This window comes from Sminthopsis crassicaudata, chromosome 2 (assembly GCF_048593235.1).
Source record: "Sminthopsis crassicaudata isolate SCR6 chromosome 2, ASM4859323v1, whole genome shotgun sequence".
NCBI lineage: Eukaryota > Metazoa > Chordata > Mammalia > Dasyuromorphia > Dasyuridae > Sminthopsis > Sminthopsis crassicaudata.
Window position 1 is genome coordinate 609,112,727 of NC_133618.1, and position 288,358 is coordinate 609,401,084.

Here is a 288,358-nt window from a genome sequence, read left to right on the forward strand (position 1 = left end):
TGATACAAAAGCAGGTTTTCCGTACACTTCAAAGGAAAATAATGCATTTTCTGTCTCTGAACTAGTGACCTTAACGTGATTCTTCCCGGTAGTAAATCTAGCAGAATGCCTGGAGCCATAGATCAGCAAGTTTGTCTGCTTTCATATTCAAGAATCCCATCATCAGTGGGAAGAAGGTGACAATGTAGCTTATTTTAATATAGATCATTATATGCTAATATTCAGTAGTGCATGTTTGAGCACAAATTCTTCGTGTATGTTCAATCTCTTGCATTCATTTTGATGTGGACCATTTAAATATAAAAATTACACTTTTGAAGATTAGTAGTCAAGATTCTTAATTGTTTTTTCGGAGAAGAGTAGGATTCTTCTCTCCCTCCTCTCTTTTGGGGTCTGTATATTTGAAATGAAGATAAAAGTAATTAGACAACGAGGCTGTTGGATATATTTTTGGGGGGAGGTTGGTAATATTTCTAATGGGTAAAATGAGGTCAATGAGTACAGCTGTTTTTCACATCTGAAATTATGTGGGAGAAATAATTTATTATTCCTAAATTATAATTTGTATGTAGTTCTATAATACTATATTGAAATCTACACTGAAAACTATCGTTATCTCGATATTTCCCATATACAGATATAGATAGGTATCCACATATAGTAGATATATTGCAGACAAGACCCCTCTCTATGCGGATCTTTTTATAGAGAGAGAACATGACTTTATGCGTATAGATACATTGCAGACGAGGTGTGGCTAGGTCTTATCTTTTCCATGCAACGCCAGACACATATCTCACTATGAGGATAAAGTGCAGACCTTCATACATAGGCATGCCCCTATAGGGATACATTGCCTAGTCACTCCACACACACACATCTGTCTTATCCGCTATGGGGACAGAGATACTGCCTAACTATTGCACATGCCCATGCACACACATAGCTCTCCCCGGACAGGCTACAGACCGATGTAATAGACCTAGGTCACTGTATGTGTCATCTCTGTGGTTAAAGGGAGGGCACCAGCATCACGGCACCGGGAAGGCTTCCGCAGCAGCTTTGGGCTGGGGTCTCATTCGGCCAGTTCCGGGGGCCAAGTGCCTGATGAGGACAAGGGCTGTGGCTTCTTTGCTTTGAGAAGCATCGAGAGGCCCCGGAGCTGTCTAGAATGGAGGCCCGGGGGTGGGCGTGGGTGCTCCCTTGGAGACCACTCGCCCCCGGGCTGTGCACACCTGAGCTGTCAGGTTCACCCCGGCACCTAGGTGCGAGCGTGGACAGCCATTTCCTTCTTCCCAGTTTTCTAGTAGGACACAAAGGGAAGGGCAATGGCTGCGGCGCTGGGCCCGGCCCGCTCCCGGCTGCGCGAGGCCCCAGGGCACAGTCCGGCCCAGCCTAGCCCAGCCCAGCCCAGCCCTAGTGCCCAGCCCAATCCCCGGCGAAGAGGGCTCGCTCCGCGGCGGGGGAGGGGGGGCCCGACTCGGCGACCGCGGGCCCCAGGCTGAGTCCAGGGGCCTCTTCGGCCTCCGTCCCCCTCCGCCTCTCTCCACCCCCCCCTCAGGTGCAGCGCGTATCCCTCCGCCGCGGCGAGCCTTCCCTGTATGTAGCCCTACGATCGGGCTTGTCGGCAATACCCGGATGGAAGGGTTATGGCCGCCATCGGGGACTCGCCCGCCATGGAGCTCACGCCAGGTATTTTCCCCAAGCCGAGGCACTAGGGTCGCCTCGAGACGCGGGGGCTTTTGAGGGGGGGGATTCCCGGGGGTCTTGAGGAAGAGTCGGTGGGGCCGAGCGGCCCCTCGAACCGGCCTGGCGGCTGCTCAAGAGCAAGAGTCCATCAAATAGTTCCCCCTTCCGTGTAACTCGCCGCAAACTTAAATTTTTTATTAAATTTTTTTTTTTTTTTTTTTGGAAATTAAATCTCCCGTAGAGTTTGGAAGCCTCGGCAAAGCCGCCCGCGGGGCCTCGGGGCTTTTCTCAACCCATACTGGTTACACGGCCCCTCGGGAGCGAGGGCGGACTGGGCGCGGCGGCCTGAGCACCGTGTGCCTCCGCGGGGACGAGCCCTAAGGGTCCGGGGGCTACTCCCCCCGAGATCCCCCTGGACTGCTGGTGCCGGAGCTCGAGAGAGAGCTTGCGCCGCCGCCCCGCGGGCGCCCTCCACTGGGCCGGGGGCTTCGGGAAGCCCCGGTATCGCTGCCTCCTTGAACTTGGGCGCGCTCCTCCTTTTACCCGAAGCCCCTGACGATGTGCCTGCCGCCCCCTCCCTCTTCTCGGGTGTGTCCGCTCTCCCTGGCCGGGCTGTCAGGTGCAGCGCAGGGAGACTTCTCACATTCGGGGTCTATTGCACCAGGTGTGGGCTTACTGTGAATCCCTCTGCCTATCTACCGGCAAACCCAAAGGGAGGTTGTGGCTGCGGCTAGTGGCCGAAAAGCAGCCTCTGGGGGGGGCTTCCCCAAAGCATCTTGGGAAGGCTAGCGGGGGGGGGGGTCCCTGAAGCGTGTTTGTTTAGGAGGACGCTCTGAATGGAAGCGTCCTGAGGGTAGGTGCCCTTGGTCTTTGCAGCCCTGAAGGGTAGCCGGCGTCGAATGCCTGCGAGGTGCCGGGCTCTGGGTAATTAAATGGTGTCTGCATTCTAACTCGCTTAGACCAAACGGGAGGAGAGTAGCTGCTTGTTGGCTACCTTCCCACGAATACGAAGGCTCCGGAGTGGTAGGGGGGAAGTGGGTCACTGAGATTTTTCCTGCCTGGCGCTGGGAACACAAAGACCCGGAACGGGTAGTCCTGCCCTCAGGGAGTTTGGATTCTGTTTGAGCTCGGACTCCCTTAGGAAATAGGGAGAGAGAGGGGGCGAGGAGGAGAGAAACGGAAGGGATTGTGGGAAGCTTCGGAGGAGATTGAGGACTTTAAGGGGAGAAGGGCAGTATGTGTCCGAGGACGGGGACTTTGCAAAGCCCTATGTGAGAACAGCCGAAAGGCCAGCCTGACCGAACTGTGAAGTTCTGTGTGGGGAAGTACTGTAACTAGGCCTGCAAATCCAGTCAGCTGCAAGCCCCTCGCAGGAGTCATGGAGGCCGGGCTTATTAAGCCGCTTTTAGCCGTCCTTGATGGCTCCCAAGCAAACTTTTGGCCGAATTTTAATATTTTTGTCATATTTCAGTGCCTTATTAGGCATTAGGTTAAGTGGATTCAAAGCCTTTCGGTTGAATTTTGGTCCATTGGGAAGTACCGGATCTGGAATCAGAGGAACTAGATTGGAATCAGTTTCTGCCACACCTTTTGATGGCCGCTTTTATTTTCAGTGTCTCATGTATGAAGTAAAGGATTAGACTAAATGATATAAGGGTCTAATTAGTTTTAAGTAAATTTTCTTAGATTTTTATTAAAATTGTAATTTGTTAAAATGTGTAAAACTTGTTTATATTAATAGCAATACAAAATAAACCTGAAGTTTGTACAGTACATGTGTGTTAATGTGTGCATATAAAAAGAGGTTGAGTCTTGAAGAATAAATTGATATACACACACACTATATTTTTTGTGGCTATGTATTTTTTTTTTTTTTGAGGCTGGGGTTAAGTGACTTGCCCAGGGTCACACAGCTAGGAAATGTCAAGTATCTGAGACCAGATCCCAACTCAGGTCCTCCTGAATTCAGGGCTGGTGCTCTATCCACTGCCCCACCTAGCTGCCTCCATCACACTGTATGTTTTTTTAAATTCTATTTTCAAATTCTTTACCCCCTTTCCCCCAGACAAGGCAAGCCATTTAATATGGATTATACATGTGCAGTCATGCATATCCATATTAGCCATGCTGTGGGGGAAAAACAGATAAACCACGAAAAATAAAGTTTAAAAATATTTCCTAATCATTTTTCATCATATAAATCCTTCTAAATTGTCTTAGGTCATTATATTGCCAAGAAAAGCTAAGTCATTCACATCTGATCATCATAGTTCTGTTACTGTGTACAGTGTCTTCCTGGTTCTGCTTACTTCACTTTGGCATCTGTTCATATGTCTTTCTAGATTTTTCCATTAGTTGGTTTTGACTTTACTAAACGTAAGAAAACTATAAAAGTAAATTCTTAGCTTCAGCGGTCTGAGGGCACAGACTTAGAGCTGCAGCAGAACTGAGTCATTTAGTTCAGTGTCTTCACTTGTTTTTTATACAGATGAGTTCCAGAGAAGGGAAGTGATTTGTCTAACACCTTACAGGTACTTTAGTAAGTGGTATAATGAAAATTGACTTCAGTTCCCCAGACTGCAGATCCAGACTCTCTCCATTATACTCTTATAAAATAATACAGCCTCATCATCTAGGACAAAATTATTTTTTAAAAATAAGAAATATTTGAATACCTACTATTTTTAAAGTGCAATAAAAATGAATTTGAAAGTGCTTTGAAAAGGACGATCTCATGAAATGTAGAGTATTCTTACAGCCATGCTCTAGGTCAGATCACATACCTCATCTCAAATAGCACATTTGTTAGTATAACACATGAAGTTTAGGATAAAATTTTTTCCTTGTATCTTAGAGATGTTATGCATGTTTTTCTAATTTCTTCTAAAACCTAAAAATACAAATTTTTTCGTATGTGCTCAATGCTTTTTTGCTCATTTGGAAATTTTTTTATTATCCCTAGTTTCCATTGGAATACTTAATCGATATTAATTGGTTATGATTCTGTCTTGATACATCAATCTCCAATAAATATTACCAGAGTCCACTGGACAAAATGTTGAGATTCAGGTGTAAACTTAGTTTACTTTAGTTAGTCAGCAAAACTAATGAGTTATTAAATTAAAATATGAACAGCTTATTCTCAAAATTGTCCTCTGTACTGAGTAGTGGGAGACACTTGATAATCAGTGAAAAATTAAGGTATATATAAGCTGGGTAAGAAGTGATTCATGTTTTCCAGATAAAATATCTTAATTTTATATTTATGCATATAAATATTTCTTAATTGGTTTCTTGAATCCTTATATTATGTATTATTTTTAATAATGTCAACAGTGTAAAAACATTTTGTTACCTTTTGGGATTCATTTTAAAACTCTGTTTTTCATTTCCAGATATCATCTCTTCTTTTGATCAGTGTTCCTGATTGTGGCTCTTTTTACAAGCATTGTGTTGTGTGCCTTTTGTTCCTTGAAGAAGAGGGGTGCTAAAGATTGAAGTACTGGAGTTTAGTCTTTCTTTAAATAGTAAGTTAATAGTTTTATTATTGATCTAAGTAAACTAAACAAGTTGTTTAACCTAAAATGAAAGCATGGAGAATCAGAAAATAATGCCTATTTCTAAATGTTTAAGCAAAACTGTCATATGGAAGAGAACTTGCACCATGCTCGAGATTAATAGATGATAGTAAGACTTATGATTGATGAAATTTTAAGAGAGCAAGAGCAGGAGACTATATTGTAATGAGGATGTCTTCCCAGATTATATTATGAATAGAAAAATGGTGATGAATTTTATTTTAAGTTAATAATTATTGTGAACTTTTTTCTGGGGGTAAGGCCTTGGAGATGGGATGGGGAGGAATGCCATACTTCAAGTGTTTGGGCTTTGAGTTACTAGTTACAAAGAGGCAAAAGAACTTAAAAGGTATTATAGGATTGTAAATTGTATTGTATTGTAGAATTGGTGTCAAACTCAGTGGAAGAAATTTCCTGTGGGCCAGGACTTAGAAAAACTCAATTTTATGTTATTTGCATATATTTTATTTGTTAAACATTTCCTGATTGCCTTTTAATCTACTCTGGGCATTTTCAAGATTGTAGCTACAAATTGACACCTCTGGGATAGAACATTCCAGAAACGGTATATCTTATAATAAACTGCTGTGGCCAACAAAGTGTGGGATATTAAAAACAAAATGTAAGCCATCCTTCCCAAACAAAGTCATGGTCCATCCACATCAAAAATATTATGTTTGATTCTTGTCAGTGTAATTCAAGAAGGAATTAATAGAACTGGAAAAGGTCTAAAGAAGGATAACTAAAATGACTCAGAAGATGGAACCATTTACTATGTGAAGAAAGATTGAAAAGTTTATGGTTCTTTCAGTTAACAAGAGAAAATAGAATTGAAGTCTGTAAAATCATGAATGGTCCAGGTAAGGTGAATACTCAGATTTGGAGTGAAAGGGATTCCTTAAAATTTGGAACAAGATAATTTTAAGACAAAAAAAGGAATTATTTGTTCCCATGTAAACTTTATAAAACTCATTACTTCCAAGGAGTGATACAGGCTGAAAACAAATTTTAAAATATTTACATAAATCAAAGGGTGGCAGATCTATAGTAGTTTAGTAAGTAAAGCTAACCTATTTTGGAATATGTCCCTAGCTTTTGAAGTTGATTAGAAAATAGCATAACATATATATTTTAAATATATGAAATACATATATGTACATCTCTCTCTCTTGAGAGATGTATCATATACTTATATGTGAGATTTATTCAATATATACATGTATGCATATGTAAGGATGTGTGCATATATTTGTGCAGTCATGTATGTATATACTACAAGCAATCCAGAAGATACTTGTATCCAGATGCATACATATCATTCACTTATTTATTAGGTGGTTACTCTGTCAAGATGCTAAGGACTAGGTATACCAAAAGATAATCCTAGTTCTCAAAGTGTTCATAATCCAACAGAAGGGAGACTACAAATATATACAGGTAATACATAGGATAAGTAGGAGATAAATAGCAGAGGGAAAATATTAGAATTAAGAGGAGTGGGAAAGGATTTTATAAAATTTGGATGGGATTTTAGTTGGAATTTAAAGGAACCCAGGAAAGCCAAGATATGTATATATGTGTGTGTGTGTGTGTGTGTGTGTGTGTGTGTGTGTGTTTATCTCCTAGACTATCGCTTCCTGTCATTTTTTACCTGTATAACTTCAGTCATTCTTTCCCCTTCTCCCTTCTTCAATTCCTTATCTATATCCACCTTCCTTGTTGCCTTCAAGCATGACTTAAGTCCCATCCTTAAAATCTCATCCTTTTGTTACACTGTCCTATACATCTTCTCCCTTTCTCAGTCATTGCCCTAGAAAAAGTTGTCTATGCTGCTGTATCTATTCCTCTTCTATCCTTATACACCTTGATTTTTTTATTCTGAAAAAATGGAGATACTTATGAAACCATGAAGCTCTGTTTCATTATGTTTAATTTTATAAAAATTATATTAAAAAGTTCTCCCATTACTTTCCTGGTTGGTTGTGGTTCCTTTTGAATTTTTCTCTTCTTATTGGGAAGTTTGGATGAGGTCATCACTTCCTTCCAAAAAAATGGTAAGTTCCACTCCTTCCTTTCTGTTATAATTTATTCTTTTTATCCTCCTTTTTTCCCCATCTCGAAACTTTGAGAATAGAACCAATCCACCATTGGGTCTAATGTTTCTCTTATTAAACTTATGTTCTTTTAAAAAATCTTTTGGGTTTTTTTTATTTTATTTTTTATTATTTATTTTATTTTATTTTAATTTTTACAAAAATTTTATGCATAGGTAATTTTCCAGCATTGACAATTGCAAAACCTTTTGTTTCACTTTTTCCCCTCCTTCCCCCCACCCCTTCCCCTGATGGCAGGTTGACCAATATATGTTAAATATGTTAAAATATAAGTTAAATACAATGTATGTATACATGCCCAAACAGTTATTTTGCTGTACGAAAAGAATTGGACTTTGAAACAGTGTACAATTAGCCTGTGAAGGAAATCAAAAATGCAGGTAGACAAAAATACAGGGATTGAGAATTCTATGTAGTGGTTCCTAGTCATCTCCCAGAGTTCTTTCACTGGGTGTAGCTGGTTCAGTTCATTACTGCTCTATTGGAACTGATTTGGTTCATTTCATTGTTGGAGATGGCCACGTCCATCAGAATTGATCATCATACAGTATTGTTGTTGAATTTTATAATGATCTCCTGGTCCTGCTCATTTCACTCAGCATCAGTTGATGTAAGTCTCTCCAGGCCTTTCTGAAATCATCCTTCTGGTCATTTCTTACAGAACAATAATATTCCATAACATTCATATACCACCATTTATTCAGCCATTCTCCAATTGATGGGCATCCACTCAGTTTCCAGTTTCTGGCCACCACAAAGAGGGCTGCCACAAACATTCTTGCACATACAGATTCCTTTCCCTTCTTTAACATCTCTTTGGGATACAAGCCCAGTAGTAACACTGCTGGGTTAAAGGGTAAGCACAGTTTGATAACTTTTTGGGCATAGTTCCAAATTGCTCTCCAGAATGGCTGGATATATTCACAATGCCACCAACGATGCATCAGTGTCCCAGTTTTCCCACAGCCCCTCCAACATTCATCATTATTTTTTCCTGTCATCTTAGCCAATCTGACAGGTGTGTAGTGGTATCTCAGAGTTGTCTTAATTTGCATTTCTCTGATTAATAATGACTTGGAGCATCTTTTCATTTGGCTAGAAATAGTTTCAATTTCTTCATCTGAGAATTGTCTGTTCATATCCTTTGACCATTTATCAATTGGAGAATGGCTTGATTTCTTATAAATTAGAGTCAATTCTGTATACATTTTGAAAATGAGTCCTTTATCAGAACCTTTGACTATAAAAATGTTTTCCCAGTTTATTACTTCCCTTCTAATCTTGTCTGCATTAGTTTTTAAACTTATGTTCTAAAGGGATACTTGTTTCTTCTGCTTCATCAGAGGATTTAATTAGCACTACATTACTATACAATTCTAGTTCTTAAACAAATTTACCATATTAGGTTTTTTTGGACTCTGGTGTTTCTATTATAAAGTTCCTTTTTGAATCTGATCTTTTTATCATAAATATTTGAAAGTCCTGTATTCCATTAAATGTCTCTTTTCCTCCAGTAGGCTCATACTGAGGTTTGAAGTTATTTTTTATAGTGTAATCTTATCATTTTTTGACTTTTGGAATATTGCATTCCAAGACCTCTTGTGTAGAATAGAAGCTATGAGGTCTTATGTGATTGTCCCTGTGGTTCTTTGATACTTGAACTCTTATCCTTTTAGAGTATTTTTGCCTTGATGTGGTAGTGCTGATTTTGGTATCATTCCTTGTACTTTTCCATTGGGGGTTTCTTTCAGGAAGTGATTCTCTCTTTACTTTTTCTTGTGTTTTTAAAATTTTTTGATTTTTTTTTTTTTGAATATGATATGCAGAATTTGGAGCTTTAAATGTTTATTTTTTCTTTGTTTTTTATCCTTCAATAAAATAGATAAATTAGCTACCTCGATTTACAAAAAAAGAATAAAACCAAATTGTCAATGTAAAAAATGAAACAAAGAAGAAGAGAAAGAAACAGAAGTGATTATTAATAACTGTTCTACCCAATTAAGTCCAAAATGCTGACATTAATATTTCCTCCCCCCAACTCCCCCCTCCCCCCCAAAAAAATGAACAAGCCATAAATGAGGTCCCAAGGAAAATCCCTGGGATATTGCAGATTTACAAGTGAAATCTACCAAACATTTATTTTTTATTTAAAAAATTTTTTTTAAAATTAATTTTATAATTATAACATTTTTTGACAGTACATATGCATAGGTAATTTTTTACAACATTATCCCTTGTACTCCCTTCTGTTCTGAATTTTCCCCTCCTTCCCTCTACTCCCTCCCCTAGATGGCAAGCATTCCCATACATATTAAGTATGTTATAGTATATCCTAGATACAATATATATGTGCAGAACTGAATTTTGTTGTTGTTGCAAAGGAAGAATTGGATTCAGAAGGTAAAAATAATCTGGGAAGAAAAACAAAAAATGCAAACAGTTTACACTCATTTCCCAGTGTTCCTTCTCTGGGTGTAGCTGATTCTGTCCATCATTGATCAATTGGAACTGGATTAGATCTTCTCTATGTTGAAGATATCCACTTCCATCAGAATACATCCTCATACAGTATTGTTGTTGAGGTGTACTATGATCTCCTGGTTCTGCTCATTTCACTCAGCATCAGTTCATGTAAGTCTCTCCAAGCCTCTCTGTATTCATCCTGCTTCTACCAAACATTTAAAAAATGATTCTAATACTATACAAATTGGAGAAAAAAATAGGTAAAAAATGGATCCTACAAAATTCCTTCTGTGATTCAAATATTATCTTGAAATCTAAATCAGGGAGAGTCAAGATGGAGAAAAAATTTTTAGAAGACTATTCCTAATGAATATTCATGTAAAATTCAGTGTAAAACACTAAAAGTTATAGGAATGGAGCTTTCTTTAAAAGCAAGAGTAAGCATTATCTATAATAAGGATGAGAGACATTTCCAATAAGATCAGGAGTAAAGATGTCCATTACTACCATTACTATTTAGTATTGTACTCAAAAATGCTTTGTGCTAGAGTAATGAGATGAAAAAGAGAAACTGAAGAAATAAGCAAAGAAGCAGCAAATTTTTCACTGATGATATGATTGTTTACTTAAGAACCTTGAAAAGTCAACTAAAAAACTAAATGAAATAATTTTAAACCTCAGCAAAGTTTCAGGATATAAAATAAACTCACACAAATTATATTTCTTTATCTTACTAACGAAGTCCAGCAAAAGCTATAGAAGAGAAATTCTAATAACTGTAGAATCCAGAGAGAACACAATGGAGACTAAATATAGATCAAAGCATTTTTCACCAGTTTTTTGTTTGTTTTCTTTATCATGGTTTTTTCCCTTTTGGTTTGATTTTTCTTAATGTGACAAATAGGGACATTATGTTTAAAAAACTTATACTTGTTTAATCTGTATTGGATTGCTTGCTATGTTGGGGAGGCAGAAGGTAAGGAATAAAGGAAGAAAATTTTGGAACACAAAATTTTACAATAATGAATGTTGGAAACTTTTTGTGTATTTGGAGAAATAAAGTAACTGCAGACACATCATAAGAAATACTTGAGTGTTTACCTGTCAGGACACACACAAGAACTGTATGAACATAATTACAAATCACTTTACACAAATAAAATACATCTAATTGCTCATAAGAAGGCTGAGACAATATAATAAAGATGAAAATAACATCTGATTAATTGAGTTACTTACTAATCAAGCCACTACAGAATTGTGTTGTAGAGCTAGAAAAAATTATTGCCAGATTCATTTGGAGAAACAAAAGTCAAGAATGTCAAGGGAATCAATGCAAAAAAAAAAAAAAAAAAAGGAAAAAGGGAGGACTAGAAATAATAGATCTTAAACGCTTCTACATAATCACAATCTCAACATTTTGGTTCTGGTTAAGAAATAGATTGCCGGGGCAGCTAAGTGGCGCATTGGATAGAGCACCAGCCTTGAATTCAGGAGGACCTGAGTTTAAATCTGGTCTCAGACACTTAACACTTCCTAGCTGTGTGACCCTGGGCAAGTCACTTAACCCCAGCCTCAAAAAAAAAAAAAAAAAAAAAGATTGTCTAGTGGTACAGATTAGGCACACAACATACAGAAGCCTAGTGTTTGCCAGAACATTGGGATAAGAACTCACTATTTGACAAAAACTGTTGGGGGGAAAAAAAGAAACCAATCTGATGAAAACTAGGTAGAGATCAATATTTCACACAATATGTAGGAAGAAAAGCTCAAAATGAGTACCTGACTTAGAAGTAAATAGTGCCATCATATATTAGAGGAACATGGAGAAATTAGCTGTCAAATCTATAACTAGGTTAAGAGTTTGTGATTTAGGTTTACAGTAAGTAAACTGGACAATTTTGATGACATAAAATTAAAAAAATTTTGTACAAATAAAACCAATGCAGCTAGAAGGAGAAGCAAGGAAATTGGGGGAAATCTTTGCAGCAAGTTTCTCTGATAAGTTTCTGAGATGAAGCCTCAGAATATTTTTCATTTACATTTCCCTAATCATCAGTGATTTAGAACATTTTTTCATGACTTTCATAGCCTGGATTTCTTCCAAAGGAGAATCTCCTTTGACCATTTATCCACTGAGGAATAGACATTTGACACAAATTCCTTAAACGTTTTAAAAAATTAGACTTTTAGCTTGCTGCACAGGGTTTTTTCCCTTCTAGCTATATGCTTTTATTTTTAATTTTAATTGCATTGGTATTAGTTCAAAAACTTGTATTTTATATATTTAAAATTACTCATTTTACTTTCTGTGAAACTGTTGGACTCTTTTCTCTAAATATGATAGATAATTTCTTCCATGTTCCTCCAAATTACTTACGTTATAATCCTTAATGTCAAAATCATGTATTCATTTTGGACTTATCTTGGTTTATAATGTGATGGTGATGGTTTAAATGTAGTTCTTGCTCAAACTAAATTTTTTTTTTCTTGGATGATTATGACTTTGTAGTAGTGTTTGAGATATCTGATGCTGCTAATTGGCTTTCCCATTTTTTTTCATTGCCTTGGTTTTTTTTTCTTTTTTTTTTTCTTTTATATGAATTTTAGTTTTGTAAAATGATTCTTTGGTAAGTTGATTAGCATATAATTGAATAAGTTATTTTAGATAGAATTTTCATTTTTATTGTGTTACCCATTTGGGGTTTTCTTGGCAAAGATACCAAAGTGATTTGCTATTTCCTTTTCCAGCTCATTTTACAGATAAGGAAAACTGAGGCAGATGGGTACATGGCTTGCCTATGATCACACAGCTAGAAAGTGTCTTGAGATTGTAATTGACCTTACATCTTCCTGATTTCAGATCTGGGTCTGTCCACTGTGCCACTTGCTGCCTCGGTCTCCATTTACTCATGAGCAAATTATTTCTCCAGTTATTGAGAGCTGTCTTAATTTGAGTGATAAGCATTTTGTAATAGGTTTAGTTCCTTGTGTGTGTTTTGGTAGGTAGACTGCCAAATTTTTCATACAGTCTGTAGTTAGAGTGTAAATTAAATTTCTCTTTCTATTTCTTACTGTTGAGTTTTGTTGATTACATACTGAAATACTGGTGATTTGTGTAGGTTTATTTTATTATCTTGCAGCTTTACCAAAGTTATTAGTTGTTTAGATTGGGTTTTTAGTTGACTCTGAGGTTCTTTTAAGTAAATCATCACATCACATCTGTTGCTTCTAGAATCAGGTTGGTAGGTCAACAGTCAATAAGCATTTTAAAATTCTTTACTATGTGCTAGGCCTGGTACTAAGTGCTGGGGATATAAAGAAATGCAGAAGGCCCATCATTACCTTAAACCAGCTCATCTTTTCAGCCATATCATCCAGTCCTCTTCCTCCTTCACTCTGTGATATAACCCAACTGGCTCATACATGATTTTCTATCTCCTTTCTTTCTGCCTTTGTACCGGCTATCTCTTGGATCTGGATTGGGCTCTCTTCTTAACCTCTCTTAATTATTAGGAGACCCTCTTCCTTTTTAGATGCAGTTCAAGTACTACTTTCTACACATAGTCTTCTCTGATTCTCTTACTATCTACTAGTATCACCCTTCTTACACTACTATAACTGTGTAATTACAAATTAAATTCTTAATTGCTTGCATTTATTTATAGGTACATATTCTTGTTGCCTGTCATAATAGAAAGTAAGTGACTCACATTTAGAAATTCTTTTGTTTATTGCATTTATTTCCCTGACACCTGGCCCATGATGGATGCACAGTGCTATGTCATCTGTTAAGAGGAGCATTTGGGGAATATCACTATGAGTAGGTTTAAATGATTCAGACTGTAAGTACTTCTAGAAGCTAGAGAAGGGAGAGATTACAGAAGATTGGAATAACTATGGAGAGACATAGAATTTATGGATAGTCTTGAAGGATAGTAGAATTTGTACAGAAAAAGGAAAAAAAAATCAGTGAAGACATTGGAATCTGGTGTGATCATAATTTGCATTGATAAGTAGGAGACCACTTGATTCAAGGAGATGATAGATGTTGGGCAGAAATGAGAAATAAAGTAAAATAGTTAAGGGCTAGCTAGGTTTTGTAATGCCTTGAAAGATATTTGGAGGTTTGTTTTTTTTTTTTATATACGTACACATATGTAAAATTTTTTTAAAAATAAGATGTTAAGTTTTACTTGTATGGAAAATAAATTGTTTCATGTGATACTGTGTTACTAAAAGTTAATGGTTTAAAGTAGATGGGATTAATGGAATTAATTAGACTAAATACCTTAATAGAACAGTAATATCATCTTATATTTATAAAATGCTTAACAATTTATATGATGCTATGTATGAAGCTATGCTGTTAAAAGAATGCTTTCACATTATGTTTTCATGGTGCATTTACTAGGAACTGCACAGTTATTTTGACAGATTCATTTTTTACTAGTTTGAGAAGTAGGATATTTTGAAAATAATTTGAAAAAGGCATTACTGGGGTATAAAAATTTGTATTTACCACATACACATATCGGGTTCTCTCACACCTTTCTGTCTTCTCTTGGAATGCTTCAATCTAAATAGCATAGCCTTACAGAGATTAATAATCATTTAAAATAAAATGACAAAGTCAAAAACAATGTTCCAGTATAAGACAAAATTTGTAATCTAGGATATTCATTTCTCGACTATTCCTTTTTTACTCTGCAGGATAAATACTTTGTCTTACACATAATGAAGACTGCAGTTCCCCAGGACTTCTCTCTCCACAGTGTGAGATAATTGGCTAATCTTTTCTATCATAGATACATTGGAGTCACCAAAGTATTCCCAGGACCTTAGGAGAGAATTCTTGGAGAGAGAGGTCAAGGAACTCTGATTCAATGTTACATAATTGAATACTCAGCAAGAACATATATCTTTTGGGATTATGGGATGTTAGGATGTTAAGAGGCAGTAAAAAGTATTACTCCTACAAATATGAAATATAAAATATAGGGTGGTACCTAGCTATCCTTGAATTGTGAATTGTTTCCTTATCTGTTCCAAACTTGTCATAGTACTTAATATCTTATTAGGTCATTGAGGAAATTGTTGAATAGTATGGGGTCAAAGACAACTTAGAGGTATTCCACTAAGGTTTGTCTATTGACAATGACCCATTAATGATTATGCTTCCCTTATGATAATTCGTTGAATTCTGAATCTTCTTATTTTGTAACTTTGCCTGCATTTTTCTCCCTTTCCTCAAAGATAACACAACAGACTTTGTTAAATGCTTTGCTGAAATCTAGTTACATTGTTTTTACATATTTCCTTTCTAATTACTCTTTTTTTGCCCTTAATTACCTTTTCAAAAAAGTTTGGTTTGGTTTGGTATAACTTCTTGAAGTAAGCTGTACCAAACTTTATCATTGCTAAAATCGAAGTCACCTTTTACTATCTTAAGTTTTGATACTCTCTCTCTCCTGTTTGATACACACCTTTTCAGTTCTTAGTGTTTTAAAGACCACTGACAGTAATGGAGGAATGACATCTGCCAATACTTTTAATAGCCAGGATATAGTTTGTTTAGGTCTGGAAATTTTCTTCCCATCTCCTCATTTACCTTGAATTTAGTGAATATTCTATTCTTTGTAGTTTAAACATTATTTTCATTGGAAGAACACAAAAGAAATAGAATACAAGTTGTCATTCAGCTTTCTTAATTTAATTCACTGTAACCATTCCATTCTTTCTAGACAGTATGGTCATAATTCTCTTTTGATTCTCCTCTTGTCCCCAAATATTTGGTGGGAAACTGTCCTTTTTTGTTGTCCTTAGCATTCTTTACCAGTCTTGACATCAACACTTTGGGTTTAGTTTCCTGACATAATTTTTACAGAACTAGGCCATTGTTTTGTATTTATCCTGAATTGCCTGTTGTTTTTCCCATCATCTAGACATGTCTTAAAAATCTGAATTAATTTCTAATATCTTCTTTTTTTCTACTTTGAAAAGATTTATATTTTAGTATTTAGATGAGAGGGAACCAAGGTGATGATGTCATCAAATAGCATTTATAGATTAGTTTTCCTATGTGCTTCCAACATCCCAGTTGTTTTCATAAGTAGTAAAGTTCTAAAGTAACCATTTTCTTATTGTGAGAGCTTTTTCAGTATAACTTTTGTGTGAAGTTGTAAGTAACCAAAAAACTCACCTGTCTGGTATTTACCTCTCCAAACTTAATCGTTTTGGGTCTTGGAAAATAACTATTTAGTTCATCAGTGGGTTAATGTTCTTCTTTGAAGTCTATCCCAACTTATAGGATTGGCTATACCTTGAACTATGCTGAAATACTATTCAAGAACCCATGGACACCTTCATGCCATAGTGAAGCATCAAAATAGGACTTTAATGGGGGTACTGTATGGTTCAGATAACACATTTCTGGATAAAATCTACATTACTTCCTAAGGAACCCATCACAATAAAAAAATTAAAGGTACCTATGAATAGAAACAGGGAATGAGGGAGAAGATCTGTGTGCATGTATATAATTTTCTTATGCTAGTGAATTCAAAACATTTGGTTTAACTTTCTCTGGGTAGAGTATCAATTTTATCTCCAAATTTTGTAAATTAATAACTTCTTTTTAACAGTTCTTATACGATAATTTTTTTTATGAAATTTATTATAGAAGGATTTTAATCTGTAGTTTCATACTGTCTAGATATTTGAACAAAAATAGAATTGGTTATTCCTAAATATTTGAGCATTGGTGCTCAAACAAATTTTTAAGAGCCAAATAGAAAGTTGAAAAAAAGTAGTTTAGATGACTTTTGAAGTGATGTTTCAAAAAAATTTTCTTATGGCATGTTTTCTTCACATGAAATTAGGGGAGAGTGTGTGTTTGTGACTTGGTCCATGATGATATATGAAATAAAATTATAAGAATTATTTAAAATTGTTAACTTAAGAAAAGCTGATCTTCCCTGTAATTACGAATAGGATAAAGAAAAAGGACTGATGTAGCTTATTTCTTAACTGAAGTTAGCTCTGATTTTAAAAAACATAAAGACAATTTTTAAGATTTTTAATCATATTTTTAATGAACCTGAGCGTTTAATTGTTTCATAGAGTCATCTACTATTATATTGAGGAAGTCTCACAAGCTATGGTCTTTCTCAGAACCAAAATATTATAAATAGTATTTGTATCTTTATGATTATTATAGATTTCATTTGTTAATGATTTTTATAGAATTTGTTTAATTTGTTTGATCTAGGTAATTTTCAGGTAAGAAAACCCCTTTTACCTTTATATACATTTAGGAAATTGAGGTTTTTTTACTATTGAGAAAAATAAATTACTATTGAGAATTATTAAATATTTCATTTACTATTGAAAAAGTTTTCTCTCATTCGTTAAATAATATTCAGTGGAGGTTCTAGCAAATTAATTTAAAAGATTACTGTTTTATTAATGAGAAAGAAAATATTGAGATAGACCTTGGGCTCTTTCTGGAAGTCAGGAGGGTAAAATTGAGGAAGGAGTCGTCGAGGCAAGTTGAGGAGTGACTTGTGTGTCTCGGATTCTCATAAAACCTTGCTACCCATGAAAGACAATCTTCATGTACTTTTCCAAACAAGTTAGAAGATATTTTTGTACTCTGAAAGCTTACGTAAAGTTGGAATGACCAAAAATAATGTACACATATAATAAAAACTCCTGTAATCAAATGGCACAATCTAGTAAGTTTTTTTTATCAACTTTTCTGTTTGGTTGAACCTTACATTTTCTGTTGGGCATCTCCCTTCTGTTTGGCTATGTTCTGTCCTGCTTTTCTAATAGTGACTTGGGGACAGAAAAGGAATGAGGGAGGAAAAGCTTGCAGACTTTATCTAGTTTAGCCCTAAACCAAATATACATATTACACACATAATAAGGTACTTTAATTTTTTAATGATCATAATTGAGAGTGAGTTGAACATTTAGTGGATCACAGACTACTGAAGTTGCAAAAGCACCAAGAGACCATCTAGCCTAATGTGGATCTGAATAAGAATTCCTTATTGCACCATCCCTCTTAAATGTTTGAAGTCTTCCAGTAGGATGAATCCCTTTCCTCTGATCTCCTTTTATGTAATTCTCATCATAAGTATGTTTTTCTTTATATCAAACCTAAGTTGGTCTCATTGCATCTTCTACTTGTTCCATTAGAAACAAGCAGGAAAAAATCTAATCCCTTCTTCATGTGGCAACCTTCAAATACTTGAATGCATCTGTTGTATTTTAGATTTTAACTTTTTCCAGGGTAAACATCCCTAGTTCAATCACTTGGTCAAGATGCATTAAACTAATCCTTTTGTTGCATGAAAATGAGTGAATGGTGAAGCATCTCATCTGAAAGCTCTTCTGCTTATCAATTTCCTCTCTCAAAATTTATCCCAGAATTCAGTGCAGTGTTCCAGGTGTAGTCTGATCCAGGAAGAAAAGAGGGAGACTGTTTTCTCTCTAGTCCTATATCTTTTTCAATGTACCTGAGATAATGTTAGCTTTTTTGGTTGCCATATCCTACTCGTATTGAATATATTAAATAAAACCTCCAAAACTTTTCTGATCAGCAGTAATAACAGCAACAGCAGGGAGACTAGCTAGTAATTATATAATGCTTCCGGGTTTGTAAACTTTTGCAGATATTTCTTTTAACTTCACAACAACCCTGGAAGGCAGGTACAATTATTATTCCCATTTTGCAGATAAATAAATGACAGGATTAAATGACTTGCCCAGGACAGAATTAGTGTCCAAGTCTGAGTTTGAATTCATGCTTTCCTCATTTCAGGTCTAACTCTATCTATCTATCCACTGTGCTTCCTTAGCTGCTGTCAAGTCATCTACTTGAAAAGTTGAATTTTGGAAACCAAATGTAAGACTTCAGATTTATTCCTATTAATATTTGGAGGATAAGAGTTCATCTCAATGATCTAGCCAATGAAGATATATTTGAATTCTGACTCCATCATTGAGTATGAGAGCTTTGTCTCTCAGCTTTTGTCTTCCACAGTTTTAATGAGGATGCCAAATGAAAGGAGCATAAATCTCTTTTTTATTCTACCATTGATTTTAAAGGATTGAAAAATGACCCCAAACGTTGAGGTTTTAATTTTTTTTTTTAAATAAGCTCCTTTATCTACCCCAGAACTACTTAAAAAGATACCAGAAAGTATGGAAACTGGAAAAGGAGTTTTGCCAAAGAAGCTGGCAGAATAATTGGGGAAACTCCAGGAATAGGGGAGAGAGTATTAGTCCATGACAGTGCGTTGACTGGGGACAGCTAATCTCAAAGTGGTGGTGATACAACTGGAATTTTCTAGGATTCTGAGTGTTGAGTACAGACACTCAAAGCCTGGAAGTCAGTGGTAGTTACCAGTGAAAGTTAGGTCAAGATCAAATAGGGCCTAACCAACTCATTCAAAATATCATTACAAGACAGTGGCTGAGGCTGGAACTGACATAAATCTCTAAATCAAGCATGAGACTAAAAATAGGTGAAAATAGAAGACACTGAGGAAAAATGAGTATGAGTTACCCAAGAGGAAAACTTCAAAGAAGAATGACTTCAAAGACTATGGGCAAAAACTTTAGGGGGAAAAAAAGGCATTTACCACAAGAAATAACAAGAATCCTTGGAAAACATGAAACATTATTTTTAAAAATGAAGTAAAAACTATAAAGGAAAAATTGGAACTTGATTCATTAATTTCAAATGGAAAGTGAAAATACCTAAGTAATGGACTCCCTAAAAATTGAAATAAACAAAATACAAAAAACTGTGAGATGTTATTTTTTAAAAATTATTTTTAAAAATCTCCATGAAAATATAAAGTATGTACCTTCAAAAACAACTTGATCTGGAAAATAAATCAAGGCTTGACAATTTCAGAATCATAATACTTCCTGAAAACAATGACTAGAATAAAAGTGTGGACACAGTATTTTGAGAAATCTCAAAAGAAAACTTCCTTGATTTATTAAAACCAGGGGGCAAAATGAAAATGGAAAAAAATAAAATCTTAAAATAAAAATTTGTAGGAATATGATTGCCAAAATATGTAGCTTCAAAGTCAAATAAAAGATTCTGTAAATTCTCAAAAAGACAGTACCAAGGTAACACAATCAAGGTCATGTAAGAGCTGACATTGCTATTTATTACAAAGGAGAGAAAATATTGGAGGAATACAGTATTCCAGAAAGCAAAAGAAAAAACTTCCCCTGGGGGGGGGGAAAGGATCTTTAACAGAATTAGAAACTTTAATGCATTCCCTATGAAAAGGCCTAAGCTAATTAAAATTTTTTAATTCAGTCATTAAACATTTAAGTACTTAATATGTTTCCAGAACTTTACACTAAGAGCTAGGAATACATAGAAAGACAGAAGATTGTTCCTGACTTGAAAGATCTCAGTCTATAGGAGAAATAACATTAAAACCACCATGTGCAAACAAGTTTTATACAGGATAAATTGGAAAGAATCAGCAGAAGAAAAGCCTGGATGGAGTGAAGCTTCCTGTAGACTTCATGCAACATATTTTGTGCAGTTGTAAGGGTATGCTTTTTGTTAATGTCTGAAGGATATACTGAACAAAGTGGTCTTTGTTATTATCTCTCTCTTTTTTTTTCTTTTTCCCTGAGGCTGGGGTTAAGTGACTTGCTCAGGGTCACACAGCTAGGAAGTGTTGTGTATCTTGAGACCAGATTTGAACTCGGGTCCTCCTGAATTCAGGGCTGATGCTCCTATCCACTGTGCCACCTAGCTGCCCCCTGTTATTACCTCTCATGATCATTTATATGAGTTTAATATACATGAGACATCTTGGATTAAGTGCAAAATCAAGATGTTGGGGGAAGGGGAATAATAGCAATGGAAACCAATATATTCCTTTTTTTGATCAAATACGATTTTGAAGATATAGTAAAAAATTTCATGGGAAAAAAAAACCTATTTCTTTGACATCAAGGATCTTAATGTATGCATAAATTTTTCTCCTAAAAATTTTGAGAAATATAAACGTTCTATATTGGTTAGTAGTTACCTGAAGTCTAGATTTTTGATAATAGTATTGCCTCTGGTATTTTTCATAAGTTTGAAATCTTTCTTTGAGATACCTTGAAAAGCATTCTTTGAATACCTTTAAAAGTCTGTACTGATTTCAGCATGGATTTTTTTTTTTTGTATGTACATTTAATGAGGTCTAGGTTGGTCTATGTTTACTTACCAACTTCCTCCTCTCCTTTTTTCTTTTTTTCTTTTTCTTTTTTTTTTTTTTTGATAATAGCTTTTTATTTTAAAAATGCAAAGGTAGTTTTCATTGCTCACCCTTGCAAAACCTTGTTCTAAATTTCTCTCCCTTCTTTCCCTCCTTCCCTATTTAGCAAGTAATCCAATGTCTGTTAAACATGTACAATGCTTCAATAGGTATTTCCACACTTATCATGCTGCACAAGAAAAATCAGAACAAAAAGAGGAAAAAATGAGAAAAAAAGCAAGTAACAACAAAAAAGAGGTAAATACTATGTTGTGATCCACATTCAGTCCCCTTAATCCTCTTCCTGAGTGCAGATGGCTCTTTCCATAACATCTATTGGAATTGACCTGAATCATCTCATTGTTGGAAAGAGCCATGTGCATCAGAGTTGATCATCACATAATCTTGTTGCTGTGTATAATGTTCTCTTGGTTCTACTCACTTCATTTGGGATCAGTTCATGTAAGTCTCTCCAGGCGTTTCTGAAAACATCCTGCTCATCATTTCTTGTAGAACAATAACATTTATATACCATAACTTATTTAGCCATTCTCCAACTGATGGACATCCATTCAGTTTCTAATTCCTTGCCATTACAAAAAGGGCTGCTACAAACACTTTTGCACTTGTGGGTTTTCCCTTTTTAATGATCTCTTTGGGATGCATATCCACCAACTTGATCTTCTTCAGTGCTATTCCTGATTCCTGATCATATTATTAGTAACTGAGGTGGTAGAGTACAAATAATGAGTCTAGCTTGTTATAGAAATATTAACATTTATTTAATTTTGTATCTATTATTCTTTTTTATTTTGTTCCTTTTTAAAATTCAACTTTGTTTTATTTTCAATTCCAAATTCTGGCCTTTTCTCTTTTTATCTCCCCATCCATTGAGAAGACAAGAAAAGTAAAGCTCATTGCACATGTATATTCATGTAAATGAATTCCTGTATTAGGAAAAAAAAAAAAAACTTAGTTCGTTCTGTTCTCTGACTTCATTAGTCTCTGTCTGGAGATAGATAACATAAACGTTTCATCATGAATCCTTTGGAATTGTGGCTAGTCATTGCATTAATCAAAGTTCTTAAGTCTTTCAAAGAGGTTGGTCTTTACAATATTGCTGTTATTGTTCTCCTGCTCATTTCACTTTGCATTAGTTCATACAAGTCTTCCCAGGTTTTTCTATAACATCTTCCTCGTTATTTCTTGTAGCACAAGAATATTCCATCATAATCTTGTAACTCAACCATTCTCCAATTGGTAGACATCCCTTTAGTTTCCAGTTCTTTATGGCAACGTAAAGGACTTTTGTATATATGTTTATTTGCATTTTTGTGTATATTTTGCTCTTTATTTGATTTTTTTGGAGCATAGATTCAGTAGATGAGTTGGGGGGTCCAAGGGTATATGTAGTTAATAACTTTTTGGGTATAGGTTCAAATTACTTTCCAGAATGGTTCTGCATGTAGTATATTAGTATGCATGTACAGCCCATTCAGGATCTGTTTTTTTTTTAAATTTTTAAATTTTTATTTTTTTAGCAAATATAATTGTATGAGATGGTACCTCAGAATTGTTTTAATTTGTATTTTTCTAGTTATTTGTGAATTAGAGAATGTTTAATATAACTATTGCCAGCTTGGATTTCTTCCTTTGAAAACTGTGCGTGTTCATATCCTTTGACCACTTATCAACTGAGGAATAACTCATAAATTTGACTTAATTCCCTATATATTTAAAAAAGAGAGACCTTTATCAGAGAAACTTGCTGCAAAGATTATTTTCCAGTTTCCTGCTTTTCTTTAATTTTAGTAGCATTGATTTTGTTAGTGCAAAAACTTAAATATTATGTAATCAAAATTACTCATTTTACCTTTGGTAAACCTCATTTGATTATGAACTTTCCCTTGTCCATGGATCTGATATGTATCTTCTTTGTTCCACTAATTTGTTTATGTTGTCACTATCTGTTTAAATAATTTACCCATTTTGAGCTTATCTTGGTACGAGGTGTAAGCTGTTGTTTTATACTTCAGTTTTAGAGTCATATGCTCATTTCCTTCTATATAGTATATACCTAATTTATTCTACTGTTCAGCCTCTATTTCCTACCCAGTCCTAAATTGTTTTGATGATTATGCTTTTATAGTAAAATTTGAAATCTTCCTTATCTTTTTTCATTGATTTTCTTGCTATTTAGATGAATTTTGTTATTCTAATTCCACAAAGTAATTTTTTGGTCATTTGATTTGGCACTAAATAATTGCGTTGAATGAATTTAGGTAGTATTATCATTTTTATTTTATTAGCTTTACCTATCCATGAGCAATTAATACTTTAGATTTAGCTTTATGTGAAGAATGTTATGTAATTGTGTTCATATAGTTCTTTTGTCTAATTAGCAGATAGATTCCCAAGTATTTTATACATTCTGTAGTTATTTCCAGTGGACTTTTTTACTATTACTTCCTGTTGGAATTCTGTTCATAATGTGTAGAAACATCAATGGTTTGTATCAGTACATTTTATATCCTGCAACTTTATTGAAGTTACTGTTTTGATTAGCTTTTTAGATGACTCTAAGGTTGTCCAAGTAAACTGTGGTATTATTTATTTGCAAAAAGTGGTAATTTTGTTTCCTCTTTGCCTATGCTTATTCCTTCAATTTCTTATTGCTATAGCTAGCATTTTTAGTTATGATATTGAATAGGAGTGGTGATAATGGACATTCTTGCTTTACCCGTGATCTTTTTGGAGAAGTTTTTAGCTTATAAATTTTTATTTTTTTTCTAAGAGTTACTTCTCTAATTTCTGTTCTGCTAATTTGGGCATTTTATGTTTTTCTAAATATTTCATTTAGATTTTTAGCATATTTTATTGGCATATAGTTGGGTAAAATCATTTCTAACAATTGCTTTTCTATTTCCATTTGTTGTAAATTCACCTTTGTCATTTTCATTGGTTTTTCCTTTTTAAAAACAATTAAATTCAATGCACATACACAAAAGCAAATGACTTTTCTATTGTGTTACTCCCCTCCCAAAAAAATGTCCTGAGCATCTGGTTTTATTTATTAATTTAGTTTTTCATTTTTGTTAATCTTCCTTTGATATTCAGAATTTCTCTTTTCATGTTTAATTAAGGTTTTTTCTTATTGGTTTTTGAGTTCTTTAATTGAAAGCCCAACTTATTAATTGGCTCTCTTTTTAATTGATGAAAGAGTTTAGAGATATAAAATTTTCCCTAAATACAACTGTAGCTGCATCCTGTGTTTTGTTTTGTTTTGTTTTGTTTTGTTTTTTAAATGAAATGATTCATTATTTCTTTGATTTTGTTTTTGGCCCACTTACTTTTTAACATTAAAGTTAATTACTTTCCATTTAATTTTAAAATTAATCTATGTTTTAAAGACCCAAGAAGTAGTATTGCTGGGTCAAAGGGGATGTAGTTCAAGATTTTCTTCCAGAATGGTTATACAGATAATTTCTATAGTCCTTTGAGCAGTCATCATTTCCTTCTTTGTTAGCTTTGTTAATCTTATGGATATTAAGTGGAACTTTGAAGTTGCTTTAATTTCTATTTCTCTATTAGTCATTTGGAGCAATTTTTTTTTCTTATGACTATAGATAGCTTGCATTTCTTCCTTTGACAAATGATCATTCATATCCTTATGGCAAGTAGTTGGAATAATTTTTATTCTTATTTCAATAAGTTCTTTATGTCTCTTAGAAATGAGACCTTTATCAGATAAATTTACTGCAGAGATTTTTTTTCCATCTCTTTTTTTCTAAGTTTTATGCCATCTTATAGCTGGTTAATACTAAGAAAATATAGTTGTCTTTATGAATCTTTAAAAATCTTATCTGAAACATGTATTGTCTTTCCTGCATTTGGATTTTTACTTTGTATTTTCTTTATCTCTAAGTTAAACTGTTCTGTTGTCTTTCCCCCCTTCCATTTAATAATTTAAAACTAAATACAAAATAAGAAAAAAAAATAGGAAAAGGAAAAAGGCAGAAAGGGGAAAGATAAAACAAAACATCGATATTTGCCCCGCAAAACATTCAAGGAAGATTAAAGATACACAACAATAGATTTACATTGAAAGAAAGCATATATAATAGTAGAAGACATTCATATTCATGATTGTCTGTCTTTTCTTTGCTTTCTTTTAGATTACTCTTTTGTTCTCCGCTGTCACTTTGTACTTTATTATTTTTTCCCCCTTTCATCTCCATCATCTATCCCAAGCAGGGAGCAGTTAAGCACAGATATATTTATGTATGAATCTATATCTACACCTACATACACACCCACACATATACATCTATATACCCACAAACATACCAACATACACATATATTTACACACACTTCAGTCATTATTAGCCCTACTTTTTTTCCTCTAATGCTACTTTTAATCCTAGTTACTACTTTTGTTCTATTTCCTAACTTGCCTTACTATTACATAACCTTTCCCCACCCATGGATACCTCCTTTATCTTCTTTTCTTATCTTTTCCTTTTTTCTTTATCTCATTCCCATTCATCTATGTACCTTAATCTAAACATGTACCTTTTCCCCCTTATTTCTTTATAGATTTTGGAGAGTGCTATAGTCTTTGTGGTATATATTTGTGTTGTTCCCTATTTAATTCATTCCTGATATAAAATAGGTTTTCAGAACTGCCAGCCCTCTTGCCTTTAATGCCTCTATCAGTTCTTCCTCTGCATCTCATTCACATTGCACAATTATGATTTTTTACCTTTTTCTGTCTTTATTCTTACTAGTTTGTTTCTATTTGATTTTTTTCTTCATCAGTTTTATCTTTATGCATCACAAGGGAAAAATATTTTTATACAAAAAGGTTAGGAAATTTTTCAATTTAATTATTGAAAAATTCTGACAATTTGTTAATAATTTGATAATTCTTGAGATTTCATTTTTTAAAATTGAAGTTTTTTGGAAACAGGTTTAGCTTGTATTTTATATCATAAATTATATTGAAATATAACATTATAGGACTTTTAATTTAAAGTTTGTTTAGCTTTCAATTACATTCTCTTCTCATTAAAATATATCAAATAGAGTGTTTGATAAACCCAAAGACTCCAGCTTCTGGGTAAGAACACAGCATTTGATAAAAATTGCTAGGAAAATTGGAAAATAGTATGGCAGAAACTCAACACCTAACACCCTATATCAAGATAAAATTGAAATGGATTCATTTAGACATAAAGGATGATGATGCTATAAGCAAATTAGAAGAATAAGGGATAGTCTACTTCAGATCTGTGGAGAAGAAAGGAATTTGTAATCAAAGAAGAACTAGAGAACATTACAAAATATAAAATGGATAATTTTGATTATGTTAAATTAAAAAATTTTTTTGTATAAACAAAACCAATGTAGACAAGATTAGAAGGGAAGCAGAAAACTGGAGAAAAAATTTTTACATCCAAGGGTTCTGATAAAAGCTTCATTTCTATGGAATTTATATGGAAACAAACTATTCTCTAATTGATAAATGGTCAAAGAATATGAATAATTTTCAGATAAAGTCACATGTAAAAGTGCTCTAAATCACTATTAGAGCAATACAAATTAAGACAACCACTTTACATTTCTTAGATTGGCTAATATGAAAGGAAAAGATAATGACAAATGTTGGAGGGCATGTGGAAAAAATGGGATACTAATGCATTGTTGGTGGAATTGTGAACTGATCTAACCATTCTGGTGAGCAGTGTGGAACTAATTATACATACTTTTTGATTCAGCAGTATTTCTATTGGGCCTGTATCCCAAAGAGATCCTAAAAAAGGGAAAAGGACTCACATGTGCAAAAAATATTTGTGGAAGCCCTTTTTGTAATGATAAGAAACTGGAAACTGAGTGGATGCCCACCAATTGAAGAATAGCCGAATAAGTTGTGGTATATGAATGTTATAGAATATTATTGTTCTGTAAGAAATGACCAACAGGATGATTTCAGAAAGGTCTGGAGAGACTTACATGAACTGATGTTGAGTGAAATGAGTAGAACCAGGAGATCATTATACATAGCAACAACAAGATTATATGATTATCAGAATTGATGGACATGATTCTCTTCAACAATGAGATGATTGAGGCCAGTTCCAATGATCCTGTGATGAAGAGAGCCATCTACAACCAGAGAAAGAGCTGTGGGAATTGAGTATAGATCACAGTATAGTATTTTCTTTCTTTTTTTATTATTTACTTGCTTTCTTTTTCTTTTTAATTTCTTTTTCCCCTTTTTTGATCTGATTTTTCTTGTGCAATGTGATAAATGTTTAAAAGAATTATGCATGTTTAACCTATATTGGATTCCATGCTGTCTAGGATTTAGGGGAACTTATGTTTCATTCACATTACTTTCTAGTCTTCTTACTATTCTTATTGAAAAGAAAGTCCTTTTGACAGTAGTTCTTAAATTTTTGGAAAATGGAATTACTGTGTTTGCTTATGAGTCTTGCATATCTAACCTAATTGCACCTTATTTCCCCTCTCTTTTTTTTTTTAATAATAATTTATTTTCAACATAACCTGCATTCCAAACTTTTCTCTCCACCTTCTCCCCAGATAGAAAGCAGTCCCATATGTAGGCAATTGCTCTATACATATTTCCACCTTTGTCATGCTGTACAAGAAAAATCAGATCAAAAAGGAAAAAAAAATCTTTCTCTTTTTCAAAGGATCCTCTTGTTGGGACCCAAACTTCAATATTAATGAAGGGGAGATGCTGGGATGTTGTGGGGGGAGCCATTATCTAGCATGAATGGGTCCAATCCTATTTGCCTTGCTCCTTCCCCCACCTTTATCTCTAGAAGTCAGATAATCCTGCCTTCATTTTTTATTGATTGGTTTTCTGGAGGTTTTTAAAATTGGGGGGATTGAAAAATTTATTAGAAAACTTTCTTCTTTTTGAAGGTTTTCAGCTCATTGTCTTTGACTCTGAATTACTTATTCAGCTTCTGGACTTCTTTTGTAGATTGTTGATTGATTTGCTGAGCCAATTGGGGTTAAGTGACTTGCTTAGGGTCACACAGCTAGGAAGTGTTAAGTGTCTTAGGCCAGATTTGAACTCAGGTCCTCCTGACTTCAGGGCTGGTGCTTTATCCACTGCACCACCTAGCTGCCCCAGTTGATTCAGTTTTCATGAACCTCTTTTGATTCAGCTATTTCCCATACAGTTGGATGAATCTTAAAAAGTAAGATTCCTATTTAGAAAAAGATTTTCTCCAAGTGTCTCTAGTTCTTTATTAGGGAAGTCATTGCAGTATTCCTAATTGTTACCTCCATCCCTTCTTCCCTACCTCCATCCCTTCTTCCCTCCCTCCCTCCCAAGAATATGCGTTGGTGCCCGAGAATATGCTTCCTCCATAGAAGGATCTTACTCTAGTTCCCCCTTTTTAACTGGGATCTTACTTCCCCCTATTCTTTGAACTACTCAGTAATCTTCAGTGGTTCTCTATTACATTTAATATCTCATTTGTATTATAATTATGATAAAATTGCAATAACCCTCATATTTCTGAACTTCTCCCTCTTCTGTAATCTTCCATTTTTCTTCTTTCATGACTTCTGGAATTTGTGAAGTTCATAGACTTCTAGTCACTAAGGAATGTGTGTGTGTGTGTGTGTGTGTGTATAGTCCACGGTCCATTAAGAACACAATTAGTAGGGATTGATATCTCAGGGTACAGGGCAGCACAGCCAGAGTGTTTTTGAAAGGGAAATGTTGTTGGTGTTTAAGTGTTGTTTATTCCCTATAAATTATTGAATTACTTTGTGGCAATTTGTTTTTCTTCCTTTTACTCTAGCTGTTTTTTATTATATCATTTCATGCCATTCTTGTTTAGAGGAAGTGAAGAAGAAACACTAGGGTCATTCCACCATTTTTTTCTTTTCTTTCAAATTCATTAATAAAGGTCATGTGAGTCAGCATTCTGTTTCAACTTCCCTCAAAAAGTCCTATCTTTCTCAGTGAATAGTTCTACTTTACTGTGCTAAAATAAGTTTTTATTTTTTATTGTTATTAAAGATTATTCATAGAAAAATATTATTCATAGTAGTAGTACATAGTTTACCAAATATTAAGTTAAGATTTTTTTAGTGTTGCCTAGTATTTTTCAGGTAAGCTAAATTCAGAAAAATAGTTTGGTTTTTTTTTTCCTGCTCATGTACATTTGTGTTCTGTTTAATTATTTCAATGGACCCAAGATTTCAGTGGTGTTAATTCACAACCGTATTCTTCTCATCATGTGTGACATTGTGTTCTTCTGTAGGTCATCTGCAGGAATTTTTCACACAATACTAGCCATTTTCTACATATTATAACCTTATGTCAAGGCAAATGAAGTCAAGAAGCATTTATTAAACGTCTTACTCCATGTCAGCATTGTGCTAAGAGATGGAGATCCAAAAAACAAAACTGTTTTGCTCTCAAGGAGCTTACAGTCTTTAATAGGGGAGATAACATGTAAACATTAGGTACAAACAGGATACAGATAGAATGATCAAGAGTTTTCCTAAATAGAAGGTTGTAGAATTAAAGGGAGATTGAGAATGACACTTTGCAAAAGGTGGGATTTTTTTATTGTGACCTGAAGGAGGCCAGCAAGTCAGGAGACAGACCCTGGGACAGAGGGAATTTTAGCCTGAGGAGGACTGTCCGTGGAAGTTACAAGTCAGAAATGGGGCATCATGTGGGAAGAAGAGCGCCCGGGTATGGAGATCATTAATAGAGAAAGGGGTCATGTTACAAGAGGGTTGATTCTGGATGAAATAGGAGACTCTGGAGCTTACTGAATTGGGGGGAGAGGGAGATTGGTTAGATTTATGCTTTAGGAAGATTACTTTGAGATGAATGGAAAGTGCATTGGAATGGAGGGAACAAGAGAGACCAAGGAGCAGAATATTGTAGTGGTCTGGGCACCATGTTCATGGCAGAGTCAGATGAGAGAAGAGGCAAATACTAGAAATCAGCAGGACTTGACAACTGATTGGATATGGGGCAGAGGGACAGGGAGAGTAAGGAGTTGATGATAGTGCCTGGAAGAATGGTAGGACTCTCAATAGTAACAGAAAGTTAGAAAGAAGAGAAGACTTTGGTGGGGGAGGGAGGAAATAATGTTAAGTTTAAGATTTTTGTAAGACATACAGTGAGAGATATCCGATAGATATTTGGAGTGGGGATACTGGAGAATGGGAAAAAAGTTAGGATTGGATTAATAGACCTGAGACATAAATAGATAATGAATACATGGGAATCTATTAAATCACCAAGCAAATTAATATTGAGGGAGAAGGGGACTCAGGACAGATCCTTGTGGGACCTCCCTTCCCTCCCCCCCCCCCCCCGTTAGCAGGTGCTGCCTGGATGAAGAACCAGCAAAAGGACTGCCAGGCTAAGCAAAAAGAAACTTAGAAAAAGACAGTACAATTTAGATAATATTAAGTTATAATACCCTAGAACAGTACACAGCTGCAAGGATCTATTTTTATTTAAGTTTGATTCTACTGATCTACAGGATAGGATAGGAAACTTAGGATAGGATAAAGTTGGGGAATTTTGGTAATGAAGAAGTTGAATGGATAACCCACATTTCCATGATCAAGACTTAACCTTGTTGCTATGGATATTTTGCTGGATTTTAAAAAGTTTCATTAAAAATTTTTAAAGTAACAATTTAACAGATCATAAGATCTTTAGAATATAAAGTAATCTTAGAGGTCAGAGTAATTAATGGCAGATTAATGAGAATTAGAAACTTATTTATTTAGCCATAGTTTCTTTAGTTTTAAAATGAAGTTGAACCCAATAATTTCTAAGATTTTGTTAAAATGTGTCTACTTTGTAATGTTTGAAAATACAAAGTTCACATATGTTTAGTGATGAGATTTTCAATTCTTTCTTTAATTTTAGGTCAGCTAAAGTGAGGAAAATTCTGGAATCTTGAAGATGCCTTGCCACAATATTCTAGTTTTCTGTGTAAATTATAAATAACTTCAAGAATTGACTGAAGAGAGAATACAAGGATCAGTTTTTCAAATCATGCCATTTGAACAGAAGCATTTTTTTTGTGATGGAAAACCAACTACTTTAGAAAAGGATTATGATGTAGAAGATATAATAGTTATTGATTCTGTAGAGTCAGAAGAACCAAGAATTTTAGAAGATAATTTTGAACTGAAAAATGTGAAAGTTGATTTGCCCAAGATAAGTGTTCCAAATGAAGCCCTGTTGACACATGAGGTTGACATATATAGACAATTATTTGAGAATAAGCCACAAACTGCCAGAAAATCTGTGAGCAACGAGAAAGTAGATGAAAGTCCTTTAAATGATTTAGAGGAGTGTAATTTGTGGCATAGACCCATTGTAGGATATGAAGAAGGAATGAAAATGTCTGCAAAAATACTTAATTTCAGCTGTACAAAATGTAGAGACAATATTCGCTATAGCCCGAATGATTTGCAGAAACATTTTCAACTTTTGCACTGTGGAGAGTTACCTTTATATCCTTGTGAGATGTGCAGTTTTTCTGCAAATGACTTTCAGTCATTTAAACAACACAGACTTATCCACCGAAGCACTTTAGTAAAATGTGACATTTGTAATGATGAGAATGTGTATACTTTATTAGATTTAACAAAACATTATACAGTTCACCATTGTGTTAATGGTAATTTTCAATGTGAAAAATGCAAGTTCTCTACCAAGGACGTTGGCACATTTGTTCAGCATATTCATAGACATAATGATATTCGCTATAAATGTAGTAAATGTCATCATATCAGTTTCACCAAAGGAGAATTTCAGCAGCATCTCTTTGTTCATTCCACTACTTTTCCCTTCAGTTGTCAATATTGTAAGTATAGTGCTGCCGGGAAGGACCAACTTCTAAAACACGTGTTAGATTTGCACAAAGATCAATTATATGCAAAAGATAAACTGGAAAAGGAAAAATGTGAAAAAAGAATAGTGAAGACTACATCTGGACTTAAGCTAATATTAAGACGATACAAAATAGGAACATCAAACAAGACGCTTTGGAGACAGAAGAAGGAGAACAATGGAAATGACAGCTATGTAGAAAAAAACACACAGGTGCTTAAAAATGATAATAAAATTCAGATTAAATCTGAAGAACAGAGTAATGTATGGGAGCATGTGAATGAAGAAAAGGATGAAACCATGTGTATTGAAAAGCGGAATCAGAAGCAAGATGCACCAGAATCAGAAACAAGAAATCTCTTACCTAACAGTCAGTGTAGTAAACCTGAAGAAGGATCAAGTTCTGGTTTTGGATTTTTGAAGAATGTTATACATGGACCCACGGTGCTGATGATGAAAAATAATAAAATATCAGTTCCTGCCAACTATAGTGCTAAATTTATGGGGTTCAAAATGGTAGATGGAAAACAACATATAGTCATAAAAATATTGCCTACCAATAAATCGAGTTCATGTTCTCCAGGTCTTCAGCCTGAAATTACAAGGGACAACACTACTGATTTGCAGCATCATACAGCTAAAACCACTGGATTATCTACAGGTGCTACACTGCATCCATCTGATTTAAATAACGCAATTTGCACTAGTACATCTAATCCATTATCATTTTCTACTTCTCCGTTTTCACGGAATACAACACCGGAAAAAGAAAAGGCTGTCATGGCTCAAACTAGGAGTAAATCTCAGATAGGAGGTGCTGAGAAAAGTACACCTCACTTGTCAACAAATTCAGAACTGACTGCAGCTCCTTTGAATTTGACCACTAAACTTAGAATAAGTAATAATGTTGGAGCATGGGGAAGTTGTGTTACTCAAAATCATCCTAAGGTATTGTGTGCCACAGGTAAGAACCCAGTTAACTTGGAATCTATTGAAATAAAATCTGTTGAACCAAAAGCACAACATAGTAGGATGTTGAATAACTCCAGTATTAATGATCTCAACTATATGCCATCCTCTAATCAAGGATCATTACCTTTTCACAATTACTCAAAAATGGACATTTTGGATAACTCATGCAGTATTTCAATGACAGCACATGAAAACTCTGAAGAATCTTCAAGTAAAACAGCTATACACCAGTATAATGCAAGAAGTGAATCAGTCTCATCATCATTGGGAAGGAATACAAATCCAGACCTCCATCAACCATTTCCATCAAAGATTTGTCAAACTTATTGCCCTTCAAACACTAAAGACATTTTTGAACCTTTAAAAAGCCACTGTGAACTTGATGCAGAAATTTTAGAAACAGTACAAAATATTAACATACAGAATCTTGATGCTAATACAAATCAAAATTTAGGAAATGTACCTGAAAAATCAGATTGGAAGGATGACACTTCTGCTGATTCATTCACAATGCCTAAAATCACATCTGTTTTCTCACTACAAAGTAAGCAGGCATCTAATATTTTGTCACCTGAAGAAAACCAGTTGTTACAAGATGTATTGAAGGAAAACTCAAATGTGGGAAAAGACTCTAATACAAAACCAAATAAAGTAATACAACTTTATGATGAGCCACTTTTGAAAAATGAGGGAAAAACAAATATAACTGAATATTTTAAAGACTCAGAAACCCCATGCACTTTACCCATTTCTTCAAGTAATATAGGTACTGGTGTACATACAAAATATCTCAGTGCCAACAACTGTACAACAAATACAGAAATAGGTGGGGGGAAAGAAAAACAAGAACTATCAATACCAAATGATTTGGGAAATTTTGAGAAAATACCCAGAACTGCTGGTTTTAGCACATTAATTAAAACACATTCTGATACAGTAATAACTCAGCAGCTTGTAAAAAGCAAAGTACAAGCTACTCCAGAAAATTCTAATGGCCTGGGTTCTTTTCATGTTCTGAGCCCACCAATAAATTCTGAACCCCCCAAAACAATTTTAGTTCAGTCATCTCCTAAAGGATTTATTTTACCTTTGCATCTTGCTAGCAAATCTGGATTACAGCTTGTTTCAGGAAGAAGTCATTCATCAACTAATCCACCGGGTATTTATATGGCTCAAGGTGTACCATCATCTCTCCTTTTAAACAAGAAACCTGGAGTGGTCCTAAGGTTAAGTAATGGAGTGCTTAGAAGTGTAGCCAACATCACAAGTGAGAGTTCTCAAGTTTTTGGTGGAGCTGCAGCTAAGGAGCAAGACAAAATACCTTCTGTAAGGGCAGAATTGAAAAATGATAGTCCAGCAAATATAATTCACCCCTCTACATTTGATAGTAGACCTGATATGACTGTCAATTCAGAAAATAGCACGTCATTTAAAGCATCATATCTTATTAGAAACTCAGCAGAATCTTCAGGGAATAGAATTTCTTCTCAAAATACACTGTCTGGATGTCAAGGTACTAAGTCACATTCTATGGATTCAGTGAAACAGCAGAGTGAAGTTCAGCAGAAACAATCTTTTTATGCACTGTTGCCTGATGGCCAACAGGCAGTTCTCCTAAGATGTATTACTCCCAATAACTCGCAAATAGGGCCAGCTGATTTATTACAGAATAGCACTTATGAGCATCAAAATCATCAACCAAAGAAAACTGGAGCAACACAGCAAAAAATACTACTGAAAATAATTAAGAACCCTGCTTTTGATAACAGTTTGCCAGGAAAGAGTCCTAAGTCTTCATTACAGTTAGATATCATTCGATCTCATCAAACTTCCACAGCAAAGGAGAAACAACCCACTTCTTCCAGTGATGCCTTACTCTTAAAAGATAGATTGATGCCAGCAAACACGACTATCGCAACCTCTACAGCAATATGCCCCATACCTCCTCAAGGAACAGTGGGTAACACCAGCCTCCCAGAGACAGAGCTGTTGAAGTGTCAGACCGAGGGTTCATTTGGGAGTGGCTTCAGTAATAGAAAGTCTACCAGGAGAAAAATTTCAAAAACAAAAACTAATGTAAGACATAAATCTTCTGAACCTATGATCACATATAAAAACAGGAACTTTGGACCAAAGTGGAGAGGAAATTTCCAGGAATGGCCTAGAAAAAAAGCAGTGTTGCATAGGAAGAGTAAAAGAAAAACTAAACCTGAAGATTTTCATGATGTGTTAGACCTTTACAGACCAAGGTTTCCTAAGGACACAGTTAGGACTTTGCGACTTTTTCCTTTCAGTTCTACACAACTGGTAAAATGCCCTAGAAGAAATCAGCCGGTTGTGGTTTTAAACCATCCTGATGTAGATGCTCCAGAAGTGGTAAACGTAATGAAGAGTATTGCTAAGTTTAAAGGACACGTACTCAAAGTTTCATTGTCAAAAAGAACAATTCAGGCACTTTTGGAACCAGCATGTTGTAACATTTCTAAAGCAATTAGTGATGATTTTCTTGCCAAGAGGCATAAAGTGCTTAATCCTGTGAAAGAAAGATTTGTGTTAAAATTAACGCTTAAAAAAACAAGCAAAAATAATTATCAGATTGTGAAAACTACCTCTGATAATACTTTGAAGACAAAATTTAACTGCTGGTATTGTGGTAGAGTATTTGACGATCAGGATGCTTGGGTGGGACATGGACAGCGACATTTAATGGAAGCTACTCGGGATTGGCATATGTTAGAATAATTTACCTTGATTATTTAAAAAAATTACTTTAAAAGAATCAATTATGATTTGCAGATGTTTTCTATTTCAGCATAATACCAGAAGTTAAGCTTTTAAATATTAATTGTTTTTGGAGCTGGTTATATTTTAATGGGAAAGCAGAGTTGCAGCATTTTGAAAAAGCAAACAATATGCATGCATTTTGAATTTATAGCACAGATGTACTTTTTTGTTTTTTGGGGTTTTGTTTTTTTTTTTTTTTTTTTCTTTTGCAAGAATGTGTTCAAGAAGTTAGGTTAAAAGGAAAAATTTTGAAAAGTAAATCTTTTTTTCCCCATTAAGTTATATTAAATTTATTTGGGAATGTATATTACAGTGGGGGTTGGCTCAACACTGCTTTAGCTGTTATCAGTCCTGTAAAACCTGGTAAGTATTTCCTCTGTGGCACTAGCCTCCCATCCAGAAGCTAACATTTTTTGTCTTGGTTTCCTTTCCAGGCTTCTATTCTCAGTCTAGATTACTCAGAGACTTCTAGCACAGAGAGGAGTATAATCTTTTAGGCAGTGTATTCCAGTGGAAAGAGTGCTGGATTTGGAGCCAGAGATCCTCTTCACAATTAGCTCTGCTGCATTTAATGTTTGTGTGACTTTAGGCAAGTCATTCTGCTCTTCTGTATGAGGAGGGTAGAACTGATTGTGACCTTGAGGTTCTTTTCAGCTCTAATCTATGATTCTCTCTGAAGGAAATAGATTGAGTGTATAGTATATTTGACTTATAGTTAATTCATCATAACTAGGATATCAGTGGGTACCTCATTTTTGTATAAGAGTTGTCTCCGAATAGATAGGTAAAGCAAATCAGTAAATACTTTGCCTGTTAAGATTTACTTTTCCAAAATAATATCCTGTGATGAATAAAGGTTGACACTTTAGAGGGGCTATCCAGAGATGATTTAAAGGCTGATATTGGGCTGCATAATAACAAGGAAATGTCTTTTTCAGTTCAAAATTAAAGAACCTTGTTGAAGAGATGGTGGCAGATTTCTTTAGATAATTGAATTTTCTAGGGAACTTCTTGTTCTTAGTGGATTCTAGCTGTTTTTCTTCTGGATGTAAAATCTACAAGTAGGCACTTCTCAGGGAAAAAAAAATGTTTTTCTAGATTTTTTTTTAAATTTATACAACAGCAATCTGGTAATCTCAGAGCTCTGGAAGAAAAAAAAAACCCAGTCCCATTTCCATGACTAATAAAACATCATTCCCATATCTTTCACACATGCCTCCAGTAAAGTGGCTTTATTAATATTTAGAGGACTGGAAATCCAAAGCAAAACAGCCAATTGGTATCAGAGAAATAAAGGGAGATAACAGTAGTATACAGTGGCAAAACTCAGGGCCACTTTCTAGTGGATGCCTGGATAAGAACATACTTAAAATGAAGTTGCTGCACCGAAGAATTAAAGATATAAATTTTTTGCTTTTGAAATGTGATTTGACTTTTATTAGGTCTTTGTATAACAAAACTCATCTGTATTGTAAAATTACATGATCTAAAAGATTTTTTTGTTACATGGTTACTGTAAGTGTTATATATTTTTATTATTGATTGGAATAAATCTTCAGGGCTTTTCTTCTGTACATAACTAAGATTTTAGATGTGTACATATTTTTGTATATGGCTTATTTGCTATAAATCCTGCACAGACATTTTTTGGCCTAAAAAGTTTGTTTTATTTTAGTTCTGGGCATGCACTAATAAAACTGGTTGGAAACTTTAAAAAATTATATACAGAGCTTTTACCAGCATTATTTTCTTGGTTTTAATTTTAGTTTTATTAAATTTTTTTTGTAAATTTGTTTTTCAGGGATATGAACACTATTGTTAGTAAGTGCCTAAAAGATGTGAAACAGTTTACATATATCAACTGTAACAAAAGGTCCAAAATGGGCCATTTCCCCAAGAGGTTTATTTTAAAAAAGCCATATGTAGATGCTTTAAGCTATCTTGCTATGCACATGACACTTGTACTATTTCTGTGCAGTTTGTCTACTTTCTTAGTGAAGTATTTTTCATATAAATAAAACCTGTTACAATTGTGTTTATTAAATTGAGCCTAAGAATGGAATCAATTGGAAATATACAGTATATATTCATAATGCATAATGGTGTTAATTCAAGAATGGTAAGCATTGCTAATTTCTGTAATGACTTTCTCTTTAATATTAAATTTATCTTAAATTGTGTTTACACAACAATTTTAGTCTACTGTATTAATATCTAATGACAACTTAATGTTGTGCATTTTAAAAGACTTAGTTTTTTTTTTCAATCTTTAATGCCAGTACCCTATAAATAATAAAGTATGATTTTATTCTAAAGATTAGAAATTTATTTCAGAGTGGTATGTGACTTTAACTTCCCCTTCCCTCCCTCAACCCCCCCCCCCCCCCCCCCGCCCCCATTTGCTAGGATTATTTTGCTAGGACAAACTTGGTAAAAGCTCCTCATTTCTTAATAGGCCAGTCAACGTGCTTACCATTCCAATAACGGCCACCGAAGTGATCATCAAGTCTTAGGGTTATTCTAGTGATAGATAATTGAGAGGTAAAAGAGACCAGTCTAGTTGATATTCCTTTTCTTCAGTGGGTTACTGTTAAAATAACAGTATAAATTTCTTGAATTAAGATAGTGCTAATAAATACAAAAAGTTGAGATCTAAGAAATCTGTCACTTTGGTGCTCTTCTGACCTGTTTGTTGTCTTCCCTGACCTCAGTTGGAAGCTACTGTGATTCCCTCCAATGTCAGAAACCTCTTTGTTCAGGCAAGTGTAGGTTTTTGGGCTACAGAATAGCTGTTTTGGGAAGATTATCCTTCAGGTAGAAAACGTCTTTAACCCAATTGGGCCAATTGTGGTTAGGCGCTCAACTACTTCTGTGTCCTAACTATTCCTCTCACTAGCAAATCTTGTGGTAAAAGCAGAAATATCCCTTTTGTCTTTTCTGTTATATCCTTTCCTTATGGCTTAAACTGAAGCAAGTACAATCAAATATTTCCAGGACAATCTTCCAATTAAGAATTTCTATTTTTGCCCATACATACTTAGGTATTAAGTTCTTTTTTACATAACTGTTGATGTTCCAGTAGACTGGGTCTCAGCTTTTTGGCTTTCTACCCCCAATTTTTTTTTTTTTTTTTAAAGAACTTTCTCTTTTTTTGTAATAATTTGAACATAAAACAATTAAAAAAAAACCCCCAAAACTTGATATTTTTGCCATAACAGCCATAATGTGTTTTATTGATTCTCAAACTACCAAAACATTTTTAGGCCCCAAATTGTGTGTACTAAGATTGCAAAGTAAAACTGATATGTATCAACAGGTACAAAATATATAGAGAGAAGAAAATAAGTGAATGGGGAATTTTTCCATTTGGAGTACAATTAGACTAAACTGAGTATTAGGATCAGCAGTTGTAGAATATTGTCACAACTGCCACTAGCTGTGTGACATTGTTCATTGTTTCTAGGTTTCAGTTTTATGTAAAAGGAAGAGGTTGAAGTTAATTGTCTTTAAATACCTTCTGACTTAAAAATTATATAATTTTCCAATGAATGTGTCTTTGTTTTCCGTTCCACTAAAATGTAGTTGAGGGAAGAGAATAGGATCGGAAGAGATGGAGATTGACTGGAATTTGCAGGCTATGTTAGGATAGAACTAGGGGAAATAAGAAACTATAATTTGACAAGACTTCTTAAGTGAGCTGGGATTCTTAGGGATTTTGAAATGAAAAGGAAAAAGTTGAAATAAAGGAGGAGATTAACTTTTCCAGGTACAAATAGAACTATTTGTAAATTCTGCAAAACACCTTTTTTGCATGTAGATTATTTTAATTGAGAACTCACTTGCAAGAAATCTTCTGTTTTAGACTTAATTTACCTCATTGGAATAATGATCCTCTTCACTGTACTCCTAAGGAATTTGCTCCTCTTTAACAAAAGCCCTTGGCATCCATTTGGGCGTATGGTGCTTTAGACATACCTGCATTAGAACCTCTTCTCAATTAGGTAGGTGATGCAAGTTCTGGAAGATACCGAAATGGTCTTACTCCAATTCAACAAATATGTGCTCATTATGTCAAGGTACTAAACACTGGAGATATGAAAATGAAATAGTTCTTGTCCCAAAAGAGCTTATATTCTATTTGTTTCTTCACAGTGGAGAACAGAACTATGGGCCCAAGGCAGCTAAGTAGATTGCTTTTGTTTTTAAATTATTGATGTCAATGTTTTCTTGCACTAGGATTGGTATTTAAGAACTGATGAATCACTCCAGTAAAACTGTTGGTGAAATGGATTTTTCTTATCTGTCTATTTATTAAATAACCTGAATTTCAGAACATACTATTTTCTCCCAAAATAAATAAATAAATAAAAGAATTGTTTTGCAATTTTGTTTAAGTCATGTTTTTTAATTAAGAAATTGGGAAGTATGATTGATTTTCCTGTAACACCTATACTCCCTCTTTTAATTTTAAAGTTGAAAGTTATGCAAATGTACCAGCATCATATAAAAATAGGTAATTTTATTCTAGGTTATCAAAGAAAGCTTGCTTGCATACTCTTAGTGAATTAAAATAGCATTCTACAAATATATTGGTGGGGATTGTCGAGGAAAATACCCTTTAAAAATAATCCATTTTATTTCTAAAATGTTTACCTCAAGAATTTGGTCACAAACTTTTATAAATTTATTGAGTTTTTAATTTTATGAAACTCCTGAAAGCCTGAGAGTCTTTAAATAATAGTAATCTGTATTGACTGAAGCAAACATCCTTAGAAATATAGAATAGCCATAGTTTTGGAAGTAACTAAAGTTACAGTTTTGAAAAGGGAAAAGAGTAAGATAAGGAAAAAAAGTGAAGAGCAGAAACAGGGCTGGGGCATTAAATGAGATCATTTGACCTATAATAAATTTATCAAACACCTCTTGTGTACATTGAATGCACTTTTATCCTGAGGAAACAACACTGAGAGTTTTTGCCTTATAACTTTTATTTTTCCTCTTATTCCAGATCATGATATGTGTCAGATACTTTGAAAGTATCAGTTGTATACATTTACAATTGAAAGACATGATTTTCAATTAAATGACTGTGAAAATAAAGATGTTTCCTTTTCCCAATCAGATTCATGGTTCTTGGAGGATCCCCAGACTAAAGTGAATCTTTATGAAGATTAGAACCTTTATTAAGCACCTTTAATTAGTGTAGGGAATTCCTTATGTGGATATGCCATTTATTGATGCAAATCAGCAGTGTCTTCAATGTGGAGTCTCAGACTTGTGGGACTCTGAGGGATGACGCTGAGAGTAAACCATAGTTGCACAACTAGCACGGTTCAGATGGAATGTGAATCTTTTATCTACTACACTAATAGAACCAGACTCAAAGATAGAAACAGATCCCTGTGGCTGCATAGTGACTTGGAAAAACTACTAATTAACATGGTGTATTTGTGTACAACTTGTCCCAGTTACATTGTAAACTGGTTTGGGCAGTGTTTGAAACTTGCATTGCTTGATGCTGCTTCACAGTAATGACAGGAATAAGACAAGTAATTATAAAGTAAATTTGAATATTGTAGATGTAAGTAAAGCATAACGTGCAGTTAACATAAATACATGCACAAGTATTTCTGGCTGGAGGGTGGAAATCAAGGGAAATCATGGAGCAACAGATATTTGAATTAGACCTCAAAAGGTAGCATTTCAACAGATGCAGAGATATACATATATTGTGAAAATCATGAGTTTATTTCCCCTTTCATTGCCTCTTTTGTGTTCCCCAAGAAACAGTGCCATTTTGTTATTGTAGATACAGTTAGGAAGTGTCTTAGTGCACTGCCATAGCACAACAGAAGCCAAGATGATGCCAGGGAACCACGTCCTCTATATTACATTTACCATATTATGCAGTCAGTGTCACTGCAGGTAAAGGCAACAAAGAAAAGGCAATATTATTTGGCTTTGCTCAGATCTTTCCTGAGATGTCCGAGTATCTGAGAGAGTTTGCTAAGGAGAGATTAATAGCAGAATTCAAATGTTGAGAAATTAAAGAAAAAATGACAAGTTCTTACAGAAAAAATTTATTAGGAAAAGTGCATACTAAACAATTGTTCAACACTACAGCAAAATACGTGGGAAAATTTGTTTTTCTGTAATGTTTAAAAAGAGGAGATATAATTTCTCTAGCAAGTGTTGGAGTAATTTTCCTAATTGGCTTCATGAGACCCTTGATGAGATCCTCTCTTCATCCCTCCACACCCAACATTAACCCCTTGCTTCTGGGCCCTATCCCCTCTCAGACTACTACAGTAGCCTCCTAATTGGTCTCATGTCTTCCCTTTCCAATTGTTCCATACTGCTGCCAAGGATTTTTCTGAAGAGGAGTTCTAATTTGACACTCTACCCAAAGTCATATGCAGTCCTTTCTATTTGTCATTTTCAGCTCTTTACAACCTGGCTCCAGCTTACCTTTCCAGGTGCATTTATACCTTTTTCATTTATTCTAAAACTTAAACTGGCCTTAGTCTTCCTGCAATCTTCAAGCCTGGAATATAATCCTCCCTCTTCCCTTCCAGAGTCTCCCGCCCTACAAGTGACTATACATATATACATAGGACCATAGGATACGATTTACTGTGGGAAGGGGCCTCAGAGGCTACCTACCCCATCTAATCAAACCCTTTCATTTTACAGATAAGGAAACCAAAACCAAATAGACTAGTGATTATCCAAGGCCAGATAATTACTTGGGTGGGATTTGCACCCTGATTCTCTGACTTCAGGGCCAGTTACACCAAAACTTCTTCCACTTTGTCCATCTAGCTTCTAAGGTGAGGGCAATGGCAATTTTTTTTAATCATTTAAAATTTGTTTGATGCCTCTGTTGAAAACAGAAGTAACATTCCAGAGGAATTCAATTTCTTTATTTCACACTACAAATTCATTTAATTCTTTCCCCTCCCCACTCCAACATACTGCTTTCCATTGGAACATCTATACATGCAAACCATAGATAACAATTTTTTTTTTTTTTTTTTTAAGGTAACCTCTTGCTTTCGTGTAGTGTAAGGAAATCTTCAAACTTAAGTAAATCTCAGAAACCTTTACTATCAGGTTCTCCCTCTGCTACCCCCCTCCCCAACTTCTAAAGTTAGAAACAAAGTATTTTGCAACTAATTGAAGTTAAAACTAAATGTCTTTGCCTTTTGCCTGAGATGTCATGCAGTACTTAAAAGCAGAAAAACAGGAATGAGAAATAGAGATCTGTGCCTCTAGTCTTCTCATCTGTTGTTGAAACCAGTTTGACTCATGTTTCCCTGCCCGTCTGAGCAGCCCAGCAAGAGCCCAAACCCCAATTTGCACAATTGTGTGTGACACGGGAAGACTGGAACTTCTCAGGCTCCCACCTGCTTCTCTTGTGGGGCCTATACTCCAGGATAGAAGTGTCAAACATGAGAGCCTATGAATGACTCAGAAACAGATTAAAATATAATTGGGAAATATTTAACTAAGCAAAACTATGATACAACAAATATTACATTAAAAAGTTATGTCAATATGCAGTCCATAGGGATCCTTATGTACAAATTGCCAACCCGTTTCTACTTGAGTTTGACACCCCCACCCTAAGAAGTCTGATATATATAGAGGGAGGGGAAAGGGGGTTCTTTCAAATGAGAAGAAATGTTTTTAATCTCTGGAGAACCAAATTTTTCAGTAGGTCGAAGGTTCATGTCCTAGGAGTTAGTTAAAGGGACCTTAAAAGTCATCAAATCCAAGCTTACTTTACAGATGAGGAAAATGAAGTCCAAGGAGGTTGTGTAGTTTGCCTAGAGTCATATAGTTAATGATTAAGGCAGAATTTGTATTTCGGTCTTTGACTCCAAGTCTAGCAGTTAGAAATCAATGGCCAATCAATTTTTCTGCCATTGTTAATCTTTATTAGACTTCAGTGTTCCAGAGCAGGCTCTCACAGATTTGGAATTAATGAGTTTACTGTATAGGAGCAACAGTATTTAGAAAACTGAAATGATTTAAAAGGCTGATTGAGATGGAGAGGGTTCATGATCCACATTAGAAAGGGATTTTTCTTTAAAAGCTTTAAGCCAAGAATTTCTTTACATGGGCAGCTTCTCTGCTGTATTACAATAAGGATGCTCAGAAATTCAGAAATGTGTCAATAATATTCAGAGCAAGGTCAACTGACAATGTATAAATATTCAACATCTTATTAAAAGATACAGTTCTCTTTAGTAGTGAGTTGTCAGCTTTGAAGCAATCACATTTCTTTCCAGTTTTGACTGATAAGCCTTCCTTGTCCCCCTTTTTGGGAATTAATCACATCTCTGGGAAGAGGTTTGCTGTGAATTCAGTGTTTTGTTCTTCTTACTTCTGAGTCAACCAATAAACACACGCATGAAGAAGAATGACCATCTCTGTGAAGAGCAGAACAACCCAAACCAATCCTGAAGTAAACAATAATTTCTAGAAAGCTGTCCTCATGATTCAGGGTACTGCCATACTATGTTGCTTAGTAATAAATGCCTCATAACATTTTTTTTTTACATTAAATATTTAGCCAAGAAGTGCTTATCAGGGTTTAAGAAAAGATACCAGGACATCTCAGCTATATGCATTTAGTGCTCTTTTTTTGTAGCCTCCATTTCTTAACAACCTTGTTTGCTAGCTGGCTGTTATCTTCTGCTGAAAATTGAACAATAGAAGAGAATTTCTAATTGAATGATTGAAAATTCTCATTCTCTTAACTGCTTCTTGCAGTCCAGTTTGGAGTCTATTATAGCAAGTGATTAATATTGCAAACTCGTTGTGCACTAACAGCATAATCTTTAGAAATAATAGACAAATCTTCTCCAAGATCTTCTCCTGAAGGAATGGTGTCCTCTGTGCCAGTTGCCTCAGTCCATGATGCATGAGCCACAATGGTTCTGATGTCACTAAAAAGTGGGAAATTGAGGACATCAGAGGCAACTATGCTAATCTTGTTTCTCTTCTTGCTTCCTATGAAACTTTAACAGCATATTTCAGTCTAGTGGAATCTTTGGTGTTGTTCTGACTGTCGATGAGAACCAGAGGTGTATGTTGGTGATTCTTTATTATATCAGCCACGCTGTTAAAGTGCTGGATGAAAAAAACAGACATATTAAAGTTGACTCTAGACTTTAATTCCTTTTAATAACCCAGTCCAAGCTCTTTCCCTTCTCCAGCAACTTCTACAAACAAATGAACTTTTGTTTCAACACAAGTACCATCTTTATGAATTTCTTCTAAAAATATTACTTGCCCAGGATCTGGGAGATTTGGATTTTAATCTCAACTCTTTCACTGTCTTATTGTATGACTTTTGAGAATTCACTCTACCTCTTTAGATCTTGGCTTCCTCACCTGTGAGATGAGGTGGTTGGACTGGGGACTATTAAGGTCTTTCCCATAGTTTTAATTTTCTTTGCTTCTATTCTCAATATTTCATTGAATTAGATCACAATTGTCTGAGTCTCATGACTGCTCTTCAAAGTCAAACTGGAGGGAGATGTCTCCCAGAAATGTTTAAAGCTGACTGAGGTACATAGCCTTCAGTTAGTTAGCTTGAAATTAGTTAAAAGGAAAGCAGTAAGCCAATTTAACCCTTTGATATTTACTTATTCAATTTGGAGCTGAAACTATCAATAGAAGCTCCTGTCTTCTCAAAAAAGATAGCCAATGCTTATAGCTAGTATGAAAAAAAATCAGTAAGAAGCAACTTCTACACACACACACACAGAAACACACAAAGAGACAGATGGGCAGACACAAACAGATGAGAGAAAGACGAGAGAGACGAGACAGATATGAGAGAGAGAGAGAGAGAGTAAGAGAGAGTGAGAGAGACAGTGAGAGAGAGAGAGAGAGAGAGAGAGTGAGAGAGAGAGAGTGAGAGAGAGAGAGAGAGAGAGAGAGAGAGAGAGAGAGAGAGAGAGAGAGAGAGAGAGAGAGAATGAGCAAGCATCCTGTCTAGAGCAAAGCTGGGAGGAACAGATACACAAAAGAACATGATATACATGGATCCTCTTAAAGCTGAGACATTCAGAAACTGAGTGTGATACTCCTGGAGATCATGGTTTTAAGATTTTTTAAAACCTTGCTTTGATTTGTTATGTTATAAAAGTATTTCCTTCCCAGGGGTTATGAAGTTGATTGATTTACTAGAAATATTTGTTTGTTTGTTTGTTTTTTCCTGAGTTTTATTATAGATCTATCAAGAACTGCAAAAGTTTCAAGATGCTTTTTGTTTAGAATGCTATTAGATTAAATAAATGAGGGCCTGAAGAATGAGTCAGATCTAGCGGTCTGAGAACTCAAAACTTTTAAGATCATGGACAATTGAATGTGGATATTTAGATTGGAGAAGGAAAGACTGAGGGGAAACCCAGCAGTCAAGTTGCTTTCACGTCTGTCATGTGGAAAAGATACTAGACTTAATTCTGCTGATATCCAGATGACAGAACTAGGAATAAGGGGCAGAATTGGAACCAATGGACTGCCCTTCAGGAGGAGGTTGGATGACCATTTGTTGGGGATATTGTAGAAGGGCTTTTGTTCTGTCATGGGATTGGCTAAATGGCCTCTCAGGACCATGTCCACTCTGAGATTCTGTGATTCATTTCCTTCTGCCTCTTTTAAATGAAGTGGACAATGTAGAATAGTCAATGCTCAGTGAGCTCTTTCTAGGGCACTTGTGCCACCTAGTGATCAAGCTAAGTAATTGCTCTCGAAGTAGGGATGAGCTCAGCAGGCCATCTCATGGCCAAACTAGAAATGCCCTAGAATGAACTGAGAAAATCATCCTCTAGGTAATAGTCTTATGAACTGCAAAATTACTTCTATAATTTTGAAGTCATTAATTACAATTTATCACAGGGAGACATACTAGCTGCCTTCATTTGTTGAAGGGTGGCCCCATGGAGGTGAAGGCATGGTTATTGGGAGTGTTGCTCCAGAAGGAAAAACTGAAAATCAGTAGATAGAAGTTATTTGATGGAAGCTATTTGATGAAAGCTTTCAGCTTAATCTGAGGAAAAACATTCTGTTACTTAGAGCTGCCTAATAAGAAATGGGCTGCTTTGAAAAGTAGTGAACCCGTGGTGTCTCAGCAGGGAGAACAAATGATCACAACTTTATTCCACCCTTCAGATCAAGTTCTGGCTCCTTCATGAGCTTTTTTCTTGCTGTTTCAATGTAGTAGTCACCTTTTAGTGAGAGCTGAACAAGTAGGAATGAAGCTTTCACACCTGCCCAGACTGAGAAGAAGTTAAGACAGGTTTGACCCTGTGTTTACTGCTCTCAGTTGTTCCTTACATTTCCAATCCTAAATCCAGCCTGATAAACTGACCTTTCTGCATGGGCTCTGAAAGCCTGTCTGGATAATCCAGTCTCTAATCTTGCTTTGCTAACAATTTTTGGAATGTGGATCTTGAATCCTATGTTTCTGATCCAGGATTTTAATACTGACTCGGATGAACTCTATCATTGTTCTTGTCCTGACCCTGGCTTTTATGTCTCATTCTTGCCTGCCCATAGAATCCATAGCACAAGAATATCATCCTGTATATTCTGCAATTACATTGTACGTAAGCTGTCTCCAGACCAAGACTATAAAACTCCTGAGGTCTGGACAAGACTGAGCCATGCTCGTGCTTGATACTTCTTTTATATACCCAAGGGCACCTTACACAGGGACTAAAACTCTGGAGCCCAGTTGAGTTGAACTGATGGAATTACTCACCTCTTCACCATTTTTCTTACTGCCCAACGCATATTGTTTTGTGGATTCAATATATCGCACAGGGATGTTATAAACTCTTCTGTTATAGAATACAACTAATGTAAATGGCTGCTTGGAGTTGTGACCAGAGCTTTTCCTTATAAGAAATGATCCATCCTAATTGTAGAAGAAAATTAAAAAACAACAAAAATATTAGGGTTAGTATTTCTATAATTTGCCACAAATAGAAAAACACTTTTAAAGATAACTAAAGAAAAGTTTTCATGGTTTTTGAATAACTTTTCATTGGAAAAGGCACTGGACTTTTCAGAAAACCTGGTTTTCAAAATTGGCTTTTTCACTTGGGATCACAAATTTTGGAGCTGAAAGGGACTTTTGAATTTTAGTCTGACCTCTTCAATTTACAAATAAAGGGAGTGAATTTTCCAAGGATATTCAGGTAATAAAGTTTTGGAGATGGGTTTACTCTAGAACTTGTGATTCCAACTTTAATTTCATTTCTGTTGTACCATGTTGTTATAAAAGGATGGAAGTAAATAGGACAATTTTATTACAGGAAGGTCTCTAGACCTTCCTAAAAAAATTAAAAAATCCTAATTTCCATTTTCTGTATTAAGTCAATATAATTAATTTTTTAAAATAACATTTTATAAAAGCCAGCCAGGTATTATATTACCTCAGAATAATATACAGAGTGAAAACTTGAAACCTGGGTGGGTAGGTAGTCCAGAAGGATATCTGTTTTGTCCCCATTTCTCATTCTTGTTTCTATTTCTTCTGGGAATCCTCATTACCAGGAATGGGAAGAAGATCTATCAGAAGCCAGCTGGATTTTGGAGAAACTACTACTATCTGCTTCTGGTCTACAGAAGTCCTATTTTCCCTCCTTTTCCTTTCTCAGAATATAGAAATGGTGACCAGAGGATAAAGCATTCTTGTTAATAAGTAAAGCTTGAAGAAACTTCCGAGTGCACAATATTACTTAAATGGTTTGCACTAAAATATGAAGCAACAGAATATTAGGGGGAATTTGAGATCCAGAGAAAGCAATTGCTACTTGGTATCATCATCCATCAATGGGAGAGGGATTTATATAAGAGGATACAAGAAGACAGCCTAGAGGAATTAAATAGAATAGAGGTATTGAGTACCAGGGTCAACCAGGATCTTATACCAATTTCTTTGTCTCATGTGCATCATATACATTCCATCCTGGTCTCCTGCCTTAAATCTACACTTTCTTGCCAGAGAAATCAGAAAACACAACTCTGATTATCTCACTCCCTTAATCACAAACTTTATATGGCTTCAAATGCTATATTGAATACAATCCAAACTCCTTCACTTGGCATTAACTTCCCTCCAATGTGCTCCTCTCCAGTTCTTCTCTATATCTTATTTGTACGTAGCTGTTTCCACATGGATTGTGACCTTCTTGACAGAAGATTTTTTTTTTTTTAGCTTGTCTTTGTCACTAGCACCCAGCACATTGACAGGAACATGTTGTTATTATTGTTCAGTCATGTCCAATTCTTCTTGACCCCATTTGGAGTTTTTTTTTGTTAAAAACATTGAAGTGGCTAGCCATTTCCTTCTCCAGTCCATTTTATGAATAAGAAAACTGAGGCAAACAGGATTAAGTGACTTGCCTAGGGTAATATAACTTATAAATGTCTGAGGCTAGATTCCAACCCAGAGAGATGAGTCTTCCTGATCTGCCACCATGCATTATGGTACTTCCTAACTACCCCAATAGTTAGTGATTAATAAATGCTTGTTGATTCCAAATAATCTATATTCTGGGCAAATCAAACTATTTGCTGTTTTTCCAAATGTTCTACATTTTCCCACCTCTATGGCTTTGTTCATGCTATCCCTTTTGACTTGAAAATACTTTTTGCTTCCAGCTACTGAAATCTATCTTCTCATTCTTAAGGACCCAGTCCAAACGATGACTCTTCCTTGAACATTTCCTATGTCTAAGTCTTGCTCCTCTGACCTCCCAGGGTACTTAGTACCTCTCATGTCATTTACCTCATCTTGTCTGATGTAACTATGCCCATGGATAAGCACAGAGACATGGGGAGAAGGTGAAAGACACTTGGAAGAAGAGCAAGCTGATGGAGGGACAAAGGAACTGAGAGATATGGGTAAAGAATGGAGAATAGAACAGAGAGAACAGCCCCATGTCAAATGTGTAATTACTCTTGGAATTTACCCTGCTGGTAAAAGTTATTCTTCTGAGGGGAGAAGAGAAAAGAAATGTCATTCTCATAACTCAGAAGCAGATAAAATGTTTATATAAAAAAAAAGGAGTGAAAGTCCAAGGTCTAAGTCTATGCAACTGATAAGTCGAACAGTCCTGCCATGAGCAGAAATAAAAGAGAACATAGAGAGCAGCAAGTTTTGGGAGAAGATGCTCCTTTTGTTTGAAAATGTGGATCTTGGGATAACAGTGCTCCACCTAAGTGGGGCCAAATGGGACTTGCCAATGTCCAGTCCAACACTCTCCCTCTTATATCCTGCTGCCTTTCTCTAGAGGCCTGAAATTGTTTCAGTTAGCATCTCTTGACGCGACATGTGGGAGAAAGAGTAATGGCCATGGAGTTAGTGGCTCCCACCTCTCTCCATGGTCCACTGTGGTCTTGAATAAGCCATGTAAAGCAACTAAGCCAAAGTCTCCCCACAAGAAGAAGCTTATATTGAGCTCTTGCTCTGTGCCAGGCCCTGGACTAAGTGCTGGGGATACAAAGAAAGGGAAAAACAGCTCCTACCCTAAAGGAAGTCCCTGTCCAATGTGGGAGATGGTGTGCAAATAGCTACTCACATATATCTGTGGCTATACACAGATATGGATAAAACACATTATATAGACATAACATATATCTATATACACATATACGTAGGGCTGACCACTAAACGTACACTTGCCAAATATTCTATTTCCTGGAGAACTCACAGGACAAACGCTCACAAGGTGGTCAGAAAAAGCGATACAAGAACACTCTCAAGATCCCTCTTAAGAACTTTAGAATTGATTGTATGACATGGTAGATAGGGCCACCCACCATGGCGTGCCCTCATCAGAGAAGGGGCTGGGCTCCGTGATCAGAGTAGCATTGAATTGGATCAGAAGAAACACAAAGATGTGCTAAGTTAGAGAGTCCGCCCCAAATGTTCATAGGGTCTATTTGTGTCTGACTTGCAGCAGAGCATTCTGAGCTTGGGCTGCTTTGATCAGCCACAGTTGGACACACTAATTTGGCTCTAACATAGTGAGGTCACTTTGGTCTTCTTCAAGAACCAAGGACTGCCATAACTAACTATATTTACATGCACATATGTGTAATACATAGTTTTATGTATATATGTGTGTGTGTACACATATATAAATATTTATATGTAAAATTTGGAGGCAATCTTAGAGGGAAAACATTAACATTAAGGAGCAGAAAAAACAACAATAACCAACCATATCTACATACACATGTGTAGTTCATAGTTTTATATATGTGTATAACACATATGTGCACACACATATATATATACACACATATGTACATGCATATAAGTATTTATGGATAAAATTTAGAGGGAAAACACTGACATTAAAGAGCAGAGGTAAAAGTGATATTTTAGCTGGGACTTGAGGGAAACATGAAGATGGAGAGCATGTTGAAGATGGCGCACTGTCAGGAGAAATCAGAAGATTCATAAGAGTATCTTGTGCAAGGAACAGGAAGGAGGCCAGTCATACTCAATTGCAGTTTGTGAAAGGAAGTATACAAAGACTAGAAACTGGAAGGAGGTGTGATATAAAGAGCTTTAAAAACCAATCAAAGGGGAGCCACTGGAATTTGTGAATGAGGCTTGCACTTCAGGAAAACCACTTTGATGGCTGACTGGAGGGTAGACTGGGGGGGAAGAGACTTATTGAGGCAGGGAGACTAGCTAGAAGGCTTCTGTAACAGTCTAAATGTGAGGTGATGTGGATCTGGACAAATCTAGCGACAGCTACAGTGTTAGAGCAGAGAAGGGCTGTGTACAAGAGGATGTGAAGGGTCTGTGGACAGGTTGGCAACAGTTGAGTGTGGGTAACAGGCAAGTGAGAGAGAACGAGCAGTCAAAGGTGAAACCTGGGTTGTGACACTGGGTAACTGAGAGGATGGTCATACCCTTGACAGCAAGGGGGGATTTAGGAAAAGGGCAAGATTTGGGGGGGAAGGGGAAATAATGAATTTAGTTTGGATGTATCAAAGATAGATTTCACCTCTTCAGAGCGTCATGAAGCCCAAATGAAAAAAAATGGATGCAAAAAAAAGTATTATAAAATATAAAGTGTTACATAAAAGAAATATACACATTTTGGAAAACACACCTTATTGGATTTGTATAAGGCAGCCTCTGCTGATTTTCGATCACAGGACCCAGCGTACCATGGTCTGCAGTGAACTTCAGCTTCCTGCAGAATCAAGAGCACTGTAAAAATGCTAAAGCATAGGAGAGACTGGAATGAACTCTGTCTTTTAGATACATGAAAATAATCCATGGAAAGAGTGCAGGATTGGTACATTCCTCAGTTCATATCCCCATATTCATATGGGAACCTGATGCAGTCATCATCTTATCCATAAAACTGAGTTCATGAAGCTTGCATTGCCTACCTAATGGAGTCATTGTAGGGTTTGTTGTTTTGTTTTGTTTTGTTTTTTAATTGTTAGAAATCATTATTGGTAACAATCCATAAAAGAATATACTTTGATCACATCATTTCTTGATCCAAAACCAAACATTGCTTTGAATAAAATATAACCTCAGATCACTTTATTGCTGTACAGTTATTCAACTGTGTCCAACCACAGCATCTAATGCTATCTTTGGGTTTGGGGGCAAATATTTTGGAGTGGTCTGCCATTCCCATACCCAGTAGATAAAGGCAAATAAAAGTTGAGTGACTTGGCCAATGTGACATAGCTAATAAATGTCTGAAGCTGGATGGGAACTCTGGTCTTTCTGATTCCAGCCTGCATATCCATAGCTAAACTCTATGTCTCCCCTTATCCTGCCTTCATCCTGCTTCCTCGGCTCTCAGTGCCTTTGCTTCTGCTGGGGCAAGCCTTAGTATCGCTTCCTATTAAAGTTTTGCCTTCAAAGTCTCAGTTGTTACCTCTTCTATGAAGCCTTCTCTGACCTTCCAACTTAGAGTCATCCCAGATTTTGATCAAAACTTTAGATCTTTTCTTTGCACTTATCTCACTCTATCAGCTGCCAAGTTTTATGTGTGTGTGTACACATGTGCACACGTGCATTCACTCACAGGTGTGCATACCCATAATGCATATGTGCATATATATATATAGGGCACATAGGTATATTGTATTGTGTATTTATATGTGTGCAATTCACATATTTATGTGCTTATATTTACATGTGTTCATAACATACATACATATATTCATATGTATTGCATTGCATGTACACATACACACATATATATGTAAGATTCTTAAGGGCAGGAATTGTTTCTTTTGTATATTTATATAACCTGGTGCCTAGTATATAGTAGGTACTCGATTAATGCTTTCCAACTATTTTATTCCTATGTCATAGTTACTTTGTGTACATATCTGTCCTCATTATATTATAAGCTATATCTCACCTATCTTCATATCCCTAGTGACTTGCATCTATCAGGTGCTTGGTAAAGGTTTGTTAAATTAAATTAAATGAAAGTTTATAAAATGCCCTATATATAACTCCATTCAAGTTCTATCTAAAAATGCCCTCTTGTGTGTTGTTGCACTCCTTTACCAGATGAAGAATTGATACATATAAGAATAATTTCATACCTGATCTGACAAACAGGAATTGGCTTGTGGAACATCCATACTGGGGCTCAACACCTCCGGAGGCTCTAAAAAAGGATTTGAGATTGGTCAAAAAGAGAAATATAAGACTTTGTCCCTGCTCTTAAGGAGCTTACAGTCTGGTTGGGACATCAGGCAGAAATATGACAAACAATTACACAACTACATAACACATTATATAAAGGAAGGTATACATGTGAAAAATGCAAGAAGTGTTCAAAGGAAGCAGAAACCAATTGGGTCAGAAAGGACTCCTAGAGTAGGTGAGATTTGTAGGACTGGAGATAAATGGGATGGATTGACATTCTAGCCTGGGAGAGAAGCACAAGCAAAGAGAGGCAAGGATTAGCCTGATGTGTCACAATACTGTCACCTAATGAAGTTTGAGCAGATATTTGTAGAAAATGGGGAAAAGAAAGTGGTTGGTTCTAAAATATTTGATTTGCATTTATTGACACTTATAGTAGCAGACAAATGAATTGAATGGATGAGTCCTGTCTTAAAAAAAAAAAAAGAAAAGAAAAAAAAGAGAAAAAAAATTTAAATCCCTAAAACAGTGTCCTCCCCCAGCCTCAACTGGGATTTGAATAGACTTCAAAATATAATAAAATTTAGGTCTATCCATCCTAATATGCACTGGGACCCTCATGATTTCTCTCCATCTAAACCTGAAGAGAGGTGTCCTCAAGGACAAAGCCTGGGAGACCAATGAACAAAACCGGTGTTCCAATTTTGGGAAGACCTCAAAGCGCAAATGGTGGTCCAGGACATGCGAGTGATATTAGGGTTGGGCTCTCTGGATGGCCACCTATATATTTGAGTCTTAGAGAATCTCAGAGTTGAGGGTGGCCTCAAACATCTCGTCTAAAATCATGCCTAAAAAATAATTTTTGTTATTAAATAACATTTGCTTTAAGATGTCCAAAGAAGGCTTCTATTAGACTTGAGGCCTTTTTTTTTCCCCTGAGGCAATTGGGGGTTAAGTGACTTCCTCAGGGTCACACAGCCAGGAAATGTTAAGTGTTTGAGGTCACATTTGAACTCAGGTCCTCCTGATTTCAGGACTGATGCTCTATGCACTGCACCACCTAGCTGCTCCTTTGACGCTCAGGAAGGTTTTCCATAAATACACACACACATAAACAACACAAGCCTAGATTTGCCTCTTGATCACTTTTACCTAATGATTGTGGTTCTTTCCTCCGGAAAGAATGAACCAATTTATTTCTCTGGACTCCTAACTTACTGAATATGAAATAGAATATATTAAAAAGTTAGAATTAAGTGATTACTGAATTTGACTTAAAGGTCTTCAAAGTGTTTCAATAAAAGTTGTAGAAAATTTGGAATGGCTTCAAATCCTTCCTTGCCTCTATTTTTTTAAATAAGTGAAATATAGATTTAACTATCTTTCACAAATTCAATAATGACCAAAATTTTTTTATTTACAATTTCATTAAAAAACCCTCAAGGATTTAGTGAAAATTGCATTTGGCTAACATGATTCCCAAACCCATTAAAATCACCCTATCCCTAATGTAAGTATAAATGTCAGAGATGACTTGTGAGATATATTACAAATTATTTTTGGTGTAATAGCAAGAGAGTCATATTCAGAGTGAGGAGTTCTGGATTCTAGTCTTGCTATGTCACTGACCCAATCTGTGACTCTTCTCCCTTCCTCCTCACTTTCCTCATTTCTAAAATTCAAGGAGTAAGAGAATGCTGGAGTAAACAATTTTGGAGGTGTCATATCTCCAACTGCCTGTTTTGGGAATTTCAGTGCTCATATAACATTTACCAGTTCTACCTTCAATACTGTTTGGTTACTTGGTTGCTTATATTTATTGAATTAACCAAAAGATGAATGGCCAAATCTCTTAATTCCATACTATCTTATTGTAAATAAAACCACCTTTAATTATATTATCAATAACTTATTGCACTCACTTGGTGGAGGTACAGGTTTCTGTTGGGTTGGTCTGAAATAAAAGAGAAATAGAGCATGAATTGATTTAACTCTAAAGAGTATAAATGAAGACAGATAGTTATCAATCGGCATGTCTGTAGTACTAATTGTGTGGTCTTGGAAAAATTATTTAAATGTTCTGAGTCTCAGTTTCTTTATCCATAAAACAAGAGGGTTGGGCTAAATGATCTTTTTTCTGTGTTCTGATTAAACTATTCTGTGCTTCTCTGAGGCTTGGACCTCTTGTACCACAGGAGACTCAAGGAGAACTTCTCCAAAGACTCCATAAAATGGTTATCTAACACCTAAGGACCCATTTAAGTGTAGGCACCATTGGGCCTGCTTTAATAAATCAAATGAGTCATGTCTAAATAGCAACGTAAATTAGCAAATAATTACCATGCTAGATTCCCCCCCCAAAAAATTTTATTAAATGATTGTAGATTTGTACAACCTGGGTGCAATTCTAACTCTACTTCTTACTTATCCCAGGCAAGTCTTTTTAACATCTCTAAAATTCTTCCCCCTCCCCCCATATATTATCATCCCAAGTAAATAAACAAAGGAGATACAGCAAAGTGTTTGGTAAACATAAAATACTATGTAAATAAAAGTGATCTTCATTACTATTATTTTTTAATGCTGCAGTTGTTTGCAGAATTTATTTGTTATGGGGCAGCGAGGTGGCGCAGTGGATAGAGCACCAGCCCTGAATTCAGGAGGAGCCGAGTTCAAATCTGATCTCAGACACTTAACACTTCCTAGCTGTGTGACCCTGGGCAAGTCACTTAACCCCAGCCTCAGGAAAAAAAAAAAAAAAAAAAAAAGAATTTATTTGTTATGTAAACCTTTTCTTCATAGAAAATTTAAAGATAAGTTTTCATTTAGCCCAAGTCATATCATTATAAATTCCCTTGTAGATTTCATGGAGCTCTTTTCAAGATGGAAGCATCTTGAATAGGGAAACAAGCACAAGTTCTGGAATGAGAGAGGATCTGGGTCCAAATTCTGCCTCTGATGCTTTCGACCTGGGTTACCTTGGAAACATCACTTAACTCCCCTAGGATTCAGTTTACTCATCTCTCAAATGAGGAGATTGGACTAGATAGCCTCTAGAATCTCCTTCAGCTCTACAGCTGTGATCTTATTCTGCAGTATTGTGAATTATTGATGTACATTTCTCTTAGTCATCTATTAGACTCTAAATGATAGACATGACTGTCTATGAGAAGAGGTGCTCTATGTCTTCTCTCAATTTTGTATCAGCTTTCCCAGGACCTGGCACAATCCTCTCTGTGTGTGTGCTACATGCTAAATAAATATTTGCTAAATGAATGAAATCCACAAAAATATCTATCACCTTCTCCTGTCCCAGCTTGTTGCCTCCAATGCCCATCCCTTCCTGATCCATTATTGGAGCTGTGTAGAATCTTTCTCCTCATTCCTCTAACACCAAGGATTTATGTTGTCTCCTTCTCATCCAAGGCATTGCTGCTAAGACTTCCACGTGGGAATCAGGAGACACTTGTCTCTATCTTGGCTCTGTGGCTTGGGAGTTGTCAAGACCAGTTCTGCAGTAATCCTAATGTGAGGTGACAAAGGCATAGCCTAGGCTGGTGCCCATGGGAATGGAAAGGGGAATCAGATGTGGAAGGTAGTTTGAAGAAAGAATCAACTCGGAGAGGAGAAGGCAGGTTTATAGTCTGTCTTTGAAGGGGATTTCATGAGTCAAAGAAGGTAAACCTTGGCCATGAGACCCCAGAATTTGGGAGAATGTTTCTACTGCTATTGTCAGAAATATGAATTTCAGGAAAGAGAGCCTATCTGGAGGAAGAAATGAGTTTGGTGTCAATGGCTTTTTGGAGGTTAATTGATCCAAATTCTCTTTCTACCATTTATTTTGGCTTTATAGAAAGAATGCCATAAAAATGATAGCACCTTAGGCTTAGAGTTGGAACCTAAGAAGCCATCTAATCCAGACCATCTTTTATAGATGAGGAAACTGAAGGGAAAGTGACTGACCTTATGTCACATGGGTAAGAAGAATAGCTGGGATTTGAACCTGGCTCTTTGACTCTAAAACAACATACTTCACTGAAACAAACATTTGTGCCTTTTTCATTGGTTGTGACAACTGGAGCAGTTACCTCAGTAATTCGAGAAACAAAATAACAAATCCATTTTCTGTTACCTGGATAAAAAGTTCACAATCTTGATGTAATGGATAAATATTGAAATTATATTGGAATTTTATTCTATTTGAATCCAACACATTCTCTAGATGATCACATACCTTCTTATTTATTGAAAAGTACTCATTATTAGCTCAAAGTCAGTCCTAGCTCATGACAAGGGAGCTACCCTGAGCCTTTCAGCTTTCCTGCAATTACCATTTAGTGAAAATGATAAGAAAGAACACAAGGAACAAAACAATTCTTACTTGTTGGCTGTGGGAAATGCTGATGCGTGTGGAAGTTCCAGCCGCAGGCCCAGTGCTCGGGGGCCTCGGTGACGTTCAGCAGGTATAGGTTTTTCTACATGGTGAAAGTTAGAAGTTCAGGTTATGAGGAAATGAAGTTTTCTCTGTGAAACAACAAAGCTGAGTGGGAAGAACTAATCTGCAACTTGCTTTGCTTGTTCTTAGTTTGACTTTATTGTGCATTTCCTATCAGAGCTCTCTAACTCCATGAAGACTTAGAGAATAATGCCTCCTGCCATGGTCTCAGGCTCCCTGTCAGCTCCTTGCATGGACTATGCTCAGACTCCTTTGTAAATAGAAATTTGGGGTCCCTAACTGCACCAATGTGAGAAAGGGGACCTTCTTGATAGGAAGTCTGTCCTACATCATGGATCCTCCTTGGTTTTCCCTTAGCATGAGACCTTAAAATCCTAGAATCAGGGGAGCACTTTATTTCACATGAAAGAGTGGGGGGGAAATTCCAAGGAGGGTGATTTCAGTTCAGTATAAGAAAGAATTTTGTAATAATGAGAACTGTCCAAAAGTGGCCCAAGTGGAGCCTGGACTCAAATATCAGCTCAGCTACTTGTTTGGACAAATCCTTTAACTTCTCCAGTTTCCAGTGGACCATCAATAAAGAGGGGAGAGAAGAGGAAGGCCATATTGGACTAGATGGTCTCCGAGGTCCCTTTTCATTTTGGCTTCTGGAGGTATTTAAGCAGAAGCTGGGAATATCAGAGAAGAGCTTCCCATTTCACAGATCCTAGATTTGGAGCTGAAAGGGACCTTCAAGACCAATTAGCCCAACCCTCATCTTCAATTTAACAAATGAAGAAACAGAGTCAGAGATCCCCCCCCTCCCATGATCCCTTGATAGAGCTACAGCACGAATTTAGACCCTCTGACTATAAAGTCAGTGCCCTTTCTACTGTGCCACTGGGCCCTCAGATAGAGACTGAACTAGACAACCATCTAAGATCCCTTCAGATTCCGAGACTCAGTGAGTTCCTGTCTTGGTGTTGTATCCCTCTTGGTATTTTAAAGATGTTCATGAGTGAGTTCCAGAAGAAAGATAGTTGCTAAGCCTGCTCCCATATTTTTTGTTTAGTGAAATGTAAACGAAATAAGTGAAGAACCAAAAGTTATAACCAGTGAGAGACACACAGAGAAATAGAGAGCCATAGAGATTGAGACATAGAAGTAGGGTGATAAAAAAAACTGATAAGAAAAAAAAAGGAGGAAATCAAGAGATAGCCTGTGGGAAACATGCACAGAGACAGGGAGGGAAAAAAAGGTTAATTTATACATGAGTGGTGGCCTAGTGTTGGAAGTGCCCATTTGCTAATAGTTCTGATTAAATCCAGAAAACCATTTTGGGGTCAGTTGGAAAGATGGATCATCTTAGTGAGGGAAGTATAAAGTTAGCTGTGAGTTGTGGCACACACAATAAAATAGTGGAAGTGAGGATAGAAATCAAGGCAGGGATTCTGATTCTTTATATCATGGACCTCTTTGGTAGTCTGATAAAGTCTAGAGATCCCTTCTTAGATTTAGGTTTTTAAGTAATTGAAGGAAATGCAAAATTTCAGTTAGAGGTTAGTGAAAATAAAGATGTGATTTTTTTTTCCATCATAGTTCAGGAACTCCCAGAAATCTATGCAGGAACTCATAAACCCTTATCGAAATTCTTAGAAAGGCAAAAGAAGTCAGATTTGTATATTAATCTTATTTCAAATCCTGGTTTGGAATACACAATTCTTCCTGCTGGAATAGGCCTTATCTGATTATTTCAGCTCCCCTGAGCTCTGATTCCCTATCTGTAAAATGCAGGATTTATACCTGAGGACCCCTGAATCCCCCTCCTGTTCTATCTTCATTTGGAAATATGTGTGGCTCCCTGCAAGTGGGCAGACTGTGCTATGAGGGGTGGGATGTGGTCATGGCACTTGATGATGAGAAGTATTTGTGGTTACAATCTAGCTAGTTGTTGCTGTCTGCAGAAGGTACTTTATTTTAGTTGAAGAACTGAGTAACTATTTACAATAATTACTTACAAAGTAATTTCTAGAGTGCACTTCTCCAATCTTTCTCCATTCTCTACCAAACAAAAAAAGAGCTTTATATACATTTACCTTCATGACCCCCCAAGGTGTTCTGTGAAGGAAGACCCGAGGCCTGCAAAAACAAAATAAACTCATGTAACTTGGCAGAATATAAAAATATATGCCTTATAATAGACTTATAATAGATACTCAGGCAATGTTACTAAAATAGACATTTTAACAGAACATCCCTTCCTTCCTATGTGTAGTTGACCTACATCTAGTCTTGTACAAACATATTCACCAATTTAACTATCTATACAGATATAGTTATTTTACACACACACACACACACACACACACACACACACACACACACACACACACACACACAATATGGACTAGCATAAATCTAAACTAGAATACAGCTTTTCATTGTTAAGAGCATTAACATTCTTTGTAGTAATTCATACAATGCTTTGCACTCAGAAAGTGGGGGAGGCTAGTGAATATTGGTAACTGAAACCTAAAAACAAATGATGATGGGGATTATTGACAACTGGTCTAATTTAGGAGGTGCCAGCTGATAGTCTGGGGTCCTGTGAGAGGAATGGTTATACAAGAGCTTCCCAAATCCATAAATAAGCAAAATCCATTTCTGTATGCTTAATTAATAATAATTATAATAACTTCCTCATTATTTATATAGCATATTCAGGTTTACAAACTACTCTACATTTGTCTTTTTATTCGATCCTTACATCAACCATGTGAGGTTGGTGCTATTATTTATCCCCCTTTCATAGATTAAAAAAACTGAGACTGACAGTACTTAAAAGAATTGGTCAGGATCCCACAGCTGGGAAGTCTCTGAGGTCTTCCTGATTCCAAGTCTAACTCTATTCATTGAGCCCATATAGTGGCCTACTAGGTCTCACATTTACATATATTACTGTTTTTCAAATATAAGATACTAAGGTGGTTAGTTAAAATACTAATTCATTAAAAAATATTATTGAGGACAAAGGGAGGGGACAGGCAAAATGGAAAAAAAATTGTCTCATAAGCAGAGTGCATAAATAGAAGTCTAAAAACAAGGAGGAAGGGGTGGGGAGAGCAGTTGGAACACTTGGAACTCCTACTCATTTGAGGCTTCATAGGAAGGAAGAACACATACGGTTGGGTACAGCAATATATTTCATTCAACAAGGAAACAGAGGGGAAAGGAAAAGAGGGAAACAAGAGCAAGAGTAGATTAAGCAAGGGATTGGTCCTAAACAAAAAATTGTAACCAAGGATTTAAAAAAATATTTATAGTAGTTCTTTTTGTAATGGAAAAAATAAAGGAAATTGAAAATGGAGTACCCATCAATTGGGGAATGGGTTGAACAACCAACAGTGAATGGATATCACTATTGTGCTGTAAGAAAGGGTTAAGAGAATAATGTAAGAAACACTTGGGGAGACTTATATGAACTGTTGCAGTGTGAAGTATGCAGAACCAGAAAACTAATTTATACAGTAACAATAATATTGTAAAGACAATATTGTTAATGATTTTGAAAGACGTAGGAACTCTGTTCAATGCAATGATTAAGCACAAATTCAGAGTTTATGATAATATTTGCTAGCTAGGTTATAGAGAGACAGACAAATTATTTTATGATAGAAGATAGATTGAAAGTGCAAATTGAGCCTTTTTTTCTTATGACTACTGTGAGAATTTATTTTGCTTAAATATATATATATATATATATATATATATATATATATATATATATATATATATGTATATATATATATATATATATATATATATGTATATTTGGCCAATGTTTGTCTACACTGTTGGAGGAAGTTGTTGGAAGAAGAAGATCCTTTGATTTCAGTAGTTGGTACCAGTTAATAAACTGGTAAACATAAATCACTAACCCTAGAGTTAAGACTAATGATCAGTTACTATAGTTTGTCTGAAATGTCTCTTGAGAATTTCCAATTCCCTTTGCTGTGATCCTATTGACTGACCAGTCAATTTTCTGGCCTATAATTTGGTTTCTGGACTGGACCTATTAGGAAGAGTATGCCATGAAAAGATTAGTATCCACAAAACTAACATTATTATAAATTAAATAAACTGACTTTCTAATTTGCAAATTAGTGTCTCTTTCAGGCCTCTTGCCACACACCTACAATCCCAGCTACCAGAGATGCAGAGCTGGTGGGTCTCTTGAGCTCAGGACTTCTTTTTTTTTTAATTTTATAATTATAACTTTTTTTTTTTTACAACATTATCCCTTGTACAACCTTCTGTTCCGAATTTTCCTCTACTTCCCTCCACTCCCTCCCCTAGATGGCAGGCATTCCCCTACATATTAAATATGTTATAGTATATCCTAGATACAATATATATGTGCAGAACCGAATTTTGTTGTTGTTGTTGCAAAGGAAGAATTGGATTCGGAAGGTAAAAATAATCTGGGGAGAAAAACAAAAAATGCTCACAGTTTACACTCATTTCCCAGTGTTCCTTTTCTGGGTATAGCTGATTCTGTCCATTATTGATCAACTGTAATTGGATTGAGCTCAGGACTTCTAAGCTGAAATGGGCTATTGATCAGGTGTCTAAACTAAGTCTAACATGAATCTAGTAAGGTCTTAAGAGCAGGGGGCCACTATGTTGTCTAAGAAGGGGTGAACAAATCTAGGTTAGGGATCAAACAGGTCAAACATAGCTTTTCTGCCAATCACTAATGGGAACAAATCCATGAGTACCTCCAGTGTTTTCAACTTGTACAAGATAGAGAGATCCAGTCATGGAGAAAACAATAGCAACAAATCAATATCTCTTTAGATCCTTGTGGATCTATTCCTCAGAGTTGGATCACCTTTGAGTGAGTTAATAAAATAGAAATCTTGAGCATTAGGTTTGACCTGAAAGGATCAGTAAGAATGGATCAGCCTTAATTGCCAGCCCACCTCTTTCTTTTAACTTCAATGTAAAATCTAATACCACTAAATGTTACAGAAAAGATAACACCATCTTCTATCAAAATCACAGATTCAAAATCAACTTACTGTCTTCAGTGGAGTTGCTGTTTTCTTCCTGGGAAATAAAAAGAAATCCATAATAGAGAAAGCTTTAGTAAAATGACTCATGAATTTAAACCAGATCAGTAGAAGCAGATGTCCTTGAGAGCTGCTTCATTTGGGCCACAAAAGGGAGTTAGTTATTCTCTACTAGTTTGTGGAAAGTTAAAGAGAAAGCAGAGTTAAATGGCTTTAGTGAAGTAAAAAAACAAATTGAAATTTTGGGGAAATGTCTTTCAGGATAATATTAACTATTCCCTGGGCAAGGCCTGAAAGCAGACTAGAGAAGTAGCTGACAACTGAGCATCATCCTTGTGATGTAGAAAGACACTGACACACACGCTGTCTTGTTAAGGGAGCCACCTGCTAGTGGCTGCTGGGGATCCAATTCTGACCAGTAGAACAGATCCCTTTATGTGAGAAGATAAAAATACAAGAAGACTGAGGCAGTTGCATTCTCTGACCTCTCTCCTCTTTCCTCTGCCTCCAATTTATTTCATTCCCAATCCACAAGCAACATCTGCATCAAGAGGCTGAGTTGCAATTCCTTCAAGTGTGTTATGATTCACAGCTGTGGGGGCTTTCAGAGAATTGATCTGCCCCTTCACTCTTAGGCATGGTTTTTAATACTATCTCACTGGAACCTCAAGATCTTCTATGAAGTGTTAGCACCAGGATTATTATCTCCATGTTATCTGTTGTGAGAACTAAGATTGAGAAAATGCAGTGACTAGTACAAGGTCTCATCTCTTTAAATGGTGGAACCAGGAATCAATCTCTGCTGATAGTTCACTATCCATGTAATAGACCTCAGACAAGGCACTTCACATCTGAGTCTAAATTTACTCACCTATAAAATAGGAATAATAGGTATTATATTATCTCCCTCATATGATTGTTCTGAAGATCAAATGAGATGACAAAGTATGTGAAGGCTATGATATGGTAATAATAAAATCTTTTGAAGATTTACACTGTACTTTACTTATATTACCTCATTTCATCCTCATAACAGTCCTGTTAAGTACATGTGATCATTATCCTTTTTGGAAGAAAGCACTAAGCATAATGCCTGATTTATAGTCAGTGTTTAATAAATACTGGTTGATTTGATTTGTTGACTTAAAAATGGGGGAACCGAGCATCCACTAAATCATTAATAATTGGTTGCTGATTTGCAGGTGAGGAAAGGAAGGCTCAGAAAGGTCGAGTGACTTGCCTAAAATCACACAGTAAGTCACTGAGGCAGGATTTGAACTCTGATCTCTCTGAACCTATGTTTGGAGCTCTAGCCAATGAACCACCCTATCTTTTTTGGACTAGAAGAATTCTAATTTTTTCTTAAAAAGGATGTTTATTTACTCAGCATTTATTATTTAAAACAAAAAAGCTTAAGTGAAATGTCACCAGAAAGGCTGATGCAACATAACAGAGAAATAAGGAGATGTAATTTAATTTCCCCTAATTTGTTTTACATATAATGGGAGTGTACCTGTGGTATCTTGGGTTACTACCTCCTGAGGAGGGCAAGTGGGGTATTTTCCTCAGTGGTGATTTTAAGCTTACTGAGCAACCTTTAGATCTTTAATTAAGGTTCCCGAGGAGGCTTTCCTACCAAAAGGATAGGCCCCTGGCATCAATTACCTGACTATACATGAGTTCCATAATACTCACAGCCCTTGACTGTGGGACTATTACTTTACAAAAAGATCTGTGAGTTCATCAGTGTGAGAGAGCATACATTGATTTCCTAGGGCCTCTCTACCTCCAGATCAGTCAGTCACACAATAGGCATTAATTTAGTACTTACTGTATGCTGGACACAGTGTTGTTCTGAATTCCTGAGACTGAGATGCTAAGAATCCAGATTCATCTGAAAAGGCTTCAGTGCAGTGAAGTGACTAATAGAAACCCATTGGCTACCGAGCTCTCTCCCTTTTAACTTTGACAAGAAGCAAAACCAGAAGAGCCTCCTTTTGTTCTTTTGCCCAAATTATTTCCTGGAGCCAATTCTTTTTAGAGAATATCTCCTCTGCCTATAGGCTGCTGCTCTTACCCTCAAAGGTGAAAGCTTTGACAGTCTAACAGGTTTCCTTTTTGGCAGGTACTTACATGGCCCTTGGGAGAGGGGATGGGGCTTGAATCGACGGAGGAGGCTTGGATTCCCGAGCTGTGCCATTACTGCTGTCACCTGAGCACAATGTACATAAACATAGTCTTAAATCTTCAGATCCTCAATTAGGATTTTCACAGTAAAATAAAACTATCTTTTAGACTAGGGAAGAAATGCAAATTCAATCTTTTGTTATTTGAAGTAATAGTCCACCATCATCCCAATCATAAAAGGTAACATTGATACAACGTGTTAGAATGTGCAAAAGGCTTTACTGCTGTGAACTCACAGAATCAAAATAACAAGATGATAACAAACATATAGCACCTGTTGTGTGCCAGGCACTGTTGTAAACACTTTACAAATATTGTTCCATTTGATCCCCACAACTCTGGGTAGGTGAACCCCCTCATGTCTTTAGCTATGGGACTTGGTCTTATTTCCCAAGATGGGGATAAAGTATGATGCACACAGAGGTGGGAAGACTCCTCTGAGGAGCCTCTCTGACCCATGGGCTTAGCTGGCTGGCGGTAGGAGGGGAGGAAGGAATACTCTGACTAAGATCAGAGGAAGAATCCAGATATGGATCCCGCTAGGAGATTCTTAGAAATCTTTTTCATGGGTTCATCTATTTTAAAGATAAAAGAAAATTCACTAAAGTGGGGGGCACCTCATGCCACCCTAGGGTCACTCTCCTCCCTTCCTGCTTCTATCCCTTCAGTCGCCATGAGATGCTGGGGCTGCCACATGTGAGACTGATGGCCAACATGGAAGATTATTCAGAACAGTGTAGAGAAGACAGATTTAGGGTAGAAGGAAGAATCCCTGAGTAGACCAGGGACCTAGTGGACAGTAATGGGAGTTGGGAAAATATGAGTGGAATAGATTCTTGGTGATATAATGACAGAGGAATTCTGGTCTTTGTGTGTGAGAAAAAATTATGTGTGTACTAAATCCTGGGAAAGAGAAGACTAGGATTATCAAAGGTATTAAAGTATTTAAATAGCTTTAAAGTCAAAGAACATATAGATATTGTGTTGAGCAGGACTAAAAGTGATAGGGAGAGGAAAGAGAGATTTGCAAAGAAGCCAATTTAGATTTGTTTTTCAGAAATATTTCTTAACTGCTACCTCTTTGGAGGTCATCCAGCAGAATCTGGATGACCACTTTTCATATATATATATATATATATATATATATATATATATATATATTGTGCTGGGGAGTCTGATTCTATTATTGCTTAGGCTAGATGGCTAGTGGGGTTTCTTCTGATTCTAAAATTTTGTGATTCTATAAATCTTGACAATCATCCCCTCCCTGGAACAATGATAGGGAAATTAAGATCTCACAAGGTAGGACATGGTAGTTTTATGGTGACAACTGGAAGGTAAAGAAGTTAGACAAGAAATGGGAAAGAACATGTACTCCAAAGCCTACTCAGTGACCAAGGTAGGCAGAAGCCACACTTTCATAATGAAAAGATGGTTACAGAACATCTGTATTTATTCTGAGGAGATGGAAAAACAGAGGGGCTAGACTTGAGTTAAAAGGGGAAAAATTGGGATAAGGGAGATCAAGGGAGGAGTTAGGAAGTGATGAGGAAAAGAAATTAAGAAAGGTGGTTTTATATGCATCATATAAAAAGGGACTAGGAACTATAAGTTTTGTCTCTGTTCTTGCAAGATATTTTCTGCATTTTTTCTTGTTAATTGGCTGTCTCTCACAGTTAAAGGCCCAAAAGTCCCTGGGGCCAAAGTGGGGGCAACTAATAAGACTTTGAAACTAATGACTATTTCTATGTAGTAGCACCATCCCCAAGGCTCCCATGTCACTAATTGTGTGCCATCTTGGATTGTTTGACTCACTTCTAACATGGATTCAGTTACCATGTTTTTTGTTTTTTCTTTTAAATATCCACAGCATTCTTTAAATCCATCCCTCCTTATTCCCATTGCCACTATCCTACTGCTTACTGACTCTCATTATGATCTGCCTAGAATTTAAGGCAGGGACAGGTTCAGGAGGGATAAAGAGGTAGGGATGAAGCAACAGTTCAGCATCCCTGAACTCACATCAGGAGGGTTCTTCCTACCTATATGTAAGTTAGCCTTTAAAATAAACCGATGCACTTGGTGGTTTTTAATTGTCTAGAGCAGTAAAGTTAATTTTTGATCCATAGATGTAATATGATCTTATTTATATTTGTTGAATTAAAAGATTCCTGAAAGATTGGCAAATGGATCCTTTACTCAAAACTTGATAACAAAGCTTTGTGGCTACTCACAGGTTTTGATGGTTGGTTTTTGGTATGGGGAAAAAGGTGGTGTCTGGAAAAAAAAAAAGAAAAAGAAAAGAACTCAGGAATTTTATATGAATGATTTCCCTTAAAAAAAATTCCAAGAACCTCTTTTGTGATTTGACAGAAGACTTTTTTTTTCAGATCTCCATTTTGGTTTTTATTTCTAAACTTCTTTTTCTTCATATCTTGAATCTAGAATTTCCAAACTTTTCATCTTCTTTCCCGACCCTTCCTCTACACAGGTGAAGAGGCGGGAATTTCTTCATTAGGAATCAGAACCTCCATTCTCTACTGCTGTGATATATGTCATTCCTAGTCCGTCTATTTGGGGACAAAAGAGGAAGGTTGTGTGGCTCAGTGGAAAGAAAGATTTCAAGCAACTTGAGTCCTCACTCTCTCTCTGACAATGATTAGCTAGGTGACCTTCAGCAAATCACTGTGTCTCAGTTTCCCTCTCTGGAATATCAAGTTCCTACTTACTTCATATAGATAGAAAATGAAGTAATTGCTTTGAAAAATTCAAAGGATCATAGATCTAGACCTGGAAGGCATCTCAGACATACCTAATAAAGTCCAATACTATTTATTTATTGGAAGAAATTAAAGCCTATGGTAACTTGCTCAAGATCATACAGATGGTAAGTGTCTGAGGTCAGCCTTGAACTCAGACCTCTTTCACTCCAGGCCTGTATCACTTGGCTGCCCTGCTAATCTCCATTTTATAGATGCCAAAAAGTATCTCATCCTGGGTTACACTGTGCACAGAAGTCACCCAGGACTTTCTGACTCAAAGACAGAAATCATTATACTATCCAATACACTATGCTATTTTATTAGGTTTATATGAAAATAGAATCTGTTTAAGTGCAGGTTTTGCATGACATGCCATTTTCACTTCCACAGAAAATATTATTGAACTGGTTTTTTATTTTTAAAATGTGTTACTTTGAATTTGGCAGGCACCAAGAAATAGGTTTTTAAACATTGAAAAGAAAAACAATATTATATATGAACTTCTTTTTTCTTTGTATAGCTCACATAAAATCATGGGCTATTGAACCTGCAATGGAATCTCACTTTCAAGAGGGAGTATTTGCGCATTGAACTGGTTCTTACCTCAGTTACAGGAACTTCATACTCTTCTCCTAAAATAAGAAATATAAATTTTATTTGTTAAATTTTGAGAAGTTTGGGCTTTAAACAAAAAATCCATCTACTTCTGAATATCAAATCAGACATAAATAAAATGCTTTGAAAACCATAAAGCATGATATAAATGTTGCCTATTATTATTATTATTGCCATAATAGAATAATATTTGTTAAGTATTTACCACACATCAGATATTGCTTTGATATAAAAGCAAAAATCAAACAGTGCTTTTCTCAAAGAGCTTGTATTCATCAGAAGAATCTGTTCATCTACCTATTTATCTACAATATGTACATGTACATATATTTATTTACATTCTTGTAAAGATATATGTAAATACTGTAGGCGTGTGTGTGTGTGTGTGTGTGTGTGTGTGTGTGTGTGTGTGTGTGTGTATACACCCAGATGTATGTAAATATTGTGCTTAGAGGTATGGAAGGAATGCATTCACAGCAAAAAGGTTGACCTACATGAAGGCATTGAGGTGAGAGATTTAATGTTGTATATGAAGAATGACAGATTAGCCAATTTAACTGGTTCATAAGCATATGTAGTAGAGTTCTGTGTAATAATCTTGCAAAGGCAGGCTTTAGCAGACTTGAAGAGTTTTACATGCTAAACAAGAAGTTTGTATTTTACCATAAAGGCGAGTGGGAGGCAGTGAAACTTCTTGTCTAGAAGAGTGACATAGTTGAACTTGAATTTTAGGAATAAGAATTTTGTGATTATGTGGAAGAGAATGGATTGGAGAGGGGAAAGACAGAAGTCAAAGATGACAATTAAGGGGAGATTGCAATAGTTCCAGTGAGGGCTGATAAGGACCTGAATTAGGGTTACACAGTTAGTAAGTATCTGAGATGATATTTCAATTTGGGTCTTCTTGAGTCTAGGATTAGAACTCTATTCATTCCTCTTCCATATCTGCCTATGGAAGAGGAACAATTTGGCGTAGTACATAAAGAATAGGGTTAGCACCAACAATCTAAGAAGCTATTACAGTGATCCAAGTGATGACCTCAAATATAGCAATAAGAGTAGAGAGGAAGAAGTGAATTCAAGAAGTAATTTAGCACTAGATTTCAATAAAGGAGTAAGGAAAAGTTAAAAAAAAATGAGACAACATAGCATAACAGATAGGGTAATGGACAGTTTTAGTCAGAAAACATTGGTTTAAATTGCATCTCAGACATTACTACCCGTGTGATTTTAACTCTCTCAGTCTCAGCTACTTTGAAAAATAAGAGGCTCGAACTTGATGATTTTTAAAGTCCCTTCCAGTTCTAAATCTAGGATCTTTTGACCCTTTCCTCTCCCCAACAAAGTTTCATTCTTGGGACTCTAGAAGAATGGAAAAGAATTGAGCTCTTTGAGAATATAATCTTTGTATTGAATATGAAGTGAAGTTGGAGATGGATAACTCCAAGTAGAGTTATCCTGGATACAACCAGAGGTGTCTATGATGGGAATACAAACCAAAGCTGGAGATTTGGAAATTATGAACAGAAAGAAATGTCAAAACCAAGGAGCAGATAAACTCTTAGAGGAAGTATGAGTGTAAAGAGAGACCAATAGAGGGATAAGGAGTCAGCTTTGATAGGATAGCTATATTTAAAGTTGACAGCACAAAGAGACAAGGGAAGTACTATTATGGAGGAAGGAGAACAAGGATAATGAATGTTGCAGAATGTCATAGTACTTACTTTTTTCATTGGTTAAACTAGGAACTAAAATTCTCATTTTCATTAACTAGATATGATAAGCTTCTAAATTTTCAGTTCTGACAGTTTTAAAAGTTTCTTCTTAATTATGATTTCACTTTGTTCATTTAAAAAATTTTGTAATTTAATTTCCCCTCCCTCTTTAATTAGAATGTTTATTGAAGGTTTATCAATTTTGTAGTCATTTGAAAGACTAGCTTTCAGTTTTCATGAAGTTTATAATCTTTTGTTTTTCTTCAAATTTTTGAGATTTTTTTCATAGTGCTTATTTTGGGTTTTATTTGTTCATTAACCCTCTCTTTTTCTGTATTTGTTAATATATATTGTTAAAAATATTTTTTCCCCTCTTGGGCTTACTATAGCTTCAATATAGAAATTTTAATATGATATTCAATCATTATTGCCTTTCACATAGATATTAATTATTATTTGTCAAATATCCATTTACATCTATGTCCTTAGCTTATGCTCCTTGTATTAATAACTTTTTTTATTGTATTATGATCTATAAATGATATGTTCAATATTTCTGATTTCTTATATCAACTTATAATTTTTCTGTTCCTTAATTTATAATCTATTTTTCTAAAGGTGTTCAAAAACATGTATCCTTCTTAGTACTTCCTTTAAGAAGATGTCAAAATACTTTTAACTCAAATTCTCATGTCTTGATCTTCATCTTGATATGTAATTCATCTAAATTGTTTAATTTAGTGGGATTTAAAAAAATTCTATACTCTACCTGGGGCTAAAGCAGGTACAGGTGGAAGAGAGGCTGGTGGTGCAGAACTAGAAGGTTTGATGGATCTGTTCACCTTGGGAGCTTAAAAATAAATAATTATTACAGACATGCCGTACCTAAGAAATAATTCACACTTATGGGGGGGGAAAAAACGAATCACAGAAAGACTTTCATTAGCTGCTGATAATCTACTGAATAGGTCAAATGAAATGCCTTACAAGTAATGACAAACAATAAAGTTTTACAATTACATTACAATACATTGAAATATTATATTACAATAAAATAATGGCAAACAATAAAGATAAGAAAAAATAAATAGGGGCAGCTAGGTGGCGCAGTGGATAGAGCACCAGCCTGAATTCAGGAGGATCCGAATTCAAATCTGGTCTCAGATACTTAACACTTCCTAGCCGTGTGACCCTGGGCAAGTCACTTAAACCCAGCCTCAGGAAAAAAAAAAGAAAAAAGAAATAAACCTTGTGAATAAAAAATCATATTAAGACAATCCTATAAAACATTAAAATGAATTTTTTGTAATAGAATTTTGCTATAAATAACAGTATTAATATTGCTGGTCTTGGAGATAAAATGGGGTCAGCTCCCAATATCTTTTTATCTTTGTGGTTACTATTTCTCTCTGTCTCTGTCTCTGTGTCTGTCTCTGTCTCTCTCTCTCTCTTTCCCTCTCATACACATACACACACACACACACACACACACACACACACACACACACACATACACACACACACACACACAGACTTTCTCCTAATTCTTATTTTTGGTGGTGTTTTTTTACACTATGTTTTGAGAACTTAGGCATATTTTGCATAGATTGTAATATTTGAGGAATAAAAGCTGGCAGCAGGTAAGGACAATTACTCCTTTATGGAAGAACAAAATCTTAGGTCAGGTAGTCTTTTTAAAGAACTAACTAAATTAATTACTCCATGACCAGATCAGACAAAGCATTTAACCATATTTACAGTCTGGAATTATTGTTGTTGTCTTTCATTCTGGAAGAATACCAAAGACATCATTAGCATGACATCTTGACTTGCACATGAATTGCATTTAAGTGAGGCAGAGCTATGCCAAATCATCAGCCTCAGTAGCCACATGAAGAAAGAATGGTTTCCAAGAATCATTAAGGAGGGATGAATATGGTTTATGCTACACAGAATGCATCTTTGTCATTGCATTTTTCAGAATGGAATTCTCTAAGTGGGAGTTTTTACTTTTTTTTTCTTTCTTTTAAAATTTAAAAAAAAATTATTTTCAGTTCCAAATTCTCTCCTTCCCTTTACCTCTCCCCTCCACTGAAAAGGAAGAAATATGATATTTGTTATACATAGTAAGAAAATAAATAAAGTTTAAAAAATCCTTCAATCAATTCTTTCTCATCATGAGTCTTTTGGAACTGTTATGGATCATTATATTAATTAATCAAAGTAGCCAAATCTTTCATAATTGATTGCCTTCATAATATCGCTGTTACTGTATACAATATTCTAATTGTACTATTTCATTTTGCTTAGCTGAGTGTTTTTAAAAGAATATTTTTCTCGAAGTAGAGATAAAGACAACTGGAATAGATCAGACAGATATATCCTCAGGGTATAGTCTCAACATATTCTTGATCCATCTGCAGCTCATGCTATAGAAACTATAAAATGACCCTTTAAAACCCTAGTTTACCACCTAATAGGTTTATATGCTCTGATCAGGTGCTAGAATTTATCTTAAATATCCATGCTCTTACCTTGCTCAGATGGGGGTGAATCACTTTCTGTAGGATGGATGTAATTTTCATCTTCATCCTCAACAGGAACCACATAATCAGTCTTTAAAAGTACAGAGATAATAATCACTGCTTGTGTTCTACAGGGAACAGTCCTACATTTACAGGAAAGGCTCTAGAAAAAATGACCTCAAAAATTCTTTTGTCTTAACACGACTCTTAGTTGTCCACCTTCCTTAATGTGACTATCTTCCTTGGTATTGGAGCCAGGCTTTAACCAGACGTAAGATTATGGGGCCTGAAGACCTAGAACAAGTAGGATTGGGGTGGGAAGGATCTTGAAACCAAGGAAAATAACATTCTGAAGTCTTGTGTTGAGCCAAAGGAATCTGGCATTGAGCCTATCTTGGTCTGGGATTTTCTTACCCACAGTCACAAGGTTTAGGCTCTCAGGCCATCTAAGAGCTGGTCCTTCCACACAAATACCACTTTGGCAAAAAGGTAGTTCTGGCCATTGGGATGTCTGCAGCATTCTCTACTACCAATCTTGCAACTCCTCTTGTCCCCTTCACCCTATCTTTTCCTCTCTTTTCTTTCTGTTTCTCATTCTGCATAGACTGATAACAAATATGGTTATCAGAATGTACCTCCTTAATATCTTCACTTGAATATAGGTACCCCAAAAGCCACCTGAAGATTGTCTTAACGTGCCAGGTAGATCAGTAGCCACTGAAAACCATTGCTAGTGATCTACTGATGTGGTTATAAATGTGTGCCAGAGAATATGTTAATTCAATCAAAGGCTTGAACAACATATCAACTGAAGTGAAATGAGAATTGACCTCTTCTCCCTTCACCCCTCCTAGGATGGGCTCATGTTAGTTAGTTACATTATCCCACAAGTGGATATATTTTGCATTATAAGTAGGTACATTATACTATCAATGGAGAAGTTATACATGTTCCTTTCTTAAGGCATGGTGCCCTGGGGGACAGTATACCTTCATATATAGATAAAAGGAATCTTCTCCTGCCCTTTGCTTTGTCATCAGATATTTGTTTTGTTGGAACTAATGAGTTATCTAGCTGGTAAAGATACACAATTGGAGGAGTTCCAGGGAAGAACCTTGGTTAGGCAAGGAGCCTGAGTTGGTTCTACTGGTTCTAGCTATGAGATGTCATGATTTCAGGGCTTTGATTGGGTGCTGACGTAGAGTGTATTTTGAAATGAGGTTAGATTTTCTAGAATACCCACATGTCAAAAAGTGTACTAGGAAGTATTAGAAAATAAGTAAACCTTTCCCCTTAGCAATATTGTCTGCATTGCGCTAGCAAGGGAAAGTAACTAAAAATTATTCTTAGAAATCTAATATTTTCCCTTTAAACCAGAATTTCAAGGAAATTCATATTCTCTTGAAAATTAATGTGAATTTCAAACATTTATAGTTTGCTGTTTAAAAAGTGCTATTAATCAAGCCAGAGACAAGTTGATTTTCTGTTGATGGAGTATATTAGGAAAGGAGCCAAAGTGTAAGGGACAGTGCAGGAGAGGGAAAGAAGAGCTTTTAGTGGAGATGGGAAAGTACCTACTTCATAACTCCTCCCAGGAATACCTTTTAAAGTGAATGCATATCAAACTCTTCTTTTCCATCTTTTCTTCTTTTCCATCACAGAAAACAGATAGTAAAAGAGTCAGAAAGAAAAGGAGACAGAATTAGAAAGAAATTTAGTGGAACAGAAAAGCAAAAGGGGCGGAAGGAAAAAGAAAAATGGAGAAAAACAAGAAATTAAAAGGCAACAGGAAGGGGACAAAGGTGAAAGGGACTGATCCACAACTGACATCATAGAGTTATTCAGGGCCCAAACCAATTAGTCTCCAGGCATTTGATGAGCATATATTAAGCTCTTGGGAACCTTGCCCTATTTTGGGGTGTCTAGGTCCCAGATGCAAGTCCCCACACACCAATTCACCGTTTATATTTTCAATAGTTCCATAACTATTTCTGTGACCTCAACTGGAATAAAATTTCTGTTAAAATGAGATCCTACATAAAGCTTTTCTTGTGCATGAAATGTTCTCCTTCCTCATCTCTGTCTCTTCCTGGCTTCCCCAAGTCAAATCTCACTTTCTATAGAAAACTCTATGTGGCTGCTCCCTACTCATCCACCCAACTGGTAGCATTTTTCCTTTGAGATTACCTTCAGGCTGCTTGTAATTTATGTTGTCTTTTTCTTAGAATGTAAGCTCCTTGAGGGCAAGGACCCTGTTTCTGCCATTGTATCCCTGGCACTATGACTGATTAATTGTAGAAATTTACACATTCAAGAGGGTTGAGAAATTATGAGGATGAACACCCCAAAATGGTAAGTCTCCAACCCTTTCACTATTTACTTTATTCATATTTGGTATCTCCTTGATGACAAGGACTATTTTATCTTTGTTTCATTTGTATCCAACACAGAGTTGGAGCTTAATATACATTTATTGAGTGACAGTGAATTTTTCAGAGGTCAGCCCCAGAGACCACAGTGACCTTTGCCAGTAAGTGTATGGAAGAGCTTTTGCCATGAGTATGAGGATTACCTCATCTTCCAAGGAGTTTTTTGGCTTTGGTAGGAGATGAGGCTTCTGCGGAAGAGGTACCTGCAAAGATGAGTGCCTTGTTTTCTGGGAAGGCCAACTTGACTTAGTTGGAAGTGTCCTGCTGAAAGGTGGAGAATGTCTCTGGTTTGATCGATTATCTTTAAAGGAAAGTGCACACACACATACACACACATATACACAATTATTCAATGTTTGAAATTAAAGAGCATTTTTTTTAAAATAAAAATTATTCCTGAAAAATACCCGGCACAATTTCATACATAGAATCCTATTTTGTCATTGCCTTATATCAAAAAGTTATAAATGTTTTTCTGTGTAAAAATAAATCTACTGATTGAACTGGAAACTTTAAGTGCTTGGGGTTTGAACCCAGGCCTTCTGTCTCTATATCCCATTTTACCTTTATACTTCCTCTGGGTACTGGATTGTATGGGACCTTATGGGAACCATGGACCAGATTGTAGTGATCAAAAAACAGCCCATCTTGATTATATTAAAGAAATGCCCTTTCTTTTCGCTGATTCAATTCAAAATTACATGAATTTCATAATCAGTCTTATTATAACCTCCCTCCCCCCTTGTCTCTCCTCTAGTATCACAAGGAGCAGGAAATAGTTAAGAGTCCTGAATCTGAATACAGTTATGCTTAAGAATGGGGATGAACTCTTGGGATGGTGGATCCAGCATGGTGGAGGATTTAAAAAATCAATTTTTAAAACTGATTCAAGTGTGACATCAGATGGGCATGTGATTGTGTTATGGCTGACGTTCAACTGCTTCATACAACAAGCCCAATAATGAAGCTTCATTAAAAACAATTCAATTAGATCTGGAAAGTTTCTTCAACCTGCCCCTTTCCATCCAGAGGAAAATCAGAATCACTTATATCCAGCACACAGTTGGAGCTTAATACATATTTACTAAGTGACAGTGAATTTTTCAGAGGTCAGCCCCACAGTCCACAATCAGAATCACCTTTTTTATCACCTCCCCCAAACCTTCTTTATAGAGGACTCATAACCTTTCTGGTTACTCAGCTGCTCTGCTTGGCTTTGACTTCACAAAACATGCCCCATGCTGAGTGCCCCTTGGTGCCCCTTCCCTTTTTAGGTTCTTTTTTAAATATGTTGTTTCCCCCCCATTAAGCTCCTTGAGGGCAAGGCCAGTTCCTTTTTTCTTATCTGTAGCCCCAGTACCTGACACATAATAGGCAAAATACAAGTTTATTGAATTGAATTTTCCTCTGGTGATATAGAATTTCCCTCACTTTGTTAGTGCTTTCTCTCTCTCTTCTCTCCTCTCTTTTTTCTCTGTCTCTCTCTCTGTCTCTCTCTCTCTGTCTCTCTGTCTCTCTCTCTCTGTCTTTCTCGATCTCTTTCTTTCTTTCTCTCTCTCTCCTTTCTTCATTCTCTCCTTCCCTCCCTCTCTTTCTCTATGTATCTCTCTTTTCTCTTTCTCTCTCTCTGGTGTCTGTCTCTCCCTCTTTTTCCTATGTTTCCTTTGGAAGAAGAGAATGTGGAAGTAGATGTCAATATTCAGGGTCTCAATAAAGCAATTTAAATAAATATTACAGCAATTTAAAAGCAAAATTTATAACAAATAAGTTATTTTCCATACATGGGAGGAGAGTGAGATAGTATGATATAGCAGGAAAAAACACTGGGCTAGGATTCAGTGAACCTGGGTCCTAGGTCCTGACTCTTAAAGACTTAAAGAAAATCACATAAGCTTCCCTGGGTCTCAGTTTCCTCTTATGTAAAACAGGATAATGTAGACAATGATTTCAGAAGTTTCTTCTAACTCATCTTATGAAATGTGGGTCATTTGGGGAGAACTGAGAATTATTTTTTCCTAATTTTTTTCAGTTACTTTAAATGAAAGCTCTGGTTACTCAGTGACCACTGGAGGGAGACCTAACTGGATATCTAGCATTAGCCAAGTTTCTTTTCCATTTCTTCAGATGGGGATTTGAGAACACGCAGAAATGCTTGCATTATGCAATATGCAATTATTAATAAGATTGTGTAATCTTGTATTTCCTTGTCAAGAGATACTAACATTTAACTCTCGATTCCCTCTTGTAACAAGTGGGATAGTAGAAGAAAAGCCAATGTACAATTTCAAAGTCTTAATTTATTGGGATCTGAGTATTATGCTCTACATTAGATATATGTGTTATTCTAGCTTCATTTATAGTTTTACTTGGCAGTATTTCAAAAATGCACAGGTCTGTTGTTCAGTCTAATCACCAGTGTTGCAACACACCAATAGTTTTTGTGTTTTTCTTTTGAGATTGAGGTAGTACTTAAAGTTAGGATGTTTTCTTCTTATATCAATCTTATATCAATCTAAATATGTCTCTTAGTAACTTTCATGCATTGTTATTAATTAATCTTTGAGACTGTGACAATTTAATTTCTGTCCTACCTTATAGTTTTTTAAATACTAAAAAACAGTTCATTCACATTCTCTGTTCCCATTCTAATGTATCTCTTTTCTCCAACTTTTAGACACTTTTCCAAATCAGGTTTTACACACACACACACACACACACACACACACACACACACACACACACACACACACCCCTATACTTTTGAACGTTTTTTCTTTAAACAAAATGTCCAAGCTATAAACCAACATTTTTTTTTGGGGGGGGGGACAGTTTATCAAATGCTAAATTGCTATAGGCCTTGATTATTATTTTATGTGTATCTAATCTATTCTATTGATCCATCACTTTACCAACACAGTTACCATTACCATTACATTAACCAGTACCAAATAAACCAATTTTTAAAAAAGTTTAAATCATACCATTTTCCTTATGTAGAATGAAGTATATTTGGGCTACAAACTACAAACCTCCAGAGCTTTGTCTGAAGCTACACAGACTAATAAAGAGAACATGGGAAGAGAATGTTCGTTTAGAAACAGCTGTTAGAATATTTCAAAGGGGAAGGGGATCTGGGAAGGGATTCTAAAGCAGATAGATAACATATATAGTGTTTTGCAAACTTTTTCTCTAAATACTAGTTGTTATGATTTCTAGAAATAGGAGAGAAATGCCATAAGGGTATGATACAGTTGAGAGAGCACTGAATATTTTGTGAGGACCTAGCTCCATAGACTCTCCATTCTACTGTTGATATGAGTTGAGCCAAAACACTTCTTTGGGACTCAGTATCTTTATCTGTGAAATAAAGGGGTTACTCTAGCTGATCTCTAAGGACCCTTTGACTCAAAACCCTGCTTGCACAGGCCAAAGTATTTTCTGGCCTAGAATTCTAAGAGAATCCTTGATAGAGAATGAATTGGTTTGCCTTGAAATGACATTGAGTGAGATAAATTCACTGTTGAGTATAATACATAAATTCTCTACAAATCTCATTATATATCTTCCTCTTTTTCTACTCATATGGCCATCACCCTAGTTCCACAGCCCTCATCAGTTCTCACTAATTAGACTCCCTGCCTTGATTTTCTTTCCACTCCAATCTGTCCTCTAACACATTTACCACGGTAATTTTGCTAAAGAGGACATATGACCACTCTTGAATTCAGGAATGTGAATCTTCCAAGGACTGAAGTTCAAATCCAGCCTCAGACACTAGCTGCAGGACTCTGAGCAAACCCCTTAACCCAGATGCCTCAGTTTCCACATCTATAAAATGAATTAGAGAAGGAAGTGGCAAAGCACTCCAATGACTACCAAGAAAACTCCAAATGGGATAACAAATGAGTCAAATATGACTAAAAATGGCTGAACAACAACGTCCAATTTTGTCATCATATTCCCCCATATTCCCCCCCATCCTCCAGTGGCTCTCTATTGTGTCTATAAACTCATATGTATACCATTTAAAATTCTTTATAACTTGAACCATTCCTATCTTTCCAGTTTTTTTACACATGACTCAACCATACACATTCTATGCTAGTTCTCTCACAGGATGCTCCATCTGCCATCCTGGTCTTTGCTCTGCCTTTCCCCTGCCTGGTGTGTTCTGCCTCCCAATCTCTGTCTCTTAGAAAAATCTGGCTTCCTTTAAGACTTAGCTGACAAGTTACTTCCTGAAGGAGACCTTTCTCCTCCATCCTCTTGTTACCAGCTACCTTCAGCCCTCTAAGGCATTCCCCAATTAGAATGTAAACTCTTTTTTATTATTTTTGTTATTAAAGATTTTTATTTTCAAAACATATTTATAGAGAATTTTCAACATAGAATGTAAATACTTAAAGGAAGGGTCTATTTTTTGCTTTTTCTTTGAATTGCCAAAACTTCTCTCAGTGTCTGGCCCACTATAAATATTTATTTTCAAACTGTATGGATTGATTGGCTTTATTTGAAGAAAATAATAATGACAGTTTATATTTCTAAAGAATGTTAAGGTTTATAAAGCACTTTTACAACAATACAAATAATAATATTTGTTATTATTTGCAAATATTATTATTCTATTTTTATATATGGAGAAGCCAAAGGGCATAGTGATTAAATAGTTTGCCCATAATCACCATGTTAAGAAGTCTTAGCACCAGGACTTAAAGGCCAGTAATAAATTTTTTTACACACAAATTTTATACATTTATACTATTTTATACATATATTTTTACTTATATCCACCAGGACTAGAGGGATGACTATTCTTACCTGCATATTCTCCCTTGGAAAATGGAAGTGTAGGGGGGAGTTTCCTTTTTTCTTTTTCTGTAGGAGGAGGTTCATAGCTGTCATCTGCAATTTCTTCCCCTGGTACCACATAGGTTTCTGAATCAGAGGGTTCATCTGGATTTTCATAATCACTGTCCTAGAAACACAAGTTGACCTCACTCAGTTGAAAAGCTGTGATCATGAAAAGTTAGCCATAAAATGAATTTCTGTTAATTGTCTTGTTTTCCCATTGATGTGTATTTGGAAAGTAGGAGATCCAGTCTCAGAAGAAAAAGAATGCTATTTCCTTGACCAAATCACATATTCACAACATAAGATTTTTCAGAGCAAAACATTTAATGATGATCTTCAGAATCAGGCATAACTTCAATGGCCAGAAAAATAATTGCTTAACAACAAGAACTGTGCCCAAGTAGAGAATTGTGGGGGCCAAGGAAGGCCTTGGAGGCCTTCAAACACATCAATTATGTGATAGAGGGGATTGCTTTCAATCCTGCCTCTGACTAGATACTTGCTGAGGTCCCTTCTTAATTTCTGATACTGAAAAATTGAACCGGTATTGTACTCTGGCATCTTTGTCAAGGAGTCTGAATGATTTTAACCATTTAAATCGTTATTTTAATTAGACTTTAAATTCTTCTTTTACAATTGGGATTTGTTCCACAACTGGCCATATATGAACTTTTTGTTATTATTATAACTAATAACAATAATGATGTTAACTCACATTTATGTAAGACTTTAAGATTTGTAAAGCACTTCAACAACCCTCTTGGGATTCTAAGGTGTGGAACTATCTCCATTTTTCAAATTGGGAAATTGAAGCACGAAAAATGTAGATGACTTTTACAAGATCATTTGGCTATAAGCAAAAGTCTCTTGTCTCTCAAAACACCACGCTGTCTCATTTTAGTCACAAAAGAAGAAATTTAAAAAGCTTTTATCTTTTCTACTTCTCTTATCATGAATTCCTGCCTCTATGATACCATCTTCCCAAACCTTTCAGGGAGATGGAAGTTTCTGGGTTTTGCCCACTATTTTACACTTTTCTTTCCTTGAAACAGCCTAATATAGCATAAAAAGCACTGTACCAGGAGGCAGGAGACCCAATTCTGCTACTACTTTCTTGTCACTTAGGCAAATAGGTTTTGCATTTCTAGGGTTTAGTTTCCATTGCTTCCCCTTTCTCCTCTCCCATTGGTTTCTCTAGTGCTTATAATCTGGTGTCCAGTCCCTTCCCCATTTATTGAAGACTACTCAGAAAGATTCCCAATTCTTATTTTAATGGTTGAATCCCATGGCCCTTTCTCAATCCATAGCCTCCTCTCTGCAGCATCTGATATAGTGCTCTCTGCTGATCATACTCTGTATTGACATATCACTCCTTTCCGGTTCCTTTCCAACCTATGTAATGGCTCCTTCTCAGCCTTCTTTTCTGGATCTTGTGTGTGTGTGGGTGTGTGGTGTGTTTGTAATATAGTGAATATTGATTCAGACAAGTTGCACTTGAGATCCCTAAAAGGCACCCAGTTAAAAATAACAATAACAGCTAGGGTTAGAATGGTGTTCAGAAAAGATGACGGGTTAGGGTTCATCTGTATAGAAATAGTAATTAAATCCTTGACAACTCATAAGATCACCTAGGAAGAGAATATAGAGAGAAAAGACCTAGGATAAAACCTTAGGAGATTTACCCATTGTTAGCAGGTTAAACATGGCATATAAATGTATATCTATATGTATAGAAAATATATGTATACTAAAATATATATGTATATACAATTGTGTACATCTAACTATAGATACTATATAAAAGTATATTGTGTATATTAATGTGTACATGATTAAAACAGGCACATATTTTCTGAAGCTGAATCTACCTACGGCAAAAAGAGTCAATTCAGGCTCTAAGAGAAACAGAATTTCTTAGTTAGGGATCTCAGTCTACATCTGAAGAACTTCTATTACCCCATACTTAACACTATACTCAAATTGACTTTCCAGTTTTTGCTTGAAGGGGAACATTTCAATTCTTGGGGAAGCCAATCAACTCTCTTAAGTCATCCTGTTTCATTTTTGGCCAGCTCTAATTTAAAAAACTTTTCTGACATCAACACCAAGTTGGCTTCTTTGCCAATTCTGCATGGCTTCTGTTTGTGACCCCAGGAGCCAAACTGAATGAGCCTAAACCTTCTTATTACAATATTTCAAGAATTTGAAGGGAATTATTATCTTCCTCCTTACTCCTTCTTTCCCCCTTCATTTCCAGGCGAAACATCATTAATTCCTTCATATAATCAATATGGAGTTGATTCAATAATTACCTCCTCTTCAAACCATCCACCATATAGTTGTCAAAATAATCTTCCTGGATCATAAATATGATGGTGTCATTCCCTTTCTAAACAATCTATCGCCTCTTTCTTTTCAACAATGAAATGATTCAGGCCAGTTCCAATAACCTTGTGATGGAGAGAGCCATCTGCCTCCAGAAAGAGGACTGGGGACTGAATGTGGATCACAGGATAGTATTTTCTTTTCTTTTTTTTATTATAGCTTTTTATTGACAAAACATATGCATGGGTAATTTTTTTCAGCATTGACCCTTGCAAAACCTTCTGTTCCAACTTTTCCTTTCCTTCCTCCACCCTCTTCCCTAGATGGCAGGTAGTCCCATACATGTTAAATATGTTAAAGTATATGTTAAATACAATATATGTATGTGAAGTCCGAGTTAGCTCCCTGTTGATCTCAGGATCAGCAAAAATCCTTGGTCTTTAGGGGGAAAAGTGAAGGAGATGGATGAAACTCCACAAGGCTCACCACAAACCTTCCCTTCTCATTGTCCTCCAAAGTGACTCTGGCTTGTCTTACTCCACCGCCAAATCCGTCCTACAATATACACCAAAAGATGGAGCCAGCACAGAATAGTGGGAAGGGCCATTTTTCAAACATATGCTAATAGAGTATTGTCCAATAGATGATTAGTCTTAAGTGCTCAGTTGTCCGATTCCAGTGCACCTACTCAGAGTTTCAGCCCTTTACATATATATACATATTTATACAATATACACAAGAAAAATCAGATTTAGAAAGAAGGTAAAAATAATCTGGGAAGAAAAACAACAATGCAAGCAAACAATAATAGAAAGAGTGTAAAACAGTATAAAAAATACTATGGTATTTTCACCTTTGTTGCTGTTGTTTGCTTTCTTGTTTTTTGTTTTTTTTTTCTTTCTCATTTTTTCCCTTTTTTGATCTGATTTTTCTTGTACAGCATGCTAATTGTGCAAAAATGTATAGAAGAATTGTACATGTTTAACCTATATTGGATTACTTGTGCTCTAGAAAAGGGAGCTGGGGAGAAAGGAGGAAGAAAAATTTGGAACACAAGGTTTTGTAAGGGTGAATGTTGAAAACTCTCTTTGCATGTATTTTGAAAAATAAAAAGCCATTAGAAAAAAATAAAGACAAAGAATCTATTGCCTTTAGGATCTAATATAAGGCAATCTTTCCAGATTTATAATTTTATTCTTTTTCATACACTCTGGAATCTAGCCTGTTTTTTTCTTCTTACGGTCCATACTTGGCATTCCATCTAACCACCTCCATAGACTTTCTCTTCCCCAAATCTGGAATTCACTCTTTCCTCATCCCTGTCCTTAAAATCACTAATTTGGGGGCAGCTAGGTGGCGCAGTGGATACAGCACCAGCCCTGAATTCAGGAGGACCTGAGTTCAAATCTGGTCTCAGACACTTAACACTTCCTAGCTGTGTGACCCTGGGCAAGTCACTTAACTCCAGGCTCAGGAAAAAAAAAAAAATAAATAAAATAAAATCACTAATTTCCTTCAATGCTCAATGATGAGGTCCTAGATAACTAGATGGGGTTGGCAAAGAAAACCTGAAGTACTGATAAGATTATTCCTAGAGGTAAGCAGGGGATTCCTAGAGGGAATTGGGGGAGATCAGAGGTCTTGAGTAATCCCATTTTAGTGTATCCAATCAGAAAGCCAAGTTATGATGTCAAATCCCTGAGGTTAAATTTCTCCTATAAATCTGCTCATGGCCTATACCATCTTTGCTGAATCCTTTTTGGGTTAGCCCACCAGACTTCTGCCTCCTAGTGTCTTTCTTCCTACCCCTACTCCATGTCTTTTTGATATATAGCTAACTCTTTTAGGATGGTAAATCCCTTTTTAGCATTTAGCCTGCTTGTTAATAGAGTACTTTCATCTCATGGCTTATTCCTTTTCTCTGTGTAAATTATGAGTTCCATTGGAGAATTGTCTTTTCCATTGTTAATTGTTTAAAAAACAAACAACTTTCCTTACTCTATGTTCTCTCAAATCTATTTCATATTTACCATTCCTGGTGTCTATTTTACCTCTTAATTTTGTCTAAAACCTCTTATAAATAAATGTACTTTCTGGTCCGTGAGACTTCTTCACATGTGAATTGCTATCAAACCCCAATGTTTATTGTTCCTATATCAACTTCATCATCTGGTGTCCACCTAATATTATCACTGGGTCCACATGTTGCTTCCTATGGGAGTTTTTAGAATTAATTTAGTTCTTTCTGTTTTCAAAATTATCAAAAATACACTTAACTGATTTGTTTTTATCTCACAATAAAGCATAAGGTCCTTGAGGAAAGGGGACTGATTTTCATTTTGTTTTTTTATATCCAGGGCCAAGCACAATTCCCTTAACATAGTAGGAAAACAGACTTAAAAGCCTTACAAATAAATCTCTAAGCTCTTTTTCTGATCCTAATCTTTTCTACTATTTTTAATAATCATCTTTAATGGTAGGGATTAGGATCCTGGATCATATTGTTCATGTATTTTGAGGAGGAAGAGACCTCAGAGATCAAGTTCATCCCCTTCATGCTACATAGGAGAGGTTAAGTTACTTGCCCAGAGTCATAATGAGTGGCAGAGATGTGATTTGAATTCTGTTTTCTGGTCACTCTTTCCACTGGTCCCATGCTGTTCTCCTAATTTTTCATTGTTTTTTTTTTAAACTTGGATAGAGAAAGATGGCTTTAGTTAACTTGATTCCTTTGTCTCCTCTTCTTTTTAATCAATTTATTCTTGAGTATGCACACACATCTATATATATTATAGTTAAAACTCTAGAGATCATCTAGATTATCATTTTGCTGATAAGGAAATTAAAGTGATTTGCCTAGAGTCCCATGGCTTTTAAGTGTTAGATTTTTATGGAAACATGATAAAAAAAAACTTTATGGGTAGCCTTAAAAAATAGTCCCTTTCTGTGCATATAAATATGTCATCTGCCCTACCTGCCTCCCCCCATTCCAATAAAATATAAGTTCCTTGGGCCAAGAAGTGCCTGGTTTGCTTGCATTCTTAGCTTGGCTACTTAGCGCAGTGCCTGCCACAAGGCATGTACTTAGAGTTTTTATCTGCAAAATGGACTTTGGACCATATCCCTTTTTACCTTTGCTCCCTGCCTTTCTCATAGCCCTGAACCTTCTGTTTCCCAAGTTGCCAGTGTAATAGGCTGTGCCTACAAAAGACCAAGCAACAATCAGTTGGAGTTTTAGTGGACCCAAGTTTAACATAAGTCATCAATGTGAAATGGCAGCCATGAAAACTAATTGTGCCAGTTTGGCTCCTGGAAAAGACACATTATAGCTGTATAATTTAGAAGGAAACAGCTATAATTGTCTTCTCCAGGGGCCAAACTGACAGACTACCTTCTACTACCAGTAGGACATACTTACAAAGTCATCTGACCACTGTTCCTCTTCATCACCAGGGCTTTCTAAAGTAAACAGCAGAGATAAAAGAGCACATGAGTACATATAACAGCCAGTCTATTTCAGTTAAAAACAAATGTCTAAATGACTCTCTCTGTTTTCCTCCTATAGAACTGAAGAAGAAAATCTAACTTCCCTGGAAAATAAAATCTTTTCCTCAATTCAACTCAATCAACATTACTAATGTTGCTAGGTCCCTAGGATTGAAGAAAAATTTATGTTTAAAAAAAGACCTGCTCTCAAGAAGCTTACATTCAGCTAGTGGCTGTAATATATAAACAGTTACATGAATACAGAATAATCTGACATGGAAAAGGACATAGACCACCAGAAGTGGAAGTCAAGAAAGGCTTCCCTTATGATACTTGAGAAGAACCTGGAAAATAATTAAGAATCCTCCAGGTGTAGCATCTAGTCTGTACAAAGACATGGAAGTGCTCCTGGGGCACCACCCTCTGATGGACCGAGGAGGGACTCTTCCTATAATTTTTTATTTAAGGAAGGTCCTCAGGCTAGGTATCTCTTTATTTTCTGCCAGGCTGAATGCCTTTAGCTCTATCATGCTCCCAAAACTTTTCATCTTTTTCAACTACGAGTTCAGTTCCTGGAACTCATAGTCCCCTCATTATGGGGACACCCCCCTCTCCCCATTTGAAACTGGAAGGTTCTTCCCAGAAACTCCATTTAAGGGAGGGCTTAGAGAAGGTACATAAATCAGCCATTTCTTCATTTCTCTTTAACTATACCCTTTTGACAAGGTTTTTCGGTTGGTGTTTGTCCTTCATCCCAAAGAGAAGGGCCATGACATCAGGGAAGTGCTGATGAGACAAGCAAATGAGTTGGATGTAAGTGAGGGTGGGTTGTGTAAAATCACCAGCCTCACTTTCTCCTCCAGACCCATCTGGGTCCAGTAGCAAGATATAGATCAGGATAACTGGAGCTGACCCCTGATGCAGTAGGAAATTCTGGCCTTCTAGCGCTAAGATCTTTAAGATGTCTCATCTTGACTGAGGTAACATCAATTCAGTGACTAAGGTGAGGTTAGAATTGAGACAAAGAATGACCTCTATTACTTAGGTTTTGGAAAAAAAAAGTTTAAAAATTTAAGGTATGATCCTTAAGAAAGAAATCTAGTAGGTAAAATCTTTTTTTAAAGAAACTTTTCATTTTCAAAACATATGTATAGATAGTTTTTAACATTCACCCTTGCAAAACCTTGTGTTCCATCTTTTTCCCTCTCCCGAGATGGCAAGCAATCCAATATATGTTAAACACATACAATTCTTCTAAGCCTAAGATATTTTGAAAGGGTTCATCAATCAAAAAAAAAGTATATTCCTTTGGGCACTTGCAGAGACAGAGAGACAGAGAGACAGATACACAGAGAGAAACAGGGAGAAGGATGAGGAGAATGAAGACAAGGAAGAGAAAGAGGATCAGGACAAGGAGGAGGAGAGAGGAATAGAAGGAAAGAGGAAGGAGAGAAAGAAGGAAGGGAGGAAGGAAAAAAGGAAGGGAGGAAGACAGGAAAGAAGGAAGGAAGAAAGGAAAGGAGGAAAAAGGAAGACAGGAAAGAAGAAAGGAAAGGAGGAAAAAGGAAGGAAGGAAAGAAGGAAGGGAGAGAGAGAAAAAAAGAGGAAAGGAAGAGAAGGAAGAAGGGAGGAAGGAGGGAAGGAAAGAAGGAAATGAAAAGTAGGTATCATGTGCTAGTCCTGAATACTTTCTTCTCTTTTCTCCTTCCTCTCCTTTTCTATTTCTTTTGTGTGTGTGTGTGTGTGTGTGTGTGTGTGTGTTGTCTTTCTCATTAGAATATAAGCTTTTGCAAAATAACCATATGGACATGTATACATATATTGTATTTAACTTATATTTTAACATATTTAACATGTATTGGTTAACTTGCTATCTAGGGGAGGGGGTGGGGAGAAGGGAAAAAGTTGGAACAAAAGGTTTTGCAATTGTCAATGCTGAAAAATTACCCATGCATATATCTTGTAAATAAAAAACTATAATAATAATAAAAAAAGAATATAAGCTTTTAGAGGGTACGGCTGTCTTTCTTTTTGCTTGAATTTATTCTCCCAGTGTTTAACCCAAGTCCCAGCCCAAGGTAAGCATTTTATTGTTGACTGTATAGAGAAGATAACAGGGGTTAGGATAGGGTCTAAGCATAATCTACAACTAGTAGGAAAAATATAGTTGCTGATCCAGCAATAATGCTCAGGAAAGTAAGAGAGGAACTAGGAGAAGGTAGTGGCAAAAAAAAAAAAAAAAAACCAAACTCAGAATAAGGAGAGGTTTGAGATAAGGAGATCAAATTGGAGGCTATTACAATAGAAGGTCTTCACTAGGGGGGTGTCGGAGTTGGAGAAGGTGGGGGACTGGATGGAAGATTTGCTGTAGAGTCAGAAATCACTACAGACTCCCACATTGGGAACCACAGTTCTAAAGAAGCTTAGAGTGGATAAAATAAGGTGGAAGCTGGAGGACAGATTTAAGAACTGTGACACACCTGGACTTTCTATAGGGTGAATGGTTTAATTTTGTGAATGTAACAGGATAGGCTGGGCTAAAAGTTGGCATTCTGGTTGTACCACATTCTCCCCCCCCACCAAAAAAAAGCTTTATCCTCATATTTACCATTTGATAATTAAATCCCATAAAATAAAGAGACTTTAATTTCTTATCTTGGCCCCAAATTATGTGTTATCACATTACCCTTCTCCTTAACCTGTTACCTCAAGCCAATCTTAGCACAATTGATACTAAATATCTCTGATGAACCCAGAACTGCGCAAGGTCTCCACTATGAGGGAGTAGGGAATAAGAAAAAGCATGAAAGAGAAAGCTGTTCCTTCTAGGAGTTTAAAATATTGTTGGAGAAATGCAACTAAAAATGTGAAACAATCATAGAGCGTTTCAAGACAGCATATAATTAAGTGTTAAATGTGTAACTAAAAGGTTTAAGAAGAGAGAAATCAGTGCAGGCTAGAACAATCAGGGAAATTTTCCAAAAGGAACTAAATGGAATTCAGATCAGGACTCAGAATAATGTTACCTCTTGCCAGAAGGCTCTCCCCACATTAGTTCATTCTCTACTCAGCTGCCAAAGTGATTATCCTAAAGCACAGGCCTTGACCTGAAGGATTACTAGCTAGATAAAGGAACTTGTATCCAACTTTTTGTGACACCATTTAGGGTTTGTGTTTGTCAAAGACAGTGAGGGTTTGCCTTTTATTCTCCAGCTCATTTTATAGATGGGGAAATTGAGGCAAACAGGATTTAGTGACTTACCCAGAGTCACACAGCTAGGAATCTGCCTGAGCCAGATTTCAACTGAGGAAGATGAGGCTTTCTGACAGGCTGTCCTATGTACCACATCCTATGTACCACCTAGCTGCTGCCACTCCCCACCCCCTTAAATTTCAGTGGCTCTCTATAACTTCCAGGGGCATAAATAAAAGTGTTCCTTTGATGTCCCTTCCCTATTTCTTCCATTTCACACCAGTCTCCATTCTTCCACCTGTCCTACATACTCCAATATTCAGTGGTGATGATCTCCCACCTGAGAATCCATCTCCCAAATCTAGACATTTTCATTGACTATCCCCCATATCTGGAATTCCCTCCCTCCTCATTACGCCTCTTGGTTTCTCTGGTTTCCTTCAAGTGTCAGCTGGAAAATCAGACCTTCTAAAGGAAGCTTTTCCTGATTTCTCTTAATTTAACCTCCCCTCTATTTATTATCTCTTATATATCCTGTCTATATCTAGTACATAGCTGTACTTCATTGTTTGAATGTTGTCTCCCCAATAGACTGAACTCCCTGAGAATAGGAACTCTCTTTTGCCTTTCCTCATATCCCTCTGCACTTAGCGTAGTACATGGCACATAGGAAGGGCTTAATCAATGTTTATCGAACTAAATAAACTAACTTCACTGACTAATTCTTACTGAAAATCATAGAGCACCAATCAGACCTTTGAAGCTCATCTAAGTCAACTTCCTCACTTTACCAATGAGGAAACTGAGATTCAAGTTAAGTGACTTGTCCAATGTCACTTGGCTAACAAATGGAAGATTGAGCACTTGAACCCAGGCCTCCCAACTCCTGGTTTTATTCGGATGTCAAAAAGGGAAAAGTTTTAACTGGATGAAGTTTTTAACTACATGAAAGCAGGAGATGAGAGCCCAAAGAGCAGCAACAATAAGCAAATGTGTAAAAGCCAGAAATAGGATGAGGGACATTAAAGAGATTTCCTTGGATCAATAATTTTCTTTGGAGAATGTTGGGGTGAAAGATTGAAAATAAGAATGAGGCCAAATTGTAAGGGTTTTAAAAGTCTGTCTTCGGATTCAATATTCTAGGTAAAAGGGAATCACTATAGCTTATTGAGCAGAGCAGTAATATGATGAAAATGACATTTTTTTTTTCCCCAGAAGATTAGGGCAGCCATTGTATAAGAGATGGTAATAAATGAACCTAGGAGGGAAAACAATAGAAAATTACTGCTATAATATGGAAATAAGGTGATGAGGACATGGACCTGATTTGTGAAAATAAGTGAGAGGAGAAGGAAAATCTAAGAGCTACTTGGATGAATTAATGAGATTTGGTAATAGGCCAGACAGAGTGAATGAAGGAAAGGGTCATAACTTTGGAACTGAAAGGGACCTTAGAGGTCATTAAATCTGGCTGTCTCATTTTACCAGTAGGGAAACTGAGGCACAAGGGGGCTAAGTGACTTTATCAAACTCATATAGCAAAGGAGTGGCAGAGCTATGCTTTGAATCTAGGTCTGTTGCTTTCTTCATTCTGGTATGCTGCTTAGATGACGCTCTAATATATGGATGAGTAAGAACCTCAGTTTCAAATATATGTATGTATTCATGACTATATGTGTGTATGTATACCCAGATACATATTTATCTACATATGGTTATATAGACATATACCTCCACACATAGTTTTATTTATATATACATATATAAATACATATATATATATATATATATACATATAAAATAGTGAAATTTAACTTCTTTTTTGATAGAAAATAAATATATTATTTATGAATAAATAAATAATATATTAAATAAACAAATATATTATAAACAGAGTTATAAAGACAAAACAAAATATTTCTTTTATTTGAGAAGTTTACATGTGACTATATATAATGATGATTCAGGCTTGGGAGAAAATTCCCTGCCCTTCTTTGCTTCCCAAGAATTAATCAAAGGTAAGGGAAATTATCTAAATTTCCCAGAGATGATGGTGGTGGGAGGAGGCGTTCTGTCACATTAGAAAGGTCCAGGACAAGATTAAAGTAGATAAAATTCCCACTTCACCTCTATTTCTGCTATTTTCCTTCTTTCTATCCTGTCCTTTCTCTATTCACTGTCTAAGACATAGTAATCCAACCAAGCCAACAGCTCTAGGGTACATTAAAAGAGGTATTAATATCCAGAATATGGAAGGTGATAGTGCCAGAGTCTTCTTCCATGGCCCAGTGACATGTGGACTGCTGTGGTCAATTACATAATTTAGGAAAGAGATTAGCTAACTGGATGAATCCCAAAAGAAGGACACTTAAAATGCTGACAGGACTAGAAATCATTCCATATATGTCTTAGTTAGAGGAACTGGAAGAATTTAGTCTGGAGAAGAGAACAATTGGGAAGAGGTGCATGATAACTGATATCAAGTAACTCTGCCCCACATCAGAGTTCCCAGCGGGCAATGGCCTCCAAAGCTCATAGGAATTTGCTGTTGCTGAGCTCCCAAAGCTCTGGTTCTGGGGATGGCTTTGGTGGTGAAGAGTTAGAACATCTTTTTGATTCAGGGACTTGGACTTGGGAACTTGGTGTGAATCATAGGCAGCTTTGGCAGATTAAAAGATACAGAGACACTTCCATAGGTTGTAGTGAAGCCAAAGGGAAAACTGAATTTTGGAATCATGATAGCAAGTAACCGTTGTTTATTAATAATTTATCGTTCTTAATTTTTCTCCATTATCAGATACTGGCTATGTTAATTATATCAAGAAGTTAAATCAGATGCCATTTTCTTACATATTTCATTGGTACCACAAAATGAACATAAGCCAGTGCTATCTAAGAGAGATTTAACTAAAATTTCATTAGGAAACTCTTACCTGGAACATAATCCCTTTGAGGCACACTGGGTGGTGCTTTGCTTTTTAACCTGTGGATAAAAATCATTAAATACATAATTAATTAATCAGACAACGATTATTGAAGTCCATTATAAATGTTAGTAAAAATAAAAATATTCATACCTCAAAACAGAAGGTTGTCACATATTTATAAGTTACATACTTAAGGCTAGTCACACACTTATTTAGACCAAAAATTCTGTGACATTCAAGGATAGATTTCAGGGGGTTCATGAATATTAAAAAAAATTGTATTTTACTATAATTGATTTCCTTGGAAAGCTTGAAGCAAAAAAGATAAAAGCTTTTATACTACATAAGATGCCCCACACCTATATGTCATTATTGATATTTATTATTGTTATATCTCCTTCACTAATGCATCCTTCCCTTCCTTTTATCCAGGAAACTCATTTTTGTTAACAAAAGAATACAAAGAAAGGGGTGATGGGGGAAGCAGTTTGGCAAAACTAACACATTAATCAAGTCTGTGAAATGTTCCATACCCAGAGTTCTACAAAACCTCTGCAAAAAAGGTAATTAGATATTTTTTTCATCTTTTGTTTGGGATCAGATTTGGTCATTATGAGCATATAATGTTCAATCAAAATTTTGTGTTTTTTTGTTCTTCCAATTTACATTGTTTTAGTCATTACTTTACTATGTATTAGTTCATAGAAATCTTCCCATGCTTCTCTGTTCTTCATATTCAGTAATATGGAATATAATATTCCATTGCATTCATATCATATTTTGTTTATCCGTTACTCAACGGTGATCCACTTAGTTTATATTCCTTTGCTAACATTAAAAAAATGTTGCTGGGAATATGAGACCTTTATGTTCTTATTCATCTTGGGATCTCTGGTCAAAAGCATGACATTTTTTAAAAAGTATGATTGCAAATTGCTTTCCATAATGGTTGGATCCCTTCACAATTCCACCAACAATGTGTTCACATCCATGTATTTTCCAACTCCCTCCTCCTCTGAATATTTCTATCTTTTATCAATTTTGCAAGTTTTCCAAGCATGAAGTGAACTCTTGAAATTATTTCAAGAGTTTGATGCACAATTTTTTATTTTACTGCTTTGGAGCAATATTTCAAATGATGATGATGATGATTTTTTTGGGGGGGGCGGCTTTTTTTTTTTTGTTAAGGCAATTTGTGTTAAGTGACTTGCCCAGGGTCGCAGAGCTAGAAAGTGTTAAATATCTGAGCCGAGATTTGAACTTCAGGGCTGATATGCTATCTACTGCGCCACCTAGCTGTCCCTCAAATAATTATTGGTTTTCATTTCTTTTGAGAATTCCTTAATGTTTTTTTGTCCTTGGTCTTAATATTTTTGTGATAGTTACCTATATAGCTTGGATATCAGACTTTTATTGAAAGCTTCCCTTCTTATTGCAGTTGTGTGGGTTTTATTTGTGCAAAAGTTTTTCAAATTCATGTAATTTAAATTATTTGTTCTATCTTTTGTGATCACCATTATCCCTTGTTTGGTAGGGAACATCCTTTAACCTCACAGACATAGATAGCTATGAAAGAGATATGTCCTTATTCTCTTATAATTTTTTTCATGGGATGACCTTTTCTTTTGGAGAAAAGTTGGAAGCCGTTGGACTTCACTAATATTGCCACAAATTGCCAGAGAAGAGATTCCTTGGACTCACATGATTACTGAAGTCCCTTCCAGCTTTCAAATGATTCTTTGACAGGTTAACAATGAAGAAATTGTAAATGTAGAGTAATATTATGACTGTTGTACCAATGATAAAAATCAATTCTAATTCAAAGAATAAAAATGAGATGTAGCATGCAATTAAGACCTCACCTATTCAAACGAATTACTGATAATGGGAAATGGATAACTAGACAATGACACAGAAATATTATCATTTTCTAGGAAATGTCACTGATATAAATTGATCACCAAAAGTGAACCTAGAAATTGTATGTCAGTAATTACTGAGAGAAGTTAGGTATCTCATAAACAGAATTACTTTAAAATATGAATCCATTTGTAAAATATTATAGACAGATGATGAGAGCTTCATTAGATGGTAACTGCTTCATAAAAGAATAAGAAACAGAAGAATGCCAAACAAAAGAAACTCTATCCCCAGTTGCCTACTTTCTATAGACTGTATAAAGAATCCTTTTTATTTACTAAAAAATAAACTTTGAAGATTGTCTCATTCCAAAGAAATTCTTTCCCTTTTCCAACTTTTGCACCTGAAACCTGGAATCCCAGTGTGGTATACTTTGTTTTTCAGAAAAGTGCCTTTTACCTATAACTAACTAAATGCTGCTCTTCTTTTGGCCCTGAAATCAATACAATGCATGATTTTTTTTTAAATGCCAGACTTTCTGGCTTTTTTGTTCTTCTGTATCACATAGCCTATGATGGAGTTACTTCCTCATAAAAGTTCCTCTTATTTTTATTCAAGCAATCAGTTCCTCCTTAGTGAGTAAAAATCAGATTCAGAATAGAAGTTCCCTTCACTGGCTCCTCCCCATTTTAAAGGACAACATTATCATTAATGTAAATCAAGAAACTGATTCTCTATTCTGCTAGAGAAGGAGCTATATTAGATATCTGGATAATAGTCTCCTTCAACACCATATCATATCATGCCCCTGGGCCAAATTTGACTATTTTTTTTTTCTGGACTTCTCATCTATTTCCTCTTTTGGTCCAGGGAGTGCATAGTATACCCAGGGGACTTATTATTTCTGTTTATTTTGATCCTAAACCAAATGCCTCCTGCCATGCACCATCCCTCCTTACATGATATTTTTTTTAACGTGTATGTTATTTTACTCATCCCTCTTTTAACTTATTCCTTTTCTTTTAAACAAAGTATATCCCTTTAGAGTCATATTTCAGGAATGACCCTCACATTCAAGTGTCAGTGATACCAAAGAGATCAAATTTGCCTCCTTTCATTAAAATATCTAATTTCCTTTACTTGCCCATATTTTCTGCCTTGTATATTGACATCTGAACTCAAGGGCTTCACTACTATTCTTGTTCTTATTTTGTAGGTTCTAGCTTTTTGTACACAATCTTCTCCGTTTACTTTTATTTTATTTATTTATTTATTTATCTATCTATCCATCTATTTATATATATATATATATATATATATATATATTTATTTATTTATCTGAGGCAGTTGGGGTTAAAAGACTCACCCAGGGTCCCACAGTCAGGAAATGCTAAGTTCTGAGGCTAGATTTGAACTCACATCCTCCTGACTTCAGGGCTGGTACTCTATCCACTGTGCCACCTAACTGCTCCCTTTTGATTTTATTTTACTTTTGCTTCTTAAATTTTTTTTCTTTTTAAATTGTGAGGCAATTGGGGTTAAGTGACTTGCTCAGGATTACACAGCCAGTTAAGTGCTAAATGTCTGAGGCCAGATTTTAATTCAGGTTCTCTTGACTTCAGGGCCAGTGCTCTATCTGCTGTGCCATCAAGCTGCTCCTCTCCATTTCTTTTTAGGAACAATAAAAAAGACTTTGGGTTTGGAGTCAGAAGAACTAGGTTTAAATTCTGGCTCTTTATTTACAACATGTCACTTAACCATCCTAAGTCTGTTACTGCATGTGAAAAATAAAGGGGTTAGAATATATGGCTCTGTATATAAAGAAAAAATGCTGGCTACTGGTTACTCTTTGTAATCTTTCTCCGAATGTTTCCTTCCTTTGGAACTGGGTACTCTGTTCCAAGGCAATATTCTAAAGAGAACTTAAGATTGCAATTGCAGCATAGCTAATACCTCTGTCTAGAACACCTATATCCTTGCCACACTCCCTAGCTACATCAGGAAAGAAAGACACGATTCTCCTTTTGGATCATTCCAAAATGTGGGGCTGTGGGGCTAGCCCCAGTTTCTCCTAAGTAGATGCTAGTCCAGAAGGCTTCTTTTGGATCTTTGGAAAGCATCTTAGTCTCTGTTGAGCAGAATTCTTTTTCAGTAAATATACTTTCAATTTTCTGGACTTTATTGTTGATATTATCTTTTGATAAGCTCTAATGAAAGTATCCTTGTAATTGGAATATTTGGCTCAAAGAAGAAGGCAAAGAGAGAGGGAGTCATTAGAACCAGGTGGTAAGATGTATTAGCGAACCATAGCAGACAGGGTTCAAATGCCACACACCTTCGATCCCAGGATTCGCAGAAGATTCAGAGGGCAAGAAAACTAGGACATTTTGTATTTTTTTTGGCATTTAGAGATCAGCAGATTAGGACAACGACAGACATATTCTGGTTTTTCTACACCACAGAAGGGCAAAGGTTCGCTGGACCATTTCCTAGAGGAAGCTGAGCTTTTGGGAGTAGAAGTGTGAGCTACAAAGCCAAGACCTTCCATGTCATCCTCCATGGAACCACAGATATATTAAGAATGACATTTAGGAACACTGACTTTCACTTTAAGTACAATCTACAGCTGTCCATGCAGGCACTATGCATTCTTCTATAAAACTGTTGCATGAACATCCAGAGAAATGAACACTCATTTTTGTATTCTCAAGAAAGATTCCCTCCCCCGACATATTTGTCAACATGGGGAAACTCCGGGTATAGGAAATTCCTTTACTAATACAGATCATCAAAACTTTTTGACCTAAAACCACAGGGCTATATATTTAGAGCTATCAGGGACCTGAGAGATGACCTTCTCCTACCCCTCTAATTTTATTCATTTTACTAGGGCACAAATACAGAAAATGAGGTCCAGAGAAATTAAGCTCCTGTATCCAAATCTTACACTCCATCTGCTATGTCTCAGATATCTCATTTTCTGAACATACCACACAATTAACTTGTATGTCAATGAGAGTGCTTCCAATGCTATGCAAAACTCATTAATTAGAACCATGACAAAGTTGTTTTATGATCAAAACTCATAATAAAACATATCCATGAAGCTTTCTAGTATTTCTGTCTCTTCCACCTTTCTCCCACTAAAAAAACAGAAACAGGCCCATTCATTTAATCTAAATCAACCCCTCTATTTAGAGATCCTAAAATCTTTCCTCAATTTGCTACTGTATTCAAATCCCCCCCAAAAAAACTTTGAATTTTAAAGACAAAACAAAACACCTTTTATATCACATGTTTTTTCTGCTCATCTCTCCTTCCTATAAGGGAGCTATTAGCCAACTTTAAAACAAATATACCTCCTCCTTCCCAGGTCCTTGTCTCTTTGGCAAAAGCATACCTTGTCTTCATGAATAGAGAGGACTTATTTCATGTCTCATCTTTGAATTCTATATGAAGGAAGGTTGGAAATTCCAAGTGAGCTATAGCTCTGCAGATAATTCCTTAATATGTTGAAAACTGGCGATTTTGTGAATATGAGTTCCCTCTTCCCTGATGCAGATACTAAGCCCTCAGATACTTACTAAGTGTTTTACAATGGTTCCCATGTTTTAAAAGCACATTGCTTTTGGGCTAAATTGGTGAAAAGCCTACTCAGACTTCACTACTAAAATGCCTTATGTCATCAGACCTTTCCAGCTTGGTAGGATTTGGGAGTTTGTGCTTTGTTGACATAGACTTCCAGAACCTAAGATGTTCCCTAAAGACTATGATGAGGACTTTAATGTACTGAATTATAGTAACAGTGGGGCTATATAGCCCTTCACAATTAACATAGCATTTAAAAAAATAATCCTGTGAAGGTGGTAGGGCAAGTATATTATTCCCATTTTATAGATGGGGAAATAATTTCAGAGAAGTTAAATGACTTGCTCATAGTTGCATAACTTAAGTAGCAGAGTTCCAATGATAAAAAGCGTTTTTAGGCTATAATTAAAATCAAAATATGATCCCTTATGACTTTGGAAGTTGTTGAGTGGGAATTTCCTCATCTGTTTTTCCCAACTTCTATTTGAATTTGGACAAAGATCGCCTGAATTAAGAAGGATGGCTCCAGACCAAATGATTATGGAGATTCATTTCCTGATTTTAAAAATGTGAGTTCCAGTTACTTCATCTTGTTCAATTTATCTTCAGTGGGAAAGAAGAAACAAAACTGTGCGACTTCCACTTCATTCTTCTCTTCACTTGGAGATAAACAGCTTCAGTTATCTAGAGATCTCTCTCTGTCAACAACAAAGCTGCTAATGCATGTTCAGATTTGCTTTAATGATAACGTCATCCTTCAAAAGGTTGATCAACAAGGGAAAAATTCTATTTTGGATCTGATTCTCATAATTATCATTACCAACACTGCATAGAAGCCCTATAGTTTTAGATTTTATATCATACCTTCTTCAGGATGTTTATATTCAATTAACCTAGTAAGAAGCTGGACACACGCAGAATTTGTGGTCACAAGGGATAGGAAAGTCACAAATAGCTTCCCCTCAATATGGGGAAGGTGATTTCAAAGGGTTCAGAAAAAGAATAACTATAAATCTTGTGAACTAAAATTCCACAGGCTTTTTCAGATCAGAAGAGATGGAAAGCAGCCAAGAATGAAATTTTGAAAGTGCAAAGAACAATGGAGAGTGTTGCCTAACACTCAGTAGGCATTTAGTAAACATTGATTGATTAAAGCAAGACTTATGCAAATATATGGGAAATATCAACCTACCTTGCCACATAACATATATCAGATGAAAGCAAGGGTAAATAGGAGAGAATGGACAGAAATATATATCTTCCTTCTGTAAAAATTATGTTGAGTCCAAAGAAGCTCAGAATTGAGCTAAAATTATAAAAATAAAAAAATCCTAAAAATACTATACTCAGGTAAAGATGAGGATCAAAGAAGAGGAAGATACTACTGCTCAGGATGGATGAAAATAGAAAGAAGAAATTGCTCAACTCTTATGTTACTTCTGTTTTCTTTGATAAAAAGAAAGGCTTTTAGACTAAAAGAAATAAAACAAAAATAGCTAATAGGGAGTTGATACTCAAGAAATAAGTGCCTTTGATAGGATCCAATCTAAGAAGAGTTTATTGCACAGAATTGTTAAGTTCAGATCATTGGACTTTGATATATTTCTTCCTAGATTACAAATAAGAGTGACATATTTTATTGCTAAATCACTGTTAGTAATCTTTAAAGATAATGAAAATTGACTATTTTACTGTTTCATCCTATTTTTAATAGAAAAGATAGAGAAATGTATAAGTCAGAGTGTAGTATAAGGTGAATATAGTTCAATGTCTCTAAGTATTCTGTATTTGAGATTAATGTTTTCTTTTAAGATATTATATTTTTCTTCTCTTCTTCCAGATTGTCCTTTCCTTCTGTGAATTCAGATCCCCCAATCAATTATTTTTTGTCTGTTTATTTATTTTGTTTTGGTGGGGTTTGCCACCATGGATTCAAGTGATTAGTTTTGCTAACTTTTTCATAAACATTGACTTTGTAACTTTTATTTCTGTCTGAAATCATTCATTCTACTGTGGTTTCATGCTCTCTTGGGAATCTGTGGAATCCTTTCCCTCTTCAGCTGTTGATTCACTTTGTTTTATTTTGTAATATTTATTTAGAGATATCTTAACTCATTTTTTATTGATATCATCCCTTTTAATTTATCTGCTCATACTCAAAATCTTTAATTGAGTTTTCTTCTTCTTATCTGGTTTTTCACATTTTCCCCCCTTATGTTCCCACCTCCTTTAATGATATTACTGGACCTCAAAGCTATCAAATCCCCCTCCCATAATATAATTCATTTTGCATCAGCTTGTTTCCCAATACTTACAGGAGGACACAATTCATCACAATTGGGTGCTACTGCTCTCCTCCTTTTTACTCGATAGGCCCTCCCACACATTCTGACATCCTGTCCCACTTCTCTCTTTTGCTCATTTCTCTCAATGAGCACAATGTGCTGTCACATTTTAGTCCCAGTCAGAACAAACTTCTGGCCTTTGGTCTTCTAAATACCCAGGGAGAGGCGGGGAGAGTTGAATTCTAATTGCAAATTCATGGATTGGCTTGCACTGCCCTGCCCGAGAGAAGGGAATGCTTTAAAGATTGGGAATTATGCACTATTAGCGCATTAGGTTGTTACTTTATTAGAGTTTTAGATATCTTACACCACAGAAACAACTGAAATTACTTATTTGTTGTGAATCATTATTATTTTGAAGAGGTTTGAGAGATTATGAAGATCTAAGGATCAGAAAAAGTATATCTTCCACCACCTTGTTGTCACATGCAACCTAATGGTGCAGTGTCAGCTTGGAAGGAAACCTCCAGTGGAGTGATGCAGGGACCTGTTCTTGGCTCTATTCTAACATTTCTATTAATGATTTGAATGAAGGTATTGACGGCATGCTCATCAAATTTGTACATGACATGTGGCTGAGAGGGATGACTGACATGTTTGATGATAGTCAGAATCCAAAATAAACCTTAGAACACTAGACCAAATTAAGGCGATTAAGTCCAATAGGGATGAATGCACAATTTCATAGTTGGAGTCAAAAGGTATGGCTAAGAAGAAATTTATTTGGAAAAAAAAATCTAGGATTTTAAGCCAAATGTAATCCAACTGTGACAGCCAAGAAACCTTACATAATCCTCAATTGCATTAATTCCATTTAATTCATCAATACTTTGAACACTTACCATATGCTCATTGTGCCTACAGTGTGTTTGGTGATAGGGATATAAATACAAAGATCAAATAGTTCCCATCCATAAAGCACTTACATTCTTTTATTTCTACATTGGGAAAAACAGTATCTACACAGATTAGGATATGTAAAATACAGGATGTACCAAAAATCTTTGTGCAGTTTTAAGCTATAATATTATATCAGTAAGATTTTGGGGACAGACAAAATACAAAAAAAAACCCACAAAGATGAGTGGGGAAGAATATTCTAGGTATGGGGAATAATCCATGAAAAGGTACAGGGGTAGGATATAGAATGTTATATATGGGGGGAACAAGTAGGGCTAATTTGGCTGAAGTATAGAATATGGAGTAATACCAGCTTGCTTAAACAAAGATGCTGAAACAAAACTGTGCAAGGTTTTTAAGCCCCCAAAGGAGGTTATATTTCATCCTAGGGGCACTGGGGATCTACTCAGATAGTAATTAAGAGCCCAGGTGAGAAGTAATGAGGAACTTTGTAGTGAGCTGTCGTCTCTAGAAGCTGCCGGATCGCTCTCTGGGAAGAGATCTGCTGTGTCTTCTACTCAAATCTCTCAGACAGATTCTTCTTCCTGTAGTGAACCGTGTCTCCAGGCGTTGCTGTTAACTCTTGTCCAGGAAGTGACTTCCCTTCCTGAGAGAGCCCCGTCAAGCCTGATGCAATGCAGAGTCTTCTTCTTGTATCCTGGCTCTGAATCTCCTCCAGCTCTTATCCTTCTCCAGGCCGATCTGCTCTCCAGGCCCAATATTGTGTCTTTTATCCTCCCAGAGAATGGGCGTGGGATAATGCAAGGGCTTCTGGGAAGAACCACCCCAGCCAATGAGCTTGCCCCCTCTATCAAGTCAACCTGAGTTCTCACCTTGTAATTGTCCAGAAAACCTGAATTCTCACCTTGTCACTGTCCAGACAACCTGAGTTCTCACTTAGTAATCCTAACAGACCTTAACTAGTGTGCTGACGCTAGTGGAGAGAAGGGGGGAAGAACAAAGAGGTGGAAGTAGAAGCAAAGGAATTCTGAAATTGATTGGGGTGGGAAGAAGGCAGTTTTGGGAAGGGTGATAAGTTAAAAAAGAAATCCATAAGGCAAATAAAAGAGAGCTAGTAGAATGAATTTTTTTTTACTGTAACATAAAATTATAGTAGTTGCTTATAATTATTTGTATTGAAAGTACATTTGCACAGAAAGAAACTACTTAATAAGTAAAAAATAAAATTATTTTTAAAATTTTTTTATCAATTGACAGAGCTTAGCATAAAGAGAAGGAACTAATATACAGAACTAGGAAGGAGAAAGTCCTCTTGTACTCTGCCTTGACCATCCCACATTTGTCACTTATGCTTAGTTTGGGGCATCACATTTTTGGAAGGACATTCAACACCTGGAGACTGTCTATAAAAGGATGAGAGTCTTTCTGACTTTAGGCTCAGGGCTCTATCCACTGAACCATATGATAATTGATTGAAAGAAATGGGAATGTGGATTAAACAAAAGAGATTAAAGTTGAGGTGTTAGTTTCATTTGAAGGTAACATGCAAAAGAGGGATTAGACTAATTCTTTTTGGTCCAAGAGGATAAAATTAAGAGCAATAGTAAGGTATGGTGGGGAGTGACAGGATAGTGTAGAAACAAATTTAGACCTGATGTCATAAAACTTCCTCCCAATTAAAGCCATCCCAAAGTGGAGCTGCCTTGGGTACTTCGTTTCCTCCAAAGGGTTTTTTCCAGCAAAGGTCAGATGATTACTTCTTAGCTATGTTATAGGTAGGTTCTTGTTCAAATATTTTCATTCAGTCTGGAGGTTCCTTCCAACTCCGAGGTTCTGTCATTTATCATTAGGAAGGAAGAGATGAAATAGGGGCACCGTCTAAAAAAAAAATTTAGAACTATTCTGGTAACATTGGTCTTTCCCTTCTTGCCATATGTTTTTCAGGAAGTAAACCACACCTCTTATCATTCAGTATCTATGAGTACAATAAAATTGGTGAAGATTCTACTTACTTTTTAAATTTGTTCATTATTCCACCTTCATTGTTTGTAATACCATGTAAGACCTTTTGAAGTTGCCTATAAGAAAACCAATCATAAAATAACATCAGTTATCATAAAATAACTTTATACTTTGAAATTTATATATACATATATATTTTAAATCTTTCTTCAAGAGCTTCAGTCTCTCCTGGACTAAACTTTGTTTAAACAACATTTATTGGTGCCTAAATGCTATTTTGTCCTATTAAATGGTTTTAAAAATTAGGTGCTTTGATGTATGGTGCTACAAAAAAGGTAGCCTGTTAGAATGAAGCATTAATTAGTCTTTGTAAGGAAAGGGAGGGGCTAACTCAAATTGTGAGGAGGAAGGGTATGCTAGAGACTATGGGAGAAAGAATACTTTTGAGCAAGGTTTTGAGAGAACTTGGTATTGGCAGAGTGGCTGACTGGCCTCAATAAGCCAATTTTTTGGGGAGTGGGGAATCCTTATAAGAATGCTTATAAAAGAATTCAGCTATTATTAGCTGATGAGGCCATTTTTAGGATGGTGAACAATAAGACAGAGTTTCTGCTTGAGACTCTGGAAAGGCAAGGAACACACTGAGACTATTCTTAGAGGAAAGTACAATGCAAAGCTGAAAAAGGCTCCAGACTAATGAATGGTTCTAACTGAATAGAATCTTAACACTGGGAAGCAACTTAGAAACCATCTATTTAATCAAATTCTTTCAATTTGTTGGACACTGGGAAATCCATGTTTCTTTAAGGACCTACTATGTGCAAGGCACCGTGTTAAATGCTCTATAAATATTATCTCATTTTTATTGCACAACATGATGAGAAGGATCACACATATTTAACTTATATCACCTTGCTTACTATCTTGGGGACGGGGTAGTGAGGTAAGGGGAGAGAACTGGAATATAAAATTTTACAAAAATGGATGTTGAAAACTATCTCTACATGTATTTTGAAAAATAAAATACTATTAAAAATTTTTACATTAAATTAAAAAATAGAATATTAAGCAAAAATAAATAAATAGATTAAATAAATATTTGATGTTCACAATAATACTGGGAAATAAGTACTATCATTATCCCTTTCTTATAGTTAAAGAAACTGAGGAAGAAAAAAGTAAATGCTTCATTTATTCATTTGTTTGTTCATTCTTCATTTATGTTAAACTGTAGGTGTGCCCATAATCCTTGGCAACTGGTGACTACCACTATGTATAAGCTTCTAATCTGTTATCTCCTGCTCTCTCAGCCTTTGTACTCCATACTAAACATGAGCAACATCACTGTTTTGAAAAAAAATCATTTTATTACCCAGCACAGAAGCCCTTCACTCTCTCTCCATTTTAAGCTCAAACTCCTGTCTTGGCCTTCAAGGTGTTAGACAACCTCATCTCCTAGCCTTGCCTCTGACCATTTCCTCATTCCAATCAAGTTGCCTCTTTACCACCTCCCTAACATGGCTTGCATACTACCTGATGGATCATAGATTTATATTTAGATCTGGAAGAGAACTTGGAAGCCATCAATCCTGATCCTTCATTTCACGGATGAAGAAACTGAGTCATAGAACTGTTAAGTCATTAACATGTCATTAAGTGCTTTTGATGTTCAAAGCATCACACACACACACACACACACACACACACACACACACACACACACACACACACACTTGCTTCTGAGGGAAGCTCATTGGTGCAGTGGATAGAGCATCAGCCCTAAAGTCAGGAGGACCCAAGTTCAAATCTGGTCTCAGACACTTAACACTTCCTGGCTGTGTGACCCTGGGCAAGTCACTTAATCCCAGCCTCAGGAAAAAAAAAAAAAAAAAGTTGCTTCTGCTCTCAAGGAGCTCACATTTTAATGGAGGAGACAACATGTAAATGAGAATTCCCTGCTTGAGAAAAAGCATGATGCTTTACATTAAAGGGGTTCTTGAATCTGGTCAGGATGTTCTTCCTTTTTGCTGACTTCTTATATAGTGGGGCAGCTAGCTGGCATAGTGAATAGAGTGCTGGGTCTGAAGTCAGAAAAACTTCTCTGCCTGAATTCAAATTTATCCTCAGACACTTATCAGCTGTATGGTTTTGGGCAAGTCGCTTAATACTGTTTGTCTCAGTTTCTTCATCAGTAAAATGAGCTGCAGAAGGATATGGCGATCTATTTCAATATTTGCCAACTAAGTTCCAAAAGGAAGAGTTTGTCATAAAGAATTAGACACAATTGAAAAATAAATCGGCAACTTGTATGCTACATAACATATTGCTTTGCACTTTGGTGCATGTGGAATTTTTGACTCCTAATTGTTTTCAACTCATTTACATTTAGTTAAAAAATGTAGTCCCTATATATGACAACGAGGCTATGGAGATAATAAAAATTTAGCCTCAGCTCAAAGAGCTTTCATTCTCCCAAGAAGAAATAGCATCTACCTAGGTGAGTAAAAACAAAATATAAAATCACAGATTGACCCTGTGATCTCACTGATATAGGCAATTACTGGATAAGGAAGTTCCCTCTACCAAGGTGGATTGCACCTCATAGGACCAGAGTCTCTTCTGATGTCTCAACCCTTGCAGTGCTTCCAACCTCCTCCCTTCTTTGACTTCTGGAAATCGTATTCTCTGGCTGATTGGCCAGCAGAGCTCAATGCCCAAAGTCCACCCTAGCTGGTGGCTTCCAGACCTACCAAGTCTGGCCCACTCCCATGCTTGACCTCTACTTTACATGGTCTCAGCCTCTCATGCTACCTATCTCTGCTCACAGATTTGATAGTATGGCCCTTGACTTAACTTCTCAATATTTTGCCCTACTTCTTTCTCCTTAGATGGATAATTTACTCTGGCCCTAGAAGCATTCTCACCCAAAGATAGACTCCTTGTGCATTGCTGGCCCAAAGCCTTTGTTCAGACTAATTCCTTGCCCAGTATGCTGTCTCTTTATTCTATTCCATCTTTCCAAATCTCAACTATCTTTTAAAGTCTAGCTCAAATTCCATCTCCTACAGGTTGCCTGCCCTAAATTCACAGCTTAAAGTGAACTCTCCTCCTCTTATTGTTGAGGCATTTTTTGGTTGTGTCCAATTCTTCATGTCCCCATTTGGAGATTTCTTGGTAAACACACCGCCATTTCCTTCTCCAGCTCATGAGGAAACTAAGCCAAACATGGTCAAGTGATGTACCCAGAGTTACACAGCTAGTAAGTGTTTGAGGCCAGATTTACTACCTAGCTGCCCTTCCTCCTTACTCTGATAGCTCTTAATTCCTATATAATTCATTTGGCCCGGGTCACACACCTTCCTATATTGTTATATTTTTCATAGAAACATGTCTTTCTGTTGTGAAATGATCCAACCATTCGAGAAAGCAATTTGGAACTATGTCCCAAAGACTACATACCCTCTGACCAAAACAATACCATGATAAATCTGTATCCAAGATTAAAAAAAAAAAAAAAGAAAAGGACACAAAAATATTTATAGCAATCCCTTTTTTTTTCCCCTGAGGCAACTGGGGTTAAAGACTTGCCCAGGGTCCCACAGCTAGGAAGTGTTAAGGGTCTGAGATCAGATTTGAATTTAGGTTCTCCTGACTCAGGGCCCGTGCTCTGTCCACTGCAACACCTAGCAGCCTTAGTAATCCCTTTCTGTGGTGGTAAAGAATTGGAAACTGAGAGCATGCCCATTCATTGGGCAATAGTTGAATAAGTTGTATTATATGATTGTGATAGAAATAACTGTGCCATAAGAAATGATGAACAGATGGTTTCAGAAAAATCTTGAAAGATTGTCATGAAGGAGGATGGAGAGGGAGGGAGAAAAATGTGGAACACAAGGTTTTGCAAAGGTGAATGTTGAACATTATCTTTGGATGTATTTTGAAAAAAAAGTTATTATTTTTAAAAATCTTGAAAGACTTCTATAAAATTACAAAATAAAATGAGCAGAATCAGGAGAACACTGCACAGAGTAACAATAGTACTGTATAATAATCAATTGCAAATGATTCAACTATTCTTTACAATACCATTATCTAAGACAATCCCAAAGGGCTCATAATGAAAAATATCATTCTTTTCAAACCTTTTAAAAAAAATCTAAATATGTCATGTCCAGTGATTTGCCTTTATCCATGTGGGTGCTTCCTCCCTCAAATGAACACTCATTCATTATTCAGAAATCCATTTTGCTTTTGTTCCATAGAAAGTTACAGTTAGTCACTTTTTTCCCTTTAGAAAGCACCTGTGATTTCATTGGTTAAGGGACCTCTCCACAAGAAAACTTCCTCTGCCAATAAAGATCTGCAAAAGATCTGTTTTACAACTAATATTCTTTTAGAAAGTTGCCTGGAGGACACCGAGAAGTTGTGACTTCTCTAGGGTCACAGGCAAATATGTCAGAGATATCTCAAGTGTTTCTGACTTAAGAGACTAGTTTTCCATTAAGCCTCAAGTCTTTTATCATACACACGCAAATAATCTTTTACCATTGATTGCTTGGACACAAGAATCACTTGTAATGCTCTTATCTAGGTACCTACTAGAGCCCTCTTAGAATGCCATCTGCCAAGTACTTCACATAATGACTTTTATAAAGTTAAATAAGATCCTTTGACTAGCTTTGATCAGTTTCATCCTTGAGTTACTTCTGAACTCTCTTCTAGCTGCTGTTGCCCCAACTTTGTGCTTTATCTACATCATTTTGTCAATTAAATCTAGGACAACTTGTGCATTAACTACTATCTGATCTGGGGTACCTCCAAAAGGTCCTTTTTAAGAACTTAATCAAAACAACTGAATTTCAACAGGTTCTGTATCTCTGAATACTCACTCCACCAGTTAAGAACAATCCCCACATTGTACTTTACTTTTCTTTTATCTTTTTGTGTCCGGTAATTTATCTTTGTTTCCCTTCAGGGCATGTAGTATATGTTGAAAACAGAAAGAAAGAAAGAAAGAAAGAAAGAAAGAAAGAAAGAAAGAAAGAAAGAAAGAAAGAAAGAAAGAAAGAAAGAAAGAAAGAAAGAAAGAAAGAAAGAAAGAAAGAAAGAAAGAAAGAAAGAAAGAAAGAAAGAAAGAAAGAAAGAAAGAAAGAAAGAAAGAAAGAAAGAAAGAAAGAAAGAAAGAAAGAAAGAAAGAAAGAAAGAAAGAAAGAAAGAAAGAAAGAAAGAAAGAAAGAAAGAAAGAAAGAAAGAAAGAAAGAAAGAAAGAAAGAAAGAAAGAAAGAAAGAAAGAAAGAAAGAAAGAAAGAAAGAAAGAAAGAAAGACCACAGGCAATATAGGCAAAATGAAAAACTTATAATCTTATAAAAATTCTTCCACCCCCCAAGACAAAATCAGAACAGGATTTGCAATTTTTAAAGAAGGTGAAGTAGAAATGTTGGGTCTTTAGTTTAGCACAGACTCAGTAAAACTGTTGCAAATTAGTAAGAAATATTTTGAATTTTCTTCATTTTGTTGCTAACTCAAGAAAAACAAAATCTATGAAGTTAACAAGCTTCAGTCTTTTATTCAGAAATTGTTTTATGTATCAAGGGTATTCTTTTATTTTTTGATATGCTATTCTGCATAATTCTGTCAGTTATTCATATGAATTAAAAATGAATCATAATACTTTCCAACTGGATTCCAATTGAGGTTGAAAGGTTTTCTTGTGAGTTTTAGCTGTAGTTTCAAACATAAATGATTTTTTTTCTTTCATGAAAAAAATAACAGAAGGAAGGAATAGATCTCTTTGTAATGTTCTTCTTTGATTACTACAAGAGTAAGGAATCCTTTCAGCCTTTCTATTCTAAAAGCCTCTTTTATCTTCCTTTTGTGCAATGATCATTAAGTGGTCCCACTGATACTCTATTTAAAGAGTGTGTTTTTGGCTTTGAAATCAGATGCAAAATGAATCTACAAGTCTATTCTGCAGGTTAACTTCTAGTTTAACATAATTTGGGGGATTCCCAGGGCTCCTAAATTGAGCCACTTTTCTAATGTTTAAAAAAAACATCTTTGCTATACATTTTGCTAGATAGGCTATGCAAACTATGTTTCTTATTGTTTTGTGGGGTCTTTCCCCTCTCAACAAAGTGTTTGGTAAATGATCAGCACACATTTATCTTTGGTTCCCAAAACTTTAGCAGATCCATGATTTCATTCTTCTCTGACATAGACTACTACATAACCTCTATTTCTTAAGTAGACAATTTCCCAGGTCTTGCCAAGAAATTTTCAGATCTAATGGCTTTTTCTCCGTTTCAATTCTCAACTTCTCCACAGGATGTGACACTTCTCCTCCTGAATATTCTCTTCTTTCTAACTTTTCATAGCTTTTCTCTTGGTTTTCCTCCTACCTGTCTGGCCCCTCCTCTTTGCTGAGGTCACACTCATCAACTCTGAATGTCTCTTAGGGCTCTGTTCTTGGTCAAACTCTTTTTCCCTTTCATCATTTTTATGCAGATGATTCCTAGATTTATATATCCACTTTACTGTCTCTTAACTCCCATCCTGCATCATCAAAAAATGCTTGGACCAAATGGAACATATACATCTCAAACTCAGTGTGCCCAAAATAGAACTCATTCTATTTCCTTCAAAACATTCCCCTGAAACTGAGACACAAATACATTGTTGGTGGAGTTGTGAACTAATCCAACCATTCTGGAAAGCATTTTGGAACTATGCCCAAAGAGCTATCAAACTGTGTATAATCACGTGGCTCTTTTTAATAATGAGGAGATTCAGGCCAATTCCAATAGTCTTGTGATGGGGAGAGCCATCTGCATCCAGAGAGAGAACTATAGGGATTGAATGGGGATCACAACCTAGTATTTTCACCTTTGTTATAGCTGTTTGCTTGCTTTTCTCATTATTTTCTTCCTTTTTGATATGATTTTTCTTTTGCAGTATGATAAATGTGGAAACATGTTTAGAAGAATTGTGCATGTTTAAACTATATTGGATTACTTGTGTTCTGGGGGGGAGGGTAGTGGGAAGGGAAGAAGAAAAATTTAGAACACAAGGTTTTGCAAGTGGGAATGTGGAAAACTATCTTTGCATGTATTTTGAAAATAAAAGGCTATTATTAAAATTAGAACAAACAAACAAAAAACATTTCCCCGTCTCAGACTTTCCTTATATGGTTGAGGATATCATCTTCCAGTCAACCAGGCTTACAATCTCATTGTCATCCTGGACTTTTCATTTGCATTCAGTCCACAAATATAATCTGTGCCAGATTTTACCATTTATAACTTCATTTATATCTCATGTACAACCCCTTTCCAATGAAAAAGCTATTACTTTAGTTTGGACTTTCATCATCTCTCCCCAAGACTATTGCAAAGTTCTTTTTGTTCTCTCTGCCTCAGATCTCTCCCTACTCCAATCTCCTTCTCTCCCCACCTCTTCTGTCAAAGAAATTCTAAATGTAGATCTGTTCATATCACCTGTTCCACAATAGCTCCCTATTACCATCAAAATAAAATATCAACTACTCTCTTTGACATTTAAAGCTCTTCAATTCTTTCCTCTCTTTCTAGTCTTCATATACTCTATCCCCTGGCTGCTGCTTTGCCATGGCTCTGCTCCTCACCTTCACCTTCAAGACTTGTTCAAATTTTATCTTCTGAGGATGCCTTTCCTGGTTCTAGTGCTTCCCTTTCTGAAATTGCCTCTCATTTATTATTGTATGTACCAAGTCATTTATAGGTTATGTGAGTTCTTGGAGGGCAGAAACTACCTACACATAGGACTTAAATGTTTTCTGATGGATAACTTAGCAAGAAAAATATCACTGCATTTAACCGAGTTAAACAATAAACTGTTTATCTTATAAGAAGACCTGCCATTTATGTAGGACCTGCCAGAACTTGTGTCCTACTGATAGCTTTTGAGAGCCCAGAATCACCCACACACTATACTGAGGCCTCTTGAAGCTATACTTGGTGGTATTAATGTGATTTGGCAATTACCAGAAAAAAGGTATAGTTTATTTATTTGAAAGCCTGTTCTTATGGACTCATCACTACCTCCAATCAATCACTACCACTGCATAGAAGAGTTAAATAGGGTAGTTTCTTAGGTGATCACAGACTACGTTAACATACATATAGTCCAACATGAAAGATGTACTCCCATTCTACTTTACTCTGTTTGCTTGATCAATCAACCAACATTTATTAAGCTCACCTATATGTCAGGCTCTGAGATAAGTGATGGGGATTCAAAGAAAGGCAAAAACATTATCTCTGATCTCAAGGAGTTTACATTTTAATTGGAGAAGACAAGATAAATAACCAGGTAACATGCAAAATATATACAGTATAAAGGGAAGGTGATCTTACTATATCTGGAATAATATTGTGTTCAGCATTGGATGCCATATTTTAGGAAGGTCATTGACAAATGGTTGGAGCATCAGAAGAAGATCACCAGTATGGTGGAAGGCCCTGAGACCATACCTCATGAGTATCAATGAAATGGAGGGAAAGAAGGGAATAAACATTTACCTAGCACCTAGCACCCATGATATGCAAATCACTGTGTTAAGCGATTTTTACAAATATTAGGGAAGACACTTAATAGAGACTTGATAGCTAAGTATTTGAAAGGTTGCTCTGTGAGAGAGAGACAAAATGTGTTATGTTGGCTCCAAAAAAGCAGAACTAAGAGCAATGAGTAAAAGTCATATAGAGGCAGATTTTTGTTTATCATGTTAGGGAAAAAAACCCTTAGCAATTCTGTTGAAAAATGGGAAAATGTAGCAACTACTTCAGGAGGTACTATTTCCCCACCTTAGAGGCTTACAAGAAAAGTCAATCATCCATTCTAGAGAGGGTTCTGGTTGAATCAGATAGCATTCTGTAAAGTCCCTTCTGGCTATAAATCTAAGATCCTCTGAGGTCTTTCCCATTCTGAGAATCTGTAATTATGGGGAGTGTTTTCTTTTATTTATTTTTCTCCTAGGAGTTCAGAAAGTTCCTAAGTAGTAAGTACTCTTGTGGAGAGCTAAATTTCCTCATGCCTTTTATAAAAGATTAACAGTTGGAAGAGTGAAAAGAACTGAGTTTTGGAGTCTAAGGACCTATATTTCAATCCTAGTTCTGCTACCTGTGAGTTGTGGGACCTTAGGCAACTAATTTAAACCTCTGGTCCTCAGTTTCTCAATGTGTAAAGAAAGAAGGTTGGATTAGATAATCTCTAAAGATCCTCTAAAGTTCTATGATATTGTAAAGGGGAAAGCTCAGGTTTACTCTGGGAGATACTTATTAAGTGATCCTATTATTTAAACCCATTTTCTAGGCATTGACAGCTCTCACCATGGAACCATGTCTAATAATGTCCATGTCTTCATACAGATGGTCCAGCTTAGTTTTGGGGCAAGTAATATACATCTATAAAAGTAATATACATCTATAAAAGACTGCTTCAGGAAGTCCCCAGCGGCACCTCAAATTTGATGAGACTCTCACTTTAGGTAAGCCATTCCCCTGGTATCCTGAATACATATATCTCTGGGGATTGAGAAGTGCAGGAACCTGCCCATCAACCAACCATTGGGAGGCCATGCAGCCCTCCTTATTTTAACTATAAATACTTGCTTAAATAGCAAGAGAAGACAATGTTTGGCTTGTCACTTATCACTTGTCAGTGTTCTAAAAAAGAAACTATGTAGATTTTCAAGCTACGGGAATTCCAAAATACTATGAAATATAGCCATAAGTGATAATATTTCTAACACCGATTAGGGGGAAATTGCTTTTTCTTCTATAATTGAAATTTCTTTCATTCATTCTGATCTATAAAGGCAGATCAAATGAAATTAGCACAGATCTAAAATCTGAAAAAAATTAGGCTTCCTCTAAAGCCTATTTGCACCTGTATAAATAGGTGCAAAAAGTATTTAGTTTGAAAGTTAGGAGACAAGCTATGGATATTGGAAAATTCAATTCCCTTTTCCAGGCCTCAGTTTACTGTTCTGTAAAATGTTAAGGTTAGACAGCTCCTTCCAGCCTTGACAAAACTGGTGCTCTTGTGGAGAGCTAAACTTCCTCATGCCTTTTGTAGAAGATTAAAAGTTGGAAGAGCGAAAAGAACTGAGTTTTGGAGTCTCAGGATCCACATCCTAATCCTAGTTTCTACTCAACCTGTGGATTGTGGGACCTTAGGCAACTAATTTTCCTTTCCATTACTCAACTATTCCAATTGAGAATTACTTCTCTTTCTGTCACATATTTCATCTGGAGAAAGGATTAAAGGTTGTTCTGCTTGACCCCATAGGTCAGAAGTAGAATTCATGGGTAGAAGTTCCAAAAAGTGTTTTACTCATTGTTGTTCAGTCACTTTCAGTCATGTATGACTTTTTTATAATCCTATTTGAGGGTATACTTGGAAAAGATAGCAGAGTGGTTTGCCATTTCCTTCTCTAGCTCATTTTATAAATGAGGAAACTGAGGCAAAAAGGGTTAAAGTGACGTCCCCAGGGTCACACAGCCAATAAGAGTCTGAGACCATAATTGTATGCAGGAAGATGAGTCTTCCTAAGTCCAGGCTTGGCACTCTATTCACTAAACCACCTAGCTGCCTAACTTCCAATAAGTAAAGCTGTCCAAAAATAGGATGAATACCTTGTAAGGTAGGAGATGGTCCTTCAATGGAGGTGTTTAATGAAAGCCTAGGTGATGTCTTGCTCAATATCTTGTAGACGGGATTCTTGCTTTGATATAGACTATGTAACCTGAAATCCTTACCAACCCTGCAGTTCTTTGATTTAAATGACAATGGAATTCCTGTAAGGTCATATAATCTACAGGTTTTTTATAAATTGACCTTTTTTTTGGTTTGTTTTTAAACTCAATACCTTTCCATTTTTTTCTTCCTCCATACTTTACTCTTGCCAGAGTTGCCAGCCAGGAACTGGATGCCTTTGTTTCCCCTCCTCCACCAATATGCTAAGCTAACTGTGCTGTGATCATGATTGCACACTCTGAGACAGTTCCTGTTCACTCTTGAGGACTGTGTCCAAGACGCTTCCTTCCTGGAGTTTCTAAAGCCTCAGAATCTCAGACACTGTCTCCCATCTGGTCTCAAGCCCCTCTCTCCACATTTTGTCCCAACCACATGCTTCCTACCTCTGTTTACTTACAGAATTGAAATTACTATACCAGAACTGCCAAGCTAATTTCATATTCTCCCAGGTTCAATGAACGTTCCTAGAGCCATTTATGAGCTCAATTAGTATACCCTGTCCTTGTTCTTGCTGCACAAGCCTAGAAAGGCTTCCAAATTTCTTTGGTTATTATTGTTTTGCAGGTAAGAGTGGGGAACAGGTATGATGGTAAAGAGGGACAGAGAGATGGTTCAGAGCTGGGAGTCCATCAGTATAAGGACCTTTGGGTATGGAAATTCTCCTCATCAAGGTAGATAAGCAATTTTTTGGTAACTCATTCTTTGAGTGTTGCCTGGGATGCTGAGGTTAATTTCCCAATTCTCACAGGACTAGTAAGTGTCAGACACAGCACTTGCATTCAGATCTTCCTGCCTCTGAGGTTGCCCTTTGATCCACTCTGCCATACTTCCTCTCTAGATTATCTAAAAAAAAGAACCTAAGATTTCTGTTCTATTACTGCTCTTTGCCTTTTTACACACTATCTACACCTAATATCCACCTGTCCCAAACCTTTGTACACATTTTTTGTGTTCTAGAAACATTATCTCTCTTCTGTTACCCTCTTCCACAAATTATAAGGGACAGCAGTGGATAGAGCACCGGCCGTAGAAGCAGGAAGACCTGAGTTCAAATGGGACCTCAGACACTTAACACTTAAGTAGCTGTGTGACCCTGCGCAAGTTGCTTAACCCCAACTGCTTTGCAAAAACAAACAAACAAAAACAAATACTAGTTATGTAAAGGTCAAATAAAAAATTTTTAAAATATCATTAATAAGCATCATTTATATGATAATTTAGAGATTCCATTGATTCTTTAGTGGGATTCCTAATTTTAAGACATTTGAAGTCTCTTTTATCATTGCTTTTGAATGTTTTTTACCCAGATTCTTTATTTAGCCATTTTGTACTACACTGTTTGCTTTGTGTGATGGGATGAGGAGGAAAAACGATAAGTATAAGATACAGCCCATATCTTATGTCTTATACTCTCAAGGAACCTGAAACCTATGAACAGTCTATGAATAGTCTATGAACAGTCAAAGATCCTGAGAAGATGCCTCAAAGCACAACATGAATAATGTAAAAATGAGGAGTAAAAACAATCATCATTAGTTCTGAGGATGGAGAGACTACTGAACTGATATGATCGGAGAAGACTCCATGGAGAGGAAAATTTAGCCAACTTTTAGAAAATGATACCAGCTTTGTGATCTACGAATGACTTGAGTTGGTCTCTTGAAGGATAATTAAAGTTCAGATAGATTGTGGATGGTGCACTGGCCTTGGAGTCAGGAGTCAGTTCAAATATGGCCTCAGACATTTACTAGTTGTATGACTATGACCCTGGGCAAGTCACTTAATCCCAATTGCCTCTCTGGCCCCTTCTATACCACCCCCCTTCCTTCTCTACCCCCCCCTTCCCCACCCCACCCCCAACAAAAAATTTACAAATAACTTAAAAGGAGAACAGAACAATGTCACAAACTACAGCATTGAAGCAGAGAATGCAAAATATTTAAAAGAGCAATGAATGAACCAGTTTACTGAAGTGGGTCATTTGTATACAAGAATAACAGGAGAAAAAACAGAATATTTTGAATACCATTCTAAAGAATATAGACTTTATTCTATAGGCAAGGCAGCACCACTGAGGACTTTTAAGCAAGGAAATATGTTATGACAGATATAATATATTTTAGGAAACTTAACATGGCAGAAATATGAATAAAGAGAGAAGATTCAGAGCAAGTTCTTAGGAATTAAGCCATTTAAATGGTTAAGACCATAAGTAAATATCTGTAGGAGTGTGGGAGGAGTTGGAATGAAAAGGAACTGACAATTATGAGAGAAATTATCAAATCTCAAGAGACAGGACCAGGAGATTTAAAGAAGGAAAACATGGTTGGAGTCCAATAATCCTATCTTCATAAGAAAAAATAGACAAATAGACCCAGAGATATGAAGTGATATTGTTACACTAGCACATAAGTAACATGGATTTGGAGACAGATAAAGGAAAGACTAAAGGAAAGATAAGCCAAATAAATCACCATTCAAATCTAGATACCTGGAAGAACTAGCATTCATGCTATAAGAAAATCACTTAAAACTGGAGATGATTAACCTGGAGAAGAGTTTATAATGGCTGCTTTTACATATTTGAAAAGTTCTGAGATATAAAATAGATTAAGCATTTTCTATTTGTCCCCTGAGGTAGAAGTAGGAAAGGAAGTTGCAAAAATGCAAATTTAGACTTAATATAAGAGAACACACTCCCTAACAATTAGAACTACCCAACAGAGTAATGTTTTCCCTTGCGATGTAATGGTTAGTCTGGCCCTTTCTAGATGGAGTTCTTCAAATAAAGCCAAATCCTTTCAACTAAAACCAGAAGCTCCTGAAGGACACCACCATTTTCTTGTTATCTACCATAGACCCTAGAACAGTGCCTTGTTTTTAGAGACAGTCAAGAAAAGCTTCTTGAATTATTTCAGGGGAACGCTGCAACATGTCACTAATAACTACTTGCCTGCCCAGTCAACAAGTGAAAGACATCATTGAGATTATGTATAACTGGAAAGGGAGGCGAGCAGGTCATATAACAAGAGTGAGACAACAAATGGATAATTTAAGTGGTACAGAGCTATACTTTAAATCCAAAAAGAGTAGGAGAGAGGTATTTACTGTGTTGTCTTAATCCTCTATGGAGAATTTCAGCAAAATCCTAGACATGACTTGCCCAGGATAAGTAGGTGGAAGATAGTTGTTGGGGGAGAAGGGGGTTGGAGGAAAGTTGGGACTTGATTACCCATACTTACAAATTTACCCATCATTCAGATTATTGAAGCTTAAAGATGTCTGGAAAACTTGCAAATGATCTTCCCACATTGCTCATGAATGAGGCATGTCAGAGCACATTACTTGTGTGTTGCAGCTTGCATCAAATTACAAAACATTATTATTAATAAAGTAGTTAGGGGACTAATAGTGTAACAGGAATGACTGATTTATGTGTTACTTCTTTCATTTAACAAATACTTATTAAACATCTACTGTGTGCAGGAAATGTTTAGATAAAACATGATGCCTGGACTCCTAGAATTTACCATGTAAAAGAAGTTTAAGACCCAGATAGAAAAACTGAAATACACATATTTACCTGATAAATGGCTAACTATGAAACAAAGAACTAAGTGAGGTCTAGAGGAGAAGGCCATTATGGACTAAGCTAATTAGGAGAGATTTCATGAGGGTATCATTTGAGTTTGGACTTTAATGGATGAGTAGGATCTTTACTGTTATAAACTTCTTTTTATTATCTCATTTGATTTCTCCTGACAGTTTTATGGAGGCACATAGAACTGTTATTTCCATTCTACCAACAAGGAAATAGACTAACAGTGACTTGTTTAGATATTCTGGCTCCAAAATGGAGAGCCTTTTTTTTGGGGGGGGGATCTAATAAACCACAGCTATCTTATAACAACCAAAAGAAAAAAAAACCAGCATGCCCTTCAGCTGGAAGAAAGTAGAAATTAGCAATAGCATGTACTAGAGTCTACCCAAACATGGGAGCTATGTCAGTCCCTTAGGAATTTAGCATCTTCCCTCCTTCTCAATATAAAGGAATTTGGACTCTCATTCTTTTTCTTCTTTCCATCCTTCTCTCATAAATCACTCACATTTACTTGAGAGGGAATGGTGAGAACATTATAATGACTCCTCTAGATTTCTTTTTTAAAATGCTGTAGAAAGCAGATGAAGCTATCAACCCACCTCAGCTTGTTTTCTCTTTCAAAGAGATGATTTTGGTACAGTTATTAATCTGACTGCTTGGTAGCAACTGAAAGCTTGAATGGGTGGTGATTATCTCTCCAAGAGAATACAAACTCCTTGCAGGCAGGGCCCATCTCTTCTATAACTCTATGTGGAAGACTACCAACTGTAGCACCCAATTTTGTTTGTTTTTCATGACAAGTGATAAATAGCTATATGCTAGTTATAATAAAAAAGGGAAAAATCTTTTAAATTTATATATTGATCTGGCAATTGGCTCAGAATAGCTAAGAGAGGGAATGAACATGAATAAAGACAACCTGGCATCTTTACACAGTAACAAAATGCAAGCTTCTTAAAGACAGGAGCTACTTTGAATTCCCAGTGCCTCCTACAGGGCTTATCCTATTAAAGGAATGAATGAGAGTGGTTTATGGAAATAAAACTGAATTTGTCAGAAGATTCAGATCTACTGAATTTGAGACTTAATACTAACTATTTATTCACGATAACTATGGGCAAATCACCTAATCACATTAAGCTTCTGTGTTGTGCTCTCATCTGTAAAATGGACATGACAGTTCTATTTCTACCAACTTCCACAGGACTGTTTGGAAGATCAGATGAAGTAATATAAGAGACTTCATAAAAGTAAAGATATTACTTATATTAATGAGAATGTGAACACTGTGCCTGCTTAATATATAAAATTCACAACATAAAAATTAACATGACAAAAGAGTGTTCCTTAAAGACAGAAACTATTGCCACATACCATGCCCTCCTACTCAGGACAGTAAAAAAAAAAAATAGTCAAACAGCCAGAGTTCAGACTTGCCTTTGACACTAATAAATGTGCCTTGATGTGTAGGAACATCTACAAGATAAGAGCACTGAATTAGAAAATCGCTTAATTTGCCATGGTTCTATATGATACACACAACTACTAAGTGCTACATGAATGTGAGCTATGATTATTATTGAACATTATGGAATTGAACTGTTGTAGGAGCAGGGTTACAAAAAACAGCCACATTACTGCCTCTTCTGAGCTAGCTGTTGGGCTGGGATCACTGAGAAATTAATTTCCACGAATATGTCATGCAGCTTCATATTCTGTTCCTTTGCTCCCCAATGTAAATTTTAATCCAGAACTGTTGGAGGGAAACAAAGGGATTTCTGATGGTAGAATTACAGGTGCTATAACAACCCTGAAGCAAAAATAGTTTGGGGCCAGTGGTTGTCTACTCAGTCTACTCATAAGACTGGCTACTGAGCTAGTCTTATAATTACCATCCTCTCCGATTACAGAAACTACTGTGGATATGGTTTCTGAAAAATATAGAGCGGTATGATACCAAGTGATCTCTAAGTCTGCACACAATGCAAGTTTGAACTTGAAAATGCCAAAATAGCTTAGGATGCTGATTAAATCTTGGGATATGGGACTCAAAGACAATCAGCTGACAAGATTTGCCTTTTTGAAAAATGTGTGTGGTGTGTGTGTGTGTGTGTGTGTGTGTGTAAAGAAAGACAGCAGCACTAAATAAAATTTTGAACTCACCAATTAGAATGCTACAAGAACTAGGATGAGAAAGTAGAGGCAGTTTCCTTGTATCCTCCCACTCTTCCTCCAGCTCCTTCTCTACTCATATGGCTCTACAGGATGAGTAATTCTCTCCCACAGGACTGTGGTCACTGTAGCCCACATAGACTGTGAGAGAAAAGGCCTGACATTTCAAGGATATACATCACTGGAGGCTTCAGGGCTCTCTCGATTAAGGAAAAGATGGCCAGATAATAATAGAGCCGGGGGTTTTCTTCTCCCTATGCAAGGTAGGATTGCTCAGCACTTTTTCTCTTTTTTTTGCACAGGAGATAATTAGATGAACTACTTTCTAGTATTTTGACTCAGCTGGAAGTTTAAACCTAGGGTTGTTAATCGATTTTGTGTCATTGATCCTTTTGACCATCTAATGAAGACCAATGGACCCTTTTTCAGAATGATATTTTTAAATATATTAAAGTACATAGGATCCAGTTATATTGACATAAAGATGTAATTTTTTATTTCCATCCAAGGTCACAGACTCTATGAAATTGATCCACAGACCCTGTTAGGGCCCTTCGACACCTAAGTTAAGCTTTCTGTTATGAGGCATATCCTCCTCAAACCAGAATTTTGTCATTGACTGATGTCTTTTGTACTCCTAAATCCTTAGAGATTTCTTAGAGAATCTTGAAGAATTAGTTGGGGAAAAACACATCCCTATCGAATCTGCTTTTCATCATAAAAATGAAAAATGTCAGCTATCTTATAAATTTCACCAAAGGGGCTTAAACTAAAAATGATGGCAGAGAGAAAATCATCAATGTATTTGCACCAAATTAAATATTCTGAATAGCTTCATTGAAGGAAGAACAGGTACAACAAGTACATTTTGCCCCTGGATCCTTTTCTTTCTTTTATTCTGACTCCAGGGGCAAAATCCATCAGTTTAAATATCTATACACAGAAGCACAAAACTTAAGCAATAATAAGTAACAATAACAACAAATAGTTATAATTTATTTAGCATTAAGTTTTGCAAGGTATTGAACATAGTTGATTTTATTTGAATCTTATAGTAATCCTGTGTAGCACGTTATTTTTATCTTCATTTTACAGATGAAGAAATTGAGACTGAGAGATTAAGTGACTTACCCATGGTCACAATTTACAAATATCTGAGAAACAAGAAGGGAAATAGAACAAGGAATGAGAAGTTCCAACACAAAGAGGCAAAGCTGATCTCATAGATAACACTGAGATTTGGAGAGATGAAACCTATAATTGGAATATACTTCTGAATTTGAATACATTATTCAAATAAATCAGAATATATCAGAGAAATCAAGGGATCGTAGTGGGAAAAGATCATGGAGAACATTTGATGAAAGTAAATAGAGGAAGAAAGAGAACTGGCTTTGTTATTCATGTACACTACATATCCCTGAGACAGAAAAAAAAACTAGATGAACAGTCTGCCATGGGAGAAGTTATGATGGGAGATTTCAACTATCTAGACATGTCCTGGAATTCTCTGCCAAAAGTAAAGCAATGAATAATTTTTAATTTGCCTGATTAATTCCATTCTTCAAAAAGTGGTGAAATAAACAAGGGGAAATTCTATTCTGAATTTGATTCATAAGGGTTGAAATGATGAGAATCTTTGAAATCAATGACCACATCAAGTCATTCTTTTCAAGTGTAACGATTTGGAATAGTTCCTACGCCACTGTCAGGACCAGTGATAGTGATAATAAGGTAGCTGTATAAAGTTTGTGATCGAAAAGGAAAAAATAAGTCAGTCTAATATGACCCCCTAGAAATTGTTTAATACAGATTTCAAAGCAGGTGGATAAGTAGATTCCTTAGGATAACATGTTTCAGGGGAGGTCAATTTCAGGAATGAAATTCTGGAGACAGAAAGGAAAACAATACCAGTGGGGAGGAAAAACAAGTGCCAGATGAAACTAATGTGGGTGCACAGGGAACTCACTGACCAAGAGATTTTTTTTTTAAATGAAATGTAAAGGAAATGGAAACAAGAATAAGAAACAAAAAGATGTATGTAAAAATAGTTATCAGGGTGCTGAAGCTCCAGAACTGAAAGTGGCTAGGTCAGTCATAAGGTTTGTAGTTGTTTGTTTGTTTATTTTGTTTTTAGCTATTGAGGGACCAAAAGTGAAAAAGAAAAGAAAAGATAGGATCCATTGTCTGAATTGTAAGGGATGAAATTAACTGACAAGAGTAAGAAAAGAGTTGTTTAATACTCATTTTTTCTCTATTTTTTTTTTTTTTTTTTGCCAAAAAGTATCCATATGATGGAAATGTTAGAGCAAAAATGGCTAACTGGGAATTTAATATTCAAGATGAAGAAATCTAGAGAAATAGCAAGAAAATCAATATAAATAAATCAATGTCACTATAATCAATATAAATCAATAAATTAGAGGGAATAGCAAGTTGTATGTGATAGATGTGCAATTTTGTGGGCACTTTTTATATGGAAATGCTTGTTTGTTCTACGAACTGAAAATAAAAATATTTTTAAATATTCCAAAAAATATAAGAAATACCAATAAAAACTTAAAAAAAAAAAAGAAAAAAGAAAATCAATATAAACAATCAATAGAGTTATCTTGATTCTAAGGAATAATTCTAGTTCAGTCATGAGTTTCTTATATATTTATATAAGAAAAATATATTTATCCAAAATAAAACACAAATGGTCCACGTGGCTGGTCTAGAACATGCCTTTATGAGGATTTTATGGCTGTCTCTTCTAGATTCCTGACTCATTCTATTTTGACTTCTAGAAATAGTATCCTCTTCCCTGATTTCTGATAATGCTATCAGTTTGTGAACTCCCCCTTATTCTGCCCCTTGGATCCAGGCTTGTTGAGTCATGCTTGGTCATAATTTTAGTGACCTTTGTTTGCCTTGACTCGTGTAGCCAGGAATCCACTTTGGCTTTCTTAGTCTCTGTGTCCTGCCTTTATGTCATTATTTGCTACCATCAGACATATCCCTAGGATATAAGAGATCAAGTCATTCTCCTAATAATTTGGAGTAGTTCCTACACCATTGACAGGACCAGTGGTAGAAGCTAGATAGGAAGGAAAGGGAACTGTCTGCTATTGCTAAAAAAAAAAAAAATAAGAGGGAAGGAAAAGGAAAAAGAGAAGAAGGAAAAGGAAACAGAGGAGGAGGAGGAGGAGGAACTACATACAACACACAGTCTTTTGCCTGGAAATAGTATTCTGCTCTCCCTTTTTCTACATACCCTTCAAGTTGCATGATGTCCATCTTCATAACTTTTCCCTTTTAAAGCTGCTTGTGATATTAATCTTAACCAGGTTTAAAAACATAACTTTTGCAGCAGCACAATTTATCCTGCTCTCTAAATTATTCTAGGGATGGGTGACTATTGCTTGTAAATTGTCAAAGCAGCAGTAGGACTTCTGGAGAAGAGATTGGCAGGAGAAAGCAAGCAAGCTGTTGCTGAGGCTACTACCACACAATCTGACAGCTAACATGATGGTCCTTAGGAAGAAGGAGCCTAGGGCAGGGAGAGAAGGAGCCTGGATCAGAGGGAAGAAGGCTCCTACTGCATAAAGAGACCCAGGGACTCCCTGTGTGTAACACTGGACATCTCTTTTACTCCCTGCTACTTTCCCATAGGACCCATTGCCAAAATGATCACAGAAGCCACTAAAAACAGAAAATTTCCACTGATGACCTCGTAAGCAAGGTCCCCAGGTCTTCCATCCTCGCAGCAGCTTTTGTGTGAGTCAGCTACATTTGCCCATTTTGACTTCTGATCTGAGCCCAGCAACTGAAGGACTTCTAACAGTTTGTGGTTCCTTTTGTCATGTGTTGCTGGACCAAGTACTCTGATTCCTTGGCAGAACCTTTTATAGGAAGGATTCTTTTAGGAAAGGCCCTTTCAGTCTGTGCTAGCAGGGAAGAAAGGGCAAACCCAGACAGTGGCTGGAGCTGTTAAGATTACAATGATCCTAAGGTTATGATGTAGGCCTGCAGGAAACTCCATAAATAGGACATACATTTGATGACATGGAAGTCTTCCTGCTTCTGACACTGGGATGGATACAACACTTGGGGAAATGACCAGTGCCTTCTCTTTCTTATGATCTTGATATGACACTTTCTTTTTTTTTTTTTTTTTTTGGGGGGGGGGAGGCTGGGGTTAAGTGACTTGTCCAGGGTCACAAAGCTAGGAAGTGTTAAGTGTCTGAGACCAGATTTGAATTCAAGGCTGGTGCTCTATCCACTGCGCCACCTAGCTGCCCCAATATGACACTTTCTTTAAAAAATATGAATGGACAATAATAACTTAAGAAATGCTGACCAATGGTTCACAACAGCCACTCTCACAGTAGTATCAAGGGAAATTTTGCAAAAATTTGTTCTTTGTTTTACTTATCTCCAAATATCCTTCTCTTAGTGTCAGAAGTAAAATAGAGACTTTGCATAAATCCATAGATATATTCAGAACACCACATATTATTCTGGCCTCTATGAAAAAGACATCTCAAATGATCAAAGTAATCCAGGGAATTCTGTATGTGAACAGACTAAAAGCAATCAGAGTTTCAGGTTGAAGAGAATAGAAAGTTGTAATCTCGAGGCATGGAAGAGTATGGTAGTAGATATGGCACGAGAGGCATAAAGAAAAGTAAATTTAGATTTGTTCCCTCAATAATAGATTATAGAATGAAGAGAACCCTTGAAATTTGAAGGTGCCAATCTGAAGGCAGAAGAATTCGGTACCGTTACAAAGGACATTAATGGAACTTGTTGGCCCCCCCCTCCTGGGGCTATCAATAGCTTTTAAACATGTGTTTGATCATACCTCTTGCATGAGTAAATAAATAATAATTTGCTAATCTTGAGAAGCACATGCATTCTAGATTGAAAGAAGTCTTCAGAAACAGGAAGATTTGGACTAAATCTCTCACATACTAGCTATGTGATCCTAGACAAGTCATTTAATTTTTCTAAGTTTCAAATAATTCTCTAAAGACTATAAACTGTACAGAAGGACCCAATAGACATTGGAAGTTCTCACTGGAAGTTCCTTACACCAGTACACTCATGGTTCTGACCTTAAAAAAAGTGAATATGTTTTTTCAATGAACTATCATCATACTGTGAAAAGTGTTGAGTATGAAGAATACAAAGAATCTGCAAAGACTTTTATGAAAGTAGGCAAAGAGGAAAAAGTATAACTAATAAAATAATTCATGCCTCTATAGACTTCATTCTAGACTTTCTCTACCATGCCCCAGAAATATCTTCAACCTTAAAACAAGCTAACTTCAATCCTGGAATTCACACATGGGTAGTGCCCACCAGTGCAATGGCCTCCACCCCTTTTTAAGGAGAGCATCCAGGTCCTCTATGTCGTCATTCCTCTCCAGATTGTGTCTCACTTTCTCTCTTCTGCTCCCTTGAGATTCCCCTCCCCGACTCATTTTTGTCTTGATATATATATTAAAAATCCTCCAGTATTAGATTGTAAGCTTTTAAAGAGCAGAGACTATCTTTCTTTCTGCTTGTATGTGTATTTTTAGCATTTAGCACAGTGCTTAACACATACTCAGTATTTAAAAAAAACAAAAAACAAAAAACTGTTAACTATTATTAACCACAAAAATGGAGGACACATAAACTATGTAAAAAGAAAAAAAGGGACTGAAAATGAACAAAGAATTATGATGGGAACATTTTGAGGAAGTGAATAAAAAGTCATACTTTTGGTTGAAATTTTAAATGTCAATAATTACCAAGCAAGGTTAATGGGCTGTACTGATGGGCAATATTCAGTTTTTAAATAAAAGGTTTAATAATAAAAATTATTTTATAAGAAGATTACTTCCTTTTAAGGAGTATGAAGTGCTGTCTGGAATGATTACTCCTCTTTAGGCAACAATCTACAATGGTTCTGGCTTAAACACTTTCACTCTAAACTTGTGACCTTGTATTTGCTCAAGGGGAGGCTCCCGGGCCATTTTCTGGTCTGGGCCCTGTCCGGTGGGAGCTTCCTGAAGTTTGTCCTTTGTTGACCCAATCACTTTCATTACTTAAGAAGGCTTATCTGCAGAGTTAGAGGCCATTAAACTCTCTCTTCCGGATCACTTTTGCCAAAGTGAAAGAAGTTAGGCCATACTATTGGTTGTGAGGTGATTGGATTTCATGAGTTATATTTCTTCAGGGAAACTAGTGATTACTGATTCCTAATCTGTTTCTGATCTACACTAGTTCCTAACCAGGAAGAATTATTTCCCTTATGCTATATAATACTTCAGCTTTCTTTTCTTTTTAAGTCACTTTGGCGTAGACCCTTGTCAAAAGCTTTTTGAAAATAAAAATATCCTTTTCCATGGATTTTTCTTTATTTATGTATATTTCCTTCAAGTAACTTTTAATAATTATATTAGATTTCCTTATATTTTTATGAGGTAATAAGATCAAGAAAAATCCAGCCACGCCTTGAATGTACAGCCCATTTGAGTTTTTAACTAAACATATCTACAATAATTCATAGTTCATCATACCATAAAATTATTAATTATAAATCACACTGAATACTAGTTCTATTTTTTTTTTTTTGATATGTTGAATTAACCTGGAAGGGAAATACCTATTTATTGGCTCACCATCATGCCTTCTCTGTGCCTGTACTGACTTTTTGTAGTATGTATAAATATCTTTGTTTTGTGTTCAGGGATAAATATGTCCTTGAGGGGTGAAACAAAGTGGATCTGCCTGTTCACCTGTCACCATGTGTCCCTGGAGATGATGGCATGGCCCCAGATTTTTTCCATTGGGGAAGTTTCCCTCCTGGTACAAAAGCTGCCCAAGAAAGCTCCAAAGCTCTTTTCACCTCAAATTTCTGTCATCCACACTAGAGCCTTATAGGAGTCCCAATTCCTTTGTGCCTTTTCTCCTATATCTTCTCCTGTATCTTTTTAGCTTTGCTAAATACACCCATGAGATGGCATATCTACCACTATTCACTATTGTTAACATCTATAAGATCTTCTAGCTTCTAAAAAAAACCTAGCAAAACATTTTGCTAATGCCTTTTAATTTTTTTTTTTACCACCACATGCTAGCAAAGTAGCACCTCATCTCCCCACCCCACCCCCAATTTTTTTCAATTACATGTAAAGATAGTTTCCTATTTTTATAAGATTTTGAGTTCCAAATTTTTCTCCCTCCCTCTCCCCTCCCCCTATTCAAGCCAGCAAGCAATCTGATACATGTTATACATGTAAAATAATTTTAAACATATTTCCACATTAGTCATGTTGTGGAAGAAAAATCATAAGAGGGAAAAACCACAAGAAAGAAAAAACAACCAAAAAAGTGAAAACACTATGCTCTCATCGGCATTCAGACTCCATAGTTCTTTCTCTGGATGTGGATAGCATTTTCCATCATAAGTCTTTTGGAATTATTTTAGATCGTTGACTTAGCGGGGTAGTGTTTAATAGAAGAAATCTCACATTTCTAAGCAAAAAAGTTATTTGTTAACTATAAACAAATATTAAAAGTGAAAAGAATCCCTTATAGAGGCTATTGACTTCATTTTCATTTAGAGTAATCACTTTATTATAACTGAAATTCACGTAATACTTTTAAAGTTGCAATTCTCTGCCTTTCCCTCACCTACTTCACTTGAACCCCAGAGTAATCTGGGTGTTTCAAAAACTGGTATAACAAAATTAGGTGCCAGTGCTAGCCCAGAATTCTTGCATTATTTACCCTGAATTACTGATCAACTAGAACCTATGAAAATTGAGCAAACCTTGTATTGTCTCCATCCTATAATTTTCTTGTTTATAAAATGAAAAGGCCATCAGTTTTCCCTAATTCACAATGACATTGAAAACCAACTCTTTAAAGTTGCTCCATATGGCCTCCAAAAGTAGAAATATCATTTAATTGGCTCAATATTTTATCTGCACCATTTTCTTGCTTGACAACTTACGTGGAAAGGAACAGATATGATAAATATAATGAAATATATAACACAACTTAATTGGTTCTTAATTCAGCAAAAAAAAATGTAAAAATCAGTTTCAAATAACATGAAAATATGTAAAGCACATTAAGTAGCATGTTTATTTAATGACAAGTGGCCATATTTCTATCATGTACAATATGTATCTGTTTAATAGAAGGTATTGTTATGATGATTTCCCCTCCCAGTTTTATTTTTTTGGTGAGTGTCATTTGTAGTCTTACTATAAAGACCCCTAATATCTAAAGTGGTCTTCTAAGTGAAAAATTCAGGCCAAGTCCATTTTATGTATTATTCACAATAGAATTATCATTTACTATACTTTGTTATCTATAATAACATATCTTCCTTTCTCCACTCTGTAATCAGACTGGATCTTGTATTTGAAGGGGAAAGTAGAGCAAAAAATGGTAGAGATTTAATGCCTTTTACTTAGTCTCTTATCTGAGTCACTGGAAAAAACCCACTAATTGATGGCTATAACTCACGTGCTTCCTTCCAGATTAATCTCTCCACTGCTCAACAACCTATTGTATACAGCAGTTGTGAACCACAACCCAGTTGTGTAGCAAAACATTGCCATGGATCCACATATTACTATTAGCACCTATTGATTACGAATATCCAAAATGATATAACAGTGCTTAGTGTTCACACATGGGGAGGGGGTATCTGATAATTAATAGCTTCTCAGTATTTTGCAGCCCATACAGTCTGGGAAGGACTGACCTAAAGGTAAAGTCCAAGTTCTTTATTGTCTTTTAAGACTTTTTGTAATTTGTTCCTATCTATCTAGTCAACCTTGTCTCCTACTATTCCCTAGCTAGAATTTTTTGGAAAAGTTAAAGGATCTTATTTTCCTGTAAACACTTCATGTCTATGCCTCTGTCCATTTTTTCTTTCTAGTTCCCAGAATTCTCTCTTCCTCTTTTCTATCTGAATCCTACTTGTCCCTTAATATTCAGCTCAATCACCACCTTCAGGAAGTCTTCTCAAAATTTCTTAGTCCATTCCAAACATTGGAGTCCTGCCAGGATTTGGGGTCTGTAACACTCACATTTGCATTTAATCTACTCCTGTCTGATTTAATCTATTTATGTATGGCTTGTCTCTTTTATTAGATGTTAAATTCCTTGAGAGAACAGGATCTACAGACCCTCTACTTTTTAACTTCTTTTTCTTCCTTCTACCTTCAATGTAGCATTCTATTAGCCTATAGTAGGTTTTCAGTAATTACTTGAATTAACTGAATTACTGTCATTACCTGAATCAGTAGTAAGAGACATAAAAGGGGGCAGCTAGGTGGCGCAGTGGGTAGAGCACCAGCCTTGAATTCAGGAGGACCCGAGTTCAAATCTGTTCTCAGACACTTAACACTTCCTAGCTGTGTGACCCTGGGCAAGTCACTTAACCCTAGCCTCAAAAAAAAAAAAAAAAAAAAAAAAAAAAAAAAAAAAGAGAGAGAGACAGAGACATAAAGGCCCTCCATAGTCCTAAGGGCTGCAGAGTAATCTAGTTTTATTGAATTGCCATGATCTTTAGCAATGACTATATTGTATAGACCAGAGCATCCCTAAGATGAGGAGAGGACAATTCCTAATATGTAATTTTGTCCTAAAATCCCATGTGAAATTTGATAGAACACACCCCTCCTTAAAATGTCTCTCTCTGAACTGCAAGCAATAATTAGTGAATTTTGTTGATGTTAGAACATTCTTATATAAAAGCCTTTAAAACCAAAGCTTGGAATTGTCTTTTCTACAGTTTAGAAACATTTTTCTTTTATGAGACCTCTTTTGATCAAATTTATTTGATTACATTTAGAATTTATTTGATTACATTTAGACTTTTTAAAAAACCAAACACTACAACAAGATTTTGGCTCCCTGATTTTAGTTAAACTGGTGTTATGGAGGGAAAACTACATGTAATCCTAAAATGCATGAATATGGAACGAGCCTGTAATGAAAAGATGGCAACCCATCCAGAATTTGCATGGAGGATAGAGGACTCGCACAGGATCACAAGCCTGGTAAATTTCATAAATAGACTTGATTCCAGATTTTCATGATGCCAAATCCATTCAGCCAGCAGCCTCTGCCATCCCAACCCACGTGTCAAATGTATACGTAGCTGAACCCATCCACCAAAGAACACAATCTAGCCACAGAATTAGGATCGTTATAAAAATAAAATCAATGAGCCAAAGCCTCTGAGAATTTCTTGGGATGAGAGAGTATGAAAAGTAGCTCTTGAAAAATGTCCAAGTCTCTTTAGTTTTCACTTTGTCCTGTCTACCTTTGCTCTTAAAGTGACTGTGGACCGAAAGCCACTTAGCAGATCCATCTGAACAAATATGAAAAGAAATCATTATCAATAGAGAAGAAGATGGGGGAAGAAAGTAACATGATACATAGAAAGGGGGGGGGGCGAAGGAAGAAAACAACATAAACATTTTTAAAAGATAGGTAGGAAGAAAATACAGATATGGAGGATGGAAAAAGAAAGAAAACAACGTGGAAAAAAGATGGGTAGGAAGAAAACAACATGGTTTTGTTGTTGTTGTTGGGGTTTTTGTTTTTTTTTTTTTGATAGGTAAAGAAGAAAAAACTGGTAAAAAAAAAAAAACGGAAGAAAATAGAAAGAAAAGAGAGAAAGAGCAAAAGGGGAAAGGGAAAACAGCAACAAATAAGTAGAGATAAAAACTATCTTTTCCCTACGGGAGTTGTCATCGTCTTTAGATGACAAGAATTGAGTATCAAAAATGAAGAATTGGACGCTCGGAAACTCACCTGAGCTTCTGCCCGGCTGGCACAGCTATCCTGTTAAGCCTCTCCATTTCCCTGTTTCTCTTCCTACAGACCAGGCGGACCAGAGCCCCTCTGGGGCAACCTCGGACACCGCTAGGAAGCGTCCCGGAGAGCCCAGTGCGGGGCTGCGCCCGGGCGGTGTAGCCCGGCACAGCGGCTCCGGAGCTCCCACTGCGGGAGAAGTCAGACTGGCAGGAGCGCACAGGCGAGTTTCACGTTGCTACACCGTCATGTGATCTCAGCAGCCTTGCCCACTCTCCGGGCATTGTGTAAACTTCCATTCTGAAACTGATTGGGCATGCAAATTCCCGCCCGCCGCCCTCCCTCTCACTGAGATTCGTAGCCAGAGCCTGGGATGTCTCCGCTGCCCATCGCTTCCGGCCGCGGACACCGAGGAGGGGAACTGCAGGAGGCAGCGGAGGGGCCGCTCTAGTGCCGCAGCAGAAAGGTGTGGGCAGGCGGACCCGACTCCCTCACCTTTCAGCGGGGAACCAGTCCGCCGCTCAGAAAAATCCCACGGGCACGAGTTCCCTGAGTAACTAGTAGCCCTAACTGAAGGGCCCTGAGAGAGCAGCGCGGCTGGGGTTGGGCTGGGTTTTTAGAAGTGCCCTTTTCTATGCAGATGACACTGCTCTGATCTTCCCCTAAGCCAAATTAAACTTTCTAGATATAACACCAAACAACAAATATAAACAATTAGCGGCGATTGGGACCGGTAACAGGAGTAGCTTATAGAGCCAGAGCCCAGGAGAAGCATTTGAATTGAATTGCCTCCCATCTGTTTTATGATAAATTAGGGGTTTTCCTGCTGGCTTGCAGGCAGTGAGATAAGATTATGCCGGCGGTGAAGAGATTTTGTTTTTCCTCTTGTATCTGGATAGAAATAGATTGAACTACCGATTGCTAGCTGTATGTCTCTTTAATTTTTTTTTTAAATAATACCTTTTTATTTTCAAAATACATCTAAAAATAGTTTTCAACATTCACTTTGCAAAACCTTGGGTCCCAGATTTTTCTCTCTCCCTTCCTCCCCCCTTTCCCTAGACAGCTAATAATACAATATAGGTTAAACAAGTGCAATTCTTCTAAACATATTTCCACATTTATCAGGTGCAAGAAAAGTCATATTAAAAAGGGGTGGTGGTGAAAATATAGTATGTTTCAAACACAAAATTCCACTATATGTCCCCAAAGAAATCTCGAGTTCCCCCAAGGAAAGGGGTTTTCGTTTGAGGATACTTTTATTTCTTTGTTCGAGGATGGGCACCTGTTCACCAGAATTAAATCCAATCTACAAGCACTTGGGCCAAGACAAGGCCCCACTTCTGCCTCCATTTGATTTTAGTTTCTACCACCTGTGCCAACTACCCCACTGAGAGCTGGACTGCAAAGTGAGAGGGAGGGACTGGGGGATGCTACTTTGTTTGCCTGGAAACTGAAATGGGGAACCTCATATAGCAGGATCTGAGGAGGGTTGAGCCAGTCCCTCCTAGTTCTGAAGCAGGACTGGAGGTGGAAGGGGATGGAATTACAGAGAAGAAGGATTGAAAATCACACTTCATTTTATTCCTTCTGAAGGAGTGAAAAAGTCATTGAGATCCCTGTTCCCAACTTTTTTGCAGAGAGGGGAGGATGATTTAGTTTCAAAAAATGTTGGGGAGAAGTAAGGGGAACTACAGCCTCTTTTCCATTTGGGGGTATTTTGCCTTGAGACCTAGAACCATAAAGATCTGGAAGGTCTTCAGGTCCAGCCCCCTCATTTTACAGTTGAGGAAATTTCTTACAATTATTTTCCCCTACACACCTGCTTTGCATAGCTTTGACTAAGAACATCTTACACTTACTACTGAGATAGAGGGCTCTCCTCTTTTGGTGATGAGTGTGTGTGTGTGTGTGTGTGTGTGTGTGTGTGTGTATGTTTAATATATATTCATTATCTTCCCTTAGAACCTGTTTCTGGAATTAAAGGATGGGTGGAAGAGGAATTGTATTGAATTGAATAACAGAGAAGAAAATGAGGGGAAATCTTCTCTAAGAGTTTCTAATTCTCTTCAAGGAAATTTGGAAGCTCAGACAGCCTTGCTTAGTCATATCCAAACTGCCTCATTTCTTGTTCAACCAGAAGTTCAGGAGCACAGTGGCGTTTCTGAGGGTGGATCCCCTGTTGGCTCCCTAGGTTATGAGCAATAGAAAGGACCGACAACTTAAAATTGCTAAGCTAACCATTTTTGAACTTAGTCTTGAGTTCTGTCCCGCTCTACTCCAATTAAAGGGAAAAAAAAAGATTACTTTCATGCGGTTTTGAGGGAATAATACAAAGTCCTGAAACTGTGTTTGAAATTTATCAAGATGCTCTTTCAATGGAAAAAAAAAACAAAAACATAAAATGTTAAGGAGAAGTAATTAATAAGTTCCTCTAGGGGAGAGACTTCTGAGGCAAGTGTATCTCCAACATCTAGAATGGAGTGCTTGCTGGACACTTTAAAGGTACTCTAATGCTCATTGGATTAAATTGCTGAAATACACACTTGGTTGTTGTATTGCATAATTTTTCTGAACAGCTTCTCTTCCCTCCCCTCTTTCTTTTTGATTCTTTGTTACGAGATATGACTTTCTGGTAAGACAGGAGGATGGGATGTATTGAGAAATGAAGGTGACACAAAAACCATATATCAATATACATTATTTTTTAAAGAAATAAAGGGTAAGAAGGAACTTGCTGGTCTGAATGCCATTACAAGATTGGGCCTAGAAAGAGAGAGACAGAAAGCAAAATTTCAATTAAATCACTTTGAGAAAGAGTCAGCCAGCCTTCTTAAACCAACTCCTCTGCTGAGCACCTGTAGAAGCAGCCTTTATTTCCCCAGAGAATGAAACCTGATGCTGAAGGTCGCACTTCTGCTTTTTATTTTTTGCCTTCATTTGTCTTTCTTATTTTTACTGTTATATGTCCTGATCGATGAAAATGAAAGTCTGAGTTTTCAAATCTCCAGTTAAGCATGGAATGGATTGTGTTAAAACATAAACGAGCATCCATTGTAGCCATCTTTGATGATCAATCAGTAAATCATGAAAATAGAGAAGATACCAGAAAATACACTTGGCAATCACAGGGTAGAAAATCCGATATACAGGTGATCAGCTCATATTTCTATCTGAACAGGGTAGGAGACATATAATCCAATTCAATATTTATGAGCAACTTGTATATATGCAAAACACTTTTATATATGCTAGACATCTTCTGAAGATATGAAGTAACACATTGTCCCTGCCCTCAAGGAACTTTCAATGAACTTTGAGGCTATATCTTCATAGTCTTTATAAATTATATATAATTGAGTGAATTGGATAAATGGAATTAAACTATCATTTTGATTTTAAAGATGGATTGTTCAAAATTTGTCACAATATTAAAATGAGCTTTGATTGGCCATATAAGTTAATATTAATTTATTTTAAAAAGTTTTTATTTATCTTATTTTTAATTTATGGAATAAAACAAGCTTTTTTATAATAAAGCATAACTTTAAAAAGATAATTGCTCACAAAAGTGCAAATCTATTATGTATAGCTGGACACTCCCTTTAAACATGATAATTATCATGTAAATTTTTTTCTTCCTTTCCCCCCCCTCCCTACCTTAGAGATGGTTACTATTAGACACAAATATGTGTATATGTGTATTTATATATTTTCTCTGTCTTCACATATATATGAATCTACAAGTACACACATGCACAGCACTTTGTGGGCTAGTAAATGTTTTAAATATTAATTTTACAAGTATTAAAATATTGCTTATATTAATACAGATGCAAATGAACATACATAGCTTATAGTAAACCTCCCAATGAGAGTCAGTACAAATATTATAGTTCAGATTTTATTGAGCAGAGGAAACGGAAGATTGGAGATGAAAGGTCATGTCCAAGGTTAGTTAGCTGTTAAGTAGACCAAACATGACCAGAAGCATGTACATGGAAACACCTATATACAAACAAAGTTAGACACACACACACACAGAAGATATGTTGGAGGTAATATGTTGGAGGCATCAGCATTAAGGGAAATGAGGAAAGTCTTCCTACAGAAAATGTGATTTTAGCCAGGACTTGAAAGAAGCCAGGAAAACCAAGAAGTACAGAAGAGACACAGAGAGACAGAGACTGAGAAAGAGAGAGACACAGAGACAGAAGTTTTCCCCACAAGGCCAGGATGCTGAATACACTGTTACTTGGTTCCTTGAAACCAGTGAGAGATCCAGGGGGAGCTGAAATAAGGCCAGTTTGCATCTGAGCTTGCTTCTAAGGCCCCACCTGTCTGCATGCACTGCTGAGCTACTCACACCAAAATAAAGAAGAAAAGGCCCAAACAGGGGCCACATCCCAGCTCTGCCACTAACTTGTTATTAAGCAATTCACCAAGCACTTGGAGTCTGTTTCCTCATCTGTGAAATGAGGGTTAGATGAGCTCGAAGTCCCTTGACAGTTCTAGCATCCTGTAGTTCTGTTGGGTAACCCAATTCCAGCTGGGTAGACAGTTTTATGGCCAAACAAAAATCGCACATTTTCAGAACTGGGGCCACTGTCTCATGGAGGTGCAGCAAAGCTCCTGGGAGATGATCTCTCTCACTTTTCCACTCCCCTTATGGCAAGAGGCTTAGAACCTTGCTTCAACAATATCCTTGGAAGCTGGATCAGGGAGCCTGGCTCCAGCTAGTTTTGACTGAGGCAGAAGGGGAAGGAGTCTTCTGGAGATCTTGTTTGTAAGGTCAGCAGAAGCATGACCTCATCTTTCTTGTTGTTTAGGAGCCCCACAGCTCCCACCCCTGCCAGGGACAGCCTTGGGGAAAATGAAGAAGTAGGCAATGTTTGTCTGTAGAGTTCTCCCTGCCCTTTGACTTGCTTTACTCCTCCAAAACTCATGCTTAAACATTATTACAGTCTTTTCATGGAAAAGCTCATGTATAAAAAATAATGGGTTTTTTTGTCCCACTTTTCAGGAAGTACTTTTGATTAATTGGGGTCATTTGGTTCAATATTCAAATTACATTCTACTCCCTTCTCTGTCCTTCCTCTCTCTCTCTCTCTCTCTCTCTCTCTCTCTCTCTCTCTCTCTCTCTCTGTCTGTCTCTCTGTCTCTGTCTCTCTGTCTCTCTGTCTCTCTCTCTCTCTCTCTCTCTCTCTCTCTCTCTCTCTCTCTCTCTCTCTCTCTGTCTCTCTGTCTCTCTCTCTCTGTCTCTCTCTCTCTGTCTCTCTCTCTCTCTCTCTCTCTCTCTCTCTCTCTCTCTCTCTCTCTCTCTCTCCTTCCTCTGCCCTTTTATTTCATTCTCTAACTCTCCTTCCTTACTAGCTTCCCTTCTTCCTCTCCTCATCCCTTCTCTTTTGCTTTTTATCTTCTGAGGAGGAACCTCTTACTAGGCTTTTTAGCTATAGCATCCAAGACGGTAACTCTTGGAGCTGACTGCTGGAAAATTTCCTGATCAAAGATCTGTCTGGAAGGAGAGAAGTAGGAGGAAGTAGAGAAGTTCAGTAGAATAGTGAAAGGAGAACTGCAAGTAGGAAAAAGGGGAGGGAGAAGGGAAAGAGAAGGAAATGGAGTAGACAGCAAGCATTTTCACTGTCCAGTTTTAAAGGACACAATTAAAAAAAAAAAGAATATCCATTGTAATTTCAATAAAGGGAGGAGAGAGGAGAGATGACTTTTATTGACCAAGTGAAAGAGTATATGTGAAGGATACTATCTAGGTAAAGGATACCATTTTAAATTTATCTGAAAAATAAGTAAAGTAGTTCCTTACTTTATCAATTCTAGCAATTTAAAATTCTGTGGTTGAGGTGAATATTATGGGCCTTAATTCACTGCAGCAATCAAAGTCACATTAACCAAGTGCATAACGGTAATTCACTGTTAGGATAGAAATCTCTCAGTGATATGACAAATGTCTAGGTCAGGAGTTTTTAAACTTTTTGGCGGTCTGATGAAGAGTGTGGTCACTCTCTCAGAATAATATTTTAAATAATTTAAATAATTTTAAATAATAAATAAATGCTAAATTTCACTCAAGAGTTAGTGAATACAATGATGTAATTTCCCCTCCATCCATGTTCAGGGACTCCTAGCAAAAGGATTTTCTTTATTTCAACTCTACAAAATGTTCATTAAGGACCTAAGAATCATATTATCTTGTGCTGACTGCTGGATATATACAAGGTAAGAACTGACTTCAAAGATGATGAATTTCTTGTTCTTTAAGAAGTTTGACATTGCTCATGGATTTTCAAAGGACCTAGATCATGGAGTTGGAAGTTCCACAGATCCAGAGGCCATTCAGTCCACTACCCTCATGTTCAGTATCCCAAGACAAAAAGTTCATGCATCCACAGCAATATTAGTCCTTTGTTCCTTTTTTTTCTCCTTTCAAATGCTAAGCATCTTGGGAGTAAAGACCAAGAAAAAATTTATCAAGCATCAGTGATCAGTTAATTAGTATTTGCTATGTACTTATTGTGTCAAGCAGTGTACTAAGTTCTGGGGATACAAAGAAAAACAAAAGATAGCCCCTATCCTCAAGAAGTTTGGAGTCTAACGCAAGGGAGGAAGGAAGGAATGAAGAGTACATGGAAACACCTATATACAAACAAAATAATATAAAATAAGAATGCATACAAGACACACACACACACAGAGAGAAGATATGTTGGAGGTAATATGTTGGAGGCATCAGCATTAAGGGAAATGAGGAAAATCTTCCTACAGAAAATGTGATTTTAGCCAGGACTTGAAAGAAGCCAGGAAAACCAAGAAGTACAGAAGAGACACAGAGAGACAGAGACTGAGAGAGAGACACAGAGACAGAGACAAACAGAGATAGAGACAAATAGAAACAGAGATAGAGGCAGAGAAAGATACAGAAACAGAGAGACAGATAAAGAGAGAGACAGAGAAAGAGAAAGACAGAGAGAGACCAAGAAAGAGAGTTCCAGAGTAGAGAGTTCCAGTGTCACTGGTTACACAGGAGGATTCAAGGAATAAGAAGAGTGGAAAAGTAGAAGCTCCCAAGTTGTGAAGAGGTTTAAGAGCCAAGCAGAGGATTTTATATTTAATCCTGTGGACCACAGGGAGCTGCTCGTGTTTGTGAAATAGGCAGGTAATATAGTCAGATCTGTGTTTTAGAAAGATGAATTTGATAGCTGAATGGGGAATGAGACTAGAAAACCAATCAGCAGGCAACACAGTAATAGTCCAGGGTCTGAGGAGGGTGGTAGAAGTGTCAGAAGAGAGAAGACAGGGAACCAAAATTCCCCCTTTCCAACTAGAAGTAATAAGGAAACAGATTTCAGCTCATTATAATGAATACTTTTCTAATTACTTAAAAACATTTATTAAATATTGAGCAATGCTAAGTACTGGTATATAATGGTAAAAATGAGACACTATCTCTCAATGTTTCCTATAGTTCAATGGGGAGACAATAGGACACACACACACACACACACACACACACACACAGACTAATGGAAGGTAGAACAGCCTACTAGCAGCTAATGGGGGAGGAGAGCATATGGGAAAAGGCTCTAAATAGAAAATAGCTATTGAACAAAAACTTTGCGTCTCCAAGAGGAGAAAATGCATTGGAGGGACAGAGGAAAACCGGTGCAAAAGCCCATATGTGGATCCTATGTGCAGAAGGCTAATTGTGCAATATGGCTCAATCACACTTTGCGAGGAGGGAAGGATTGTGTGAGAAGGAGAGACCAGAGTATAAAGAGTTTTAAATGTTTACATTTGATCTCGACAAAGCTCCCTGAAAATGGGACAAGTGCTTAGGAGGGGGTGAATTCCCAGTCACTGGAGGAGTCTAAGCATACCCTGACTGGCTGCTTGTTGAGGTTCATATTGAAGAGATTCCTGCTCTGGCCTGGCTTTGACTGGATGGTGAGATGACTAGATGGAGGCCCTTCCCACACCACAATTCTGTGATTCTTAAAACAAAATGTTTTACTTTTCCATCTCTTTTATTGCCATTATTTCTTCTCTTCTAGTCAGAAAAGTAGCGCTTTCTCAGTTAACTGGGTTTTACTCATGCTGAGATCATCCAGGATGGAGGCACGTGCAGGAGATGGCAGAGACCCACATCTGGGAGAAGATTGCCCTGTTGCCGACCATACAAATGGGAGCAGCTTCTTCCCCTTGGGCTTGTAGTTGGACCAGGTCACGTCTCCAAAACCACCAGAATGCATTGGGGAAGTATCTAGAAGGGAAGGTGCTGTTCACTCACAGTATGACACCTGCACAGAGGAGACTGTGGGGAAGGGCTGTCTCTCCCCTTTTCTTTTCAGGCTCCTTAGCCATGAGAATCAGGTGTGGGGTTTGTTTTGGTTGACATATCTCAGGCATAGGTGGCTGAGACCCTGGACAGGGAAACTGCTGCCGGCCTAACAAAGCAGCAGGGGGGAGGGCTTGGCTTTGGAGCAGGACAGTGCTATCCAGGAATCTAATCTCCCTGCCCAGAAACTGAGGTGAGAGAAGAAGGGAGGCATTATGTCACCCAGTTATTGGGAAGGGCATTTTTACATTCTTGCTATAGCTTTGAAATAAATATTCTTTTGTAACGGCTACTTTGATTGTTAAATACTTAAATGAGACAGGGGTGGAGGGAACCCTTAAAATTGAGGGAAAATATTTGGTATCTTGAACTATTGGCAGCAACTAGACACCCCAAAGCCTCATTCCTTGGGGGAAATATAATCTATTGGCTTTCAGGCAGTAGAAGCCAAGGGTCAGGGAAGTTACTAATATACTTAGAACAAAGAATAAAAGAGAAAGAAGGGGAAAAACACATTTCAGACAAATTAACCAATATAGCAACAAAAGCCAAGCATATACAATGTTCCATGACCATAATCCTGACCTCTGAGAAGAAGGGAGGGAAGTACATTTCCATCCTTATTCTTTGGTGCTGAGGTTGGTTATTATCATTAAACAGCATTTCATGCTAACTTTTGTTGCTATAATTGTTTCTACTTTCACTTTTAGAGTTAATATGTATAATTTTCTTGAATCTGCTTACTTTGCATCAGTTCATATATTCTCCCATATTGGTTTGTAGTTTTCATATCCGTAATTATTTTAATGATGTAGCATTATCACATCTCTGGAATTCTTTAAAAATGAAGAGAGCCTCAGATCTCCTGCCACCCCCAAAGTTACCAGGCACATAACTCCTTGTGCTTGACTATAGTCCTATCTAGTCTGAGCCTAGAGAATGCTCTTCAGAAGGGAGCCTTGCAAGGGACCTGGCAAGACAACTACATGTTTTTGGGCAGTGAAAAGAGGACCTAGTGCAATGGAATCAGAATTCTCACTGCTCCTTGGAAGTTATACCCAAGTGATCTTGGGAACAGCACTTCATCGTGTGGTTTTCAGTTTTATTATCTGTAAAATGTGTGAATTGATGATATCTAAAGTTCTTTCTAGTTTTGAAGCTATAATTCTATGTTTAATAATCTCTGCAACAAAAAAGTTGCACTGGAATCATGAAGGCCTGGGTCCAAATCCTGCCCAACAGGCTATGTAGTCATGGACAAGTCACTTAACCTCTCAATATGTTGCAATTGTTTTGTTTTGTTTTGTTTTCAGAATTGTCCAACTCTTTGTAAATCCCATTTGAAGTTTGCTTGACAAAGATAAAGGTATAATTTGCCATTTCCTTGTTCTGCTCCTTTTACAGATAAGGAAACTGAGGCAAACTGGATTAAGTCACTTGCCTAGGGTCACTTAGGAAGATGCGTTTTCCTGATTCCAGGTCCAACACTCTACTTACTGTGCCACTTTTCTCTGAACCAGGCAATTCTCTAGCATAATTTACAGAGAAATTATTAATTTGACAGGAAGTTTTTCAGACCCCAAAGTTCCCGATATAATTGGTTCAAACTCAGATAGAAATAGAACCACTAAATAACACATTAGGATCCCCGAGAACCACATGTTGACTTGGAAAACCATTTATTAACATTACATATGTTCAATTACATTTTTATTTATTTTGTTAAATATTTCCCAATTGCATTTTAATCTGATTCTGGCCATACTTGGGAATGTTGTAGGACACATTTAATCTACTGGCTAAATATTTAACATCTACTTTATATAAGCAAAACCAAGGTCTAGGTCTAAGTGGTATCAGGGTGATATCTTGTCCACTTTGTATTTCCAGGGTGGATGGAGAAGTTGATCTTTTTTTTGGTGGTTGTTATCATAGAACTCAAGGAAATTCAATTAACTCCAGAGAGTTCTCCTCTTATATACCCTTTTCCTTTTTTTTTTATTATTTTTTTTTGTTTGTTTCATTTGTGACCCTCAAATTTTCCTTAACTCTAGCTGACAGGAAATGACGTATTTCTTCTCAGAAATACAACAATCCAAGACAATCCCAAAAGACTATTGATGAAGCATATTCTTTGGGCCTCCAGAGAAAGAATTAATATTGGTTGAATATAGTCTGAATTTTTCCACTTTCCTCCTTTCATTCTTTTTTTCTTATATGAGTCTTCTTATAAAAAATGACTAACATGGAAGTGTTTTATATGATTACACATGTATAACCTATATCTGATTGTCCACTCTCTCAGGAGGAGAGAAGGGAGGAAAGGGATGGAAGAGAGGGAAGACTAGAATTTGGAATTCAAAATTTTTTAAAATGTAAAAACTTGTTTTGACATATAATTGGAGAAAATAAATATAAATATATGTGTATGTTTGTAATCTTTATCTCTCTATCCATTCATTCATCTTTCTCTATCTGTCTTCATACTGTGGCTAACTGACAGGCACAGGAGTTATGCTATATTATCTATATCTGAATCAAGAAGAAAACAAAAGATAAATGGGATTTTTATTTGCTTTTAATTGATAGCTTTTCTAGATATTTCTAGATATTTTTCTCTACTCTGTTCCTTCTGCCTTCCAGTGTAACCAAGAAAACATTGAAGTGAAATTAAGCAAAACTAATCAAAATAGTGGTTGTGGCCCACTTAGTCACCCTTCAGCCATATGGTCCCTACCTCCAGATTCTCCACCCATAGTCCCTAACAGGAGTGAGACATATTTCCTTATCCTTTTTCTGGGGGCTGAGATTGGCCCTTATGATGGATTACACCGCTTTTGGCTTAATTTGGTTTAAGTCATTTACTTTTCCTTGTTCTCTTTCCTTCACTATGCATTAATCCATACAAATCTCATATCTTTCTGAGTTTCTCATATTCATTATTTCTTATGTCCCAATAAGAACTCACTTTTTTACATAATATCTTTTGAACTATTATAATAGCCTATTGGTGAGTTTCCTTGTTTCAAGTCCTCACCCCTCCAGTCCATCCTCCATTCAGCCACCAAATGATTTTTTTAAGGCATGGTTCCAACCATATCTCTTGACCCTCCACTCAATCAGTTAGTTGTTCCCTATTGATTTCAGGTGCAAATACAAAATGCTCTGCTTGGCATTTAAAGTCCTGCTTAACTTCTTCCTGCTGCTTTTCCAGTTTTTTACACCTTACTTCCCAACATATACTCTGTGATCTAATGACACTGACCTCGTGGCCATCCCATGAACAAGATAGCCATCTCGTGGATTTAATCTTTAACTATTCCCCGTGAATGTTACCCTTCCTCATCTGTACCTACCACCAACCCTGGCTTCCTTAAAGTCCCAACTGAGTCCCTATCTTTTACAGGAAGCCTTTCACAGCTTTCTTAATTTTAATACCTTCCTTTTCTTAATTACTTCCCATTTATCCTATATCTACTTTGTTTCTACTTCTTTGCTTCCACAGAACACTCGATTATGAATATTTTGAGAATATATTTTGAATATATATGGGACCTTCTTGTCTTTGACCTCTCTGGGGGAATGACCAGTGTGGGATTGCTGGCTCAGAGGTAAAGATCTTAAATCCTTTTCTTTTTTTCATTGAGCCAATTCATAGTTCTGTCAGTAGTATTTCAGTGAATTTGTCTTCCTAGTTTCTCTCCAATATTGGATTGTTTTGTCTTTAGTTAACTTTGTCAGTTGATAGGAATGAATTGAAACTTTAGAATTGTTTTTATTTGCATTTCTCTATTAGTGATTTGAAGCATGTTTTTATGTAGCTATGACTAGTTTTTGTTCCTTTTTTTTTTTAAAACTTCATATTCTTTAAAAGTTAAATTTCTAAATGAAATTAGACAAAATAAAGAATTTGAGTTTTCAACCTTGAAAGCCTTCAGAGCAACCTAGAATTTCTAAATTTTCTTCAATCTTTTCATTCCTTTCAAGTTAAATCTGCCTTTTCTCAAGCAATAGCATTTTGGATCTATTAAAGTCATTTTATTCAATATTATTATTTTGCTGAATGCTAGTTTTTCCCACTGCATCATTTTCTCTTAGTCTTCAGTGTAACTGTTCAGTATCTCAATTATATTGTGAATGGAATAGGCATCTGTGGGCTGGCCTAAGACTCTCACTACATAGGGAGTTAGCATGAATTTTCCCACAGAAACAACTAAGCAGTGAACAAATGAACTTCTTGAAGCACAACATGTCTGTAAAATGGGGTTTTCCTGTATAACTCTGCACACTTCAATGCTAAAGGTTTGTCTTATTTTTTAAGACAAATTTCTAAATTTAGGCAACAGGTGCAGTCTTTACAAATTGACCATGTGTTAACTTTTTCCCCCTTTTAAAGCAGCAGTATCTTTTATTTGACCAATGAAAGTTTAGTTAAGAGGAAATGGAAGAAAGCAAAAGGAGAGGATGATTAAAAGCACTACAAAGCCACAAAGTATTTAGCAAAATGTTGTCAAAGTGAAGGTATTGAAATTAAGAAACTACAGTAGGGATGGAAAGTAAAACATCCTGAGTTTTCATGACATGAAGAGTTTTCAGAGAAAAGGAAAGGTAATTAAGTCCATGATTCCATAATGATCTGGGTTGGATTAAGTTCAGGTATTCAAAAGTTGGAAAACAATACTATATGGGGACTTAGAGTTAGGAAAATCTGTGTTCAAGTCTTGTTCCAGACATGAGTTATGTGACCATTGACAAACCCCTGGATATCTTCTTAGCCCAGGCAGCTCTATATGATTATTAATTTGACTGAACTTGACTTGGTTTCCCTCCCAAAATTCTTAAAACATCAGAGGATCAAGAATCACATGGGCTACTTCAGAGACCCCTCAGCAAAGTATCTAAATATAACAGAGGAAAACATCAAAACTTCCAAAATGATTACCTGAAACTGGGCTTTCTGCCAATCAAGGCAACCAGTTTAAACAAGAAAGAGGAAAAATCAAAGTAAGTTAATTAGTAATCAGTGCTATGGTTGCTTCCAATTATTGGTATATAATGTGAGATACCAGTGAATGAAGTATAGGAACCATTTAAAGACTTCAGGTTAACTTACTAACATTTATTAGCTTTTCCCCATACCATGAGACTAGATTACACCATGCTTTATTGCAGAAGAAAGAGGGCACTATTATGTGACCTTTGTTTCTCTGCCTTTTGATGCATTGGGCAAGAAGGAATAATTGTACTCTTCACTCATCAGTACCACTACAAAAACAACCCTTTGTTATTATCACTCAGTATTTTCTCTTCCTTTGGATTACAATTTATCCATCTAAATTGTCTGGTCCAGATCTTTGTTACACTCACCTACTGGCCTCTGAATTATTCTTTCATACCCATCTCACAGTCTTCTCTATCCTCACTTTTGAGGAGAATTTCAATATATGTTAATATCCCTTAAAACATGATTCTATTCTCTCATCAACCTTTGCCTCTGAGAACTCCTCTCACCTGCATCTTTATTTCATCTTACCTACAGAAATATATTAGCTCTCACCATAACCCATGATTGATTGTGCTAATTCTATGATTCTGATCTCTGAATTTTTTTTTCTTTCTCACCATGAAATCCTATACTTCTATCTTTTCTTTGGTCTCAGTCTTTTAAATTTAGTTTTCTTTCTTACTTTGACTTCTAGTTTCTCCACTCCCTTTCTGCTTCCCTTATCTATAACCTTTGTCCTGGTTTCCATTTTCTCTCTTTCATTTTTTGACTCTGCAGTTAATCTGGTCAACTAAATGTTTTCCTCTGCTTTAAATCCCTACTTATTTTGTTCTATTGCTACCCATAGCTAGCCAAACCCCAAGCTTGAGTTATCCCCAGTATCTACCTTTTTTACCCCTCCTCATATGATGCTGGAGAAAAGTTACAAAACTATATTTTATGGATCTACTATACATTCCCCCCCCCCCTGTGGCTAGGGCTAAGTGACTTGCCCAGGGTCACACAGCTAGGAAGTGTTAAGTGTCTAAGACCAGATTTGAACTCGGGTCCTCCTGAATTCAGGGCTGGTGCTCTATCCACTGCACCACCTAGCTGCCCCTCTACTATACATTTGTGCCACCCAGTGTCAATTAGACTCTAAGTCAATGATCTTTTTATTATTCTCTTATTAACATATTTCTCAAAGAACCTATTCCATATCTTTTCTTATCAAGGTCTGTATGTTAATCCTGTTTCCCTTCTCTTTTACTTAGGAAACAGAAGCCATTTATCCACATCTCAAATTCTTTCTATATCATTGTCAATTTTTTCCTTGTTATTATCTCTGAGGAAGAAATAACTTGGCTTCTTGAATAAATAATTATTGAATGAATGAAATGAAAAGGCCATCTTATTTAAAGCAAGAACCTTCAACTTTTATCATTCCTTCTATATCATCTTTAGTTTCTCTATGTTCACTAGTTTCATGATGCTTACAAATATACTCTGATCTCTCCTGTCCTTAAAAAAAACTTCAATTTGCCCAGTCATTCCTTCAAGTTACCATTTCTTTATTTTTTTTCTCCCTTTTGTTTCTGGAAAAAATATAGTACACAATTTGTCTCACTCATTAAATCCTTAAAATTTGACTTCCAGTTCTAACATGCAACTGAAATTGCTCTCTTCAAAATTATCAACCATTATGTAGAAGATGAATCAGTGAGAGGAATCCCACTATCTTCAATGATAACTCCATTCAACTTTTGAACAGCTTCAAATGTTAGGATTTAATTTAATTTAATCAGTTTATTTATTTATACTGAATCACCTTTGTAACTTTATATTTTCCATGCATTTTTCCTGATTGCACCCCCTGGGATCAAATAGAATACATTTAATTTCTCTTCCATACTATAATAACATATTTGTAACTAACTATAGTTATAATTTTCCTTCTTACTCTCTTTGGTTGGATTATCATTCAATTCCTGTTACTTAAGACTCTATTAAGGTCATTTTTCTTCCTTCTATACTTTTTCTTGATGAAGCCATGAACTCCCTTGAGTTCAGTCATTTCTATTCAGATTTGTCCATTTACTATTAGTGGCTCTGCTTAGGTTGACTCCACAGAACATCATACCTCCCTCAGGACAAGCTAATCACCTTATATTTTATCATCAGGCATATTGCCTGAGCTTTTTATATTCATTATGAATTCTCAGATCCCACATTCCCCTCTCCCTACTGTTTAGAGGATGGAACAATAAACTCTGTTTTTTTGTTGTTATTTTATATAGGACTCAGAACTTTCCATATTATTCTCCATTTCCAGCTATAGCTCTGTTGATTTAAATTTTATGGAACAATCTATTTTCCATATTTATGTCTTATCCTATTAGATTGTGAGCTCCTTAAGAGCAGAGATTGTTTTTCTTATAGTACCTCTTGCATTTAGCACAATGTCTGTTATATAGCAGTTACTTAATAAATGTTTATTGAATTAAACTGAAGATGACTTTCAAACTGAAAATGACTCATCTAGCCTTAATCTATTTCTGGAAGTCAAGTAGCAATTGCTTGAATTACCAATTTCTTACTTGAATGTCTCATAAGTATCTGCAAGTTAACATATCCAAAAGAGATATCATTATTTTCTTCTAAACCCACTCTTCCTTCTAAATTCCCCCTTTCTGGAGAAGGTTCCATCACTTTTTAGTAATCCAAGTTTAATCTTAGTCATCCTTGAAACTTCCTTCTCCTTTAGCCACCACATCCATTAAGTTGTCAAGTCTTGTCAAGTTTACTTCAAATATTGTTTCTCACCTTCTTTGCTTGCTTACCATCTCTTTCATGGAGCTCCATGATCCACATAGCTGCCAAATTAATATTTCTAAAATACAAATTATTCTTCTGCTCAATCTTTAGAACCATTTAGTGGTTCCAATCTGGATTCCACCAACTTTTATAGACTTTTTGATTTTATTCACCTTTATTTACAAAATTTACAATTCAGTCAAACTTATATAGACTGTTTTTTTATGCACAAAGTTAGCCCTACCATCTCTACCATCTTTACTTCTATTCTTGTGGTACTAGAGAAAGGTCACATAGTTATATGTCCTAGGTCCACTATATATTTGTATTATCCGTTGTCAACTGGACCCTCACTGCTGCATGAGAGTTCTTTTAATTATTTATTTTTTTGCCTTGGTGCTCACATTTCCCAAAGTGCCTAGTCCAAACTTTTTCTTATACAGACTTATATGTTAGCCCTGGTCCTTCACTATTATCAAAGGACCCCCCATTTCTTCTCCACCAAGTTGAATCTTTAGATTGCTTCAATGCTCAACTTAGGTGCCTCATGAGTTATTTCTGCTACTCCACTTAGTGCACGTATTATATTCTCTTTGTATGGGAATATAACTCTTTGAATGTAGGGGCTATTTTATTTTGAATCCTCAGCTATCATAGTGACATGCATAGAGTAGGAACTTGATAAATGCTTTTGTGTTTAATTTATGCTTTTGATTCCATGGAAAATTGATTCTACTATGTTTTCCTATCATGGTATAATAAAGACAGCCTAAGACAATTCTAATAACAGCATAATAAAGTCTCTTCAGTTCACAGTACAAAGGAGAGCACATTTCCTACACATATATGATATATATGTATGTGCATATATGATATCCCAACCAAAGAGAGTAAGAAGGAAAACTTGTAACTATCATTTCTTATAAGTATGGTGCTCTAACATAGAAGGGTTACAGTATGGGGGAAAAAATTAAATGTATTCTGTTCGATCCCATACACACACACATACAGAGAGGGAGAGAGAGGAAAATAGGAAGAGAGAGAGAGAGAGAGAGAGAGAGAGAGAGAGAGAGAGAGAGAGAGAGAGAGAGAGAGAGAGAGAGAGACAGAGAGAGAGAGACAGAGAGAGAGAGACAGAGAGAGAGAGACAGAGACAGAGACAGAGACACACAGAGAGAGACAGAGACAGAGAGAGAGACAGAGACAGAGAGACAGAAAGAGAGACAGAGAGACACACAGAGAGAGAGACAGAGAGAGAGAGACAGAGAAACACACACACACACACACAGACAGAGAGAGAGACACACAGAGACAGAGAGACAGAGAGATACACACACAGAGACAGAGAGAGAGAAAGAGAGAGAGAGAGAGAGAGAGAGAGAGAGAGAGAGAGAGAGAGAGAGAGAGAGAGAGAGAGAGAGAGAGAGAGAGAGAGAGAGAGAGAGAGAGAGAGAGAGAGGACTTCCAGAACAGTGGTTTGGATTATTTTTAAATATTAATTATTTTATACCAGTGTACTTGACAGGCACTGTCCTAGATCCTCAAGAAACAAAAATAAAAAAATGAAATTCTCTGCCCTTAAGGAGTTTAAATTCTTAGAGGAGGCAATATGTATAACATATTCCTTTTAGTACCCTTTTATGTGAGGATGGAGGATATATTGAATTAATCAATTAATCACCCAAACTTAAAGTAACTGCTTTAAGCAGGTGAAAACATTGCTACTGAATCGATCTATCAGAGGTATTTTGGGAGGCAATTGGGATTAAGTGAATGGGGTTAAGCCAATCAAAGGTACTTCAACTAAATGCAAAAGTAGACATATTAATATTGGTTGCATTCCCTCTGGGGACTTGAAACCTGCAAGTTAGTTCACATTCAGGGATTTGACTATATGGTAAGACAGTAAAAGGAAGGAAGGAAAAGTAGATCTCCTTACCCCTTTGTGAAGTTCATGAGGTCAGAGGTTTATACTTTTCACTGCCATATTAGTAGAGTCTCCAGAACAATTCACTTGTATTGTCTGTGTAGGGAACTAGGACAAATTTGATACAATGAGGAAAAATAGTTTCAAGACTCTAAAAGGAATCCAGAAGAAGGTTACTTAGTACCTAAGGGGAATATCTTGAAGTTTCCCTCAAAAGGACTTTCAGGGGCTCGGTTATCCTACTCCTCTCTTGCCACATAAACTTTCTGTGTTCAAGACCATCTCCCCCTGTATATATTTGGGGAACAGTATGTCACAGACCTTTGGGGGGGATGCCCACCCCACTGAATATCCCTTTTAAAAGCTAATGAAACCCAGCTAATTGATATAAGCTGGTAATTATATACAGTAGCACACTTGTCATAGTCTCTATCATTAGAGAGACACCCTTAAGGTTCCTTTTAAACTTGAAGGAACAAGCAGGTATCCTTGCTGGGGATACAACCGGTTATTTTAAGTGGGAATTAGGACACTGGCATCAGAGTACAGAGTACTTCACAAAGAAAAGTAAAAAAAAATTTTGCTATCTATTGTTTAGACCAGCTAAAAAGTTACTTTTGAAATGTCAACAATGTGGTAAAAACCACATTCTTCTATTGGTTTTAGCTTTTTTTCCTGTTTGTTAGAAACATAGTAATTATGTACAATGCTACAGTAATTTCAATGGTATTTTGAAAATATCACTGTGAACTCTGTTTCCGTCTGGAAAACGTTAGGGCATAGAGTATTTTGCTTTATCAGATATTTTGATTTAGATATTTGCCATATGCTATGTGAGTACATATGTACTCTTCTACCATAGGTCAACACTTCATATAATTAGAATAGCAAATCCACTTTACATCAAAACTATGAAAAACAAAACAATCTTTCTGATAATCATGATCTATGATGAAGTCTAGTTGTATCAATCAATCAGCATGTATTTATTAAGCACCTACCCAATATCAGGTCTATAAGCAGGCATAAACTATGCTCTAAGAATAAAACAGCAAAAATTAAACAGCTCCAGCTCTCAAGTTAATATTCTACAGAGGAAAGCAAACTGTATATTTGCATAAGTATATATCCTAGGCAAACAGATATATATAATCATAGAGTTAGCGCTGGAAAGGACCTTAAAGGTTCAATGCACAAATTTTAATAGGAAAGGAAATTGAAATCCAGAGAGGTTAAGAACACGTGATAACTAGGTGGCAAGTAGGAGAGGTGAAATTCAAATCAAGGTCTTCTGACTGTTAAAGTTACAGAATTCTGAATAAATTGGTTTATATCAATCAGCTAAACTGAGAGTTGCCATATTTATCTTCATTCAGTGCTCTAGGCCAGGGTTTCTTGAACTTTTTCCACTTGTAACCCTTTTTCACTGAGAAGTTTTTGTACAATCCCTGGGCAAATTGATATATAAAATAAGTGTAGAAATGATACATTTACTGGTAATAAATCAACAAGAAATTTATTTTAAAACAATTCTTTTGTATACATAGTTCTTTTTATCACTTTTAGTTATTTTTACCATTATTTCTAACCATTTATTTACAATTTTATTTATTTACAATCATTCTTAAAGATGAAGGAAATTTTACATACTAATGAGATGGATGTGCTTGTTTATTTTTACATAAATAATTAAATTTTGGCATAATGTTTGATCTGCAGAAAGTAGAGCATTCAGAAACCTTTTACTGTTGTCAAATTTTTAGCTACCTCCACATTTAGCTACATGATCCCATATGGAATTGCCCACAGTTTAAGAACATTTTGTTGGTAGTTTCTATGAAGTCATAATAAAGTCTATAGGTATCTCAAAAGTCTTAGAAGTATAAATGCTACAAAATTGCAAAGGATATTTGAAAGCTTATTTAAAATTATAAAATGTTTATATATTTCTTATTAAAATTCAACATAAGTACCATGTTATACTATAGTACTATACTATACTATACTATACTATACTATACTATACTAGTACTATATAGTACAATACTAGTAATTACATATGTAGTCCTAGACATAAGATCATCCAAAGAATGAAGTTTGGATGCAAACACAACAATTTCAAAATGATTCCACAAGGAAAAACCTAATAAAAGAGAAATCAGGTAACTGAGGTGCTCAAATAGGAGGACCTTCTTTATTGACCTACTGGCTACCCAGAAACTGTTGCATATACACATGATAGGTATATGTATGTGGGCTTGATAGAGTGCCCCATATTTTAAAAATAAAAATAAAAATGTTACCCCAAATTCACAAAACTAAATAAATAGAAGACATTTAAATTGTTAAGTTTTTGAGTCATATCTTATAAATTTGTAGCACTTATACCTCAGAAGTCATTAAAAGTTAAATGTGCACTAAGATTTCGGGGACATCTACATTATCTGGGAAAAAATGCATAGGGATACTTCTGAAACTTTGAGAGTAGGGAACTCAATCTTTGAGTACTAGCAGAGATTTGGGAAGTAGCCTCAGAGACGGTGTCAGACTGTAAAGGCTGAAGCTGAGATATATTTGGATGTCTTTTGCATTTGCTGGGACTCCCAGGAAAGATCTCCATCTGGGACCCTTTTTCTTGAAAACTCTAATTTTTCAAGGAACCTTTAGAGAAAAATGGCTGTTTCTATATCCCCCCTTCTTTTTATTTTAGACTATAATTGGACAATCATTTTTAAAGTGTTTTCTGTAATAATTAAGACTACACTTTTTGCTTGTTTGAATGCTTATATGTTAAAAACGATCGTATATTGCCTGAGTATTGAAGCTTAATGTAAGTGCAATATAAAATAGAAAATTTCTTAGAGTACATTATGATAAGCTTTAAGTTTCATTTTTAATTATTTTAAGCAAACTTAGGTTGCATTCATTTCATGAAGAAAATGGACATCTTTTCTGAGATTCTTTATAATCTGCAGCTCCAAATACTATTTTTCTACTGTCCTAGAGATCTTGAGTAAACAATTCCTAATGCTTAATCCCTTTTGGGAAACCCATCCTTCATCAGGGCTTTTCTGAGATTGCTTTCTTGAGGCAGCTAGGTGGTTCAGAATATACAGGAGTGGGCTTGGACTGGAGTTCAAATCTAATCTCAGATACTAGCTGTTTAACTCTGGATATGTCACCTAACTACTGTCTACCCCAATTTCCTCTCTGTCAAATGGGAGTACAAATAGCACCTATCTTTCAGGGTTGTGAGAACAGAAAGAGACAATATTTGTGAAACACTTTATAAACCTTAAAGGTTTTTTTTTTTTTAATAAATGCTAACTACTTTAATTTCATTTTAATTTAGTTTACATATTCTACTGAGGGTTGAAGTGGATTCTAGGTGGGTTGATTCCCTTATGTATCTTAAGGATCCTTAAACAAAATTTCAAGATTCCAGTGGTTCAGGCATTTAGAAGAAGTATATATGTAAACTTCCTTATTTATGGTATCACCATATTTATGAAAAGATGTCTGGAGAGATTTTGACATATGTGTGTGAAGGGGACATCTAGAAATATTTTTCAGAATTCCTTATTGGAAGGAGGTAATCCTTAGAAGAATTTTGGATGCACTGGGTTGGTGTAAGAGCCAACAATTTTTATTTATGCAAGAAGACTTTTTTCAATATTAAATCTAATCTATAGAAGCTCCTAGAGGAAGAGATATTCAGAGTATGGGACAGAGTAGGCTCCTATTCTAATATAATAGAACCCATCTTTTGTGCTCGGAATAGGAAAGAGTCTTTTGATTATCTTTTTCAAAGGGTCATCATTAGTTTGTTGCTGTTTCTGTTATCTAGGCTTCCTTTTAGTGCATTTTCATTGACTTGAGTTTAATCAGTTCACATATTATTTTTCTTCTGCTTATTTCATTCACTCTCTGCCAGTGATCTAATTCATCTGGGCCCACCACTGGTGTGTTGTAGTTCTTGGTATCTGACAGAGCCCAGAGGAAACTCTCAGTGAGCAAAGGAGAAAGTGACAGTCCCATCCTCCTCCCTTAGTGGTAGGGACACAGTACTCTTATATAACACCAAGCTAATATAATTTTGTTTCTTCCCTGAAGGGGGAAGAAATCACTCCCAAATCCTAAATTCTTGTGGGGATAGCCTCATGAATTCTGGGAATTGTGGAGGGAGAGGCTTTCCCTCTGAGACAAAAAAAAAATTGTTTTCCTTGACTTCTTCCTTTTCTTTACTTTATTTAGTTGTTAAAGGCATTTGTAGTCAGGCAGTATCCTATGAGAACTTTGTAACAAGATATTTAAGTTGTATAACCAAGTATTTAGAAATATAGAAAAAATGTTAATTTCCCAACTCTTTGCCAACTGTGCTACACTGATTTTTCTGGGCCTTTTAAACACAGGATGCTGGACAAGACATTAGAAAAGCACAATTCTGAAACCTCCTTATTAGAGAGCTATGCAGAGTTTGAGATAATGGAAAAAATAAAATAACATTTAAAGTTGAAAGGACCTTGGAGATTTTAGAATCTAGTCCTCTCCTCCTCCCTTTTAGAAGAGGAGGAAACTGAGATCTAGGGAGGTGAGAGAGAGACACAGCATATTATAGTAGAAATAACCCCCAGAATTGGGTTCAAAACTTTATCTCTACTACTCACTGTGTGACTCTGGATAAAGATCATGCCCTCTCTCCTCCCCCCTTCGCCCTAGGGCTTCATGTTTCTCATCTGTAAAAATGAGGGAGTTTGAAGAGATGACTTTTAACCTTCCTTCTGGCAAAGGTTACATATTAAACTAATGGTAGAGCCAGGCATAGAACCCAGGAGTGCTGATTCATAGCACTCCTTCCAAAAACACCTTTCATTCACAGCCATTTCTGGAAATACCCTTTCCCCTTCCTCATCTCAAAATGGAACCCTTCCTTCTAAAAGAGACACATGGTGAAGTAAAAATATATAACACTGAATGCACCTGTTAATGCTTTGGCATTCTACCCTAGTGCTTTAGTCCCTTGCTTCTTTCCTAAGAGCAGAGAGATAAATGTGGTTATCTATTCTCTGGATGGTTATTGATTTTTCAAATCCTTAGATTTCATCATCTCTTTTGTAATTTTTTCGTTTATGTGGTTGTAGTCTTTGGGGTTTTTGTTGTTGCTGTTGTTCTTTGCTTAAACAGTACTAATTATTATAGTAATTACATATTAATATTATATTATGTTATTTTAAATGCTTAATTCTTGTTCTACTTAATTCATAGTTCAAATAAATTTTTTTATGTTTCTTTGAATTTTTTATATTGGTTATTTCTTACTATACAAGAACAATTTATTCATATGCCACAGTTTGTTTAGTCATTTTCCAGTTTATTTCCAGTTCTTTGATACTGCAAAAAGTGCTTCTATGAAAATATTGGTATATATTTAACCTTTGACCAGGATATAGCATATGAACACTTTCATTACTTTTTTTGCATAATTCCAAATTTATATCTAGAATAGTTGGATCAACTCATATCAATTTAATAACTCAAGCTTCCCACAATCCCTTTAGCATTTTCTATGCCTGATTTTTGTCATTTTTTCCGATTTGAAGGCTTTAAGATGATATCTTTGAGTTTCATAAATTTTCATTTCTTTTACTGACTTTTCCAAAGCTCATTTCATAAGCTATCTACATAAAAAAATTATTTGACCTGTTTGCACTTGACTTCTGTGTTAAGCATACTTCTTTTGTATCTTTCAAGACCCTTAGTACAGGTCACATCAATTAATTAGTTAATTATTCATTTACCGTTTTAATTCAGTTTTTCTCTTGGAAGTAACCTGTAGCAACATTGTCACAAATAATGCTTCAGTGCTCATTGTATCACATGTATTATTTCCATTATGTGGTTCAAATATTGAGAGGAATTTATAATTACAGATGAAACCTGCTGACTAATAACCTTATATTTATATTTAGGAGTCTCAATTACACAAATAAAAAAAAAAAGGAAACGAAAAAGCACAGTATCAGAATAAGGTAGCTCACTAGAATTTTACTCTGACCTAAATTATTAAACACAATTAATTTGGAGTGCATTGTTGGTTAAATAATAATGTGTGCAATTTTAATACTGATCTTGCACTCATTTAACATTCAATGAGCACTTAGAAAACACATATACTTACATGCCAGTCACTGTGTTAAGCACTACAAAAACAATAAATGAAACATTCCTTACCTTCAAAGAGCTTTTATTTCCCTTATAATCTCATTGCTATTTGTGGAAGAACTTGTTCTGACAGCGATGAACAGGGTGATCCAGACTAAGCACACCAACTTCCTAAAATAAATGGGCTAGACTAAATTCTTAAAACAACAACAACAAAAATCCTGGTCTTTTGTAACTCTCCTAGTCTTTAGATAACATCCTTGGACCCCCTTAGATTTTTAGTTTCTTTATTCTTCCCTGTCCTTTTTCTTTCTTGTTTAAAACTATGAGAAACCAAACAAAATAGTCATCCTAAGTTAGCAATAAGAATTTGCCTGCCTCCAAATGGCTATCCCCCTAAAATTTGATGGTATAAAACTTATCTACCCCATCCTGCTCTTCTGTAATTGTTTGAGTCTATGCAGATGTCCTTTCTCATTCTTAACAAATATTATTTAAAGACTTTTCAGCTTTCTTCAAGCCTTCCATTGTAGCATTTTCCCCATTCCTTCCTCTCACCATTCCCCCATATACATAATTCCAGATCCTACACACACACACACACACACACACACACACACACACACACACACTTACTTACATACATGTGCATACACATGCATATGTATAAAATGGATCAATGGATCTGGAACCTTAAAAGTGTAGTTAGCTTCCTCTAACAGGTGTTTTGTCACCTTTGCCCCTGTCCTTCCATAAATCTTCTATAGAAAATTGGTCTATTACCCTGAAGAGCTTCCTTTTTATGTTATAAGCAACTTATATAACACTTAAGCTGTCCATCCATCATCCCCTATCCTACTCCATGACCATCTCATCTCCTTTTCTTAGCAAACATTTTGTGAATAAACTCTTTTAAGAGCAGTCATTTCCCATCTAATAGTAACAATAGTAATCTGCTATAGCCTTCTTATATGTCATCTATTCATTATCCTGGAATTCAGTTGTTGTTGTGTTTTTTTTTTTTTTTTTTGATGTCTTAGACATATAGTTCTTGATACAAATCATATAACATCACTAAAAATAATAATGGTGGCAAAAAAAATGAGTTTGTTTGTCTGGGAGTTACTTGGGATTATTAAGAGTAAAATGGAATACATTTTCCAAATGCAATCTAATCATGTGTCTTTCCCTTATTCAGTTCTGATTTTGACTAAGAAACAGACTGCTAATTATCCAGTGATTCCATCACTGTAGTTGAAAACAGAAGACACAGCAGATATTACACTTACGTGGAAGGATGTCTCCCAGACTTACACTCTCTGATATGCAGACACAGTTTCAGTTCTGTCTAGCATAGTAGTAGGTACTTATGATAGTGGAGACTTAAAAAATCCTTGTTGACTGATTTGATTTCTGAAGAGTTCATTTTATAGTGTACTATATATCTAATGGCTGGAAGAATCTCATTTCAGTGTTTTTGATTTAGTTTTTTTTTTTTTTTGCATTATGCATACTAGCTAAATACTAGCTAAATATGTCAGAAGGATACAAAACAAATATTTTTTGAAATATAATGGGAAAAAGTTATTGGCACTGGAACAATTGGGGTACAATGAAGGAGGAAACAGGGAATGACATAATAGATTATATTTATGTGACATTTTTCAGTTTTTAATGTGCTTTATTTATAATTCTGTAAATATCACCTAGATATGAAACCAAGAAAAGATTCTCAAAATCTCACAATTAGTTGCAGAGACAGGGCTGGGACACAATTCCTTTGACCCTGGGTCCATTGTTTTCCCTTATACATTACTGTCCCTGTATTGAGATGTTGAGGATGGGGAAGCTAGGAATATAGGGCATCTTCCACTCTCAGGGAGGAAGATCACTAAGGATCTTCATTCTTTTTCATGAAGAGCATAGACTAAACCTTCCAGGAAGTCAGGGACCCTCTCAGTTCCCCCTGATCCTTTCCTGGACTACCCAAGTTTACAATGTCTTCCAAATGCCAGCACAGCCAGGCTTCCCTTTTGATACCCATTTCGTGGTATTTTGTGCCAGAGTTCATACCCTTGGGGAACTCAGCACTCTGCTGGTACCCGCTTGCCACAGGGTGGCACCAAAGTCCATTTTTAAAAGTTACTTAACTTCTCACTTTCACTTTATTCAAATTTCCTCCTTTTTTCTCCCCTTCAATCTCTATATATCTGCCAATGATAACAAAAGGTGAACCTTAACCCAATGAGAACCGTGATAGAACCCAATGATATTGATGAGAGCATCCAAATATGGATGCTTTAAATATTTTAAAATTCACAACATCTTATTTAAGCCTTAGGACAATATCCTAAGATAGATATTGTTATTCCTGTAATACAGATGAGGAAACAACAGTCTCAGAGAAGTGAAGTGACTTGTCCATGATTACAGAGCTAGAAAGCAGAGAAAGAAGAATTCACACCTGTGTTTTCCTGACTCTAAATCCAACTACTAACCTATGTCAGGATCTGAGAGCTGGACCTACGATATCATCCCGTTCAGCCTCTTCATTTGATAAATGAGAAAACTGGTCAAAATGGAGATGGGATGACCTGTTCAGTTATTTACATAGTAACACAATTGGTATTGGAGACCAAATCCTCTACCTTAAAATACGAAGAATAAAAAAGAGAACAATTGATTACCACCCCCCAAAAAAGCCAAAGGGAAAATGAGAAGGAAATTAAAAACAAAAACCGTGTCTCTAACATTGAGGATCAATTTTTGCATACACACGTATATAATACACACACATATATGTACCTACATGACCTAAGAACCATGGACCTCTGAACATTCTGATCCCTTCTTTAGGAAGTCTCAGGCCTGCCTGATGGGTGGGCATCATTTTAGTGTGGTAGATTCATCACCATGTAAATGTCAGGTGCTAATATCATTTAGTTCTTCTCATCTTTTATGATGGAGTTCAGAGAAAAATGGTTGTAGGACAAGATGCTTTCTGAAATTCTTATACACTTTGGACCAAACTTAACTAAGGCTAACCCAAGTGTTCGGAACTCATTCAAGGATCATGAATTGTGATGAAAGCAACTTTGCTTAATATTTAAGGTCTAAAAGGATACATTGCCTACTTGTTGATTCAAATATAACATTACTCCTCTCCATCTTCACATTCACCAAAGCAATGGTACCTGTGGATCAGAAATACATCCCTGTAGAGTAGTGGGAATGCCACTAAACTATTAGGTAGATAAAATGACAGCTTTTCAAAGTAAATAGGTGTATTAAAATATGAACTCATGACCACACACTCACTGAAGCCTTTTTCAGGCAATACAAGTAGCAGACAGGAGGACAGAATGGCATATATATGCCTTGTCTTTTTCCACATAGTTTCCATTTCTTCCCCTAGATCTCCATTTTTTGAAAGTTTTTTCTTTCAATGGAGTACAGACATTTAGAATTAGTTATTAACATGTTTATTAAAATATTTTTGGCATCTGGTGATGGAGCCAAAATAGCAGAGTTGAGCAAACACTACAGCCAAGATCTTCCATTTGTCTTCAAACACCTTTAAAATAATGCTTCAAATTGATTGCTGGAGCAGAGCAGAATCAACAAAATGTTGTGATAAGACATTTTTTTTTAGCTAAGGACAACATAGGGCATCGGAAGGAAAAATCTTTGACACTGTATGGTAGTTGATTCAAATCTTATGTGGGGGCAACACCAGCTTTGGGCTTTGGAAGCAGCAATAGGACCAAAAGCTATCTTGAGAGCTTTCAAACCAAAGATAATAAGAGTGTTGGGCAAGTTGCCAGAAAGGGATTACAGAGGACTGGGTTCTGTTGGGCAACTCCTTTGCTTATATTCTGAGGTGCCACTTCAAACCTATCAGACTGTCTAATATGACAAATATGGGAGGTACACTCTTGGTGAACTGGTCCAACTATTCTGGAGAGCAATTTGCAACTGTCTATAAAGGCTATAAAACTGACCACACCCTCTGACAATAGCAATATCACCAAGTCTGCATCCTAAAGAGATTAAAGCAAAGGGAAAAGAACCTAAGATGAAAGAAAAGGAAAAAAGGACAAAATATTTGTAGCAGCTCTATTTGTAGTGACAAAGAATTGGAAACTGAAAGACTCCCATAAATGATGAATGTCTGAACAAGTTATGGTATATAATTGTGATGGAATACTATTGATATAAGAATGCCTTGTATGACGGTTTCAGGAAAACCTGAGAAGACTTCCCAGAGTGAAGTGAACAGAACCAGGAGATCACAGTACACACTAACACCAATATTGTAACAATAATCAACTGTGAAAGATTTGGCTACTCCCTTTTCATAGTGGCTAGAAACTGGAAAATGAACAGATGTCCATCAATTGGAGAATGGTTGGGTAAATTATGGTATATGAAGGTTATGGAATATTATTGCTCTGTAAGAAATGACCAACAGGAGGAATACAGAGAGGCTTGGAGACTTACATCAACTGATGCTGAGTGAAATGAGCAGAACTAGGAGATCATTATACACTTCAACAATGATACTGTATGAGGATGTATTCTGATGGAAGTGGATTTCTTCAACATAGAGAAGAGCTAATCCAATTCCAATTGATCAATGATGGACAGAATCAGCTACACCCAGAAAAGGAACACTGGGAAATGAGTATAAACTGTGAGCACTGTTTTGTTTTGTTTTGTTTTGTTTTGTTTTGTTTTGTTTTGTTTCTCTTCCCAGATTATTTTTAGCTTCTGAATACAATCCTTCCTTTGCAACAACAACAATAACAAAATTCAGTTCTGTACATATATACTGTACTTAGGATATACTATAAGATATTTAATATGTATGGGAATGGCTGCCATCTAGGGGAGGTGGTGGAGGGAAGGAGGGGAAAAATTTGGAATAGAAGGGAGTACCAGGGATAATGTTGTAAAAAAATTACCTATGAATATATACTGTCAAAGAAAATGTTATAATTATAAAAATTAATTTAAAAAATTAAAAAAAAATTTGGCTACTGATCAAGACTCCAACTGAAGACAATTCCAAAGACCTATGGTGCTATCCCTCTCCAGAGAGATCTGGTGAACTTTGAGTACAGATTGAAGCATATTTTTAAGCTTTCTTTATACTTCTTGCTTTTATTTATTTATTTTACTATATGGAAATGTGTTTTGCATGACTTCATATGTATAATTGAAATTGTATTGATTGCCTTCTCAGGATATAGGGAAGGGAGGGAGGGAGGAAATATTTAACTCAAACAGTTTTAAAAATGAATGTTAAAAATTTCTTAAATTTTTGTGAATAAATATTGTGTCCAGACAGTTATAGGTAATAGTTCTTTCTATAATGATGTTCTAGTTTTAGTTCACTTTATTTGCTGAATTCTTAAAGATATTTTGGGGGTTATCATATGAGTATTTATGATCTATTCATTTATAAAGGATTATAATTCTAGAGACCTGATTGTGTCTTTGTAAGCATCCAGTTGATGTGAATGTTTTAAAATCTGCAGTGACATGTCACAAAGTTTCTGCAAGTTCATTGCATAATATACAAGTCTATAAGTCTAGACTCCTGAAGGAGCTTATGCTGTGAGGTGCCATTTCAAAATTATTAGACTGGCTAATATGACAAAAAATCTTTCACTGATTTCTGGTGCCAATTACTGGGTTCTAAATCAGTACTGCAGAGGTTTCTGTAAATAGGTTTGCATGATTTAGCCATTACTTTGACAAATCTTTATCAATTTATGGGTTGCTTGAGTTTATATGGACGTTGACTATTGTTGATTACATTTTTACTTTTTGCAGTTTTGTTATTTCATAAACACTATCCAGAGAAAAATCATTTTGGGTTTTATTTAACAAATCCAGTGGTGTATATTTTTATTATTGTTAAGGTCATTTGTTCTGAATGTATTTTTGTAAGTTTCTGACCTGTTTATTGTGAACTCTAAGAATATTTATCAGTCTTCTTTTTGATGAGAAATTATCCCATATGCCAATGAGTCCTGTGTTTCATTAATGTTATATAGGTTTTTATTTGGTCACCTTCTAAGTCTGTTTTTATAAAAAATATCAAAACTATATATTAAGAACAACATCACATAAGTGTTCATTGTTCTAACTGTATTTTTCCCCATTCAGCTTTGACCTCAGGATGCTAATAGGTTTCTTACCACATACAGCCTCAACTTTTTTTTCTTGATAATTTTATCCTCTATGTGTCTTCTGTGGAGAAGATGAAGGTATTTGTAATTTTTTTGGCTCAATTTGACATCTGAATTAAAATTCAAAACCTTTAGTCTCTATTCTTCCTTAGTGTAAATGAATGGTTTTATGTTTATCACATTCAAATTACATTTTGATATTGTAGAAGAAAGTTTTCATAAGCTGAAGTAGCTAAGTAATGTGCTTTTCCATTGAGACATATAACTTTATGTCATCCAGCCATATCTACTTTTTAACTTGAAAGTCATATTCAGGTTTTTCAAAAATGATGATAATGGATTTATGGAGAGGTAGAATCAGAGTTGGCTTAAACTATCTTTCTGAAAGATGTTGCATTTTATCTTTCATTTTATTGTGTTGATGGCATATTTAAAAATGAAGAAATTTCCCATATAGACATCAAATACTTTGGTGTTATTATGCTTGATTCTGTTTTATATACAATACATGATTAAATTATGAGTGCAGAATTGAGTCAAGGCTTTGTTATATTAAAAGCAGTATGAAAGTTATGATATTTTCAGGTCATTTGTTCCAAAATCATTAAGTTAATAATCAATTTCTTTTTATATTCCTGGGACTTTAGCATAACTTTTTTATTTCTCAGTCAATATAGTATTTTCTTATATGTGTTTATAGATTTTTTTGAGCAATACAATCTATGAACAAACACAAATGCATGAATACATAATTAGTCTGTATTTGGAAGGGTCAAGCATATTTTCATCTTTTTAAATATAATTTTTTGTGATGTCTTTTATTAGAAAGAGAAATAGTCAAGTGTATTGCTAGTATATTAGACACACCATTGTGAAGCACCTGAGTCCATAATTTTGGATCTCACCTAGATCTTTTGCTTTCCAGTTTTGCAGAAAAGTTAGAGCTTTGATCACTTCTCTTGGCCTAGTCAATCTGTATTTCATGAATACTACATAAGATTTTGGTTCCATTTTTGATGCAAAATATGTACTTAGTTACTTTATTGAGATAAAGACGTAATCCTGGGATTTTGAAGACATTGAAGTGTAGTACAACCTTCCTATGTGGGAAGATTTGTGAACAGTAGCAAACTACTAATTCTGAAATGGTTTATCACTATAAATCAAACCAGAAAGTATAAAAAAGTTATAGTTGTGTGAAAGGATCTCTCATAGATTTAAGTAACTTGAAAACAAGGATTTTTAAAAAATTAATGCTTTGCACATAATAAGTATCTAATGAAGTCTTGTTTATCCATTGATTTCTGCATAAAAAAGGAAAACAAAGGAATTAACAGAATTAGTTTCATTGGGCACCCAAGAACTACAAAAAATGCCATTCCATGAGTTGCTAAGTCATCTTATCTTGCAGTACTCACGATGAACATATGCAAAGAGAACCAGGAAATAAATTATGGCATTTGTAGCAATGGATATAAATGTACTGGTAATTATGAATGAAAGTTGGGAATTATTCAATGCTTTAAGATTTGTAGAGACTTTATTTTTATTTTCCCAATTACTTCAAAGAGGAAACTTAGGCTGAGTGATTTATTTATAGTCTGTACTAACTGTCTGAGGTAAAATTTGAACTCCTGACTTCCTGTCTCACACTTTATCCACTATACTACCTGAATGAAATCTTACCAAATGGGACAAGATTCTCCAATTCAACATAGAGAGGTGAGGATGGAAAAAAAGAGGTAAGAAAAGATGACTCACAACTAATAAATGAAAGAGGTCAAACCTGTTTGATTACTTATGAAGACCCATTCCTATAAATATTTCTCTCCAGAAAAGAATTGGAAGTCACTGGACATAGTGAACACCAAATATAACACAATATATTAGGCTGTATTTCAGTAAGCAGAAATTGATTAGTTACTGTTGGAAGGGTCTTTTTGTGAAATATCTGTCTGTGTATACCCTTTGATCCAGCAGTGTCTCTCTCTACTGGGCCTATATCACAAAGAGATCATAAAAGATTTTGCAAGGGTGAATATTGAAAATTATCTTTGCATGTGTTTTGGAAATAATAAGCTATTATTAAAATAACAATAATAAAGAAATATCTATTTGTGTACAATCAGATCATTGACTTGTGATGACAGCAAAAACCAAAACTCAATGCCCTCACCAATCACTGAATAAAAGGGAAAAGATACTGTACTCAATTACAAGTTAGACCTGACCCATTTGAATTAACTTTGTTGTTAAAAAATGGGAAATAGATAAGACTAAATATAATTGTTGCTAAATAAGTTCAATTAAATTTCTTTTTATGAAACTCCAATAAAACAGTAGTACCCTTTCCACATCTCAGAGGCATACCTAACTCTTTTATTTACTTTCTGAACAATCTAAGAAATAAAAGTACAATGATTATTCAGCCTGATTATATCTACCAGTATTAGTAATAGATCTTAAACATTCCTGGTAATACACCTTTAGCCCACCCCTCACCACACACGATGGTAGTACAAGGTGGCCCTGATGTGATAGATCACCTGCTATCCACTTAGTCAGTGCTGAATGAACTATCTGCATTAGGCCTAATATACCCACAACCACCCTATTAATAATTGCTTCTCTAATAAGCTTTATTTTTCACTGAACAAAAATTGATTTTCTTTTCTTCCTCCTTTCTCCTCCCTCATTGAAAGAAGAAAAACAACGAAACTTCGATAAAATATATGAAGAGTAAGTAAAACTAATTCCTGAATGAGTCATGTCTAAAATATATATGTTCCAATCTACACCCTGAGTTCAACATCTTTTTCTCAGGTGGGTCCTTTGGAATCATGGTTGGCTGCTTCAATGATCAGCATTCTTAATTCTCTCAAAGTTGTTTATTTGTACAACGTTGTTGCCATTATAGCATTTATTTCCTGTATCTGTTCACTCTGCACCTGAAACAGTTTTAATATACCATTTAGATTATGGTTTCCACCCATTTTAGTACTATCCAGGAAATACTGCATACAAACAGGACCTTGCAGTCACATGTACATTTTCATTTCTAAAATGTTTGATAGTGGAGGGATTGAGATACAACCTCTACTCTGGGTAGATTCAATACTGTCTAATACAACCCAAATTCAGCTTCTTCAGATGAATTTATTCTTTACTCCTAAGCTCACCAATATGAGTAGTGAGAAATGAGTAAAGACATTATTTGCTTCTTTCAAGAATCAAAAAGCACAGAAAAACTTTATAAGACCAAAAGAATCAAAAGGGCATTCAGAAGAGAACTTGAACAGAAAGAGGAAATACAGAGGAACTTAGGAAGCAGATTGCAAGCCTGGCAGTGACAAGAGACTTCAGAATAGCAGTGACAAGGCAATGATTTAGACATCTGTTGAAGCTCTCCTTCTGCCCAAAGCATTTCATCATTTAAACTTAAAGATATTTTCATCCATTAAAATATAGAAGAACCAAACAAGAGGAAATTCTGTTATGTCTGAGAAGGAAATGGTTTTGGGGAATGACCATTTTTGGGAAATGACTTCTAACTTAGAATCTGTTACAGAAAGGAAAGTCAGAAAGAATTGATATTCCAAAGGGTTCAAATAACATATAAATAAGATCCCAGGGGGTAAAATTCTGCAGAATTCAGCTCAGAAGAGAAACATCTTTAGATAGAGAAATAATCCCAGTTAGGAGAAAAAAGGAAGTTGTTTTAGGAACTAATCTTGATACACATCCAATGAATTAATCGGTTAATTTTTAAAGTCACTAGATGGAAGGTAGAAGCAAGGATTGGTAACAGGATGAATAAAAAAACTTGACTTACTCATTTAAGAAATTTCACGCCTTTAAATTCAAAATAAGCTGAGGTTGGTTAAAAAAAAGTTTGGCTCTGTAATAGACTCAAATAGTCTGAAAGAAAAGAATGGTGGGACAATAATGGAAAATAATAATGCCATAAAAACAAAAGGTATTAATAAATAACATGGATACTCTTAAAACTAATGAGTGTCTAAAACTGGAATATGTTGTCTCAGGAATTAATGAGATCCCTTTTGCTAGAGATTTTTAAAGCCAATTCTTGATAATTACTTGTCTGTTATTTTGGAGAGAGGATTCCTTTTCAGGTATGTTTAAGTCTAGAGGGTTTCTGAGGTGCCTTCCAATATATATTATGTTATTCTGATCCTGAGAAAACACCCATTGAGGTTGCTTAGACTATATAGAGTCTCTCTTATCCCTAACTATAGAGGCAGGACTCTTCCTAAGACCATTCTTTAATTTATGTAGATATTTGGGAAAAGAATAAGCTTCCTCCAACATGTGAGTCCAAGATAGCTTAATGAATGAGACTCACATCTCTTTTCCATCCCCAAAATCATATCCCATTCTTCACTATTGACCCTTGTGGAATATAAAATGTCCTAATCAATTTGTTAAAATATTTCTTTGTGTTACTCTCACAATATATGTGGAGGGTCTCTAAACTATCCTCAAAATACAAGTTTTTATTGACTCTATAAGGTTCATTAAATGTTTTACAAAACAAAAGTGCTGTAGAAATAATTTGTTACTGTTCTTGTTATCCTTGTCATAATCATGAAAATCAAAGATGATTTACCTTTGTGCATTTATACTCACAGAGGAAAATTAGTTCATATAAAATCTTAGCTTTCAAAGGGATAACAGAATCCATATTTTCTAGCTATACCTGATCAGGAATCTATTCTATATTGCAAATAAACTGAAGAAAAAGGCCAAATTCTAGTTAATAAAATTAATGGGATAGCTTTGTACTCTTTGTGGGAATGGTATCATTTTATCATTCTGTGCTTCTGCTTGGCAATTCCAGCCTTTTCTTGAAGTCCTTCAATAATAAGGACCCCACTAATTACTGACACCACTCATTATACTTGTTATTGGGCAGTTCCTTTCCATTAAATTTAGATCTGTCCCTGAGCAACTTTAAATATTCTTTCATTTTAATGCTACTCCCTGGGGTTATCAACAGTCATCAATAAACATTTATTAAAGGTCTACTATCTGCTAGGCATTGTACTAAGTGAAAGGGAAAAGACAATTCCTGCTCTTAAGGAGTCACAAACATGCACATAATTATATACAAACAAGATGAATATAGAGAATTAATGGGAATAATCAAAATAAGAAAGGTAGGTTTTTGGTGATTTAGAAAATCTAGGCTTCTTTGAAATATTTGAAATTTCATGTATGAAATAATTCAATCAAATGATCTACTTAATGTAATAAATGTTTACTTTTCTGACATATTGATTAGTTTTACTGAACTGTTTTTCTTCCCCTTATTTGTTCTTTGATATTAGATGTCTTTCTGGAAGGGGAGAGGGGTCCATTGGAAAATGTAGGTGATTTTTAAAAATGCAGAGAATCAATCAAAGTTACTTTTAAAAAAAATCAAGTTACTGACAGTTCAATTCCATCTACCCTCAAACTTCCCCATAAGAACAGTATGTTTGGATACTCTAAAGTGGAGAGAAGGAAGAAAAACATCACATTTTTTATTTATCTGCAATTTCAATGGAATTTATTGGTAATAATGTTATGCCCAAATAATGTTAAAAGCCTTAATAATGACTAAATTGTCTTTGTAACACCACCCTAATAATTACACAATACTTTTTTTTTTTGCTTTGACTATTGAAACACTTCCTCAGCTAGGAAAATGTTTCCCTAAAAAAATATTATGACACCCCATCATTGTTTGAAGGATGGGGCAAGTCCCCAAGAGGCTCAGTAGTTCCTCTTAAAGTCAACCCAATGCCACAAGGGGATTGAGTACCATTTGTTTGCACAGAGTAGCTGGCACAGAGGTTTAGGTTTGGAAAACCAAGAATGTCCCTCCCCAACTCAGGCTTCCCTTGGGAAATGCCAAGACATGTGTTTATGTATTTTAAAAGAATTTAAAAATATTATTTAGTAATAAGTCATTTAGTGAACACAAATAGACTAAACCAAACACAACCATGCAGAACAGGAAGAACACAGAATAATACAATGAAACATTTCCCTCCCCCCCCAGAGAGAACAAAACTATATTCTTAACTTTAATAACTAAATTATGGCCCTTTCTTCATCAGTCTATTTGCATTCGAAATCCAAGTGTTCAACATCTAAATTTTTTATTTGTTTTTGACTTTCTTTCTTTCTTTCTTTTCTTTCTTTCCCCACTCACTATGGTCAGGAACATAGGAACATAAGTACCTAGAATCCAGCTGATCTTCTTTATTGTTTCTCCGAGCCATTGGCCTCTCTGAATTCTTCTGAAACAACTTCCCTCTGGAACAGGCTATTCCAAAACTTTTCTTTTGGAGCAAATAATGACAACCTCCACTCTGCCTTCAGTAGAGACAAAGAGTACTATTAGGTCTGTCTCCACAGGTTCCTTTTAAAACCCTGTTTCTTGAGTGACTCAGCAAGCTCTTTAAATCACTACCCAGCTTGATTGCTTAAACCTATATTTGCATATAGTTATAATGTTACATATACAACTCTTAAGTTAAATAAAAGTCATTTCTTCATAGTTTTATTTCATCTTTAAGTTATTTTTTCATATATATTTTTCCAAGAGATGATCAGTAACAAACTCTTGGAAAAACTATTTTTGTTCTGAAAATGTTTATCAAATAATCAATTTTCATGGTATACTTTCAAAGCAAGCATATTTCTCAACTTTGCACATTGAAAAGGAAGTCTGGTACCATTCTTGCCAATGGGAGACTGTTTCTATATATCAGCAAAACTCTGTTTTCCTTCCAGGTGATTAAGAGAAAAACATTCACTTCCTGGCAGAGAACAGAGAAGATTGTTTGCATATCCAATCAACCAACTTTTTAGATCCTGGTTTTGGCAGACAAACACTTGGTGTGCATTAATTTATGTCTTGTGGCATTGAGTTTGTATATCCTCAACACGGCAAAGTTGAACCAAAAAATACATTACATTCTTATTGTTCAATCAACAAGTATTTTCTGTGAAGCTATTATACAATTAAACAATATTTTTTAAGTATTTACCATGTTCAAGATTGTGTACTGGGGTACATAAGACACAGATCCTGTCCTAAAGGAATTGAGGTACATTATAAGTATATATATATATATATATATATATATATATATATATATATATATATATATATATATATATTATATATATGTACTGTATTGTAAGGAAGGTAGTATAACTATAATGGAAAATGGTATGATCCATGATCCTACCTCCTTAGTGTCTGAGCTTTGGAACTGGTAGAATCTTTAAGGATCAATTCCCCAATTTTACAAATGGGAAACTGAAGCCTTAAGAGGACATGTGATTTTTCCAACGTCATATAGGGAATAAGTGGCCCGATCAGAATTTGAACTCAGGTTTAATGTTTTTCCATGAATCCTCAATACCTCCCTCACCATGTTGTGGACCAATGTCCATAGAGCCTGTATTTAAAGGAGCACATTGATCATCTGTTTTTGTATATATGTCTCTAAGAACACTTTGTGGATGATTTTTATGGGATAATTTAGTCAAAACATTGTACAGCTCTTGTCATGCTGAAATATCATTTCCCCTCAGTGGGCTTAAATGAAGCAGTGTGACATAGGAGAGAGAAACCTGGTCTCAGAATCCAGAAGATCTGAGTCAAGTTCTGCCTCTGACTGGCTGTGGGATGTTGAGTTTAATTCCCCGCTGCTCCTACCTAAGATGATTAAAAAGCCAGCTGCATCACCAAAGGTAGTCTCTTCATCCAGTTTTCTTTGCCAGTGAAATGATGTCTCTAATCCACATCGGTCTCCATAGAAGTTTTCAAGATATTGCACTACTAAAATATATCAAAGAAATAGTGGAAAGCTCTCTGACTCTTACTTACAATGCTAGGGATCACCTAAGCAGGTGAAGACATGTAGAATTGTCTAAAACTGTTGGGCTGCTTCTGGAGGTAATTTCTTCCTTCTCATTTGGAGTCTTCAAGCAGAAGCTAGGTGACTACTCATTGGTATTTTGTAGAGAAGTTTCCTTCAGGGGATATAGGTTAGATTAGATTTCATGGATTTCTTTCTTTCTTTCTTTCTTTTTCTTTCTTTTTTTTTTTTCTCTCTGAGGCTGGGGTTAAGTGATTTGCCCAGGGTCACACAGCTAGGAAATGTTAAATGTCTGAGACCAGATTTGAACTCGGGTCCTCCTGAATTCAAGGCTGGTGCTCTATCCACTGTGCCACCTAGCTGCCCCCATGGCTTCCTTTCTAATCTGAAGTCAATGATTCTGCATTGGGGGCCACAAGATTGTCACCAATCTAGTTGCAGAGGTCAATAAGTTCTTTGATGTAAATCTGCCAAAATGAACTGCAAGTGGGTCCAGGGGATCTCATCTGTGTTAGAACATCTTCCTTTTGGTGTGTGAGAAGAACAGGAGTCATGTGAGAGGGTTCAAGAGGGTTTTTGTCATGGGGAAGGAACCAAATAGGATATTAATAGTGCTCATTTGTATAAATCTCAACAATGTGACCTTTGCAACTGTAAGGCAGTTATTATAATTTTAATTTTAGAGGCAGCTATATGGAACAATAGAAGAATGCTGTACTTGCATCCAGAAGACCTGAATTCAAATCCTGATTCAATACTTATTGTTACTTGACCCTGGACAAGTAACAACTTCTTTCTGCCTCACTCTTCTCATTGAGGATAATAGTAAGATCTATCTCCCAGAGTTGTTGAGAAAACAAAATAATATCTGTAGAGTGCTTTGCAAACATTAAAATACTATACAGATACTAGTATTAGCTATTATTTTACATGAAGAAGTGAACTCAGAAGTTAAGGTGCTTACTTAATCTCATAGAGCAAAAGAGGACAGAATTGGAACTAGAACATGAGTCCTCAACCTTCAAAACCCGAGAGCCTTAGGAAAAGAAATACTTTTAGTCTAGCCCCTGCAGTCACCGACCTGGGAAGCAGCATCTGTGGTGATGCACTCTGAAAACCAGTCCAACTGGGACTACTGAAGATTTCAAAGAGAAAGCTTTCATCATTGTCAAATGAGGTGCCATTTGCTTTGCCATGGCACCCTAAGGACCCTGGGAACTTTCCATGTTACTTACAGTGAGAAAGCCTGGCTTCACCTAAGGAAAGTTGCCCCTCTTCCCAGTAGGACCCTACCTTTGAGATACACACACGTGCACACACATGTCAACACATACATACACATATGCATCATACAGATCACCCATGTGATATGTGCACATATGTGTATATATCACACGTGTAATATATACATATTTGTACATATGTCAATCCATATATATGTACATATACACATCCAAATCCAAGGAAAGGTTGGCATATGACAGGAGGAGAGGATGAACCATTTGGAGAGGAGAACAGGAGCTTCCAGACGGAAGCTGAGAACATGAGCCTTTCTGTGGCTCTCCCAGTCAGGTGAGCAGAGACTTCCTCAAAGAATGAGAATGATTTCGGGACTCCATAGAGGCAATATTGTTGCAGAGACTCCATTCACAATTAGCTTTGATAGTCTAAGGAGACAATTGAATGGACCTTCAGTCTTAGTAGGGCTCTCATAGAGAGCTCTCCAGGGTACTGGATATTTTCTCTCTCCAACTCTTGTTCTCTGTGTCCAAACTACTTACTGCCTTTGCCTGTTTTGAATCGTCTTCCTAATTTCATTTACTTTGAATATCAGCTGCCTGCCCTGAACCTCTATCCTAGCTTGTCTTTACTAACTCATAAATCAGATGTCTGCTTGAATCCATGACCAGTCTGACTTTATGTCCAGTTATGGGAGACATTTGCTGTGACCTGTGTCAAGTCTCACTGTAACTACTTACTGACTGCTCTTGCTCCTGCTCTAGACATAGTCGAATTTTCTGTTCCAGATAGTAATGGATGGTCCATGACTATTATTAAGAGAATATATAGGATTTAGTAGTGAAGGAAACTTTACAGGTCATTTCATACACCCCCCCCACACACACACTTTCCCCCACACACTGCTTTTTACAGATAAGAAAACCAAATCCCACCAAAGTGAAATGGTTTCCTTAAGGTCACATGCTAAGTAACAAAGCCATGTTTCAAATCCAGGTTTTCTGAACCCAAATCAAGCATACTTCCTAGGGTGTCATATTGCTTCCTTAATGAGGGCAGAAGAATGTTAAAGCAGTAGGGGAAAATAAAGACTTGAGCTTGGCCAGGAACTAAAGTGAAAATAATAGGATGTCTTAAGGCCAGAAATTAATTGGAAAGTAGTCCAGCAGAAGACAGACAAGAGGACTAGTGCAGGAGACCCAAAGAAGAACAGTAGAAGAAATCTTTATGACCTGACTAGGAAAATTACCAAGACAGGTCATCACTTTCTACCCAAGTGGTTCCCAAGAAGTCAAAGAGATAGTTACAGAGCAAGTGCATGCTGGTCTGGCAGCTGTAGGAGAAATGTTCCACTAAGCAGGCAGCACATCAGAATGGGAGTGAGGGAAAGATAAATGGGAAGAAGTCATTATTTATTTGGCTGTAATGCTTGGAATACAACAGGTTCTGAAAAAATAAAAATGAGTATCACCCATAGGAAAATGGAGAGATATGACTTTGATAGGTATAGTAGACTTCAATGTATAGGACACGATCAAAGAAATGTACAGATAGAAAAAGATGAGCTGGTTAGGTGTGGGGTGGGGCAGGTGGATAATTTAAGTACTCCAATGGTTTCCTCATAATATCAGAAGAGATCAAGAAAAGTTTGCAGAAAGTCAGACAGATCCCCCATGGTAAATTTCTGAGAGAGCATTGTCAAGAATTGAATGATTGTAATTAATAAGATCACATGTCCATTTAATAATAACATGAAAAACTTCCACATGGTAAGTAAGCTAGCATTATTAAGCACCTACTAGGAATCAGGCGCTATCTTAATTGTTGAGAATAAAACTGATGAAATCAAGGGACTGTAGTCTGAAAGCTGAAAGAGAATTAACATTCCACTGATTTTTACATTAATGTTCAATAATATACCCATTCTCTTATGTGTATTTTATAAATATACAAATAAATCTAGATATGCATTTTATTGATATACAGAGAAGATGACAGGTATTTTTCCTAGCTGGATCCTAAAGATTCCTTTAGGATCTGCACTGACCCTTGTCATCTTTCCAGCTTTTTACTTGAATACTAAAGTGAGGGCTACTAACAGCAGTGTTCATAGGCTATTCAATTCAATTAACTGAAGTAACATCTTCATTCCTATTTCATATTAACTTTTGATTCTCTGGACTTCTCCTCTACATCTCAATAGTCTTCTCATCCTGAAAGATTCCTCTTTTCTCCAGCCTTCTCCTCTATCTGGTGAATTGGTCTTGGAACTTTTACTTGGAAGATGTGCACAAGTCACCCATGCTTCCTTCTTTATTGCTCTTCTTGCTCTGCTCCTGACTCCTCAGATTTCTTTCCTCCTTCCCTCCCATTTCCCTGATAATTTCCAGCTCCTTTTTATGTTCACCTGGAATGTAAGTTCCTTGAGTTCAGGATTAGGTCTTTCTTTTTTGCTTATTTTTATATTCCTAATACTTAGCACCTGTGCTTGGGATTGAACAAGCACTTAATAAATATCTGTTAACTTGATTAGAATGGAATTCAAATTAACAAGCATTTCTTTTTAAGATGTATTTATTTTTTAATTTTAAAATTAATTTTATAATTATAATGTTTTTGATAGTACATATGCATGGGCAATTTTTACAACATTATCCCTTGTATTCACTTCTGTTCCTAATTTTCCCCTCCTTCCCTCCACCCCTTCCCCTAGATGTCAGGCAGTCCCATATATGTTAAATATGTTATAGTATATCCTAGATACAATATATGTGTGCAGAACCGAATTTCTTGTTGCACAGGGAGAATTGGATTCAGAAGGTAAAAATAACCTGGGAAGAAAGACAAAAATGCAAACAGCTTACACTCATTTCCCAGAGTTCCTTCTCTGGGTGTAGATGATTCTGTCCATCATTGATCAATTGGAACTGAATTAGATCTTCTCTTTGTTGAAGATATCCACTTCCATCATCAGAATACATCCTCATATAGTATTGTTGTTGAAGTATATAATGATCTCCTGGTTCTGCTCATTTCACTCAGCATTAGTTGATTTAAGTCTCTCCAAGCCTCTCTGTATTCATCCTGCTGGTCATTTCTTACAAAGCAATAATATTCCATAGCATTCATATACCATAATTTACCCAACCATTCTCCAATTGATGAGCATCCATTCATCTTCCAGTTTCTAGCTACAACAAAAAGAGCTGCCACAAACATTTTGGCACATACAGGTCCCTTTCCGCTCTTTAGTATTTCTTTGGGATATAAGCCCAGTAGTAGCGCTGCTGGGTCAAAGGGTATGCACAGTTTGATAACTTTTTGGGCATAATTCCAGATTGCTCTCCAGAATGGCTGGATTCTTTCACAACTCCACCAGCAATGTATTAGTGTCCCAATTTCCCCACATCCCCTTCAACATTCATCATTATTTGTTCCTGTCATCTTAGCCAATCTGACAGGTGTGTAGTGGTATCTCAGAGTGGTCTTAATTTGCATTTCTCTGATCAATAGTGATTTGGAACACTCTTTCATGTGAGTGGAAATAGTTTCAATTTCATCATCTGAAAATTGTCTGTTCATATTCTTTGACCATTTATCAATTGGAGAATGGCTTTAACAAGCATTTCTTAAGATAGTGTAAGATATTGTGCTGTTCAATAGATATATAGTTAAACCACAAAAACAAAATTGAAAATGAAAAGCAATCCTTAAATTCAAATATATATACCATCAGGAGGGCAGAATACCTACAGAGACACACCACTTTTACAGCTGCTTATAAAAGGATCACATATAAATCTTTGGTTTGATTGGATAGAAGTTTCAGAATTCCTTCTCATGCCTGACACTAAACATTTGGAGGAGTGAGGCAGAGGGGATGGGGAATACCAGAAAACTGGCATCTCAGAGCTTTCCCTTCAGAACTTGTTACTTATCCATACTCAGTGATCACTTGCAAAACAATAGTTTCTTCTGGCCTTTGATTTGGATTCTATTTATCAAGTGTCAATATCTGTCAACCACAATGGTATTCAACTCCTGTGCTAGCTGGGGGAAAGGGAACATGGACAAGAGATGCTGAAGCAGCAAAAAGAACAAAATTTGGCAACTGATTGGATATGATGAGTAGAAATAAGAAATTAAGAGATACATCAGAGTTTCAAACCTGGATGACTGGAAGACTGTCCTTGATAGTAATAGGAAAACTCAAAAGAGAAGAAAAATAATATAATATTACTTGTGATGTAGTTTGCAACATCTCCATGTCTGTTCATTTTCTCCCACTCATTCTTTCCTAACCAAACATGAAAAGAAGATGGAAAAAGTCTTATTATCTATTTCTTCATAGCACAGAGCATATAGCAGCTAAGGAGAATGGGTGGGGGGACACTGTTGGGAAGGGTGGGCAATTTTATTTATGCAGTTTCCTGGTCCCAATTAGGTTATAACTTATATAAGGGGTCATTGTCAGCTTAGCCACAGTGGAAGCCAGAGATAGGTGGACTCAGAGATGGGAAATGTGAACTATGATGGTTGAAGTTAGTGCTAATGTCTTGGAGAGCCCATGGTAAAATGTGATCCATCTTTCCACTCTTTTATTGATTGATCATGGGTTGATGAATCTTTTGAAATATCATGATCCATACTTTTATGACCACTATATTAGAGAGGAGCAAAACAGTTGTCTAACTGGAAATAAGGGAGGTTGAGACTGTAGGATCAAGGAAGGCTTCTTGGAGGAGATAACATTTGAAACTGACTCTGAAGCTTGGGTAAGGGTTGAACAGGTAAAGAGAAGCAAGGAGGATACTCTAGGTAGGGAGGATAGTATTAAGCAAAAGCACAAACGTGATAGAATACAATATGAGCTTGTAGGTAAAGGATGCTTGGAGCCCTAAGCATTATAAAGAGTAATATTAGATAAGTCTGGAAACATGGGATAGTAGAAGATTATGGAAAGCATTCAAAACCAGGAAGATGAGTATGAACTTTAGGCAATGGAAGTAACTGAAAATTTTTGAGCATCAAAGTGACAAAGCAAAAGAAAGTATTTTGGAAAGGGCATGAAGGATGGATTAGAGGGGGAAGGGAGTAGAAGCAAGAAGGCTAGCAAAAAACAAGTGGTCATGAGAACAAAGACTGGGGAGGTGGCAGTAGAAATGGAGAGGAGGAAGTGAATGCTAAAGAAGTTGCAGAAGTGGACTCCTCTGAAGGAATAAATGAATGGATGTCTGGTACTACTCCTTTTAACTTTTCCCTTGTTCCTATTGTTCTGGGTACTTTCTGCTATGTATAAGGTAAAAAGTATCAGATTGTGATTAATGTTTTCAATGAATTTGACTTTGAGAATATCTTTTAAGCATAATGAAAGATCATTATTAATGGCCGAGGGTCAGATTCACTAGGATTTCACTTTTTAATAAATCAAACAAATAAACAAAACTAAACCCTAAACTATAAATTTGTTGCTGGATGAAATTCTATGCTTGATCTACTTGCCACAGGCATCAAGCACAGATGTTTGAACAACAGAGGAAGCTGGTGAACAGCAAAAAAAAAAATCACTCAACCTACCCAACTACCCCAAAACCTGCTGCTGTGCATTTGCTGATGGCAAAGTTCCCAGACGTGAAGGTTGGTACAAATAGTTTATATATGAATATTTGATATAAAAAACATAAAACTGCAGGAAGTAGAAGTTTAACTCCTAGAGTCTATTATGTTTGTTTCCAACAACAGAAATGTCTTGTTGTTATAGCAAATAACGGCTTAACATTTATTTAAGTTATGGTCTATTTGTTAATGGGAAGCATCCCCAATTATCTACTTTCACCTGTTACTGAGTGAACTATTTTTGTGTTCTCTCTAATCCCTCTCTTTCACCTCACATTGGAGAATTTATAAATAACCTTAAGCTCCTTGAGAGATCATAATATTTGGATCTGGAGAGATCTTGAAGTTTACCTAATTTAATCCCCTCATTTTGTAGATGAAAAAAAGAGGAGCTAAGAATGGTGAAAAAATGGTTTATTCCTATCTTTCAGCGGAGGCTGAGGCTGGTAGATTTCTTCATCTCAGGAGTTCTAAGCTCCAGTGGGTTAAGCTTATTGAACATGTCTGCTCTAGTTTGGTATTAATATGGGGAATCTCTAGGAATGGTGGTGAATATCACCATGTTTTCTAATAAGGGGAAAACTGGGTCAGGTTGTAAAATTAGTTGACTAAAAACTCCCACAGTGATCATGTGAGGAAGCACTGACATAGGTGGGATAGGCAGGCTCAATTTAGGAAGGAAGGAAGAAAGGAAGAAAGGAAAGAAGGAAGGAAAAGGAAGGAAGGAAGGAAAAGAAAAAGGAAAAGAAGAAAGAAAACAAAAAGAAGAAAAGGAAGGAAAGGAGAGAGGAAGAAAGAAGGAAAAATAGAGCGAGAGAGAGAGAAGGAAGATAAAGAAAAATAAGAGGACATAAAAATTAAATAGAAGGAAGAAAGAAAGAGAAAGAGAGGGAGAAAGGAAGATGGAAAGCAAGAGAGGAAGAGAAAGGGAAGGAGAGAGGGAGGCAGGAAGGAAGGAAAAAAGGAGGGAAGATAACAGATTGAGGTAATTTGTCCAAAGTCACATGGATAACAAATGAAATGAGAAAATGGTGAGCCTGGGATTTAAGCCTAGGTTTTTTTTGTTTCCAAGGTCTTTTCCCCTCTCTTCTCCCTTTTCCCTTCTGACTTGATTCTCTCTAAAGTCAATCAATTACCTTCTATAGAACTCAAGAGGCAAAGTAGCAACCAGAGTCAAATATGTATTGAATGCACACTATGTGCCTTTTTTAGATGTTGGTTAGGGAAAAGGGAAGCTACAAGATAACTAATGGAGCCTTTGTATTAAAAAGAATGCTGGATTTATAATCATATACACCTGGGTTCAAAATTCTAAGTTTGTCACTCTCTAAGACTTAAGGTTACATAAAAGATGCTGACCTACATTTTTTGAGTCAATTTCCTCATCTAGGAGTTCTTTAATCTCTATCTCTCTCCTCACATATTGATAATGAAATATAAAAAGTAGATAGCTCTAGTCTTGTCCTTGTAGTCCATAAAGTAGGAAGAGAACCAGAGCAAGATTCTCTGAAAATTGTAAAGAAAGGCAAGAGCACATTTCTTACACAGGATGAAATGGCATGAAGGAACTACAGTGTGCATTGGTTGGGGGATTAGCCACGCCAATGATATCATAGATCTGTCAAGGTAGCTAAATATACCTTTAAGTTATGGATACAATTATGATCACTAGACAGATGATTTTCAGACTTATTTATCAGCCCCAGCCTCTTAAGCTTCCGTTTCTTATTGATAGCTACCTACTGGTTGGCTTCACTTGAGTGTCTTGTTTAATTAATTCAGAGAACAATTGATATATTTTTCCTCCCCATCCTCAAAACTTCTCAGTTTTTAGAAAAGGCACAATCAGTCTTCCAGTCAAGAACCTTGGAGGTATTCTTGATTTTCCTTATTCCTTTAATTTCCTTCTATATTGAATGAATTGCCAAGTCTTATTTACCTTTTTTTTTTTAAAAACATTTTTTCTGTCCTCTTATCTTACTTAAATGGTTACCACCATAGCCCACGCCCTTCCATCCTCAAAAATAAGTCACCTAGGGTATAGATTTGACCACATCACTCCCAAGTTAGACTGATTTCAATGGCCTCTGGGTTAAATTTCAAACTTCTCAAAACAACATTGAAGGCCATCCAAACTTGGTTGTAATCTGTTTTTCTAACTTTATCTTCCTGATCATGGTGCTATCCTCCCATCTCCATCTTTAAGCTGGAACTCCAAGTTCCCCTCGTAGGGCTTTTGATTGGTGGGTATTTACTATATCAAGAGTTCTCAACCTTTTTCTTTCCTTTCCTTTTCTTTTTTATTTCCTTTCCTTCTTTCTTTTCTTCCTTTCTTCCTTTTGTTATTTCTTTCTTTTTTTTTTTTTTTGGTCTTATGGATCTCTTTGGTAATCTGATGAAGCCTATGGACATTTCTCAGAAAAAATGTTTTTAAATGTATAAATAAAATATATAGGATTATCAAGAAAACAAATTATACTGAAATAGTTATCAACTAAAAAAAAGTCCATGTTAAAATCCCTATGCTTTATTTACCCCAGGCTCAGAAACATCATTCTACTCTCTGTTTGCCTTCATACCAAGTCACCTATCTAAATACCCTTTATCTGTTTTCCCACATTCCCTTTCCAACACTGGTTCTTGAAATTGTAATCAAATAAATACTATCCAAACACTCCCTTGTCACCATTCTCTAATATGTTCTGTGTTCCCCTATTAGAATATAAGCTACTTAAAGGTGAGAGTTATGTTCACTTGTATCTGTATTCCAGCTCTTAGTATAGTGCTTGTTACATATTAAGCACTTAATAAACACTCTCCATTCATTCATTCGTGCGATCCATGCCCCATGCAAACTACACTATTAACTATTCTTCCAAACTCAGCATTCCCTCCTCACCTCTACTTCTCAGAGTCCTAATATTACAGATTTAGCACAGGTATCATCTTCTCACCTTACTCCCTCTCCCTTCCCCCAAATCATATTCTATCTATTTTGTGCATACAACACACTTTTGTAGTGCCACAAAAAGTGGCACATAGAACAAGGGGAGATTGATTATGCTCAGTGACAGTTATCAGTTCTCTTCCTAGGATTCCCTAAACTATAAATGGATTTTAGGGTTGACCTGAGGGCTTTTAGTCAGAGTTTTGACAGTTAATTATAGAGAGGATATATTGTAGTAGGATAAATTGGGATATTGAGAAGTAAAGAGACAAGCAAGGAAGAACTCCAGTGGGAGCAGGAGATACAAGTGTAAAGTTGACAGGAAGCTATGAATAACTGTGGGAAGTCCTAAGCCAGGGTGGCGAGGTTGATGCAACCTCAAACCATGTTCTAGGTGAATCTGATATCCTCATCCAGTTCAGACTGAAGATAGAGACTAGTGATAAAATAAAATACTGTTAAAAGAAGGGGGGATAGGGAAGAACAGTTGGCAAAGTGGGAGATTAGAATTAGCTATTATAGCTCTGGTAAAAATAAATTCTGAATTCATATACTTCTAGGTGGAGAGTAAAGTATAGATAGTTGGCAGTATCAGGCTGTGACATATACACCATACTCCCAAAGAGGAGAGGGTAATAAGTCACTTTGAAAGGCAAAACTCCTGTCTTGATGGGATGTACACTTTATAGAAATTCTACCCAGGAAATGGGAGTGATTAATAGGTGTTCTAGTTCAGGAAGTAATTGACAATTCAGGCTGTCTACTTCCTAATGCCAACAATTGATTACATATTTGTCCTTTATTTATCTGTGAACATTTTATATCCTCTGGAGACAATGCAAAACCTTTGAGGGTATTAATTGCTTCACTTTTTTATTTGTATCTCCAAGGCATAACATAGTGTCTAGAATAAAGTTTGCATATTTAATAAATGTTTTTTCCTGATATGATACCAGGGAAATCCTTGATAAAAATATAAGAAGAGGAGAGACAGACTTTTGAAGATGATTCTCTCCAGCCAATCAAAGCTTTAAATTCATACAAATTGTCTGAAAGATAAAAAGAATACAAGATCTTATTGACTTGAGTTTTTGTTGATTATAGCACCACATAATTCCAAAGAGCAAATTTTAACCTAAAGAACTCTCCTTCATCACCAAGCTACCTAACTGTGTATCTTATACATAATAAGGGCTTAATAAATGCTTTTTAAAAATCCATATTCATTCATTTAACAATCACCAATGTCAATAAGCTTCTGATGTTGATTTTATATTTATATATGTATATATGCAATACAATACGTGCATACATACACATATACATGCACACATGTATATACATTCACATATATGTTTATTAAAGTATACTTATTGCATATATGGATATACACATTTAAAATTTTATTTTTAATTAGTATGGTGGAACTTCCAGTGTGGATACTCCTTCCAATGATTCTAATTGATAATTGTGTCTGTAATGAGTTGCTTGGGCACCACTGAGAGATTGTATAGTTGGTCAATAATAAGCTGTTCATAGCACTGATAGGCTGTGACTTGTTTGTAGTCACAGTTAGCATGGATCCGAGGCAGGATTTGAATCCAGGTCTTTCTAATCGAAGGCTAGCCCTCTTTCTATGATGCCATAGTCCTTCTACAATTATTCATTCAATAGATAGCCAGTAATATGTTTTCTTATTCATCTGATGTTGATACTGATAGCTATTCTGTTCACATAAAGGGACCAGATACCTTACTGATAGATTCCTTCCTCCCTTCCCTCCCTCCCTCCCTCCCTCCTTTCCTTCCTTCCTTCCTTCCTTCCTTCCTTCCTTCCTTCCTTCCTTCCTTCCTTCCTTCCTTCCTTCCTTCCTTCCTTCCTTCCTTCCTTCCTTCCTTCCTTCCTTCCTTCCTTCCTTCCTTCCTTCCTTCCTTCCTTCCTTCCTTCCTTCCTTCTTTCCTTCCTTCCTTCCTTCCTTCCTTCCTCCCTTCCTCCCTTCCTCCCTTCCTTCCTTCCGCAATTGGGGTTAAGTGATTTGCCCAGAGTCACACAGTTAGGAAGTGTTAAGTGTCTAAGGCTGCATTTAAACTCGGGTCTTTCTGACTTCAGGGTCAGTGCTCTATCCATTGTGCCATTTAGCTGCCCCCCCATTAGAGTTTTATAGCATTCTGCCCCTATGTGCCAAAGGCATCCTAGACTTGTCTAGAAGTTCAATTGGTATCTCAAATAAACACATTAAAAATGGGGGGCATAACTGCCAGAATAATATCCCCAATTCCCAGCTCTGACTACTTCATACCCATGCTAAAAAAAAACTTCCAGTTATTTCCTACTTCCTATAAGTTAAAATAGAAGCTTTGCCACTCTATTTAAGGACCTCTGTAACTAAGCTTTCACCTCCCTTTCCAAAGAAATTTCTTATTATTCCCTTTCATTCTATATTCTCTATTGGAGTATACAACCTATTTCCCAAACTTATTATTCCATGTCCCATTTTTATGACTTCGAACAGGCTTTTTCTCCTGACCAGAATGCACTTCCTTCCTCACTTCTTCCTCATGGAATTACTAATTTTCTTCTAGTCTCAATCTGGCTGCCACTTCTATTCTAAAATCTTTCCCTATTCCATGAGTTGTTGGGGTTTTTCTTGCCAAATCACTCTCTATGTATTTAGCAGTCCTTCAGCAGAATGTGACTAACTTGAGGGTAGAGATTAGGATGATTTTTGATTTTTATATATTCAGAAACTTTTACAAAATCCTTAATAAATATGGGACTATTGTAATTGAATTGCAAAGTGAAATTCTCAAATGCTCTTATGTTAAAAAGAAAGTAATTATAATTTGCAAGTTACTTGAAAATTTCCTAATTCTCTTTTCTTTGCAGAAGTGGGGGATTATGGGTATAGAATTACATATATGGCAAGACTTGGTCCATGTATCAATTAGGTTTGAAAAACTGATTTTTTTCCTCATTTAAAAAAATTCTTTGTTGTAAGGGATGTCTGACCAGAGAAGGCTGCGCTATGAAATGAAGTTGAGACAGTCCCCACTTCATTTTCAGTAGGAATGCATTCATTCATTCATTTATTCATTCAATAAATGCTAGCTGAAAATAGAGCCTATGTGGGCTTTGTTTCTGCCTTCAGAAGGAAGGCAGTAAGATGACATCAAAGTTCCTGGTAAACAGAAATACTTAGCATTCTACACTCACTGTTGGAGATTCGAGTTGGGGTTTACAGCCAAAAGCCACAGCTCCCAACATGCATAGGATCAGGACCATAGATTCAGACCATGGGAAGAAAAGACAGAAAAAGATGAATTCTATTTCCTCTAAACTTTATGAAATTAAATTTCATGAATTGGTCCTTTTTATTTTGGAGAAGAAAATGGGAGCAACCCGGAGAGCATTCCTGATGGATCTGGCTCGAAAGAAAGGTTTCAGGGTTGAAAGCGAATTAAGGTAAGACACTGCTTATTTCATTTTTAAAAACTATGATTGACTTAAAAAAAAAGAAACCCAATTTGTTTAAAGGCTTATTTACCATACAAAACATCCTGATCACATCAACAAGTTACTTACAAAGACACACAGGGACATATCCTGGGCTGAAATGTAAGCTCTAAATAAACGATTGTTCTAGTATATCATGAACTTTTCTAAGACACATGATAAATAAATCAAGAGAAATTAGGTTTAATCTGGAAGGCAGTAAAAACTTAGAATTCTTTAGGTTTGCTCTCTGTGAAGAGTAGGATAGAGATGATAGTTAAACAATGATCAGTATGTGGAGAAAGTGGTGGGATCGTGGGGGGATTTGTTTTTATCCTAAATTACATTTCTCATATAAACCCATCTATTTCTCTGCACTTTCCCCAACTCAGACCCAAGGGTTTCAACCAGTTTAAGACAGAAGCATGGTCTTCCTGTTTTTCTTTCACCTGTGCTGCTGTGTATGAGTGCGGCTTCATTGGCAGAGACTGGGAGGGCTGACAGGTGCATCCAAACTACTGACACACTGCCTCTAGTGGATGTAGCTTATTAAGTGTGATCAGGAGAAGGTTTCTCTGCTGTATGGCCCTTGCAGGGATCCTCAGGAGAATGATGATGCCTTTGGATCTATGTGGATCATAGGATGCAATTTCTGAAAGAGACCCTGGAGGATATCTAGGATCCCTTCATTTTACAGAAGAGAGAGCTGGGCCTTGCTCATAGTTATATAAACAAGTGGAAGATTGAAAATGAGAACCTATGTTTTTTTACTCAGCCTTCACAAAACACAGGCACCATGGATCATATTCCCAAATGTGCTGGAATCGGAGCCTGGAGATATAAAATTGGGCCATCTTTTTTTTCAGCAGGTTGATAGGCATTCCTCCAACTTAGTCATTTTAAGGGTTTTCTGGTGTATATTTTATGTCTACTAATATACAATTAGACCAAAAAGCAGCTCAATTTTATTGGGAAGAGGAGGAGTGGGAGGTTGGTGGTAAAGGATCCAAATACAGAAATACATTTCAAATATGAGCTTTGGGATTTGTGGGATGAAAAAAGTTAAGGCAACCTGATAGATTTTGAATGACAAGGATATTGATAAAACATGTGCCAAACTTAATTTATAAGTACAGAACCCAAAACATCACTTCACTCTCTCTCTCTCTCTCTCTCTCTCTCTCTCTCTCTCTCTCTCTCTCTCTCTCTCTCTCTCTCTCTCTCTCTCTGTCTCTCTGTCTCTCTCTGTCTCTCTGTCTCTCTCTGTCTCTCTCTCTCTGTCTCTCTCTCTCTCTCTCTGTCTCTCTCTGTCTCTCTCTCTCTCTCTGTCTCTCTGTCTCTCTCTCTCTCTCATATCTCAACCTATTCACATACATACAAAGTATATACTTTGGAATTGTCTGGGAAAGCTCTTACTTAATAAAGTTTGAAAGGAAAAACAAATAAGAAATTCCCCAGTGAATACAGGATTTTCCTAAATTATTGAGAAGAAAATAAAAGATTTTCATGATAACTAATACTAATTTACTCTAAAGCATTCACCTCAGAGGCTTTTGAATATCCTTTTATCTTTTTCTTTTTCCTCTTCATCACCTTCCCTCTCACAGTCTCTCTTTTTTCTTCTCTTCTGTTTATATTCTCATTTTTTACCTTTCCCCCTTCCTATTGTCTCTCTTTATTCATTATAATGTGCAACTGGAGTATTTTAAAATAAATATTTGTTGTTCTTATTGAATTACACATTATAATGTTCACCTTTAAATTCTTAAGGACACAAATTTAACATTTTCTTTTTCTCTCTTTCAATAAAACCCCAATTTGACCTTATTTTTCTATTGTTGGTTATTATATTTTGAATAGTAGGGTTGTGTGTGTGTGTTACTATAGGTAAGGGATTCTTTCCATCCTTGATCTATAGAATTTAGTGGTTAGAATTGGCTTCTGTTTAAACTATTTACAGAAAAACAATAGGAGAATTAACTTTAATTTTATTTCCATAAGATATCTAGAATTATTGAGTCTGGAAAAACTGCATCTAACAGCTATATCAGCTTAGTTTAGTCATTCACTTCTCTCTGGGATTTTATATTACAGATTTCTCAATAAAACGAGGCAGCTTGATGAGATAATTTCTAAAATCCTTTCTAGGGCTAAAATCTAATGGCTTTCTATAAGACAGAAAGAGATAGACAGGCACACAGAGAGGGTGAGGGAAGGAGAAAAGGCAGAAGACAAAACAATATGGAAAAGACAGAGAAATAGACAAAGACAGAAAGAGAAAGATAAAGAATTTTAAAAATTGTTTTGACTTTTGCTTTTTCCCCCCAAAATTTATTTTTATGTAATATGTATTTCCAAATATACCTCTTTCTCTTCCATATTCAGTGAACCATTCTTTTTAAAAATATGTTAAAGTATAAATTAAATACAATATATGTATGCATGTCCAAATAGTTATTTTGCTGTACAAAAAGAATCAGACTTTGAAATAGTGTACAATTAGCCTGTGAAGGAAATCCAAAATGTAGGCGGACAAAAACAGAGGGACTGGGAATTCCATGTAGTGGTTCATAGTCATCTCCCAGAGTTCTTTCTCTGGGTGTAACTGATTCAGTTCATCACTGCCCTATTGGAACTGATTTGGTTCATCTCATTATTGAAGAGGGCCACGTCCATCAGAATTCTTCATCATACAGTATTGTTGTTGAAGTGTACAACGATCTCCTGGTTCTGTTCACTTCACTCAGCATCAGTTCATGTAAGTCTCTCCAGGCCTTTCTGAGATCATCCTGTTGGTCATTTCTTACAGAACAATAATATTCCATAATATTCATATACCACAATTTATTCAGCCATTCTCCAAGTGATGGGCATCCATATAGTTTCCAGTTTCTTAACAATTATCTTCCTTTTATTCAAAACTTTTGGGTTCTTTTTGTTTTTGAAAAAAAATTTTGTATACATATATATATGAAAATATTTCTCTTAGATATTTAAACTACTTGAGAAATTAAATATAAAGACTCAGACAAAGAAATAAAAAGCTTCTTTGGCAATGGAATCCTTGTTTAAAATGAACTTATAACTCACTGATTCAGAACAAGTTTTTGCTGCTGCCAAAAGTGTTGCATCTTTGCCTGGAGGAAAGGAGGTGTGTGTGTGTGTGTGTGTGTGTGTGTGTGTGTGTGTGTGTGTGTGTGTGTATGTGCTGAGAACCCAGCCCAGCTGCACATTCAAGAGAGGAAGCTGATAGTATAGCGGCAAGTCGACTGCGGCTGTACATTTGATTATGGCAAAGTTCCCAGACTCATACAGTGGAACAAGTAGGTCTAATATGTGTTTTATATAAAAGCAAAAATAAATGCATATCAACTCCCGGAAACAGAAGTCAGAGTTCTCAAACTGAATTTTCTTACACAGAAATTTTACCATAGTCCAATCAGTATTGAAGAGAATGGGCTTTATGGTGATTAGAAAGAAGATTGCTCATTTGGTGGATTGAAGATTAAGAATGGAAAGGGATGTTAAAGATTGTTTAGTAAGCTCTTCTTTTATAGATGAGGAAAAGGGAAATGACAGTCACATAGGTTCTAAGCTAAGATTTTAGGGAATGCTGCAATAGAAAAAATATGGCATTGAGTTAAAATCCTGACTGCCACTAATTAGCTATAGAACCTCAGGCAAGTTACTGATTTAGGTCTCAATTTTCATTTCTATAAAATTTCATATCTGCCATTTATAAATAAAAGTATGTTATGGAAATGTTAACAGCATTTCCCCATTTTTCCTGCTGTTGTTTTCTTACTTTTGTTTCTTCTTTAAATGCTTTTGGGATGATATTAAACTTTTTGCCTAACTTTCCATAAAATTATTTTTCTGTCCACTGATCTATTGCTTTTTTGTTTTATGAGGCAATACTACTCATAATATTCCATCATCTTCCTTTGGAAGATTTTATAATTGAGATGATTTTACCACTGGCTGTCAAGTCTCTTTGATTGGCGAGGTGATAAAATATTTGTTGGGTGATATGGTGTCAAGATTTAAAAAAAAATTTCCTATGGAAATTGATCTAATTAAAACTTCTCAAGGAATGGTGAGAATTTGGATTGATGTCCCTATTTTATTTTTCCCACTGTTTGGTGTAAAAGGCTCTTAAAATATATATGCCAGTTTGGAGTATCCTCAATTGTAACCAAATCTTTTCATTTGTATACTCTGTCTTCTAATTTAGAAAAATTTTGATCTTTCTTCTAACAAGTTGATAATTTGTACATAAGAAGTTGATTTGAAACTGGTTCCTTCATGCTCAAAGGGTTACAAAATTGTATGTTCTTTAACTTGGCAATACCAAAGTTTGTATTACAAAAAGAAAAATAAAGAAGGACCTACATGTACAAGAATATTTAAAGCAACTCTTTTTTGGTAGCAAAACAATGAGGAGACGCTCATCGATTTGGGAATGGCTAACTAATTGTGGTATATAATTGTGAGGGAATACTATTGTGCTATAGGAAATAACAAGTAAAATAGTTTCAGAAAAACTCAGTAAGATTCACATGAAATGCTGCAAAGTAAAGTGAGCAGAACCAGGAGAACATTGTATGTAACAACAATATTGTAAGATGATAAGCTGCGAATAATTTAGCTATTTTCTTTTTTTTATTGTCATTTTAAAATTAATTTTTATAATTATAACATTTTCTTTGACAGTACTTATGCATAGGTAATTTTTTTTTACAACATTATCCCTTGTACTCTCTTCTGTTCCCATACATATTAAATATCTTATAGTATATCCTAGGTTGATTTAGCTATTTTCAACAATATAATAATCTAAGGTAATTCTGAAGAACTTATGATGAAAATGTTACCTGTCTCCAGAGGAAGAACTGATGAAGTCTGAATGCCATTTGAAACATACTTTTTTAAAACTTTCTTTTTCTTGGGGTTTTTGTCTTTTCTTTCACAAAATAACCAACATGGAAATATGTGTTGTATGACTGAAATGTGTAATCTATTTTAAATTGCCTTCTCAAGAATGAGAAGGGGAAGGAAGGAATTTGGAATTCAATATTTTAAAAAACTAATACTAATTTTTTTACATGTAATTAAAAAAACAAAATACAGAAATAGCTAAAAAAAGAAAATAAAATGGTTCCCATATCAATAAGCATTAATTCCCTATTCGTTAAAATATAATTTGTTTAATTTCTGATAGTTATTGTGTGCTGACTATATCCAGTGACTTCCTATTGTCATCTCAAAGATTCCTGCTATATGTATAGTCTGTAAGCACCTTTTTCTTTCTCTTCCATTTCTTACTCTTGAACCATTTTTTCCAACATACTCCTTTACACCCACACATTAGCACTGAAGTCAGCAAATATTGGAATATTCATTGATTTACTTTAAAGGGTTTTGTTGAGTTCTTAATAGAATCTCTCAATTTTTATCTCCTCATTCTCTGCAAAACATGCTGATTCATATCTTAATAAGCTAGTTCTTTTCACTTTTTTGTAGATGTTTATCTGCAAAAATGAGACAGGTCAAGTATACCATGAAATGTCTTTGGATGCGTATAAAATAAACCCCAACTTTACCAATTAATTTTTTTGCCCCTTTAATGAGAATCTCTGAGCCATCTGAACCATTTAGTTGAAATACCTGATTTCATTATAGTAGGACTTTCAAGGTTGATATCATTCCTCTAGTATTATAGAATTATAAGAATTTGAAATCTAAGACATACCAATAATGAAGTTACTCTGTGGAAGAAGCCTAAAAATATTGTGATTTTTAGCACTCTCAGGTACCTTTTCTTCTCTACCATTATAAAAAGGGCTTCATTAGTAAATAATCCTTGTGTATGGCCTTAGGACCCCATATATTTCATGGTGGCATCCAGTGTATATGGCTCTCCAGAAAATGAAAAGTCTCTACTCACAAGTATTATCCTTGCCTCCTAACCACACAGTAAGAAAGGCCCCAGCTAAATGAACAACAAAACACAACAATAACAACATTTACTGCTTTGCCATCTATTCCACAGCAATTCAGTGACCCACATTGTGGCAGAAAATAATTCTGGTTCAGATGTCCTAGCCTGGCTCGAGGCACATAAAATGGAAACGACAGCACATTTTGAGCTCCTTGATGTCTCTTGGTTGATTGAATGCATGAAAGTTGGAAAACCAGTGGACACAAAAGGAAAATATCAACTTGTGGTAAGTTAGATAGAAATTGGGTACATTTCTTAGAGAACACACTCTTTCAAGGTAAATGCTCTATGGCTGCTGTTCTACTATGTTAGTAAATGTCACTCCTAAAAGCTATTTGGGTTTACTGGTTGACTATTAATAGGAGGTGCATCAGTGGGTGCTCATAGACTACAGTTTTAGGAGTAGGTATCTCAAATCTGAAGTAAAACTGGAAAATCGGAAAAACTATCCTAAGCAAGTGAGTGCAAGTTGGTACTCTTCCAGATTCAGGACTGAAATGAGTCCATGAAATGAGTCTCTTGGGAAACCTACTCTCAGAGAAAGTAAGTGGTTTGTTCAGGGCCACACAGCTAGTGTCTGTGGTGGGATTAGTACGTAGATCTCCATAACCAACATACCAAACCTCTAGAGTTTCAGGCTCTGTCAAGAGCCTCTTGCTCTTCTCCCTCCCTCCTTCTCTCTCTGTCTTTCTGTCTCTGTCTCTCTCTCCCTCTGTCTCTCTTCTCTCTCCTAGCTTCTGTTTTTTTTTTACCTCCCTCAGCTTTGCTATGCCATTGCTACATGATAGGCCAGCTTAGGAGCCCCAGCCCAGAATTTTTAGGACTTTTGATTACATATACTGCTTCTAAACAACCACAGAGTGGAAGAAAAATGAAGGTGTTCATTGAGGCAGCAGCTTCTGCCTTTTTGTTACCATAAGTATATTGTCCTGCCTCCTACCTGGGTCAACAGGAGTTGGACCAGATGATTGCTAAGCTTCCCCTGGCTCTAAGATTTTATGATTTAAAGTTTACTTACAATATATTAAAGAGAACTTCTGAATAACTACAAACTTGATACTATTGTGATTAAATGTTTTCTGCTAAAATTGCCATGGGTTCTAAAACAAACAAAAAAATTGAGGCTCATTTTCTGCCTTCTTGTCTAGGAGAGCAGTATTGCTCCAGCTAATCCTGACCCAAATGAAGGCACCTTGAAGATTCAGTCACCTGCAATGAATGCCATCTCCCCATATGCTTGCCAAAGACGGACAACTTTAAACAATCATAACCAAAGGTTTACGGTAAGGTAGTTAATATAAAGCAATGTCTATAGAAAATAAACACATTACAGTCAATTTCCATTTATCCACAAGGAAATTGATCAGATGATTGATTTTCCAGGGGGTCTTGGGTATCCATTCCACTCACATGCCACATTCTCATTGGTCCTTCTGGTAGGTTTCAGCAGTTTCCCTTTTTGTGAATAGAAAAGCTACTAGTTTTGGGATCATCCCCTGAAGAACTATAGAGGCAGCTAGGTGGCTCAATGGATAGATTACCAGCCCTGAAGTGGGCAGGACCTGCGTTCAAATCTGTCTCAGACATTTAACACTTCCCAGCTGTGTGACCCTGGGCAAGTCAGGAAGGAAGCAAGGAAAGAAGGAAGGAAGGAAGGAAGGAAGGGAAGGAGGGAGGGAGGGAGTTGATTGATTAGACCTGGATTTGGAATTCAAAAGACTTGAATTCAGATCTTGACTCTGACTCTTTCTAGTGTAATGCCGGAGGAACTGAGGCAAGATAGAGATTAGAGAGTTTTTAATAATTTATTAAATGGGATACTGGGACCAAATTAGGATCCATGTTTTGGTCCCAGGGCTGAATGAGGCTATGGCCTCCAGGAATCCAGACTCCAGCCAGCATCCAGCAGCCAGTTCTCAATGACATATTGATACACAGTAGCTAAACAAAGGCAGGGGGCTGGAGTCCAAACTCTGGTGAGCGGGAATCTTCAGGCAGGAACCATAAATCCAGTTCCAACAGGTTGAGGGGCAGGACCATAAATTCTAACAAACCAGGAGTTAAGAAAATGTCAGACTCCAGACACAATGTCTGGAGTTCCCCTTTCTGAGTTTATACATTGACAATTTAACTTTAGAGCAAATAGGCCTGGGTTATATCAGTTTCCATGAACCAGAGGGGCGGGGTTTACAATTAAGGGGATAGAAGCAGAACAATTAAGGAAACCAAGGCAGGACCAATTAGGGAAACAGAGGCAGAAAAATTAGGAAAACGGAGGCAGAACCAATTTGAGGAAACTGAGTCAGGACAATAAAAGAGAACTGTGATACAACATAGTTATATGACCTCAGACAAGTTCTTTAATATGTAAGATTTATTCATTATGTCATAAATAGGTGGTACTCTTGCATTGGCGAACTAAATTCCCATTTAGAAACTTCCCTAAGTGATAGAATTAATAATAGCTAGCATTTATAAAGGACTTTAAGGTTTGCAAAACACTTTACAGATATGATCTCATTTTGTTCTCAAAATAGCCATGGCAGGTGAGGGCTATTATTATCCTCCTTTTACAGATGAGGAAACTGAGGCAGACAGGTTAGTGATTTAAACAGGGTCATACAAATAAATATCAGAGAAAGGTTTTAACTGAAGTGTTCCTGATCACTATGCCATTCAGCCTATCAATAATGGCATATTATAATCACATTTATTCACTTCCTTAGTAAATAACCTCCCCACATCAGATTCGGGGTATTTAGCTATTCTTTCTACTCTAGAAAACTGGATGATTCATTGTGAAACACCAGTGGAGAGCTATCTAGAGTCTTCTTTTCTAATAAAAATGTCTCTGGTGCTGAAAATAGAATGCTGATCATTTACATCACTAAGTGGCTCATTGGATTAAAGTGCCGGACTTGGATTTAGGAAAATCTGGGTTTTGTGACCCTACATAATTAACTTTATCTCAGCCTCAGTTTCCTCATCTGTAAAAAATATGATAAATAGGAAACAACATGCTTATAGCACTCTGTGAACCTTAAGGTGCAATATAAGTGGTATTATTGTTCTTTAAAGAAGGGAATAAGTATTTACATAGGGTTTATTATGTGCCAAGTACTGTGCTAAAAGCTTTATAAACATAATCTCACTTAGTCTTCACAACCAACCTGAAAGCTAGGTGTTATTATTAATACTATTTTACAGCTGAGAAAAGTCAAAGAGAAACAAAGTGAAATGTCTGAGACTATAGTTGAACTCACGTTTTCCTGACTTGAAGCCAGAGATCTATCTACTATTAGTCTTTCTCCTTTTCTTCCTCTTCTTCCTCTTCCTATACATCTTCCTCTTCTTCATCCTGTACCCCTTCCTCTTTTTTTCTCCTCCTCCTTTACTATTGTTACTGCTTCTGCTGCTACTGTTACTCCTCTTTTCAATCTCAGTTTCCCCATCTTTTAAATGATTATAGTAGTAACATTTGCTTCATGAGGTTGTGAGAAAACATATATAAAATCCTTTGCAAATCATAAAGCATTCTGTAAGTGTTACTATCAATCTCAGTTTCCCTATCTGTAAAATGAGAATAATAATTATACCTACTTCACAGAACTGTTGTAAAGATCAAGTAAAATAATCAGTGTAAAGTACTTCAAACATTTAAGCTTGATAGAGGGCCAGCTAGGTGGCTCAGTGGATAGAGCACCAGCCTTGAATTCAGGAGGACCCGAGTTCAAATCAGGTCTCAGACACTTAACAGTTCCTAGCTGTGTGACCCTGGGCAAGTCACTTAACCCCAGCCTCAGGGGGGAAGAAAAAAATCAATAAGCTTGATAGAAATCTTAGCTATTATTTTCAGTTTCTTGAACATTGACTTTCTTGGTCACATAAAATGCTTCAACATTTGCAAATCTGGATTTTCTTTTTAGGATGCTTTTGAGATATTGGCAAAAAATTATGAGTTTAGAGAAAATCATGGTCCTTGCCTGACATTTTTGAGAGCAACCTCTGTATTGAAATGTCTTCCATTTGCTATAGTCAGTATGAAAGATGCAGAAGGACTTCCATGGATTGGGGATGAAGTTAAAGGTATCATGGAGGTAACACACAAATTACTTTTATTCATGATGTTTCATGTGTATGTTTGGTTGATTTTTCTATCCTATTTTATGTACACACATGTGTGTACATGCATATATATGTATATGTATACATGGGAGACTCTTAAGATTCTGTTCATGTGGCCAGGATGAACTGATGAAGGGCCAGCTTACTAGGAGAGAAAAGGAGAGACAGTGATGTATTGTGGGGAAAAACCTGAAACTCTGGGATCTTGTCTTCCATCTATCACTTTTTTTTCTGGTCCTCATTTTTCCCAAAAATAAAAGGAAAGGATTGATTTCAGGGGCCTTAAATGTTGCTTTTGCCTCTAAAACTATGAATTTAGTTGATTTCAGATTTCTTATAATTCTAAAATAGTAATAAGGAATTCTCTTAGAAAACTTCTCCAAACTAAAGTAGATAAATAGCTCACATTGTGTCAATGTGACTCCTGGGTCCTTTTCCTAGGCTGTAATTATTTTAGTTCATAACCCATCATTTTATATATATATACATATATATGTATATATATATATATGAGGAGCAGCAATTTTTCTCATTGAAATAAATGCATAACGAAAAGCACTACCTGGTCCTCATCACACAAATCAATCAGCCAGTCAGTCAATAGTTACTGCAAACATATTATTAAATTAATTATTTAAATCATTATCATTTAATTAAATTACATATAAATATTATGTGGATACATTTATAAATAATATAAATTAAATTAATTTCAGGTAGCTTATTGATATTAAATGAATATTATCAAGATTTATTAAGAAATATCTATGTGCCAAGTACTGTATTAAGTGGTGGGAATACAAATATGAAAAAAGAAATATAATTCCTGCCCTCAAGGAACTTATAACTAATTTAATACAATGCACCAAAGGAGCTGAAAGCTGGAGGGGGGATAGGAAGAGCAAGAGAGGAAAAGAGAAAGGGGGAATAGTAGATAGGTCAGTCAGAGGAGTCCCAAGACTCTAAAGTCAGATGAGAGATGAGAAAATGTCTGAGCTGAACTTTCCTGAAGTAGAAGTTTGGAGTTCATGTTCCCAGCTTTAACTGAAAAGCGGCTTGTATAATGGGAATTCCCGTTTTCTTGTATAATCATCTTTTTCTGTACTGCTGTGGTTGGAGCTTATTAAGCTCAGAATTTTAAACATTTTAGAAAGAAGCCTTATGTTAGTATCCTTTGGGGATGGGGAGGGAATGGAAAAAAGTCTTATGAGGATTTTTGGCATATTCATGACAAATCTGTGACATTACCTATTCACTCAATTTCAAATTATGATATGTGTGTGGTAGAGGCAAACACTGCTATCACTGTAGTCACAGATCCTTCAGGTATTAAAATATAGTCATTAAATTAGAACTTCCAAATCTCCAAACCAGAGGCTCCTTAGATTATTCATTGCATAACTAAATGAATTCTGACAAAACATTTTAACTGTCCCATCTAGGAAATTATTGAAGATGGAAAAAGTTTGGAAGTTCAAGCTGTGCTAAATGATGAGCGCTACCAGGCTTTCAAAGTACGTTTTCATTTTATTCATCCTGAAACTGCGTAAGCATTTAGAGACTGCAAGATATGATATGAATGGTGAGCGGATGGAAAAACTGATTGCTACTTGCTCACTGCTTGCTGGCTCCATCTACCATCAATCAGCTGTGTAGCCTTGGAGAGCTCATGCTCTACCTGTATAAGTCTATGATTTAGACTAAATCAGGAGTTGTTAACTTGTTGTGTATTAAATGGACCATTTTGCCTATAGTCCCATTCTTTGAAAACTGTTTTTATAATATTTATGTAGTACTTTAAGATTTGCAAAGGGCTTTATACATATCTCATTTTATCCTTATTACAAGACTGGCAGGTAAGTGCTATCAGTATCTTCATTTTACAGATAAGGAAACTGAGGCAGGCAGAAGTTAAGTGACTTGGCCATAATCACACAACTAGTAAGTGTATAAAGCTATATTTGAACTCAAATCTTCTTGCCTCCAAGTTCAATGTTCTCTTTAATGTGTCACTTAGCTGCATAAAAATGCATAAAATAAAATAAAGTCAATTATGTTGAAATCACACCTACTGGCTAGGTGACCCTGGGCAAGGCACTTAACTTTTTTTTTACCTCTGTTCCTCATCTATAAAATGAGCTAGAGAAAGAAATGGAAAACTACTCCAATGTCTTTGAAAAAAAAAACCAATGAGGTCATGAAGAGTCAGAGATAACTTAACAATGACTAAACAACAAAATACCTTAGGTGCAAGTGATAAAAACAACAACAATAAATAAAATAATCATCCCAACCCCTTCATTTTAGAAATGAGGAAACTAAGCTGGGGAAATGAAGGGACTTTTCTAGGGCTTTATAGGTGATAAAATGACACAGTCAGCATTTGAACCCAGAGCCTCTGACTCTGTCAGACTTTGGGTAGTTGAAAACATTATCTTAAATTAATTTAATATTATTATATTAAAATTGTTTTTTCTCTATTTTTTGTTTTTCTCTATAATTTTTATTTTTATCTCTATTTTATTATCTCTATAATTATTTATAGCTCCTTTTGATTCATCTCTTTCTATTTATTTTAGCTGTTTACATCTGTGTTTGGAGTGGGCTTAAAGACTGCTGAAAAATGGTATCGAATGGGCTTCAGGACACTGAATAAAATCCGATCTGACAAAAGCCTGAGATTTACCAAAATGCAGAAAGCAGGTAATTGAGTCTCTGTAAATTGCTGTTACTCTAATAACTTGAGGCTGTTGCTGAAGGTGAGAGGAAGAAGGGGAGAATGAATGTCTCAGAGAGCAGCATGTGAGCCCTTGGCAGATCTTTATGGTTCCTTCCTTCACCCTTTCTGATGGCTACCTATGATTTGGGTGGGAAGGTAAACAAGCTGTGCCTCTGGCACTGGCTTGGAATGGAATGATGGTTGAATTCAAGCATCCTCTTTGGGTAATCAAAAGAAGTTAGTAATAAAAATTTTGGATGGAGATAAATGGGGCCATAGGAGAATAATATAAATTAGTTAGTGTTACTAACTGACTTATTTTTATAGATGAGGCAAATGATTCTGAGAGAGGTTAAATATCTCACCCAGGATCACACAACTAATAAGCATAGAAGTGAAATCTGAACCAAGTCTTCCTAACTTTAAGACCAGCACTCTCACTTCCGATACCACATTGCCTCTTGGTAGTCTAATGTAACAGATTTTTAAAAAAGAATATTAAAAATACAGCAAAAATTTAAGATAAATAAGGGTTTCCCTACTCTCTCAGCATCCTATTCTTTACAACGACCAATCTATATTCTACCAGAACAGTGATATGACCGTTCATATCACTTCACCCAAAAACCTGGAATAGGTCCCCATTACCTAGGGTATAAAGGATAAAAAAAATTCTTTTTTATTTTAAGATCCCTCTGTAGTTTGACTGCCACCATTAGGGTTGTAGAATATTTTTAAAATCATTTTTCTATATGCGCATAAAGATATAATTTTTAAAATAAGCAAAAAACCAGATTCAACAATCAAAGAAAAGCATCCTACTTCAAAAACACAAACATTATCCCTAGTCTACAAGCAAACTCAAGTAGATTTCTGATCCTTTGAATTAGATCATAGAACTTGAAAGCAGGGACTAATTGTTTTCAACCTTTCTTTGTATCCACTATGCTTGGTATAGTGCCAGACACATGGTAGGTGCTTAATAAATGTTTATTGACTGACTGCTCTCATCAATTCAGGCCTCACTCCAATGATGGAGATCATCACCCATTCATGTCTGCCCCATTCTCTCATAAGCTTACTCCTGGAGATGTATCCAACTTGCTCCTGACATCATGATGATATCAGTAGTATCTTCGGATGTCTATTCACCATCCCTAACCCTTGCCATATGACCAGCCCTTTATATATTGCTCTATATTTTTAAAAAATTTTTGCTCTGTGAAGTTTCTCCTTGCTTGTTTGTATATTGAAGCCCATTCATACCTACTGTGCTCTTGCCCATTGTCTTTCTGTTGTTAGTTATGGTGGAAGTTCTTTGTATGTTTTGTGCTAGTTGGCTGCTGAGTTCCCATCCAGTTCCCAAATGATATAATTCTGCCCTCTACATGATATTAATATTCATTTCTTAAGAGACTGTGGAGATTTTATGTTTCACAACCATATAGCCTGCTTGTGAACTTTTTTAAATCCCCCAAAGTATAGGCTTGCAGAAAGCGTCTTTTGGAGAATTCCAGGATCTGGCTAAACAGTGGGAATGACATGCATTGTATCTTCCCATGTATTTTGAATTATTTTTACTAAGTGACTCTATTCTGAAAGCTTATCATTGCATGCATGTACTTCAGAGATTATATACATTTAATGTAACAGCTTCTATTGAAATCCTTGTTCTGTTATTATAGATTTTTTTGCCCCGAGCAATTGGAACCAAATGTTTTCTTTGTGATTTTACTCTGCTTCTAGTACAGTTATTAATTTATTGAGTTCATAAGTATATTGGGAGAACCAATTCATGTTTTTTGTTATATATTAATTTGTGAACATTAGCATATCTTGAGTCAGAATTCTGGATCCCAGGTTTCATATATCTAGCTATTTTTAAGTGTAATTTTTCTTGTTGCAATGTCTGACATGAGATACTGTTTCTTGCATTTCTTTGCTATAATCAATCAATAAAACACATCCCAAAGCCCCAAAACAAAAACAAAAAAAAACACAAGAAAAAATTCCTCCTATCTATGTGATATTCAGAGTTTCATCATAAAATGTAAGAGTATTACAGGAACAACTTTGAAGCTTCAAGAAAGGCAATGTACAAACAAACAAAAGTATGTCGGTACATGGCTTATATTTGTTTTTAAATGTTAAGAAGGTAATATCTGAAAAAAAAAGAAGGTAATATCTGATTGACTAGAAATGATCACTTTCAATATTGTTTATGTTATCTAGGAGAATTATAGGATTTCACAGTTCACCTCAAGCCTAAATTGAGATATTTCACACACCGTCTGCAGCTCTTTTTTCTCAGTTGATATGTCAAACTGCTTTCCAGGGTTTCTCTATTATGATGACCTCATTAGCTGTGTGACCAAGGCAGAAGCAGATGCAGTAGGCTTGATAGTTAAAGAAGCAGTTTGGACTTTTTTGCCTGATGCTTTAATCACCATAACAGGAGGATTCCGAAGGTAAAGAATCCTATTTTAGTTTAATGTTTCACTGTTATCCTGGATCTGCTCTATCCCCAAGACCTTCTGTACAACTAAAAATATTAGACCATTGTTGCTGCTTGACAATTCTGTGTTATCCTATGGTAATTAAGAATTTTCACTATGTTTTTCATTGTTTTCTTAGGGGAAAGGAGTTTGGGCATGATGTTGATTTTTTGATAACTAGCCCAGGAGCAGAAAAAGAACAAGTAGACCAGATTTTACAGAAAGTTACTAATTTATGGGAAAAACAGGTAAAAAAAAGTTGTTAAATTTGGAAATGTTTTTCATGACTGAATATGTAATATCTTTTTAAAAATTCTGTTTTTTAATAGTATTTTATTTTTTCTAATTACATACAAAGATAGCTTTCAACATTCATTTTTGTAAGATTTTGAATTCAAAGTTTTCTTTTTTCCCTCTCTTCTTTACCTCCCCTCTCTGCAAGACTAGTATAAGTTATACACATACAATAATTTTAAAGATATTTCCATATTAGTCATATCATGAAAGAAAAAAATCAGAACTAAAGGAAAAAAAACTACAAGAAAGAAAAAACAAACAAACAAAAAGATAAAAATACTATGCTTCAATATGCATTCAATCTCCATAGTTCTCTCTCTGGATGTTTATGGCATATTTTCCATTCCAAGTCCATTGGAATTGTCTTGGATCACTGTATTGCTGAAAAGAGCTAAGTCATTCACAGTTGATCATCACATAATCTTATTGTTACTGTGTACAATGTTCTGCTGGTTCTGCTCACTTCACTCAGCTTCAGTTCATGTAAGTCTTTCCAGGCTTTTCTGAAATCCTCCTGCTCATCATTTCTTATAGAACAATAATATTCCATTGCATCCATATGACATAATTTATTGAGCCATTCCTCAATTGATGAGCATCCACTCAATTTCCACTCTTTGCCGCCACAAAAAGCTGCTACAAACATTTTCACACAAATATGTCCTTTCCCTTCTTTTATGATCTCTTAGAGATATAGGCCCAAGGGTTGCAAATGTAAAACCTATATCAAAGAACTTGCCTCCCCGAGAAGGATGGGGAGGAAGAAAGATGAAATTTGGAACAAAAACATTATAAAAATTAATGTTATTAATTGTTTTTACATGTGATTGAGAAAAATGAAATATAGACATTCTTTTAAAAAAATAAGCTACCTAAAAAAATGCTTAGTTATTAGAACCTTCTATTAGAACCACTAAATTTGGCCCAAGAAATATCTACTTCATCTCTCTAATTATGTTTGTTTTGGTCATTCTTAAGTAATTATATGAATGACAGGAGACAATAACTCAGATCTTCCCAAAGGCTGTATTCCCCAAAGTGTTATTCTCTGCTTTAGAAGGTATTTTATGACCATAAATACATTATTTCACAAGAAGTGAAACAAAAATAGAGAAAACATGTCAGGAATGGTGAGATGAAGAAGAATTCAAACCTCTTCTTCTGTCCTCTTCTCATCTCTGTTGAAGTATGAGCCCCACCCACCTCTCTGAAGGCTGTCAAACTCATTCTCAGCACAACTTACACTTTCTTTCTTTTTCCAGCTTGTTTCTTTGATTATCTAAGCCCAGTCTGCTTCCTTGACTATCTTACCCAGGCTGGATGTGCAGCAGACAGTCCCAGGCTTTATCCAAATACCAATGGGCACAGAAGCTTTAAACGTGCTCCCTTTTTATGGTTTAGGCAAATTAGCTCATTCTCAGTCAGTCTGTTGGCCCCCAGCTGCTGGGAGGCTCACTATCTTGGTGCTGGAATTAGTGTAGACACCCAGTAGACTCAAACTACTCAGAACTCCTTCGATCAAGGAATCCCAGCATCCTCGTCCCCAGCAGCATGGATTTCAGGCTTGCATCAACACACCCACCTGGGATTTTTCTCATAAAAGAAGAGTTTATGTTTCTTGTTTTCTTTTCCTTTCTTTATTACCATGGACTATTTACTCTGCAGCAGAAAAATAAAAATTATTCCCCTGGCAATTTATGTTTCTGTCCTCTTATAATTAGTTTGGGGAAATTTTTAAAAATTGATTTACATATATAGCCAATACTCAATTCACAGATAACTCACATTGTGCATTATCTGTGGACAAATTTAAGTTCTAGTTCAAATATTTCCTACTGCCCAGGATTTCAGATTCTTAAATTTTTTCTCCTCAATCTATTTTCCAAATCAATTGTTTTTACTATGATATATTTTATATTTTCTTCTATTTTCCCCAGTATTTTGACCTTATTTCTTAATATATCTTGTTGTCTCATGGGACTTCTAGTTAGTCCATTCTAATTTTCAGGAAGAGTGTTGCTTGAGTGAGGTTTTGTATCTCTGGCACTAAGCTATTAATTCCATTTCCAATTTTCTTCCATAGATCTTATTTATTTTCTGTTTTTTTCTTCTATTACTCTTATTTAACTTACAAAAACATTTTCTAACTACATCATCTTTTCCAGGAATCCTTTTTTGCCCAAGCTTTGTTTTACTTTGAGGCTTTGCTTGCAGATGTTTTTGAGTTATTCTCTTCCTTTTTGGTAGAATTCTTTTTTCATTTGTTTGTTTGTTAGTTCTTCCAACCTATTTCCTGATTAAAGACTCAATGTTAGGATATGTCTGAGCTTGTCTGGAGGGAACATCTAGGCTGTTCATGTTGCTGTTTTCCTGAGGGTATTGAGTATGATGTTTCATCTGGATGTTAGGGACAGCTCAGACTGGGGACTTGCAAACTCCAGGGCTCCCAAAGTGGTCTGATCTAAGGCAAAGTCTGGTTGCTGCCCTTCCAGTCTGAGCTCTGCAAATTCCTGATCTGGTTTGGGAGCTGAGCAGGGGCAGACTGCCTCTAGTAATCAGCTGGGAAGTTCTGCTTATTCCGAATGACAACTGCAGGCTCTCCTTTGGCTTTGGGTTTCTGCCCTTGTTATTATTCTAATAGGCTTCTTACAAGTGGCTAGAACTGGGAACCTGCTCTGCTCCTTGGGTCTGAGCCACGTCCCTACTTCTTGCTTCTGAATTTGCTCTTCTCTAGGTACAAGGTGTGTGACATACAAATACTCCCTAGAACTAACCTGCTCTAGATCTGTGATCTGACACTGGTAGTGGTTTACAAAGCTAATGATAATATTTGCTCCCATAGTGATGCCCCCGTATGGGAACTACTGTGTCTCATATAAGTAATTCAGTATCTGGGATCTCTGCTTTCCTAAATGTATGGCTTCTGGGTGTTGGAGAGCTCTGTCCAGTTGCTCCTTGCCAGACCCAGTCCCCAGTGTCCACAGACCTTTCTGATCGTCTCCTTATGTTGACTTATGCTGGAAAAAATATGTGACTTTTTCTGGACTTTCCCTCTTGGGATTCCATCTGGTACATTTTCTAAGTCTATTTGAAGAAAAAAAGTGATTGGGAAGGCACATGTACTGATTCATGTTACTCCACCTTCTTGGCTCTTTCCAGTCTATCTTTCTAGCTTCCATTATCCATTCCTCCCTTTTGTATACTGTACATTTCAGACAAATTGACTTTATGTCCTTCCCTCATCATGCACCATTTCCCATCCCTATTCTTTTGCCCTTGACCAAACCCAATCAATGCCCAGAAAGCACTTTCCTTAACTCCAGTTCATAGAATACCTTAGTCCCTTCAAGATGCAGCTCAAGCACTAACTTTTACACTCAGGTTTTTCTGATCTATTCTTCCTCCCACTTCTTAATTCTCTCCTTCTCTATTATCTAATATTTAACTCATTTTTATTGATTTTGTCCTTATTACTCTGAACAGTTATATGTGAATAGATTGTCTCTCCCAATAGAATAATTCCTTGAGAAAAGAGGTCTTTTTGTCTTTGTTTTCCCAGAACCCAGCACACTAACTAGTACATAGTAGGTTCTTAATAAATATTCATTGATTTATTAATTGCTGAAGCATTTTAGAAACTATAAAACTTTGAAAAATGTAAGCTAATATTCTGAATTAGCTAGTGGATTGGACTAGTTGACCTCCAATATCCCTTTCAAGCTTGAAATTCTATGATTTTTAACTTTTTTTTTTTTTTAAAAGAAAAAAGTACATTGTCTAGTGACTCAGACAATTCAGTATTGCTAATCCTACATGCAATCTCTGTGGTTTTGGTGGAGTCCCTTATTTTCTCATTTCCTCTTCTGCAAAGTGGGGGAAAAAAAAGGCAGTGACCACTTCCTTCCTCTTTCCCAAGGATGGAAGAGGGATATATGGTTCCTAAATAAATAGCATTTAAAAGATTTTTTTAAAGTCTTAGTTTTCTTCGTAGTCCCAGTGTGCAATGTGCGGTTTTCCTATTTACTTGGGAAAGAATAATGAAGTCCTTTTGCCTTTCATGTTTAGGGCTTACTTTTGTACTATGATCTCATGGAATCAACATTTGAAGATCTAAAGTTGCCAAGCAGGAAGGTTGATGCTTTAGACCATTTTCAGAAATGCTTTTTGATTCTAAAATTATACTGCCAGAGGGGAGACAGGAACAAATGGGAAGGGCCTGAAGGAACTAATGGTCTGCAAACAAAAAGCTGGAAGGCCATCCGTGTGGATCTCGTGGTGTGTCCATATGATCGGTATGCATATGCTCTGCTAGGCTGGTCAGGCTCAAGGGTAAGTCAGCAGTCTACAGAGATGCTATTTTTGAACCATTAACTCATTTTTAGCTTTTGCAAGATTTTGGTGGTTTCCAGTTAGGGAAATGATGATTTGGAGGAAAATAGTTTTGGATAGGATTCTTTTCACATGGAATTATTTGAGAGGGACTTTAACTACTCACACTATCTTTTCTGGATGTAAGATGAAATCTCAATGTTGTTTTGATTTGCATTTCTCTCTTTATTAGTGATCCAGGCCATTCTTTCATGTGTTTATTAGTAGTTTGCAACTCTTCTTTTGACAACTATTTTGAACAATTATCTACTAAAGACTGGCTTTTGGTCCTATATGTCTCTGTTAAAGATTTAATCAGGAATATATCTGATAGAAAGATCTTCCCCTCCCAGTCAGATGCTTCCTAGCATTGTATTAATTTTCTTCTTACCAGAGCTTTTAAATTTCATATCATCAATATGGTATAAATTCTATTGCAAAATCAAATTAACTCTCTAAATTTACCAAAATATAATCAGATTTTTCTTCCTGACTCATTAATTGGAAAGCATCTTAATAAGTCTTTTTCTTTGTAAGTCAGTTGGAACCCATTTCCCCACAGGGTTATAAATGGAGGATAGAATCACTGGACACCTCATAAAAGCTGATTTAACTTGTAATGTAGTTAACTACAGGACTAATGGCACCACAGACCTAACCACCATTTAAAATACCAAATGAGAAACAAATTTCCTGACACAGACATAGATAAGGAACTGCCTGTCTTCAAACCCTACATATTATAGAGAGAGACAAGATTTTCCCTGCTTCCAAGTGGAGCAATGTCTCTGGTCCAATGCATTTCTACTGAGGACTCCAGTTAGGGGATAGGAGATAGGATGAAGAGAAGGGATCAGCATTGTTGTTTTTATGGAAAAATGTGATCAAATTTCAAACATGCAACCTGGATATTAACAATTTATTCCCGCTGTATAAGTCTTACATGCTTCACAACAAGATTTGTTAACTTGGCACCTAAAGAATACAAACTAGTTGTTTTTATAGTTGTTAAGTAGTGCTCTGTCTTGTCTGACTTTTTGTGACTTCATTTGGAGTTTTCTTGGCAAAGATACTGGAGTGGTTGCCATTTCCTTCTCCAGCTCATTTTAGAGATGAGGAAACTGAGGCAAACAGAATTAAGTAATTTGTCCAGGGTTACACAACTAGTAAGTGTCTGAGGCTGGATTTGAACTCAGGAAGATGAAGCTTTCTGACTCCTGTGCTGGTATTCTGTGTGCTATGGCATCCCCTAGCTGCTCTATGCAAACTAGTGCATAGTAGTTTTTCCTAGTAGTTATTTTTGCCTCTCTTGGATATTTTCTTTAGCCCTCAGCTCTGCTTACACTCAAGACAAGTAATTGTGTTAGTCTGGTTTTATGTCTGCTTGTAAGAGGTTAAGAACTTGCATTGCCCCGGGCCAGTTTTCTCCTGGGTTTGTCAATCACAGGATGACCTGGAACACAATCTAGCCAAGCTGCCTCCAATCTATTTTAAACAGAGTCTACCTACCTACCTGTGATATCTTTGTTCCCTCTAGGGATAATTCCAGCCAGTCAGTCAGGCACTAAGTACTTATTTAAGATAACAATCCTACAAGTCATCCAGGGGCCTACCATGTCTGCTCAGCACTGTGGATAAAAGGAAAGTCAAAATACAGTCCTGCTCTTATAATCCGTGCAATGACTAGGTGTCAGGGCCAAATCAAGCAGGGAAAAGTAGCCCAGAGGGAGCTGTGCACAGAGACAGAAAGGATCTCCAGGCTGTCTGCTCCTGCACGTGTCTGAGCAAGTGTTCTTTTACAGTGTTGGTCATTCAGTCTTCCCTTGAAGGGGAAGATTCATCCTATAGTAGATCCATGGATGGTCCTCTTTGGGGATCACTTTAAAGCAGCTCAAATCCCTAGGAAGTTTTTCCCATCTTAGGTCAAACTTAGAGATATCTCCTTGCAATCTGTGCTTATTGGTCCTGATTCTGCCTCTGATCCCAGATCAATTGTAATGCCTTCTGTGAGTCTTTAAAAATTTGAAGACAGTTCTCACATTTCCCCTAAGTCTTCTCTTGTCTGGATTAAATATAGGTAGCATTGCCACAGTGGCCCAGTGGATAGGGTGCTGGATTTCTAATCCTGCCTCAGACAGTTATCCGCTTTGTGAACTTGGGCAAGTCACTTCATCACTGTCTGCCTCAGTTTCCCCATCTATAAAATGGGAATAATAATAATAATAGTGTCTACTCCCCAGGGTTTTTTTTTTTTTTTTTGTAAAGATCAAATAAACTAGGATATATGAAGTGCTCTGCAAACCTTAAGGCACTTGTTGACGCTACCTATTATTATTAAACATGGCATCATGGAATTAGGACTGGAAGAGACACTGAGAGAACCTCCTCATCTTACCAGCATGGAGACTGAGGACTAGAGAAGTTAAGGTACTTTTCCAAAATTGGGAATGGTGGATATAAGATTCAAAATTATGTTCTTTGACTCCAGACTCAGAATCTTGTCACTGTCTAACATTGACTTCTGGGATTATTTGCCCTTTTCCTCCACCTCAAATTGGGAAATTGCTTTCCTTAGGGACTGTCATGGATCCTCAAGGCGTTTGTTTTTTTTTTTTTTTTTTTTTTTTTTTTTTTGCTGAGACAATTGGGGTTAAGTGACTTATCAAGGTCACACAGCTAAGAAGTGTAAAGTGTCTGAGGCAAGATTTGAACTCAGATCCTCCTGACTTCAGGGCTGATGCTCTACCCACTAAGCGACCTAGCTGCCCCAAGGAATTTTTTTTTTTAAGTGTTTAAAGAGACCTAACAAACTTTAAAAATGCATTTCTTCTAAAAGCTAAAAAACAGATTGTGGAATCTCCCCTCCATCACCACCAGGCGGAGCTACTGCCTCATTTATTCCCTCCCTCACTCCATCCGCGCAGATTCTGGGAGGTTTCCTCACTTTATTGAATGAAGTTTGCCTCCGCTCCCACATCCTCTTCTCTGTTTCATTCCTTGCCCTTTTTTCCCTTACGGATGATCGCATTAGGATGTCGTTTTCATTTCTGAGAGTCACAGATTTCATTTTGTGGGGCTCTTGTCTCATAAAAACCTCATCACTCTGAACCTGCCGGGAGCCAGTCCTTAAAGAGCTCATCTTTTCTCAGAACTCGGGATGTTTTACTGAATAGAGGGCTTAACTCGGGCCCCAGGAGGCCTGCCGGCAGTGAGACCCTGGGAAGGCTTCCTAATCTCTGTGACTCTCATCTGTAAAAATGCATCTCCTAACACCCGTAGCCCTTAATCCCAGAAGATCATTGGGACAATCAATGAGCTAATGGATGTAGAAGTGCTTTGCAATCTTAAATCATTACATAGGCTACCCTCCACGTCTTCATTTTCATGCACTTTGATGTCGTGTTAGACCTAGAAGGGGTCTCAAAGGTGATCTCAATCACCTGTCATTTTATGGGTAACAAAACTGAGACAGATTTCAAGTGTGGGGAAGCAAGGCTAGAAGCCGGGTTTCCTGCCACGCAGATTCAAAGCGCCTCTTTGATATTATCAGAGCGGAGAATTCCAAGGTCCGGAGAGTCCAAAGGGATCATCACCTCCCGGAACTGAGCACAATATGTCTGTTACTGTAACCTAACATCACATTATTTTTGGTTTTAATTTTTAGCTGCTGATTCCGCAGTTCACAAACTGTACCTTCTCCCATAGTTTTAATATTAAGAATTTTCATTGAACATTTTTAATCAATGCCTTGGATTAAGGTATAAACAGCATGTACAACGAATTTATAGAGGCTATATGGGAGAAGGTGTTAGTTACACTGTAGGGGACAGAGCAGGATCCAAGATCTTGAATAAGTTTTTAAAATGAACCAAACCAAAGAAAATGAAGTCCTACATCGAAATTAGGATCATCTACATTAGTGATATCAGGCTTAAATAACAATAGGGGCCACTAAACAGTAGTTAAGAGTTCCTACAACGCCTATTGATTTAGAAATTATTAGCATGAGTTAAATTCTATTGTATTTTCATTTATCTTGTTGAATAATTCCAAGTAACACTTTATTCTGGTTTCAATCAAACCCTTGAGAGATTCCAGCGCCACATAGCAAGTCTGAGATGGGATTTGAATCTGGGACTTCTTGTTTCTAAATGTAGAATCCATGATGCTACAAGGCTTCCAAAGAACAGGAACAGGAAAACATCGGTAGAATACAATTTATCTGGGAAAGGCCTCCACATTTTAGTGGACAGTATATAAGTTCCGGGGGTCTAGGTGCTGCAGTAGACAGAGTGCCAGACCTGGAGTCAGGAAGACTCATCTTTCCTAGTTCAAATCTGTCATCAGACATTTACTAGCTGTGTGATCCTGGGCAAGGATCCCTGATGGCCTCCATTTGCTCCTCTATAAAATAAGGTGGAGAAGGAAATGGCAAACCACTCCACTTCCTTTGCCAATAAAATCCTAAATGGGCAGGCAAATCCCCCCCCCCCAAAAAAAAAATCTGATGTCATCATGGGCTGCATTGAGAGAGGCATAGTTTAAAAATGAGGGAAGTGATTATCCCACTGTCTTCAGACTCAGGCAGCCCACTCCTAAAATTATTCAGCTCTGGGCTGAACTATTAGAATGTAAGCTTCTTGGGGCAAGAAACTTCTTCTTCTTCTTTTTTTTTTTTTTTTTTTTTTTTTTTTTGCCTGTGTGCTTTTTTGTGTTTAGGTATTATGTATTTTCCCTTTGTAGGTTATGTATATTAACATAGATCTGTCTAAATAGGAAAACAAGAATACATATAGCTGTATAGAGCCTATAGAACAACCAGATTGGAGATAGAGAACAGATAACATAATAGATGGTTAAGTTAATGATGCTTATCTGGGAGAAAACAAGATCCCAGTCTTCACATATTGAAAAGACCATGCATTCTGGATCATTGGAGGGAACAATTTCAACAGAAAGATAACCGAGACAATGACATTTTAGAGCATAAATCTTATGGAAGGGGTATTAGACTTAATCTTCTTGGCTACAGCATCTGTCCAGCCGAAAAAAAAGATTCTGTGAGTGCAAGACTGAAATGGACATTGTGTTCTCTGTATCAACTTTATTGTAGAAACCATTTATATTGGTATAGTAATCATTAATATTCTAAAACATTAATAATTAAACAATGAAGACATTCTGAATATGACATGAATTTACATCTAATATGTAATTCGCAGCAATTTGAAAGAGACTTGAGGAGATATGCTACCCATGAGAAGAAGATGATGCTGGATAATCATGCTTTGTATGATAAGACTAAGGTAGAGTTTTTTTTCTTTGAAATAATGTTCTTCATAATCTCCAAGGGTATATAACTGCTTATATGTATATATATGTATATGTATATCTATCTATCTATACATATTGTTGCTCAGTTACTGATTTCTCATACTGCTTGTCAGTGCCACATATGGGGAAAAATTCTGTTTCTACAAAACAGTCTAATTATAAACCTGAAGATGCCCTTGGCATTTTCCCATGGATTGGCATTGAATTATATGATATCTAACAGAGAAAAAGAGTCTTTCTAGTTTTCATAATTTTAGCCAATAAGTGTGTGTGAATTATGTTTTTGTATAAATTAAAAAACCCCAATAATTCATGATTCTGTTACACAATGATTCCTTTAATGTAAATGCGCTATTGTGCCAGCGTAGAGCTGCCCAGTGAGAATGTACCATATTTTAATGTACTAGAATTTCACTTCTTGTTGTTTTATGGTTTTCAGAGGACTTTCCTCAAAGCCGAAAGTGAAGAAGAAATTTTTTCACACCTGGGATTGGAGTACATTGAACCATGGGAAAGAAATGCCTAGAACAAAAATGCATGAGCATCTCTCTATGGCTCAATCTCTTTTTCTGCATCATAAAATCTGGTTCAATAACTTTGCTGTCTTTGTCCTGTAATAGATTTTGTAATAGAAGTTGGAGGAAACCATAGAATTCACTAGCCGTAGCTGAAATATTGATTGTTTCTGGAAAGGACTTTTTTTTTCTCTATACAAATTTCAGTACTTTTGAATAGATTGAGCTTCCAAAGTTCATAAGTAAATCAACCATTTTGCTCTCAGAATACATTCTATATGCTGCATTGAATCTCTGGTCAGCTTATAAAAGCAGGTGAAATCAAACATGTTCAATAAAAGCATAGTAAAAAATATCTATATTGTAATGTAATCTTTTTCTTTTACAATGATAACTGATAATTATACATTATTCTGAAACTTATAAAGCATTTTACATATATTATCTCTTTTGAGCTGTACAACTATTCTGTGATATAGGCAGTGTAAAAATTATCATGCCCATTTGACAGATAGGGCAACTGAGGATCAGAGCAAATGATTTACACCTTGGTTACGTTCTTAGGAACTATCACAAGTAAATTTGAGTTTATAATTTCTTGACTCCAATGTGGATTTCCAGAGTCCAAAAACTCTTTTCTGCTTCTTGCTATTCCAATGTAAACAAACAGTATATACAAAGCTATTTTAAATACATAATATTTTTTTAACCAAGTCGCTACTCTAGGGCTAAAAGTTGTAACATAAACTGAATTGTATGAACTCAGACCTGACTGATTCCAGAAAGAACTTGGCAGAATAATCACACCGAAATACAATTATAAAATAAAAAAAAATTCCCAGGATCTTATGTGAAGAACCTCTGCTTTACATAAACTTTTGCCATCAATGGTTTAAAATAAGAATGAATTTTGTTGTTATTATTGTTTTTGAAAAAACAATATGATATATTAGAATGTGTGCAGGGAATTAGAGTCAGAAGACCTTACTACCAATTCCAGCTCTGTCAATTATAATCTGTGTGACTTTAGATAACTCACAACTTTTCCAAGTACAAGTTTCCTTATTTATAAATGAGATATTTACACTGAGGTATCTAAGTTTCTTCCATCTTCAAATCTATTTTTTATCTTTTAAGTACTGAAGATTTTTCACTAAATAACGAGGTAATATTACTAAATTCACCCTCAACAGTAATCTCTGCTTTTTTGCCTATTATACCACAGATAGAGGAAATGGATGGGCAAGTCACTAATTTATTCAAGGGACAGTTATCACCAATATGACAACCTAAACAATTTTTGCAAACCCACTGATTCTCAAAAAGAACACCAAGAAGGAATTATGTAGCATATGTAGAATAATTACATCCAAATCTACAGGCCAATCTCCTTCTCCCAAATCAATGTAAAAACTTTATGAATTGATTTGGGAGATAGATAACTGTTAAAACATAGCCCTTCACTCAATGCCGCCCTCCCGGCCCTTCAGTCCAACTCTATACTTCTGCTAGACATACAAACTTACCAAGAGGTTTGTGCTTGGAACTCACACAGAAATTCACCTTTTGATGTAGAAATAACTGGTACACTCTATACTCTGGCTGCTCCCCAGTCCTTGCTGCCCCCTCTGTGGTGCAGCCATTAAATTAGGGGGCTCAAAGCTACAGGAGTACTCTTTAGAACACCATTTCCACCCTTTCCTAATTCTGCAAAAAGAAAATAAAAGTAAATACTTCTTCAGCCCAATCAGAAAAGGAAAAGATGAGATCCAGGAAAGGAAATGGGTATGTGTGTGGGAGGGGAGCTGTGTTATGTGAGCAGATGCACTGGGTTTGAAGCAAAAAGGATTAAAATCCAGATAGTTGTGAACCCCCTGATCCAGTTACTTAGGAGAGAGACTGCAGACAATAATATATACATTCCTCAATGTAGGAGGATCAATAAGCATTATAGCCAAGCTCTGGGTTATACCCATCATCAAAGGGGAAGGAATAAGAAAACAAAAGGAGGATATAAGGGAAAAATGCTGAAACAAGAAAGATTTTTAAAAAAAATAAAATTCAATTGCAAAACCCCAACACTGAGCAAATAAATTAACAGACTATTATAAAATTAGGTAATTAGATGAGTACTATATCCTCAAAAACAGTATAAAGTGATCTTAATAAGTATATAAAACATAAGAAAGTGAACTGATGCCTGATGAAACACAGAAGGTTATGGAATTTCAGGAGAGCATCGAACAACATCAATAAATTGCAAAATGGTTCAAAATAGAAATAAAATACAAAGTGGAACAATGATCAGAATTCATGGCTTCTCAGGAAAAATAAGTAACAAATTAGAAGAAAATTAAATCCATGGTGCCAAGTTTCTCCAATAAAAAACAAATCAAAAGAATAATATTTTCACAATACTAAGAGACTGAACTGGAGGAAAAATTGGCAGAAGACAAGCAAAAAAGCAATAACATGAAAAGATGACCTGAAAGCTATTCAAGCCAAAAATTTTGATCTAAGAAATAGAATGTGCAGAAAATTTAATAGAATGTGAAAACAATTTAAATGTTACAGGAATTCTGGAAGAATGTGATGAATTTCAAAACCTGAGCATCATAACTCAATAAATAAAACAAGCAAACTCTCAACCACTTTTGAAAACAGAAAGCAAAGCGACAACCAGAAAGATCCACATATCACATCTAGGGGGGAAAAACATATCCTATGCTTCAAATTATAAGATATATGGTAGCCACATTGAACAGCTCCACTGATGAACAAGTTTTACAAGCAGCCAGAAAGAAGGAAGACTTTCAATTATTAAGGACAGCAAATTAAAATAACTCAAGACTATTCTGGTGCCCCTAGAAATTGCAAAATCAAATGTTTATATTCTGAAACATGTATACATTCTGAAAAGCAAAATGACATAAATTGAGCTGAAATTTTTTAATGGAAAAAAATAGAAATGCAACAAAATTGGACAATCACTTAGTTTGAGAATGGACTTAGCATTTATTGCAGTCAGCTCAATACAGGAATACCTTGAAGACAGAGGTTCTAGACCACCAAAATAAAGCAATTATTAATTGAAGTCAGTCACATGTATTTCATAGTTTCCCAGTGCATATAAAAGTTATATTTATATTATATGGTAGTCTATTAAATTTGCAAAAGTATTGTTTTTTAAAATAATTTTAAAGTATTTTATTGCTAAAAAAATGCTAACCACCACCTGAGCCAATGAAACATAATCTTTTTGCTGGTGGATGAACTTGTCTCCATGCTAGTGGCTGCTGGAGGTTGGAGTGGCTGTTCGAATTTCTTAAAACAAAACAATAAAGTTTGCTGCAATGATTGACTCTTCCTTTCACTTGAACCCTAGGAAGCTTTTGTAGCATTATTAATTGGCCTAATTTCAATGTTGTTGTGTCTTAGGGAATAGGGAGGCCAGAGGAGAAGGAGGGAGACTGGGAATGGCCTGTCAGTGGAGCAATCATAATACACACAATATTTATTGCTTATAATTTGGTAGCCCCAAATAATTAAAACAGTAACATTAAAGACCAAGATCACAAATCGCCTTACTGACATAATGATATTGAAAAAAATTGAAATATCGTGAGGATTACCAAAATGTGACACAGAGACACGATGTGGGTTCATGCTGTGGGAAAAATGGTGCCCATGGAGTTGGTCTATTCAAGGGTGCCACAAATCTTCAATTTGTAAAAAGCACAAATCTGCAAAGTGCTATAAAGCCACGTGAAAAAAGATGAAGAGTGCCTTTTGAGCCCAGGGCATTCAGTGAGAAAGAATGAATGGAGATTCTTCTCTCATCTTGCCAGCAATAGGGATGGGAGATGAGATGCAAGGCAGAAGATTTTGGTCAGGGCTGGGCATCTAGATAAAAACAAGGAACTCCATCTCTACCTCGTACAGAAGGGACAGTTCTGTACTTTTAGGGCCTCTGTACTATGATCCGGCTCGTCTGTCCTTTGTTGGGACCACAGTGTGGAAGATAACTGTATCTATCTGATTAGTATTTAATAGAACACTGGCTCATAGCAGAGGCTTTAAAAATATTTATTTATTGACTGACTGATTCTCCTTGGATGACCTTAATTATTGATCTCTGAGAAAACTTGCCCAATGGGAGCATCTTTGAGACAGTCCACAATAGTCTGTGCCACAGGTCAGAGAAAGGACAAAGATGGGAACCAGACCCATTGTTCACGTCTTCTCAAAGAAAGAAAAGCTTCTGAAAACTTTCCCTAATTTTTTTGTTTGTTTGTTTGAATTGGAGATTTCCTCATTCTTATGAATAGAGGAATATTTACCAGAAAGTCTGGTTTTCTTTATGTCTTTGTTATGTCCACAAAGAAGTTACAGAGTCTAGCAAAGAGTCTTGTAGATAGCAGATATTCAACAAATATTTGTTCAGTGAATGAATAAAGATAAGATTTTCCCTTAGGAGAGCATTAGCTCAGAAATCAGATTGATTGGCAGAGCTTCCAGAATTTCATCCTCATGCCTTTGGTATGCTATCTGAAGTCGAACTGATCTTTGGAATAAAAAATATGTTTTCTTGTCTAATTCTTTGACTAGTCCAAGGTATTGCTTCAGTTGTATCATCACATTCCTCCTTCCTTAATGCTCTACCCTTAACCCCACAGACTAAGGTCAATGAATAGAGAGGAAGTATGAGGTGGATAAACAGCAACTTCTTGCACATCTGAGACTTCAAATACAAGACCGAAGCCCCTAAGACTGTTGGTTTCTCACTGCTCAATCACACTTTTATCCCAGCCACACTCTCCTGCGGTAATGGCCAACTGGAGAATCTTTGACATGGCTCAGGAATGACTGCCCTTTTTATTTCATCCCCAAAAAAGTCCAAACAATTATTGCTCCCTTTTTCAATACAAGTCCATCCAATCAGAAGAAAGAAGATTGAATTGGCAAATATCTTCAGTTTATTTGGAAACAAACTTAAAGCAGTGTGTAAATGGAATTAAAATCAGCTGCCCTAAATCCCAGCATTGTGGGCTTCCCAAGTATGGACACTCACCTGTAAAAGGTATTTCACACTGTAAAGATACGTTAGTTGTTTGCTTATTAAAATGAGCAGAAATGAAGATTGTCTGTTGTAGTATTTTAGATGGTATTGGTGTAGTATATGATACAAATTTAAGTTCCATATATGTATGTATGTATATGTGTGTGTGTGTACATATATATATATATATATATATATATATATATATATATATCAACTAATCTATTTCCTTCAATTATAAAATAAGTTTTTTGAGAATAGGAACTCTTTCATTTTTGTATCCTCGGGCTTATCAGACTGCTAGACACACAGCAATTTTATAAATTATTTTCATTTTCATTCATTCAAAAAATATGAGTATATTTGTTTATATATAATCCACATATTCTTATAATAAGAACTACAAGTGACAAAAATTACAGTACTCCATGTAAGGAAAACTTGCTTGCTTCTCAGATTAAGAATTATTTATAACACAATAAAATAAATCATGACAATTATTTACAATTTTATTATGAGATAAAATTATTAAAATACTGCATGTTACTAATACTATAGCTATTAAGTTCTAGTATATATGAGTCAATACTTTGTTTACCAAGGATGTTGTTATTCCTTACAACCACCCTATGAGACATGTTAATATTGCTACCCCAAAAGAAAACAGAGACACAGATTTATTAATAAATTGGTTCAAAGTCATACAGTGAATCATTGATGAACTTGGAAGATGAGCCCCAAAGAGCCTGATTTCTCAATCTATGGGCTAAGGCTACCTCCTGAATGGGGACCATTTTTAGCCTTTCTACTTATCCTGGTAATGGAAAATGACTTTTTAAGAGCCTGATAATAAACAGACATTGCCTTTGGCTTCAGCCACAATTTTCCATCTGACATGAATTGCAATTATAGTTGTGTTCTGGAACTTTTGAATTTGACTCAGGAGACTGTTATTATACAAATCTGTGTATTTCCCCATATTCATCTAATTGGGAATATCTTCAAATTCCTTCCCTCTTTTCTCCCACCATTTGTTTTCAAACTTTACTATTTCTTTTCATTACCCACCCAGGCTTGGTCTGAGAACTGTAACTAAATCAATATGTTTCTGGAAAGAGTTTATCTGTTCACTTAGCCCCCCATCCCTTTACTCTTCCCAGACCAAAACCCCCTTCCTTGGTAACTGTCCCCATATATATAATTTACCTTTATTGGTCTAATCAGTCAGCCACCCAGACACATTGTACCTCAATTCCAACATAGTGATATTATTTCAATCCTCTTTAAGAATGAAGGACAACAACCAACCAACTTATATTTTCCCCTATTATAAAGTAAATCTTTGAGGCTAGGAGCTCTCTTACTTTTGTACTTGTATCCTCAGGCTTATTATAGTGGTTGGCACACAGAAAGTATTTCATTTTCATTCATTCAACAGTTTGTAAATCGTTCTGTTTGGCACTGGAGTGGCAGCATGTTGTCCTGACATAGTGAAAAGAATATTAAATGTGGAGGTCCAAACAGCAGTTTCAGTCTTCCAAACTCTGTGGGTGTTGGCAAGGCACTCCAACCTTGTGCACTTCTGTGTTCTCCTGTAGAAAATTAGGATAAAATAAAGAGATTGGGGGGAACACCTCCTTCCCTTCTTAGCAGAGTCAGACTTGGTCATCTGTTGGTTAGTTTTTCTGAGCTTTGGCCTTTTATTTTTCATTCTTTGTTGTAAGAGATGGCTCTCTGGGGAGGGTAATATATAAAGAAAATATATTAATATCTTAAGGTGGGGATAATATATGGTATATGGTTTTCAAATTCGTAAATCATCTTGTGAATTTTTATTACCACATTGAATAAGAGATGCTTCTTGATTTGAGCTTTCCTAGGTGCTTGCACCCACCATATCAGAAACACATTGATAGCTCTTTCTTTATTCTACCAAACTATATCCCATTGCAAGGACTGCTTGCTTTAAGCCTTGTTAAGGATTGTTGAATTCATTTTCTTGGAAAGTCCCAGCTATGGATGAAGGAATTTGTAATTCCTCCTTCCATTGTCTTTTTTCCAACTGCCTCATGAACTTCCCTTATTTCTGGGACCATCTAATCAACTGGTCCTCAGGATCACAGGCAGAGAAGCTCATTCGTGGACTCTGCTTGTGTCACTCCTGTTTCTGACACTTGGCTCCCACTTCAAATGTTCTACCTTTTCTCTTTCTCTCCAAAGACAATCTTTTCCTAATTTAGTCTCTTCCTGTCTTTTCTGCTGATTAGCTCATCACTTCAAACACTAAACTGATGAAGAAGAGCTGATGGTTAACACAATTCCCCCCTCCTCACCCCATAGCCCTTTGACAAAATTTATATGAATATTTTAATGGCATCTCTGAAAACAGACTATACCCTGTGAAAACAATTGCCTCAAGGAAATAAATAGGGATTGGATACTTAGGATTTCACTGATAGTGGGAACTCCGAGATGAAGACACTTCCTCTCTTATACAGGCCAGCACTTTCTCTGCAACTTCCAGACTTAGAGAATATCCTAGAGCCAGTTAAGAGGTTAAGTGACTTGTCCAAGATCACATAGTTCAGATGTGAGAGACGAGATCTAAATCTAGGTCTTTCTGTTTTTTATTCAGAATATCACAATGCCCATACACACACACACAATACATAGGAACCACAAAGTTAAGAACATTTTTGAGTATTTACAAAATGATCAAAGCAATTAGTAATATAGAAAAGTCTCATTTAAGCCCCTTTACCAGGTTCCCCACAAAATATTGCCTAGTTAGGAAAATACAGTTTAAAAAAAGATAAATCCTAAACTCTGCCCTGAAGGTCACCAAAGGATGAGGAGGGGAGATCTATAAATTAATACAGGCTTGTTGCTAAAAGAACCAAAAAGCTCTTCACTCTGGAATGGACATTTGCAGAAGCATCCTTCCATTCATTCATCCAATGAGCATTTATTAAACCGAAAATTGTACTAAGTACAAAGAATAAAATACACCAACTCGATTCTGCCTTCAGAGAGTTTCCCCAAACATTCGAGTACACAGATAAGTAGAGGCAAAATATTTACAAAGTAAATACAGGATAATCTTTGGGGAGAAAGCTGTAGCATCTGAAACAGTTAGGGAAGTCTCATGTTCAATGTGGCATTTGACCTGAGCCTTGAAGGAAACTAAGGATTCCAAGAGACAGAGGGAAGGCACAGGTTGTGCCCAGGTGGCTATTAAGAGAGATCATTGGCATATAAAGGAAAAAGGAACAATTAAAGATTAATGAAGCAGCCCTGTACCTGGAAACACACTCAGAAATAAACTTGTAGAACTCTAGGCTGTGGATAGTGGATATTGTACATACACCCTCATGTTGGTAGGGAGCCCTACCAACTATTTTCTATATTTTCTATTGCTATTTTCTACAATTGCTGATGTTAAGGTTTTTGTCTCTATGAGACAGGGGAAAGCTAGGTGGAAGCTATCTTCAGTAGTGATCTGGAGGGCTAGCCTGAGGTCAATGTAATTGTTTCCTCTCTACCTAATATCTAGCCTTGGCAATCCAGAAGTTAGTGGTGACTACCCCATGACTACCCCATCCATTGCTTTTTCAGCCTCACATGACTCTTCATGAACATTGTCATTCCTTTAAACACGAGTCCAAGCCTGATCTGTTGGCTTCTTGGTGGAAAAGAGATCTGAAAGGAAGATCATAAAGGAAGGCAAAGTGGAGAAATCCAGACATGGGGAAATCACTCAGAAAAACCAGTGGGAGTGAGACAAATAGAATTTAAGTGTTTAAGGTCCTAGAACCACCCTTCTTCTAAATAATGGACTTGGATGAGTGGAACTTCATTAGCGAGCACTTCATTATTCAGGAAGAATCTAAGTACTAATAGAATAAATCAACTCAAAAGTTTTTTTTTCAGAACAAAGAAGAAAATTTGTGTTGTCTAGATACCCTCTAGGCTTTCTAATTGACTTCCAGTATAAACCCAAGGATTTCTTTCTCGAGTCTAGTTTTTTATGGAGTAAGTTTGAAATAGGGGCTGAGGTTATTTCATTTCTTGTCCCGTTTGGGCAAAAGCCACCTTGGCAAACTCTGCTTTTTTTCCCTTTCAGTTCTAGGAAAGTAAACATCATCATAGGAGAGCTCTTCTGTTCCTGTTATGGTCTTCACATACACGTGAGTCTCTTCCATCTCTATTGTTTCCTTTACATCCATTTCAGGGCTGCTGAGATTCTTGGAAAAACAAATAAAAGGACTAATGAAACTTGAGCAGCCTTCTAATTTCTGTCAATAAAGTCATATATATATATATATATATATATATATATATAAAAATATGTCTTCTCTCATATCCCTTGTCATTCTAATATTAAATAATAATCACAATAATTAAGCAATAATCACAACAAATCACACAATAATCACAAACAACTAATCATTGTTTATCTTATATTAATCATCTATCTCATATTAGATTTCCCCAAGCAGTGGGTTAGGATGCCCCCAAGAACTCCTAGGGGAATTGAGAGATTGTTAATTATGAGGTCAGAATTGAGAGATATTAGTTATGAAGCTACTGCAGTTTTTGCTAATCTGCAACTATATTCATTATGAAACTACTGCAGTTCTTTAGACAGCAAATTCAAGGCAAATTGCCTTCTTTTCCTTCTTAGTTCCTACGGTGTCATACCAGATTAGGTAATAGGCCTAACTCTGATAGCATAGAGAGGTTCTATGGTTCTAAAGGTAAACATTAATGCCTTTCACAGAACATAAAAGAGCAATTAGTAAACACACAAAGGATAATTCTATTTATAACTTTATTATGAAGATTAATTTTCTTCTAAGAAAACCCTATATTTTGGTTGTAAATGTTAGTCCAATTTAAACAATGGTTGTAGTTAGCAATAAATCAATTCCTAATAATGATAACCAGTTGCTAAAGTCAGTGTTAAGAGGTCTGTTACTGTTCACAATAAAATTTATCCCTGAATCTACCCTTTTAACAAATCTGTCCAGTGGTTCTTATAGTGTTGGTCTCTCCCCAATGACTTCACCAATTCATATGTCATAGTCCTCAGGGAGATAACATCTCAACACCCTGAACCTTATTCCTGACAAGAGTACTGCCATCCTTCTGGCCATCTGAATGCACAACTCTTTCAATTCCTCATTCTTACCCAACTTATTCATTAACTTGACAAATTTGATCATTTCTGTCTTCATGTCATTCCTCATCTATGTCCCCTTTTCTCTATTCTAGTGCAGGTCTCTATCAGCTTCCTAACTGATATTTTTGTTACTAATCTCTCCCTGCTTTAATTTTCCTACATATAACAGTGAAAATGATTTTTTCTAAAGTCCAAGTCAGATCTTATCAGTCCCCTGCTCAAAAAAACTCTAAGGGCCCCATATTGACCTCATGATCAACTATTGCTTCATTTTTATTTCATCCTTTCCATTTCTATTTGGTGTGATTTTTATAATGCCCATAATTATCGATATATGTATACATAATTTATGAATAAGTAGATAGACAGATATCAAGGATTCATACTTGAAAACTTTTATTGATAAGAGTACATGTACAAAAATCTTTGGATACCATTGGTTGAGAGTTGAAGTAATTCATTCTCAATGGAAAGATCTTCAAATAAGTTATTGGGGAAGGTATATTAGAGGATGGATGCTGGGAAAGACTAAATGAGCATCCATTGAGAATCACAGAATCTCAACAATGGAAAAGATCTCTTAAGTCATAGAGGACTTCCAGGTCAACTTGTGCTTGGATAAGAATTCCTGAGAATGTCCATGACTATGATCCAACAGCATCTGAAGACTGTCAGTTATGGGAAACTCATTACCTCATAAGGAAATTCATTCTTTTGGGGATAGTCCTAATTATTGGAAAGTTTTTCTTTATATTGAATCAAAACCATCATCAGAGTAACTGTTACCCATTTAATATGGATCTATCTCAATTATAGCTCTGCAAAAACTTGAAGACATCTCTGACATCCTTATCTGTCTCTTCTCCAGACTGATCCCTGATAATGAGAATTACTGTCTCAAATATTTTCTCTATTTCCCTTTCTTCTCTGATTTTCATTTTATGTCCTTCTCCTTTGTAATCCAATCTACTTTTGGGCCCTCTTCTTCTGATGACAGTATTTAGAGCCCATGGATTATTTATCATGACATATTAAGAAATTTAACTTACCTCCAATGACACCTCAGAACTCTCATACATGTCTGGAAAATCATTTGGTATTTGCTTCTCCTTAATTAGTAACAAAAATGTAGAATGAGAAGATATAAGCCTGAATTATTATTAAATGCATAAGAAATGAACACATTCAAAAATGACAGATGAATTGTGTGTGACATTTTAAATGATAACAGTTTAACTTTTCTTCCTAAGGGACTTTGAATGAGGGATCTGGATCCCCAAATAGCCTAGTATTTATGACAAAGGGAGATTGTACTTTTTTATTCTGAAAGAAATAAAAAGTATAGATAATCATATTCTTGGATATAACTAATCTTACACACCTTTATACATTGTTGTCACCTCTCTTTGGCTAAATTTATTATCCACTCTCTTTCCCTGAATGTTGCCCTTTGTTTTAAAAGTTACCTCAAGCTGGACCAGAGAGGTAGAATGCTTAGAGTTTGATCAGACATAGAAGACACCATGATCATCCATTTTGACTTGTTCCAATGGACTTTGATGACTCAGGAGAGAGAATGAGGCTATCGACTTTGCACAACTTTGCCTCACTTAAATCCAGTTCATGAACAAGTCAGGACATCACCTGTGATGTCATTGGCCCTCATTGAAAACGAACAACAGCAACAATCACAACAATAACTCCATACTCTTCTCTGTGCTTCAAATATCTCCCCACTTTAATATATTCTCCATATAGAAGCCTAAGTGATTTTCCTAACATCCAAGTCTAATGGAATGGGAACATGGTTTTGCCAAAAAAAATAACATTAAATATTACCCCCAGAAAATTTCTCTACAATTTGAAATATTGTTACTTTAAATAAATGTCCTCCTAAGAGTGGATATTCTCATTGAATGAACTGAGAATGTTTTTATCTAACATCTACTAAGGGGACAGAAATGGAATCTACAATTCTAATAGTACTAATCAAGAATTCTAATATCACAAATCAGGAAAGTCATTTTCAATGAAAACTGTTTGAGGGAAGAGATTGTTTTGGTTTTGTCTTTTAGCCCCAATATCTAGCGCAATATATGGCATAAACACTTACATAGTAAATACTTAATAAATGAATGTCATTTAGAGTCCTCATTCAAGCCAAAGGAAAGGGATAATCACCTGGAGATGCCCATCCTTTCTTCTTTTCTGAGCACAGACCACAATTAAAGCTATTAGCAGGACCATGGCCACCAAGGTTGGGATTCCTGCTGCCAGCCCCAGAATTGTGATACAAATCTAATGCAGAGAGATAAGAAGCATAAGATCAAATATATCAATTCTTCTGTGAACCATTCCCACAAATAATAGCACTGTGCACCAAGAGCTACATCCAAGATGCATCTCAACATGCAAGGGTCAACCTAGATTGTAAGTTGCTTAAGAGCAAGGATGGTATTTTTTTCTTGTGTTTTTGCTTTGTTTTGTAAATAGCAAAGAAAACTTGTCTGGCACATAGTAGGTGTTTAATAAGCTCTTATCAACTTCTCTAAATGTGACTAACTACTACAAAATATGGTGGTGAATAATAATAATATTTATGTGGGACTTTAAAGCTTATAGACCATGATACATACATTATTTGATCACTACAATAACCCAGTGAGATAAGTGCTAGTGATATTATCTCTGTTTTACAGATGATGGAGCCCCTATTGGGGATCCCCAATTCTGAGCCTGAGAACAGCTAGAATCACACCACCAGCAAGCGTCTGAAGTGGGCAGATATTCCTGACTCCCATTCCATCATTCTTTCCCATGCCCTCTGCCAATGTACAATTTTGTATAGAAAGGGCCTCCCTGAAGCATTCACTCAGAGGAGGGATGCACTGTGCAGCCCTCAGAGTCACAAAGTTCTAACAGGAGCCGACATTAATAGAGCACTTTAAGGTTTACATGCACAGTCAGTCACCTGTTAACTATTTCCCAATTCTTCTTTTCTGTCGGTCTCATTCGAGAACACGAGAGCCAGATCATTTCTAGAAGGCAGTGTGACATAATGGGTAGCGTGCTGGATGTCGAGTCAGGGAGACCCGAGTTAGAATCCTACCATTGACATGTATTCCCTAGGTAGCCATGAGTCTCTCTGAGTCTCAGTTTCCTCATCTGTATAATGCATATACACTGAAACAAAGTTCACTGTGGGGGGACAGGATGAGATGGAGGTAAAAGTGTAAGAGGAGCAAGCGGAGAATAAATGTAAAAACAAAATGTCTTATAGATTTAGACATAGAAGAGATACCAGAAGTCATCTAATCCAACCGGGCAAAAAGAGATTTTGTGGTTTCCTCAAGATCACACGGGTAGAAGGTATCACAGGCAGGATTCTAACTCAGGTCTTTTCACTGTACCACACTGCCTCCCTCCCTTTCCTCACCCCAGGACAATTTTTTAAAAATCTATCATCTCATATTTTTGAAAAAAGAAAAAGAAACATAACTAGTGGGTCAGGTTGGGGGAATTTATAAAGGTTTTCAGCCTCTTTGGGCTATTCTAGAGTTTCTACTCTAAAAACCAGCCTTTTTTTTGTTTGTTTGAATGAGAAACAGAAATTAGACAGGAAAGATGTGTAACTTGTCTGCTCTTACACAAAATGAGCTTTCCTGGGGGACTATTTCACAAGTTAGATTGTTTTTCAAAGCTTTTGAGCAATCCTTCCTCCTAACCGATAAGCCCGTATCTAAGAAAGTGTTCTGAGGGTCTAATGGGTGTACTCAGGGCAATTTCCTCTCTTCCTCTCCCTCTCTTTTCCCTTCTCCCTTCCCTCTTCACACGGACCCAACTGGCTTGGGACCATGGCCCTTGAAAAATGGGCAGCAGCTTGGTGATATCCCACGTGGGAGGGGGTGGAGTCATCTGTGTGATCAAATACAGGAAGTTGAGGTCTACCCATCTTGTTGGGTTCTTCTATGTGTCTCCATATAAGTACACCACAAGGAATCTCTGCAGTGCGTGGGGAAACAGAAGAACCCACAGGGAGTGCATTGGCTGTCCTTTGTCTCACCACGTGATCAGTCCATCTTCCTTTTTGATGTTATTTCTATGATGATAGCCATCCAGTGGGAAAATAAGACAGTTTCATCATGTTTACTGTCTGTGTGACATTGAACAAATCACCTACCTGGGCTTTAATTTTCTCATCTGTAATACGAGGGGGCTAGATCAGATGATCTTTCTTTCCAGACCCATCCTGGGCATCCTGAGGTCCCACAAACAATTCTACAAGCCCACAGTCCTTGTTGAATCTCTGACAGCTTGGGTGTTGCCCCAGATTCCAGATACCCCAGAAAGAGGGAAGAATGTCCCCTATTCCTACATCACAGGAAGGCTTCTCCCGGCCCTAAATCTCCACACAAACAACGATCCAGTTACTCTCTAAAGCCCAGGTAACTGGCCTGGTGCCCTTGTAGGTCACTCTAATGTGGTACCAAAAAGCCATCCATCTCTCAGTGTTGTGCCCACTTAAGGCAACAATAACCTTTCCTTTACTACTGCTAAGGGATTCCACCCTTCCCCTTCTCCACAAGGGAAAACCCTTGTGGCTGGCTACAACTAAGGTCACTCATGCTTTTCTAACATACACTCCCTGACAGCCCGAACAGTTTGTCTCTAGACTTCTGAGCCATCTGTTACTGTCTGTTCTTGGCTGTTTCTAGTTTCTTCCTCAGAGCTCAAAGTGCTGACAAACCAAGCTCCTTGATCATTTTCACAGTATCCCCTGAGAGCTATAGTCAGTCAACAAGTATTGATTTAGGACCTTCTATTTGTCTTGCACTGAAAATCCACAGACGCATCAGCATCCCATTTTAAAGATTCTCTCACTCATCAGAGAAAATAGTTTCCTTGGGAGAAACTTAGATTGTGAATTTTTACTGTCAAATTCATCAAGGATCTTTAATTTAATTTGTCTAGGAACTCCCTCCACCAGCTGCTATAACTTAATAAAGTCTTTGGAACCTACCCATGCTTATACAATGGTTCTTGTTGTTCTTATTCATCCTCATTCTTGAAGAGGACCAATGACATCATGAGGTTGGGGTCAAGGTACAGTGAGTTCGACTGTGGTGGAGGACTTATACAGCTATTAAGTGTCAGAGGATAGATTTGAAACCATTTTTTCCTGATTCCAAGTCCCCCTGGGGCCTTTTACAGATAACAAATGCTTAAGAATAGTCGGTCAACAAACATCTATTAAGCTCTTTCTGTGTCTGGTGCTGGGCTAAGTAATGGAAATACAAATATGAGCAGAAAGATAGCTCCTTTCCTCAGGGAAAGAAAATATACACACAGGAAGTCGAAGAAGAGGAGATGGTGGGATGAAAGCATCCAATCACTAGGCATGGGAGAGAAAAAGTGGAATACAACCTGAAGACAAATGAACAAGAACAACAAAGCCAACATTTATCAAGCCCTTACTCTGCTAAGCAACTGGGAATACAAATAAGATAAGGAGATTGTCCCTGCCCAGAGCTTAAAAGGTTGGGAGAAGTCAGAAATGGAGGGAGGCTGCCAAAGCTGGGGGAAGGATGGTTATAGACTCAAAACCATGCTGGTAGGAAGGCAAAACCCATGAAGTAAGCTGATAGGTCAATAGGGATATCCCCTGATAGGGATGAAGAGTTTAAAGAATGCATCCATAATCACATAAAGTTGGGCTCAGAACAGAATGTCTGAGTTAAAACAGAGCATACTATGTAATGAGTGCTGAATCTGCTGAGAATCTGGGTTCAAAGGCATTTGCTGAGATGGCATAATAAAATAGGAGCTACAAAACATTCCACTTATAAACCTGGGATGCATTTGTCTACCACTACGTACTATATTTATGGGAAGGGTGATTTCAAAAAGCAGATAATAGTAGTGAGACACTGCTATTGAAATACTATTCAAATCTATTGAAATGTATTATATGTCCCTATGACTAGGGTACAATTCCTCTACAAAACTCAGCTCTTTTCCCGCAATCATAATCAGCTCTTTTCTCTGCTGCCAAGGACCCATTTTCTCAAAGCTGCTCTCTTCTTGGAGTGACGTCCTTTCTACATCCAAATCTCTCTGTGTGTGTAGTGGGTGTCCTCAATAGCACCACCAAATCTCTTCAGCCCATTAGCCCTTTTATCTGTTATTGTTCCCTGTTACATTATAAGCTATATTATTACAGGATGTATAGTATAACAGGAGAGTAGCCACCCATCTTAGTCCTTTTGAATATATAAAGAGTTCAGCTGATGCAATTCTCCATGTGAAAGAGTTGAAATCATATGTAAGGGAAATGCCTTGGAGAGACATTTTGTACTTAATTTTTATTTGCTAATTACATTTTTAATGGCTGGGGAGCATTCAAAAAATCCTAATTGAACTCAAGTACTTTATTTTTTTTCTCCTTGTATTCCCAGCAACTTGTAGAGTACCGGATTCATATCAGGTGCTTGATAAATATTTTTTGGATTGAATTAAAGAAGCAGCTTTGGAGAACAAATTCAGTGGTGTACAGGAGTAAGCTCATACTAGCGTTAAAAGTACACTTAAAATTTCAGCATATTTACTCCAGTACAGCTACAAATCAGGACTAGATTTATTGTTTTGAATCCAACACTTAGGAAAGTGATGGAGAAAATGTTAATAATATAGATTATATAATAATATAGATTAAATATTAAAATGTGTCAAGAACATTTATTTCCTCAGAGAGCTAGATGTTAAACATTTATCAGCATATCAATGGACAAATGAGAATAGCGATCTCAGAAACTAAGGTTTTAGTATATGGTGGAAATGAAAAGAATGTGACTATTTTATTTAAAAAACGAAAGGAATTTCTTTCCTTTTCAATATTCACACCTTGCCATCTGGATTTTTTCTTTCATGTCATAGTAGCTTGATCATTCACTATTCCTCTGACCTTCTCAAATAAGAGGCAACATGTCCAAGGGGCCAGACCTGGGCTATTCCTTCCTCTAATTGGCTAATTCCTCCAAGAACCTCCATTAAAAGGAAAGCTTCATTTTATTGTGGGCTTCCCTCCTGACTTTCTGAAATTTATCTATCATTCCTCCTTGAGGGGATCTTCTCCTCCCTCTTTCCACCTGTGTGGTGTCTTCTCTACTTAGAAAGTAAGTTCCTTGAGGATGACTACTGTCTTTCTGCTAGTACTTGTATTCTCAGAGCTTATCACAGTGAATGGCACATAGTAAACAACAAAAGTTGTGTTTGTTATTTGTTGGTTTGATTTGTTGATTTGAGAAAAAATTTCCAAAATTATTTAAAACAAGTGGTATTCTTCAAATAGAGAGAATTTCACTGATTGGGAATAGGAGACAGTTAAACCCTCGTTATACCATTCATACTAGTCCCTATTTAAGAGACAAGTGATTATGCTACCTTTGCCCAGTCAGGATACCAGGGCCATTAAAGTTATAACTCATTGGGCAAGCAGAGCCATGGAACTCTATATTAAGGAAAAAGTTAAAATTTTGCTTTTGGATTTGTATCTTTATCAGTTAGTATATTGCCCAGCAAATAAGCTCAATAAATACTCTTGCATTAATTAATTCATTCTTTCATTAAAAAGATTGTCAATATGTTATCTCTTCTTATATTATGTTCTACTCATGAGCAGAGTTACTAAGTTGTATAATGTAAGAGAAAAACAAAGTTATATGTAATTTGGTTTTGTTTTCCTGAAAAATATTGAAATTAAATGTTGTACTTACTTCTGTGATTCCATCAGTAGCGTCAGGAAAAGATGTCTATATATAGAGGAAAAAAACCAAAATCTGTAATAATGGATTTTATGTTTGCAAAATAGATGATCTGAAAATAGAATTTCTAGTTTCTAACCCTTTGGAAAATTGACTTATTTTTACAGCCATTTTTAAAAATTGAGAGTTGATTCATGCCCAGAAAAAAATGAAATTTGATCCTATAGTTCAGCATTTCAGAAATTAATTTTTAATTACCTACTTTGTATATTTACAAGATTTAAGAGGCAATAAGATGACAAAGTGGGCATAGAGGTAGGAAGACCCAATTTCAAGCCACTGAACTTTTCTGCCACTGTTTTCTCATCTGAAAATGATAGTAATAGCATCTAGCTCCCAGGATTGTTGTAAGAATTAAATAAGATCATATTTGTAAAACACTTAATAGAGTTCCTGGCATATAGTAGTTGCTTCATAAATGCTTGTTTTTTTCCTTCATTCTGATTCATCTGCAAAAATAGGGTGCTGGGCTTAGGAGCAGGAAGACATGGGTTAAACTCACTAGCTGTGTCACACCCTGGTCAAATGTCTTAAAACAGAATGTATTTTAAGCAACTACCTAAGGCTTATCTTATAGGTGGACTGTGATCCGTATTGGCGAATGGAGTTCTCATATGGAAGTCTTCAATTCTTTGAATTATCCACAGCAAATGTTTTATTCTGTCACCTAGTACATTTTGAGCTACAACTTCCTTGTCTATTCAGTTTGATATTGCTTAACTTGTTTCTGTGCTATTATTCTACAGAGATTTGATTCAAAAACTACACTAACATTTGCTGATTTATTCAAAGAAAAGGATTTGAATACTTACTGTATTAGGTGACACTGTGAAATTTTGGACCAAATTCTGGAAGGGAAAAGGACATGTTAAAATTCTTTGCCATACATAGTCTGTCTGGTTTCTCTTCTTGAACTTCTAACTAAGGAAAATATTCCTTACTTAATTCCTACCCCAGAGCTCAACTCCATCCTATCCCTATCCCTGGGAATTCCTAGAAGTAGATTGGCTCAAAATCTATCTTGATGACTGCGCCCATATGCTCCCAGTGTGGGGGATCCTGTCATTGAGCCCGGCATCCCTGTCTTGTATCCTACTCTTTGAGGACCTGTTCCCTGAGCCTAATTGTCCCATTTCCTGAGGTTCAGGTTGCAATTACTTAAGTGCTTGGACCTGGGTTTCCTATTTTGCAATGGATTGAGTGATGGGCCAAGTTCAAATCCGGCCTCAGACATTTACTTGCTGTATAAGTTTGAGCAAATCACTTAACCTGTGATTCCTCAACTTTAAAATTGTCCTGTGCCCTGGTCATACTACCTGGGGTACATGTTCAGTTCTGGGTGCTCCATTTTTAAGCAGGACATTATAAAATTGGAGAACGCTAGACAGATGGAACAGTGAATAGGGTATCAGGCCCAAAGTCAAGAAGACTCATCTTCTTGAGTTCAAATTTAGCCTCAGACACTTGATAGCCATGTGACCCTGGTCAAATGACGTAACCTTGTTTACTTTAGCTTTCTCATCTGTAAAATTAGTTTTAGAAGGAAATGACAAATCGCTGCAGTGTCTCTGCCAAGAAAACTCCAAATGGGTGATGAAACATGGGACATGATTGAAACGAGGTGGACAGTACCCAGGCGAGGATGACCAGGATAATGAAATCATGCTAGTCATGTATCCAGACATTGCCTTGAGTCTAGGGGTGAAATTTCCCACACCAAGAATTCTTAATCAGGAGTATATGGGTCCTCAGGAGTTCATGAGTAAATTTCATGAACTTAGATGGAAAAAACTTACATTTTTATTTCCAGTCAGTTAAGTAGCATTGATTAAGCACCGTGTACTATTCACGAGGCACTGTCCAAGTTTCCTTTGTAATCCCATGCATTTTATTTTGTGCATTTAAAAATATGATTGAGAAGGAATTCATAGATTTCAATGGATTGCCAAAGTGGTCCATAATCCAAAAAAAAAAAAAGGCTAATAACTTCTGTCCTATTCAAAGATGCAAAAGGTTTTGTTAATTCCAAGTGGATACTTCATTCTATTGTGTCATTAATGATATTTTAAAATATACTATAACTATATAATATAATATAACTTAAGAATGATTGATTGAGTGATATCTAGCCATATATTTAAGCTATGGACTTACTCTTGGAAAGGGATAACAACAAAGAAATGAGGAGACTACAAGTTAACATAACTAGTGAGAAGCCAGTTGGATACATACACACTCTGAGTCACTACCAAAAAAAAAAAAGAAAAGAAAAAAAAGAGGGAGGGAAATAATTTGGAACTCAAAATCTTAAAAATCCAAATGTTTAAATTTGGTTTTATATGTAATTGAAAAAAATAAAATATTTTTTAAAAAAATAATTAAAGCTCTTTGAGGACAGGGACTCTCTATTAAGTTTTTAACTGTATCCCCAATGCTTAGCACCCTATTTGGCCCAGTTAACCTCTCTGTCAATCTCTGTCTCTCTATTTCTCTATTTATGTCTCTGCTCTATTTCTCTCTGTCTGTCTCTGTTCTCTCCTCTCCCTCCCTCTCTGTCTCTCTACCTTTGTCTCTCTCTCTCTCTTTCTCTCTCTCTTGCACTCTCTCACTCTCCCTCACTCTCGCTCTCTATTCCTGTTTCTCTCTAATTCTATATGAGAAAAGATTTAGACTCATTCTCTATGGCTCCAAAGAGAGGAACCAGGAAAAACGTGCATAAATTAGTATGAGGTAAATTTAGACTCAATTTCAGGAAAGGCTTCCTAACAATTAGAACCACCCAGAGCTATCCAAAAGAACTTCTTCATTGAGTTATTGGGTTTCTTTTCAAGCACGAAATGATGATCACTTATTACGTAATTGTAATAGATAATATTTTTGAAATCCAGGTTGGTTTAGATGATTTCTCAGATCCCTTCCAAATCCAAGCTTCTGTAATTATTAACATCAATCATGGTAAGAACATATCATGGTTTTTATAAAATCTGAAATGCACTAAATGCTTCTTTGTTTAGGATACTCAAGGCAGTGCATCACTCTTCCAACCCTAGTGATAACAGGGCTAAAGCCCATTGTCTAAAGAATGAGTGAACTCCGATTGGATGTTGTTTTCCTCTTGAAGAGAGCATTGTGTTATATTTCTTCAAGGCATCAATATCTTTTTCCTATTGGTCCAAATCTCTGTCATTCTCATGGTAACAAAGAGCACATGCAGTGTCTTGTTCTAGGTCGCTCCGCACCCTCCAGATGCTCCTCAGAAAGAAGCTTTGTCTCTATCACACTGACATCAGCCAGAGCTCGAGTGAGACATTACTCGGGAGTGACTGTATCAGCCCTTGAATTGAGCATTGACCATGGACAACACCTGGAGGCTTGTTTTTTATTTACATCAGTAGCTGTTTAGCTCTCTTAAACTAAAGGACTCTGGTCCAGTTCTCAAAAGAGAATTGATGTAGAGTCATACACAACCTATAAAGGTGAGAGGGGTAAGATGTAGATAAATACAGCTCATCTGAACTACCCTGGTCAATAGATATGTCTTCCTGTGAGGGAAATGGGTAGACTATACCAAATTTCCAACTGTTAAACAGATAGACATTGACTGATAAGAGGGAAAAGTCAAAGATTTTTTACTTGAAAGGGCACGCCATTGTTTAGCTCAATCTCTTTGATTTCTGGGTGAAGAAACTGAAGAAAAAAGAGAAAGTGACCCATTGGGAGTGTTATATAGATAGTACACAGCAGAAATGGAATGAATTAAGCCCCAGGTCCTTTGAGTAAAAATCCAGTACTTTTCAACTACTGACATCCACTACAGGAAAGGGGCTGTTAGGAAGAGCCCTGTTCTCCATCCCCTTCCTTCCCACTTCAGCCCTCTTTGCCTCTTCCTCTGGATTCAAGCCAGCCTAAAATCTTTAATCTTCTGTCTCTCTCTTGGCAGCTGGCATACAGGGAGGCCCCGGCTCAGATAACCTTGGCATAGAATCAAGCTCCTTTCTTGATGCCCATATGCCCTGGCATGGTACCAGCTAAGCACCCTCAATTAAATAGAACCAGGAAAATGCTAAAAATCCACCTGTGTTTTTAAAAAAGTAATCAAAATGATCAAACTTAATCCCAAAGAAGAGATATGAGAATACACCTTCCTCTTTAGAAAGAAATATAAACTGTCACACTTAATTGATGTATTAATTATTTTTGTTCAACTGTTTTTTGTTTTTATTTATTATAAATGATTTTTGGGGTTAAGCAGGGGCAGGGGTCTATTGGGAAATTAAGGTCATGTCAAAATAAAAGAAGCCAACACTGATAACAAATTTAAATTTTAAACACTGGAAAATTATTCATGCTTGGTCAATACTTAAAGCTTAATTTCTTGACCTCTTTATTCACAAAAGTGTGAAGAACCTCTTTCACATGAGAAAATTTGTTTCTAAACATATCCTTTCAACAAATTCGAAGACACTCATTTCCATTTTCTTCCTTTAAGAGAAATAGTAAGGTAAAAAAAAATCCCCCTTTTAACTCACCATTTCTGCTGTTTGCATCTGGGATTTCATAAGCGTGTGGAACTCCCAACGTGGAAACTTCCTCCACCAATGCAGATCAGCAACTCATCTGGGACCTAGAGTCTTAGATGGTTTCCTGGGCGATGGAGAGTTTAAATCACTTGCCAATGGTTACACAGCTGGTAAACATCAGTCTTTTCAGCACAGACTTTCTCCCGGCACCAGAATTCACCAGATGAATCCAGATCAACCACAGGTGCCCTCCTACTGATGCTTCATGCCCATCTGCGGAACTGTTCATCTAGGAAGAGAAGCAGCCTAAGGAAGCCGAGTCTCTGCTTCCAGGGCACCAGACATGTATGGTCAGAAGGCATTTGTCTCAGCTGCTGCTTCCTGGCCACAGTCTAGGGAGGCATCTGAGACCGCTCGTGGCTCAGAAAAGGAAAACTGTTCTTTGTCCCCCTTTACGTGCGCCACATTGGGCGCTTGCCCGCTCTTCTGGCGGGCAGTTTTGTTCCCCTTCATTTTCATTCTCCCTTTCTCCTCCTCACCTCTGCAGCCAAAGTCAAGTCAGTCCAAGCTTGGGGGAAGCTGCTGCCTCAGGCTGCAGCCTCCTTCGAAAGCACAGAATGGGAAGCGTGGTGGCACTAACTCCAGCTGACGGGCTTCCAACTCCAACAGCTTTCCTGGCAAAGAGAGGATGGACCCATTGCCAACATCAGTACAGCGAGGAGATGGGTTCAGGGCAGTCTTATTTCACTTTCTTATTTCCTTCAAGTATTAGGGATCTCTAAATTTTCTGGGTATGTTATAAAGTGAGAAGCAATTTGATATAGTGGATAGAGCCCAGGACTTGGAGAAAGGAAAATGAGAATTCTAATCTTGCTTCAAATACTTGCATGCCATGTGGCTCTGAGCAAGTTAGTCACTGTCTGTCTGTTTTCTTATCTGTAAATTGGGGGTGACAATAGCTTCTACCTTGCAAGGTTTGTTATTAGGACACACACATATATACACATATATATATGTGTATATTATATATTTATATATATACTTATATATAAATATATATTATATATAATACATATTATTATATATAATATATAGAAATATATGTTATATAATATATATATAAATATATGTTATATATTTATATATATAATTTTATATATATATATAATTATGTGGATGCTCTCTAGATTTAGATATTTTAAAGTTGTTTTTCCCAGTAAGGGAAAGTGAAAGACCATGGCACAATGGATTGAGACTTGGAGTCGAGACACTCAGGTTCAAATTTTAATTCTGATACCCACTAGCTGTGTGACCATTGACCAGTGATTTAAACTCTTTTGTCCAGAAAACTATCCAAGACTCTAAGTCCCAAATGAGTCGCTGATCTGCACTGGTGGAGGAAGTTTCCACAATGAGAGTTCCACGCATGATGAAATTCTACATCTAGATCTTGTCCTCCAATCTTCTCCTCAAAAAATATTTTTAAAAATCTCATAATTCATTGAGTCCTTAGGAAATTGAGACTCTCCATTTTTAACTCCCTCATCTTCCATATCATATGCTCTATACTAATCTATACCTTTATTATCCCTTCTTTTTTACATTAGTCTCTGAAGAAGAGACAAAACTTTTCCTTGTCAAGAAACCTTGATTTGTTCTCTTCCCAAATCCTCATGAAGCTCATCCTATAAATACTTTTCTCCCTCTCTCCTTTCACTGCTCTTCAATTCCTAACTCCTCTCCCTCACCTATAAACATTCTTTTAAAAGTATCTTGCATGGACCAAGAGATCATTATGTACTTCAACAACAATACTATATGATGATCAATTCTGATGGACATGGCCCTCTTCAACAATGAGATGAACCAAATCAGCTCCAATAGAGCAGTAATGAACTGAACCAGCGACACCCAGCGAAAGAACTCTGGGAGATGACTAGGAACCACTGCATAGAATTCCCAATCCCTGTATTTTTGTCACCTGCATTTTTTATTTCCTTCACAGTCTAATTGTATACTATTTCAAGGTCAGATTCTTTTTGTACAGCAAAATAACTGTTTGGACATGTATACATATATTGTACTTAATTTATACTCTAACATATTTAACATGTATTGGTCAACCTGCCATCTGGGAGAGGGGGGGAGGAGGGGAAAATTAGAACAAAAAGTTTGGCAATTGTCAATGCTATAAAATTATCCATGCATATATTTGGTGAATAAAAACTATATATAAAAATATCCTGCATCCTTTAAAAAATATTTATGTGATCCTCCCATTCCCTCAAACTATTATCATATCTTTCCTCCCTTTCCTTGCTAAATCCTAGAAAGTATTGCCTGTGATCACTGTCTACTTCTTCATCACTCATTCATTTTTCAAAACTTTTCAATAACTTTAAACCCCACCACTCCGATAAAGATGCTCTTTCAGGGATCATGAGTGATCTCTTAATTGCTGAAGCCAGTGGGCCTTTTCTCTGTTGGCATGTTCCTTTATCTTTCTCCAGCTTTTGACACTGTCAATCAGCCTCAGCTCCAGGGTAATTTCTCTTCCCTTGGTTTCCATGACATTGCTCCTCTACCTGAGCACAGCCAGTCAGTGAAATAACTTGGAGGAATTCCTGGATTCAAATCTAAGTTCAGACTCTGAACTAATTCTGTGGCTCTGGGCTTCAGTTTTATCTACTGTAAAATGAGGGTAATAACAGCATCTGCCTCCCAGGATTGTTAGGAGGCTCAAACAGGAGAATGTCTGTACAAGCACACCCCAGGCATTTAGTAAATGCTCGCTCCCTTCCCTTTCCCTTTCCTTCCCTCTTTGTCAGTCTGCATTCTAAAACCACAATCCATTTCCCCAGCTCCTTTTTGTGGGAATTCCTCAGAGCCCCATCCTGGGCCCTCTTCTCTATCTATTCTCTCTTGGTAAGTTCATCAGTTCCCATGAATTCAAGCATCTTCTCTAAACATAGGACTCCCAAATCCAAATAACCACCTCCATCTCTTGGACTTCCAATTCTTCATTCTCAGATGCTGGTGGACAGAATCTCTGCATGATATCTGACTGCCGGCTAAGACTTAGTATCCTCAAAATTGAATTAATCATTTTTCCCTTTAATTGCCTTAGTCCAAATGCTTCATTTTCCATTGAGAGCTCTATCTATCTATCTATCTATTGATAGTGCTCTCAATATGTCTATGCAATACACATATAACACACACACATATATGGTCATGCATAGACACACATATACATATATTTGTATACTTAGTATACATAAATACAGACATATATACACATACATATACTTATACACATATACAATATCCATTCACACATAAACACATATATACACATACATGCATGCAAATATACATATCTTCATATACACACATACATATATTTAAACACACACACATTTATAAGCACATACACACATGAATATGTATGTGAATATATGTATACATGGATATATGTGTACATATTGTACACTTACCTAGCCAATAACTACTTCAGGTTCCTCATCATTTCAGGCTAAGATAATTGTAATAATCTCCAATTTGGTCTCCCTCCTTTCAATCTATTGATTTCTATTGATTCCCTATTGATCCTCAACTCACACAATCTGGCAAAATAATTTTCCCCAAACAGAGTTTTTACCCTAATGTTTCCTGGTTCAGAAACTTTCAATGACCCCTTCTTATGTCTAGGATCAGATTCCATTTCTTTATCATGATACTTAATTAATTAATAATTAACATCATGACAATCTACCTCTCCAGTCTTATTTCCTTTAGGCTTCTTTATGTATTCTACAAGATAGCTGGGGATGTAGTGATTAGAACACTGTGCTTGCAATCAGGAAGACTCATTTTTATGAGTTGAAATTAAGCCTCAGACAATTATTATCTGTGTGATCCTGGTTATGTCATTTAACCTTATATGACACTTCCTCATCTGTAAAATGGGGAGCATGTGGGAGAAGGAAATGATTCCAGTATCATTGCCAATAAAACCTGAAATAGGGTCATGGAGAGTTGGACATGGAGACTGAAACAACTGAACAACAACATGCACTTTACATCCCAGCAAAACTTCCAACTCTTACCTTGGCACAATAGCACAAGTTATCCCTGGACTTGAAATGCACTTCTTTATTCCCATCACTCATCTTCCTCATCCTTCAGGACTTACTTCAGTCATTGCCTTCTCCTTAAAACCTTTTTTGATTTCCTTCTGTGGTCAATGTTTTCTGCTTTCTCAAATAGCTATTGTGTTCATCTTATTTTTTTCTCTTTTTAATTCAGACCTGTGATTGCATCATTGTAGGGCTCTCTTCATATCAAGACAGATTTATAGTCCTAGAGAGAGCTGTTTGGGGCAGTAGGATTTAATTGACTTGCGTAAAGTCACAGACTCAGTATGATCAAAGATTACAATTAAGGGTAGCCTGATTCTGAGGTTTGCTTTCTATCCATCACTCTACAGTATTTTTTACTTAGCACGTATGGTATGTCTCCCCAGTAGAATGTAAGCTTCTTGAGGGCAAGGATAATTTCATTTCATCATTTGGTTATCATGTGCAGACATATGATTAGGTCTAAAGACAAATATATTAACACAAGACAACCTCCAGAATGCTTATTGACATTAGCAGCCCACTAATGTGGAAGAGTTGATCAGGGAACAGGAAACATGATCAAATATCAGTGTCCAAGTTTCTTCTGTTTTCAAATGTTAGTTGTTATGAAGATTTACTTCATTCCTTGGTTGATGGAAGCTTTGCTAATGGATTTTACTTTTTTTTTGATCACATATGATATTAAGAAGGTTCTTGGGACATTCTTAGTAGGATCAATGAATACGGGAGAGAGTTCAATTCAATAAACATTTATTAAGCTCTTCATTTTAAGCCACTTATCAGGCAAAGCACAGGAAGACCAAAGACAAAAATGACTTGCCCTCAAGGAGCTTATGTTCTACTATACATATGATAAGTATAAGACAGGGGTTCTCAAACTACAGCCCGCTGGACATGCGGCCACTGAGGATGGTTATGGGGCCCGCTGGTTATGACAAATGGGCTGAGGGGCGGAGACAGAGGGTGAGCTTTTGTTTTTACTATAGTCCGGCCCTCCCACAGTCTGAGGGACAGTGAACTGGCCCCTATTTAAAAAGTTTGAGGACCACTGGATAAGGTATATAGAAAATAAAAAGAAAGCAATTGAAAAAATAAATGATAATTGGGGGAACTTGGAAAAAGCCTTTTATAGGAGATGGCATTTAAGTTGAGCCTTAAAGGGAGCTAGGGATGCCAAGAAGTAGAATTGAAGAAGAAAAAGCATATCCAAAGCATAATGGAAACTTCTCTTTATTATTTATTATTACTTATCTATTTATTTTTATAACTTATAATTTAATAATATTATTAATAGTTTAAAGGCACAAGAAGTAGGAGATGGATTATCATATACAAGGCACCTTAAGTAGCTGGCAACCTTGGCATGGAATTAAGAAAATGGGGTACATAATTTGCAACTAGCCTGAAAAGAACTCTCTGTGTTCTCTCTGACTGGACTGGGCAGCAGCCAAAGGCGTAGTGTAATGACAATGTGATCTGACTTTTTAATAGTTATGACCATCCGCTTTCCCACTCATTCCTGTGAAGATGATGGGAGAACCCCAAAAATGCTTGAAAAGCATCTGCAAAAATTTACCTGGCAAGTTTCTCTCTAACTCCACTGCTGTAGCCTCCCCATTGTGCCTAAAATGCTCTTTATCTTCAACTCTGGTCTCCTGACTTCCTTCAAGTTCTCCCTTTTGCAAGAGGAATTTTCTTCTCTTCCCCACCCCCCCATTTCCTCCCCCACGTCCCTGGCATTTTCTGAGATTGAATTCCATCTACATTTAGATATACATAATTATTTCATCTTAGCACAGTGCTTGGAACATAGTAGGTCCTCAAAAAGTGTTTGTCAACTTGGCTTAAGAGACTTACTTATCTGAGGTCTCCTCTATTTGGATGTGAGCTCCCTGAGTGTAAGGACCTAGTTTTTGCCTTTCTTTACATCCCCAGAATTAGTACAGAGCCTGGACCAAAAGTGTTCAATAAATGCTTGTTGACCAACTGACCAATTAGTCGACCTTCACCCATCTTGGCCAGTTCTATACTAAAGCCACTCAATCCTTACTGTGTGAAGTTCCACACTTTCCGATGTGGGGTGAACATAATGTTATACCATCATATAACTTTTAATAGCAAATATCGGAGCCAACATAAAACCAGTTAAGGATAGGGTACCAGGTGTGGATCAAGAAGACGTGAGTCCCTAATAGTCTTTCCCACCCCAAGTTTTTATAGGTTTTGGAGTGAACCATGATCAAAGAGATGGCAACTTCAAGGTAACTCATGCGTCATCCTTATTATTTACTTTCTTTTCTTCCCATTCAAAATGAAATGTTCACTTCAACACCATGTAATTAATCTCTAGATGCCTTCAGATTTCATCTTAGATTACATCTCCTATTCAAGGTTTCTGACCGTGCAATCTTCTCTAAGTTGTACTTTCTCCATCAAAAAATTGCTTTGTGTTTTTTGGAGCTGAGTATTCTATTCTCTAGAACAATGGAAGTTCTTCAAGAAGCTTTTTGTCCATGTTTCCCTGGAGTCTAGCAGAATGTCTTGCACTTAATAAATATAAATTTAATTTAATTTAATAAAAATGAAATAAAAATTTTTTAAATTCCTCTTTGAATCCCTGGCACACAGTGAATTCATTCTTCTAGACACATATTTTTAATTCCCTTTGCACTTCTTATTTTGTGTTTTCAAGAGGCACTCCAGGTCTTAGGAACTGGCCTGGTATTAACAACAACAACAAAAAAGAAAACAGATGAGGGACACTGACACAACAGGAAGGCCAGTTGATGAAGAGCCAGCAGGATATCAGGGGAGCCAAGGCAATGTCAGGACCACATATCCAGGTCTACTTTTTGGCTGATTCAGAGATTTGATGTTATGAAAACCCTACCGGGAAGATTAATCTGGGCCAGTCTTGGGACAGTCTCTGTCTGGTTCAGAGGGAAGTCAATACCCTTGTTAAGAAGCTAGAAGGGGATGAGCTCTAAGAATTCGAAGTGGCCAAAGTGGGATGGGATAGGTTCCTCCTCATTGAAGATCTTCCAGCAAGGGCTGAATAAACACTCAGATATGTGGGGACTCCTTCTGAGTGTGGGTTGGAACAAATGGTCCATAAAGCCCCTCCAATTCTTAATAAAAATTTGTGATTCCGTGAGTCTACATGAGAATTTCCAATTCATGTCCAAATGGCAAGGAAGAGTCATGGATGGAAGAAAGGTTCTACTTAAGGGTAATCAAAGAGATCCAAATATAAACTGCATTGAACAAAGACTGTCTTAAGAACAAAAACATGAGATCCAAATCCTCTGTTCTGTCTTCTCTGGAGTCTCCTTGTTTCAGTGAAGGACGGTAGCCTGATCTATCTGTAGACTGAAATTCTGACTATAAATGTGCTGACTGTTCTTTTCAAAATAAGACCTTTATGTGAAAGACGCTGAGTTTCAAGTACAACATGAGCAGTTTTGTAACAGGTTATTGTATTATTGTGAAAAGAAGGATGGTTTTGAAATTAGAAGACCTGGGATTGAATTCTGACTCTACCTCTTATTACCTGGAAACTGAAGGGCCTCAAGCTCCTAGGCAGAAATATAACTGAATTATTTCTCTTTATCCTGCTTTTGGTTTGTCTTTCCAACATGATTGGAGGCTGACCTGAGGGAACTCTCTTGGAAGCAAAACACTGGGATGGAAATCACTACAATGTATGGTGAAAATTGAATTTGGCTGTGTTGTCTTAGTGTCCTAATCCAAAAGTCCAGGTAGGTAGATTCTTATATATGGGATACCACAAAAGTGTTCATGTAGTTTTAATCTATTAAGAGTTTACTTCTTAAAGACTTATGGTCCAATATGCCCTGGAAACGAGCAAAAAGGCAGCTCTTTGTGACTCCCTACAAGCAGAATAGTGATGTGCTGTGGGGAATTAAATTAATGCACAGTGGATCTAAGTCAACAACTATCAAGCTTGTCGCTTAATGCATGACTAGGGGAAAAGGCCCAACATGATCACATCCCCTTCTATATGAGCCAACTCTTTCTGAAAGGTAAGGACAATGTCAGGGGCCAACCCATCCCCCCATCTCCCCACCCATCTATTCATCCATCATCATTCCATCCAGGGAGAAAGGCAGTGGATCCTCTGGTATCACTTGGATGTCCCATTATTCCTTTCAACTGAAATCTTGATATTACTGATAAATAATCAAACCACACTTTGGGACCAATCATTTGGGCCATTTGATTTTTCGAGGGCCAATGCAACAAGTAAAGGAACTACTTGACCATTGAAAAATAGACTGTTGTGTTCATTCTCTTTAAAAAAAATTATTACATATTATTATGTAATACTACATAAAATTCCTTGATGTACAACTCAAATAGAACTTATTTAAAGCAAACACAAGGCACCATCAACCACGTATTCTATTAGAGCATTTTACATGGCCTGTTATAAAACTATGGTCAACAAGTATAACATTTTCAAATTACATTTATTAAGGCTTTGACTACTGATCCTTTACATACATACATACATACATACATATATATTATTATTACTTAGCTTTTCCTGTTTAAAGCAAGAAAATATTTTCATGCATTTCCCATTACCTTTGTATAACTTTTATTTTTAATTCCCAACCATCATTTTGTTTGGATAATTTTTTTACTGTAGGATTTTCCAATTTTTAAAATATTACTTTAACTTTCTTCACATACTATAGTTTAAATGACTTTCATTTAGTCCCCAAAGCTATGGGAGTTGTCTTTAACATTACTGAGAACAATGTATATCTGAAACATATGTGCCACGGCCAACTTCTTACCTAGTGGTACTTAAGGTTATGTAAACATCATTATAAATTATTTAATCATAAATACTTCCTTAAAGCTAACACACCACAGTTTTTAGCTCATAATGCCCACATTTGCCTTAACAAAATGCCACTCAGAACTATCCTCCCCCTAAAACTAAATCATGACGCTGTACAATTGTTCAAGATTCAGCTTTTGCATTTTTCCCACAGAAATGCCAAGTTTTGTTTATTCCGATCACCAGTTGGTACACTGATCTGAAGGAACTTGCTTGAGACCATTTCTCTTAATTAAATCTGCCAGCGGATCTTGCAGACAATTAATCCGGACCACCGTGTGATCACTCTCACTTAGCTAACAATTTTTCCGAGCTCTAGGCTATATAGGTGAAAAGAACTGGGCTCTGGAAGAGCATTTGCCCTTCTGCCTTTTGCCAGTGAGATGGGCACTGGCTACTTTGGAGACAAGTTAGCCCCTCTGAGGCTGGAAAATAATTTCTTTTAGCATAACTGACGCTCTCCCTATGGCGGTCCATTGGCTCCTTTGTGCTACAAAGTGGGCACCGTGCTGACTGCTAGGCTCCATGATCTGTTCATACAAAGAATGGTGATCAAGAAGAAGCAAAGAGAGATGGGTGATTCCCTCCCGCCCACTCTCATTAACCATTTATTACGGCTCCAATCCAGCCCCCTTGGATCCACCATCTCTCTGCTTGCACTCAGAAATGCGAAGGATTTCCTGGGTTTGGTCTCCTATGGCACGCCACAGGTTTCTGGGAGGCAGTGTGGTACAGTGGAAAGACTGGGAGTTAGGAAACCCGAGTTTGGAGACCAGGTTTGCCCCTAAAGAGAAATGTGACCTTCATCGAGTCACTTTATCTCTCAGAATCCTCATCTGTAAAGTGAAGGTTTAGGACTAGAGTCCCTTCCAGTTCTAAGATCCTGTATTCTTATGGTCCAATATGCCCTGGAAACGAGCAAAAAGGCAGCTCTTTGTGACTCCCTACAAGCAGAATAGTGATGTGCTGTGGGGAATTAAATTAATGCACAGTGGATCTAAGTCAACAACTATCAAGCTTGTCACTTAATGCATGACTAGGGGAAAAGGCCCAACATGATCACATCCCCTTCTATATGAGCCAACTCTTTCTGAAAGGGAAGGACATCCCCCCATCTCCCCACCCATCTATTCATCCATCATCATTCCATCCAGGGAGAAAGGCAGTGGATCCTCTGGTATCACTTGGATGTCCCATTATTCCTTTCAACTGAAATCTTGATATTACTGATAAATAATCAAACCACACTTTGGGACCAATCATTTGGGCCATTTGATTTTTCGAGGGCCAATGCAACAAGTAAAGGAACTACTTGACCATTGAAAAATAGACTGTCGTGTTCATTCTCTTTAAAAAAAAAAAAAAAAAGGCTGGATTTTGAGTCTGGGTTGGAGGAAAATACTGTGCACTGTTTTGAGTCAGATTAACAGAGTGCTGCTGTTGGAGAAAATAAAACCCCACTGGGTGTTGGGATCGAGGATGGCAACTGGTATTTAAGAAGCACTGGCACTACTTCCTCATGTGGAGAGCATCTTGAAATTTGGTGCTGGTATACCGAGCATGGAAGCCTTTCTTGTTGATGGTGTCATCGGTGTGAAAGCGTATCATCAGTGAGTCCCCTGCAGAGTAGATTTCTTCTAAAGGCTGAGAAAAGAAGAAATTATAACAACAAGCATTTAAATAATTTGGAGAATAACATCAGGCATTTATAAAGTCCTTCAAGTACATCATTGCATATGATCACAACAATCTATGACTAATTACATCATAATATAGAAAACTTCCCCAAAATCTTTATGAAGTAAACTCTTAATAGATTAAAACTGCATGAACACTTTTGTAGTACCCTATATATAAGAATCTACCTACCCTGGACTTTTGGATTAGGAGACTGCCTCCATTATTAGCTCCATTTTTACAGATAAAGAAGCTGAGAAGAGAGATGAAGTGATTTGACCATTTTTGTCAAATAGCTAATAAGTGTCAGAGACAGGATCTGAATCCAGTTTTTATTATAATTCTAAGTCTAGGGATCTACTGTAGTCCACCATGATAGATAAATAGGCAGACAGACAGAAGGGCAGACAGATACATACATACATATATATATGGTAAGATAAATAGATTAATGGATAAATGGATGGAGGAATATATAGATATATAGATACATGTATAAATGGATAGATAGATACATATATAGATAAAGAAATAAACATATCATAAATAGATACATATAAATAATTGAACATTAATTAGAGCTTATTATGTCTCAGGTACTGTGTTAAGTGCATAGAATATAAATACAATCCAGCTCCACAGTTCTTACCACAAGGAGCTTACATTCTGTTGGAGATAAGACAGCATGTAAAAGGCGAGAGGAGGAAATTGGAAAATGATTTGGAGATTCCAGGTCAGAGATTAAGGGGAAGAGTCCAGGTGGGGAGAAAGTGGAGGTTACAGAGCTTCCCACAAGGCTTCTATTCCTCCCATTCTAGTAAAACTTCTTTCTCAGTGGTTGTTTATCACCAAATCCAATGACTTTTTATGTAATCTTTATTTCTCTTGATATCTCTTCAGCATCTGATACTTTTAGGCTTGCAAAAACCAGAATTGAGGCAATGGGGAAAGTAAGGAGGGAGAGAGATGTGAAGGAGGCAGAATAGAGAGGACTTGTAACAGGAGAGAATTTAAGGGCAGAGGGGGTAGAATGATGGAGGCACGCATGTGCACCTGCTAAGACAATTTGTCAAAGTCTCAGGGAATGGAGCAGATGGAGAAGAGATCAGGTAAGACTCCTGCTAGGAAGTTGTTACCCTGGTCCAGGTGAGATTCCACAGAAAGAAAATCCAAAGAACTGAGGCTCCTGTAGTTTTTAAACACAAAGTGTTAAGTCAGGAATCAGAAGGATCTGAGTTCAAATCTTGTCTCTGACATTATGGTACTTAAGCTATCTAAATCTCAGTTTTCTGTGTTTAAAAGAGAAAGATTGGACTAGACCGTCTCAACGGTCCCTTCTACTTCAAAATCTCTGCTCCTGTGGCTGAGGGAAGAATGAGGCAGATAACCCACTTTTCCCTGTGTATTGCCAGAATTATCACAGTCCTTTCAATAACATTGGCCATCCTTTTTTGTAAGAACTTCATTAAAGACAGGCTGCTTAGTGGGAAAATCAGAAGCAGAGGTATCCCTGCAGTGGTTTAGTCAGGCAAGTAAAAAAATATATACGTGTGTGTGTGTGTGTGTGTGTGTGTGTGTACATAGAAGAGCATTGCAAAAGCTACTTATGTTCATCAGAATGTTTCAATGAAACATGGAGCAAAACCTTGGAAGAACAAAGTAAAGTTTTAATTGTGAACATATCTAAAAGCTTAGCAAAAACAAAAATTGAGAGTTGTGAGAAAACACTTCCCTTCTCTAAGGAAAGAGGGTCATTAAGGCAGAGGGGATGAAAAATTGCATATAATGGGCAATTTTTTCCAACATATTGATCAAATTTTAAAAAAAATTCTCCTTTTTATTGCTTTATTTTTTAAAATTTTTTGTTATAATGTAGGGCTCTCTGGGAGGAGGAAAGTAGAGATACAAGAGGAAACGAGGTGATCTAAAAACAAAAATGTTGATAAAAATCTATCTTAAAAAGCTAAAAAAATATAAAGTCAGTCTGCTGCCTTCTTGTCTGACTAGGGAGAGGTGACAAGGAGACTGACAGAACATGAATAGAAATGGCTGAGTTTAATACCTGCTTTGCTCTTTTCTTTCTTTCTTTCTTTCTTTCTTTCTTTCTTTCTTTCTTTCTTTCTTTCTTTCTTTCTTTCTTTCTTTCTTTCTTTCTTTCTTTCTTTCTTTCTTTCTTTCTTTTCTTTCTTTCTTTCTTTCTTTCTTTTCTTTCTTTCTTTCTTTCTTTCTTTCTTTCTTTCTTTCTTTCTTTCGACAGACCTGTGATTCCACTCATATAGGGAACTCTCACTGAAGAAATTTTCTCCCCCATTCAGATCTGCAACTATTCCATTATTCTGGACTTTCTGAACTTCTGCTTTTTAATGGTTTGAAAAACATTTCAATACAATTGGTTTCCTTTATATTTACATATTTATATATTTAATAAATTTTTTAAAAAAAGTTCTAAGAAAAGACTTCCAGAAGCTTCATCAGATTGTCAAAGAGGTCTATGACAGAAAAAGAACAACTAACTCTTATCCTAGAGAATTGACTGTGGGGCTCTCTACCCACTGACTCTCAGGTAGCAATCAACTAGTTAGTAAGAATAATTAGCTGAATTGTAAAATAGTTGAAAATAACGACCGGATGGCAACTTCTTCACTATACCCCTCTCCCCCATGGTGACTGTACTTCAGACAAGCCCTTTCTAAACTGCCCTGGCCTGATCCCTCCCTGGTAACTATCTTTCAGAGACCACCCTATAAAGCAATTTTCTTCCAAGGCCCCACTACACACACTTGGGCCTTAGTCAGACTATTCAAGGTCTCTCTTTGAGGTTTTGTATCTCGATGGAAACTGAATAGATGCCAGTTATTTGAAGAATGGCTGAATAAGTTATGGTGCATGAACGGAACGGAATATTATTGTTCTATTTCTGATTTCAGAAAAGCCTGGAAAGACTTCCATGAATCTTTGTTGAGTGAAGGGAACAGAACCACGAGAACATTATATACAGTAATAGCAAGATTATGTGATGATCAGTTGTGAGGGAGCTCTTCTCAATAACGCAGTGACTCAAGGTCCCAATAGACATGGGAAGGAAAGTGCCATCCACATCCAGAGAGAGAACCATGGAAACCGAATGTCCATAGAAGCATACTCTACTGTTTGTTTGTTTGTTTTCTTTGTCATGTTTTTTTTTTTTTTTCATTTTGGTCCATTTTTTTTTGCACAACATGACAAATATGGAGATATATTTAAAAGCTTAGCCTATATCAGATTGTTCTCTTGGAAGGGAAAGGGAAGGAGAGAGAAAAAGTGGAACACAAAGTCTTATAAAAATGAAAACTATATATGTATTCAGAAAAATAAAATACTATTAAAAAAGAGAGACTCTGTTCTTTTCTCTCATCCATACCATGACTTTTTCCTTAAAAAGTTGATTTGTTTAATTTTTATGTTTGCTCTAAGCTCCTTGATCTTGACATCAGCATTACTAGCCATGACTCTATATAGCTCTCCTTCCACATATAGCCCCAATAGTTATAGAGGTAAATAGTATTTTGCCAAGAAAGTATCAGTTTGTTCAAGAATGTCTTGGGTCTGAATTCACCAGATTTGGTCCTGTAGCTAAGGCTAGAAGCAAGACTTCCACCTAGTGGCAACTGGTATAAATTGCAAAGACCCAGTCCCTAGAATTTTGAGTTCCATAGGCATATAGGTCCATAATTCTTCACATGACCCTTTCGTTTTACAAATAAAGAAATAGAAGCCAAGATTGATGAGTTATCTGTCCAGTCATTCAAAAATTAGTTGGAAAGCTGAGATTTTCTCAGGTCTTCTGAGACTAAATTATTTCCATTGTGCTAAAACTCTCTATTTTATAACTCATTATGACATAAATAGCAGAGCTTCTAAAAGAGGCTCTGACTGAGTTTCTATTATATAAGCAATTAACCCAGCCCCAAGACATCATTTTCCTTTCCGTGGGACCAAGGGCTCAAACTCTGCTCTCTTAAATAGCCTCTTGCCTTGATAAAAAGACTCAGCCCCAAACACACAAAAACAGAATATCAGAGTTAGAAGGAACTTCAGTGGTCCTCTACTTACTTATCTTATCTTATGCCCCCAAAAGAATCCCTACAAGTAATTGTCCAGCCTGTGCTGAAAGACTTTTAATGGAAGTAGTCCCTTCCACTTTTGGATAATTTTAATTTCCTCCTTAAAATTTAGAGCTCACACAAATAATAATACAAGTAGTAGTACTATTCTATTCTTCATGTAGCATAGAAGAACAAATGAAAGAATATTTACTGAAATCAATGCATATAATCAATATCTACTCTTGATACTCAAAACCGAACAACTTCTTGTAGTATTAGTTTTTTTTTTAGGGTTCTAATTTCAATGAAATTCATTGCCATCAGTCTCCACCAAATTCATCTCCTTCATGCCAGTTCAAATCTCTCTCCATTGTTGTTCCCCTGCCATGGGTCAGGGGAGCTCTGGCTCTGAACTTGAACTTCTAGGACTTACCCCAGAGCCGCAGAATCTGCCCAGCCGTGGAGCCGTGCTGTCGTACCCATCAAAGGCCTCCATGTAGTCGTAGCCACAATCTGCCTCCTCTTCAACTTCAAACGTCTGGAATATCAGTTCCACCCCGTAGCCATCCTCCGCCGCAATCACCCAGTCACAATGAGACTGACCAGAATAGTTGTTGTCCCCAAACTGGGCGTGGGAATAGAGATCTTTGGTGTGGACTTCTGCCTTCAGCCGCCCACCACACTCTGGAGTAAAGATACAAGTCACTCAGTTCAGTTGCAAAGGGGCCACATCTTACTCTTATCCCTCTCCAGCCTAATCAGTGAAGGCATCTCTTAAAGAGATCAAAAAAAGAAGGACCCACAAAAAAATTCCCAGCAGTTCTATTTGTGAGATAAAAGACATAGAACCTAAAAGGATACTCACTAATTGGGGAATAACTAAATAAATTATGGAATATAAATTAAATGCTGTATTTAATAAATCCATTTACATATACAAATTATAGGTTATATATAATATTATTTAATATAAATATATTTAATAAATTAAATATTATCATGTTGTTAGGAAGTGAGGAAGGGGAAAATTATATGAAACCTGGATAGATTGTAGAAACAGATACAGATTGAAGTGAGCAGAATCAGGAAAACAATTTATATAATCGCAACAACACTGTAAAGATAAATAATCTTAAAATATTTTAGGACTCTGAACAAGGCAATGAGCAACCATGATTCTAGAGGACTGATGAATGGAAGCACATTATTTACCACTCAATAGAGAGGTGTTGAACTCAAGTTGTGAATTAGAACACACATTTTGTGATACGGTCAATTATGGAAATTAGTTTCACTTGGCTATAAATATTTATTACATAAGTTTTTTAATGGGGCAAGAGAGTTAAGAGGGAGAGAAAATCGATTTTTGCTCATTGAAAAAAAATTAAATTAGATTTTAAAAATAAATAAAAGCATAAAATTATAAAGTTTCATTTTACAAATGAGGAAACTGAGACCTGGGAAGGGTAATCTGACTTTGGATTTGACTTCCTTCCTCCAGACAAGAACAGAAATGTTCAAATGATTACTTTCTTGGAGTTATGAATGGGCCACTTGGGGGAAGGTGGGACTATGAAGCTGGAATTGATCTCAGGAGGTAGTTGGAGGAGAAAGCTGAGAGATGATGGCAAAATCAGGCCATTTAAAGTTTAAGTGTCTTGGGATCACTCACTATACCTGTGCTATGTCTTGCTTGGAAACCTTTCCTCTGCACTGAAGCATCAGAATAGAACCTGAGAAACATCCTGTTTGTGGAAGCCACCACGGGATCCGGCTTCTTGCTGCCACAGAAACGGCCGAGCATTGGGGATTTGCTGTTGGATCCGTCATACAGCTCCAGGTGATCATAAGCACATTCCTGGTGCTGCTCAATTTCAAATTCATTAAAAGTCTATGAGACAGAAAAGAAGAAGCCAGGGAAAGGTCACGTCACCTCCAGAAGCTTGAGCCCAGAGGTCCGACATGCTGACCAGCACTCGGTTACTTCCCTTTGGTAGTGTCTGGAGAGGGGGAGGGAGCCGCAATGTCTTCCCAGCTCTGGACTCTTGGGAAAAAACCCCAATTTATCTTGTGTAAGTAGCTCCTGCCCATAGGTCATTCAATTTGGACAGAATTGTAAAGAAACAAGTAAGACAGACATCAATGGCCATTTATTAAACAGTTGCAGTATGTCAAGTACCATGCTAAGCACTGAGAATATAAAGATACAAATGGACAATCCCTGCCTCCAAGGAGATTATATCACAATATGACACTATTGTTCTCTTTCAGTGGGTAGTCCCTCAGCCAGTATCCCAGAGGGATGGATTATCTCCCAGAAACAGAAAAAGAAAATCCCCCATTATAGGCGACTAATAGGATAAATGAGTCACTACTTTGCCTACTGACTTCCCCCAGAAGTTGCACAGCAGATACCAGGCAAATTGCTAGAGGTTGTCCTCCGGGATAGATTGGTACCTTGTCCTGTTATAACAAGAGATGGACATGATGAGGATGGGAGTAGATGGAGGAGTAGATTAGATCCCAGAGGGAGAGAAAGGGAACTGAGAAGTAGAAACAGCAGAGTAGGGAAGGAAAGGAAAGAAGTAGCTAGTGACAAAGGAATAGAGGGATAAGAGGGGATGGGTCTAGACTAAATAGCAGGAGGAGACTGATCAGTGTGGCTAGGAGAAACAATAAAGCTAGAGGACAGAGAAAAAAGCAGGTAAAGGTGGGCAAACAAAGAAACAGGAAGAAGAGCAGGAGGCAGGGAGGAAAACCCAGGTCCTCTGATCTTGGTTAGCAGAAGAGTTTCCACACATACCTAGTACAGAGAGAAAATGGTGGGGATATCATTAATGAATTTCAGTAATGGGGAAAATATCTGTAAAATTACAGAATATGTCAGCATCGGAAGGGACTTTAGTGACTAGTCCAACTGTAACTGAAAAAAAGATCCCATTTATCCTCTTGTGTTTGTGAACTTCAGCATATTCTGAGGGTGACATTCTGAGACTAGCTAAAAAACACAAGAAAAATTCTTAAATTCTATCCTCCTGCAGATCATTTTAACTCAAATTATTATAGATTTTAGCAAATTAGTGACTACATACTGAGACTTCTGAGTAGCAATTAAGCTCTCTCCCTGTCTGGTATCAACAGCAGAGCATTACAGAAGATGAAGGTGGGATGAGATTAAGCACCATCAATAGCCCTCCCAACATCCCTGGTTACACATTGACTTTACTCATTAAGTAAAATTGAGAAATGCCAGCTTCTAGGGTTCTAATAGAACGGTGGAAAGACTCTAAGACTTGGGCTTGAATTTCACTTTAGATTCTTACTATGGGCAAGTCACAGCCTCTTTAAATTTCATTTTTCTTCTTGTTAAAATAAAGTAACAACAGCACCTAATTTACCAGATTGTTGCAAGGATCAAAGGAGGTAATATATGTATATTAAGTACTTTGAAAACTTTAAAGATGCCATAAAATTATAAATCAACTATCATTTTCATCAACAAAATAACTGATTCCCTGGACTCTTGCCTGATTTTATATTTACCATCCTCTAGTTCTTGGATCTCAGAACTCCTAAAATGCCAATTTGTGGTTCTGAACCTTGGACATGCTTCCTGCCCCAGCTGCACCACTCCTTTGTGGCATATTTTATTATATTGAAATCATGACTGTCCCTGATGGCCCCACCTAGATCATGTTGATTGGTTAATAGTCATTCTCCTTCATCCAGGGACTGATAAAACATGGGGTTTAACTTGGGACTCAGAGGAAGCTAGTAGGCAGAGATGGGGAGAGAGAGAGCCTTCCAGTCAGGGGGACCGCCAGAAAAAATGTCCAGAGCCAAGATGAAGTGTCTTGTTAACAGAACAGGCAGGAGGCCAGTTTTACTAGATGGAAGAAAACATGGTGAGGAATGAAGTGAAAGAAGGCTGGAGAGGTGGGGAGAAGGGATTAGGTCCCAATGGGCTTGGAATGCCAGAAAACTTTGTGATGGAGTGGAAAATGAAGGGAAGAGCAAATTATATGCAAAGGAGTTACTAAGTGTTTTCCTAAACACAGAACAAAACTGCTCTAATACATAGCAGAGACAAGCCATCAGAATCAACACTATTGGGGCAGCTAAATGGTGAAATGGACACGGAACTGGCCCTGCAGGAAGAAGGACCTGAGTTAGAATGGGCCCTGGGCAAGTCCCTTAATCCCAACTGCCTCACAAAAAAACCAAAAAACCAAAAACAAAAAAACCAAACAAATAAATAAAATAAACACTATTTCCTCAGACTAAAAATATACTCAGTGACTACTATGAGCCTATTTTCTATATGGACAAAGATTAATTTGTTTGGAATGCACACATTGGGGAAACCTGCCCTGGGGAGAAAGGAAATCCAAGAAGTTGGGATATTATGTTAGTGTGACATCCTAGGTTTCCTTATCCATAAAAGGAAAGGATATTTGTTCTGTTATTTATTGTTTATTGTCAGAATCAAATAAAATAACGCAAATGAAAATGTTTTGAAAACTACAAAATGCTATACAGACTTAGGACATTTTTATTACTATTCTGGTAATTTTCAGTTTTACATATCTCTTTCTATATCCCTCTCTATACCTAGCCTACAGGGATAATAAACCACACATTAGTGTTATAATTGTAACACTTTTTTTTCCCATTTTTTTTACCAATTGACAAAAAAAAGATGATTTCCTACAAGATTCATCTTTTAAAAAATTTTCTTCCTTCTGGGATTTCTCATTGTAATTTGTGTTTGCCTCTCCTATATATTTATCATATTTTGTTTTATATTATTTTATTTGTAAAGTGATATCTGAAATATGATTAAATTTCTATTAGTGAGATTAAAATTTTATTTTTGTTCTGAACCTGTGATTTCATTAAGGTAGGGGATTGGAAGTCCAATGAGGAAATTCCTTCTACCAATACAGATTTATAATTATTCTATAAATTATAATAAAATGTCTTGAAGGGCATTGAGAATTTCAGTCACTTGTGTAGAGTTACATAAATTGTGTGACTCAGTGGTCCTCAGAGGTACAATGGATAGAGCATTAGGGTTAGAGTTCAAATCTAGTCTCAGACACTTACAAACTGTGTGATGCTGGGCAAGTCACTTAATTGCTCTATCCCTCAGTTTTCTCAACTGTAAAATGGGAATAACAGTACCCATCTACCAGAATTGTTGTGAAAATCAAATGACATACTGTTTATAAAGTGCTTAACATAGTGCCTAGCACATAAGTGCAATATAAATGTTCACTATTCTTAAAATAAAATTCTCAGAGACATTCATACTCCTTGACATTAAGAGACATTCATACTCCTTGACATTCTGCTAATCCTGAGAACCAGAACTTTCTTTGTTACATATATTTAGAAGCACAAAACAGATGAGTTAGCAACATGATTATTATTATTTTGCTTGCATAATTCAAGAGAATGCATAGATGTACCAATGAGAAAAGAATCATAATATATATGGCAAAGCCAACATTTGATTCCAAAATTATCTTTAATCCTAGCTTTCATACTTTCAATCACCATATTTCTTTCCTAGTGTGTAGCCTAGAAAATGAGACTTAAATGTGACTTAAATCATGTTCTTGACATAAACATTTCATTTCAAACAAAAAAGTAGATTTCTTTGGCTGTATTTTCCAATCAACAGAAATAACTCACAATTTTTACCCGATGACCAGGAGTGGAGGAAATATTCCAAGTACACTCTTTTCGACTGGGATATTTATCAGGCCAGTTTGGACTTGCCATCAGTCCTTCTGCACTGTTGACCCTGTGCTCACAGCCAGCTAGAAAAAATATATTTATAATCAGTTCAAAGAAGGTACCAATTGACAAAAAAAATGATTTCCTGCAAGATTCATCTTTTAAAAAATTTTCTTCCTTCTGGGATTTCTCATTGTAATTTGTGTTTGCCTTTCCTATATATTTATCATATTTTGTTTTATATTGTGTTTATTTGTAAAGTGATATCTGAAAGATGAATAAATTTCTGAAAGATGACTAACCCATATGTAAGAATTTTTCAAAGCTTTTTTATACTCAAGGATGTGATAAGCTTTTGAGAGTTCCATGTGTACTTGAAGAAAAAAAAAACAGGCATATTTTCTATTTCATTCATTTATTTCTCTCTATATAAATTAATTCCAGTTTATCAAACACTTATTATCTATTACTAATTTTATATTATTTTACTGGATTTATCATATTTTATTAACATTGTAGTCCTCTATTATTTCTTATTTTTTTCCTCTTATGGTGTTAGTAATTTTTATTCCACTACCAAAATCTTGGGCATATATAAATAAAATATAATTATATATGCTTTATTTAAAGTTTTTCTTATCATCATATAAGTCCAACCTTTTCTCTTGATGCTTTCTGATTTAAATTCAGCTCTTTCAGATATAAATACTACCATCCTACTTTTTTTGAATTTGAAGAGACTTTCAGGAAGTCTCTTACAAATTTTTTAAAATTTTAAACTATTTTTTTTGCATTAAATGTGTTTCTTGTAAACAACATATTGATGGATTTTGGTTAATCCAATTCAATTATTTTCCTTTTAATGGGTAAATTCAAGGCCTTTACATTTATTCACTCTATTAAATTCTATTTAGAAAATAAGACTATAATCTTTCTGAAATAAAACAATAACTTTTTTTGTTTGCATCTCTGGCACAATGTCTTGTATATAATAAGTACTTAAGAAATAATGGTTAAATTAAATTGATTTTCTGATATTTTTTCCAGCTTTGTTCTTAATATTATCAAGATTGCAAAGTTATCCCATTTTTCCATAACTATTTCTACTTTTTAAATTAATTAATGCTTTAAGTAATTAATACATTTGAATTATTTCATTAATAAGCTATTACTATGTGTGATTCCCTGATATATAACTGACTTTTAGTTAAAATTAGAAATTGTCCTCTGGAAATCATATATTCCTCTCCTTTTCTTCCTTTTTTGTTTTCATTTTTATTCTACTTTAAATGTCTTCTACTTTATAACTTTAAGAATATTTTAAATTTCATTTTTCATTAATTGTACATTTCATTTCAAATTCTTACTTGTTCCCATTTAATTCACAAAAGGTTACATTATAATTCACAAAAGTTTATATTATTCTCTTTCTATCTTTAATAACTTCTGGACTTGATGATATGAAGCTTCCTTCAATTTCTGCAAATTTTTGCCCCACATTAATTCTTTGAAGTATATTTAATCTTTAAATATTTTCCTTCAAATAAAATATTAAAATTTATAGGATTAGTAATTCTTGTTCCATCTAATCTGATCTTTTTATATGTTTGTCCTTAAACAAAACACTTCAATATATTCTTTCTTGTGTGATTGCCTAAAAAATTGGGGACATGGGATGTGAAAAGAATGGGAAGAAGATGATCTTGGCAGAAAGATCATCTTGTCTACATTCTCATGACTAATCCTAATGGGGTAAGGGAGTGAAGCTGTCAGAGACAATATCTGTCTTAGAGTGTTAGGTAAATATAAGTTACTGATATTATCATTATCATTATTATTATTGATTACTATTGTACAATTTGTAAAAAATCAGTGATAATTAATCAATTGTGTTAAATTTTTAAAATTTTTAAACTATTTTTTTGCATTAAATGTGTTTTTTGTAAACAACATATTGATGGATTTTGGTTAATCCAATTCAATTATTTTCCTTTTAATGGGTAAATTCAAGGCCTTTACATTTATTCACCTTATTAATTCTATTTAGAAAATAAGACTATAATCTTTCTGAAATAAAACAATCACTTTTTTTGTTTGCATCTCTGGCACAATGTCTTGTATATACTAAGTACTTTCAGTTTGAGCAAAGAGTGTGACTTAGGTATATTTTATGGTGCACAAAATATGTTCTTACTGTTCATATATGAGAATGAATGGCGAACAATCAATGAAGCATCTGTATGTTTGATCCACTACTTCATCTCTCTCTATATTGGACTCTAAGTCTCAAAGCAGTTATTCCAATCTTGGTGACCAAGACCTTACTCATAGATTTAATAGTGATTTGCATTTGGAAAAAAATGTGATGGGTATATCCATTTGACTATCCTCTTCCTCTGATTTGTCTCAGTTAATGGGAACTTAAATGGCAGTCATAATGAGGGATGGAATAGCAACTCTGATCCTTTTTCTTTTTCTTCTTTCTGGATCCTCTATTGACTCTACTACTGGACGGAGGAGGACTTTTTGGTAATGATTTAATTTCTCCTCCTTTTACTCCCCTTTCTAGATCTGTCCCATGGAAAACCTTCATAATCTATCGTAGTTACAACAATTCTAGATGTTGTTTCCTATCTCCATATGACATTTAATAATGATCTTAATGATCTTAATCATAAGGTCCATGGCACAAAGTATTCAACCTTTCACTCTAGGTGTTTTGGCCCAGGTCCAAATGCAACATAGACATTATATAATCCAATCCACATTGGCTTGTGAGAAAAGTGAACTTTTTCTATGTCATTTTAGAATGGATATTATAATGAAGCAGATTTAAGTTCAGTATAAAAAGGTTCTATCAATGGTTCTGTCCAACAGTGAAATGGTTTCTTTTAAGTAGACAATTCCACTGTGAATGTTAGAATGCTTATTTGTCAAGTATGCTTAATAAGAGATTCTTGTATTGTTCAGGAAGTTGAACTAGATGACCTCTCACTCTCAATTCTAAACCCTATTAGAAATTAAATTAACAAACATTTATTGAATAACTTCTTATTCCCAACCTCTTCACTTTTATTGTTAATAATCACCAAATTTCTAAAGACAAAAATTCAGTGTAGATTGTCCTAGGAGTAGGTTAAAGGTAGATGTTATGCCCTAACATCATGACTTCCTGCCTTATAAAAGAACTTTTTAAAAATGGTCAGAAACTTAAGAACTCTGATCCATTAAATTATCAACCTTGATTTCAAAGGTTCAAAGATAAAGGATGTTAACCCACCCTTTGTCAGAGAGATGACAGATTGACAATGCAGAACAAGATACATTTTCAGATATGGTGAATTGGAGAATTTTATTTTGCTTAACCATGAATATTTGTTATAAAGGTTTCATTTTTCTTTTTCTTTTTAGTAAAGTAGGGAACTAGGGTTCAGCAGATAGAGGAATGGGCTTGGAATCAGAAACACATCTTCATTAACTAGCCGTCTGATTCTGGGCAAATCACTTAACCCTGTTTGCCTCATTTATAAAAATGAACTGGAGAAGGAAATATCAAACCACGCCAGTATTTTTGCAAAGAAAACTTCAAATAGGGTCATGAAGAGTTGAACATGACTGAAATGACTCAAAAACAAAAGGGAGTGAGGAGGGGAAGAAAACAAATTCTTGAAAAAATCAATTAAAATGTAAGAAGAATAGAATTGGTAAAAAGACTCACCTTCTTTACAATCATGGCCATTCTCGTGTAGCACAAATCCATTTCTACATTGGCAAACATAGCTTCCAAATGTGTTGATGCATTCATGTTGACACCCACCATTGTCCTTAGAGCATTCATCCTTGTCTGGGGAGGAAAGTGTGCATTTAAAAGGAAAATGAGACTGATCTGCCCACTGAAGAACCATCCTCAACTTTTAAAAACTCTATTCAAAATCGATCTCCTGCGGAAAGCTTACCCAATTACTCTCAATAGGCCATATCATTACTTTAGTTCCTTCCTTTGCTCAATGTCCATTCAACAGGCATTTACATCATGTTCATTTGCACTGGTTTGTGTAAAGTTTTAAGAATTTCTTTTTAAAATATATTTTTATTGATATTCTTAGTTTTTTACCTAGCCTGAATTTCTCTCCTCTTTCTCTTCCCAAAAATACCATCCCAAATTTTTTTTCTTAGAGAATAAAAAGAGGAATAGAAACAAAAAATCATCAAAACTAATCAATATGTTAAGAAAAACCTGACAGATGTATGAAAGTTTCCACACCTATTCTCATGGACCTCCATCTCTCTCACGCTCATAAATAATAATATAAAGCTGGGGGAGGAGGAGTGTTATTCTCCTACTACTCTAGAATCTCTAGGATTGCTTACTGATTAGCTATTTGCCTGCCAGATCCATCTCTTCCCTGCTTCAGAAGCCAAGAGCCATACTATCCAACTGTGCTCTTCCAGTATCCTAAACCATTGTATATTTATGTTTTAGAGTTTTACTTTATGCATGTAACTGAAAATACTTAACAAATAGGTAAGATAGCCTAGAAGAAAAAACAAAGAAAAAACTCCATGTGTCCAGGCTGCCTTTGCCATCTTCACGTCCTTCTGTCTTCCCTTGACACATGAATTTATTTTCCCTTAAGGCTTCAACTATCACATTTATAACTGTGACTCTCTAAATTACATCCTGAGTCCCAATAGCTTCAGAATCTTAATCCAATCCAATTCAATTCCAATTGATCAATGATGAACAGAACCAGCTACACCCAGGGAAAGAACACTGAGAAATGAGTTTGGACCACTGTTGTGTAGCATTACACTCTTTCTGTTGTTATTTGCTTGCATTTCTGTTTTCCTTCCAAGGTTACTTTTACCCTTCTAAATCCTATGTTTCTTGTGCATAAATATATACACATATATTGTATTTAAGATATACTTTAATACTAATGTATGAGACTGCCATCTGGGGTAAGAGGAAGGAAGGGAAAAGTTGGAACAGAAGTGTTTGCAAGGGTCAGTGTTGAAAAACCCATGCATATGTTCTGTCAATAAAAAGCTATAATAATAAAAAAAATCTTAAACAAAAAAAAGAATCTTAATCCAAAATGTGCCTCCAAATTTCCTTGCTTTAAATTCTCACTTCCCACTGCTTCTACCCTAGCTAGGTCCTCATTACTTCATTCCCGTAACAGTCTTCTGATTAGTTTTCTCAACACCAAATTCCCCCACCTCCTATCTCCTCAAACACCAAAGTAGCTTTTCTAAAACACTACTTTCAACATACTATTTCTCTATTTAAGACCTAATATAGCTTCTGATTATCTGTTACATAAATTCATTCTCCTGTACTCCCACCTCTAAATCTATAAATCTACAAAAGTTGTTGTTTTCCCTATTAATATGTTTAACTCCTTGAGAATAGAGGCCATTTTCACTTCCTTGTTCTCCAGCTCTTAGCATAGTGTCAGGCACATAGTAAGACCTTAACAATTGTTTCTGGATTGATGAGTTGTTTGAGTTTGGAAATTCTGCCTCAGCTCACCTACTACACTTCATTTCGACACAAGAGCAAGGCTCTCTTACTGCGCTACCATTATAACAATCTCATTTTCACCTCCATGTCTTTGCTCATGAAGTCTCCAGACCTGAGATTCCCTCCCTCTCAGGCCCTTCTTTTCTAAAACTTCCTGCGTTCTTAGGAGTTGATTACCTCTGAAACATCCACGTACCTGAGAAGAAGTGGGCTTTGAAGCCACGTTTAGAAACAGTGTTATCTGATTTGAACTCCACTCTCATGTTGTTGCTTTGGGAGGTAATCACCTCTGGTTTCTCGGAGCCACAAAACTTTCCATGAAGCTTGGAATCAGAGGACAACCCACTTCGGATCTCCACATAATCATATTTGCAAATCTGCAAGAGAGGAGGGCAAGACTCCTGGCTATTCCTTTTCTCAAAGCTAACAGCAAATGCCTAGGATGCTGTCACCTCCACCAACCCAGATTGCAGCCCTTCCACACTTTATCATGAATTGCCTTGGCAAAAGCAAGTAAATAAAAAACCCCACATTGGTCCCCACAGCCCAACTTTTGGAAATGAGTCTCTCTGAAATTAGCTAGGCAGATTCTTAACCTGCACATTGAGAACCCAGGATTCCTCCTCCTCACGATGAAAACTCAGGGAAATCTTCAGGCAAGGTTTCCTAAAGCTAAATTACATCCATATTCTGCCAAATCTAGATGCTTTAAGAGCCTCAGGCATCACAATAAGGAATAATGTGTATTCTGACAAGAATTCTCTCACTAAGTAAAATGCAAGTTGGGTAAAAGATCTATTTGAGAGAAGAATTTGTTATCATATTTGTCATCATTTTATGGAGAAAATATATATATATTTCTTTAGGGAATCCAATTCAATAGATATTAAGGACTAAAAATTTGGCAAAAATTGTCCAAGGATCTGTTGATCAATACTGTTGCCAATCATAAAATCAATGACACAGAGCTCTGGAAAGGCTGCAGTGCATTACACCCAGAATGGAGGATCACTAAACAAAAACCAGTGAGTTCAGAGCTCAGTTACATAGCTTTTGGTTACATAGGCAGGGTGGATACATGGAATTTCAAAGAACAAATAAGAACCATAATGGCTTGCAACCTAAAGAACAGATGGCAGAAGGGGAAGATTTTTTCCGGTAAAACAGGAAACTACAGTTAACAGTGGACCTGGAGTTAACATCTCAAGCTTGATTTTGCAGACTCTAGCTAACTGCATGACAAACTTAAGTAAATGGTGGGAAGAAATTTAAGCCAGAAATTGTCCTATCACACATCTATGTGCAAGGTACTGTGAAGGGGTCACGCGTCTGATCAGGGGCGTGCCGTGGTAGTTAGTGCATCGCTCTCTGTTGGATGATTCCTCACTGTCAAGGGACCAGAGGATTCAGAGCTGGAAGAGACGTTAATGATCAGTTAGCACAGCCCTTTCATCTGACCCACGGATATGGGCAGGGACAGGACCTAAGATTTAGAGGCAGAAGAAACCTTAGAATACAGTCAAAGAGCCCTGGGTTCCAATCCCAGTTCTGCCATTGGCCATCTGTTTGACTTGGCGCAAGCTTGAACTTCTTGGGTCCACGTTTTTTCATCTGTAAGTTAAGAAGGCGAGCATAGAGTGGACGAGTCTCTGATCTTCTCAGAGGCAGAGCAGAAATTTGAACACAATGCCGACTTCCTAATCAGTCAGCAGGGAGTCCCATGGTCATCTTGGCAATGCAATTCTGGTCAGTGCCTACTTATTATGCTTAGCCCTCTGGCTACAGGACAGGGATCTAGCCCTGCTTTTAAGAGGCTGATCCCTATGGGGAGTTTTCTTACTTGATAATAATTCAGCTATTAAGAAAAAAGCAAAAGAGAGTTGGATTTGGAGTCCCAAAGGAGGAGACTTTGACTCAAGTCAAGAAGACTTGAGTTTGAATCTCAGATCTGTAACTCTTTGCTTCTGTGGGAAAAATCATTTAACGTCTCTGGGTAGGATTACATAGTCCCTGGGGTCCCTTCTGATACATACTCTACAACCATAAGAGGCTACTAAGTTATTATATATATTATAGGCTACTACATTATTCCAGCTAAGATCAACCTCATTCTCCCCATTCCTTCTCGCATTTGAATGCCAGAGTCCATGCTGGAGATAGATTCCTCCTTCTTTCACAGGACACTCCCCATCCAACATGGGGTCCAGGGTCCTTGTTCTTCCCTTTGAGCAATGTCTCCTCTATTCTTCAGCCGATTCTCTACCAGTTTTCCTGCACTAGAGGTGAATGGGTTACTAGAAACAGGTCAGGAGAATTCATGGTGGGGAAGGGGATGCAGGTGACAAGAGGCAAATGGAGAGAATTCTCTGAAATCCCAATCCCAATGTCAAAAAACCAAACTCAATAGAATTTTCCTGCTAGATCCCAGGGAAGAATCACTCCCTGTCTATAGCTATCTCAGGGAATTCCGTGGCTCTGGGTCTTCTCCATATCACTCACCAACAAGTCAAAGGGAAGGAACTTACATCGTTGCCTTCCAGCTCAAAGACTTCAAACTGGAGGGAGATCCTGTACTGGGTTGGGGCTACCACTTGCCACACACAGTTTTTGTTAGTGGGGTATTCCTTAGGCCATCCAGGACTGGTAATGGTGCCATTAAGCTTGGTCATGAAGCCACCGCAGGCCACTGCAGAGGGGAAGAACAAATGCATATATCAGTGAGTCCTAAATTCTAAGTGACCCCAGTGTCCTGGCTTGTCCCACGTTCTTCAGGGAGAAGAAATGATGAATCATCCGGACATCCCCTAGAATCTCGGCTAGCTCCTGTTTGGATGTTTTCATTAAAAATAGTTTTCCTTTTTTGAAATCCCTGAAGAGAGCCCTACTGGAATTCTTATCATTGAATTTTTAAAAATAGTGTGCATAAAATGTGGACTGAGTGTGTATCTGGCCAAAACTCTATTCACATCTGTGCTTTGGGATGTTGGGAAAATTTCTCCATTTGCCCTTTTGCATTTCTTTGTTTGATTATTGGTGGGGAGGAAGGGGAGAAAGAAAAGTGACCATGTAATAAAATGGTTGGAACACCAACAAAAGCATCATTCAGAGGGCTGAATGTGGACCTAAAGCGTGGGATTAGAAGAGTATAACGAGCTCTACAGAGGCCCAAAATTGGGTGGAGGAAGGGAGAGGTTACAGAAAGGTGGAAGGAATTCTGGCATGGAGGAAGCATTCAGTAACATGTAAAGCCGAAGAACACTGAGTTCTGTGGCACTGTGCTCTTGGCATATACAATAGGCCATGCTAGGACTTGGAAAATTGAGTTAAGACTTATGAGCTGGTCAATACTGGCTCCAGATGACTGATGCTGGAACATAATTACCTCTTTCTCTGAAAGGAGGTGGTATCCTAGGGGTAAGGAATGTTACATACTTTGCCAGGTATACTTCCCATATCAAGTGGTTTGATTTAGTTTTTTGACTGTTATTTGGAATGGGGGAAGAGAGGAAGTGTTATTAGAAAGCGAATGTGATATAAAAATTCTTATCAATAAAACATTATTTACAGTTTTAGTGCCAATCATACTGGACCACGTAGATTTTTGTTATGTGCACTTCAAATTACCCTAGTTTATTATTTTGAATATGGATGTTCTATTTTCCTAGTAAATAAACAGAATTCTTGCGGTCTATAATGCATGGAAACAGGGGAGAGAAAAGAGGGAGGGAAATCAGTATTGGAAGCAAGCATCAAGTTACTAAGGGAGTGTGGGAGTTTAGGAACCTTGGGTTATAGGTTTTGAGCTGAAAAGCACCCAAGGGGTTATCCAGTCCAATTGCCTCATTTTACAGATGAGGAAACTGAGGCACAGAGAGGATAAATGACCTGTCCATGTTGATAAGTTAATTAGCTAGAATGTGGATTCATCAGGCTTCTGTGTATTGTGTTGGAGGAAAGATAGAAAGTATGGTTCCTTAAGTTGTCAAAGCTCAGAGGAGTTTAGGAAATAGTGAAAGGTCAAGGGACTAGGGGCAAAGTCCCCTGGTACCTAAGAGGAGAAACTGTTGATATGAAACATCATGAATCCTTAATCATTCAGTTACTGTCACAATTCTGATCAAAAAAGGCCTCATTCTCAAATATATAGGAAACAGAATTAAATTGATAAAAATAAGAACCATTCCCCAGTTGATAAATGGTCAATAGATATAAACAGGCAGTTTGCAGAAGAAAAAATCAAAACTATCTATAAATGGGAAAATGCTCTAAATTATTGCTGATTAGAGAAATGCAAATTAAAACAACTCTGAGGTATCATCTCAAACCTATCAGTATTGGCCAACATGACAGAAAAGGAAAATGACAAGTATGGAAGAGGATGTAGTTAAGTAGGGAGACTAATGCACTGTTGGAAGAGCAGTGAAGTGGTCCCACTATTGTGAAGAACAATTTAGAACCATGTCCAAAGGGCTATAAAACTGTATATATTCTTTGACACAACAATGTTACTTCCATGTCTTAACCCAAGGAGATCAAAGAAAAAGGAAAAGGATCCATTCATACCAAAATATTTGGAGATCTTTTTGTGTTGGCAAAGAACTGGGAACTGAAGGAATGCTTATCAATTGGGGAATGGCTAAAAAGTTACAGGGTTTCATTGTGATGAAATACTATAGTGTTATAAAAAATAGTAAGAGGGATGGTTTTAGAAAAATCTGGGAAGACCTATATACACTGATGAACAGTGAAGTTAGCAAAACTAGGAGATAATTGACATTATGATCAATATGATGATTTAAGACAATTCCAGAGGACTCATAATGAAAAATGTTATCCACTTCCATAAAGAGATGGTGCTGAATTCTCAGTGCAAATTGAAATACAATATTTTCCACTTTGTTTTTCTTGCTTTTTTCCTTTTGTCACATGGCTAATATAGAAATGTTTTACATAATTTCACATTTATAATCAATATTATAGTATTTACCTTCTCAATGGATGCAGGAAGAGCTGGAGAGGGGAGAGAATTTGAAATTCAAAAGTATTTTAAATATTTAAAAATATCTTTAAAAAAAAGATCATCAAATAATGAACACTTTTACTATTTCCACCATTTCCATACCTCTACTCATAATCATTCATTCTTCACTTTCAACACCATCCCACTACAATTTTGCTAATCACTCACCTTCACAAGTTTTCTTATCAGCCGTCAGTTCATAGCCAGGATCACAAGCACATTTGAAGCTACCCAGTGTGTTCACACAACGCTGTTCACAACCGTTCCTGTCTGGCCAGGAACATTCATCAACTTCTGTTAGGGGAACAAGGTAATTTGCCATTATGCATGCACCAACTTAATTGACCTTGCTCCCTAGTCCCATATCTAGTGCAGCACAGAAGCTAGAGGTACACAAATGCTAATGGGTCATTACTAAGATTAATTTCACTAATAAGAAAAGTTCAAAGGAAACCCTAAGAACTATGTACTAGTCTCACTTTTGGAAACTATTATAAGGCAATATAGCATTAATATAGAAAGGTAGATAGGAAGGAAGGAAGGAAGGAGGAAGGAAGGAAGGAAGGAAGGAAGGAAGGAAGGAAGGAAGGAAGGAAGGAAGGAAGGAAGGAAGGAAGGAAGGAAGGAAGGAAGGAAGGAAGAAAGGAAGGAAAGGAAAGGAAAGGAAGGAAGGAAAGGAAAGAAGGAAGGAAAGAAGGAAAGGAAGGAAGGAAGGAAGGAAAGAAGGAAAGGAAGGAAGGAAGGAAGGAAGGAAGGAAGGAAGGAAGGAAAGGAAAGGAAAGGAAGGAAGGAAAGGAAGGAAGAGAAGGAAGGAAGGAAGGAAAGGAAGGAAGAGAAGGAAGGAAGGAAGGAAAGGAAGGAAGGAAGGAAAGGAAGGAAGGAAAGGAAGGAAGAGAAGGAAGGAAGGAAGAGAAGGAAGGAAGGAAGGAAAGGAAGGAAGGGAAGGAAGGAAGGAAAGGAAGGAAGGAAGGAAGGAAGGAAGGAAGGAAGGAAGGAAGGAAGGAAGGAAGGAAGGAAAGGAAAGAAGGAAGGAAGGAAGGAAGGAAGGAAGGAAGGAAGGAAGGAAGGAAGGAAGGAAGGAAGGAAGGAAGGAAGGAAGGAAAGGAAAGGAAAGGAAAGGAAGGAAGGAAGGAAAGGAAGGAAGAGAAGGAAGGAAGGAAGGAAGGAAAGGAAGGAAGAGAAGGAAGGAAGGAAGGAAGGAAGGAAGGAAGGAAGGAAGGAAGGAAGGAAGGAAGGAAGGAAGGAAGGAAGGAAGGAAGGAAGGAAGGAAGGAAGGAAGGAAGGAAAGGAAGGAAGAGAAGGAAGGAAGGAAGGAAGGAAGGAAGGAAGGGAGGGAGGAAGGAAGGGAGGGAGGAAGGGAGGGAGGAAAGGAAGGAAAGGAAGGAAGGAAAGGAAGGAAGGAAGGAAAGGAAGGAAAGGAAGGAAGGAAGGAAGGAAAGGAAGGAAGAGAAGGAAGGAAGGAAAGAAGGAAGGAAGGAAGGAAGGAAGGAAGGAAGGAAGGAAGGAAGGAAGGAAGGAAGGAAGGAAGGAAGGAAGGAAGGAAGGAAGGAAAGGAAGGAAGAGAAGGAAGGAAGGAAGGAAGGAAAGGAAGGAAGGAAGGAAGGAAGGAAGGAAGGAAGGAAGGAAGGAAGGAAGGAAGGAAGGAAGGAAGGAAGGAAGGAAGGAAGGAAGAGAAGGAAGGAAGGAAGGAAAGGAAGGAAGGAAGGAAGGAAAGGAAGGAAGGGAAGGAAAGAAGGGAGGGAGGGATGTCTTAAACAGGCAGTACATATGAATGAGTTGGATGTAGAATTGAACAGGAAGAGAAAAACAGGTTGCATTTTCTTTGAGAAACTGGCAGTTCTTTTAATGATCCCCAAATTTCTCCCTAAAACAAAATCTTCTTAACATTAGCATTCTTCTGTGTCTAACAATTTCCTTCAATCACCTTCAATGAAGTCACCTTCAATCATTCATTCAATAGGACAACACCTGTCATGCAGTCAGTGCTTAATAAATGCTTGTTGACTGATTATTGATTTAACTTCCCTGGGTTATGAGGCAGTTAGGTGGTACAGCGGATAGAGCTAGACTTGGGATCAGGAAGAACTGAATTCAAATCTGGTCTCAAATAATTACAGCTGTATGAGTTTGGACAAGTCACTTAACCCAAGCTTGCCTTATGGCCCTTACCTCTCAAATTAGTTGCATGGATCAAATGAGATAATATTTGTAAAGTGCTTAGCATAGTTCCTGGCACATAGAAAGTACTATATAAATGGTAACTATTATTATTATTAGTTTTCTGAGGCTTCTTTAGCTCTAAATCTATAGCCCTATTATATATAATCTATGTTGATATTTCATGGTGAATGAGATACTCTCCTAAAAGCTGAAATTAAGCAGCTTCAGTACATTATATATGAAGAAGATGTAAAAAATGACATCAGAGAGCTCTAAAATTAGACAGACAGGTGGGCCAGTCACATAAGGGTAATTGATGGACAGTCCTTGTATCCCCTCGGGATCCCCAAACAAACAAATCAAGAGAACTAGAGGAAGGCATCCAGTTCGCCAAGTGGCTCCCATTTGGTGGATTGACAGGAACACACGAAGACAGATAGCTTGGGCAGATGAGCGCAAGCCTCATCATTGGATGGGGTCTCTCTGTCCAGCGGATCACAGATCCACAAAAGTATTGATTGTTGAAGGAACATGACCTATAAGGAAAAGATCTGCCATCCCAGACTGTGGCCAGAGACTTAGACTTGGGTCAGAGAATCTGGAATTGAATTCCACGTCTGCTGCTTAATATTTATATGACTTTAATATTTGTGTGGGCAAAGTACTTAACCCCTGTAGACTTCAATTTCCTCAAAAGGATTTGGATGTCAGGGTCTTCTTTAGCTACCAATTCCTATAATCGTGGTTTAATTGCTAAAAACTCTTTGACGTGATGAATAAGCCTACTGACTGGGAAAGATCAGTGGTCATAATGTATCCAAACTTTCCAAAAATGTTGAAGAGTTTCAATATGAGGAGGAAAATATATATCATATGGCACTGAGAAGAAATGCTTTTTTATGAACATGGAACTGACATATGATTAACCAAAGTTAAAGATAAATAGACTTAAGTACAAATTGAGAAAAACTGAAGAGATTTGTTTATGTTTTGTTTGAACACGCTCTTTCTCTGCCACTTTCTGGCTATATGATTCTAGACATAGTGTTCTTCTTCCCAGTACTTCAGGCAGCCAACAGGTCTAAGAGTCAAATTCTTGCCTGCCTGCTTTTGTATAGCTTATAAGCTAAGAAAAAATTAAAAATCATTCTAAGCTTTCCTTCCTACAAAACAAACAAAAGGCAGCACACAGAATCTGGCCCAACAGCAATAGTTCTCCAACTTTAGGTAATTCTCTAAGTCGCTAGTTTACAGAGATGGCATTAAGTGAAATTAATAGAAGAAATTTCCTCCCAGAGAATCCCTAATACCAGTGAAATCTCCCAATTCCAGTTGGTGGACCGAAGCTCTCAAGAGCTAATTGTTAAGTCTCGGTGTAAGTACCTATGCTCCAGAAATTGGCAAACAGAGATTAAGATTTGTTATTGTTTTATAAATTTTGTTTAGATTTAAGAAAATGATGTAATAGGCTACACTTAAAAGCATAACCTATATATATGTGTATATATATATATATAATATATACACACATATGTGCATGTATGTTTATAAATATGTATTTGTGTTATATATGCATGTGTACTGTGTGTGTGTATATGTATATGTGTACATGGGAGAACATTTATCAGCACACCATTACCAGTCCCCATTACTCCTCTGTTTTACCTAATTTGTCAATAAATAAATTTCCACAAAAGTCATACTCCAATGCTTTTTCATAGTACAGCAATCTTGTGGGATGCTCCAAGTCTAGGTTAGTGAATTGTGAACTTTGGTAGGTACGATCAAGTTGAAAACTTTGAATGCTTGCCCCACCGACAAGCTGCCCCTGCTGCTCCCAAATCAGACAAGATAAGTACAGATAGGCTCATCATTGGTAGACTGGCCACTTCGTGGTAAATTTATAAGCCATGGCAACTGAAAAAAAAAACAAAACTTTAAATGGCTCTCATTCCAGTGAGATTTTCTTCTGCAGGAGCAGAGGGGTGGAAAAGATACTAAAAAAATCAAAGCTTTTAGACCATTTGTAAATATAAATTAAATTTACATAAATTTAATTAAACTTACATAAATTTAATTACTTATAACTGTCATTCCATCCTGCTTATAATCTCTCTCTCCCTCTCTCTCTCTCTCTCTCTTTCTCTCTCTCTCTCTCTCTCTCTCTCTCTCTCTCTCTCTCTCTCTCTCTCTCTCTCTCCTTTCTTCCTCTTTCCCTCCCTCCATCTTCTCTCTTTTTTTTTTTGTCTCTACGTCTATCTTTCAATTTGTTTCTGTCTTTCAACATGTTTTTCTCCCTCACAAAACCACTATCCCTGTTCAAACCCCCATCACTTCCCACATGGATTACTGCAAAAACCTGGTCTCCTTGCCTCAAGGTCCTGCTCTCTCCCACTCAGCTGCCAAGGTGATTTTTCAAAAATATAAATCCAGTTATGTCACTCTTCTCCCACACTTTCAATAAACTCCAATGGTTCACAGTTTTTGACATATAGTATAGTAAGCATTTAAGAAATGATTATTGATTTCCAATGGACTATCATTAAGTTCAAATATTACTAAACTGAATGATATTCATATTAGTAATCTTGCTAAGCTAGAGAATATGTATCTAAGTGGAAAGATGGATCCTGGGTTATCCTCAGAAAAACAAATTAAGGAATTGAAATAGCTGGTTTCATTGTGTACCCAATAGCAACAAGAGGCATTTCATGGGGGAACTCAGGCCTTTTGTCTTGCCAGGTTCACAGTGAGCCTAAGCAAAAACACCACCAGGAAAATAACTGCAGCTGATGTGCCAACATCTGTTGCAGAGAATAAGGCAAAATAAATAAATACATTTTAGAACAACAGAGAAATTCTGTGATAAATCAACAGAGAGAAAGTCGTTGAAGAATTCTACATGGTCACCCCAATTAAATCAAGATATACTTCAATATTCTGCATCCTCAGTACAGCAGTAAGAAGAGGGAAGGAATGACTAAAATGTGTTGGAAAATATGATTTAGTAATTTCTACAATAATTTCTGTGATATAAAGGAAAATCACTTTGAAAGATCTTGGGACTCTGGTCAATGAACTGATGAGCCATGACTCCAGAACACTGACAAAGCCTGCCTTCTGCTTTTCGTCAGAGAAGCAATGAGCTAGAGGCACAGACTAAAACATGCATTTTCAGGTTTAGTCAATACATTGATTTGCTTTGTTTGATTATGTTAATTGTTAAAGGGCACAGAGTTTTATTGGACATGGGTAGAAATTAGTGGGTAGCAATAGAAATAAAAAAATGAAAAGAAGATCAAAAATTTTTAAATATTCAAAAGATATCAAAAAGAAGCTTGGGAGACACAAACAAATGGAAATTTTGCTACTACTTTATTAAATTTAATGTGCATATGTCTTTTAAAACATTTTCATTCATGATACTATTATTGCTTTTTGAGATGTTTATTGACTGTTAAATTCATAATAAAAATTTTTAAAGAGAAAATAAGGTCTAGAAATGAGAAAACAGAAGAACTCACATTCTACTCAGAAACCATATGCCTACATATATACATGCATATGTATAGTACGTATATGTATGCATATATATACATATATGTATATAGGCATGTGGTTTCTGAGTAGAATGTGAGTTCTTCTCTCTCTGTCTCTCCCTCCCTTCCTCTCCCTCTCCCTCTTTTTCATCCTTTACCTCTCCCTCCCTTTTTCCTCTCTCCCCCTCCCTCTCCAATCTCTCTCTCTCTCTCTCTCTCTCTCTCTCTCTCTCTCTCTCTCTCTCTCTCTCTCTCTCTCTCTCTCTCTCTCTCTCTCTATATATATATATATATATATATATATATATATATATATATATATATATATATATATATATATATATTTATGCACATATACACATACACACCCTGATAGCTCTGTTCAAAAAGTAAGCACTTAAAAAGGAAAAAAAAATGAAATTGACTATATTTTAAAAGGAAGTGAATAGCTACCAGTATATGAATCATTACTAATCAACAACCATCCCTACATTCAGTTATTTACCAATTCTCATCTTTTTACTCCTACTTCCACCATCCTCATTCAGGTCCTCATTGACCCTTACCTAGTTACAACAACCTAGGTACAACAGTACCCTTCTAACTATTCTTCCTAGTTCTAATCTCTTCTATTCCATATTTAATAATATTCTATTACATTATTTCCAGATGCCTTTTGCAAATGCACAGTTTGATTATGTCACTTTTCAAAAATCTTGAGTTTTTCCAGATTATCTACCAAATAAAGTCAAAATTATTTATACTGGTATTTAAAGCCTGCCATATTTGGCTCCCAACAAATTCTTCAGTCACATATCATTTTCCTTTGTGAATTCTATCTTCCATCAAAACTAGACTAGTTGCTTTTGACAACTTCAGTGGGCATTGTTTTAATTCCATTCATTTATTCATACTGTACCTGAAATGTACTTTTCTTCCCAAACTACCCATTCTACTCATTCCTCAAGACCTAATTCTAATGTTGCTTCCTTCATCCAGGCACTCCCAATCTCCCCCAATTATTAGTGATCACTTTTCTCCCATTTCACCCAATCTCCCCCAATTATTAGTGATCACTTTTCTCCCATTTCACCCAATCTCCCCCAATTATTAGTGATCACTTTTCTCCCATTTCACCCAATCTCCCCCAATTATTAGTGATCACTTTTCTCCCATTTCACCCAATCTCCCCCAATTATTAGTGATCACTTTTCTCCCATTTCACCCAATCTCCCCCAATTATTAGTGATCACTTTTCTCCCATTTCACCCAATCTCCCCCAATTATTAGTGATCACTTTTCTCCCATTTCACCCAATCTCCCCCAATTATTAGTGATCACTTTTCTCTCATTTCACCCAATCTCCCCCAATTATTAGTGATCACTTTTCTCCCATTTCACCCAATCTCCCCCAATTATTAGTGATCACTTTTCTCCCATTTCACCCAATCTCCCCCAATTATTAGTGATCACTTTTCTCCCATTTCACCCAATCTCCCCCAATTATTAGTGATCACTTTTCTCCCATTTCACCCAATCTCCCCCAATTATTAGTGATCACTTTTCTCCCATTTCACCCAATCTCCCCCAATTATTAGTGATCACTTTTCTCTCATTTCACCCAATCTCCCCCAATTATTAGTGATCACTTTTCTCCCATTTCACCCAATCTCCCCCAATTATTAGTGATCACTTTTCTCCCATTTCACCCAATCTCCCCCAATTATTAGTGATCACTTTTCTCCCATTTCACCCAATCTCCCCCAATTATTAGTGATCACTTTTCTCCCATTTCACCCAATCTCCCCCAATTATTAGTGATCACTTTTCTCCCATTTCACCCAATCTCCCCCAATTATTAGTGATCACTTTTCTCCCATTTCACTCAATCTCCCCCAATTATTAGTGATCACTTTTCTCCCATTTCACCCAATCTCCCCCAATTATTAGTGATCTCTTTTCTCCCATTTCACCCAATCTCCCCCAATTATTAGTGATCACTTTTCTCCCATTTCACCCAATCTCCCCCAATTATTAGTGATCACTTTTCTCCCATTTCACTGTGTTTATGCCTCTTCCAAATTTAGAGTATGCACACACACTCACATACATCGTTCTACCATGAAGCCCCACAAAGGCAGAGGATTTCCCACAGTTAAAGCCAAGAGACGTGGAATCAGTATGATAAAGTCATACAAGCTGGGATGAGATGAGGGCCTAAAAGCAAACAAGGGGTTTGCCTAATAAATACTTTCAAATAAATTCAAATACGAGCTCTATGACCCCACATATAACCCTGTTTGCCTTAATCCAAGGACAAGGAAATGGCAAACCACTCCAGCATCTTTGCCAAGAAAACCCCCCTGGACAGAATGGTCCACAGAACCATGAAGCGCAGGAAATGACTGAAAGAATAATACCACACGAGGTTAGTTTTGTGCCAAAGATGCCTGTAGATACAAAACCTGCATTAGATGAGGTAGAAGATGGAGACACTACTGGGAAAAGCAGAGTGGTTCAAAAAAGTCTTAGATGGAAATGTTTTGTGTGATTGCCCATGTATAACCTATATCTAACTGTCTTACTGTCCTCAGGGAGACTAGAAGAGATAGAATTTGGATTTCAGAACTTTAAAAAAAATCCAAATGTTAAAAAAATCATTTTGATATGTAATTGGGGAAAATTTTATTTATGTGTGTATACAAACACACACATGCACATCTACCTTGGGAGGCAATGGGTCTCCTCCTCACTGAAGATCTTTGAGCCATGAGCATGAGCTGTATGGTCTCCTCTATCTTAGAAATTCAGTGATTTCTGAGAAAATGGGGGAAGAAGCCAGGACTAAAAGCCTCATTTTTAATGGAAAAAAAATCCCTATCTCCTTTTCATTCCCATAGTATTGGCAGCAAAAGCAGGAAAACAAGACCTACCTGGAGTATAATGGAAAAAAAAAACAAAACCCAACTTCCAATTACTGTGTAATCACATGACACTAAAGATAAGACAGGAAGCAGGATGGATTAGGTGCAGGTGTAGGGAAGGGCCTTCACCTCAGAGAAAGGTAAAGAAGAAGTCTTAGTGTGGAGTGTAATCTTAACTCACAGGATGTAAGTGATGGGGATAGGTTCTTTATCTACCAGTTTCCAAGAGGAGCCATCAGTATGGAAATTAGGACCCTTCCCAAATCTCTCAATTCTCATTTAAGCGCATGGGCTGTATAGGAAGGCTGGGGATATTTGGGGCAAGTTTCCAAGATTTGGAAGCAACACCATAGAAAGAACTAGGCATTTTTGCAAAACACCCCCTGTTGTCACGTCAGTCACAGGACTTGAAGTTGGACGGACCTGGCTCAGAATTAGGAGAGCAGTTGCTATTTTCTTATGTTAGCTGGCAAGCACTGCCAACCGGTAAACGCTACTATCATTTCCCAAATCGGCAAGAAATCGGAGTAGTTTTACTTGCTGGTAAGCATCCTGGCACCATCAGACAGAGTGCTGAGACAACACCTGCCATCTGGCAACAGAAAACGGGCCCAAATGCCAGTTGGCACCGGATCCCGGTGTTCTTAGCCAGCTGGCCCGAAACAACGTGTCTCCATCCAACTGGCACGGAAGCAAGAGTGGTTTTTGTTTTGTTTTGTTTAAATTTGGTACTCCTCCTTTGCAGCGTGTTTGTAGTTACCCTCCCAGTCCTTTTCACTTAAGAAAACCTGACACATGCTCTTGGCATCCGCAGCTCAGAGAAAGGCCTGAGAACAGCCCAGTGACGGATGGCCGGGTTTGAATGGATCCTGGCTGGTGAGACCAAGAAATCCGGCTTCTCCCAATAAATAAGCAACAGAGGCTCCAACTTCTGAGAAGTGTAAGCAGGTACCAGGGATGAGAAAATTTGAAAATCAAACATGAGATGAGGAGTTTAGAGTCAACTGAATAAAAATAAGAAAAGTAAATCTAATACATGTTGAAGGGGACAGTTAGTTATAAACATGCAGTGTTATAAGGAGGCATAAGAGGAAGGGAAGATCCAAAGACCAGCTTCCCTCCTTCACTTCTTGAATGCCCAGGGACGGCCTTGCTGGAAGCTCAGGAGCTCAGGTTCCCAGTTCTAAAGGGGACAAACTCTGGGTTTTCCCTGAGCTCCCAGATGGCTTTATTAGGTTTGTGTCCAGTGTTCTAAAAGACTGGTTTAGCAGAACAGAGACTTGGGGATAAAGTTGCCTTGTAAGTCATAGTGGGGTCCTCAAAAGAAATTAATGGAGAATCAGGGGGAAGGGTGAGGAGAAGGAGGGGAAAAATAGGTATAAAAGGTTTTGCAATTGTCAGTGCTGAAAAATTACCCATGCATATATCTTGTAAATAAAAAGCTACAATTAAAAAAAGAAATTAATGGAGACAGGGGGATGATGAGGAAACAGGAAGAGAGTAGGAGGGATTTGGGGAAACGGTTTGGAGCAATGAGTTCCAGTGAGACCTGGGGATCTGGTGAGGTTTTGCTCTCTCTGTGGCAGGGTAGCCCAGTTGAGCAGCATTCCATGGCTGACAGGTCTATTCACCTCATGGTGGGACGGGGAATTAGGGAAGGGGAAGCACTGAGATCCCAAGGCCCGCTCAGCTTAAGGGAGGGCAGCTCCTTGTGGACTTGCTCCTTCTTCACTGATGGCCAAAGCCGAGGATGGGCCAGTCTGAGCTTCAGCTTCCTCACAGGAAGCCAGCTGTTGTGGGAAGAAGAGACCAAATGGGGGGCCCCTTCCTTTCTCCTCCTTTTTAGAGCTTCTCTTCCAAGTATCCGGTGCAGGCTAGGTCCAAGGGAAACGCTCTGCTTCAAAGTGTCTCCCCAGTTCTGCCTGGAATTCTACCCATAAGATATTTATATGGGCTAATAAGCCAACACCTCTGGGGAGGCAGGGGAGCGGGGTGCAGGGGAAGGGGAGGATCAGTCATTGATACCTCACTGTGAAGTCTTCAGATGTCCTTCCTGACAGTGCTCGGCAGATGTTCTAAGGTCAGAGTCGATTGATAGGAACACAGGCTATATTAGGGGTGAACTAACGTGGTAAGTAACTTGAGCAGACCATGGGGCGTGGGCTGAGACAGGGGGAGCCCCACAAAGCAGAGGAAGGGGAGAGGAGGAGAAAATAGTAGACAAGGACATCAAAAACTAACTTGACTTTGAAAATTAACCATGACTTCCTGGCTCCTCTCGTCTATCATTTTATTCTCACCAGGTGGTCTAGTGTTCCAGCTAGTCCTGAGGCCATTCCTATCATCACAGAGCAAGCTCACCAGTTCATATTGGGAGGAAGGAGGTTTTGAGTCAGGGACTTCACACTGCTTTGGATTCTCTTCCAGAGTGGTCTTAGACCTCCTAAGTGCTGGGAGACCCCAGCCATGTTCTCTCTGACCTGAGAGAGAAGACTTTCTGCATTCACCTGCTTTCATTGCAGTCATTTCTAAGATTATTTTCTTCCACGTGCATTGGCTGGCATCCAAAATATACTGGAAATTATTTCTATTTAGCATCACAGATTAAGAACTGGAAAGCCACCTATCCCAACTTGTTCATTTTACAGATTGAGAAACTGAGACCTAGAGTTTCCCAAGACGGCAAAGCCAACGTGAACCCATGTCCTCTGACTTAAGATACTACCTTTTCCACAGCATCATGCTTCCGCCTTCTAGATTTTTACTTAGATTTTAAAATTAAGTTTCATATTCAAAGATTTCAAGTTGGAAGATTCTGATCTGCTTCTTATTGAGGACTTTTCTTATCATAGAAAGTTACCAAACTCATATACACTTCTTTCTCTCCTCCCTCCCTTTCTGTCTCTGTCTCTTCCCTCTCTCTCTCTTTTTTTCTCTGTGTGTGTCCAGCTATCCAGCTATTTATACATCTTTCTATCCATCCATCTATCTTTCTCTCTCTCAAGACAGGATATGGTCACTGAGTTAAGTTTAGGAAAAGATGTAGGGATTAAAATATGGGGATGGGGGAGACCGGAGACCTTCCTAGATGAAAAGTGGGCAGGCTGAGACCACACAACCATTCCAGTGTCTGAGGCATTCCTGGAGCTGGCTAGAACGCACCACATATTTAAGGGAGATGGACCAAGGCCAAAGGCAGACCTCCTTGGCCATTCTAGCCTTGGAACTACTAAGGCCTGCCCAGAACCCCAGACCATGCCATGTTCTTTCTGTCATTGTGCTGTTCCACTTTCCTAGGCTCTGGGAGTAGGGTCACAAATGCAGAACTGGCAAGTACCTCAGAGGATCTTTATTCCAACCTCCTTATCTCACAGATTAAGAAACAGAATCCCCACAAAATTATGTGACTCGCCCAAGATTTCTACCCAAGGTTCTAGATTGCCACTAGTAGAACCAAGATTTGAGCCCAAGTTCTATGCTTCTGGATTTTTTGCCATTTTAATAAAAATTTCAAGGCTTTTACAGCCTTCCCAAACACCCCCTGCAGAGGGGCACAATCTCACAGAGCAGAAATTGGGCTCAGCTCCTAAAACAATTCTGGAGTGATCCACAGCATCTCTCTGACCCAGAATCTTAATCTCCCCACAGATTCATCATCCAAATTTGATTGGAAGAATATCTACCATTGCCAAGATTCTCCCTCTCCTAAGAGAATACCAGGGTCTCAGAATTAATGCCATAGATCTATGTCCCACTACAGTTACGGTCTAGGAGAGGGGCCTGGTTAGACTTTTATCAAGACCTAATTCCACTACATGGTGGTTATTTTATTCACTAAAGACTTATAGTCTTAGATTGACATGCATAAGCATCCATGAACTTTGTGTTTTAGGTGTCAAGACTAAGATCTAATTATTGATCTAATATAAAGCCCATTATAAAAACAAGGACCCTGGTAGGTATCACTCCTCCCCTTTTACCAAAGAATATTAAGAGTCGGAAGATGCCTTGGGGACCACGACAATGGCCTTTTTCATCTCACTGCCATCAGTGTCTGGGATCCTTAAGGAAACAAGCCAACCAATACTCTTTACTAAAAGTGATAAGGATTGATTCATACCCTTAAAAAAATTGGCAGCAAACCCTGCTTTATTGATAGAGCCATCTGATACAAACTTCATCCACATCTTGTTGGAGCTGGATTTGATATCATCTGGTTTCTCATAGCCACAGAAGTGACCAATCAAGGCACTCTCTTCAGTGGCCCCATCCCGAATTTCCAGGTAGTCATAGGCACAGCTGTCATGGCGCTCAATCTGGAAGAAGAGGCATAAATTAGTAGGTGACCAACTGCACCTTCATTCCCTTGGCTTGGGAATAGAGCTGTAACTAGGCTTGGGTGATCAGAGTTGTATCCACCACACTGAAGGCACCCGGGGCATCCTGAAAACTACATTACCTCCCTGGCCAGGTTGGGCTCTCCTGCCTTTGTCCCATCCTGGGTATCATTCCCGTGGCCTCTCAGGGTCTTGTGGGCTAGTTTAAAAAAAATGACTTATATACCCTCTCCTCCAGGTATATTTTGTACAGTTTCAGGCAAAATAACTGCTAATTATGTTATGCTAATTATTGAGAATAGATTTTAATTTGGGGAGAGGGACGGAAAGGGGATACAACTTTCTCTTTTCTTGATTAAATCAAAGAAGGATTATGAAATCCTTTATTTTTTATTATGAAATAGATCCATGATGTAGTTAAGCATCCTGCCATATGGTTATGGTTTTCCCAACCTGGAGACATTATCCTGAACAAAGGGACAAAGAAAGAAAGAAGGCTCAATTTTTATCAGCTCAAGAGGCTCTCATACCAGTGATATCTATTCTAATAATGTCCAAAAACAAGATACTTATGACAGCTGCAATGCAAAGCATACATGTAAATATGTAGACATATACACACATGCATCACATCTAATCTGGATTAATGTATTCTGCATCTACTAAATTCTTAATAAAAGTCTATTAAATGCACTATGGAGATGAGTTTCTTTTTTATAAAAAAAGTTTTTGGAATGGCTCACCTCAAATGCCTGGAAAGTGAGTCCCACATGAAACCCCTCAGAAACAATGATCTTCCAAACACATTCCTTGGAAGGTCGGTAGTCGTCCGGATAATTGGGAGACTGGATTTGGCCAGAATCTTTGTGAATTTCTCCCCCACATATAGCTTCAGAAACAAAGACAGAAATAGGTGAGGAACACATCCCCCCAACAGGATCTGTGAGGACGGGGTGGGGGGGCTCTGGCCAACCTTCAGCAGGCTGTTACCCACAAAAGGGGAGCTGTTTAACACATCTGGACCAATGCTAACAGTATAGCACTGTAGGCAGCTCTCACCACTAGGTGGAGCATCTTGCAAAGGTATGAGATTCACGGATTACAGGTGTGAAGTCTTATCAAGGAAGATGACCATCCCATGCAGCAATGATTTCATCATCAATAATTTATGCTTATTAAAAATAACTTCAACTAGAGATTATCAAGAGCAAAGAATTTTAGAAATGGAAAACATAAATTCTGCTCTTCCACAAATATAACTTCAGACAAGTCACATCCTTTCAGGTCTCAGGTCCTCATCTGTCAAATGCAGAAATTGGACTAGATAATAGCCCTTTAAGATTTGCAAAGTAAATTATAAATATTAGTTCATTTTATCCTCAAAACAAGCCTTCGAGGCAGGTGATATTATTTACAGTTGGGGAAACTGAGGCACAGAGAAGGTCACAGTGATAATAAATATCAGGCCAGATCTGAACACAGGAAGATGAGTTATTCTGACCCCAGGCCCAGTGCTCTGTGCACTATGGAGTCCCCAAAGATAAGGAAACTTATTTTTCATCAAAGAATAAATGAAGGGGGTGGAGTCAGCGAAAGTAGGTTGAAGGAACTGAAGATGTTAAATTTAAAAAAGAGAAGACTTGGAGCCAGACAACATGAACAGTTCTGCCTTTAGGCCCAAGATGTGGAAGATAAATTAGTCTTTTTCTGCTTGGCATGAGGAAGGGAGATCTGGGAGAAATGTGTAAAAGTTGAAAAGATGATTTGCACATATATCTATGTATATGTATATATACATGAAAAATAGATAAAAATATATGGATATATATATGGAAAAAAAACATACCTAACTATTAAAACTAATCCCCGAAGTAAAATGGGCTATTTTGGTCTCCATGTTTACAAATTTAAAACTACACTAAGACTTTTGGGATACCTTGTATAATAAGTTTATTCTCATTAGAGATCTCTTTAAAATTTTTTTTCTTTTACTATGGACTTAATACACAGAAAAAAACAACAAACATTTCAATATAGAAGGAACACAGATGATATAAATGAAGTCCACAAGAAATTGTTAAATGGAGGCTGAATGACCACTTGTTGGGTAATGATGGTTCAGGTCAGGTCATTCTGTCTCTGAAATTCTTATATTGTGGGGTTCCTGGGTGACAGTCTCAGAGTTAGAAGCGAGGTCATTTTATTTGTTCCCTGTCAAATATTTTTCCTTAATAACATATATATAGGGTTTAAATGATTTTCTCCAAAGGAACTGGAAATGGGGCCCAGAGGTTTGATGTATAGGGAAAGAAAGGTCTATCCTGTAGAGAGTGTGACTGGCCTGTTGATTTCGGGACACAAGAGATGGACTCAGGTAAACTGAGGCAAAGTTTACGCCATCACCACTGGTATCTCTATGTCCCACCTCTACCCCCTCAAAGGCTCCCAAGCGTAGCTCCACACACTTGGAGGGTGGTAAGAAGGTGAATGATTGGAGAGTGGGGTCAATGGTTGATATGCCCAAGAAGGGAAGTCCCACAGCTGGGTTACCACAGACCTTCATAAACAGCAAAGAAACCCTTGCCCAGGATATTGCTGCTGCTTCGGAACTCGACCCAAAGGCGACTGTCTGTGGAGATGAGGGGTTCTGGTACTTTGTCACCACAAAATCTACCTGAAAGACAAAAGGCAAACATTTAGGACACCCTACTGGAGTGGAAACAGTACTGGACTTGGAACCCAAGGATCTGGGCCGCTTTGTATCCCAAGCACTTCCAATCTTGGGGTCTCGAGTCCTTGTGGAATAAGAGAGTTAGACCATGTGACCTTCAAATTCTAAATTTCTACTCTTAAGGTCAGCATAGGCAGGTCTTTCCGTGCTATCCTCTACTCAGGAAACTCCAGTGGCTCCCTACTACCTTCAGGAACATGTTCGTGGACGGCCTGTGCCGGGCCAAATTTGAATCTCTCTTTAGAACACATGACAAGGACATCACATTTCAGTATTTTAAGAACTTCAAACGAGTACGAATAAACTTCAGTAACCCATTGTCTGCAGCAGATGCCCGATTGCAGCTTCATAAGACTGAGTTTCTTGGAAAGGAAAGGAAATTATATTTTGCTCAGACCTTGCACATAGGAAGTTTAAAACTTTTTAAAACTTGCACATTTAAAACTTTTTACGAGCTTTCCATCCTACCTTTCTAATATTCGTTCACTTTACATCCTTCCACATAATCTACCTTCCAGCTATATTGGGTAATTCATTCGTCCTCCCTGTGACAACCCATCGCCTATCCTATGATGGAATCCTGTTCCTCCTTACTTCTTCCTCTTAGAATCCCCGGTTTGCTTCAAGACTCAATTGAAATCCCACCTTCTGTATTTTATATCTATCTATTTATTTGTATGATCTTAGAGCCTGTCTCGTGAAGGAATAGTAGGTGTATGTTATGTGCTCCATAACTGAGCCTGTTAAAGACCTTAGCTTAAAAAAGCCAAGGTCTCCCACTGCATCCAGGGCCATCTCCAGGTTTCTGATCTATGTCTGGCCACTGGAGGAGAAAGTGAGGCAGGTGACCTTGCACATCCTTCCCTCACTTAAATCCAATTCACTTGCATGTCATGGCATCCCTGATCCCCTTCAAGAACATAGAACAAACAACAAGTCCATGAAGATGGGGATTATTTTTGCCTTCTTTGTATACCAAGCATTCAGCATAATTCCTGGTAACTAGTAAGTCCTTAGTATGTTTGTTTATTGATTGATTAATTGATCGCTTAACTATGATCTATAATGAGAGAACCAATGGGCTTATTAAAATTATGCTTTACTTTATTTGCAACAAGGCTAAAATAGAAATTTGTTTTACATGACTTCATATATATATATAATGAATATTTTATTGCTTGCCTTCTCAATGGGCTAGGGAGGGATGAAGGGAGAGATTTAAAAATCTAAAGAGATTTAAAATTTAAAAAATTTAAAAATCAATGTTAAAATAAATAAATATTTCTCCCCCACTGCATCAGAAGCTTAGTTCTGAACCTGGGAGTGTGTGACAAGAGCTTCTAAAGAGCAAACCTCTGATTTCATCAATGTGGGACACTTTCCAGTGACAAAATTTCCTCTACAATAGAAATTAACATCTGTTCTACAATTTATAGTGTTAGAGGGATGTTTGTGGCAGTAAGAGGTAGTTTGTCCATGGACCCAGAGTCTAATATTGAGATCTGATCCCGATAATTCCTGACTCCAAGGCAAAGGCTCTGTCTACTACACAGTATTTCACTTTGCATAGTATAGACAACAAATGTCTATTTAATTGAAATTCTATTAGGTCATACTGCCCAAGGACAAAAAGACAGAGACAGGAATAATCTACAGGGAAGACACATATTGGGAACATCTATAAAATTCAGTTCACAAATATTGGTAGCACGAGCATCGTTGTTAATACAATTGTACATTGCATGCACAATAATAAATCATGTGTTACCCTTTGTGTATAAGTGGGACGTTAGTGACACCTTGCCTATGCTGTGAATTCTTTTCCTCCAGTAGGAATAACTTGGCACTGATAGCTCTGTACTCTCCATGAGATGCAACAAAGTGAATGAACATAACCAATGGGACATAAATTGTGACACATAGAAAGTTGGCTTCTTGAAGACATCACATTGTTGAATACTATAAAATAAAAATTCCTTGAGAGGAAAGGATAATTTTGGCTTTGGCTTTATATGCCAAATATAGAATAGAATTGAGTAGAGAATAGAGTAACTTCTGCAATAGGGTAAGTTTTGAATAAATACATAAATGTTATATTGTCTCAATTTCTTTTGAAATACAACTTTTTCACATCTATGAAGCTCATGTAAGGATTTTTGTTTGTTTTTGCCTTATTTATGCTATTCATAGATTTCCAGAATCTTGGAACTGAAAGAGAACCCAGAGATCAGTTATTGCAGAGATGAGAACAAAAAGGGACTTGAGGCAAGAAGTTCCCATGATAGTCCCTGTGAGAGCTGCTGATTAAGTCTCTTTACCTTTGGATCCTATCACTTAGCATCTTGTGCATAATAGGCATTTAATAAATGTTTAATTGAAATGTCTGTTAAGTTCAATTCAATTTTGTAAACATTAAGGTGATTAATAATAAATGATCACATTTATTTGATGCATGAAAATTTATAAATCACTTGTATGGAAAGTGATTTATAAATTTTCATGCATCAAATAAATGTGATCTAAACTGGAAAAATAAAACTAAAGTTCAAAACCAGAAAATTTAAACTAAAAAAAAGTACTGAGTTCAAATCTAAACTCAGATACTTACTAAGCTGTGTGATCCTGGGTAAGCTATTTACTTTCTCTGGGTCTAAATTTCCTCATCTGTAAACGAGTGTAATAATAACAACTACCTCCTAAGTTTGGGGGGGAGGAAATGAGATAATATTTGTAAAGTTTATTTTAAGTTTGTTTAAAGCGTATTATGAATAATTTATTTTCTCAACCAGACCCTTTTCTTATTTACTTAGGGAAAGAAAAAAGTCACTCCCATAGTATATCAATTTGGGCTTTTACTATCACCATCTGTTCAGTCTGAATTAAAAGGAATCCTCCTGGCAATTGCTCCAGCCAAATATGCTGGAAAACAATTTGGATTTATACAAGGAGAGTCACCAAATTTTTCATACCCTTTAGCCCAGAAATCTTACCACCGGGCCCAAAATTTCAGGAAGGTCAGAAATGGAAAGAAAGCTCCAGTCAAAGTATTCGCAGTGGTAACAAAGAACTGGAGACACAGTGGGTGTCCATTAACTGGGGTATGGCAGAACTGGCATGTGAATACAAAGCATGATTACTGTGCAAAGAGAAACGATGAAGAATTCCAGGGAAGATGGGAATAAACCATGGCACAATGAAAGAAGAAGAATCCAAATAACACTATGTATAATATGAATATAGCCATGTAGGCAAAAAGTTAACTAAGTTGACAAAAATTCTTGGTTTTGGGGGGGCTTTTTTGGGGGAAAGAGAATCAGAGTTACAGAGCTAAAAAGTGTCCAATTTGAATTCACATCCTCCTGATTCCAGGGACAGTGCTCTATCTACCATACCACCTAGCTGTCCCAAATTCTAAGGAACTAAAATAATAATAATAATAAAGCTTCCCCCATCTTAGCAGAGAGCCCGAAGACGAACAAGGCAGATACTATTAGAGTAACAGTTATTTTCCTTGGGTACAGGGAGGATTTGGTTTTAGAATGAGGGTGGGGAGGAGGCCATGTCCAGAAATGATTACAACATAACAAAACAGGCAGCATCAAAAAAACATATTAAGAGGCAGTGTGACATGCTGGTGAGAGGGCTGACTTCAGAGCCAGTCAGAGCTGGGTTCAAGCAGGGCCTTTGGCCCATAGTAGCTGTTTGTCCCTAGAATCAGGTGCTTTATTTCTCAGTAAGGGTCCCAGCCAACTCCCTAAACATTTAAGCCCCTGGGAGTGGGGGCATCTACCTTTGGTAGAGGGAATTTCCTCTCTGAGAGTTTACTACATCAGTGAAATCACACATCTGTTTTAAAACAAATTTTTAAATGAAATTAAAAAAAACATAAAGAATTCTCTTGGTGATCTTTTCCTCCCTGAAATGATCCTCCAAGTTATTACCCATCATCTGGATGGCAAATGGACTTCCTGTTGCCCTATATCACGAGAGCCTTCTATTTGACCCAGGAGGGTCAGACAATGGAAGGCAGTAACAGCTGAAGCCTCAGCCAGAATTTTGCAGCCAAGGGTGGGGAACAGATTAAGCTAATGGGGGCAGCTTGGGGACTAGGTTACCAGAAGCTAATGGAGATGGCCTGGGCAGGACCCAGAGCCATCCCTGGTCTGTTTTTGTTTTGTTTCGAAGGGGGAGGACCTGGACACCAAACTTTGAGACAGGGCCTCAGTGATCAGAGTCCCAGGCCAACGTCTGGGTCAATAGTACAGGGACAGAGTAAAGCAGGGCCTTGGGTCCAAAGGGACATGGAAACCTCTCTCTGGGCACAGCTGCCTCCTGAAGGTTCCAGGTGCCCATTTAGCCATGGTCTTTAAGGACCTTAAAGAGACTCCAGAGAGTTGGACTTGGACACAAATGGCTTGTGGCCTGAAGCAGAGGAAAATGCCCCTCCAATGAGTAAGCCTGGAGCCCACCCAGCAAACAGATCTGGATGTCTAACTCCGGCAGCCTTCCCTCCCTAGAGCTCGTGAGAACTTGCGATAAGAAGCCCGCATTCAGACCGGCTGCGTTCCCTTTCAAGTTCTCATCAGAGATTTGGAGCTGGAAAGAACCTCAGTTCAAGGTCATCTAACCCCTCATCTCATAGATGAATGAATGTAGGGCCGGAGAAGGGAGGTGACTTGCTAAAGATCACACAGTTCATAAATACCAGAGTTTAGACTGAATCCAGGTCCTCCGATTCCAAATCCATTATGATGTGGCCAGGGAAAGTATTGGATTCACAGTCAGAAGATATGGAGTCCAGGGACATGGGTTCAAATTCTGTCTCTGATATTTATGACCCCTGTGGCCTTGGGCACCACCCACTTAGTACTCAGCTTCCTAGTCTATGAAATGAGGAGATTGGATTAAATGGTGACTCAGGACCCTTCCAACGCGGGCTATGATTTACCTGTTGGATAACTTCAGACAAATACCTTCCCTATTAGTCTCTCAGCTTCTTCATCTACATAATGTAGATAAACTCTGGCTCCCCTTCTGTCAGGAGCCCCAGATAGAAAGGCCATTCATAAAACTAACATTCTAAAATAAGTTCTTTGTTAGCATCAATTGCTTTTTTAAAATAGAAACATTACCAGGATGGAAATTTAATTTTACTGTGAAAGGACAAATGTAGTGTGTCATTCAACAATAAGAGTAATAAAAGGAATTAAAGAAAAGCAGAAAATGTTGGAGTATACAACACATATCATTATAAGATTATAGATCTGTATGTAAAGGACTCTCAGAAGGACCTCTTCAAACTCAAGTTTAGCCTATACTTTCTTGGATGATTTCTCTGGTTTCTCCCCAAACACCTTCTAATCAGTATACAAGAGAAGATTTGAATTTATTTCTTCTTGATCCCAAGTCCAATGCTCTATCCTTTTAGTAAAGGAAATTGCGGACATGGTATCGGCCCGCTGGTAGCTTAGGAAATGCATAAGACAAATAGAGAAATTCACTGGTCCCAGGAAACTATACCATTAGGTAAAATAATATACATCTATTTGCCAAAAAGATCAAAGAGAAAGGAAAATAATTCATATGTGCAAAAATGTTTATAGCAGTTCTTTTGTAGTGGTAATAGAATATCTATCAAACGGAGACTGGCTAAATAAATATTGGTGTATGAATGTGATGGAATACCATTGTGCTGTAAGAAATGATGAAGAGAATGAGTTCAGAGAAATGAACTGGGGCAGAGTGAAGTGAACAATTTATGCAATAAAAACAGCAATATAAAGGCAAACAACTTTGAAAGACTTAAGAACTCTGATTAATGCAATGACAAACCATGATTCCAAAGGACCAAAGATGGTACCCACTACCATCTCCTAATAGAAAGGTAGCACAAAACATTTTAGGGATAATCTCTTTTGCTTGACTATACATATTTGTTAGAATTTTGTTTTCCTTTTTCCTAATAGAGGAAAGGAAGTTGGAAAGGAAAGAAAAAAAAGCATATTAATTGAAACATTAACCGTTTTAAAAAAGAAAATAACTGATGCTGGAGTGACAGAATTCTTGCCAACCTACAGTTTCCATTTTATAGACTGAGAAACAGAGGTACACAGGAAAGGGTAAAATATCATGTCCAAAATTAAGAAGTGAGATAGACGAGGATACAAGCAGGATTAGATAAATTCCCCGTTTGCTCCATTCACTCAGTTAGGATTTTCCTCATTTGTGAGGCTGTCCCCAAACCACGGATGTGACTCATTCTTTGGCTTGGATCTGGTGTCCCTCAGTGAAAACACTGAATGTTCTCCTAGTTACCTCTGAGGCTCCTTTTCCAAAGCAGGGTGGTGCTATGGGAAGGAATAAACCAGGGCAAGGGGTCTCACATGAGCAAATGGAGCATTCCTGGACCTCTGGGTCCTGGACTCCAAGAGGAGCCCATGAAGGCTGCAGAGAAGAGGGCATGCTGATGAGGAAATGACAAGCGGATTCTGTGGGGTGTGATAAAGGGTTCATTCATAAAAAGTTATGCCCCATTGATGGCTGGATTTTCACACACTTCCCTGGGAAAATATGCAAAGCACAGTTTTTTTCCCCTTTAGAGCAAGAGGCATACTTTTTCCCAATCCACCCTAATCCTGTCTTTGGCAAAACAGCATCGACCTGACTCCTCCCAGATTTCATGGCTCTGACTGAACCCCCCCCAAAAAAAAATCCCCAAGCCTCCCAGAGGTCAGCTCCCCTCCCCTTCCTCACTCAGTGCACTTGTTCCAAACACAAAGGTTCACCAACAACTTTTGGAAGTCTCTCAGAGCAGGCCACATCTTAGGCAAACTGGAAATTCTACAAGTGAAACCCGATGGCCAAAGGCTCGGGGCCAGACCTCACTCCTCCACACACTCACACGCACCCCGCCACTAGCAGCTGGTAAAAACAAGGGCCAAAATCAAGAAGGGAGAGAAGGCCAGAGCTATTCGGTCTGTGCAGTTTGGCCAGGGAAGCCAGGATCTGCAGGGAGAGGGAACTTGTATTTCTTTCAAGGGGTGGAGGAAACCATAGAAACAGCAAAACATCCAGGAGTAAGGAACGGACAGTCCCACTGTACTCTAGAGGAGAACTTTCAATTGGTGGGCGCCATATTTTAAGAAGGGCATTGATTAGCCAGAGATGGTCCATAGGAGACCAACCAGGATGGTGAAGGGCCCCAAGTTCATGCCATATGAGCGTCCTTTGAAGGAACTGGGAATGTTTAATCTAGAGCAGAGAGAGCTTGGGATGGAGGCAAGGAGAGGAGATGGGGAGGGAGGGATCTTTTTGAAGATCTGTCCTTGGAGGAAAGAATGGTTTGTCCAAGAAGACAATAATACAGAGTAGAGATGGCAAAAAGACACATTTTGGCTTGATGTAAGGAAGGACTCCCTAACAATAACAGCCACCCAAAGCAAAAGGAGCTTTCTTTAAGGGTCATGAGTTCTTTAGACATATGTTAGATGACCAGTTGTTAGAGGTGATGTTCAATTTCACCTTCTACAAGATAATCTTTCCCAGTCCTTCTCCCTTAGGTTCTTCCTCCTGGGGTTACATTCCATTTATATCATGTATCTTATATATGTGAATAATTATTTGCATGTTGTATCCCCAATAGAATGTCATCCCCTTAATGCAGGAAATGTGTTTTGCCTTTCTTCTGAGATACAAAGATTAAAACTTAATGCTTCAATTAATAGCTGTTGATTGATTTGATTGATTGACCATAATTGGTAGAAGAAATTCTTTTCTTTTAGATACAAATTTTAATATATGGCTCCCGGTCTTCTTCCCATTTCTGAGATTCTGTAGTTCTAATTTTATGTAATTTCTTCTCTTGTGGTCATTTTTAGTTCCCCCTTTATCCTACCAACCACAATTTGTGAGCTCGTCAACGTTCTGAGGCACAGCCAGCATCTCTCCCCATAACCAAAGATCATAATTTTAGAGCTGTAATATTCTTTAGAGATCTTCTCATTTTATAGATGAAGACTCAAAGCAGAATTTGAACCCAAGACCTAACTACTACATAAAGCTTATTTATGTTATATTAAACTTCCTCCCAATGTTTCTCTTTAAATCTCTACCATATAACTTCTGTGAATAAAAACTGAGGATGCTGTGGAGCCACCCAGGACTTATTAGGTGGGGTCCCAGCCCCCTGTATTTACCAAGTACTGTCATCTTTTTTAGCCCAACAAAATACGCAGCATGACAAAATAATAGTGAGCAAAACCTTGTGTAGACTAAATAAATGTTTCACATAGATCAGTAATATTATTTTTCCAAGTATATATATATATATATATATATATATATATATATATATATATATATGTATCACCATGATAAACACTTTAAAATAGTAAAGGAATTCAGAGTAGTTCTTTCTTCAATCAATGGATACTGATAATATAGCTCCTTTATTGTTCACTTGTTTTAGTCATATCCAACTTTTCCTGACCCCATTTGGGATTTTCCTAACAAAGATGCTGGAGTGATTTGCCTTTTCCTTCTCCAGCTCATTTTACTGATGAGGAAATTAAGGCAAAGAGGGTTAAGTGACTTGCCCAGGATCACACAGTAGTAAGTGTCTGAGGCTGGATTTGAATTCAGGAAGACGAGTCTTCCTGACTTCAGGCTCAGCACTCTGGCCACTATACTATCCAGCTGTCATGTTGAAGCATTTTTACATTAAATATACACTGAGTCTAAAAGATAAAGAACAGGTTTTGTCTCAACAGAGAGTAAGTTCTCCATCCCCATAAGTCAAGCCGAAGCTTTATGATTATCAAAAATAGAGGATATTTGTATTTTAAGTAAAGTTTAGATTATATCCTGAAATTGAATGTCATTAATTCTATAAGTATTTATTATCCTGTGCCAAACATTGCTCTAAGAGATGGGGATACAAAGATAAAATGAAATCATATCAGTTTTCATATGATCTAGGCTCTGATTAAATGCTCATTCTATATATTATAGAAAGAATACACTGAATAAAAGGCTAGTTTAAGTCAATTCTGAGATATTTTTTTAATTATGAGATCCATTTTAATACTCAGGTTGTCTCTGATGGTAAACTTGACTTAAGCATTTCTTACGTTCCTCAAGACAGTATTGAGGGGAATCTCCATCCTCCCCTACACTAACTACCATTATTCCTGGTTCCCTTTTATATCTGTGTTCTTTTGACATATCTTCTACCCGTCCAAGCAAATTGGAAATAAGCAGGGCATGCCCCATGGCAGGAGAAACTAGGGACCAGACACGGATACCCAGGTTCCCTTTCATACCCATGCTCCTTTGACATACCTTCTACAAGTAGGGCGTGTCCTAGGGCAGGAGAAACTAGGGACCAGACACGGATACCCAGGTTCCCTTTCATACCCATGCTCCTTTGACATACCTTCTACAAGTAGGGCGTGTCCTAGGGCAGGAGAAACTAGGGACCAGACACGGATACCCAGGTTCCCTTTCATACCCATGCTCCTTTGACATACCTTCTACAAGTAGGGCGTGTCCTAGGGCAGGAGAAACTAGGGACCAGACACGGATACCCAGCTACTGGGGACGAGTTTATGGACTGACTGACTATGAATTAATCAAAGCCCAAGAGCGAGTTCTGCAGAGCGCAGATCCACCCACCAAGGTCTGTCCTTCGTCCCCTCTGTTCTCTCTTCTTAGTCGGATTGCAGGGGTCGTGAATCCATTTCAGAAACTCCTCACTTTCATGACTTGTTAAATCTCATCCTGACCAAAGATTGGGTCCCCTTCCCCGCCCACTTCCTTTCTTTCTATCTCAAATTCTTCAATGCTGGGGAATAATAGGACCAGAGAATAATCAGATATTTGAGCCCAAAGGCGCCTCATCTAACACGCTCATTTTACAAAGGAGTCACCTGAAATCTAGCAAGGGAAAGACCTGCCAAAGACCACATAGCTCAAAAGTCAAGACTCAAACTGAAATCATTTCATTCTGAATCCACAGCAGTCTCCCAAACAATAAGAATAACGACATTAACTCCAATTTCTATAGAGCTTCCAGTTCCAAAAAGAAAAAGATAAATTATTAAACCACCAGCTCCCTGGGCACAAGAACTGAGCTTTTGGCTTTCTCTGAATTCCCCACTTAGCACAATGCCTAATTCATAAAAAGCACTTAATACGTGCTTGTAGGCAGGGCCAATATTATTTCCATCTTATAAAAATAAAAAATTCAGACCTAGATATAATCATAGATTTATCATGAGATTCTAATTCAATAAATACCCTCTTCTGCAGATGAGAGCTTGAGTCCCACGGAGAAAAACCAAGGGCCAAAGCTTTGATTTGAACTCAAGCCTTGTGATGGCAGATGCAGCAGCACCATGATGGGTTAAAGCTCCAAGGGCTGTTCTCGCTACATCCTCTACTCTTCTTGCATGTCATCCCATCAGAAATGTGATTCTGAATTTGTTTTGCTGTTTGGAGTTGAGGTCTGGGAATCGGAACTTGAGGTTTTCAGCCCAAGCATCTGTTCCCACACCTACTAAAATGTACCTAATCAAGGAAGATTAGAACCATAAGGCAGCCTGGAAGAGGCTGACTTATCTACCCGTCCAGTGTCTGGGTGGAGTTGAGAATGTAGCCCATCGTGAGATAAGTCAATTTAATTCCTCTTTATTAATTGAGAGTAAAAGAATGTAAGCACTTTAATTGTGTAGCCAGCAGCTCTTGGGAGCATGGGCCAGGCCAGTTCCCTTCCTCTGAGGGAAAAAGCTTACAGACTTGTGTAAGGGAAGGAGCTTTCTGCCAATGACTGGGAGGTTGAGGTGGGGGGTGGCAGTGGGGGATGTTGTTCTGACCCTTTCTTGGTGAAAACAGTCAGGAAGGAAGCTTGGAACATTTGATGAAAGAATAATGGAGCAGAGACAGGGGCCAGGCATCTGCATGGAGAGGACATGACTAGGGGCCACACAGAGAGAAAGGTTGCAGAATGGGGTGTGAAGATTTGAGCAAGAGACAAACAATCTTAGAAACAGTCTCAGCTCCTCCCTGGAAACTTCAGACCCGGGACATGTCCCGGCCAACTGCAGAAAGACACCGAAAGTCGGGACTCCTAAGAAGCTCCTTGTTTGGGCTACTTCAGAAGTGAGGGTGCACCAACGGGGGAACTAGCTCTGATTCAGGCGCACTGTTTGCTGGAGAACTCTGCGCCAATTAAACACGTCATCATTTCAGTGTGTGGTTCCTGTGCAGTCTTTCAGTACGATGACAAACTGGATGATTTTGACCCATGTTTGACTTTAGAGGTTTTCAGTTTCAAACCTGAATAGGGGCTGGAGTCAGGTGATAATTATAAGCATCCAAAAACTCCTACATTGAATTCAAGGTTGTACAGGATCCAAAACTGAGCTGTGTGAATGTTAATCGTATATAGAGAAACTAGAAGAATATTAAAAGTTAGCTTTTCTAAGGAGCATCCAAAATCAAGCATTCAAAAATACTGCCCATCATCACCACAG

General features: G+C 36.6%; 4 protein-coding genes across 6 annotated transcripts in view; 2 read left to right on the top strand and 2 right to left on the bottom strand.

Moving 5' to 3' along the window:
- The first annotated feature begins 1,313 nt into the window (after positions 1-1,313).
- Positions 1,314-35,913, top strand: ZNF518A (zinc finger protein 518A). The gene is made up of 3 exons (XM_074295948.1): positions 1,314-1,692; positions 5,085-5,216; positions 31,090-35,913. The coding sequence occupies exon 3, from the start codon at positions 31,219-31,221 to the stop codon at positions 35,773-35,775; it is 4,557 nt and encodes a 1,518-aa protein (XP_074152049.1). The 5' UTR covers positions 1,314-1,692; positions 5,085-5,216; positions 31,090-31,218; the 3' UTR covers positions 35,776-35,913.
- Positions 35,914-41,885: 5,972 nt separating this feature from the next.
- Positions 41,886-166,750, bottom strand: BLNK (B cell linker). Of its 3 annotated transcripts, none has more exons than XM_074295951.1 (19): positions 166,693-166,750; positions 102,680-102,745; positions 92,020-92,069; positions 85,826-85,866; positions 80,050-80,206; positions 75,375-75,532; positions 72,812-72,893; positions 71,047-71,127; positions 68,551-68,579; positions 67,420-67,462; positions 65,132-65,210; positions 63,008-63,035; positions 60,023-60,065; positions 57,873-57,966; positions 55,414-55,445; positions 53,446-53,510; positions 51,975-52,058; positions 47,597-47,752; positions 41,886-44,955 (listed from the first exon to the last, which is right to left on the bottom strand). In XM_074295951.1, exons 1-19 carry the CDS (start codon positions 166,731-166,733, stop codon positions 44,836-44,838), a joined length of 1,449 nt encoding a protein of 482 aa, XP_074152052.1. In that variant the 5' UTR covers positions 166,734-166,750; the 3' UTR covers positions 41,886-44,835. The 3 variants fall into 3 exon arrangements, with proteins under 3 accessions (XP_074152052.1, XP_074152050.1, XP_074152053.1); XM_074295949.1 differs by lacking the exon at positions 166,693-166,750 and adding an exon at positions 130,013-130,264; XM_074295952.1 differs by lacking the exon at positions 166,693-166,750 and adding an exon at positions 130,013-130,262 and having other exon boundaries at positions 75,435-75,532.
- Positions 166,751-181,408: 14,658 nt separating this feature from the next.
- Positions 181,409-207,733, top strand: DNTT (DNA nucleotidylexotransferase). The gene is made up of 11 exons (XM_074285242.1): positions 181,409-181,608; positions 187,691-187,865; positions 188,788-188,922; positions 191,566-191,736; positions 193,207-193,278; positions 194,344-194,467; positions 196,819-196,951; positions 197,118-197,226; positions 201,341-201,604; positions 206,866-206,949; positions 207,417-207,733. The coding sequence occupies exons 1-11, from the start codon at positions 181,409-181,411 to the stop codon at positions 207,501-207,503; spliced, it is 1,554 nt and encodes a 517-aa protein (XP_074141343.1). The 3' UTR covers positions 207,504-207,733.
- A 30,955-nt stretch (positions 207,734-238,688) lies between these two features.
- Positions 238,689-288,358, bottom strand: part of TLL2 (tolloid like 2) — a 152,160-nt gene continuing 102,490 nt past the window's right edge. The window contains exons 11-21 of the mRNA XM_074295953.1: positions 276,654-276,770; positions 274,840-274,985; positions 273,880-274,075; positions 261,305-261,430; positions 258,642-258,802; positions 256,313-256,493; positions 254,308-254,433; positions 250,545-250,672; positions 246,525-246,738; positions 245,281-245,531; positions 238,689-240,729 (exon numbers count right to left, since the gene is read on the bottom strand). Of these exons, the coding sequence (XP_074152054.1) occupies positions 240,595-240,729; positions 245,281-245,531; positions 246,525-246,738; positions 250,545-250,672; positions 254,308-254,433; positions 256,313-256,493; positions 258,642-258,802; positions 261,305-261,430; positions 273,880-274,075; positions 274,840-274,985; positions 276,654-276,770 (1,781 nt within the window). The 3' untranslated portion in view covers positions 238,689-240,594. The remainder of the gene's footprint in view (positions 240,730-245,280; positions 245,532-246,524; positions 246,739-250,544; positions 250,673-254,307; positions 254,434-256,312; positions 256,494-258,641; positions 258,803-261,304; positions 261,431-273,879; positions 274,076-274,839; positions 274,986-276,653; positions 276,771-288,358) is intronic.

What these genes read in the sequence shown, in the direction of transcription:
- ZNF518A (XM_074295948.1), top strand. Translation starts at nt 31,219, where the DNA reads ATGCCATTTGAACAGAAGCATTTTTTTTGTGATGGAAAACCAACTACT.
- BLNK (XM_074295949.1), bottom strand. Translation starts at nt 130,059, where the DNA reads ATGGAGAGGCTTAACAGGATAGCTGTGCCAGCCGGGCAGAAGCTCAG. An exon ending in TTCCAAGGGAGAATATGCAG is followed by an intron (nt 75,533 to 80,049) that starts GTAAGAATAGTC and finishes TTTCCTTTAAAG; the next exon opens with ATAATCGATCAAACCAGAGA. An exon ending in TCCCCTCTCCCAAGGGCCAT is followed by an intron (nt 63,036 to 65,131) that starts GTAAGTACCTGC and finishes TTTATTTCCCAG; the next exon opens with GAAGAAAACAGCAACTCCAC.
- DNTT (XM_074285242.1), top strand. Translation starts at nt 181,409, where the DNA reads ATGCATAGGATCAGGACCATAGATTCAGACCATGGGAAGAAAAGACAG. An exon ending in ATCATAACCAAAGGTTTACG is followed by an intron (nt 188,923 to 191,565) that starts GTAAGGTAGTTA and finishes TTTTCTTTTTAG; the next exon opens with GATGCTTTTGAGATATTGGC. An exon ending in CTAATTTATGGGAAAAACAG is followed by an intron (nt 197,227 to 201,340) that starts GTAAAAAAAAGT and finishes TTTCATGTTTAG; the next exon opens with GGCTTACTTTTGTACTATGA.